Here is a 288,358-nt window from a genome sequence, read left to right as displayed (position 1 = left end):
ATTGCAACAGCTGAGTACGGAAACATGCCTAAGCGTTTTATATATATAGCTACTCAGTGTTGATTATCCAAACACCACTAAAGTTAACAAAAAGGGAAAACAAGAGGTGGATACAGTCCACGAAATCCCAGCGTCAATGCTCAAACACAAAATTTGCATAGCTGCAAACTTGAAGTGTGTCGCCTTCACAGGAAGTGTGTTTGAGCAGATCAAAAATGGACCCCCTTCTTCAGGATCAAATATACCCTGGTAAACATAAAAAAACACCATAAGTACCAAGAAAGGTTAAAAGTCTGATTAAGAACTGATGTCTAGGTATAAAAACTGCAATTCACTTAAGTCTAAAGGATGTAAGCATTAAGATCTAAATCGTATGGATAGATTACTGTAGAGCTCAGTTCACATAAAGAATATAGCTCTCTCGCCACATTATGTTTGAAGCGTCAGCAATAAACCTCTCCAAACCGATACAGGGAAGAGGTAAGTTGCTCTGTGATGCTTCAAAATATCAGTTCCCAGGGCAACAAATGTCCTCTCTTCAATGCCATCTAGAGAAATGATGAACAAGACAATAATTACATCCATAACAGTCAGGGGGCTTCTCGTGGAGTCAGCATCTAAAACACGCAAATATTGTTTCAGAAGCAAAACTGCACAAAGTAAACAATTCTTACCCATGAATCACACAACTTCTTAAAGCAATCCGTGCAGCCAGTACCAGCCGAGTTCTTGCCGGGCCTTAAACCACAGAGATGATGACGATTTCATGTGTACAACGTAGCATAAACACATCATCAACACAGCGGTCTTACAATGTCACAGATGGAATGTTCTGGAATAGCTTTCCAAATCGTGCAGGGCCCTAGACAGATGCCAATTATGGTATGCAAACACAAAAAGGAGACCATCACGTGACACATTCATGTGATGATGTCATCACAAAGTGATGACTTGGCTAATGGCACAAACCAGAGGTAATGCCCTCACTATTAAATGTAATGGTCAGTAGATATTTAGTACATGAGAGAAAGATTTAGGTGGACTGATGGACACATTCAAACTCAAGTGAAACCACCAGATCAGAAATTGTTCGTTTAGCCCACAGAACGAGGTGTATACCCGTACAGTGAATCCAAGGGGATTCTTTTGCTAACAGTTGTTGCTGTTGCTGTCCTTCACCATTTCATGGGTGAGTGTCTGAGGAGTACAAAATGCCCAAATGGACAATTTCTTTTAATAATCTTCTTCACATCAAGAGTCATTCTTGTTGCATGTTTCTTCCTCTCACAGTTGTTCATCAGTGTTTCTCTGGGCATGAACCTGGCCCTCTTTTTTGAGCTGCTTGGCAGTTTATTGGGGTATCCTCTGTCTTGAAACCTTCTATCTAGGATTTCAGCATTGACAATGCTGTATTCAGTCATTTTGGCACAGTTTCTGCTTAGTAACTGAGATCACTTTCTAAGTGCGGATCCGGGATTCGAACCTCTGTTGCTCCACATGATCTTTCCTCCGAGACCAGCGCGTTGCCCCTGTGCTATCCTCACATAACCAAAGGTACTGTCCAAAAAGCAGATTTTCTTTCAGACTGCTAGGGTGGAGCTCTTGTATTGCAGAAGCGTATTTGTCTCACGAGGGAACATTGCAAAACATGATCAACATTCAGGAGACACAAGTCAAGAACATTCTCCCTAGAGTTACCCTATTTCATGGTTGTAGGGAGGGGGAGGGCCCAACCAACACAAGGGGAATCTCTGGGCCTCGAGGCTGGTTCATGACTACAGACAAGTTATATTACTTGCCTGGCATGATGAGAACTGATGCACATGTTAGTAAAGATGTAGGGAGTACAGCAGGTACTAAGAAAACCCTACAATGTGTAGCCTCACACACACACACGCACATGCCAATATGAGGCATTATTTTATCAGTGGTATATATTGAGCGTGGACCGAGCTTCAAGAAGCAACAGAGCGCTTCACAGAGTTATACAACAGTACAGATGCATAACAGAGCGCTTCACAGAGTTATACTACTGTACAGACGCAGAAAGCGCTTCACACAGTTATACAACTGTACAGATGCATAACAGAGCGCTTCACAGAGTTATACAACAGTACAGGTGCATAATGGAGCGCTTCACAGAGTTATACAACTGTACAGATGCATAACGGATCGCTTCACAGAGTTATACAACTGTAGGAATGCATAACAGAGCGCTTCACAGAGTTATACAACTGTACAGACGCATAACAGAGCGCTTCACAGAGTTATACAACTGTACAGATGCATAAGCGCTTCACAGAGTTATACAACTGTACAGATGCATAACAGAGCACTTCACAGAGTTATACAACTGTACAGATGCATAACGGAGCGCTTTTCAGAGGTAACAGAACCGCTATGTAGCAGGCAGGTGGGATACAGAGGGGCACAGAGATGGGGTAGAAGTGTACCAGTTGGCGGGGAGCAGAGAGGCGGGCAGCGCCTAGTGAGTCAGGTGGCGCGAGGGGCAGTGTGATGGCCTAGGTGTTGAGGCATTCACACAATAGTGAACAAGCAGTCCTAGTTACACGATAGTTGTGAGGTACAGGATCTGCTTTCCTAATTTCTGCATGACAGTGACAGCAGAAATCCCAACAGGACAGAACCCATGAAAAGAAGATGTAGGTGCAATCCCACCCTCATGCCAGAGCCCTGGCTTTGTGACTGACATTTCCCCCAGCCTACATGTACTCTTTGAGTTGCCCGGCCAGAAATGGAGGGTCAAACGAGGCTGAAGTCTTGCTTTCCTTTCACTCAGTTCCCCATCTCCGGTAGCATCTCAAAGAAACAGGATGGTGGGAGCCAATTAGATGTGGTTTCTGCATCGCAGAGCAGTTTATTGACACAAAGGTCCCTTTGATCGTCTGTTTCTCCCCTGTCTTCACCCCTAATGGTCCTGTTAAAATTGCAGAATCGCCATCAAGCCTATTTGGTATATCCCATACTGGTAAATGCATTTCACGCACTTACTCTGCCTGTGCCGGCTATTATCGTCTCAGATTTTTAAAGGCTCTGAGCGACTGTTGTTTTTTCCCTGTGTTCCCACCCTCCTTGAGCGCTTTGAAACACTTGCCTGTGTATAGGCGCTATATAAATAAGCAATACAATACAATTTAAGAGGTAGCCGCAAGAGCTCTGGCAGAGGAGTACCTCTCTCTGGCCAGGCATAAAATTCCCCCTCCCTTGATCTCTTTGTGGCAGTGCTAATGGGTGAAGTCTCCAGGAAAGCCCAAGATGGGCTCTATAGAATGAGGCGGAATCTATAACTCGAGCTTCGAGCCTGGCCACATTAAAATGGCTTCTGGCGAAAGGAGTTTCTCTCGCTTTGTGGCCCCAGGCACTTAAAGATTATCCAGCATTACCGGACGGAAACGAGCCCTTTTTTAAATCGATCAAGACTTTTGGACATCTTGCACCTCAGTCCTGAATTGAGATAACATCATCAAGTGATATTGAATGTTTAGAATTACCAGATTATTAAAGCATATCAAACTGGGCCCTGGCTACTCTCGTTTCCCTTCTGGTGGTGGAAAGACTATCCACTTCTTCGCTGGCCCCGCTGCAACCGGGGCTTGATATATTAGTTGTCAAGCCTAAACCCAGCCTGGACAAGTGATTGGCACGTGTTGAACTCCATATATGGGATACAGGGAGAATAAGCCAAATAGCATGGCTATCGACGCAAATGGCTTACAGCATCCAGAGCAACTTAGATCGCAGGCCTGCTGCGAATGCAAGGCACTTGGGTTCCTACCAACGATCTGACCCTCTGTGCTCTCTAATGGAACACCCGGGACAATCGTTCCTTTTTACACCACCCTTTGGGAAAAGAAATGCTGCAGAAAACTCAACTGTTTCTACCACAAGAGACCTGGCTCCTGACCCAGTTTGACTTGGATGGATTCACTCTGGTATACCGCCTCGCCCAACCTTCTATCAGGGGGTGCCCGAAGGTGGGACTCTACTTTGTCTCTCTAAGACTAATGCCTGATGTAATAAGCCATTGGAACATATTGTGTGCAATGCATCTCAACTTCCTAATTGACGAAACTCAAACTTTGATTGCAACTCTTTATGACCCCCGGGTGGCCAAACTACAGAGGAAGTAATGAAGGAGGTGTCTGCTGTGTTATGGTCTTGGTCCAATAGGGGCTCCGGGATGGCATAATTTTGTCGGGGGGTTTCAATGCTGACTGCTCTGAGAGCAATATGCATGTTACGACTGATGTCCCTGATGAAGTAGTACCCAAGTAGTACCCAAATCACACAAAAGAGGTGGCCGATGGCTAGACATATTATCAGAGTTTGACTCATCCCTTTTTGAGTGTATGGACCGGTGCCCTTTGGTGACTTGGACTAATGACCGATCAAAGAGTTGCAATGATTTGATATTTATTAACTCTGTAATTAATTCTTATTTTAAAGAGTTTTCCATTCTGCCAACCGAATTGAATGTTCATGCCATGTTATGAATGTCTCTTAGTTAATCTTGTTACTAAAAAGGGCAAAAGACAGGCCGGTCCGATGGCACAGCGAGTAGGGCGCTGGCTTTGACATCTGTGCAGAGCCTGCTGACACACGTTCGAATCCCGGCAAGGCACCACACACCGTGGGTAATAAGAAGCAGCGCTCAGATACCTGAGGGTTCGTAGCGCTATATAAATGCTAAATTATTATTTTATTATTATTACCTTGCTAATATTCAGGGAAACCGACTAATTTGGTCCATGGGGAACATCAATCGCATTGACGCCTCCTTGTTCAGAAGTGGATGTACTCCCAGGGAACTAATGTCAAGTAGTAATTGGGAACTTGAGGAGATGGTGAATATTGACTGAATTTAGACATCTATTTGCCCATAAATCCATGGGAAAGTTGGGGGTTCCATAAGATTCGACTATCGTCAAGAGGAAGAGAGTCCGATGCGCAGCTATCCGTAAGATCAGGAGGGGAGGGCAGATTCCTGAGAGTGAGAAAAGAAAACAGACTATAGTCCTTCGCACTAAATACAAGAACTGGGTCCGCAGCCATACATTTAATACAGACTCAGCGAACTTGAAGATGATCAAGGACCCTGATAAAAGCACATGACACAAAATTATTCTGGCACATGTTCTATTATTATAGAACAGGAGATGCCGCCTGAGAAATCTGCAGCATCTTGGAAGAGGCCTGGGGCTCATACATCACGTAGATGTATTGGGAGATGGGCCTCCCACATGAGGAAAATAAACTCTTGCAATAATTGGGTACATCAATTCTGCCCTACGTTAAAGAGGAGGACCTGGTCCGGTTGTTAACTAAAGCAAAAGCCTCAAGGGCCCCTGGCTCGGATGGGCTCCCTAATATTGTTATCAAGAAAGGTCCCCTTATGTGGGCGCCTATCTTGCATGAATTCCTTCTACATATCATTAAAGTTGGCAAGGTCCCATGTTCCTGTAAACAATCGATACTTAATCTGGTTCAAAAGAAGGGTTCTCGTCTCGACCCTAACAATTACAGACTGTTAGCAATGTTGGATTAGGGGGGCAAACGATTTTGCCTTCATTCAGCTGGAAATGCTAACAGCCTGGTCGAACGTGAACATCCTATTAAGCTACCAGCAAACAGGTTTTCGAAAGGGATGTAGTACAACTCACACTATCTGGGCTCTGCAATCATTGATCTCAGACACTTACTGGAATCCCGGTACTACTCTGTACCTTTGCTACATAGACCTTTTGATGGCATTTGACAGTTTCTCTCGTGCGAAGCTGTGGTCCAAACTAGAAGCATGGGGGATTGACTCATCTCTCCTGTATTTTATTACATTAGTATACACTGACACACGGGTAAGGCTGAACCAGGAGGGGTGCACAACTAAGAGCTCCCCCACAAACACTGGCCTCAAGTAAGGCTGTGTTCTTGCGCCTTTTCTTTTAATCCTTATGTAGCCAACCTTTAATTGGCGCTAAAGGCAGCCCACTATATACCCCCAATGTTTGGGGAGACGAAGATCGCTTGGCTCTCCATCGCGGATGACACTGTTGTCCTCGACCAGACAGCAGTGGGGCTACAACACTCCCTGTACACCCTACTACTTTATGCTCAATCTAATGGCCTAAGGATGAATTTATCGAAAACCAAAATCATGCCAATAGGGCAAAAAGCTTCTGGTGGCACTTCCTTTGCCTGGGCTATGGGTGGCAAACCCCTGCAACAAGTCACAAGGTATAATTACTTAGACCTTCCAGTGAGGGCTTCCAGGTCCTTCACTCATTATTCCGAGGTCCTCCCACCCAAGGCCTGCTGTAACTGGTTGGCTATCAAGAGGGTGATTGATAGGTGTGGGGGTCATTCTATTGAGGCCAAGCTAGAAGCCTACAGGAAATGCATAATCCCAGGCATATTATATGCAGTAGAGGTGCTACCAGAGAGGGCGGTTGTCTGGCTGGAAAAGCTGGAGGCAAACATTCTTCGCTCATTGCTGGGTCTGCCTGGAGCTATACCAGTTGAAGTAATAAGATTAGAACTGGGGTTACAATCCCTCATGTCGCTCTGGAAAATAGCAAAGCTCCTGTTTAAAGTCATCTTAGAAAATATGGGTAAAGGTTCTTTACTGGGCTTGACAGTGGCCCATGCTAACTTGAAATCGACAAACGTAACGTATAAGGAATTGGTGACTACTGTAGCAACTCATTTAGATATGATTAATGTACCCTCTCCGGCAGTACAAAACCAGGCCCTGTTCCCTCAAAAATTAAAAAAGAAAACGATTGAATGGGACCACGCACTTTCAATCTCGCTACTGGCAGAAAAGAGGCGGTACAAGTTATATACTCACCAGATCATATGAACCGACTTTACTACATTGCACAGCCCGGCTTTAATTCGATTCATAATGTATTTATGCATGAATATCCTCCTAGTTTTAGAATATGTGGGAGCCTGGAAGGGCACTATATTAAAGCACGTATATGGAGGCTCTGTAAATTAAACATCAACATCACCAGTCAAATATTGACGGCCTGCCCTTCACCAACTCAGGAATACGGGAAAGGCTATGCCAAATTCCCCACTTACTGGTCTGATCAGTTTTGGGCGTCCATCTTTGGGGCTGAATCGCCAGTAGTGACTGCGACGGTCCATGAAATTTGGATCTGGACAAAGAAAAATCTTGACTTGCTGCCTACTTGACGCAGATTTCTCTTAACCTCTTTTAAATTACTTTGTCTTTCAATTATAATGTAATCAATCTCTTATGCACTATTTTTGAGCGAATCATTGTCAATTTGACCTCTTTTAAGCATGATGAAATTGATGAATGTTTCCATTGTTGTGTTTTCTCTTTTAACTTTGTAGACATTGATGAACTTTACTAATTTCTGTGTCTTTGCTCTTTCAAGTATTAATGTATCTTGAATTAAGATTTTCTAGAAGTGTATGTGTTTACTCCTTATTGCATTCCGTGTAAAAGGCTTGTTTCACTAGCCATAATGCACTTAATAAAAAAAAAGGCATACGGCACCATATTCGACAGCTCAACTTTCCCTTAACTTTAGGGTTTTACGGTAACAGCCTTCCTGACTGTGACAGAATATCCCCCAAAAACGCCACAATGAACCAGCACCTTTTCCTTACATTGTCTGCAGATAGTTACTTAATAACAGCGGGTGAACACCATAACATAGCAGGTGTACTTGTAGAGCACTCATGCTATTGACATATGCCCTATTGTTAATCAACTCAATGGCACACATTTGATATATGTCGGAAAGATGAAGGGCTCAGTGGACCTGTCAAGATTCAAACCTGTGTCCACGAGGTCAAACTGAGGCCTCTGCAGTGAATGCATTAGCCCACTGAGCCACAGATCCAAGTGGTCATCAAGTTCAATGTGGTACGTTCTGCCTCACACTGTAAGAGGGTGGGCATTATAAAGAGACAAAACCTTCCTCTTTGCTTCTGCTTTCTCCCCCTCTCGCTCCCCTGCTGAAGTCCTGGCTGTTACTGCCCTGGTTATCTGGCTACCCTTCTGATCTCGGGACCAGGCCACGCCAGTTGCACACCTGCACTGACTCCCGGGCAACCCTTGCACCTGGGGACTGTTTGGCTGTATCCCTACCAGCACTTATGTATGCACTTACCTTGCACTTGCCACCTCTGGCCTTTTACCATCTTATTTATTCTACTATCCCATGTACTGCACTTTCCCCTTTCCCCTCTCCCTTCCCTCATGCACTTTTTCCTTTAGCCCTGCCCATGCACTTGCGCGGTCTGAATGACACCTGGCCTAGTAGTATCGTTGTCTGTCTTCCCTTGTTCCCCCTCCCTGCCTCGTCGCGCCTTGAAACACTTGTGTATGGGCGCGTTATAAATGCCATATCATATCATATCAGATATAGAACGGCCTAGCTTGTTTAGCCTTCGGTGTGGGTTGCATACCCTAATATCCACTGGATGTACGTTAAACAAAGGTATCCCAAAAGATCAAATTACAACATTACGGAGCCCCGTTGCCCGCATGTTTTCATTCGATCTTTTGGAATTTTAACCATTTGTCTCCCGCACTGCCTTTAATGTATACGAGGGACACCCCCACAACCCTGCAGCCCATAATACCGATCAGGGAGTGCTGGAGACATCCCCGCTCCCCTGTTCGGTATTGTGGGCTTCAATGTAGTGGTCGAAGGGAGCGGGAGCGGTCGGGAGCAGTGCTCCTATACTTCTTTTAATCAAGTTTTACGCTTCAGATACTTTTATTTTAAAAAGAAACCGTTCCGGAATGGTTTTGTTTAAAAATAAAAATGTAGGAAGAAGTTGAAACTTGCACTGCACTGAGCGTTCCCCTAAACAGCAGGAACCTGGGTTTTGGGGTTTGTACTTCTTTTCGTACACTTCAACCACTGACTATGCTGAACGCACACTAAACGTGCATTCGGCATTTTAGATCCAACCTTTTCCTCCGTTTCCATATCCACTATGTGGTTACAGTATGTAGTTCAACAATTCGGGTTGAATGTTGGTTTCTCCATGTAGTTCTTTATAGAAAGAATAATTCTTGTTTCTTTTAGTTTCCAAGTATTTATAAAGTTTAATAACAAGAATGTAGTGCAGTGCACGCCACACCGAAGGCTAAACAGCCTCGGTCTCTTTATTTCTCTCACTATTGGCGTGCCCAGCACGGAGGCACGAATCAGTGGGTCTGCACCACACTCACAAGAATCACTTACCAAATGAAGTTGCGTCTAAGACATCTAAATATCTACCATTAGTAAATGAGCGGTGCCAGCTCACAGCCCCTACATTATAAAGAGACGGGCATTGTTAACACTGAGAGGCAGTCCTACCTCATTAAGTCAACATCACGCCTCCTTCATTCGCCAGCCACCCCACTAAGTTCACTAGTCTCCCTGCTGCATTCACTGTTCACCCTGTTGCATTCACTGGCTTCCATGCTGCATTCAAAGGTCTCCCTGTTGCATTCAATGCCTCCCGTTGCATTCAATGCCTCCCGTTGCATTCACTGCCCCCTGCTTCATTCACTGCCCCCCCCTGCTGAATTCACCGGCCACCCTGCCTCTTCCCTGCAGCAGTCACTGATCTATCTACCTAACCCACTGGCACCCCCACCTGGCCCATTGGCCAGACTCCTTCACACATTGGTCACCCCTCCTGCTACTTTAAGGAAGGGTGATATGTGAAGGAAGCAAGGTGATTCCGACTTCCCTGCCGGACCGCACCACCCAAAACCATGACTGGCACAAAGAATCCCTTCCTTGTTCACACCAGTATCACTGATATAATATTGCACCCTTCTTTGATCTCTGATCACACAGCCTTCCTCTGCCTTTCCTCTCCTTCCCTTTCTGCGCAACAATCTGCCCCATTCACCTGACCATGCTACCCCGCGTGTGTATCTCACCGCCTCGTCCACTGCTCATCCTGCCTCCCTCAGGCATCCCTCTGCCATGTCCACGCAGGCATTCTACCTCACTTGACTACGCAGGCATTCCAGCTCACTTGACTGTCAGCCTGCCTCATCGACTAATCACCCTGCCCCTCTTACACATCACTCTGCCATGTCCACGCAGGCATTCCAGCTCACTTGACTGTCAGCCTGCCTCATCGACTAATCACCCTTCCCCTCTTACACATCCCTCTGCCATGTCCACGCAGGCATTCCAGCTCACTTGACTGTCAGCCTGCCTCATCGACTAATCACCCTGCCCCTCTTACACATCCCTCTGCCATGTCCACGCAGGCATTCCACCTCACTTGAGTGTCAGCCTTCCTCATCGACTAATCACCCTGCCCCTCTTTCACATCACTCTGCCATGTCCACGCAGGCATTCCACCTCACTTGAGTGTCAGCCTGCCTCATCGACTAATCACCCTGCCCCTCTTACACATCACTCTGCCATGTCCACGCAGGCATTCCAGCTCACTTGACTGTCAGCCTGCCTCATCGACTAATCACCCGGCCCCTCTTACACATCACTCTGCCATGTCCACGCAGGCATTCCAGCTCACTTGAGTGTCAGCCTGCCTCATCGACTAATCACCCTGCCCCTCTTACACATCACTCTGCCATGTCCACGCAGGCATTCCAGCTCACTTGAGTGTCAGCCTGCCTCATCGACTAATCACCCTGCCCCTCTTACACATCACTCTGCCATGTCCACGCAGGCATTCCAGCTCACTTGAGTGTCAGCCTGCCTCATCGACTAATCACCCTGCCCCTCTTACACATCACTCTGCCATGTCCACGCAGGCATTCTACCTCACTTGAGTGTCAGCCTGTCTCATCGACTAATCACCCTGCCCCTCTTACACATCACTCTGCCATGTCCACGCAGCCATTCCAGCTCACTTGACTGTCAGCCTGCCTCATCGACTAATCACCCGGCCCCTCTTATACATCACTCTGCCATGTCCACGCAGGCATTCCAGCTCACTTGAGTGTCAGCCTGCCTCATCGACTAATCACCCTGCCCCTCTTACACATCACTCTGCCATGTCCACGCAGGCATTCTACCTCACTTGAGTGTCAGCCTGCCTCATCGACTAATCACCCTGCCCCTCTTACACATCACTCTGCCATGTCCACGCAGGCATTCCAGCTCACTTGAGTGTCAGCCTGCCTCATCGACTAATCACCCTGCCCCTCTTACACATCCCTCTGCCATGTCCACGCAGGCATTCTACCTCACTTGAGTGTCAGCCTGCCTCATCCACTAATCACCCTGCCCCTCTTACACATCCCTCTGCCATGTCCATGGAGGCATTCTACCTCACTTGAGTGTCAGCCTGCCTCATCGACTAATCACCCTGCCCCTCTTACACATCACTCTGCCATGTCCACGCAGGCATTCCAGCTCACTTGAGTGTCAGCCTGCCTCATCGACTAATCACCCTGCCCCTCTTACACATCACTCTGCCATGTCCACGCAGTCATTCCAGCTCACTTGAGTGTCAGCCTGCCTCATCGACTAATCACCCTGCCCCTCTTACACATCACTCTGCCATGTCCACGCAGGCATTCCAGCTCACTTGAGTGTCAGCCTGCCTCATCGACTAATCACCCTGCCCCTCTTACACATCCCTCTGCCATGTCCACGCAGGCATTCCACCTCACTTGAGTGTCAGCCTGCCTCATCGACTAATCACCCTGCCCCTCTTACACATCCCTCTGCCATGTCCACGCAGGCATTCCAGCTCACTTGACTGTCAGCCTGCCTCATCTCCTAATCACCCTGCCCCTCTTACACATCACTCTGCCATGTCCACGCAGGCATTCCAGCTCACTTGACTGTCAGCCTGACTCATCTCCTAATCACCCTGCCCCTCTTACACATCACTCTGCCATGTCCACGCAGGCATCACTTGATTGTCAGCCTGCCTTGTCCACCTGTCTTTCTTTCTCCCTCACGCACAGCTCTTGCTTGCCCACCTGGTCACTCCACGTCACGTAATATCATCCAGCATTCGTCACGCTGTTACCTTAGAGCTGGGGCGTTGCTAGGTCTGGAAAAGATCCAGGGCTATGCTAATGTTGGGGCTGTCGGCACTGGGGGCTAGCTAGCCTTTTTGGTTGCAACCCCTCAGCTTCTATCAGCGGCTAAAACCAAAAGACCCAGGGCTATAGCCCCCTAAACCCCCCCAGCAACGCCTCTGCCTTAGAGTGTTCACTGATGATACCCTATCGCACCTCCTGATCACTCTGTGCCTTGATAGCTCCCTGTACAACACACACTGGTCATCATGCCTCATATTCTCTGGTCACCCTGCCTCATATTCACTGGTCACCCTGCCTCATATTCTCTGGTCACCCTGCTTCATATTCACTGGTCACCCTGCCTCATATTAACTAGTCACCCTGCCTCATATTCACTAGTCACCCTGCCTCATATTCACTAGTCACCCTGCCTCATATTCACTAGTCACCCTGCCTCATATTAACTAGTCACCCTGACTCATATTCACTAGTCACCCTGCCTCATATTCACTAGTCACCCTGCCTCATATTAACTAGTCACCCTGCCTCATATTCACTAGTCACCCTGCCTCATATTAACTAGTCACCCTGCCTCATATTCACTAGTCACCCTGCCTCATATTAACTAGTCACCCTGCCTCATATTAACTAGTCACCCTGCCTCATATTCACTAGTCACCCTGCCTCATATTCACTGGTCACCCTGCCTCATATTCACTAGTCACCCTGCCTCATATTCACTAGTCACCCTGCCTCATATTAACTAGTCACCCTGCCTCATATTCACTAGTCACCCTGCCTCATATTAACTAGTCACCCTGCCTCATATTCACTAGTCACCCTGCCTCATATTAACTAGTCACCCTGCCTCATATTCACTAGTCACCCTGCCTCATACTCACTAGTCACCCTGCCTCATATTCACTAGTCACCCTGCCTCATATTAACTAGTCACCCTGCCTCATATTCACTAGTCACCCTGCCTCATATTAACTAATCACCCTGCCTCATATTCACTAGTCACCCTGCCTCATATTCTCTGGTCACCCTGCTTCATATTCACTGGTCACCCTGCCTCATATTCACTAGTCACCCTGCCTCATATTCACTAGTCACCCTGCCTCATATTCACTAGTCACCCTGCCTCATATTAACTAGTCACCCTGCCTCATATTCACTAGTCACTTTGTCGTCCCATCCAAGGGAAGAGGGCAGGAGCCCTTTCCCCATCGCTGGAACCCGAAACAGCTGGTAAGCTGCAACGAAGGCCTGCCTGGCCTTGTCCTACTTCCTGCCTGTCCCCCGCATGCCGGGCGCATCGCGGCGCCACAACGAGGCTAAGCCTCGCATATCCAGCTCCCTACATCCGCCGGCAGGCGGATGCGCCGGCGGCCCTATGAAGGCCATACAAAGGCCTGTTGAGAGCCTGTCTGGCCCCCACTTCGTCGTCCCATCCAAGGGAAGAGGGCAGGAGCCCTTTCCCCATCGCTGGAACCCGAAACAGCTGGTAAGCTGCAACGAAGGCCTGCCTGGCCTTGTCCTACTTCCTGCCTGTCCCCCGCATGCCGGGCGCATCGCGGCGCCACAACGAGGCTAAGCCTCGCATATCCAGCTCCCTACATCCGCCGGCAGGCGGATGCGCCGGCGGCCCTACGAAGGCCATACAAAGGCCTGTTGAGAGCCTGTCTGGCCCCCACTTCGTCGTCCCATCCAAGGGAAGAGGGCAGGAGCCCTTTCCCCATCGCTGGAACCTGAAACAGCTGGTAAGCTGCAACGAAGGCCTGCCTGGCCTTGTCCTACTTCCTGCCTGTCCCCCGCATGCCGGGCGCATCGCAGCGCCACAACGAGGCTAAGCCTCGCATATCCAGCTCCCTACATCCGCCGGCAGGCGGATGCGCCGGCGGCCCTACGAAGGCCATACAAAGGCCTGTTGAGAGCCTGTCTGGCCCCCACTTCGTCGTCCCATCCAAGGGAAGAGGGCAGGAGCCCTTTCCCCATCGCTGGAACCCGAAACAGCTGGTAAGCTGCAACGAAGGCCTGCCTGGCCTTGTCCTACTTCCTGCCTGTCCCCCGCATGCCGGGCGCATCGCGGCGCCACAACGAGGCTAAGCCTCGCATATCCAGCTCCCTACATCCGCCGGCAGGCGGATGCGCGGGCGGCCCTACGAAGGCCATACAAAGGCCTGTTGAGAGCCTGTCTGGACCCCACTTCGTCGTCCCATCCAAGGGAAGAGGGCAGGAGCCCTTTCCCCATCGCTGGAACCCGAAACAGCTGGTAAGGTGCAACGAAGGCCTGCCTGGCCTTGTCCTACTTCCTGCCTGTCCCCCGCATGCCGGGCGCATCGCGGCGCCACAGCGAGGCTAAGCCTCGCATATCCAGCTCCCTACATCCGCCGGCAGGCGGATGCGCCGGCGGCCCTACGAAGGCCATACAAAGGCCTGTTGAGAGCCTGTCTGGCCCCCACTTCGTCGTCCCATCCAAGGGAAGAGGGCAGGAGCCCTTTCCCCATCGCTGGAACCCGAAACAGCTGGTAAGCTGCAACGAAGGCCTGCCTGGCCTTGTCCTACTTCCTGCCTGTCCCCCGCATGCCGGGCGCATCGCGGCGCCACAACGAGGCTAAGCCTCGCATATCCAGCTCCCTACATCCGCCGGCAGGCGGATGCGCCGGCGGCCCTACGAAGGCCATACAAAGGCCTGTTGAGAGCCTGTCTGGCCCCCACTTCGTCGTCCCATCCAAGGGAAGAGGGCAGGAGCCCTTTCCCCATCGCTGGAACCCGAAACAGCTGGTAAGCTGCAACAAAGGCCTGCCTGGCCTTGTCCTACTTCCTGCCTGTCCCCCGCATGCCGGGCGCATCGCGGCACCACAACGAGGCTAAGCCTCGCATATCCAGCTCCCTACATCCGCCGGCAGGCGGATGCGCCGGCGGCCCTACGAAGGCCATACAAAGGCCTGTTGAGAGCCTGTTCGGAGCCATAGGGGCCAGGGGCCAGGAACTCTGCCCTCACCGCTCCAGGTAAGCTAATGCTGCCACCTGCCACCTGTTCTTGTGCCTGTTCATGCCCAACTCTACCCCCTGCCATACCCTATGCCATCTTATTCCAGGTAACTTTCGGCCAACAATACTGCACTACTCCCAGCTACCTACTGTCTCCAGCACTATGTGCCTCTGTGACACCCCAGGAAATAGCAACCAAAGTGCATAACCTATGTGCACCACAGGACTCTTAGGTGTTACCCCATTGCATTTTGCCAAACTGTACTATTTGAAGCTAGGTGTTACCCCACTGCATTTTTACCAAACTGTGCTATTTGAAGCTGCATTTTTACCACTGCATTTTTACCAAACTGTGCTATTTGAAGCTAGGTGTTACCCCACTGCATTTTGCCAAACTGTACTATTTGAAGCTAGGTGTTACCCCACTGCATTTTTACCAAACTGTGCTATTTGAAGTTAGGTGTTACCCCACTGCATTTTTACCAAACTGTGCTATTTGAAGTTAGGTGTTACCCCACTGCATTTTTGCCAAATTGTGCTATTTGAAGCTATTTGAAGCTAGGTGTTACCCCATTGCATTTTGCCAAACTGTGCTATTTGAAGCTAGGTGTTACCCCACTGCATTTTTACCAAACTGTGCTATTTGAAATTAGGTGTTACCCCTTTGCATTTTTGCTGCCTACCACTATTCCTGCGCATATTCCGTTTACAAAGCCACCTTCTTTCAGATAACACCCACATTGCTACTCCCACCCTGCTCACACAACGCCAGCGCAGTACTGCAGAAAATGCTAACTATATTACTCATCTTCTGTGCAATGGCCACGCCCGCATCCCTAGACATTCCCATCCAGGATACCGACTCAGGAGCCCCCCCTCCCCAGCCAGGCACTAGTCTCACATACACAACTAGTTACTATCCTGACCCTTCCTACCCAAGATATCATTGCAAGTCGGGTCCTACAACTTTTGCCTCCCACCCTTGCACTACCACCCAAAGAAACAACAAACTTCGCGCAAGACTCTCTAAACTTCATGAGCCGCCCCGAAGATTCCTGTCTGATTCCAAATGCGAAGCCAAAAGTTCTACCAAAGGCACCACTATCCCCACAACCAAGTCCAAGCCTATCACTCATACAAACATCTCGGCAAAAACGGATGTACATTCTTACAAAGGAGCTCTCCTCAACACCAGATCACTGGTTGCACATGCCCTTGATATTGCAGACCTAATTATCAAAGACAAATTAGACTTTATTGCTCTAACTGAAACGTGGCTCCACAATGCAGCAGGCCCATCTCTAATGCTAGCCATCCCAGACGGCTACACTATATCTAGGCAGGACCGGGTAGGTAACCGGGGCGGTGGCATCGCCATCATATCGAAAGTAAGTTTAGCTCTCAGACTAGCCCCGACCCAAACTCTGCAATCGTGTGAATCCCTCACCGCCAAACTCCCCATAAACAATACCCAATCCCTCACTATCCACCTGATCTACAGACCACCAGGTCCACTTGGAACCTTCGAGGAAGATCTACACAACCTAATTTCTAACAATGCGAAAACCACTTCACAACTACTGCTAATAGGGGACCTTAATCTAGGGTTCAACGACCCAGCAGACATTCATGCCTCTACCATAGCCAATACGATCTCATCACTCGGACTCTCACAAAAAGTCAACCTACCCACCCATCTGAAGGGTAGAACCCTAGACTGGGTTGCTGATGCCAATTGCTCAGCGGTCATCTCCGCCACCACACCACTTCCTTGGACCGACCATTCGCTGGTCTCATTTAACCTATTGACCTCTAGATCACCTACCACAACTGTGTCACTGGCACCACCCTGCCTCACAAGAAACAAGAAAAATATCTCAATAGAAAAAATCATCCCAGCTATCCTTCCAACCCTAAACGCATTGCCAGACAATCTAGATCCCAACACACTAGTTCACGAATATAATAAAATCATGTTAACTACCATGGATAAAATTGCCCCACTCAAACTTCGCTCCAGTAAGCCTAAAACCCATTTAAACAAATGGTACACACCCGAACTCAAAGTCCTCCATCTAAAAAAGCGCAAATGTGAAGCTGATTGGAAATTATGCCCCTCCAGTGAAAAGAAAGCCATCCTGGACACGATTTCTCGTCATTACAAAGCTGAAATCTGCTTAGCTAAACGGAATTCCTATAACATCCGCATTGCCAACTCCAACTCAAGTATGAAGGAGCTCTTCTCCATACTAAAGGAACTTGAGTCACCCACAGCCACACCCGACACCTGCACCAAGAACCAGACCTGGTGCACAGACATCCAACAAGCACTAGCAAATAAAATAAACACCCTACAAAATAAAATTCATCTGAAAAAAGATTCCCTAAACCTCACTAACCCTCCCACATATCCGCCCAAAGTCTCACCAAGTACACACACTAACTCATTCACCTTCTCTAAAACTACCACCCTTGAGGTTGAGAAAATCATCCTCTCTCTTAAACCATCAAACTGTAAAGGCGATATCTGCCCTGCACACATAATAAAGGACGCAGCCAGAGACCTGTCACCCTTTATCTCTAAACTTATAAACGCCTCCTTCTCCTCAGGCAGCATCCCCTCCAACTTAAAACAATCTTGGGTACTCCCCCTCCTCAAAAAACAGACGCTCGATCCCCTCATCCCTACCAACTACCGACCCATCACAACTGTACCCTTCCTACTGAAAATCTTGGACAAAGTTGCCTATGTCCAGATTCAAAAATACCTAGAACTACACAAGCTACTAGGCGCCAGACAATCAGGTTTCCGCCCACTACATGGCACGGAAACCGCCCTCATCGATCTGAAAACCCAAATTGATGACCTGAGGGACAAGGGCAAGACAGCACTCCTCCTCTTACTTGACCTCTCCGCGGCTTTCGACCTCGTCAACCACAAGGTCCTCTGCAGACACCTTGACTCAGCTGCTCATTTCTCCCCAGAAGCTATCAAATGGATTGAATCCTTTCTGAGTGAGAGAACTATGAGAGTCTTCTCCCCTTCAGCAGCAGCAGACCCCTCTCCTATCACTTGCGGAGTCCCGCAGGGCTCTTGCGTCTCCCCCACCCTATATAACATCTTCACCAAACCCCTGTTTGACGATCTGGACCATCTGGGTGTCACCTACACTAATTATGCTGATGACACTCAGATTCTCCTCCCACTTTCAGGGGATCACAGTAAGGACAGTGAGTTGGTGAATAGGGTATATCTCATCATTCAGGCATGGATGGCATCTCATGGTCTATGCTTGAATGATGACAAGACAGAGCTCATCATCTTAGGTACCCCTGCTAATATCAACAAACTAGGCCTTGAATATGCCGAATTCAACATAGATGGTAATCTCATCAGAGTATCCAGGGAAGTAAAAACCCTTGGCTTTTATCTGGATGCCACTATGTCATTCACTAAACAGGTTAACTCACTAGCATCTACCACTGCGTACACTTGCAAATTAATAAGGGCAGGCAGACCATTCCTATCCAATGACAGCTGCCTGATCCTGGCAAGAGCACTCATACTATCTAGGCTTGATTATTGCAATGCCCTCTATAGCGGTGCCAACAAAGCCATTATCCACAGGCTCCAAATCCTACAAAACAATGCCTTGAGAGCTGCCCTCGGCATTAATAAGAGAGATCATATCTCAACCACTAGACGCCAACAGAAATGGCTCTCTACAGACAACAAAATCAAACTAAAGTTGGCCTCCCTAACCCATAAAGCCCTCAACAATGCCGCCCCCAGTTATCTGATGGACAAGGTAAAGAGAAAGTCCTCCATCCGACAAACAAGAACTATCAATTCCAACCGTCTGATAATCCCCAGATTCAAACTCTCCACCATTGGTGGGAACAGTTTCCCGGTGAAAGCTGCCACGCTCTGGAACTCTCTGCCTCACAACCTAAGAGCTGACCAACCATACTCGCACTTAAGAAGACACCTCATCAGTCACCTTAACTCCAATAACCCTTGTATTTAGCTGCACTTTCCTACACCTATGTATAGATAGTGATACTCTTGTTCGTGTTTCTGCCTTCGCCTCTAACAGCCCCGCACACTTCTGTACACTTACCTCCTGTATAGATATTGACTTTTAATGTTTGAAGACTTGTATACCTCTTATTCCTTATTACCTCTGTAATCCTGAATATTCTTTTAGGTTTACCCGCCTCTAACAGCCCTGTACATATCCGTATATTTACCCCTGCATAGATATTGACTTTGTATATATGAAGATTTGTATATTTTTTATTCCTGTAATTCTGATTATTTTTATTACTACCTCAAAGTGTATATTTCTGCAACATTGTAAGCTTCGAATTATCTTTTTGCTTGCGCCCTGTTGCCCCTGGGTAAGGTGCGCCATACAAATAAATAAACAAACAAACAAACAAACTAGTCACCCTGCCTCATATTAACTAGTCACCCTGCCTCATATTCACTAGTCACCCTGCCTCATATTCACTAGTCACCCTGCCTCATATTAACTAGTCACCCTGCCTCATATTCACTAGTCACCCTGCCTCATATTAACTAGTCACCCTGCCTCATATTCACTAGTCGCCATGCCTCATATTAACTAGTCGCCCTGCCTCATATTAACTGGTCACCCTGCCTCATATTCACTAGTCGCCCTGCCTCATATTCACTGGTCACCCTGCCTCATATTCACTAGTCACCCTGCCTCATATTCACTAGTCACCCTGCCTCATATTCACTAGTCACCCTGCCTCATATTAACTAGTCACCCTGCCTCATATTCACTAGTCACCCTGCCTCATATTAACTAGTCACCCTGCCTCATATTCACTAGTCACCCTGCCTCATATTAACTAGTCACCCTGCCTCATATTCACTAGTCACCCTGCCTCATATTAACTAGTCACCCTGCCTCATATTCACTAGTCACCCTGCCTCATATTAACTAGTCACCCTGCCTCATATTAACTAGTCACCCTGCCTCATATTCACTGGTCACCCTGCCTCATATTAACTAGTCACCCTGCTTCATATTCACTGGTCACCCTGCCTCATATTCACTAGTCACCCTGCCTCATATTCACTAGTCACCCTGCCTCATATTAACTAGTCACCCTGCCTCATATTCACTAGTCACCCTGCCTCATATTAACTAGTCACCCTGCCTCATATTCACTAGTCGCCATGCCTCATATTAACTAGTCGCCCTGCCTCATATTAACTGGTCACCCTGCCTCATATTCACTAGTCGCCCTGCCTCATATTCACTGGTCACCCTGCCTCATATTCACTAGTCACCCTGCCTCATATTCACTAGTCACCCTGCCTCATATTCACTAGTCACCCTGCCTCATATTAACTAGTCACCCTGCCTCATATTCACTAGTCACCCTGCCTCATATTAACTAGTCACCCTGCCTCATATTCACTAGTCACCCTGCCTCATATTAACTAGTCACCCTGCCTCATATTCACTAGTCACCCTGCCTCATATTAACTAGTCACCCTGCCTCATATTCACTAGTCACCCTGCCTCATATTAACTAGTCACCCTGCCTCATATTAACTAGTCACCCTGCCTCATATTCACTGGTCACCCTGCCTCATATTAACTAGTCACCCTGCTTCATATTCACTGGTCACCCTGCCTCATATTCACTAGTCACCCTGCCTCATATTCACTAGTCACCCTGCCTCATATTAACTAGTCACCCTGCCTCATATTCACTAGTCACCCTGCCTCATATTAACTAGTCACCCTGCCTCATATTCACTGGTCACCCTGCCTCATATTAACTAGTCACCCTGCCTCATATTCACTGGTCACCCTGCCTCATATTAACTAGTCACCCTGCCTCATATTCACTGGTCACCCTGCCTCATATTAACTAGTCACCCTGCCTCATATTCACTGGTCACCCTGCCTCATATTCACTAGTCACCCTGCCTCATATTCACTGGTCACCCTGCCTCATATTCACTAGTCACCCTGCCTCATATTCACTGGTCACCCTGCCTCATATTCACTAGTCACCCTGCCTCATATTCACTAGTCACCTTGCCTCATATTCACTAGTCACCCTGCCTCATATTCACTAGTCACTCTGCCTCATATTAACTAGTCACCCTGCCTCATATTCACTGGTCACCCTGCCTCATATTAACTAGTCACCCTGCTTCATATTCACTGGTCACCCTGCCTCATATTCACTGGTCACCCTGCCTCATATTCACTGGTCACCCTGCCTCATATTCACTAGTCACCCTGCCTCATATTAACTAGTTACCCTGCCTCATATTCACTAGTCACCCTGCCTCATATTAACTGGTCACCCTGCCTCATATTCACTAGTCACCCTGCTTCATATTCACTGGTCACCCTGCCTCATATTCACTAGTCACCCTGCCTCATATTAACTAGTCACCCTGCCTCATATTCACTAGTCACCCTGCCTTATATTAACTAGTCACCCTGCCTCATATTCACTGGTCACCCTGCCTCATATTCAAGAGTCACCCTGCCTCATATTCACTAGTCACCCTGCCTCATATTCACTAGTCACCCTGCCAAGAGTCACCCTGCCTCATATTCACTGGTCACCCTGCCTCATATTCACTAGTCACCCTGCCTCATATTCACTAGTCACCCTGCCTCATATTCGCTAGTCACCCTGCCTCATATTCGCTGGTCACCCTGCCTCATATTAACTAGTCACCCTGCCTCATATTCACTGGTCACCCTGCCTCATATTAACTAGTCACCCTGCCTCATATTCACTGGTCACCCTGCCTCATATTCACTAGTCACCCTGCCTCATATTCACTGGTCACCCTGCCTCATATTCACTAGTCACCCTGCCTCATAGTCACTGGTCACCCTGCCTCATATTCACTAGTCACCCTGCCTCATATTCACTAGTCACCTTGCCTCATATTCACTAGTCACCCTGCCTCATATTCACTGGTCACCCTGCCTCATATTAACTAGTCACCCTGCCTCATATTCACTGGTCACCCTGCCTCATATTAACTAGTCACCCTGCTTCATATTCACTGGTCACCCTGCCTCATATTCACTGGTCACCCTGCCTCATATTCACTGGTCACCCTGCCTCATATTCACTAGTCACCCTGCCTCATATTAACTAGTTACCCTGCCTCATATTCACTAGTCACCCTGCCTCATATTAACTGGTCACCCTGCCTCATATTCACTAGTCACCCTGCTTCATATTCACTGGTCACCCTGCCTCATATTCACTAGTCACCCTGCCTCATATTAACTAGTCACCCTGCCTCATATTCGCTAGTCACCCTGCCTTATATTAACTAGTCACCCTGCCTCATATTCACTGGTCACCCTGCCTCATATTCAAGAGTCACCCTGCCTCATATTCACTAGTCACCCTGCCTCATATTCACTAGTCACCCTGCCAAGAGTCACCCTGCCTCATATTCACTGGTCACCCTGCCTCATATTCACTAGTCACCCTGCCTCATATTCACTAGTCACCCTGCCTCATATTCGCTAGTCACCCTGCCTCATATTCGCTGGTCACCCTGCCTCATATTCGCTAATCACCCTGCCTCATATTCGCTGGTCACCCTGCCTCTTATTCGCTGGTCACTCTGCCTCATATTCGCTGGTCACCCTGCCTCATATTCGCTGGTCACCCTGCCTCTTATTCGCTGGTCTCCCTGCCTCATATTCACTAGTCACCCGGCCTCATATTCACTGGTCACCCTGCCTCATATTCGCTAATCACCCTGCCTCATATTCGCTGGTCACCCTGCTTCTTATTCGCTGGTCACCCTGCCTCATATTCGCTAGTCACCCTGCCTCATATTCGCTGGTCACCCTGCCTCATATTCGCTGGTCACCCTGCCTCTTATTCGCTGGTCTCCCTGCCTCATATTCGCTGGTCACCCTGCCTCATATTCGCTGGTCACCCTGCCTCATATTCACTGGTCATACTGCCTCATATTCACTAGTCACCCTGCCTCATATTCACTGGTCACCTTGCTTCATATTCACTAGTCACCCTGCCCCATATTCACTAGTCACCCTGCCTGATTCACTAGTCACCCTGCCTCATATTCACTAGTCACCCACCCTTATGTTCACTAGTCACCCTCCCTCATTTCACTGGTCATCCTGCCTCATATACACTGGTCATCCTGCCTCATATTTAGCTGTCACTCACCCTGCCCCATATTCACTGGTCACCCTCCCTCATTTCACTGGTCAACGTGCCTCATATACACTGGTCACCCTGCCTCATATTCTCTGGTCGCCATGCCTCATATTCACTGATCTCCTGGCCTCATATTCACTGGTCACCCTCCCTCATTTCACTGGTCAACGTGCCTCATATACACTGGTCACCCTGCCTCATATTCTCTGGTCGCCATGCCTCATATTCACTGATCTCCTGGCCTCATATTCACTGGTCGCTATGCCTCATATTCACTGGTCGCCCTGCCTCATATTAACTAGTCACCCTGCCTCATATTCACTGGTCACCCTGCCTCATATTAACTAGTCACCCTGCTTCATATTCACTGGTCACCCTGCCTCATATTCACTGGTCACCCTGCCTCATATTCACTGGTCACCCTGCCTCATATTCACTAGTCACCCTGCCTCATATTAACTAGTTACCCTGCCTCATATTCACTAGTCACCCTGCCTCATATTAACTGGTCACCCTGCCTCATATTCACTAGTCACCCTGCTTCACATTCACTGGTCACCCTGCCTCATATTCACTAGTCACCCTGCCTCATATTAACTAGTCACCCTGCCTCATATTCACTAGTCACCCTGCCTTATATTAACTAGTCACCCTGCCTCATGTTCACTGGTCACCCTGCCTCATATTCAAGAGTCACCCTGCCTCATATTCACTAGTCACCCTGCCTCATATTCACTAGTCACCCTGCCAAGAGTCACCCTGCCTCATATTCACTGGTCACCCTGCCTCATATTCACTAGTCACCCTGCCTCATATTCACTAGTCACCCTGCCTCATATTCGCTAGTCACCCTGCCTCATATTCGCTGGTCACCCTGCCTCATATTAACTAGTCACCCTGCCTCATATTCACTGGTCACCCTGCCTCATATTAACTAGTCACCCTGCCTCATATTCACTGGTCACCCTGCCTCATATTCACTAGTCACCCTGCCTCATATTCACTGGTCACCCTGCCTCATATTCACTAGTCACCCTGCCTCATATTCACTGGTCACCCTGCCTCATATTCACTAGTCACCCTGCCTCATATTCACTAGTCACCTTGCCTCATATTCACTAGTCACCCTGCCTCATATTCACTAGTCACCCTGCCTCATATTCACTGGTCACCCTGCCTCATATTAACTAGTCACCCTGCTTCATATTCACTGGTCACCCTGCCTCATATTCACTGGTCACCCTGCCTCATATTCACTGGTCACCCTGCCTCATATTCACTAGTCACCCTGCCTCATATTAACTAGTTACCCTGCCTCATATTCACTAGTCACCCTGCCTCATATTAACTGGTCACCCTGCCTCATATTCACTAGTCACCCTGCTTCATATTCACTGGTCACCCTGCCTCATATTCACTAGTCACCCTGCCTCATATTAACTAATCACCCTGCCTCATATTCACTAGTCACCCTGCCTTATATTAACTAGTCACCCTGCCTCATATTCACTGGTCACCCTGCCTCATATTCAAGAGTCACCCTGCCTCATATTCACTAGTCACCCTGCCAAGAGTCACCCTGCCTCATATTCACTGGTCACCCTGCCTCATATTCACTAGTCACCCTGCCTCATATTCACTAGTCACCCTGCCTCATATTCGCTAGTCACCCTGCCTCATATTCGCTGGTCACCCTGCCTCATATTCGCTAATCACCCTGCCTCATATTCGCTGGTCACCCTGCCTCTTATTCACTGGTCACCCTGCCTCATATTCACTAGTCACCCTGCCTCATATTAACTAATCACCCTGCCTCATATTCACTAGTCACCCTGCCTTATATTAACTAGTCACCCTGCCTCATATTCACTGGTCACCCTGCCTCATATTCAAGAGTCACCCTGCCTCATATTCACTAGTCACCCTGCCAAGAGTCACCCTGCCTCATATTCACTGGTCACCCTGCCTCATATTCACTAGTCACCCTGCCTCATATTCACTAGTCACCCTGCCTCATATTCGCTAGTCACCCTGCCTCATATTCGCTGGTCACCCTGCCTCATATTCGCTAATCACCCTGCCTCATATTCGCTGGTCACCCTGCCTCTTATTCGCTGGTCACTCTGCCTCATATTCGCTGGTCACCCTGCCTCATATTCGCTGGTCACCCTGCCTCTTATTCGCTGGTCTCCCTGCCTCATATTCACTAGTCACCCGGCCTCATATTCACTGGTCACCCTGCCTCATATTCGCTAATCACCCTGCCTCATATTCGCTGGTCACCCTGCTTCTTATTCGCTGGTCACCCTGCCTCATATTCGCTAATCACCCTGCCTCATATTCGCTGGTCACCCTGCCTCATATTCGCTGGTCACCCTGCCTCTTATTCGCTGGTCTCCCTGCCTCATATTCGCTGGTCACCCTGCCTCATATTCGCTGGTCACCCTGCCTCATATTCACTGGTCATACTGCCTCATATTCACTAGTCACCCTGCCTCATATTCACTGGTCACCTTGCTTCATATTCACTAGTCACCCTGCCCCATATTCACTAGTCACCCTGCCTGATTCGCTAGTCACCCTGCCTCATATTCACTAGTCACCCACCCTTATGTTCACTAGTCACCCTCCCTCATTTCACTGGTCATCCTGCCTCATATACACTGGTCATCCTGCCTCATATTTAGCTGTCACTCACCCTGCCCCATATTCACTGGTCACCCTCCCTCATTTCACTGGTCAACGTGCCTCATATACACTAGTCACCCTGCCTCATATTCTCTGGTCGCCATGCCTCATATTCACTGATCTCCTGGCCTCATATTCACTGGTCACCCTCCCTCATTTCACTGGTCAACGTGCCTCATATACACTGGTCACCCTGCCTCATATTCTCTGGTCGCCATGCCTCATATTCACTGATCTCCTGGCCTCATATTCACTGGTCGCTATGCCTCATATTCACTGGTCGCCGTGCCTCATATTCATTTGTCACCGTGCCTCATATACATTTGTCACCGTGCCTTATATTCACTGGTCAACGTGCCTCATACTCACTGGTCACTCTGCCTCATATTCACTGGTTACCCTGCCTCATATTCACTGGTCACCCTGCCTCATATTCATTTGTCGCCCTGCCTCAAAGTCACTGGTCACCCTGCCACATATTCACTGGTCACCCTGCCTCATATTCATTCGTCACCCTGCATACTCACCCGTAACTCTGTCTCATATTCACTCTTCACCCTGCCTCATATTTACACTTCACACAGCCTCATATACACTTGTCACCCTGCCTCATATTCACATGTCACCTACCTCATTTTTGCTGCTCACCCTGCCTCATATTCACTCATCCCCGTGCCTCATATTGACTCATCACCCAGCCTCCACTGTGCTTGTCATTGCCACTTAATCTGCTGCTCGCTGTGCCTCATAAGGTATTGCTGGTCATTGCCTCATTTATTATTGCATCTAAACTCAAGGGGAAATATGCAAGTATAATAAAGTAAATAGGAAGATGAGTTTGACTCCACATTTAATCGAAAATGCAACAAATCCAGAGCAATATTAAATGTGAGTGTACATTTGTAAATATCATAGGGCAAGCGGGCTCTATGCCAGCATAGTTCATGCACGTGCCCACTCTTTCAGATCGCCTTAGGGCCCCTGAACCCCTAGCTATGTCTGGGCCTTTGGAGATGTGCCCCTCTCTGTTGAGTTATGCCCTCCTGCCCTCCAGTTAAGGATGGGCGCAGAACCTGTGCTCATACATTATATGGCGTTCACAGTCCTGCTTTGTGAGCACAGAGGCCACCAACCCCTCCTTCTCCTGGGATCTAGAAGGGGCTCTTGATTGGGAATATTTTAGTAGAGTCCGGTGGCACCAGAGACCCAAACCCTCCGGAATGAAGTCTGCACTGGTGCCACCCTTGAGGACTTCGTGACCACTTAGAAGAGCATCAGCCAGTCTATGTGCCCCTCATTGCCACTCAAGGGGAAAGAGGCCCTGCCCTGGGCCCGCTCTTCAAGGTAAAACACAGCCAAAGCACTTCCTGGTGAAAGTGCATGCAAAAGCAGGTCCCTTGGCCTATTGGCCAACCACCCTGCATTCCGAGAGACTGAGCTGTGTGCCCCTGGATGGCCGTTGCCATTGGCTGACTCCCACTCTGCCACACCTCTGCAGGGGCGTGCACAGGAGAGCAGCATTGGAAGCAAAGGAGACGGGGGCATTTCCTCCCACTTCCAAGGCAGGTAGAAGGCATGGGCTGCTGCTGGCAGAGCACAGGGTCCTGCACTCGTGGGGGGTGGCCGACACTGATGAGGAGGGTGACGCGTCCTGCACACCCCTCCCATTACACCTAGCAGTAGGGTCAGGACCTCCCACACGCAGGCATTGAACAATGCAAGTGGTTCTTCTTCATCAGTCCTAAGAGGGAGCAAGCACCTCGGCTTCAGGATTCATATAACTGATCAGGCTTTTCCACGTGAAGCCCCAACACTCCTCCAATTATCTACCAAAAACCGTATTTCACCTGGAGACAATTAAGCCCTTTGCCACTTTTTAAATTGACATGGGTATTTCCACGATATCTGTTGGATCTTAAGGAACTTTACATGTTCTTTCTATTATGTGCTGTCATACTCCTTTTCCTTAGCATAAGTTTATAAAGATGTTTGTATTGGTCAGGTTGGTTGATTATGTATGTTTGTATGCCATCATGTGCTACACACTTCTGCATGCATACCCTTTGCCGTTAGACATTCCACTGACAAATGTGTCATCAGATAAAAATATTGACCCTTTTCATTGTCTGTCATGATGTATATCACAGAAACCAGAGCAGCCACAGTGTCGACTGCCTCAGGGAGAGGGACCTTACAACCTGTGTCTCATCCATGGACATTATTATGCGATATTTCTCCAATGGTATGGTATGGTAATGTTTATTTGTAAAGCGCCTATACACAAGGCAAGTGTTTCAAAGTCTCAAGGAAAGGAGGGAACAGAGGCTAAAAAACAACAGTCATTCAGAGCCCTTGCATTTCTGAACGATACAAGTCTGCACAGGCAGGGTAAGTGCATTTAATACAATTAACAGTGTCGATAACAGCAGATAGGTCTGGCGACGATTCTGCAGTTTTTTTCAAGTGCACTGAGGCGCCACGATGCAAGAAAGGGGAGAACAGGGAAGATAGATAGACGATCTTCAAGGCATGGTACGTTCAGATCGTGCACGTGCACAGACGGTACACGAGGGGGGGGCAAATGCAGGGGGGAGTCCAAGTGCTCCCAGCCAGTCAGAAACTGGGGTAAGTGCTGAGAGATGCCACTCTCATGGGTCATTGACAAAGTGCAGTAGCGATGAGGCAAGTGCAGGCGCCGGAGGCAGTGCGAGAGGACTGGCGAGGGTGCCAGGGACCTGTGAAACTCTGAGGTAAACCCGGCGGCCAGTCAGCTAGCTGTATGGAAAGGAGGCAGAGGGGGATAGAGTGGAGAAAGAGGTTAGCAGAGTAGAGGGGGAGAGAAGGAAGTGGAGAAGAGGAAAGTCTTAAGGAGTTTCTGGGAATTTAAGGGGATCAGGCTCAAGACAGAGGGCGGCAGGGAGGCTATTCCAGAGGGAGGCGCCTGCTGAGGATAAAGATCTCCCTCCAAATCTCTGCTTGGAGAACCAGCTCACTCGCAGAAGGTTGGAGGTAGATAAGCCAAGGGCTTGGGAAGGACAGTATTTAGGCAGGCATCGTTGTAGATAGGTAGGTCCCAGAAAGCCTTGTGGACAATTCAGAGGGTCTTGAACTTGATCCTTTCAGCCATGGGGAGCCAGTGGAGGGATTACAGCGCTGGAGAGATGCAGTCCCTGGGCTTGAGGCCAAGGATAAGTCTCACGGTTCTGTTCTGGATGAGTTGTAGAGGGCGCAAAGCAGAGGCAGGGAGGTTGAGGCTTTTGCAGTAGTCCAGGCTTGAGAGAACCAGGGCTCTGGAGAGAGTGAGCAGTGGGGAAAGGTGAGAAAAGGAAGAGTACCTCTGAGGAGGTGCAGCTGGTAGTTGGACTTTTTAGAAATTTCCGAAATGTGAGTGGAGAAGGAGAGAGCGCAGTCGAAAATGACCCCAAGGTTTTTTGCTTCGCAGGTGGGTGCGGGCACAGGGCCACAGTAGGCCGGCTAGAGTGAGAGTGGAAAAGCGGAAGCAGGGGTCCCAATGCAAACGATCTCAGTCTTACTGGCATTGAGGCAGAGGTCGTTTGCAGCACCCCAAGACTGAGTAGCGGACAGACCGTCAGATATGAGAGAGATAGAGCAGGTGGCTCAGGGTAGCCTGAGGGAGAGCTGCATGTCATCCGTGCAACACTGGAAGTTAGAGATGAAGGTGGCAATCACACATGCCAGGGCAGCCATGTAGACATTGAAGAACCAGGGGGATAGGTTAGAACCATGGGGAATGCCACAAGTTGAAAGAGTGATAGTAGAGAGAAAGCACCCAAGTTCCACATGGGTGGTCGGAAAGGAAGGAGGTTAACCATGGCAGAGCCTGACTTGTGATTCCCAGGGTGGCATCGAGTTGTGCGATCAGGATGTTGTGGTTTACTGTGTCAAAGGCAGAGGAGAGGTCAAGAAGAATGAGGACAGAGGGAGTGTTGGTGTCAAGACTTGAGAGCAGATCTTCACTGGTGTTCAGAAGAGCAGTTTCCATGCCTCTGGATGCTCTAAAGCCAGACTGATGGCTGTGGAAGCAACCAGCAGATTCAGGGTGGAGGGTGGGCTGAGAGATAGCCAGCTTCTCCAGGAGTTTGCACAGGAAAGGGATGATAGAGATGGGGCGGTAGTTTGCCAGAATGGAGTGGTCAGCAGAGGGTTTCTTAAGCAGAGGGTGCACAAGGGAGTGCTTAAGAGAAGTTGGGAAAACTCCAGTGGAAAAAGAGAGATTGCAGAGATCAGCCAAGGCTTGAGCGAGAGAGTCAATGTTGTCCTTAATGGTTTTAGATGGGCAGTGGTCCACCTGTTTGGATGAGGCCTTCACAGACCGGACTTGTCTGGCTACTTTATTAGGTGTGATGGGAGTGAGAGACGAGAGGAGAAGTGGTGGAGGGGCCAAGGGAGGCTCCAGAGGTGTTGGTGTATGATGTGGTGTGGAAGTGAGAGAGAAAAGGATGTCTTGGGTTTTTGCTGTGAAGTATGCAGCCAGGGCCAAGCAACGGTCCTGGGTGGGTGTGACAGAAGAGGAGGCTGCTGCTGGATTGGCCAGTTCCTTACAGACTTTGAAAGTTTGGCCGTGTTGTTTGATGTGCAGAGATTCAGGCTTGAATAAAGACGCTTTTCTTGGTGTGGATGCAGAGTCGATATTGCCTTTGAAGGAGGCAGCAGGCCAGTTTGTCTGATAATGTCAGATATCTCCAATAGTTACTTAGTTTGCTTGAGGATGGGTGTAGCTGGATATACAATATTATATAGTGTTATGGGAGGCTGTGTCTGTTTCAATCCCGCAAGAAAATTGACAAGGCTCCTGGCGAAGCAATCTAGCCAGCCCAGACAAGCAGTACATATCCACAATGAACATGGTTACAGAAAGGCACCTCTTCTACACATGGTACCAACAACATAAATAATGACAGACAAATACGGAGCAGCTCTCCAAGCCATAGCAGCCGTCCGGGACCAAGTCATGGTGCCCACGAATAACGACCAAGTCAATGAAAGATTTTGTCAATTTGATGACTCTACTCTGGACCAGGACATAACTCTAGCAAAGATGGTGGAGCAGTCGAAGGACTGGAGCTCATCCATTGCTAAGAGTAAGAGACAAGCAGCAGATAGCATAAATGTGGTGTGTGCTTCTTGAAGGGGACCTCCAGGCCAGCAACCCAAACATTTACAGGACCAAACATATGTGGACACCAAAGGGGAGGAGGAGGAGATGCCAAGTAGATGTGATTTTGCTGTGGTAGTAAAACAGGCCAATCCGTAGTGAGAAACTATCCTTTAGCTGGGAAGAAATGTGTTGCATGTGGAAGGACCAAACATTTAGCTCAGGCATGCCTACTAGGGGTGACATTCATTCAAGGAACAGAAATCCAAGAAGTAGGTGGGCACCACAAAACCTATTTATTTCAACACTCAAGATCTGGTTGTGTTCCAAGTGTCTGTGAAACTTTTGCCTGGAGCTGCCAGTCAGAAAAAGTTCCTATGGCATCAGGACCCAAACACTAACAAAAAAGAAGAAAATAGGGTGGCTCCACCATATTAAGACTGGTGCTCTCAGTTGGCCCCTGGTAGGGCTGCACAAGTATGTAATTTAATACTTATATTACTTAAAAATAATTTGCTTCCAAAATGCTGTAAACGTTGCTCAAAGGAAATGTTTTATTCACATTCCTGTTTCTGTACTTTTTATTGTACTTCTGTGCAATGAGGCAAAATAAAACTAATAGGTCGATTTTTCAATGTACATATGCCAATGCATTTCGGTCAGAGACCATCTTCAGGGCTGTACGTTACTTAATCAAACAATCACTTTAAACAACAAACAGTTGCAGAATACAAGACAATGTGCAATGTATAAGTAAGAGAAATGTAATTCACATACTCATGGTAAGAATGGCCAAGTGTATCCCAATGATTTTAGAAAGGAGAAAGAAGAAAATCTATGTCAATACGATAAAGTGCACACCTAATCTGAATCAGTACCTTTCATGGTGCAAAAATCCACTTGAATCATGTGGAATACGCGTCGTGACCGCAGCTCCTATCACGTGAAAGTGAAGCATGTCAGTGCTTAAAGCAATCTGTGTCTTGTCTGGAGTGCCCGATTCAAAATACTCTCTTACCTTTCATCAGCGCGTTGGAGCTCCGGAGTCAGGCGCATCCGCGGTTTCACGAGTGCGCGTGACATCGTGAGCATTACTATGTCACCATGGAGACGGGGGTGGGGTGATGCGCGGCAGCGGGAACGCCGCCACACGTGTGCCTTGGGCCCCACCCCTCCGTGTGAACACGGATGGGCGGGGTTGTCTCCATGGAGACCCATGATGCTTCAAGGGAACACGCATCGTTCATGACCACTTGTTCATACTCAACTATATGTGTTTCCTTTCAGTGAGAGTAGACACTTCATGATTCACTGAACCATAGACAACATTCAGTGTGAACACCTGAATTGATATACAATTAGCACAACTGTTGATCTGTAATATTGGATCATTGTTTATTCAGAGATTTAGTTTTTTCTTTCCGTATTCAGCAGATATTCCTCTTTGTATAGTAAAATCGGAACTACGTATGTTGCAGTTAGTATTTATTTTATTTATTTATTTTTACATTTATAAAGCGCTCACGCAGCCCGCAGGCATCGAGGCGCTGTTACAAGAATTGTTTGTTTTTCTTAGTTGTTAATTATGTTTTATTTTTTTGTCTTAGTTACGTATTTATAACGCGCTTAAACACCCAGAGGTTTCTAAGCGCGGACCCGGGGATCGAACCTGTGTTGCTTTGTGTCGCTGCCGCAGAGCTATCCTCCATAGTACAACTATGACCTGCTGTTTGACAAGAAGTATAAGTAGGGGAGGTTGTGAGGGTTTGGTCCCACTTGACTTAGTCCTTAGAGAAATGTATACACATGCGAAGTTACAGTACTACTTATGTCCTTTCAGTAAGTGGACTTAGATCTTATCAGGTACGGTTTGAGCTGTTTGGGAGATCCACATTACGTGTTTTCGCTGCCTTTGTTAATCAACAGAGAGTATGAACAAGTGGTCAGGAACGGTGCTTGTTCCCTTGAAGCATCGTGGGTCTCCATTGAGACAACGCCGCCCCTCTGTGTTCGCATGGAGGGGTGGGGCCCGAGGCATACGTGCAGCGGCGTTCCCGCTGCCGTGCGTCACCCCGCCCCCATCTCCATGGTGACATAGTAATGCTCACAATGTCACGCGCACTCGCGAAACCGCGGATGCGCCCGACTCCGGAGCTCCAACGCGCTGATGAAAGGTAAGAGAGCATTTTGAATCGGGCACTCTAGACAAGACACAGATTGCTTTAAACACTGACATGCTTCACTTTCACGTGATAGGAGCTGCGGTCACGACGCGTATTCCACATGATTCAAGTGGATTTTTCCACCATGAAAGGTACTGATTCAGATTAGGTGTGCACTTTATCGTATTGACATAGATTTTCTTCTTTCTCCTTTCTAAAATCATTTGGATACACTTGGACATTCTTACCATGGGTATGCAAATTATATTTCTCTTACTTATACATTGCACATTGTCTTGTATTCTGCAACTGTTTGTTGTTTAACGTACAGCCCTGAAGATGGTCTCTGACCGAAATGCATTGGCATATGTACTTTGAAAAATGGACCTATTAGTTTTATTTTGCCTCGTTGCACAGAAGTAAAATACAAAGTACAGAAACAGGAATGTGAATAAAACATTTCCTTTGAGCAACGTTTACAGCATTTTGGAAGCATATTATTTTTAAGTAATATAAGTATTAAATTAAATATTTGTGCAGCCCTGCCAGGGGCCAACTGAGAGCACCAGTCTTAATAGGGTGGAAAGACCTTATTTTCTTCTTCTTTATTCATTGAAGGAACAACAACAAGATTTCTCTTCTAGACATTACAGACTCTGAGTTGGAAGGAGAGCTTAGGGATGCCAGTTTTATAGTGTAGAACAGTCAGATTGTCCACCGTGTCTGCCAGCACGAGGATCCATTACCGGCATCAAAGTTCCCATGCTGGCACTCTCTGTCTTACTATAAACCTTGATTCCCGGACAACAGTACAGCCAGAAGTTCAAAGATCAATTATTTGTGTTAGTGTCTGCACATACCAGGTGCTACTGCAGCCATATTTGTTACATCCAAGGATGGTTCCGACAGTCCTCGAATACAAAGGAAGTGAGACTCTAGGCAGGATCTATGTAGAATGCAAGGAGTTTTTATACTAGGATGGAAACACGGGACATACTTCAGGATTGCTCTAAGCCCAGGGCAAGAAGAACAAAGAAGCAGTCATTCAACAACATCAGGAAGTGCACACTAATGAACTAGGAAAGATGATAGGGTTTAAACACAGTGTCGTTGTTTGGGCAGATGCAGTGCCAGTTAATCTTCAGCAAGAAAAAAGTATTCTGATGGACATGCCAAGTTAAAAGAATATCTCAACAAACTGATAGATGATGGAATCATGACATTGATTGAATCATCTGAATGGATTGCACCCATAGTGTTGGTCGGCAAGGCAGGCACAGAAGACATAGTATATGTGTGGAATTAAGGTTAATAGCCAAGAAAATGAATAGCCTCTTGGAGTCAGCCAAAATGTTTTCATTGCTACACCTGAAGTCGGGACACCACCACGTTAAACTTGAAAGCTTCTCCCAACCAAAAGCAGCGTTCCTGACTCTATTAAATACTTTTCAATACATCAGCTTGCAATTCAGTCTGACAAGTGCCACCACAGATTTCAAGCGTTTGATGTCCCAGATTTTTAGAGGATTACCTCTTACTGTACTCAAAATTAACGGAAGAACACACAACAGATCAATGACCATACGTCCTTCACGGTTCCTGCTAAGGGACCTCGGAATTGGGCGGTAAGGGATTACCGGCACCAGTCTCCTTAATGGTGCCTGGTATCCCGTACCGCCCACCCCGTAATGAGGCCCATAGACTTTAAAAGCCTACAATGAAATGTGCAGGGGAAACAGGAGTTTACGAAGATACACCATGATTTAATGAAAGCAGGTAAAGTTTCAAAGTTCCATGTGGGCAAACCAGTTAGAAGTAAGCTGCCCGGTCATGTTGAAATTGGCAATACCCAGTTTTGGCAGCCCAAGGGCATTGATGCAGATTTTAATAAATGCCATCGATACCTCAGATTTGAGAGTGTGTTATAAAGATGGTACCCAAATCTTCGCATAGTGTCCAATCTGCTAAGAATCCCACCGACAGCGGAGTTCAGGGGTTGTCAGTAGTGGGTACAGGGGGATTGGAGAGATGTGTGCCAGTGTTACAATCAATGTGGCTGGGTCAGATACCCCACACCCTGTAATTCCCTCAGAGTGAGACCAAGAGAAGAGATCATGGATGGTAGAATGTCCAGCAGGACATTAGAGCGCAACCAAGCGAAGAAATCGTGGATGGGAGAATTTCCATCAGGAGATCAGAGTGCCACCAAGGGAAGAGATTGCAGATGGTAGAATTTCCAGCAGGAGATCAGAGCGCCACCAAGAGATGAAATTGTGGATTGTAGAGGGTCCAGCTTGAGATCAGAGGGCCACAAAGAGATGAGATTGTGGATGGTAGAATTTTCAGCAGGAGATCAGAGCGCCACCAACAGAAGAGATTGTAGATGGTGGATTTTCCATCAGTAGGTCAGAGTGACAACAAGAGAAGAGATTGTGGATGGTAGAATTATCAGCAGGAGGTCAGAGTGCCACTAAGAGAAGAGATTGTGGATGGTAGAATTTCTAGCAGTAGATCAGAGAGCCACCAAGGGACGAGATCGTGGATTGTAGAATTTCTAGCAGAAGGTCAGAGTGGCACCAAGAGAAAAGATTGCAGATGGTAGAATTTTCAGCAGGAGATCAGAGCACCACCAAGGGAAGAGATTGCGGATGGTAGAATTTCCAACAGGAGATCAGAGGGCCGCCAAGAGATGAATTTATGGATTGTAGAGGGTCCAGCTTGAGAACAGAGCGCCACCAAGAGAAGAGATTGTAGATGGTAGAATTTCTAGCAGTAGATAAGTGTGCCACCAAGGGAAGAGATTGTGGATGGTATGATTTCCTCAGTAGATCAGAGTGACAACAAAAGAAGAGATTGTAGATGGTAGAATTCCCATCAGTGGGTCAGAGTGACAAAAAGAGAAGTGATCGTGGATGGTAGAATTTTTAGCAGGATATCAGAGCTCCACCAAGAGAAGAGATTGTGGATTTTAGAATTTTTAGCAGTAGATGAGAGTGGCACCAAGAGAAGAGATTGCAGATGGTAGAGTTTCAAGCTGGATATCAGAGTGCCACCAACGAAGAGATTGCGGGTGGTAGAAAATTCAGCAGGAGATCAGAGCACCACCAAGAGAAATGATTGTGGATGGTAGAATTTCTAGCAGTAGATCAGAGTGCCAACAAGGGAAGAGATTGTTGGTGGTAGAATTTCCAGCAGGATATCAGAGTGGCACCAAGAGAAGAGATTGTGGATGGTAGAATTTTAAGCATGAGATCAGAGCGCCACCAAGAGAAGAGATTGTAGATGGTAGAATTTACATCAGCAGGTCAAAGTGACAACAAGAGAAGAGATTGTTGATGGTAGAATTTTCAGCAGGAGATCAGAGCGCCACCAACAGAAGAGATTGTAGATGGTTGATTTTCCATCAGTAGGTCAGAGTGACAACAAGAGAAGAGATTGTGGATGGTAGAATTATCAGCAGGAGGTCAGAGTGCCACCAAGAGAAGAGATTGTGGATGGTAGAATTTCTAGCAGTAGATCAGAGAGCCACCAAGGGACGAGATCGTGGATTGTAGAATTTCTAGCAGAAGATCAGATTGGCACCAAGAGAAGAGATTGCAGATGGTAGAGTTTCCAGCTGGAGATCAGAGCGCCACCAAGGGAAGAGATTGTGGATGGTAGAAAATTCAGCAGGAGATCAGAGCGCCAGCAAGAGAAGTGATTGCAGATGGTATAGTTCCCAGCAGGATATCAGAGTGGCACCAAGAGAAGAGATTGTGGGTGGTAGAATTTCTAGCAGTAGGTCAGAGTGCCACCAAGGGAAGAGACCGTTGATGATAGAATTTCCAGCAGGATATCAAAGTGGCACCAAGAGAAGAGATTGTGGACAGTAAAATTCCCAGCAGTAGATCAGAGTGCCACCAAGGGAATAGATTGTGGATGGTATAATTTCTAGCAGCAGATCAGACTGCCACTAAGACAAGAGATTGTGGATGGTTGAATTTCCATCAGTAGATCAGAGTGACAACAAGAGAAGAGATCGTGGATAGTAGAATTTTCAGTAGGAGATCAGAGCGCCACCAAGAAAAGAGATTGTGAATGGTAGAATTTCCATCAGTAGGTCAGAGTGACAAGAAGGGAAAAGATCATGGATGGTAGAATTTCTAGCAGTAGATCAGAGTGCCACAAAGGGATGAGATTGTTGATGGTATAATTTCTAGCAGGAGATCAGACTGCCACCAAGAGAAGAGATTGTGGATGGTTGAATTTCCATCAGTAGATCAGAGTGACAACAAGAGAAGAGATCGTGGATGGTAGAATTTTCAGCAGGAGATCAGAGCACCACCAAGGGAAGAGATTGCGGATGGTAGAATTTCCAACAGGAGATCAGATGGCCGCCAAGAGATGAATTCATGGATTGTAGAGGGTCCAGCTTGAGAACAGAGCGCCACCAAGAGAAGAGATTGTGGATGGTAGAATTTCTAGCAGTAGATCTGAGTGCCACCAAGGAAAGAAATTGTAGATGGTAGAATTTCTAGCAGTAGATAAGTGTGCCACCAAGGAAAGAGATTGTGGATGGTATGATTTCCATCAGTAGATCAGAGTGACAACAAAAGAAGAGATTGTAGATGGTAGAATTCCCATCAGTAGGTCAGAGTGACAAAAAGAGAAGTGATCGTGGATGGTAGAATTTTCAGCAGGATATCAGAGCTCCACCAAGAGAAGAGATTGTGGATGGTAGAATTTTTAGCAGTAGATGAGAGTGGCACCAAGAGAAGAGATTGCAGATGGTAGAGTTTCAAGCTGGAGATCAGAGTGCCACCAACAAAGAGATTGCAGATGGTAGAAAATTCAGCAGGAGATCAGAGCACCACCAAGAGAAATGATTGTGGATGGTAGAATTTCTAGCAGTAGATCAGAGTGCCACCAAGGGAAGAGATCGTTGGTGGTAGAATTTCCAGCAGGATATCAGAGTGGCACCAAGAGAAGAGATTGTGGATGGTAGAATTTTAAGCATGAGATCAGAGCGCCACCAAGAGAAGAGATTGTAGATGGTAGAATTTACATCAGCAGGTCAAAGTGACAACAAGAGAAGAGATCGTGGATGGTAGAATTTTCAGCAGGAGATCAGAGCTCCACCAAGGGAAGAGCTCGATGATGGTAGAATTTCCAGCAGGATATCAGCGTGCCACCAAGGGAAGAGATTGTGGATGGTATAATTTCCAACAGTAGATCAGAGCGCCACCAAGGGAAGAGATTGTGGATGGTATAATTTCTAGCAGAAGATCAGACCACCACCAAGAGAAGAGATTGTGGATGGCTGAATTTCCATCAGTAGATCAGAGTGACAAGAGAAGAGATCGTGGATGGTAGAATTTTAAGCAGGAGATCAGAGCACCACCAAGAGAAGAGATTGTGGATGGTAGAATTTCCATCAGTAGGTCAGAGTGTCACCAAGAGAAGAGATTGTGGATGGTAGAATTTCTAGCAGTAGATCAGAGTGGCACCAAGAGAAGAGATCGCAGATGGTAGAGTTTCCAGCTGGAGATTAGAGCTCCACCAAGAGAAGAGATTGTAGATGGAAAAATGTCCATCAGTAGGTCAGAGCGGCAACAAGAGAAGAGGTTGTGGATGGTAGAATTTTCAGTAGGAGATCAGAACGCCACCAAGGGAAGACATTGTGGATGGTATCATTTATAGCAGTAGATCAGAGTGCCACCAAGGGAAGAGACCGTTGATGGTAGAATTTCCAGCAGTAGGTCAGAGTGGCAACAAGAGAAGAGGTTGTGGATGGTAGAATTCTCAGTAGGAGATCAGAACGCCACCAAGAGATTGTGGATGGTATAATTTATAGCAGTAGATCAGAATGCCACCAAGGGAAGAGATCGTTGATGGTAGAATTTCCAGCAGGATATCAGAGCGCCACCAAGAGAAGAGATTGTGGATGGTAGAATTTCTAGCAGTAGATCAGAGTGCCACCAAGGGAAGAGATTGTGGATGGTGCCATTTCTAGCAGGAGATCAGAGTGCCACCAAGGGAAGAGATTGTTGATGGAAGAATTTCCAGCAGGATATCAGATGCCACCAAGGGAAGAGATTGTGGGTGGTATAATTTCCAACAGTAGATCAGAGCACCACCAAGGGTAGAGATTGTGGATGGTAGAATTTCCAACAGGAGATCAGATGGCCGCCAAGAGATGAATTCATGGATTGTAGAGGGTCCAGCTTGAGAACAGAGCGCCACCAAGAGAAGAGATTGTGGATGGTAGAATTTCTAGCAGTAGATCTGAGTGCCACCAAGGAAAGAAATTGTAGATGGTAGAATTTCTAGCAGTAGATAAGTGTGCCACCAAGGAAAGAGATTGTGGATGGTATGATTTCCATCAGTAGATCAGAGTGACAACAAAAGAAGAGATTGTAGATGGTAGAATTCCCATCAGTAGGTCAGAGTGACAAAAAGAGAAGTGATCGTGGATGGTAGAATTTTCAGCAGGATATCAGAGCTCCACCAAGAGAAGAGATTGTGGATGGTAGAATTTTTAGCAGTAGATGAGAGTGGCACCAAGAGAAGAGATTGCAGATGGTAGAGTTTCAAGCTGGAGATCAGAGTGCCACCAACAAAGAGATTGCAGATGGTAGAAAATTCAGCAGGAGATCAGAGCACCACCAAGAGAAATGATTGTGGATGGTAGAATTTCTAGCAGTAGATCAGAGTGCCACCAAGGGAAGAGATCGTTGGTGGTAGAATTTCCAGCAGGATATCAGAGTGGCACCAAGAGAAGAGATTGTGGATGGTAGAATTTTAAGCATGAGATCAGAGCGCCACCAAGAGAAGAGATTGTAGATGGTAGAATTTACATCAGCAGGTCAAAGTGACAACAAGAGAAGAGATCGTGGATGGTAGAATTTTCAGCAGGAGATCAGAGCTCCACCAAGGGAAGAGCTCGATGATGGTAGAATTTCCAGCAGGATATCAGCGTGCCACCAAGGGAAGAGATTGTGGATGGTATAATTTCCAACAGTAGATCAGAGCGCCACCAAGGGAAGAGATTGTGGATGGTATAATTTCTAGCAGAAGATCAGACCACCACCAAGAGAAGAGATTGTGGATGGCTGAATTTCCATCAGTAGATCAGAGTGACAAGAGAAGAGATCGTGGATGGTAGAATTTTAAGCAGGAGATCAGAGCACCACCAAGAGAAGAGATTGTGGATGGTAGAATTTCCATCAGTAGGTCAGAGTGTCACCAAGAGAAGAGATTGTGGATGGTAGAATTTCTAGCAGTAGATCAGAGTGGCACCAAGAGAAGAGATCGCAGATGGTAGAGTTTCCAGCTGGAGATTAGAGCTCCACCAAGAGAAGAGATTGTAGATGGAAAAATGTCCATCAGTAGGTCAGAGCGGCAACAAGAGAAGAGGTTGTGGATGGTAGAATTTTCAGTAGGAGATCAGAACGCCACCAAGGGAAGACATTGTGGATGGTATCATTTATAGCAGTAGATCAGAGTGCCACCAAGGGAAGAGACTGTTGATGGTAGAATTTCCAGCAGTAGGTCAGAGTGGCAACAAGAGAAGAGGTTGTGGATGGTAGAATTCTCAGTAGGAGATCAGAACGCCACCAAGAGATTGTGGATGGTATAATTTATAGCAGTAGATCAGAATGCCACCAAGGGAAGAGATCGTTGATGGTAGAATTTCCAGCAGGATATCAGAGCGCCACCAAGAGAAGAGATTGTGGATGGTAGAATTTCTAGCAGTATATCAGAGTGCCACCAAGGGAAGAGATTGTGGATGGTGCCATTTCTAGCAGGAGATCAGAGTGCCACCAAGGGAAGAGATTGTTGATGGAAGAATTTCCAGCAGGATATCAGATGCCACCAAGGGAAGAGATTGTGGGTGGTATAATTTCCAACAGTAGATCAGAGCACCACCAAGGGTAGAGATTGTGGATGGTATCATTTCTAGCTGAATATCAGACCGCCACCAAGAGAAGAGATTGTGGATGGTAGAATTTCTAGCTGAATATCAGACCGCCACCAAGAGAAGAGATTGTGGATGGTAGAATTTCTAGCAGTAGATCAGAGTGGCACCAAGAGAAGAGGTTGAGGATGGTAGAATTTTCAGAAGGAGATCAGAACGCCACCAAGGGAAGAGATTGTGGATGGTATAATTTATAGCAGTAGATCAGCATACCACCAAGGGAAGAGATAGTTGATGGTTGAATTTCCAGCAGGATATCAGAGTGGCACAAAGAGAAGAGACTGTGGATGGTAGATTTACCAGCAGGATATCAGAGCGCCACCAAGAGAAGAGATAGTGGATGGTAGAATGTTTAGCAGTAGATCAGAGTGCCACCAAGGGAAAAGATTGTGGATGGTATCATTCCTAGCAGGAGATCAGAGCACCACCAAGAGAAGAGATAGTGGATGGTAGAATTTCTAGCAGTAGATCAGAGTGCCAACAAGGGAAGAGATTGTTGGTGGTAGAATTTCCAGCAGGATATCAGAGTGGCACCAAGAGAAGAGATTGTGGATGGTAGAATTTTAAGCATGAGATCAGAGCGCCACCAACGAAGAGATTGCGGGTGGTAGAAAATTCAGCAGGAGATCAGAGCACCACCAAGAGAAATGATTGTGGATGGTAGAATTTCTAGCAGTAGATCAGAGTGCCAACAAGGGAAGAGATTGTTGGTGGTAGAATTTCCAGCAGGATATCAGAGTGGCACCAAGAGAAGAGATTGTGGATGGTAGAATTTTAAGCATGAGATCAGAGCGCCACCAAGAGAAGAGATTGTAGATGGTAGAATTTACATCAGCAGGTCAAAGTGACAACAAGAGAAGAGATTGTTGATGGTAGAATTTTCAGCAGGAGATCAGAGCGCCACCAACAGAAGAGATTGTAGATGGTTGATTTTCCATCAGTAGGTCAGAGTGACAACAAGAGAAGAGATTGTGGATGGTAGAATTATCAGCAGGAGGTCAGAGTGCCACCAAGAGAAGAGATTGTGGATGGTAGAATTTCTAGCAGTAGATCAGAGAGCCACCAAGGGACGAGATCGTGGATTGTAGAATTTCTAGCAGAAGATCAGATTGGCACCAAGAGAAGAGATTGCAGATGGTAGAGTTTCCAGCTGGAGATCAGAGCGCCACCAAGGGAAGAGATTGTGGATGGTAGAAAATTCAGCAGGAGATCAGAGCGCCAGCAAGAGAAGTGATTGCAGATGGTATAGTTCCCAGCAGGATATCAGAGTGGCACCAAGAGAAGAGATTGTGGGTGGTAGAATTTCTAGCAGTAGGTCAGAGTGCCACCAAGGGAAGAGACCGTTGATGATAGAATTTCCAGCAGGATATCAAAGTGGCACCAAGAGAAGAGATTGTGGACAGTAAAATTCCCAGCAGTAGATCAGAGTGCCACCAAGGGAATAGATTGTGGATGGTATAATTTCTAGCAGCAGATCAGACTGCCACTAAGACAAGAGATTGTGGATGGTTGAATTTCCATCAGTAGATCAGAGTGACAACAAGAGAAGAGATCGTGGATAGTAGAATTTTCAGTAGGAGATCAGAGCGCCACCAAGAAAAGAGATTGTGAATGGTAGAATTTCCATCAGTAGGTCAGAGTGACAAGAAGGGAAAAGATCATGGATGGTAGAATTTCTAGCAGTAGATCAGAGTGCCACAAAGGGATGAGATTGTTGATGGTATAATTTCTAGCAGGAGATCAGACTGCCACCAAGAGAAGAGATTGTGGATGGTTGAATTTCCATCAGTAGATCAGAGTGACAACAAGAGAAGAGATCGTGGATGGTAGAATTTTCAGCAGGAGATCAGAGCACCACCAAGGGAAGAGATTGCGGATGGTAGAATTTCCAACAGGAGATCAGATGGCCGCCAAGAGATGAATTCATGGATTGTAGAGGGTCCAGCTTGAGAACAGAGCGCCACCAAGAGAAGAGATTGTGGATGGTAGAATTTCTAGCAGTAGATCTGAGTGCCACCAAGGAAAGAAATTGTAGATGGTAGAATTTCTAGCAGTAGATAAGTGTGCCACCAAGGAAAGAGATTGTGGATGGTATGATTTCCATCAGTAGATCAGAGTGACAACAAAAGAAGAGATTGTAGATGGTAGAATTCCCATCAGTAGGTCAGAGTGACAAAAAGAGAAGTGATCGTGGATGGTAGAATTTTCAGCAGGATATCAGAGCTCCACCAAGAGAAGAGATTGTGGATGGTAGAATTTTTAGCAGTAGATGAGAGTGGCACCAAGAGAAGAGATTGCAGATGGTAGAGTTTCAAGCTGGAGATCAGAGTGCCACCAACAAAGAGATTGCAGATGGTAGAAAATTCAGCAGGAGATCAGAGCACCACCAAGAGAAATGATTGTGGATGGTAGAATTTCTAGCAGTAGATCAGAGTGCCACCAAGGGAAGAGATCGTTGGTGGTAGAATTTCCAGCAGGATATCAGAGTGGCACCAAGAGAAGAGATTGTGGATGGTAGAATTTTAAGCATGAGATCAGAGCGCCACCAAGAGAAGAGATTGTAGATGGTAGAATTTACATCAGCAGGTCAAAGTGACAACAAGAGAAGAGATCGTGGATGGTAGAATTTTCAGCAGGAGATCAGAGCTCCACCAAGGGAAGAGCTCGATGATGGTAGAATTTCCAGCAGGATATCAGCGTGCCACCAAGGGAAGAGATTGTGGATGGTATAATTTCCAACAGTAGATCAGAGCGCCACCAAGGGAAGAGATTGTGGATGGTATAATTTCTAGCAGAAGATCAGACCACCACCAAGAGAAGAGATTGTGGATGGCTGAATTTCCATCAGTAGATCAGAGTGACAAGAGAAGAGATCGTGGATGGTAGAATTTTAAGCAGGAGATCAGAGCACCACCAAGAGAAGAGATTGTGGATGGTAGAATTTCCATCAGTAGGTCAGAGTGTCACCAAGAGAAGAGATTGTGGATGGTAGAATTTCTAGCAGTAGATCAGAGTGGCACCAAGAGAAGAGATCGCAGATGGTAGAGTTTCCAGCTGGAGATTAGAGCTCCACCAAGAGAAGAGATTGTAGATGGAAAAATGTCCATCAGTAGGTCAGAGCGGCAACAAGAGAAGAGGTTGTGGATGGTAGAATTTTCAGTAGGAGATCAGAACGCCACCAAGGGAAGACATTGTGGATGGTATCATTTATAGCAGTAGATCAGAGTGCCACCAAGGGAAGAGACCGTTGATGGTAGAATTTCCAGCAGTAGGTCAGAGTGGCAACAAGAGAAGAGGTTGTGGATGGTAGAATTCTCAGTAGGAGATCAGAACGCCACCAAGAGATTGTGGATGGTATAATTTATAGCAGTAGATCAGAATGCCACCAAGGGAAGAGATCGTTGATGGTAGAATTTCCAGCAGGATATCAGAGCGCCACCAAGAGAAGAGATTGTGGATGGTAGAATTTCTAGCAGTAGATCAGAGTGCCACCAAGGGAAGAGATTGTGGATGGTGCCATTTCTAGCAGGAGATCAGAGTGCCACCAAGGGAAGAGATTGTTGATGGAAGAATTTCCAGCAGGATATCAGATGCCACCAAGGGAAGAGATTGTGGGTGGTATAATTTCCAACAGTAGATCAGAGCACCACCAAGGGTAGAGATTGTGGATGGTAGAATTTCCAACAGGAGATCAGATGGCCGCCAAGAGATGAATTCATGGATTGTAGAGGGTCCAGCTTGAGAACAGAGCGCCACCAAGAGAAGAGATTGTGGATGGTAGAATTTCTAGCAGTAGATCTGAGTGCCACCAAGGAAAGAAATTGTAGATGGTAGAATTTCTAGCAGTAGATAAGTGTGCCACCAAGGAAAGAGATTGTGGATGGTATGATTTCCATCAGTAGATCAGAGTGACAACAAAAGAAGAGATTGTAGATGGTAGAATTCCCATCAGTAGGTCAGAGTGACAAAAAGAGAAGTGATCGTGGATGGTAGAATTTTCAGCAGGATATCAGAGCTCCACCAAGAGAAGAGATTGTGGATGGTAGAATTTTTAGCAGTAGATGAGAGTGGCACCAAGAGAAGAGATTGCAGATGGTAGAGTTTCAAGCGTCAGATCAGAGTGCCACCAACAAAGAGATTGCAGATGGTAGAAAATTCAGCAGGAGATCAGAGCACCACCAAGAGAAATGATTGTGGATGGTAGAATTTCTAGCAGTAGATCAGAGTGCCACCAAGGGAAGAGATCGTTGGTGGTAGAATTTCCAGCAGGATATCAGAGTGGCACCAAGAGAAGAGATTGTGGATGGTAGAATTTTAAGCATGAGATCAGAGCGCCACCAAGAGAAGAGATTGTAGATGGTAGAATTTACATCAGCAGGTCAAAGTGACAACAAGAGAAGAGATCGTGGATGGTAGAATTTTCAGCAGGAGATCAGAGCTCCACCAAGGGAAGAGCTCGATGATGGTAGAATTTCCAGCAGGATATCAGCGTGCCACCAAGGGAAGAGATTGTGGATGGTATAATTTCCAACAGTAGATCAGAGCGCCACCAAGGGAAGAGATTGTGGATGGTATAATTTCTAGCAGAAGATCAGACCACCACCAAGAGAAGAGATTGTGGATGGCTGAATTTCCATCAGTAGATCAGAGTGACAAGAGAAGAGATCGTGGATGGTAGAATTTTAAGCAGGAGATCAGAGCACCACCAAGAGAAGAGATTGTGGATGGTAGAATTTCCATCAGTAGGTCAGAGTGTCACCAAGAGAAGAGATTGTGGATGGTAGAATTTCTAGCAGTAGATCAGAGTGGCACCAAGAGAAGAGATCGCAGATGGTAGAGTTTCCAGCTGGAGATTAGAGCTCCACCAAGAGAAGAGATTGTAGATGGAAAAATGTCCATCAGTAGGTCAGAGCGGCAACAAGAGAAGAGGTTGTGGATGGTAGAATTTTCAGTAGGAGATCAGAACGCCACCAAGGGAAGACATTGTGGATGGTATCATTTATAGCAGTAGATCAGAGTGCCACCAAGGGAAGAGACCGTTGATGGTAGAATTTCCAGCAGTAGGTCAGAGTGGCAACAAGAGAAGAGGTTGTGGATGGTAGAATTCTCAGTAGGAGATCAGAACGCCACCAAGAGATTGTGGATGGTATAATTTATAGCAGTAGATCAGAATGCCACCAAGGGAAGAGATCGTTGATGGTAGAATTTCCAGCAGGATATCAGAGCGCCACCAAGAGAAGAGATTGTGGATGGTAGAATTTCTAGCAGTAGATCAGAGTGCCACCAAGGGAAGAGATTGTGGATGGTGCCATTTCTAGCAGGAGATCAGAGTGCCACCAAGGGAAGAGATTGTTGATGGAAGAATTTCCAGCAGGATATCAGATGCCACCAAGGGAAGAGATTGTGGGTGGTATAATTTCCAACAGTAGATCAGAGCACCACCAAGGGTAGAGATTGTGGATGGTATCATTTCTAGCTGAATATCAGACCGCCACCAAGAGAAGAGATTGTGGATGGTAGAATTTCTAGCTGAATATCAGACCGCCACCAAGAGAAGAGATTGTGGATGGTAGAATTTCTAGCAGTAGATCAGAGTGGCACCAAGAGAAGAGGTTGAGGATGGTAGAATTTTCAGAAGGAGATCAGAACGCCACCAAGGGAAGAGATTGTGGATGGTATAATTTATAGCAGTAGATCAGCATACCACCAAGGGAAGAGATAGTTGATGGTTGAATTTCCAGCAGGATATCAGAGTGGCACAAAGAGAAGAGACTGTGGATGGTAGATTTACCAGCAGGATATCAGAGCGCCACCAAGAGAAGAGATAGTGGATGGTAGAATGTTTAGCAGTAGATCAGAGTGCCACCAAGGGAAAAGATTGTGGATGGTATCATTCCTAGCAGGAGATCAGAGCACCACCAAGAGAAGAGATAGTGGATGGTAGAATTTCTAGCAGTAGATCAGAGTGCCACCAAGGGAAGAGATTGTGGATGGTGTCATTTCTAGCAGGTGATCAGAGTCCACCAAGGGAAGAGATTGTTGATGGTAGAATTTCCAGCAGGATATCAGATGCCACCAAGGGAAGAGATTGTGGATGGTATAATTCCCAACAGTGGATCAGAGCGCCACCAAGGGAAGAGATTGTGGATGGTGTCATTTCTAGCAGGTGATCAGAGTGCCACCAAGGGAAGAGATCGTTGATGGTAGGATTTCCAGCAGGATATCAGATGCCACGAAGGGAAGAGATTGTGGATGGTATAATTTCCAACAGTAGATCAGAGCGCCACCAAGGGAAGAGATTGTGGATGGTATCATTTCTAGCAGAAGATCAGACAGCCACCAAGAGAAGATATTGTGGATGGTTGAATTTCCATCAGTAGATCAGAGTGACAACAAGAGAAGAGATCATGGATGGTAGAATTTTCAGCAGGAGATCAGAGCACCACCAAGAGAAGAGATTGTGGATGGTACAATTTCCATCAGTAGGTCAGAGTGACAACAAGAGAAGATATCGTGGATGGTAGAATTTAATTTTTAGCGGGAGATCAGAGCGCCACCAAGAGAGGAGATTGTGGATGGTAGAATTTCTAGCAGTAAATCAGAGTGGCACCAAGAGAAGAGATTGCAGATGTACGAGTTTCCAGCTGGAGATCAGAGCTCCACCAAGAGAAGAGATTGTAGATAGTAGAATTCCCATCAGTAGGTCATAGTGGCAACAAGAGAAGAGGTTGAGGATGGTAGAATCTTCAGTAGGAGATCAGAACGCCACCAAGGGAAGAGATTGTGGATGGTATAATTTATAGCAGTAGATCAGCATGCCACCAAGGGAAGAGATCGTTGATGGTAGAATTTCCAGCAGGATATCAGAGTGGCACCAAGAGAAGAGATTGTGGATGGTATAATTGCCAGCAGGATATCAGAGCACCACCAAGAGAAGAGATAGTGGATGGTAGAATTTCCATCAGTAGATCAGAGCACCACCAAGGGAAGAGATTGTGGATGGTATAATTTCTAGCAGAAGATCAGAATGCCACCAAGAGAAGAGATTGTGGATGGTTGAATTTCCATCAGTAGATCAGAGTGACAACAAGAGAAGAGATTGTGGATGGTAGAATTTTCAGCAGGAGATCAGAGCGCCACCAAGAGAAGAGATTGTGGATGGTAGAATTTCTAGCAGTAGATCAGAGTGGCACCAAGAGACGAGATCGCAGATGGTAGAGTTTCCAGCTGGAGATCAGAGCTCCACCAAAAGAAGAGATTGTAGATGGTAGAATTTCCATCAGTAGGTCAGAGTGGCAACAAGAGAAGAGATTGTAGATGGTAGAATTTTCAGTAGGAGATCAGAACGCCACCAAGGAAAGAGATCATGGATGGTAGAATTTATAGCAGTAGATCAGAGTGCCACCAAGGGAAGAGCCAGTGGGTGGTAGAATTTCTAGCAGTAGATCAGAGTGCCACCAAGGGAAGAGATTGTGGATGGTATCATTTCTAGTAGGAGATCAGAGCGCCACCCAGAGAAGAGATAGTGGATGGTAGAATTTCTAGCAGTAGATCAGAGTGCCACCAAGGGAAGAGATAATGGATGGTAGAATGTCTAGCAGTAGATCAGAGTGCCACCAAGAGAAGAGATTGTGGATGGTATCATTTCTAGCAGGAGATCAGACTGCGACCAAGAGAAGAGATTGTGGATGGTAGAATTTCTATCAGTAGATCAGAGTGGCACCAAGAGAAGAGATTGCAGATGGTAGAGTTTCAAGCTGGAGATCAGAGCGCCACCAAGGGAAGAGATTGTGGATGGTACAATTTCTAGCCTAGCAGTAGATAAGAGTGCCACCAAGGGAAGAGATAATTGATGGTAGAATTCCCAGCAGGAGATTAGAGCGCCACCAAGAGAAGAGATTGTGGCTTGTAGGGGGTCCAGCTAGAGATCAGAGCGCCACCAAGAGAAGAGATTGTGGATGGTAGAATTTCTAGTAGTAGAAGGGTGCCATCAAGGGAAGAGATCGTTGATGGTAGAATTTCCAGCAGGATATCAGAGTGGCACCAAGAGAAGAGATTGTGGATGGTAGAATTCCCAGCAGGAGATCAGAGCGCCACCAAGATAAGAGATTGTGGATGGTAGAGGTTCCAGCTGGAGCTTAATAGTGGGAGAAGAAAGGGGCTGAGTGCTTTGGGTGACACAAAGAGTACTCATGCCAGATGCTCCTGCATACCAGTCAGATGCAGAGAGTGGGAACTATTTAGTAATACTCCTTTATGTTCACTATTGAACGAAGTATGTATTGTATCCAATGTAATTATGTGTGCTTTACCCTCATTCATGGTCCTGCCTCCTTTCCCCCATACCCCCTAGATGTCATCCCTGTTCTTGCCCCTGCCTTGCTTTCCCTTTTAATGTTCTTTAAGCTAAGGCTCTAGAATGGAAAGATGTTTATGCCCTGAGTATTCCTGAACTACAAGGTGAGTTGTTTACCACCCTGGTTGCTGGAGGACTAGTCATTTTGCTCTGCCTTCAAAGGGACTTTCATTGACTACTTGCCTGATGCCTCAAAGCACGTCACAATGACATGCTTCCTTTGAGGCAGTTCCAAAGCTTATTTTCCAAGCATGCTCTCAAGACACTGTGAGAAACCAGAAGGGGTCTCAACCACTAGTCCCCAGGGATCTGTAATCCAGGTGGCCAGGACACAGCCATCACTTTTGGATCCAGTTCCTGTGGGTGGACCACTGTGGGAGGATCACCTGGGTGATGGGTCTTCGGGGAGTGGGAGTGGGTCCCTGGATGGTAAGATGCAGTATCCCCTTCCCTGTAACACCTTTACCCCATCCTACCACGTAGGATACTTAGGAACTCAACAGTTTCTCACAGACCGCCCACTCTGAAAGAAAGTGCACTAACAACCGAGCCGTACACCTGGCATGTCCCAATGCAATGGTCAGGCAGAGACAGGCAATTACTGACCATCACACACACCTGACTTCCATTACACTTCCCCACACAGATAAAAGCTGGAGCACGGGAACACACTCTGAGTGAGGCAAAGCACATGAGGAAACAGCAATTCCAAGACGGCAGTTTAAAACTATGAAAGAGACAGCAAAACCAAAGGGGATCACAAGGATGTAAGTTCCCTTAACCTTTTCGACAAGGAACCGTTACTTTCATGAAGCCTCAAGAATAGAAAGCGTAAGACCAGGAAACCAGGTTGAGGAAATCCTGCATTGTGTGTCGGAAGTAACCGGGGCCCTACCACGTCGATAATCAAGGCAGGGAAATCTGCTTGTGGTACTGTACTTGGCTCCAACAACCAAGCAACGTCAGTGAAATCAACACAGATGGTGAGTTTAGGGAGACTGATATAAGACCGGTCTTTGTTGAAACCAAAGTTGCAAGCGGCTACATTGAATGGTGAGTGCTGGAACAAACATTGTTTGAAACGCGTTTGATAACCACCTGAGTAAAGTTTAACTGCAGATGAGTGATTGAACTGTGAAACCAAGATATACAATTCCTTTGACAGAGTAGTCCGGCAATGCGTACATGCTCAATTGAGGGACTCTGTAAGGTGTCCAGCTGAGAGTTGACAAAAGCAAAAGAGTGGCAAACTATTGTGAATTGAAGTGGTCGGACAACGGGTCAAGCAAAATCCTGTGCACAATTGAAAGTCTTCGATGTTGATACCTTAAAGAAAGTTGATGGCAAAATAAATAAAGTTGGGCCGATCCGGAGAGAGGGAGATCAATTGAAAGATTTGTACTAAAGCAAGTTTGTGTTATGATAGATACATTGGTCCAAGCCCAGCAGAGGGTGACTGATTAAAGATTTTGTGTTAGAACGGATCTGAGCCCGTCAGAGAGGGGTCCGGGTTGAACCATGAATCACCTGAGATATTGGATATGGGAAATTACTGAGAACTTTGTGTTGAAGTGGATCTGAGCCTGACTGAGGGTGATCTGAGGTGAATAGTAAATCACCTAAGAGCATTGAGTACATGTAAAATATGAACTTTGTGTTAAAGTGGATCAGAGCCCGACGGAGGGGGATCCGAGGAGAACAGTAAATTACCTAGGGAAGTTGTGCATAGGAGAATCTGAAAAGGAAATTAATTTTATTATTTGTTTGTTGCCTCAGGCCCTCTGAAAGAAGAGACTTTGAATGGCAAAGATACTTTGGCACAGAAGGCCATGATGTTGTGGTTTTGAACTGCACCCTTGTGCTAGAGAAGCCACCAAAGACTGTTCTAAGCTCAAGTGTGCCGCCTTATCCCATGCTGACAATGTGTGGAAGGGAAGCCAAGGGCTTCAATATCCTGACAAATAATTTCTTGAAAACCTTTCTTTTGCATAACATTGTTTCCCACACTATTTGTATTTAGAGGTAAAGATTGGCAATACGTTTATTAGTATAGGCCCTTTTATTTTAACAAGGCACCACTAGAACTGCGTTATTAATGTTTGATGGTCCTAACTTGCTCCCATCTTTCGATTAAGGATTAGACAGCCATTTTTCAAACCCAATTGAAGTTCAACAAACACCCTTGAACTGTGGTCACTTGCGTCTGTCTCAATGTTGATACCATGCCTTCCTTACAACTCCCATGCACACAACATTACTCGATCTCTATCTTATAATACCACTAAACTGTCTTTGGATCCCACCCATCACCTTTTTGTCACTTATTAAAATACTCGATTAATAAGAATTTCACAAGCATAGTCTCCTTTGTGCGCATGTGTTTATTGTAAGAGAAGCATACCAGTGCAAAAGTGATGAATTCATGTTTACCAGTTGTTTCGAAACACAATAAGTCTCTAATGGATTCTGTAATTTCTAAAGACCAAAAAGCCTTTAAATATTTATGACTAACATAGTTAGGGGAGCACAATGTGTTTCCTTCCAATCCTCTGTTATTTTGACAATCAAGTCCAGCACAGAAAGCAACTTCATTAGCTCGCGCATCTATTCAGCAGCATAAGAAAACACGTCTCTGGCTCAGCGGTAGTTCCACAGATGCCACGTTCTGTGGTCTACAGTGGAAACATTGCCCTCAATTACGACTCTGTAGAACACACTAAGGGCCTTATTTACAGTTTGGTGGTAGTAGAAAAACAGATGGTTCTTGGAAATACCACCTATTTTACCACTCGGCCGACCCCAGTGAAATCGATTGCTGACGAGTGCAAATAAAGGAGGTGGTACATGCAGTGCTAATGGTTTACTGGTTGATGGTATTACCACATGCGGTAATGCTGCCTCTCCCCAATGGAGTCCAATTGGCTCCAAGAATGGGAAACAGCCCTAACTCTAAACCAGCCAGTAATTGGTATTTACCATCTGCCATGATGATAATAGTGGCATTTACCTCAGATAATCCTGCAAACACGAAGGGCCTAATTCACAGAAGCGTATTGTAATGGAAAACCCCCATTGGAAAACGCTCTCTGAATAAGGGCCTAAATGAGGTCTTGTGTTGCACTTAGCAATAGAGGGTTCTTGCAGACCTATATCGAAAGCTAAACACCAGAAACCTACAAGGGAAAGTGCCAGTATCATTCACCACTCTTTTACGCCCCCACAATATGATTATCGAAGGGAAAGCTTTACCATAAGTACTTACTCGTAGCATGTCCGAAAACCTGGTAACACACGTGTTAGTTCAAAATGTTTGCTGAGAGAGGGGTTCCACCATCCTGGTGCCTGATACTGCTCTCTAACGCTTCCTGCTCCCCTCCCCTATTTCCTGCAGGCAAGGCACTCTGGATGTAATGTCAGAAGGCAAGGGGCACTTTTTACAACACCTTGGTTTGGACCAATCCACGTGATGTTTTGCCTTTATAAGCAAGGGAGTGCTCCCCTCTTTCTTTGACAAATTTTTGGATTCTCAAGACAAGAGGAACGATTCACTGGATCCCTGCTGGTGATAGAGCCTTTCCCAGTCCTATGCCAGAGAGGGGAAGGCAGAATGCCTCCACGGCAGAGGCAAGCTCGGTCTGCTAACCATCCCCAGGGAACAGTTGGGGTGTATTGCTGTGGGCCAATGCCTGTCTGTAGGCTGCATTGGAACCAGGGCCCTGTTCACTGGAGGTGAAGGAGCCCCTGAGGGTGCCAATCAACTTCCTGCAGTGGAGGTGCGCTACTGAAGGAATCACCTTGTTCTGGAGTCCCTCGAATGTGCCTCTCAGCAATCCAGAAGTCTAGAAGCATATTGGAAGCCTTTTTCTCTCAAGACACATACAAGCCAGATTGACCATGCTCGACACGCTTTGAAATGACGCAGCATCCATTGTGTTGCTTTTGGCATTCTGGAGAATTTCATACTGCTTTCTTCACTGCAACACATCCAGATGATGGCTCAACCCATTGAAGTGGACAAGCTTGTCTTGACACGATCACGGGTTCAACATCATGGGAGCAAATGATTTGAGCACCGAATCAACTGCTGGAAACCATCGGCTTGCTGCCGCAAATGCGAACTCGATCCAGCAAGAGCCTGCAGCTTCGAACCGAAATGATAACAACAGCAAGGGGGATTGTAGAGGTACAGTCAGACATCCTCACTCCGAGCTCCGCCCCTATGTTACCTATTTGTTGGGAACCAGAGATGACAACATGTGCAGTCCCAGTCAGTATACCAATACCGCAGAGAACCTTCGAGACAAAATATCCTTTGAGGAAACCCTACCTAAATGCATAGGCACATAGCATTCTTTTGGATGAAGTACCAGAAGAAATGTGCATTTGAACAAAGAAAGGAGCCTGATGACATCAAATGAAATAAAAGTTGGCGTATCTAGAGGCTGGATGGAGAGAAGGAACATAACAAGTATTCTTTAAGAAGTGAAGAACAGAGGGTACAGATGAGCAACATTTCAGGCTCGAGATGACGATGCTCATGCTACAGAAACCCTGGAAAATATGTAAATCAGTTTACACGTGTACAGTGCTGAAAGCAAGTATGGAAAAGATTTCATGAGGCTTGCTACATATTGAATTAGATTGCGGCTATGCACCAATGTATGTACATAGGAATGTGTATAACCTGGATGTTCCACAAAGCACTTTAGCAGGCCTGAAACTTCATGAACAAGAAAAAGACTTTTAAATGAGTGGCAAAGTTGGAAATTACTAATGGCAAGGCAAGTTTTAGAGAAGATGGGGCTGGCCCAGATCCAAGGACAAAAAAGTCCACAGTCTAACTGGTGCCTGTCAAGAAGGCTACAATGAATGTGAGAAAGGAACACACTTCTGTTTGAAGCAGCATGAAAAAACACTAAAGGTTTCTACAGTTCATCATTTAATAGGATTAAATGCTGCAAAAGGCTTGGAAAGAGTGGTCTTCACATGGGAGAGATCGAAATAGCTTGGGTCAGGCTCTAACGAAACTAAAACACACAGTGACGGTATACTCCCTTTATTTCCCAGACAAAGTCAACAGTTAAAAGGCCAAGTTCAAAAGCCAAATTGTTTGACAACTGAAAGAGTGTTGATGGATAGTGGGTTAATTGGAGGGGAGGCATGATCACGATGAGCTTCCATGCACCTGGGATGGTAACCCATGTGCTGCTAGCGTGTGAAAGATTCTAGAGGGGTACAAGGGTGCCAAACCAATCATAGTGGGCCGTGTAATGAAGAGCCCTATAGTTTGAAGAACCAATTGATCGTTGTGTATTTAGTGATGACAATGATGACCAGTTATTGGGGGTGGGTTCTGATGCCCACCTGACTTCAGTACCCAATCATAACCAGTGGCCATATAGAACGTATACTTAGATGTTCACCGAGAGCCAACCACAGGTACTCATAAGCTTTGTAGTTTGCCACGTAGTATGACATCTGCAGTGACACATTTTTGTTATAAAAGAACTGTTTTTTATGAAATGTTTCGAGATCGAGCTGTGCAGCGTTGGATGATGCCCATTGTACTCCCTGTTTTAGATAATTGATATTAAAACCGCAATCACTTCGCCAACTTCCTGAGTCGTTTTGATTATTGATGTTTGAGTAACTTCTGCAACCCCATCCGCCTCTGAGTTTTGCTACCTCGTCTTAAAGGGCTCTTGGGAGTAAGAGTTCACCTGGCAGCAGAGGATGGTTAAAGGCCCATCGATCTAGTAAGCTTTGGGGTCCCAGTAATATCGGACTTCCTCTGCCATTTAGCTGAAAGAACGTGAAGCTCCTTGTAGGTAGCAGTTAGAGTAAAGTACAAAACCTTGCAAGGATAGGTAGGACAAGGCCTTCACTTTTCTCACGAAAACCCCTCCCGATTTCTTCGGGAAGCTGAACGCACAGAAGGCTGAAGCGGCTGATTGAGGAGGAGATGATCCAGAGATTCGGAAGTTGAAAAACAAATGGTGAGTAGATTGGGAAGCTTGGCAAACCGTATGCATGGGGCAAACTAACAATGGGAAAGGATAATGCAGGATTGGTTGAATATTGTGAATAGTGATAAGAGGTATTGAACAGAGATATATGGACGAAGAGTGTACCATAAGTTAGCTCAGAAGCCTGCATTCAGGAATGTCAGAAAAAGATATCTTAAAATCTAAGTAGATATATAGGAGACGAGCAGACAGGCCTGCTAAAGAAGAAATGAAAAGTTAGGGGTAATAAGAGAAAGCCGCAAGGAGCGTCAGCTAGAGGATACATTTGGGACGGCCAAGTGTGTTTTTATGTTGTGTATGTTATGTGTATGTAAGTTAAAAAAAGAAGTGTTAAAGAGCGACAAGAGAATATTTTTGTTTTTCAAAGGAGAAAGAGAATTGCTTTGTTTTTTTTGTTTAATTAAAGAGGTTGAAGTGAAATGAGAGATAAAGGTTTTGAGCTGCAACGATTGGTGAATGCTCATATCATAGTAATTAGTTGATTAAACTATTGTTTGTGCGAACCACAGTGAGTATCGACAGTGAGTGAGCCTTTTCACAATGGAGGATATTACTCCGCTCTTACAAATGTGCAAGAAGTTACACAAACACGCACCCAAACTCAAACAGAATAGCGCAGAACGGGTTGAGGGTACAGCGAATAAAATGTTCATGCCATGGCCACAAGGGGGATCGCTGTCAAAAGCAGCTTTACAATACATGACCACATATTTGCATGCAGCGTACACAGGGAAAGAACTAGAGAAAAAGCTAGCTAGCTTTGGAAGATGTACCAGTAGAACGGGAAGACCCGCCTCCTGAAGACTGGATATTAAGCCAGTATAAAGAGGGGGTGATGAGCCTTCTGCTCCCCCATTGTGCCTGAAGTAAATGACGATAGTTCAAAAGATGACAGAGTGTATCCACTCAGAGAGCTTAAAGCAGCAGCAGGGTATAGTAACCCAACATATGACCTGCCTGGTTATAGCAGTGATAAAGGTTCGAGGAAAGCTCAGGAGAAAGACGTGGTCTCTACAGTCCCACGGGACAAAGAGAGAAGTGAATGACCAGCTATGATCCTGGATATAGAAAGGGAAATTAAGAGATGGAAAGGAGAGAAAGATAAAACTGACAAGATTGCGCTCCTACAAAATAAGTGGATGGGAGGACAGCTATTGTTCAAACTCAATGGAGCAAGTACTGGGAAGGTACGGCAAAAGGAAGATCAGAACAAGCAAGATTAAAAAGACAGGGACAGAGAGACACAATTAAAAGAGGATGAGCTTAAACCAAAGGACAGACAGAGACGAAAACAGCTGTGCCATGAAGAACAGCTGAGGAAGGAAGAAAGGGCAGAAGAACAAAGGAAGTATGATGCTAGGCTGCGAGCAATTGAAGAATGGGATAGAATAGACAAGAAGAGAGAAGAAGAAGAGGGAGAAAAGTTAAGAGAAAAGAGAATGCAAAAGTGAAAAAAATGATGAAATACACAGCGCAAATGAGAGAAGAGAGATGAAAAGACAAAAGGAAGAAAAAATTAGGGAAGAAGCAAAGAAACAAAGAGCATTTGATGAGGAAATGGAACAAAAAGGAGGCAGAGAGCATGCAACATTGATCACATTGAGAAAGAGTTAAGGAACCCGAATCCGGTTGTAGCATGGGAGGACATAGAGGAGTTCTTTCCGTCGCAACAGCTGATGGCAGGGCCTTCTAGAGTAAACCTAGAGGAGGATTTTGAAGAAGAAACTATTGGAGACAGAATTATGAAAGGGGTATCATGAAATGAAGATGAAAAATGAATTGAAAAGTAAAGAGAAAGATGATCAACTTCAGATTTCCCAACTGCGAGAAAAGGAGGGAAGTCCGTTTAGTTCTAAGCACTGAGCTATCTCTTTGGATGGGCTGCCTCTGAACAGAGATCAGAAAGAGGGCAGTCACATAAGTTGGAGACAGGAGATGTCAGACGAGGAAAGGGAAGCCTTCTGTGAGGAAGAAGGAACCGGTGCATGTGGGTTCGGAGAATGTTTATTGACAGATAAAGAGGTTAGATGGTCAAATCTAGACCTACCTAAAATGAGGACGCCAGACCCAGTGGCACGGCCAGGTTGACCTAAAGGATGATCCCAGAGTGTGCTGGGCGAATCACTGCCATATGTGAATAGATTAAGGTAATTGCCAGGAAGAAGGCGATCAGGAACCATTGTCCCTACTATGGATATGCAAACGATGGAAGCCGATTGCCATTTCAGGGTTTCACAGTTTCCTTTATTAGAGAATGGAGGGGTCAGACCACAGTATATTCCATGGCCTCAGATGGATAAGGACAACTTAAGATGCAAGTTGCCCAGTTTAACGTCGGGTGCCAGAAAATGCATCTATGAACTAGAGAAAATGACAGTAGGTAACACGTTAGCTATAGGACACATTGAAGGTCTCCTTGCAGCCATTCTTGGGGAAAGAGCTGATGACATTTGGTCTAGAGTAGGCCACGCAGGAGTTACCATGCAGAACACGGAACACAATGGCATACCATTTAATAAATGTAGAGTAGCGGTTTGGAAAGTGCTTAGATTGCAGTATCCTGATACATCAGATATGGGAGCTATAATGGCATGAAAGATGCAGGAAAGTGAAGAACTGCTTGCTTATATTCAGAATTCTCAAGACCAGTGTTCTTTGGAAATGCGAGAGCTGTGGGGAAAATCTATACCAGTGTTTTATCATATTCTACGTCAGGGATTGCCAGAGCAAGTACAGAGACAGCTCAAGAAATTGGTGGGTATGGATGCAAAACTATGGCCAGAAATCCAGCTGACCGTTTGGGCATCATTGCCGATGGTTGCAAGAGAAAAACAAGAAGGAGGATACTAGAAAGGTAGAGAGGAAGCTAAACTAGTGCAAAAAAACTGTCTAAATATGCCATTGAAGGGGCAATGTTAACCAGTTTGGATGGGACAGGATCACAACATACTGCAGGTATGCCACAGGTGAATAACCAACGGCAGCCAGATCAAGGAGGAAATGGATTTATGCAAAGAGGAAGAGGAGGTTTCCAGGGACGAGGAAGCTTTAAGAATAATCAAGGTTATTTCCAGAATAGTCAAGGTAGTAATCAAGGTATGCAGGATGGGCAAATTGGAAGATTTCCTCCTGTATGTTGGACATGTGTGATGACACGGCACATAGCATGAACATGTGGGAGCCAAGGGTATGTACAGAATGGGCAGTTCTCAAGAAGGGGGAACAGCTTATCCTCCAGCATATAGCCCACAAAGAAGGGATGGGTCTGCCCAAAATCAGACAGTATATCAGACACATGCACCAAGACACAGCAGGCTTTGCAATCACAGCAAGCCCCACTGAGTCCGCCACAAGGACAATCACAACATGCACCCATGCAGATACAACAGAGTATAAACACGGGACAATTGTTGACTCCTAGAATAGGGTGTGTCACTGTCGAGAGTGAGAATCCTTTTACAGGTACAGGGCTAAGCATGTACCCACAATAGGTCAGCTCACTTGGGGAATTACGATCATGCGGCAAAGTCCCGCATATTTTGATGAGGAAATGGATAGAGCACCAGTTTCCATATAGACAACAGTTCCTTATGAGGTAGGACTACTGAAAGAGGTAGGAGAAATTAAGATTAAGCTGAAACCAGGAGCAATTCTGCCCCATGTAATGCAGTACCCCATGTCCAGAGAAGCATATGATGGAATTTTAAAGACTATGGGCCTCATTACATGGAAGGCGGTAAGGGTTAACGGTCACCGGTAAGGGTACCGGTGACCGTTAACCCTTACCGCCTTACTACGAGGTCCCTTTGCGGGACCTGACCTTAACGCCTGGTGTAGACCAGCTGTTAAAGTTGGGACCCGCAAAGGGACCTTGGTGCTAATTACGGTACCGCAATTTGGGGTACCGTAATTACCACCTTCCTCATTCCCATTATGGGAATTGGGAAGGGCCATGGAGAAAGGGGGAATTACCGCCCTGCCAACCTTGGAATGGGCCAGTAATTCCCCTCTTCTCCATGGTGGTACCGGTATGGTTCCTGCGGCAACCATGGTGCTAATAGCACCATGGTTTACCGCCTTCCGTGTAAGGAGGCCCTATATCAGCTCTGATGGATCAAGGCATTCTAGTGATGTCAGAGTCACCATGCAATACTGCAGTGTATACAATCAAAAAAAGTAAGGCGGGGTCATGGCATTTAATTCAGGACATGCACCCGATTAATCAGTTTGTAGAGGCAGAGTTTCCTCTAGTTCCTAATTCTATTCTATTCTGAGACGATTCTATGTAATATCCCGGTTGAAGCACAATATTTCACAGTGATTGACTTGAAAACTTCATTTTTGTCAATCCCGTTGCATAAGGACTCCCAAGACCTTACATTGTTTATGCTCCATCAGACTAAACTGAAAAGCACAAGGATGCACCAAGGGTATTGTGAGTCTCCATCGATTTTTAACAGAGTCCTGCAGATGGATTTAAACAATGTAGATTTGCCAAGTGTTGTGTTGCAGTATGTAGATGACATTTTAGTTTGCAGCACCACCGAGGAAGAGTGTAGACGAAACTCAATTCAATTAATGATTATTCTTGCAAAGACAGAATATAAAGTGGGCAAAGAGAAATTGCAGTATTGTCAAAAGGAAGTGTCACATAGTCTTGGGGATACAGACTCAGAAGAACCTTACTGCTGTTCCAGTCCTCTTTCTAATTTTTCTTGGGAGAGGAAGTTAAAAGCTCCCATTATCCGCAGAGCGGCCGCGGAGTCAGGTCGCAGAGTCTTAGGGTCTTTGGGCTTTTGGGGCGACCCTGCGATCCTGCCGGCCCAATCCTGTTTCCTGAACGTGCCCTGTGACAGAAGTGCACACACACGCGTGCCTGAGCGCTGACAGCTCACTGGATAGAGGTACTAACTTTGCTCCCTGCCCAACATCATGAGTACGAAGGAAAATGGTGGTGAACTGAAGAAGTCACCCCTGTCACCTACCGTACCCAGACCCAGAACACGATTGAGATGGAAAACAGAAATGAATATGCACCCGGTGTTACCTCTCAGTAAGAATCAACCATCTATCTCCCAAGCCTTTGCCACAGTATCTAAAGGAAAAAACTCGATCCAACAAATACAACGCACTAAGAGCAACGTTGACATTACGGCGCGTGAAAAAAAGGTAAGAAACCTGAATGCTACCATTGCAGTTTTTGATCCACCTCCACACAGTAGGCATTTGGAGTCGGAAAACATAAGCATCTTACAAGTCACAGCCAACAACGGACTGGAACTGCCCTCGCACCCCCCTCCCCGCCCCTCCTCCTCTGCGCAGAGCCGGCGACCCCCCCTCCGAGTGCTCCCCTACCTGGCTGCTGCCGTGGGTCCCCCCGCCTGGCTGCGGTGCTCGGCGGCCTGCCGCGGCCCTGGCTGCCGGGGCGGGGGACGGGTCGTGGGCCCCGTGGGGGTCCGGCGGGGAGAGCACTGGAGGTTGGGGGGCGGTGGCTGTGCCCCTGGCTGCTCGGCCCGCCACGGCCGTTGGGCTTCATGTCGGGGGGGAGGGAGGGGGGAAAGGCCGCGGGGACGCGAAGGCCAGGATGTGCCCGGGTGCCGTGGCTTCGCCCTCCCCGAGCAGTGAAGCTCAGACTCCTGTATCGAACGAGCTCCTGAGCGTGGACGCTCTGCCGGCACTGCCCTCTGGTGGTGTCGATGAGGAGTGGCGTACTCCTGCTGTAGTGTTAAAGCAGGATCAAGATCTGCAGACGCTTCCCCAAGATGAGAAAGCGAAATTTAGAGTAGAGGCCCGCCCGGAATCCCTCAATGGAATGAGAAACCAAGATAAAACTGAGAAACACTTAACACAGCTGTCCTCGAATGAAATTTCAACCCAAAGGAAAGCGAAGGCAACCCGCGCAAGAGCACTATGGGTTCAAGTACAGGAGAAAAATATGGGAAAAACCTCCCATACACATGAAATTGACCAACAAAAATCTTTCAGAGCAGCGCGCCTGTCAATGGACATGATGGAATTAAATTCACTAATGACATTACATGACTTATCAGCTGAACAAGAGCCAAATTACAAAAATTCAACTATGAAAAGAACATGCCATACATCAACCCCGGTGCAAAAACAGACAGAGGAGCACTTGTTCTTTCCTTGGAAAGACAACCCATTAGAATGTCATGATAAGACACACGAGGTAACAAAGGACAGACACCGCCCTTTAAAGGTAGAACAGAAACCTCTTACAGACCCCGGTACATCTGATTATAGAATGGCAGAACAACAGACAGAGACCCTGAATATGGCCCGTCCTCCAACAACAATGATGGAACTACAAAATCTCTTGATTACAACAACATCACAGTCACTGATTCCGTTCCTGAAATTACATGAATCAAATGTTGATGCAATAAAAGATCAAGCCACTTTGATCGCGCTGATGCACACTAAGCAGATTCATATTGAGAACTTCATCTGCCAAATACAACAACGTTTGAACACCGAAGCTGAAACAAGCCATATGTGGCAAAATAGACTTGCCGAAATTGCCAGTGCAGATCGAATGGAAAGAATACAAGGGAACTCTGCAATCATGCTACTTATGAATGAGATGACAAAGATAATGGCAAAATTAACAGAACTGTGTGGCCCACAGAGGAAAATAGAACAAAACGTACAGATACAACAAGAAGTTCAATTAGAGAATACAAATGCCAAGATATCACCTCGGCGAGAGATAAATCATTCCAAACCTGAGATAGTACCTGCTCAAAGATCAGATACCTTACCCTTCGACATGTTCCTTAAGCCAGATGGCAGAAGAAATATAAAAGGAAAGGCCTCTAACGAAGGGAAAAACAAGAAACGACAAACAGGATCCCGTGCGTTCTTAAGAAATCTGACCACACCCACGCCCCAGGAAGGGCTACTGATACCGCAAACCCATATGCAGAAATTAGACAACCAAACCATACAGGTTAACACCCAAAGAAAAAGACAAACAAAAAAGACAGAGACGCCTCCACTGACACGAAGAGAATTACAACAAGAGGAGGCAAAAGATTAAGTTGATTTACTAGATCTATCCACTTACCCGGATGGCAAATCCATAGACATTTCATCTATAAACCAAGAACAGAACATCAAAGACATGATCCTCCTAGATCAATACCCTAATTCCAACTCGACGGCTAACCCCCGTTTAGAACTTACTTGTATTGACATATCGGATGAAGAATTTGAAAGTTTCCATACCATGGAAAAATCAAAAACAAAGGAAAAAAGAAAAAAAATGTCGACTCGCTGACCAGAAACTATTAAGAGAACAAATAAATGAATCAAAACGAGACACCCACTGTCAGTCGACTTATGACGACAAGAGTTTTGCTTACCCATTGTTTAAAACACCCATATTTGTCGATCCCTTCAAACGACAAGAGAAATACGTAATTACAATGACACATATACGACCAGCAAAGCCTGCAATGATATTAAACCGCACGAACACTCTACGTGTTCTCCAGGCTATTCCAGAATTGAAGCACATCAACACGAAAGACATATAACTGGTCAAATTCATTGATGATCAGAAACCTGATACAGTTGAAATACAGTTTATGACTCAAACAACTATGCAAGAAATCCTGCAAGCCGACATTCAATTACAATATATTGGCTTCAAATGTATCAAGACAAAGGAGACGAACAAAAGACCTAGGTCTGATGCCACGAAGTACAAAAAAAATGAGCTGATGCCATTTAGCCGAAAATATGAAAAAGCAGATATGTACCTTGCTTCAACAACAATCAACAATGCATCATCAACATTCATGTCATATAGCGGGGAAGACGAAAATCAAACAAATCAACGACTTTCTACTTCTAGATATATCAGAAGAGAATATACATTTCAATCAAAAGAACATGAAAGTAGCTTATCTGTGTCCTCATAACAACTAGTGGAGAAACAGAGAGTACAGACCCTACTGACCTCATGGAACACCAGAGGTCATGATCATTTATTCCACCAAACCCATCCTAAAATACAACAAGCGCACATAATCTTTCTTCAAGAGACATGGTTGTTGCATCCTCCCACGTGCGAAGGATACAATATTTTTACTAATCCAGCCATCATACAACAAAAGGGAAGACCGTCATCAGGGCAGATTACGATGATAAAAATTAACTCCTATTGGACTCCGGTGGAAGCAACAAATCTGAACCCATGGATCCAATATGTGGTGGTACGACAACAAAACAAACCCGCCTGCAACCAGTCACGCTGGATGGTCATATTTAATATGTACTGGAACCCCATAGCGACTGACGAAACGGCATATCTTGATGCACTCTTAACAGCGCTTGACAAACTTGTTACAAAGTTTCCATCAATCGACATAATAATATGTGGAGACTTAAACATACATATTTTTGATAAAATTGGAAATTATAAAGAAAAGAACGCTCTGTCCTCGAGAGCTAACGCGTGGATGAAAGAAATGAAAACAAGAAATCTGAATCTGATGGGTAGCTATCAGAATGCGGACCTACAACTTATTCCAACGTGGTCACAAGGTACATCGGAAGCAGCTCTGGACTATATATATACCTCTGAGAATATTGCGAATGCAGTGATAAAAACAGAGATCACAAAGAATAACAACAGTGATCATCGCATGATATCAATGACATGGCAAAGGCAAAACCTAGATAAAGAGCTACCTATTCTGCCTGAGATGGAACTGAATGCGAAAACTACAAGACTAAGATTGAAAACCACTGACATTGTGGGAATAAACCAGAACTTTAGGGAAACAGGGAAAAAAGACGCAGAGAAAATAAATTATGAATGGCTATTTGAGCCATATTATCGACCCCAAAAAGAGCGTAAAAAACATTTGCCTCATATCCATACATACAATCCTATGATTGCAATGAAAAAAAGAGAACTACGAAAACTATGTAGAGAACTAAGAAAGCAAAGAACTAGAGAATCATATTCTACAATCAATAATGCCAAAAATATCAGCATTGGTTAAAATCCCACAAAAGTCAAATGTTGCAACAAGATTCAGAGCAAATGCTAGCATGCCTGAACAATCGCAATACGCGTGATTTATGGAATCTGTTAAACCCCACACAAGGTGTCCAACATCGAAGGATACAAAATGTGACTAAAGCACGTTGGATAGAACATCTTTCCGCTGTATATAAGAAGAAGGACGCCCTGAAGCCGAAATCCAACAGAAAATGAATAAATGGGCAATTACCACTACCAGACAACAAATCCTACATATAATCACGAAATTGAATAAATCAAGAGCTCCCGGCCCGGATGGCCTTACAAATGCTCAAATCAAAGCTGATCCAGAGATATGGGTGGACATGTTATTACAAATCATTAAATTGATTAACCAATTACAGCAAATTCCTGCAACTTGGAAACTAGCGGTTCTGATCCCTATCTTTAAGCAAGGAGATAAAGAGAACCCAATAAACTATAGGCCCATTGCATTGTTAGACCCGTTGGGCAAAATTTTCGCTACTATTCTACTAAGGTCACTAACGGCTTGGGCCTCAGAATACAAACGTATTGCTACTCGACTAACGGGCTTTGTTTGCGCAGTTGGTACTAACATCAACCTATTTCTGCAGAATCTTTTAAAACATGAAGCAATGTGTTCCAAGCAACAGGTTTGGATAGCATTAGTAGACTTACATCTTGCGTTTGATTGCGTGAATCGCCAATTGCTATGGAACAAACTGGTTAAGTGGAACTGCCCCCCCCACATAATACAACCTATAAAGCTGCTCTATTCTTCAACAAAAATACGAGTAAGACTAACTGAGGAGGGGCATATGACCGCGTACATTGAAACCTGGAATGGTTTGAAACAGGGGTGTACTAGAAAAAGAGGAAATGGAGTCAGAAAGGCTACCCTGACCCAAGACGGGAAAGGAGGTCACAAGATTTGCAGCGAAGCTAGGTAATGGCTAGCTTATTAAGACAAACACCCTTAAAGACGGCGAGAGTATCAAGAAAAAACAAGTTTATTTAACACTAACACGATAAACATATTTTCAGAAAACAAGACATATTTTCAAAAAGGGTGCTATTGCATTCAGGATGTGCAACCGTGAGCACATAAATATCTGCTATTTCGTGGGTTAGTAGGCAGAGTGAAAACTTAGTACATGTATTGCTTGGAATCACAATACGATCGTTTTGTCGACACAAAGACTGGTGTTTCTGGTTCGGTGTATTCATTGGTGTTGTTGCAGTGGCTGTACCAGGTGGAGCCGCGCTGCTTGGATGTACCGAACGGTCTTCAGGACTTATACGTTGTGGTTGGAGTCATGATGGTGAAGTGTGTCCATCTAAATATTGTGAGAGAGGACTGGGTTAGTCTGGGGGCGGTGTTGTCAAAGATTTGTATCATTTTCAAGAAAAAGAATGCTGCAAATAAAAGGACCTACCGTGGTCGGATAATTATACGTCTGGGTTGAGGTCCAAATTAATTGGCAGGCATCTGCGGTAACGTCAGATGTCAGGAGCTGTAAGTGAACAATTAAATGAAAAAAGGGTGATTACCCTATTGGGCAACGAATGTTTACAAATGCCTATAAAGTGATTCGGTGCCGTAGAGAGAACCGCCTGTGTTGAGTACAAGTGGTCGTGCACAGTTTTAGTATAAAGGATTGGCGGTGCTTCCAGTGCTGGTTGGGTTGAAATACCTCACTGCTGATGTGGGGAGCCTAGTAGCGGCGTGTGGAACATGGATGCAGGTCAAGTTGGTATTGCGTACGTCTGAAAACCTGGGCTTAGAACCTAGGGGGTTGAGTTTCGGAGGGCATGGCGGAATGAACATGCGTGGCTGAAGAGGTGACTCGAAAGTGGCGCGCACAGGTACCTGGTGATAGTCGACTGTGGAGCTGTGTTGCCTCCTGCGCTTGGTCCAGTTGTTCTGTGGGTAATGAGCTGTGCTCCTCCGGAAAACGATAGTGCGCCTGCGCGATGGCGAGTCGTGTTTTAAAGGCTGCAATGCGCATGTCACCGGGGTGTTGGGTGTACAGGCGCATGAGTCGGTGATTAGTGTACAGGCGCATGAGTCGGTGTGGACGTCAGTCCAGGGTGGGTATTGTACGAGGGTTGTCCAGGCACTGAAGTGAGCATGTGGATTACAATTTAATGCTTTATAAAGATACTGCGCTGGTTAGCATCCGACAAGTAAAACATTTGCTATTGTCGTGAAGGAAACATTTGGATGTCAAATGATTGGCAGAAAGTTTCGCAAAAGATTACGGCTAGCAGTTTGGATAGCACACCAGTACATATAGTGCAATTTGACTGTTTATACATATGGTTTTCAAAATGAACAAATTTAACAATTGTAGGAAAACCATCGATTATGGCATTTTGTATAGATGTCAAAAGATGTGACAGGATTGGCAGAAGGTTATTTTGCAAAGGATATCGGCTTGCAGTATGGATGGCACACCAGTACATTTCGTGCAATTTGACTATTTATACATATATTTTTCAAAAATGAACAAAATTGACAATTGTGAGAATAACATCAATTGTGGCATATTTTCGAACTGAACAATCGAATGGACATATTCATACAGACATGAGCATTTTGTTACCAAGTACACTTTGGTGGACGGCTAAAAACCCAAAGAAGCTTCGTGGCTGATTTTGGTGGTAAGGATCGCTTTTATTTGTTGAAAAAGAGATTCCATTCTATAGAAATGTTTAAACCCTGTTTTACAGAGTCTAGACGGTAAATCCATTTCTGTTCTAGTTTGCGTAAGGCCAGGTCCCTGTCACCTCCGCGAAAGGGGTTCCCCACGGTTTGCAAAACTGTCCAGAAGATGTCATTATGGGTGTGATTTTTGGCTTTGAAATGTGCCACTAGGGGTTTGTCGTCTACTTGGTTGCGCACACAAGAACGATGTTCGCATATGCGTTGTCTAATCTCTCTTTTCGATTTGCCAACGTAGATGAGGTTGCAGGGGCATTTGATTATGTAAACAGACCATTTGGTTTTACAATTCGAGAAAGAATTTAGGGTCCATTGTTGGCCCTTCAGGTCAATTGTTTTGAGGTTGTCTGTCAGGGAACATACCGAACAATTTCCACATTTGAAGTGTCCTTTTGCTGGCGGAAGGTGCCAGAGAGTGGTTTGTTGGTTTCTTGGGGTCTCAACTTCCGAATATGTGTGAACCAGGTGATCCTTGAGATTGCTGCTTCGTTTGAATGCGAATCTTGGTTTCTCTGGTTTGAAAGTGTCGGTTTGGAGTATATCCCAATGTTTAAGGATCACCTTTCTGATGGTGTTGCTTAGTGGCGTAAAGGTGGTTACGCAAGTCATCTTAGTCGCCAGTTGGTCTCTTTTGGTTGGTGTAAGACATGATTCTCGGTTTGTGTTTTTTACACGCTTACGGGCTTGTCTGACGATATGTTTTGGATAGCCTCTTTCTTGTAATCGGGTAGCTAGTTCTTTACTCTTTGATATGTACTCGCTCATTGTGGAGCAATTTCTTCTTATGCGCAGGAATTGGCCATATGGAAGATTGATCTTGAGGCCTGAGGGGTGGAAACTGGAGTAGTCCAAAAGTGTGTTCTTTGATGTGGGTTTTCGGTACAAAGTTGTGCTTAAAGTCTTGTCTGGGTTTTTGTAAATTTCTAGATCCAGAAATGGTATTTTGTTCTTGTCGTGATCCATGGTGAATTTTATACAGTGGTTGCATGAGTTAAGCCATTGTAGGAAAAGGAGGAGGTCGTATTCCGTTCCTTGCCATATCATAAATACATCGTCTATGTATCGTAGCCAACATTTGATCGACTGTTTGAAAATGTTCTGTTCGTTGTAGATAGAGTCCTTCTCAAAAGCGTCCATAAAGAGATTGGCTACATCGGGGGCAAAGGTGGCCCCCATGCTGGTTCCATGGCATTGTTGATAAAAAGTCTGTTTGTAGACGAAGTAATTCTCCATAAGGGCTATTCTTGTAACTTCAAGAAGAAATGCTGTGGGTGGTTCTACTTTTGGTCTTTTATCTAGGTATGTCTTGAGGACTTGCAAACACTCCATTTGTGGGATGCTTGTGTACAATGATTCCACGTCTAGAGTAACTAGTAGGTCTTCAGGTTCTACTCGTATGGTGTCCAATTTTCTAATCATCGCCGTGGTGTCTTGGATGTAGGAGGGCATCTTGCAGATAAATGGTCTTAGGAAGTAGTCGATGTAGATGGACAGAGGTTCTAGCACTGAGCCTATACCGGCTACGATGGGTCTGCCAGGAGGTGTTTGTTGGTTTTTGTGGATTTTCGGAAGCAAGTATATAGCTGGGATGACCGGGTGTTGGTTGACTAAGAATAGTTTCTCGTCGTCATCTATCCAGCCTTCATCATGTGCATGGTTCATGAGACTTGTTATTTCTGACAATATCCTGGACGTTGGATTGATGGTAAGCTGTTTGTAGAACGATGTGTTTGAAAGTTGTCTGGTGACTTCTGTATCGTATAGGGTGTTGCTCCACAGTACTATACCTCCGCCTTTGTCGGCTGGTTTGATTACAAAGGTCTTGTTATTTTCTAAAGCCTTGAGTGCTAAAGTGAGCTTCTGAGGGAAGGAGAGGAAAGGCAGGGTACCTCTGAGGAGGTGCAGTATGAAGTTTGACTTTTTAGAGACCTCAGAGATGTGGGCAGAGAAGGAAAGTGTGGAGTCAAAGATTAACTCAAGGTTCTTAGCCTTGCAGGTGGGGGTAGGAGGAGGACCGAGGGAGGCTGGCCAGAGAGTGAGGGGAAAGGATGGTGAAGGTGTGCCTGTGAGGAGGATCTCCATGTTGCTGGCATTTAGACAAAGATCATTGGTTGCACACCAGTCTTGAATGGCAGTTAGGCAATCAGAGATGAGAGAGGGAGAGGAGGTGTCCGACGGCAACCTGAAAATGAGTTGAGTGTCATCAGCGTAGTACTGGAAATTTGTGCAGAAAATGGCAATGCAGTAGCCGAGAGTTGCCATAAATTGGTTGAAAAGCCGGGGCGAGAGGTTAGACCCCTGGGGAACACCACAGGTAGAGAGGAAGATTGATGATAGAAAGGACCCAAGTTGGACCTGGGATGGTCGATCAGAGAGGAAAGAGGTCAGCCAGGCCACAGCCTGATCAATGATACCCAGGTTATCATGGAGACGGTTGAGCAGGATGGTATGGTTGACCGTGTCTAAGGCAGAAGAGAGATTGAGTAGGATGAGGACAATGGGAGTGTTAGAGTAACGGTTGGAGCGCAGATCTTCATGGATGTTCAAGAGAGCAGTTTCCATGCTTCTGGCCACTCTGAAACCAGACTGGTGGTCATGGAGACAGCCAACAGAATCGGAATGAAGGTTAAGCTGAGAGATGGCCAGCTTTTCCAGGAGTTTGCCCAGAAAGGGATTCATGGAAATTGGGCGATAGTTTGCCGGACAGGAAGGATCAGCTGTGGGTTTCTTGAGAATGCATGAGGGGGTGTTTAAGAGTGGAGGGGAAGGATCCTGAGGCAAAGGAGTGGTTGCAAAAATCAGCAAGAGCGGGAGTGAGGGTGTCAATGTGGTCCTTAATGGTTTTAGAGGAACAGGGATGAATCTGATTTGATGAGGCTTTCATAGATCAGACTTGCCTAGCAACCTCATCAGGGGAGAAAAGAGGAAAGGAAAAGAAGGAGGGTGAGGGTGGTTAAAGGGGGGTCAGCAAGCACAGACTGAGAGGGAATAGGAGAGTGTGGACAGGATGTCCTGGGTTTTTTAGATAAAGTGAGAGGCAAGGGCATTGCAGAGAGCCTGGGAGGCAAGGGGTGTGGGGGGGTGGAGACTGCAGCAGGATTGGCAAGCTCCCTGCAGATTTTAAAGAGTTTGGCCGAGTTGTTAGATGCCGCAGAGACACGGGCTTGAATATGGACTCTCTTCTTGGTGCGGACAGGGAGTCGGTATTGTCTTTGGAGCAGGCGACAGGCCAGTTTGTCAGAGGATGAACAATAAGCCCTCCATTTCCTCTCAGCCACCCTACAGTTCGTTTAAGTGTAGCTAGGTCAGAGTCATACCAGGAATTGCACTTGCCTTTGGACTTCAGGCGGATCCTCATGTCAGGGGCAAGAGCATCAATAGTATCAGAGATAAAAGAGTAGAGAAGGTACGGGTGTGAGTCAACCAGAGGAGGGGGGGAGAGAAGGTGGCAGCAAAAGCCTCAACTGACACGTACATCATGGGCCAGCAGTCTGAGAACGTAGGTGGCAGTGTTGGAGTGGTCTTGGCTTGGGGGGGAAGAGAGTGAGATATGAGATAAGAGAAGGAAGTGGTCACTCCAGGAGAGAGGAGTGGTCAGAGGGATAGAGAGGGGGAGGCCAGAGGAGATCAAGACATCAGGTGTGTGTCCTGCAGAGTGAGTCGGGCCAGAGGGGAGGATAGAGAGGGAGAGAGAATCACAGAGGTCACGGAAGAGCAGAGATGAAGGACAGGAAGAATCAAGGTGGATGTTGAGGTCCCCAAGGAGGAGGAGTTGAGTGGTTGAGGCAAGGAGGGAGGAGGAGAGGTCAGCCCACTCAGAGAGGAAAGAGGTTATTTGCCCAGGGGGCGGTAGAGTGGCTAGGAGAGATAAAGAGCCTGCAGACAAGGCATTCAAAAGAGGAGTAAATCTGAGTGGGAATGATAGTGGCAGGGATCCACTCAGGAAAGATTAGGGCTACACCTCCTCTATGTTGAGTGAATCTGGGTGCAGAGAGGATCTTGTAGCCATCACGGAGGAGAGTGTCAAAGCTCGTGACAGAGCTGGCCATGAACCATGTCCCGTAAAACCAAGGACATCAAGGTCCAGTTCTTCAAGGAGGTGGTAGATTTCAGAAGAGTGTTTGACAGCAGAGTGAGAGTTAAGAGTAGCAAGATGTAGAAGGTTTCCGGCCTTAAAGACCTTCCGCAGAGGGGTATGAATCAGAGGTACACCCTAGAGAGTTGTGGAGGTAGCCTGAAGAGGGGCATAGGAGGAGGGATGAGTGGGCAAGGTAGCTAAGGAATGATAGGAGGGGACAACCGGAGATTAGAGGAGGAGATTGGCCTGAGGACCTTGGACCATGACAGTGCCATTTAGGTAACATTAAGGATGCCTCTGGATGAGTCGAAAGAAGCCGTTAGGACTTCCCAGTGAGTGCCACCATTAATGGGAGAAGAGAAGACAGGACAGTGCGCAGAGATCATATGGGGGGGTCAATAGATCCGGCGAAGGAACAACAAAGAGGATGTCGGTGAGGGTCTGTCTGGAAGAGGCGCTGGTAAAGATATCAGCGATAGGGAGACCAGGGTTGGAGGCCAAGATATCCTTTTTAAATGTCTTCTTTCCAGACTTAGTGAGAAGGGAAGGATAGTTGATAGAGAAGCAGTTGGAATAGATGGGAGAAAGAGAAAGCACCATGAGTGGAAAGAGAGCAGGCAGAGGGAGGAGTAAGCAAGTACAGTGGTATAGAACAGTCACTGGGCTAGCAGGTGACAATCAATGGCTGTAGTTAAATGCAAAATACACCTAAGTTTGACTTTCAAGTTAAATGCAAAATACATCCAAGTTTGACTTGGAGAGATTGTTTTTATTGACGGTTCCATGAGAATCGATCAAACTGATGGACAGCGATACACAGGTGCTGCTGTAGTAAAGCATAAGGCTAATGGGGAGTTTGAAGTGATGACGAGTGCAAGACTACCATCTCATGTTTCAGCACAGGCTGCAAAACTGGTGGCGCTTATTGTTGCACTCGAGAAACATGCAGACCATGAAGTGACGGCGTATAGTAACTCTGCCTACATTACGTCGACCGTGCATGCAGGGTTGGCATGCTGGAAAAGGAGGGGCTACCTCTGAGCGGACAGCACTCCAGTGCAACATGCCGCCCTATTGGATAGGCTCATGAAGGCACTACAGCTCCCAGTAGCCATTGCAATAGTTAAATGCGCAGCACACACTAATGGAACAGACTTTATTTTGTGCGGGAACCAAGTCGCAGACGAAGAAGCGAAAAGGGTTGCATACTCATTATGGTTTATCTAAAGTATTTTGAATTACATTTTTTCGAATGCCATAATGTCTAAAATATTTGGCTGGAGAAAAAAAATGTTGAATGTCTTTTTTTTTTAAATGTTCTGTTCGAAATGGGGGAGGGGGGTTCGAAACCAAAAAAACATGTAAATTAAAAAATAACACATTAGAATTTTTTTTTGGGCAAATGTTTTCGACATTATTGTCATTCGAAAAAATGCATTCCACATATTAACTGGATACCATTCATTATATATAATGACCTTTGACACTCCAGATGTGAAGGAGAAGATTGTGGTGATGATGATTGCGAATGTAAGTTTTCATAATTTGTCAAAGATAGAGATTATGGAAATACAGGGTGGTGTTTCCCAAGAGAAAAAGGATTTGTGGATACAGAGGGGGTGTCCTTTATCCCCCTCCAAAGCATTATGGTGACAGGACAGCGCTGGTAAACCGATAATGCCTGTAGCCTTATTAAGGGTGGCATTGGAACAGCTGCACAACCCCATGCATGTCACTAGAGAAAACCTTGCAGCAACCATTGCAGAGGATTTATTTGCGCCAACCCTTTCAGAACACGTTGCATTTTATGTAGTCAATTACATCTTATGTCAAATGTTTACTGCTGGGCACACACTGCGAATAGTCAGAGAGGTCATCCCTCGACCAAATGGTCCTTTTCAGCACTTGCACATAGATTATGTGGATATGTTGCAAGTCTGTAATGGGCATAGGTATCTGATAGTGGTAGTTTGGCCTTTCACAAGATGGATCGAGGCTGGTACGTGCATACATCCTGATGCCATGTAAGCTGCTACATTTTCAGTTTGAGAATCTTTCCTAGATGTGGAGTATGTGAGGTGCTGAGATCAGCTAATGGCCCCTATTTTGTTAACAAAGTATTTGAGCAGATCAGCTTGCTGCTTGGTATAAAACATATCTTTTCTTCAGCTGATCATCCACAAGAAAATTGGATATGTGAGACGCTCAATGGCCTGTTAAAAGAAATAATAGCACAGGTCAAATTGACCCTGAAGAAGGGGTGGCTGTATTGCCTACCCTTTGCATTATATGCACTTAAAAACCAACCTGGCTCAGACCACCACCTCACACCCCAGAAACCAGTCACTGGGAGGCAAATGAGAACACCTTTAATTCCTCCATTCAGGATTAGGAGTGATGCCCAGACAACTGTCGAATTATTAGGAACTGAGCTGCAAGAATATTTAATATGCATGACCACAAGTATCTCTGTCATTTCAAATCAAGCCAAGCGGACGGGGTGTCGCACTCTGAAGACAGTTGAAGACTATTCAGCAACTCTAGTGCAAGCACTTCTTGTACCAAAGGTCTTTCTAGAGACCAGGTACTGATTTGCAATTTGACTAGAAAGTGGCACAAGCCTAGATTTGGCGGCCATTTCTGTAATGCTCACCTTTGCTCTGCAGGGGCACCTGGAATCCTCCACTACTGCCTCTTAAGGTATGGGTTGGATCTGGCCTGTGAAATGTGTATCTGAAAGGGAATGGACAGGAACGTCAGCTACTGCGGTGTGCAGAAAGAAGCCACTACCCAGTACACCCAGTACCCACCCTGTGGGGTCCTCTCTCACCTGTTTTACTATTACAGGCAGCTCTCCATCCTGCTATGTCTCAACAGGGGCGCTTTTAGATGCAGCCAGTTACTTCACTGGCTGTTGAGATTCCGCCCAGTCCTGATGCGGCGTGACTGTTCTTTATTGTCTTTTTTGAGAGTTCAATCAGGCGGGTGGATGCAAATGCTCAAATGTGAGTCCTCTTGCAGTGGTCTTTTAATCCGTGGTGCTGTGCCTTTTGGTGTAATCCTGGCGCCACTATGATGATGCTAAGTCTTGGAGCCTAGTGAACCTTAATGTCCAAATCCGTGCCTCACTTACAGCGCCTTTTGCTTATAATGACTTAAAGCGCTTTGTTGTCTTGGGTTGTTTAGGCAATGATGGTTATATTGTGCTGTGCTGGTAGGGAGCGCTCGCGGTGCACCCCGTTGCTCACTGACGTTTCTCGTTGCTTTTTCCTGGTGCTAGGAGCACTGTTATGCAGCCGGAATTCCACCGTGGAGAAGCCGCTATCAGGAGGGAGAACGCGGCAAGCGGCTACAACAGCTGACGAGTGGAGCAATGTTCGCGGAGCCAGAGGGAGTTCTGAAGATTGCAGCTGATCTCGAGACAGAGGTTCCTGGAGGCGTCACTGCGTGGATCGAATTCAGGTAATAGCTGCTGGGGATCGGAGGGCCGCGCACTTGCAGTCTTTGATTTGTTGCTTTTCTTTTTTCCTTGCAGGAACGATGCCAGGAGCATCACACTGCATCAGCAGAAAGACACGAAGCGAGGATCTTGTCTTGGACGTGGCTATTTATAGTAAGCCAGCCCAGGCACACCCAGAAGACTGGCCTGCAACCCAGGATGCCAGCAAAAGTAATACCTCCATCTTGAATGGGCAGGCAGCCACAGGATGTACCCAATGTTATCTATTAACCCCTGAAAGTCTGTCCCAGACCCCAGTATTAACCCATGAATGACCATAAATGCCTATTCCCTTCAAGAAATTATGGTACGCCGCCAATCCCTCCATGCTTTATCCCACCTTGCCCCTGCTTGTAGCCTGGCCTGGGGCCAACCATAGTGCTTTGGAGCCCAAAGGCGGGGACAGGAGACCAGGCCCACGGGATTAAGGTCTGTGATTATGACAGCACTCCCGCCTAAAGCCCCTCTCAAGAATGAACCCGGAATCACAGGGCCGGGCTTAGTTGGGTGGTTGTGATGGAATCTCCTGACTAACCTTGGTGCGTGTACCTGATCACTGGGCTCCCAGGGCCTATCCTGTGACCTGTACCCGGCTCAATCCACCAGATAATACAATTTGGATCGCATTATTTTAGAGTCCAATATCTCTTTCACTACATATTCAAGGTTTCCTGCCTTAAAGACCTTCCGGGGAGGGGTATGAATCAGAGGTACACCCTGCAGAGTTGTGGAGGCAGCCTGAAGAGGGGCATAGGAGGAGGGATGAGTGGGCAAGGAAGCTAAGGAATGATAGGAGGGGACAACCGGAGATGAAAGGAAGTTGATGAGGTGAGGTAACCGCCTATCTTAGAGGAGGAGATTGGCCTGAGGACCTTGGACCATGACAGTGCCATTTATGTAGACATTAAGGATGCCTCTGGATGAGTCGGAAGAAGCCATTAGGACTTCCCAGTGAGTGCCACCATTAATGGGATAGGAGAAGACAGGACAGTGTGCAGAGATCATATGGGGGTCAATAGATCCGGCGAAGGAACAACAAAGAGGATGTCGGTGAGGGTCTGTCTGGAAGAGCCGCTGGTAAAGATATCAGCGATAGGGAGACCAGGGATGGAGGCCAAGAAATCGTTTTTAAATGTCTTCTTTCCAGACTTAGTGAGAAGGGAAGGATAGTTGATAGAGAAGCAGTTGGAATAGATGGGAGAAGGAGAAAGCGCCATGAGTGGAAAGAGAGCAGGCAGAGGGAGGAGTAAGCAAGTACAGTGGTATAGAACAGTCACTGGGCTAGCAGGTGACAATCAATGGCTGTAGTTAAATGCAAAATACACCTACGTTTGACTTTCAAGTTAAATGCAAAATACACCCAAGTTTGACTTGGAGAGATTGTTTTTATTGACGGTTCCATGAGAATCGATCAAACTGATGGACAGCGATACAGAGGTGCTGCTGTACTAAAGCATAAGGCTAATGGGGAGTTTGAAGTGACGACGAGTGCAAGACTACAATCTCATGTTTCAGCACAGGCTGCAGAACTGGTGGCGCTTATTGTTGCACTCGAGAAACATGCAGACCATGAAGTGACGGTGTATAGTAACTCCGCCTACATTACGTCGACCGTGCATGCAGGATTGGCATGCTGGAAAAGGAGGGGCTACCTCTGAGCGGACAGCACTCCAGTGCAATATGCCACCCTATTGGATAGGCTCATGAAGGCACTACAGCTCCCAGTATCCATTGCAATAGTTAAATGCGCAGCACACACTAAGAGAACAGACTTTATTTTGTGCGGGAACCAAGCCGCAGACGAAGAAGCGAAAAGGGTTGCATATTCATTATGGTTTATCTAAAGTATTTCGAATTACATTTTTTCGAATGCCATAATGTCGAAAACATTTGGCTGGAGAAAAAAAATGTTGAATGTCTTTTTTTAAAAATGTTCTGTTCGAAATGGGGCGAAGGGGGGTCTCGAAACCATAAAAAACATGTAAATTAAAAAAAAACACAGAATTTTTTTTGGGCAAATGTTTTCGACATTATTGTCATTCGAAAAAATGCATTCGACATATTAACTGGATACCATTCATTATATATAATGACCTTTGATACTCCAGATGTGAAGGAGAAGATTGTGGTGATGATGATTGCGAATGTAAGTTTTCATAATTTGTCAAAGATAGAGATTATGGAAATACAGGGTGGTGTTTCCCAAGAGAAAAAGGATTTGTGGATACAGAGGGGCTGTCCTTTATCCCCCTCCAAAGCATTATGGTGACAGGACAGCGCTGATAAACCGATAATGCCTGTAGTCTTATTAAGGGTGGCATTGGAACAGCTGCACGACCCCATGCATGTCACTAGAGAAAACCTTGCAGCAACCATTGCAGAGGATTTATTTGCGCCAAACCTTTCAGAACATGTTGCATTTTATGTAGTCAATTACATCTTATGTCAAATGTTTACTGCTGGGCACACACTGCGAATAGTCAGAGAGGTCATCCCTCGACCAAATGGTCCTTTTCAGCACTTGCACATAGATTATGTGGATATGCTGCAAGTCTGTAATGGGTATAGGTATATGATAGTGGTAGTGTGCCCTTTCTCAAGATGGATCGAGGCTGGTCCGTGCATACATCCTGATGCCATGTAAGCTGCTAAATTTTCAATTTGAGAATCTTTCCTAGATGGGGAGTATGTGAGGTGCTGAGATCAGCTAATGGCCCCTATTTTGTTAACAAAGTATTTGAGCAGATCAGCTTGCTGCTTGGTATAAAACATATCTTTTCTTCAGCTGATCATCCACAAGAAAATTGGATATGTGAGACGCTCAATGGCCTGTTAAAAGAAATAATAGCACAGGTCAAATTGATCCTGAAGAAGGTGTGGCTGTATTGCCTACCCTTTGCATTATACGCACTTAAAAACCAACCTGGCTCAGACCACCACCTCACACCCCACAAACCAGTCACTGGGAGGCAAATGAGAACACCTTTAACTCCTCCATTTAGGATTAGGAGTGATGCCCAGACAAGTGTCGAATTATTAGGAACTGAGCTGCAAGAATATTTAACATGCATGACCACAAGTATCTCTGTCATTTCAAATCAAGCCAAGAGGACGGGGTGTCGCACTCTGATGACAGTTGAAGACCACTCAGCAACTCGAGCACAAGCACTTCTTGTACCAAAGGTCTTTCTAGGAGACCAGGTACTGATTCGCAATTTGACTAGAAAGTGGCACAAGCCTAGATTTGGCGGCCATTTCTGTAACGCTCACCTTTGCTCTGCAGGGGCACCTGGAATCCTCCACTACTGCCTCTTAAGGTATGGGTTGGATCTGGCCTGTGAAACGTGTATCTGAAAGGGAATGGACAGGAAAGTCAGCTACTGCGGTGTGCAGAAAGAAGCCACTACCCAGTACCATCCAGTACCCACCCTATGGGGTCCTCTCTCACCTGTTTTACTATTACAGGAAGCTCTCCTTCCTGCTATGTCTCAACAGGGGCGCTTTTAGATGCAGCCAGTTACTTCACTGGCTGTTGAGATTCCGCCCAGTCCTGCTGCGGCGTGACTGTTCTTTATTGTCTTTTTTGAGAGTTCAATCAGGCGGGTGGATGCAAATTTATCTAATGTGAGTCCTCTTGCAGTGGTCTTTTAATCCGTGGTGCTGCGCCTTTTGGTGTAATCCTGGCGCCACTATGATGATGCTAAGTCTTGGAGCCTAGTGAACCTTAATGTCCAAATCCGTGCCTCACTTACAGCGCCTTTTGCTTATAATGACTTAAAGCGCTTTGTTGTCTTGGGTTGTTTAGGCACTGATGGTCATATTGTGCTGTGCTGGCAGGGAGAGCTCGCGGTGCACCCCATTGCTCACTGACGTTTCATGTTGTTTTTTCCTGGTGCTAGGAGCACTGTTATGCAGCCGGAATTCCGCCGTGGAGAAGCCGCTAACAGGAGGGAGAACGCGGCAAGAGGCTCCAACAGCTGACGAGCAGAGCAATGTTCGCGGAGCCAGAGGGAGTTCTGAAGACTGCAGCTGATCTCGAGACAGAGGTTCCTGGAGACGTTGCTGCGTGGCTCGAATTCAGGTAACAGCTGCTGGGGATCGGAGGGACGCGCACTTGCAGTCTTTGATTTGTTGCTTTTCTTTTTTCCTTGCAGGAACGATGCCAGGAGCGTCACACTGCATCAGCAGAAAGACGCAAAGCGAGGATCTTGGCTTGGGCGTGGCTATTTATAGTAAGCCAGCCCAGCCACGCCCAGAAGACTGGCCTGCAACCCAGGATGCCAGCAAAAGTAATACCTCCATCTTGAATGGGCAGGCAGCCACAGGATGTACCCAATGTCATCTATTAACCCCTGAAAGTCTGTCCCAGGCCCCAGTATTAACCCATGAATGCCCATAAATGCGTATTCACTTCAAGAAATTATGGTACGCCGCCAATCCCTCCATGCTTTATCCCACCTTGCCCCTGCTTGTAGCCTGGCCTGGGGCCAACCATAGGGCTTTGGAGCCCAAAGGCAGGGACAGGAGACCAGGACCACGGGATTAAGGTCTGTGATCGTGACAGCACTCCGCCCTAAAGCCCCTCTCAAGAATGAACCCAGAATCACAGGGCCGGGCTTAGTTGGGTGGTTGTGATAGAATCTCCTGACTAACCTTGGTGCGTGTACCTGATCACTGGGCTCCCAGGACCTATCCTGTGACCTGTACCCGGCCCAATCCACCAGATAATACAATTTGGATCGCATTATTTTAGAGTCCAATATCTCTTTCACTACATATTCAAGGTTTCCAGCCTTAAAGACCTTCCGGGGAGGGGTATGAATCAGAGGTACACCCTGCAGAGTTGTGGAGGCAGCCTGAAGAGGGGCATACGAGGAGGGATGAGTGGGCAAGGTAGCTAAGGAATGATAGGAGGGGACAACCAGAGATGAAAGGAAGTTGATGAGGTGAGGTAACCGCCTATCTTAGAGGAGGAGATTGGCCTGAGGACCTTGGACCATGACAGTGCCATTTAGGTAGACATTAAGGATGCCTCTGGATGAGTCGAAAGAAGCCATTAGGACTTCCCAGTGAGTGCCACCATTAATGGGATAGGAGAAGACAGGACAGAGATCATATGGGGGGTCAATAGATCCGGCGAAGGAACAACAAAGAGGATGTCGGTGAGGGTCTGTCTGGAAGAGCCGCTGGTAAAGATATCAGCAATAGGGAGACCAGGGATGGAGTCCAAGAAATCCTTTTTAAATGTCTTCTTTCCAGACTTAGTGAGAAGGGAAGGATAGTTGATAGAGAAGCAGTTGGAATAGATGGGAGAAGGAGAAAGCGCCATGAGTGGAAAGAGAGCAGGCAGAGGGAGGAGTAAGCAAGTACAGTGGTATAAAACAGTCACTGGGCTAGCAGGTGACCATCAATGGCTGTAGTTAAATGCAAAATACACCTAAGTTTGACTTTCAAGTTAAATGCAAAATACACCCAAGTTTGACTTGGAGAGATTGTTTTTATTGACGGTTCCATGAGAATCGATCAAACTGATGGACAGCGATACACAGGTGCTGCTGTACTAAAGCATAAGGCTAATGGGGAGTTTGAAGTGATGACGAGTGCAAGACTACAATCTCATGTTTCAGCACAGGCTGCAGAACTGGTGGCGCTTATTGTTGCACTCGAGAAACATGCAGACCATGAAGTGACGGTGTATAGTAACTTCGCCTACATTACGTCGACCGTGCATGCAGGATTGGCATGCTGGAAAAGGAGGGGCTACCTCTGAGCGGACAGCACTCCAGTGCAACATGCCACCCTATTGGATAGGCTCATGAAGGCACTACAGCTCCCAGTATCCATTGCAATAGTTAAATGCGCAGCACACACTAAGAGAACAGACTTTATTTTGTGCGGGAACCAAGCCGCAGACGAAGAAGCGAAAAGGGTTGCATATTCATTATGGTTTATCTAAAGTATTTCGAATTCCATTTTTTTGAATGCCATAATGTCGAAAACATTTGGCTGGAGAAAAAAAATGTTGAATTCTTCTTTTAAAAATGTTCTGTTCGAAATGGGGGGAAGGGGGGTCTCGAAACAAAAAAATAAAATGTAAATTAAAAAAAAACACATTAGAATTTTTTTTTGGGCAAATGTTTTCGCCATTATTGTCATTCGAAAAAATGCATTCGACATATTAACTGAATACCATTCATTATGTATAATGACTTTTGATACTCCAGATGTGAAGGAGAAGATTGTGGTGATGATGATTGTGAATGTAAGTTTTCATAATTTGTCAAAGATAGAGATTATGGAAATACAGGGTGGTGTTTCCCAAGAGAAAAAGGATTTGTGGATACAGAGGGGGTGTCCTTTATCCCCGCCAAAGCATTATGGTGACAGGACAGCGCTGGTAAACCGATAATGCCTGTAGTCTTATTAAGGGTGGCATTGGAACAGCTACACTACCCCATGCATGTCACTAGAGAAAACCTTGCAGCAACCATTGCAGAGGATTTATTTGCGCCAAACCTTTCAGAACATGTTGCATTTTATGTAGTCAATTACATCTTATGTCAAATGTTTACTGCTGGGCACACACTGCAAATAGTCAGAGAGGTCATCCCTCGACCAAATGGTCCTTTTCAGCACTTGCACATAGATTATGTGGATATGCTGCAAGTCTGTAATGGGTATAGGTATATGATAGTGGTAGTGTGCCCTTTCTCAAGATGGATCGAGGCTGGTCCGTGCATACATCCTGATGCCATGTAAGCTGCTAAATTTTCAGTTTGAGAATCTTTCCTAGATGGGGAGTATGTGAGGTGCTGAGATCAGCTAATGGCCCCTATTTTGATAACAAAGTATTTGAGCAGATCAGCTTGCTGCTTGGTATAAAACATATCTTTTCTTCAGCTGATCATCCATAAGAAAATTGGATATGTGAGACGCTCAATGGCCTGTTAAAAGAAATAATAGCACAGGTCAAATTGATCCTGAAGAAGGTGTGGCTGTATTGCCTACCCTTTGCATTATACGCACTTAAAAACCAACCTGGCTCAGACCACCACCTCACACCCCACAAACCAGTCACTGGGAGGCAAATGAGAACACCTTTAATTCCTCCATTTAGGATTAGGAGTGATGCCCAGACAACTGTCGAATTATTAGGAACTGAGCTGCAAGAATATTTAACATGCATGACCACAAGTATCTCTGTCATTTCAAATCAAGCCAAGAGGACGGGGTGTCGCACTCTGATAACAGTTGAAGACCATTCAGCAACTCGAGTGCAAGCACTTCTTGTACCAAAGGTCTTTCTAGGAGACCAGGTACTGATTCGCAATTTGACTAGAAAGTGGCACAAGCCTAGATTTGGCAGCCATTTCTGTAACGCTCACCTTTGCTCTGCAGAGGCACCTGGAATCCTCCACTACTGCCTCTTAAGGTATGGGTTGGATCTGGCCTGTGAAACATGTATCTGAAAGGGAATGGACAGGAAAGTCAGCTACTGCGGTGTGCAGAAAGAAGCCACTACCCAGTACCACCCAGTACCCACCCTATGGGGTCCTCTCTCACCTGTTTTACTATTACAGGAAGCTCTACTTCCTGCTATGTCTCAACAGGGGCGCTTTTAGATGCAGCCAGTTACTTCACTGGCTGTTGAGATTCCACCCAGTCCTGCTGCGGCGTGACTGTTCTTTATTGTCTTTTTTGAGAGTTCAATCAGGCGGGTGGATGCAAATGCTCAAATGTGAGTCCTCTTGCAGTGGTCTTTTAATCCGTGGTGCTGAGCCTTTTGGTGTAATCCTGGCGCCACTGTGATGATGCTAAGTCTTGGAGCCTACTGAACCTTAATGTCCAAATCCGTGCCTCACTTACAGCGCCTTTTGCTTATAATGACTTAAAGCGCTTTGTTGTCTTGGGTTGTTTAGGCACTGATGGTCATATTGTGCTGTGCTGGCAGGGAGCGCTCGCGGTGCACCCCATTGCTCACTGACGTTTCATGTTGTTTTTTCCTGGTGCTAGGAGCACTGTTATGCAGCCGGAATTCCGCCGTGGAGAAGCCGCTAACAGGAGGGAGAATGCGGCAAGCGGCTCCAACAGCTGACGAGCGGAGCAATGTTCGCAGAGCCGGAGGGAGTTCTGAAGACTGCAGCTGATCTCGAGACTGAGATTCCTGGAGACGTCGCTGCGTGGCTCGACTTCAGGTAACAGCTGCTGGGGATCGGAGGGCCGCACACTTGCAGTCTTTGATTTGTTGCTTTTCTTTTTTCCTTGCAGGAACGATGCCAGGATTGTCACACTGCATTAGCAGAAAGACGCGAAGCGAGGATCTTGGCTTGGGCGTGGCTATTTATAGTAAGCCAGCCCAACCACGCCCAGAAGACTGGCCTGCAACCCAGGATGCCAGCAAAAGTAATACCTCCATCTTGAATGGGCAGGCAGCCACAGGATGTACCCAATGTTATCTATTAACCCCTGAAAGTCTGTCCCAGGCCCCAGTATTAACCCATGAATGCCCATAAATGCCTATTCACTTCAAGAAATTATGGTACGCCGCTAATCCCTCCATGCCTTAGCCCACCTTGCCCCTGCTTGTAGCCTGGCCTGGGGCCAATCATAGTGCTTTGGAGCCCAAAGGCAGGGACAAGAGACCAGGACCACGGGATTAAGGTCTGTGATCGTGACAGCACTCCCCCTAAAGCCCCTCTCAAGAATGAACCCGGAATCACAGGGCCGGGCTTAGTTGGGTGGTTGTGATGGAATCTCCTGACTAACCTTGGTGCGTGTACCTGATCACTGGGCTCCCAGGACCTATCCTGTGGCCTGTACCCAGCCCAATCCACCAGATAATACAATTTGGATTGCATTATTTTAGAGTCCAATATCTCTTTCACTACATATTCAGGTTCTCTGTCTATGAGTACTGGGGCTGGGGGTGTTGTCAAACGGGTCCCTGACTTCACAGGTTTCAAGAGAGAGACATGAAACACGGGATGGATGCGTATGCTTGTGGGTAAATCCAGTTTCATGGCGACCGGATTGACTATAGCCTTAATGGTATACGGACCCTGGTATTGGGGATGAAATGCTCTCGGTCCTCTCGTGGATATGTGTTTTGAAGCTAGCCATACGGAATCTTCAACCTTGTATGTAGGGGCTTCCTGACGGCGTTGGTCCGCAAATTTCTTCTGTCTTTCTTTTGCAAGTGTAAGGTACTTGCATGCCTCTTTGAATGCTGTATGGATTCTGGTATTCAGGGTCTTAGCAGCGGGCATTCCTAATACCTTTGAAATATCAAAGTCGGAAGTCCGTGGATGCTGGCCAAATAGAATGTAAAACAGAGTTTGCCCCGTTGCTGTGTGATGTGAGTTGTTGTATGCGTATTCCGCAACCCACAAGAGTTCCTTCCATGTGCTTTCTGATTGGTGGAGCAGACACCTTAAGTATTGTTCAAGTGTCTGGTTGGTCCGCTTGGTCTGACCATCTGTTTGAGGGTGGTGGCTAGTGGATAATCTTACATCTCTTTGTAGTGCGAAACAGCATTCCTTCCAAAACTTGGAAATAAATTGGCTCCCACGGTCTGATACCAATACCGACGGCAACCCATGTAGCCTCACGATTTGTTCCAGGAAAACTTTCGCTAAGGTGCTTGCCGTAGGTAATCCCTTCAGAGCGATGAAATGCGCCATCTTTGAGAATATATTGACCACCAGTAGAATGGTATTGTATGCACCACAGGGGGGTAGGTCGGTGATAAAATCCAGACTCAGCGTGTGCCAGGGACCTCGGGGTACCGTTAAAGGGCATAGAAGTCCTGCAGGTTTCTGCTTAGTATTCTTCTTTTGTTCACAGATTCCACAAGTGGTTACTTATTGGATGATGTCTTTTCGCCAAGTCGGCCACCAATAACCCTGTTTAATCTTGGCCAGTGTCTTGGTTAACCCTGGATGCCCTTCCAGAGTAGCATCATGGTAATTAATTAGCAATGATTAGTTCCTGCTGATCTTTTTGTGGTAAATAGAGGCGACCCATATAGAATGGTAACCCATCCTCAACGGTATGACTGGCACTGGTCGAGACCCATTCCTGTAAGTCTTCAGGGCTTAACTGATCTCGTATACGGTTCCTCAACTCGGTTGATGGAGATGTGGTCACCACGCCCAGGATCTTATCAGTGGGTATAATGGAGATTGGTTCTGGTGCAATGTACGCATTGTCTCCTCCTCCTAGACGAGACAGCTTGTCCGCCTTGCCATTCCGGACTCCTGGTCTGAAGGGAATTACATAATCATATTCTGCGAAAAACAAGGCCCACCTTCACTGACGGTATGATTGGGCCTTGGCAGAACGGAGGTACTGTAAATTACGATGGTCGTGATTACTGTAACTGTGTGTCTGGCCCCTAGGAGGTAGTGTCTCCATTCCTTGAAAGCAGCCTTTATTGCCAGAAGCTCCTTGTCCGTGATGGCGTAGTTTCTTCTTGCTGGGGATAGTTTCTTGGACCAGAAGGCTATGGGATGTAAATGACCAGTTTCTGGATTCCTTTGCGAGAGAACAACCCCCATGGCAACATTGGAAGCATCAGTTTCTACTATGTATGGAAGATCAGGCCTGGGATGTCGTAAAACCGGTGCTGATGTAAATAACTGTTTGAGGTCCTGGATGGCCTTTTCGGCTTCACCGGTCCAGATAAAGCGCTGGTTCTTTCGTAATATAGTTGTAATGGGATGCACTATTATGAGAAACCAGGGATGAAACGGCAATAAAAGTTCGCAAAACCTAGGAAACTTTGCACTCCCTTTACAGAGGTTGGTGAAGGCCAGTTGAGTATCGCATCCACCTTGCAATTGTCCATCCGGATGCCATGAGGAGTAAGAACAAATCCCAAAAACTCAACTTCGTTGACATGGAAGGAGCACTTCTCCTGTTTGGCGTACAACTGGTGTTTGCGTAACCTACCTAGTACTGCTTGCACGTGTCCAATGTGTTCTTGTTCGGTAGAAGAATAGACCAGAATGCCGTCAATGTAGACGATCGCACAGATGTCCAACAGATCTCTCAACACATCGTTCATAAAACTTTGAAATGCCGCTGGAGCGTTGCAGAGCCCGAAGGGCATCACCTGATACTCGTAAAGTCCGTACTTCGTTCTGAAAGCCATTTTCCATTCATCGCCACTTTTTACGCATACCAGGTGATAATCCCCCCTGATGTCCAGCTTGGTGTATATTTGGGCGCCTTTCACTTGATCCAATAATTCTGGGATCAGGGGCAAGGGATACCTGTTCTTGACTGTTACTTGGTTCAATGATCTATAATCGATGCAAGCCCTAAGGTCTCCCTCCTTCTTAGGGACGAAGAAGAGGGGTGAGGCAGCCGGGGACTTAGATGGCTGGATGAAGCCATTTGCCAAATACTGATCAAGGTTCTTCTTTAGGTGCTGGTTTTCCTGTTCCGTTAGTGCATAGATACGACTGCAAGGCACTTGAGCGTCTGGTATAAGGTCAATCTGGCAGTCACATACCCTGTGCGGTGGTAATGTTTCTGCCATTTCCTTTTGAAACACATCCTGATAGGCAGAATAAACAGGGGATAATAAACCCGTTAGTCCTAATGTTACTTCACTCCTTGGGACTGTGTGGATGGATTCTACTGGGGAGTGTGCTTGGTCGGCATAGCAGGATTGTGTGCACTCATTGGAAAATGACAGCTCCCTGGCACGCTAGTCTATGCGCGGATTGTGAGCATCCAACCAAGGAATCCCCAGAATCAGCTGAAACTGTGGAGCACTTATTAAATTGAAGGTGATGCCTTCCCTATGGCCATTCTGGCAAAGGAATATTACCACGTCGGTGGTGTGAGTTACTAATCCGGAAGACAGTGGTGAACCATCGACGGTAGTAATGCTTTCCGTTGCGACTTTTGGACATATAGGTAGGCCAATCCGTGTTGCCAGATTCTGGTCTATGTAATTGCCTACAGCTCCGCTGTCTATGAAGGCCTCTAGGGCGTGCATTTTAGACGGCTGTTGTTGGTTGATTAGAACCACCGGCATGGCGAAATGGGAGGTCTGTGATTCCTTCTCCTTGCTCGGCGAGCGGACCCCTATGCTTGTCGGGCGTTGGAGTTTTCAGAGTCAGGGCTGTTTTCTTCTCTTTCCAAGGCATCTACGGCTTTCCGGGGCAGTTTCACTGGACATTCGCGTAAAAAATGGCTTGCCTTCCCACAGTATAAACAGAGTTGCTGTTGTCTTCTTCTTTCTCTCTCAGTTCTGGTAAGAGGCCCTCTAATTCCTCCGAGTTGCATAGGCTCAGGGTGGTTCTCAAGTGGACGGGATTGATTCTCCTTTGGTCATAGGTAGGTTGTTCTCCCCTCAGCCCGTGCCCTGTCGGCTCGTCTATCTTGTAACCTATGGTCTAGTTGTACTGTTAGGTCTATATACTCGGCACACCCATCAGGCGGGTTCACTACTTGAGCTAGTACATCTTTTATCTCCCCCCACAGACCCCGATAGAATAGGGTAGTCCTCTTTTCCTCAGGCCAGTTAGTCTCGGCAACCAATCGGTTAAATGTGTCTATATACATGAGCAAGTCTTGACTGCCTTGCCGGAGTGGCAATAGTTCATTATCCAAGGCGTGTCCCCTAGTGTGGCGAGCAAACAACTTCTCTAATTCCCTCTGGAAACCTGCAAAGTCTTGTAGCACTGTATCATCCCGGTTCACTAAGGGAACGGACCAGTCAGCTGCACTTCCCCCCAAATGAAACAAGACAAAAGCTACCTTGGACTGATCATTCGGGAACACCCCCGGCTTGCATATGAAGTGTAGGCGACATTGGTTGGCAAAGGTAGCAAACTGCTTGGGATCCCCTAGGAACCGTTCTGGTGGGGCTAGAGGAACGGAAATAGGGAGTACGACCTGCATCAGGGGCTGGGGTTGACTCCGTGGCAACGGGGATTGACTGGCCTGACTAGCGAGGAGCTGCCTGGCCAGCTCCTCGGTGTGGTCCTTGTTTACCACTACTTCCCTCCGTAGGGCATTAGATTCCTGCAGGCTGAGTGTACCTCTGCTCGGAGTTCCCCTAGCAACAGCGCTAATTGGTCCATGTCTGAGGTTTCCATGATGCCCAGGCAGAGGTTCAGTAAGTGGCTTTGCGTCCTGTAATGCTCACCTTTGCTCTGCAGGGGCACCTGCAATCCTCCACTACTGCCTCTTAAGGTATGGGTTGGAACTGGCCTGTGAAACGTGTATCTGAAAGGGAATGGACAGGAAAGTCAGCTGCTGCGATGTGCAGAAAGAAGCCACTACCCAGTACCACCCAGTACCCACCCTCTGGGGTCCTCTTTCACCTGTTTTATTGTTACAGGAAGCTCTCCATCCTGCTATGTCTCAACAGGGGCGCTTTTAGATGCAGCCAGTTACTTCACTGGCTGTTGAGATTCTGCCCAGTCCTGATGCGGCGTGACTGTTCTTTATTGTCTTTTTTGAGAGTTCAATCAGGCGGGTGGATGCAAATGCTCAAATGTGAGTCCTCTTGCAGTGGTCTTTTAATCCGTGGTGATGCGCCTTTTGGTGTAGTCCTGACGCCACTATGATGATGCTAAGTCTTGGAACCTTGTTAACCTTAATGTCCAAATCCGTGCCTCACTTACAGCGCCTTTTGCTTATAATGACTTAAAGCGCTTTGTTGTCTTGGGTTGTTTAGGCACTGATGGTTATATTGTGTTGTGCTGGTAGGGAGTGCTCATGGTGCTCCCCGTTGCTCACTGACCTTTCTTATTGTTTTTTCCTGATGCTAGGAGCACTGTTATGCAGCCGGAATTCCACTGTGGAGAAGCCGCTCACAGGAGGGAGAACGCGGAAAGCGGCTGCAACAGCTGACGAGCAGAGCAATGTTCGCGGAGCCAGAGGGAGTTCTGAAGACTGCAGCTGATCTCGAGATGGAGGTTCCTGGAGACGTCGCTGCATGGATCGAATTCAGGTAACAGCTGCTGGGGATTGGAGGGCTGCGCGCTTGCAGTCTTTGATTTGTTGCTTTTCTTTTTTCCTTGCAGGAACGATGCCAGGAGCGTCACGCTGCATCAGCAGAAAGACGCGAAGTGAGGATCTTGGCTTCGGCGTGGCTATTTATAGTAAACCAGCCCAGCCATACCCAGAAGACTGGCCTGCAACTCAGGATGCCAGCAAAAGTAACACCTCCATCTTGAAGGGGCAGGCAGCCACAGAATGTACCCAATGTTATCTATTAACCCCTCAAGGTCTGTCCCAGGCCCCAGTATTAACCCCTGAATGCCAATTCCCTTCAAGAAATTCTGGTACGCCGCCAATCCCTCCATGCTTTAGCCCACCTTGCCCCTGCTTGTAGCCTGGCCTGGGGCCAACCATAGTGCTTTGGAGCCCAAAGGCGGGGACAGGAGACCAGGCCCACGGGATTAAGGTCTGTGATCGTGACAGCTTCATTGTGTAAAATACTACACCGTCAGCTATAAACGTTGAAAGAAGAAGAGCGTGGATTCATCAAGGTGACATGAAAATCTACACTGGAGATACTCCTACACTCCGTCCGCATTCCGAAGCAAGTCAAGAAGAAGCAGTTCAGCATGTGCAGACAAGATCGATGATGAGGAAGAAGGATGCAGGGAATATCCAGGGATAGACAAAGAAAACTTTGGACTGTGGCTTTCCTGGAAAGCATTCTTTGTATTTGCTACAGCAGAGAGTAGAACAATCATTGTTCTTGAGCCACAGAGAAGTATTAACATTTGACTTTGGGCTGCAAAAGAAAGAGCAGAGCAATGCCAGACTTGGATTTCTTATTTGACGACTGGAAAAGAGAGCAGTTCCCCGATTCATTTCAATCAGAGTTTCTTTTTGGTCAATTCTATGGTCCTCGCTGATGTGAACATACATAGGCTACTCCTTGCTGTCTTTATCTTCATATTCAGAGATTACGCTGCTCTTGTTGGCTGCCGTGGTGATATTCGTACTTTCCTCCAAGATCCTAAGAATGGTCCAGCGATTAGACGACTTTTGGCAGAAATTCTAGACCAAATCAGACTGTTACCTGAATGTTTCTTTGAGCATACAGATGGTTCTGCTTGATAAAGATTTTCATAAGCTACTTTGATTGATTCTTTACCTTTTGATTCACAAACATCCTCATCTTGATGGACGACACACAAGCACTTGTGTATTTCTGTGGTATCCCAGAAATCGACCTGCAATAAATTAGTTGATGCCTGAACTTTGCAAGCAGACGCATTCACCTCCTGGTGCATCTTTTTGAGAAAACTGATGATCTTGTCCAATGACGATGCTCATAAACTATGCGGTATGGTCTTCTACTTTGTGATTGAAGAACACTCACATCTTGTTGGTAGGCAATCTGATGTTCGTACATTTCTGAGCGATCCAAGGAATAAGCTTTCTCTTAATCAATTGCTACGACATATAATGGAACAGATTCATCGTTTGTATGACATTTCTTCAAGAACTAATGAATGGCGTTGTCAAAGGAAGATATCCATAATTTATTGCCACTAACTTTCTATTACCTACTCGAAGCACGTACCAACCTCGTTTGGCAAAAGAACAACACATTTGTCTTCACCAAGAACCCTATTAATCGTCCAGCAATCAGTCCGTTGCTTGTGGAACTTGTGGAAAAGATTCAGCAGCTATAGGAGTGGTTATGAGATTGTCTGTATAAAGCATTTTTCTTATCTTAAAGTTAAAATCCAGGAAAATCATGTGGTCCATAAACCACTTTGCTATTCCAGAAAGAGAGAGACGACGACGATCAGCATCTTCACGGTGTCGGGGCATCTTTAATTGGTGCATAATTAATACCTGCTTAATGTTTCTTGTCGTTATTTTAATCCTGGTAATACATACTGCATATGTTATGGATCCGAAAAAAGGGAGAGTTCCTTTTATTCTCCCTACCCCTGAAGGAAAGGGAGAAGTCCAGGTTACAAGAGATCCTAGGCCTTATGTGATTGTTCCTACTCCAGTAATTTATGTGAAAGCGCCTAGTTCTGTGGTAAATGTCCCTAAGCATCCGTACTCAGAAAAGGGTGTCTGGGATATTATTATTGAGCATCAGATACAGACTCTTAGGGAAAGACAAAATAAGTTTTCTGTAACCACCCTTACACCAGTAGTACATGTAAAGACACCCGTTTCACTGACTAATGTTCATATGATCCCACCAGTAAGAAAGAGTTATGTTGATGTACTGTATGACATAATGATTGAGCCTCATGTGGCAAAGAGGAGACCTAAGAGATATGCACCAGAAGATGATTATGAACTGAATAATTATCTATTCAGCACAGCACACTTATGAAACAATGTTTGGTATCAGCACATGAAAGAGGTGGGCAGGAGACATCTGAGTAGGACTGCTATGTATGTGCACTCCTGCCTTATAGTATGGGAACATATAAAGTCTTCATAATTATTGAAATAGATGTCCTAACAGCACACTGCCTATCTCACACAGCATTCTGTCGAACAAGAGTCCAGTTTATGGACCGAGCAGCTTACCTAAAATGGGCAACTGAATGGACAGATCCAGATGAAGATGACTGTATCCAAGACACAAAGACATGAGCAAGAACCCACACTAAGAACCACGTGGTCAGGTATGAGCAGTCTGGAGTGAAAGGAGATGGAATCAGATGGGAAGTAAACAGAAGACTGGAGAGCCCAGGAAAAAGGAAATCCGAAGATAGAAGGAAAGAGGCCAAATGCAGATCTGGGGTTCAGTGCTCTCTCCAGATGGTTGGGGAAAAGGTGTGGTAATCTGCAGAGCTTATGTAGTACGGGGTAAGTACAAGCCAACTGTTGACAATGTGGAAAGTCTGTACAAACCAATATGGTCAAAACGTGCTAAACTACTGACATGGGTAAAAGACAAACGAGGACCTTTGCAGAAAGTGCCTGTGGAAAGTGCAAAATTCTGTTTCAGAAATAATGGCACAAGAAAAATGGGAGAAAACCAAAATTGTGGTTGAATCTTTGATGCACAAGGAATGAGTGTTGGGACAGCAGTGATAATGGATCACTACTGGGCTTGTGGATCCAGAGCTTATATGAAGCTGCCCCAGGATTGGGGAGGACTGTGTTCTATAGTGAATGTTCATATTCCAGCTTTGGTGATTCCAAAAAGTGATCTGAACATTGGTGAATTCCAGAAAGCAGTTGCACATCTAGGGAAGAAGAGGTCTTCAGAACTTTTGAGCCGATTAAAGAGGGAGAACTATTTCTCAGCAAAATCAATAAAAACATCTGATTCTATCCCATATGAACACAGACTGTTCAGCAAGACCGCATCAATATTCATGATAATCTTCATGCCCAGGATACAGACGAATGCAAATACTAAATGCCTGCAGATAACCCGATGGGAACTTCTGCAAACGATTAACACTACCATAAAAGGATTCAATGCAATCAAGGAGGAGCTGAGAGCCAGAAGGCGGATGACTCTTCAGAATACATATGTCTTGAATATGATTACCACTATGGATGGAGGTGTTTGTGCCAAAATTGGAGAATCATGTTGCAAATGTATACCTTCTCATGACAATGAGAATGGCACCTTGACAGAGGCCATATCCATGTTGACAGACCTACAAGTTCAGATGATTGATGAAGTGGAAGTCATTGCTGATGACAGTTGGTTTGGAGCCGTTTTCTCATGGGTTCCACAATGGATGGCGGACATGTTCAAGTTTCTTGAAGCCCTGTTGGTGATGGTCATGCTTGGATTTTGTGTGATCAGAATAATACATTCACAATGCAAGAAGACTGCAAAGAAAGCTGTAGGAATGAAGATCATGATTGATGTTGAATCAGAATGGAAGACTAAGGAACTAACAGATGAAGAAATCAGAGACTACGTGAAAGCCAGAAAACACGCAACTGAAGGTACAAAGTTTCTGTATCCAAGACACCGGAGGAAGTACGTGGGAAGATGGGTCTACTGTAGTCCTACTGGACACTGCCCCCTATGACTTGGAGCATTGATGAGCATGTGTAATCAGCAGGAGGTCTGAAAGGAGTCATGAAGATTTGGGTCCCAAAGAAACTGTTTTTCAGACGAGGATGTCTTGATGTAAAAATTGATAATGAAGTGGTCAATTAAGCGCCCAGAGGGGGGAGTGTAGAGGTACAGTCAGACATCCTCACTCCAAGCTCTGCCCCTATGTTGCCTATATGTTCGGAACCAGAGATGACGACGTGTTCAGTCCCAGCCAGTATACCAATATCGCAGAAAACCTTCGAGACAAGATATCCATTGAGGAAACCCTACCTAAATATACGGAGTCATAGCATTCTTTTGGATGAAGTACTGGAAGAAATGTGCATTTGAACAAAGAAAGGAGACTGATGATGTCATATGAAATAGGAGTTGATGTATCTAGAGGCTGGATGGAGAGAAGAAACGTAACAAGTATTCTTTAAGAAGTGAAGAATAGACGGTACAGATGAGCAACATTTCAGGCTCGAGGTGACGAAGCTCATGCTACAGAAACACTGGAAAATATGTAAATCAGTTTACACGTGTACAGTGCTGAAACGCAAGTAGGGAAAAGTATTCATAAGACTTTCTACGTAGTGAATTAGATTGCGGCTTTGCGCCAATGTATATACATAGGAATGTACATAACCTGAATGTTACACAACACACTTTAGCAGGCCTGAAACTTAATGAACAAGAAAAAGACTTTCAAATGAGTTGCGCATTTGGAAACTACTGATGGCAAGGCAAGTTTCAGAGAAGAAAGTGCTAGCCCAGAACCAAGGAAAAGAAGACCACTGTGTAACTTATGCCCGTCAAGAAGGCTACAATGAATGTGAGAAAGGAACACGATGCTGTTTGAAGCAGCATGAAAAAACACTAAAGGTTTGTACAGTACATCATTAATCGCATTAAATGCTGCAAAAGGCATGAAAAGTGTGGTCTTCAAGTCACATGGGAGAGATAGAAATAGCATGGGTCAGGCTCTACCGAAACTAAAAGACACAGTGAAGCTATACTCCATTTATTTCCCAGACAAAGTCAACAGTTACAATGCCAAGTTCAAAATCCTAATTGTCTGACGACTGAATGAGTGTTGATGGATAGTGGGTTAATTGGAGGGGAGGCATGATTACGCCGAGCTTCCATGCACCTGGGATGGTAGCCTGCGTGCTACTAGTGTGTGAAAGATTCTGGAGGAGTACGAGGGTGCCAAATCAATCATAGTGGGCCCTGTAATGAAGAGCCCTATAGTTTGAAGAACCAATTGATTGTAGTGTATTCAGTGATGACAATGATGACCAGTTATTGAGTGTGGGTTCTGATGCCCACCTGACTTAAGTACCTAATCATAACCAGTGGCTTTATAGAACATATACGTAGATGTTCACTGAGAGCCAACCACAGGTACTCATAGGTTTTGCAGTTTGCCACGTAGTATGACGTCTGCAGTGACCCATTTTTGTTATAAAAGAACTGTTTCTTATTAAATGTTTGGAGATTGAGCTGTGCGGCGTTGGATGATGCCTGTTGTACTCCCTGTTTTAGATAATTGATATTAAAACCGCAATCACTTCGCCAACTTCCTGAGTCATTTTGATTATTGAAGTTTGAGTAACTTCTTCATCCCCATCCGCCTCTGAGTATTGTTACCTCGTTTTAAAGGGCTCTTGGAGTAAGAGTTCAGGATCATATTAAGTCAAATTTCTTGACAGAGGTTTGACAGAAGCTAAGGTACCTTAAAGCCTGGCTCGATGCTGACGAGCACCTAAGACAAGATTTAAAGGTACTGCGAAGACGCCCTGTCCCCCTGGTTTACTTTCTGAGACCAAAGTGACATTTAAGCACCCCCTTATCTAACTTTTCTTCATGAACATATCTTTGAACATTGACAATTGCATACAGCCTTTCCTGACCACCACGGCTTATCAACCAAGAGTGCCCTTTTTGCATCAAGTTCTGCATTTACTGTTTTTGTTTTTTTACTGGGGTGAGTCTTTAGTGTTTTTACCTAGTTTGTTTGCATTGTTTGTTTTACTAAAGTCTCTATGTTTTTATAGCTTGATTGAACATTTTGTTTTGAAGGAACCATTGTTCTAACAATGTTTGGTTTGCTACTGTCATCAGCTCATACCCCTCCTGAATATATAGCAAGCCTTCGGCCCATGTTATCAAAAGAGGTGAAGGAGGTCTACCCTTTCGAGTTGCACCCGTTTCAACTTTATGATTGGAATCACTGCTGATTTAGTAGCAGCGTGAGGCCGAGCAGGCAGTTTAGCCACTACTGATGTATGTACTCTTGCAGAGCAGTAGTGATTTTGTGGAAGAACCTTTGATGTGTATATAAAGCCGGACCAATAATGCAATGGATTTAGTGGAGAGCATCTCAGTATCAAGCAAAGCAGTATACTCTCAGCCTTTGGAAAAGCAGTATACTCTCAGCCTTTGGAAAAGCAGTATACCCTCAGTTTGACGACCATCCTGCATATGCCTACTTTGAAAACCATAATTTACGCCCAGTCTGAAAAGCTCATAAAAATATCCCTCTAATAACCTTCCAGTCCAAACCCTGTTTCCATCCTCATTCTACTTGGTTGTGTCTAATGCACTTCCGTGGAAGAAAGTATTGTCATGCTTAATGGCTTTTCCAGTTAGCAAAAAACAGATTCTCCTGCTCCAAATCATCCAGAATATTTCTGCCAATTAAAAATGAAGGATCAGATTGGGGAACCCCCCAAGCATCCCCATTGGCCATCTTCTCTCTAGCGGACCTTGTGCAGCGTATCTAGCCTGGTATGTCCGACTTTTTATGCTCTAGGCCCTAAATATCTACTATTGAAATGTGCTCCCGTTTGCCATCTATATTCCTCCAATTCGAGACTCAAATCTGTGCTGTGTCACCAGCAGCAAATGCGGGAAGGTCCAGTGGTGGCTCATCCATAATGTGTGAGGGGGAATCGACCCACCAGTCCCCTCGCCCATTATGGAAGATCCGAGGAGCCAGACCAGTGAAAAACTGACCACTCCCTCAGCTGTTTTTTTTCCAGCTGAGGGAGCGCTCCTGGGCTGGCTGAACTGTCAAAGGGAAACAGTGTTTCCCTTTGACAGTTCAGTTCCCCAGCCGTGCATAGCTCATTGAAAATGCCGGCTGGGGAATTGCATGTCTGTATGTGTGAGGGGCGAGGGTGAGAGAGAGGGGGCGAGGGAGAGAGAGAGAGAGAGAGAGAGAGAATGCCTTTGTTGCACAATCCCGTTGCCACCAACCAAAATCATCTCTCCTTTTGAGGCAATGTAGGGCCCAGGGGACAGCAATGGCATTTGTTTACTAGACATCTATCATAGATGTCCAGTAAAAAATACCATGCTTTCTCCCAGGGCCCCTCAGCACCTCGCATACACACATAATCATGTTGGTTGTGTGTGGCTGTGAGGCACTTTGGGACGTAGGGGACAGGGATGGTATTTTTGATTGGGCATCTATGATAGATGTCTAGTAAAAAGAACCATGCCTGCCCCCTCGAACCCTTAGCAACTTGCATACACACATAATCATGTTCAGTGTGTGCATGTGTGAGGAACTGGGGACCGAGGGGTCAGGCATGTCATTTATTTCTTACTGGGCATCTATGATAGATGTCCAGTAAAAAATGCTGTGCCTGACTCCTGTGTCCCCCAGTGCCTCGCATACACACAATCACATTCATGGTGTGCGTGTGAGGCACTGAAACTAAGGGTGCAGGTATGGAATTTTTTACTGGGTATGCCCAGTAAAGAATGCCAGCCCAGTGCCCTGGGATTCCTAGCGCCTCACATGCAATGTCACGCCTGACCCCTAAGGCTCCCAGCATCTTGCATGCACACCACAATTAATTACCTGTGCATGTGAGGTGATGGAGGACACAGGGGGAGGCATGGCATTTATTAATGGGCATCTCTGCTAGATGCCCAATAGAAAATGTCATGCCGGGCCCCCAGCACCTCCCACGTACACAATTGATTGTGTGCCTGCAAGTTGGTTGGGGCCATGTTGGGGGAGGGAGGGGGGGGGACATGGCAGTTTTTACTGGGCATCTGTGCTCAGTAAAACATGTCATGGCTGTACCATGGGACCACAGCACCTGAAACATGTCTGCTCCCTGGACCCCTAGCACCTCACACTCACACAGAATCATATCCATAATGAATGTTAATATGTCTGTGTGCGAGGCGCTGATGCACCATGGTGAAGGCATGGCATGTTGTTCTGGGCATAGATGATAAAACAAGCATGATAAGCGTCATTATGCAGATAGGCTGGCATGCCAATGAAGCCAGTCTAGCCACTTTCTATTGTGGTATGACATTTTGTATTGTGAATGATCAGGGGAGTTGCTAGGTTTGGAAAAGACCCGGGGCTATGCTGATTTCAGAACTGTTGGGACTGGTGGCTAGCTAGTCTTTTGGCTGTAGCTCCTGAGATTCTATCCGGGGCTACAACCAAAAGATCAGGGGCTATAGCCCCCTTAACCCCCCCCCTAGCAACGCCCCTGTGAATGATTCTGTTTGAGTGTGCACAGCTACTTAATTGTGTTCTCAATTATAATTCAGATAATTCCTTCTATTGTGAACGTTTTCTAGTCCTGCAGCCAGAATGGCCCCACTTGCGCTGTCGGGTGAGTAATATGCTAGAGGATGTGGTCTTGGTTGGGATTACTCATGCACCTGGAAGGACCCCGAGTGAATATTGCACATGTGTTTGTTTTGATTAGTAATACATTTTCACTTTTTATAATTCATTCTCGAGCATACAGTTCATACAAAAACATCTTAATAGTTTGTTTTCATGTAAATAAAGCAGAGACATAGGCATTCCTATGATGTCCAATGCATTTCGGTCTTGTAGACCATCTTCAGTGACCAATCTCTGCCTTTGGTTCTATCTCTTCTACATATGCTTCATATCCGTATGTTATCTCTGCCGCTGCTGGGCTATTCTCAGGTCTATGGCCTAGACCTCTCTGAATTTTTTTGTATTGGGCTTCTTTGATAAAGCAAGTATGATAAGTGTGATTATGAAGCAAGACTGGCATTTGTATGCAACCAGCATAGCCATTTCTTACTGTGGCATGACATTTTACATTGGGGATCTTGGATAGAGCAAACATGATCAGTGGCATTATGAAGTCAGACTAGCATTTAAATGTAGCCAGTGTAGCCATTTCTTAAGGTGGTATGACATATTTTATAGGGCATCTTTGGTAAAGCAATCAATACGTGTTATTATGAAGCAAGACTGGCATTTGTATGCAACCAGTCTAGCCATTGCTTACTTTGGCATTACATTTTGTATTGGGCATCTTTAATAAAGCAAGCATGTTCCGTGGAATTATTCTTACAGTGGCATGGCATTTTAATTTTAAAAAGCAGGATGTGTCATTATGCAGCTAAACTGCTAGTTAAAAGCAGCCAGTCTAGCCATGTCTTATTCTGGTATGACATTTTGTATTGGGCATCTTTGATAAAGCAAGCATGACAAGTGCTGTCATGTAGCTAGACTGGCATTTTGGTGCAGCCAGTATGGACATGTTTTCATACTGTTGGATGAATTTTTTATGGTAAAGCTGACTGCAGTATGTTCTTATGTGGGGATACAGCCATATACTGGCAGAACAAGCATGGACATGTTTTCTTATGGTATCATTACTTGTATTATCTGCTAAGCAAACATGAGTATGTTCTTATATGGGAATACTAGGGTTTAATGGTGCAGTCAGCATAGAAGTGTATGGGCGTATGTGAAAATGTTTTTATACTGGCACATATTTTGATCAAATGCAACATGAAAATGTGCTGGAGAAATGCTCCTGTGCACTGTTGGTGACTTGCATCGATTGGATTGTTTCACGAGTTACCCTACAAAAGCAATTGCAAACTGTTTAGATTTTTACCCAGTTTTTCTAACGAAGTGTGTTCTAAAATGCACCATTTGAACCCATTTTATTAAAAAATATCTCAGGGGAGAAGCCCCCGGATCCCCCCCGTTGATTGGTTTGGGCTCTCTCGCTCGGTCGCTATGGCATATCTGGGAGAAATATGTATGCTCCTCGACTTAAAAATTCACCAGCCGCCACTGGGAAGATCAGTCCACACTGGCCTATGAAACTTTGTATCCCGGAATCATTGCAGGTAAGATTACTGTAAAATCACCTGTTCCCTAAATCAGTGAAAACCTGCTTATCCCCATCTATGTTTCCATTTACAATTGCCCCAGTCAATGCTCAGCGTCTCTTTTAGCGCCGATAAGTCCATGGGCCAACTCCACATTTTTAACTAAACCTGCATACCCACAGTTTGCACCACACCCAGCATTTTACTAATTTAAACATTCCTGGGCCCCCAAGTTGGTCAATCTTCCTAGCCCGGATTCACCAACACCGAGCATGGCCAGCAAATTTCGGATGTTTTTGCTTTTCTAATAAACAAAACGCTTGATTCATGGAATTTTTGTTAGGGGAAAATCAGGACTTTTCCCGAGCTTGAGGGAACTCGCCTCTGGGAGCACTCAAGCACCTTGCGCGAGACTCCACCCAGAGTGTGGGTCGGGCCTGCAGAGAGACGTAAATAGGGGGTGGAACATTCATAATACATGCAAAATACCCATAATCCACGCAGAATGAGGAAGTACAAGGCGGAATGCCCAGCACTGCGAGGAAACAAGCGCATTCATGGATTTGACCGTGCCGGGAAATCAGCACACAAAGCTACTAAGTACACTGCCACGTGAAGGCAGGTGGTAGGCCCCATGCGCATAGGATTCACAGCACAAAGGTAAGGTCCAATCGGGATTTTTGGGGTGCGTGCATGCAGTTGGGGTGCCGATTGATGTTAGGGGTGCTCGTACACAGAATTGCAGGGTGCAGCCGTGGTTTACTGGGGTTTGCACGCTGATTGACCAGAGATTTACCCGAGCTACGAAAAAAGGTTGCATGTTGACGGGGTGCCGTAAATAGTTACAGGGGACCCCACGCAGTGGCGCCAGGTAAGTTTGTCGGCCGGGGAGCCTGCAAATGTAAGTGAATGTGGATGGATTTGCTTTGTGTGGGGGACTGACGGGGGCGTTCCGGCCACAACTTGTGCATGGGGTTACTTAGCAGGAAGCATTCCATGAATACAAGGAGCACGCACATATTCGCAGGGACTTTGCAGGATCAATGCGCACTTTTCCATGAATCGGGCCCAAAGAGTGGGCACTCCAGCCTGTTGGCTCAGAGCATGAGTGGGGCCTAACTTGTCAGTCCACTGGAGAAAGACATGCCCCATGGAATGCTTTGAAAGCTGAAAATTGACGTGGGTTGCCACGCACGAAGCACGTGTCCGTTTTTTCCATTTCTTCATTCGATCAATTTAAAAATGAATTTATAATGAAACATTCAATGGAGTCCTACAGTGTATATATATTTTTTTCGAATTATTTGAGCTTCTCCCGCGCAGGCCACACAGCTAGTTTTAATTCAGGTGACTCAACATATATTACATTTATTTAAAAAAAAAAAGATATATGCATTGCTTATATTGGATAAATCTGTGTACCCAGAATCACATTTGCTTTTCAATAAGCTGTGCAATAATGCACAGCGTGGGTGATAACAAGCATCCGTTCTGCGGCCCAAGGAAAAATGGAAAAAAAAGCTGCCTCTGGAAATTATGATTTCAATTACAATTGAGTAGTATTTGATATAAAAAGGAAGAACGGGGCACGAAACAGTTTCAAGTGTAACCGCATGAAGAGGATGGTATTAAACTAGTAGACTGGCTGCGGCTTTCATTTTCGCTTAGCAGCTCTAAGGCCCTGCGTAGCACCGGGGTCCATGCAAATAAAGGGCTATGGGCCTCATTCCGACCCAGGCGGTAAGTTACCGCCTGGGTCGTACCTTTACCACCATGGCGTAAACTACATTTACGCCATGGTGGTTGGCGGACTTACCGCCCCATTCCGAGGTTGGCGGGGCGGTAAATCCCCAATCCCCATTTACCCTTCCCCATTCCCATTTTTGCCCCATAGGGTATAATGGGAGTGGGGAAGGCGTTATTTACGCCACCGTAAATTACGGTGGCGTGATTAACAACAAGGGCCCTCATTACGACCCTGGCGGAGAGGGTTTTACGCCGGCGTAGTGCATGGCGTACCTCTCCGCCTGACTACGACTTCCCGTAGTGCCATGGTGATTTTTACGCCTGCTTTTTGCAGGCGGTAAAATCCATGGCGCTACGGGACTTGTTGTTAATTACGCCACCGTATATTACGGTGGCGTAATTAACGCCTTCCCCACTCCCATTATACCCTATGGGGCAAAAATGGGAATGGGGAAGGGTAAATGGGGATTGGGGACTTACCGCTCCGCCAAGGTCGGCATGGGGCAGTAAGTCCACCAACCACCATGGCGGAGTTGGCAGCTTAGCGCCATGGACCATGGTGCAAATTGCACCATGGTCCTCCGCCAGGGTCGTAATGAGGGCCAAGGTCCCTTAGCGCCATGGATTTTAACACCTGCCAAAAGCAGGTGTTAAATCCTCCATGGCGCTAAGGGACCTCGGAATCAGGCGGTAAGGGTCGGCGCTGTTTACGCTGCCGTAAACCCCTTACCGCCTGGGTCGGAATGAGGCCCTATGAGTACTTCCCATGGTAGCTACCTGGAACAGAACAGATAAGCAGTAGCTCAGATTACTACTGAAGACGTAATAGGCAGGAGTCATGCACACACACACACATGTGCACACAAGCGCACAAAAACACACATGCTCATATTCACGCAACACACACGCGCACACACAAACACATGCATACTCATATTCATACAACACTCACGCGCACACAAAAAACACATACTCATCATCACACAACACACATGCGCACACACAAAAACACACATGCTCATATTCACACAACACGCGCACACACAAAATCACACATGCTCATATTCACACAACACACACACACACACACAAAAACATGCATACTCATATTCACACAACACACACGCGCACACACAAAAACACGCATACTCATAATCACACAACACACACACACAAAAAGCACATACTCATATTCACACAACACACACATGCACACACAAAAACATGCATACTCATATTCACATAACACTCACACGCGCACACAAAAAACACATACTCATATTCACACAACACACACGCGGACACACAAAATCACACATGCTCATATTCACACAACACACACGTGCACAAACAAAAACATGCATACTCATATTCACACAACACTCACACACGTACACAAAAACACACATACTCATAATCACACAACACTCACACGTACACACAAAATTACACATGCTCATATTCACACAACACACACGTGCACACACAAAATCACACTTGCTCATATTCACACAACACACACGCGCGCACACAAAAACATGCATACTCATTCACACAACACTCACACACACATACAAAAAAAATACATACTCATATTCACACAACACACACACACAAAACACACATACTAATATTCACTCAACACTCACATGCACACACAAAAAACACACATACTCATATTCACACAACACTCACAAGAACATCCAAAAAACATACATACTCATATTCACACAACACTCACACGCACATACAAAAAACATACAATTTCATATTCACACAACACTCACACACACATACAAAAAACATACATACTCATATTCAAACAAGACATACACGCACACACAAAAACACACATACCCATATTCACACAACACCCACACATGTACACAAAAACACACATACTCATATTCACACAGCGCACACACAAAAAACACACATACTCATAATTACACAACACTCACATGCACACACAAAAAACACACATACTCGTAATCACACAACACACACACGCACACACAAGAAACACACATGCTCATATTCACACAACACACACGCGCACAAACAAAAACATGCATACTCATATTCACACATTACTCACACGTGCACACAAAAACACACATACTCATAATCACACAACACTCACACGTACACACAAAATTACACATGCTCATATTCACACAACACACATGCGCACACACAAAATCACACATGCTCATATTCACACAAGACACACACGCGCACACAAAAACATGCATACTCATTCACACAACACTCACATGCACATACAAAAAAAAATACATACTCATATTCACACAACACTCACACACACACACAAAACACACATACTAATATTCACACGACACTCACATGCACATACAAAACATACATACTCATTCACTCAACACTCACATGCACACACAAAAAACACACATACTCATATTCACACAACACTCACATGCACATACAAAAAACATGCATACTCATATTCACACAACACTCACACGCACATACAAAAAAACATAGATACTCATATTCACACAACACACACACACATACAAAAACATACATACTCATATTCAAACAAGACATACACGCACACACAAAAACACACATACCCATATTCACACAACACCCACACACGTGCACAAAAACACACATACTCATATTCACACAACACACACGTGCACACACAAAAAACACACATACTCATAATTACACAACACTCACATGCACACACAAAAACACACATACTCGTAATCACACAACACTCACACATACTCATATTTACACAACACACAAACGCACACATAAAAACATGCATACTCATATTCACACAACACACACTCACACACAAAAAACACACATACTCATATTCACACAACACATGTGTACACACAAAACACACATATTCATATTCACACAACACTCACACGCACACACAAAAATCACACATACTCATATTCACACAACACACACAACAAACACACATACTTATCTACACACAACACATACGCGCACACATGAAAACACACATACTCATATTCACAGATCACTCACATGCACAAAAACACACCTACTCATATTCACACAACACACACACACAAAACACACATACTCATATTCACACAACACATGTGCGCAGATACAAAAACACACATACCCATATTCACACAACACATATGCGCAGACACAAAAACACACATACCCATATTCATACAACACTCACATGCGCACAAAAACACACATGCTCCTATTCACACACCACTCACACACGGACACATAAAAAACACAAATACTCCTATTCAAACAATACACACACACAAAAACACACATACCCATATTCACACAACACTCACATGCACACACATGCACACACATACTCATTCATACAACACACACAAAAACACAAACACTCACATTCACACAACACTCCCAGATGCACACTGGCACTTTTTTTTAAATTACCTTTGTTGGCCACCTGGTTACTTGGCTACACTCGCTCTCTTCTGCACTAGCACTGGACACGGGGAGGGGGGGGGTTTGATGTCAACCTTCCCTCCATGAGTACGGCCCCCACGATGCCCTAATGAGGGCGTGAGGAGAGCACTGAAATAGGTGTCCTCGTGGTCTCCCAGGGCATGGTCCCTTGCGCCTCCTCGTGCCTGCAGGGACAGAGGTCTTGGAGACCTCCAACGGGGACAGGCCTGCACGTCCTCTGTCCCTGCAGGCTCCAGGTGAATACTCGGTCACGCTTCATGATTTCCGAGTGTACTGACAACGACAGAGAGGAACATGGATGGTGTGTGTCTAATGGAAGGCAGGAGATGTTTCCCCAAAATGGGTGGAGGGGCCGCTCCCTACCACCCGTTCCACCACCTACTGAGGAGCCAGCCCACAAAACAAAAGGATGCCTATTTCCCTGCAGGAGCCCTGAGATGCTGTACCTGCCAAATGGCCCAGGCAAGGCTGGGCATACAGTTCCGTGGCAGATTGGGAATGATTGCTGGTACCTGTTTGGAGGGGGTGTGCCAATGTGCCAGCTCCTGGCAGCATAGTTGTTTAGAATCATTGGGGCTTTACGTTTTCAGATCCCCAAAGTCTCCATGTCTGGGGTTCTGAAGCTTCAGACTGCAAAGGCTTCCTGCATCCTAGTAGTGTGCATGGGAACCAAAGCTGGGGGCATGCAGTGGAGCAGAGTGATCGGCCTGCTGAGGCCAGCAGGAAACTGGCTGCTAGGCTGGTTAGTAGAAAATACATGTGTGCTGTGGGTCCTGTGTTGAAAGATGTTGTGAGCTGGAAAGCACGAGGGATCCCCTCCAGTCCTTCCAGTGCCTCAGAACCGAGGTCCTGGAAACTGGAGGGGAGAGTGTCTTCTTTCGACTCCAGTTTTTGCCATAGCTCAGAATTGGGCCCTCCGAGCCTTGTAGTGAAGTCAAAGGGTCTCATAATTGTGCCAGTCTGGAAACAACGGTGCCGGTAATCTTAACAGCACCGTTGTTTCCGGACCGGCACACTACAACTCTGCGGGTGGATTAGCAATGGTGACGGTGCCCCCGTGTCACCATTCCCATAGAGTCCTATTGGACTCCATGGGAATGGGGACTAACAAAATGACCGCCGCCTGACTTCCCGGCCGTCGGATTTGGAATAGCCCAGTGGCACCGGGAAGTCAGGCGGCGCTCATTTTTTACAGGTCCGGCGGCAACCCTCCGGTAGCACCTGCAGGGTTACTGCCAGACCCGTAATGAGGCCCAAAGTCTTGGAAACCTTGCACTTGAATACCTAAAGCCAGATTACAGCAACTTTGCACCAGTGCAAGTGCAAAGTTGCACCATATTCGCACTAAGGCAAAGTTTGCTGTAGTGCAAAAAACATTCAGGCCATATTCAAAAACATTTGCAATGCGAAAAGTGCAACTTTTCATGGTATAAGCACAAGGGTGAAAATTGCACTCGTGCAAAAAACATGCACTTTTAATGCATTTTTACACCAGGGGCAGCGTTTTGTGCCCCAGTGCCAAAATATATGGAAACAAACACATTTAATAAATTGCGCGGGGATCTAAGCTGGCTGCCATGCAATAAGGCAAGGATTTCTTACCCTTCTGAAAATGGCACTCATGGGCAAGATGGTCACAGTGTTCATGAGAACCGCGGGGGGGGGGGGAGAGAAAGGTTCGATCCCCGGTCCGTGCTTAGAAACCTCTGGGTATTAAGCGCTTTATAAATAACCCATCATATCATACCCTCCTGATCCACCCACTACCAATCTCAGCTACTCTGCTACCCCAGCACCCTCATTTGCATCCCCTATAGACAGCGTCCTAGTAATGCCCAAATAGGATTGCACTAAAAACATCCCTTAAATATGTACCAACATCTAGTTGAAATCTAATATTTTTGAAGTGGTTTCTGCATAAACAGCAAATTGTTCCACCTGGGGAAACAAAGGCGAACACATCAGTGACAGCGTGCCACACTGCTTTGTAGGGGAAGAATACAACTTTTCAAAAGTTGCATATTTTCCTCTCCTGCTCTGTTTGATTGTTCAGAACCAACCGTACAGAACGTCCTGCACAGCACCGCGCTGACGCGCTGCGCGCTGCGGAGAGGTGGCACCGCCGCTCAGCGCCCCGCCCCCCACCCCTCCCCGGTAGGCGAGCGCCAGCTTCACTGAATTATTCTGTGCCTTAGGGGGAGGTGTAATGACAAAATGCCAGCGAGGGTTAGTCTAAGTGGGCTGTCACAGAGAAAGCTATATATTTTTTTACGCGCCTCGCTTAGCGCCCAAGTGACAGTGAGCTGGCAGAATCGCCCGCGTACTGTCACGCACCTGCCACCGGTGAGCACCGCACAAAGCGGGAGTGACTGGCAGGCTTGGAACGCAGTCAGAATGTTCCCCCCGTCCCTCGCAGGCTTTGCAGGGGCTTTTAATTGAGAAATGCAACCTGCCAGACAAGGTGGAGCGGGCATCTGTGCCGCTTTCTAATGAAGAGCTGCTCGGAGATGTCCTTGTGCCAGACAGACCGCTCCAGCTTCGGGTGTGGTAGCCGGGAAGGTCATTGGAGACAGGGGCCTACCTTCGTAATATATCATTACATCCTAATTCAACCAAAATCCTGAATGTACCAGCGTATTGAGTCCGAGTTTGGGTTCGTCAAGTTATAATTAATTTGTCAAAACACACGTTCTTACATTCACTTACCCAATTATCTGTAATTATGGAAAAATGTGTGTGCGCACTAAGCTGGACAGCAAACATTTCCAAAAATATACTTTTTTCTTTGTGCTTTTCTAAGTGTCACATTTTGAAGGAAAGTACGGGACACAAGCCAACGCGTTTCGTACCTAAAAGTGCTTCCACAAGGCATCCTGCATGTGGGTCATGCAGTGCTTTTGCAATGTAAGGAGCACTGAGATTGTAAATCTGTGGTTTGGGAAATGCCCATTATGAATTCACAAACATGGCAAACACCACCATGACCCCTCTCCCTTCCCTACTTATTACAAATATGAAGTTTCACAAAAAAAAATGTAGACATTGCTTTTAACATTTGGAGTTTTGTTACAATTTTGAAAGTGCACAAGATCACAGATCATGCGTACATGGCAATGTATCATTATGGCACATTTTACACGTATTCCTCATTTCAGGTGGCAAAGGCAACACGTCTACCACTTGGATCCGGACTTCTCTGCTTCAGAGGCTCAGCGTCAGCCATGCCCACTTACAGGAGAGAGAGGCAGCTAATTCATTGGCTCTCTCGCGCCAACACTTTCTTAGCCTCTTAACTCAGGAATAGGCCGATTCATTTTCCTGGAGTGCGGAAAAAGGAGGTGGTGGTTTTATGTCCGGTCCTAGATTCTAAGACCCACATAAGCATAGCACGCACATGGGTCAGACCTTAAATCAGCCCAAAACATTCCACATATTATTCAGAGCAAGCATTGTGTTCAACCACTGTCGGTAAAGGTCAAAGACCTAGTGGCAATCGGTTTTGAAGCATTGAAGTTTTTGATAAAGGCTTGTTGACTTCTACACAATTGCTTTATCCCACTTCTGCCACCATATATACTGATGAGAGAACATTTTGTAGGTTTCAGATTTCATTTTCAGATGGGGGTTCTAATAATGAAGAAGCAGTTTCCAACATTTGAAGTGTAACCCCGGTCAGTTGCTGTCTGATTCCTGATCACAAACTGTCCCATGTATGTATTTTAATGAGCAAAATCTTGCCTCTTTAGAGCAAACACGGACAGGAGACTGTGACATCAAATAATACTTACTATCACACACACTTACAACCCTCTCTAAAATCTCGAACAGTGACATTTTCTGCAAACCATGTCACCCACTCATAAGTCCACCTCTATGAACTCTTGCAGTGATATGAAGTTGAAGCTCATTGCTTGCATCTAGAATCCTTGCCCTGATCGCTACCAATAAAATGAAGGATCAATTGCTGTACTTCACCCGCAGACCTATTTCTCTGATCTCTACCAATGAGCTGAATGACCTAATGCTGTACTTCACCCATAGACATATTTCCCTAATCTCTACCAATGAGCTGAAGGACCAAATGTTGTACTTTACCTGTAGACTTATTTCCCTGATCTCTACCAATGAACTGAAGGACCAATTTCTGTACTTCACCCGTAGACCTATTTCCATGATCTCTCCCAATGAGCTGAAGGACCAAATGCTGTACTTCATACATACACCTATTTCCTTGATCACTACCTATGAGCCGAAGGACCAAATACTGTACTTCAACCGTAGAACTATTTCCCCAATCTCTAACAATGAGCTGAGGGACCAAATGCAATACTTCCCCTGTGGACTCATTTCCCCAATCTCTACCAATGAGCTGAAGGACCACATTCTGTACTTCAACTGTAAACTTATTTTGCTGATCTCTACCAATGAGCTGAAGGACCAAATGCTGAACTTCCCACATAGACTTATTTCCCTGATCTCTACCAATGAGCTGAAGGACCAAATGGTGTACTTCACCTGTAGACCTATTTCACTGATCTCTATCAACGAGCTGAAGGACCAAATGCGGTACTTCACCCGTAGACCCATTTCCCCGATCCCTACAAATGAACTGAATGACCAAATGCTGTACTTCACCGGTACACCTATTTCACTGATCTCTACCAATGAGCCAAAGGACAAAATGGTGTACTTCACCCATAGACCTATTTCCCCGATCTCTACCAATAAGCTGAAGGAACAAATCCTGTACTTCACCTGTAAACTTATTTACCTGATCTCTACCAATGAGATGAAGGACCAAATGCTGAACTTCATGCATAGGCCTATTTCCTTGATCTCTACCAATGAGCTGAAGGACCAAATGCTGTACTTCACCTGCAGACATATTTCGCTGATCTCTATCAATGAGCTGAAGGACCAAATGCTATACTTCACCCGTAAAACCATTTCCTGGATCTCTACCAATGAGCTGAAGGACCAAATGCTGTACTTCACGCATAGACAGATTTCCTCGATCTCTACCATTGAGCCAAAGGACCAAATGCTGTACTTCACTCGTAGACCTATTTCCCCTGATCTCTACCAATGAGCTGAAGGACCAAATGTGGTACTTCACCCATAGACCCATTTCCCCGATCTCTACCAATGAGCTGAAGGACCAAATGCTGTACTCCATCCATAGACCTATTTCCCTGATCTCTATCAAAGAGCCAAAGGACCAAATGCTGTACTTCACCCTAAGATCTATTTCCTCAATCTCTACCAATGAGCTGAAGAACAAAATGCCGTACTTCACCCGTAGACCTATTTCCCTTTTCTCTACCAATGAGCTGATGGACCAAATGCTGTACTTAAACCATAGACCTATTTTCCTGCTGATCTCTAACAATGAGATGAATGACCAAATGCTGTACTTCACCCATAGACCTATTTCCCTGATGTCTACCGATGAGCTGAAGGACCAAATGCTGTAGTTCACCTGTAGACCTCTTGCAATTATTCTGAAGGAGTAACACAGTTGCTTGCCCATATACTTCTTGCCATGAGCTGGACAAATGCGCTTAAGGATCCAATTCCTGCAGCTCTCCGTTTGGATAATTTTCAAAAAGTATACTGATGAAGTAAAACAATTATCCTTAAATGACTTGCCGTTAACTCCACCAGTACACTGAGAAAGAGCATCCGGCTGTTGTATTAGCCTCCTTCCAATAGAATTTACAAGTGAGAAAATGAGCAAAAGGCGCATATCTCTCTGTCACTCTTCTCTCCCTGTCCCTCACATTCTTTCTCACTCTGTCGTACTGTCTAACGCTGTCACTCTCTCTGTGTGAGGAATTCGACCATCTCCATGGGGAGTGTGCACTCGCCTGGGATTTTTTGAAATATAATAAAATTGAATGATGGGAGATCAACCATTGGAAAATACACACACATTTTCCTATGCTCACCACACAACAAACACATAGTCACGTGTACTCTTGATGGACACAGCCTACAGGCACAGTCCTCCTGTCATGTTCAGCTGGAATGTGACAGCCACGGTACATCAAAGCATCTCAAGAAGGGGGAAGGTAAAACCTTCCTCCTGCCATGGCCAGTCTCATTAACTGACAAAGGGTCTTCGGATCCGCCCTATCCTTTGTCCACCCTGCTTTTGGCAGCGCATACTGATGAGAAGTTAATGGAAGCAGGCCTGCGAGAGGCCTGGTCGTAGGACTGACAAAGAACAAGATACCCATCACCCTTTTGACATGCATCAGTGTCAACGTCTTAGTATCAAGGGCAGCGAAATGTCATGTCTGGGACAACTGTTTACAGTGGTCATCCTCACAGGGGAACGCCATTCAGGAAGGAATGCATGCGTGGTTTGGTGCCGACCATAAGTCTGGTCTGACCGCCGCTTCAATCAGGGACCCACTTTTAATCAGGGACCAAACAGAGCTCAATTAACCATAGAGACAATTTGATGCGCAACAGACAGGAAGATGGGTGAGACTTAGTAGTAGATGTTGTCACCCCTTTACCTTTCCTGTTGCAAAGCACTCTGGTGAATTACCTCACACATAACAGAAGATTGTTGATGGGGACCCAGGATTTATTAATTAAGGTAGGCTTAGCTTGCATCAATCACTGGGGCCCTTTTGGCTTTAAAAGAGGTTAGAGGCCCTCTTTTGGGAGATCATCCAATGACTTTGAAAGGAGTAAGAAGAAGGACTTGTTTGGACCCTGGCTGAAGCTACAGTCTGCCTTACAGCTTCTGCCAGTGAAGGAAGGCCAGGATTTCCAAGAGGGAAGCAAGATCCTTCCCCTAAACATCTCCCAGGGAACAGAGGGTGATACTGAACTCAGAGGACCCATGCAGCAGATCCAGACCCAGTACCCAGGCAGCACACACCATGCCCTATTAAGTTCTTCCAGCAAGGTTACTAGGTGGGAAGTGCCAGAGAGTCTCTGAACAAAGGACAAGGTTGTTGCCTGCAAACACTCTCCTCAGCTTTGGGCCGTCCGCCTTAAAGTATGACATGAGCCTAGCAGAGTAGCTAGGAGTAGTGCCACGACAAGCATCAACCAGTGTCCATCTTTTAAGGACATTATTGAAGGCAGTTCAGCCCTCAAACCGTGACTGGCTGCACCACAGACTGTGGTCACACTACAGTCACTAAAACCGTCAGAGACGCATCGACCAACGTTCCAGTTCCACCAACTAGCATAGAGACGATTCCTGACCCTGAGCCGCTGTATACACCAGCCTGCAGCTGTCGCTTGCCAAACTGCATGCCGCCTGATACCCACAGCTGTCTCCCATCCTGTACTCTGTCGCGGTGAGCTTCAGAGCATCCTGAAAATGCCTCAACCCTGTTGAGCATCAAGATCATCCCAAGCACCAGGTACATTGTGTTTCTGTCCCCCTGGTGCTTCTCCGAAGGCCCCTAAAGACATTTACGACCCATTGCTTCCCTGTGCTCAAACCAAATATCCTTGAACTACTGCGATTAATTACTTTGCCGACTATTGTTTGAAACCAGAGGGTGTCTCACTCGCTATTCCAAAGGGATCTCTCTTTCAGGTGGCCTGGGCACAGCCATCGCCTTTGGATCCAGACCCTGGGGGTGGACCTGTGCGGGAGGATCCCTTGGGTGAGGGGTTTTCAGGGAATGGGGGTGAGGCAGCTGATGGTGAGATGCAGTTTTCCCCCTATTTTGTTTATCTAACCAATGATATTTCTTATAATTCACGAGGTCCCAACTCCCCCCCTTTTTACACAAAACTGGGCAGAGGAAGAGGGTGACTGAGAGTAACAACATTAACTTACACACATTGTACTAGACATGTCCCGCTAATCGGGTTACGCAAAGTCAGGCAGTTGACTACGTGCATACACCTTATACTAATTGGCTCTCTTGACACGAATAAAAGGCAGAACCCCAAGACACACTCTGAGCAAGGCAGAACACGAGCAGGAGCAGAACTTCCGGGACAAAGGCACACTTACTGGAGAAGAGCAACAGACTAAGGGACAAGAGCAACGGGTCGAAAACCTCAAGAGTTCCCTACCAGAGGTCGTTGCCTCCGACAGGCCGTGGAAAACACATGGAGCAGGCCAAATCCCACAAGTGAAGACTGCATTGTGTTTCAAGGATGCCAGCGACCCTCCCGGGTGGACGGCAGAGTTGGGAGGCAAGGCCAAGCCTGTGGTGGTAACCTTGACTCATGAATTGAATTTGAAAAACCAAGAAAGAGAAACACACAGTGAGCGAGCTTTGATAGGTTATTTATAATGCACTTAATACCCAGAGGCTTCTAAGCGTGGACCCAGGGATCGACCTGTATTGCTTCGTGTTGTCTTGCTTCCAAGGCAAGCACATTGCCGCTGAGCTATCCTCCGGGACAAGTTGGCAAGCGACCTGAGATACCGGTGCATGTTAAGTTTGAAATAGAAACATTATATCGCAAGTGAAGGTTGCAAACATGTGGATGAGACATGGCGAAAGGCAGATGTGTGAGTGAACTTTGATGTAAAGGACAGCTGTGACATCAGAGATAATAATTAACGGAGTGGTCCGGTGAAAGGAAGTAGCCCACTCAAAAATCTCTGTGAAAGGTACTTTGTTTAAAGTGAGAAAGCGAATGAACAGCAAAGGTGAAGGTGAAATAAATAAGATTCATTCCTAGAGAAGGAGAGAGTGAAAGTTAAACCGTGAACTTTGAGTCAAAGTGGTCCTGCGGTGGTCTGTAAAGAAAGCCACACACATTCAAAAGTCTTCGACATCCAAAAGTGGTCTAAGCCCGACTGAGGGAGACCCTAATTATAATAAGCTTGGGGAAGAGAGCTCTCCCTGGCAAGTTTTTGTTGAACTTTATAATGAGAGGTCTGAGCCCAACAGAGGGGACCTATGAGAACTGTGTGGTGAAAAGTCTGAGCCCGACAGAGGGGAACCTTTGTGAACTTTTTGGTTGAAACATTATTTTGGAAGTTAGGAAAAGCAATTTTAACATGGAAGGCCAGGCGGCCCTCGATCCATGTTTTAGAATGGTTTATTGTGTTGAAAACCGAGCCAGAGTGTCTCATCCTGTCTAGACGGTCCCCCTTACTCCGTCAGGTCTAATATGGGGAGAAGAGCTGGTGCAACCACATTTCTTCATTTGAACAATGATTTTTCCGTTTGCCTACATTTCTCTTTTTTATACTTTGTGTACAAGAGATAGGGCAGGCATTAGGTTTTGTTAGCATAGGCCATTTTGATTTGATGGACTCCACTAGGACTGCGTTATTTATTATTTATTATTTATTATTTGATGGTCGACACTACTCCCATCTTACTTATAGGGTAAAGTAGGAGTTTCTCCAACCCCTACCAATTTCAATTAAGGTTTTACAAGTTGTACCCATTGTGTCAGTGTCATACCAGTGATACCATGTCTCCCCTACGCTACCCTCCTGTCAGTCTCCAGAGTGAAACTGTGCGTCCTCTGCATTCCTTTACAGGGTGAGTTGTATTTTGTAGTGTGCTAGAACTGTCTGTTGTGATAATAATAAAGTACATATTTTTATACAACCTTGACAGTACAGTCAGCCTGCTGTTCTGTCCACGTTACCAAAATTGGACATGGAGGTTTATAATTTGCTTGTGTTTCTGATTTGTTTGGATCCCTTCTGGTGTACTAGAGGTGTGGGGTTGATTGATGGTTCAGAAACCGATATTCATCCCTGGACCACTGGTGCCCGGATGTTGATTCGTCACACTCTGTCTCTCACACTCCCTATCACTCTGTTTCTCTCTCTCTCTCTCTCTCTCTCTCTCTCTCTCCCTCTCTCTCTCTCTCTCTCTCTCTCCCCTCTCTCTCTCTCTCTCTGACATGACATGAACTCAGAGGATAATATAAGTCAACTCTGATGTTGGTGTTTTTTATTAAAAAAATAAAATGTGTTTATTGTATTTTGGTTTTACATTAAAACCTTTCACAAATTCATAACATGTTACTTTAAGAATACAACTTCATGTAAATAATCAGAACATTTCTAATACACATTCAAAATTAAAACATTACTAAAAGGAACACATGTGTCAGTTCGTAGAAATCCTTACAGTAATGTTTTCACAGAAGAGCCTGTACATAGATTAATCTCTCAAACTTAATAACAATACTGTTTGTGCAGACGTGTCACCTAATAAATCAAACATTTCTTTTAAAAATGCAATGGGGGCAATAACTAGGGATAAATAGTTTGTACACAAAAAGCGCCTCCACAAATTCTCACAGAATACAATTGAAGGCAAATGATCCATTGTGTTCCCCATATTAGTCTCTTTTCGCACAACAGCCACCGAAGAGGGGGATTTATGGACGTGGAAAGGCCTTGTCATGGTTGAGGCACACGGGCAGCGATGGGGCAAAGTCAGGCGTTCCACGTCCAATAATCCCCCGTTCAGAACTCATCTGCAGAGTCTGCCCGTCCGCACTAATCAAGGCTCCTTTCGTTTCCAAGCACGGATGAGGGCTTATGCATCCCTTGCGGACCAGGGCCCGCTGCGTGCCGAAATTGAGAATTCAGAGAGAGACGCCACGGTGTGACTCACCCCAGAGATGAATCAGACCGCTGTAAAACAAATAATTTACATTTAAATAACTCATCTTCTCCTCAATCCCTGCGCGCGGACTTAATCTTGACTCTTCCCTCCCTCCCCATCGCTAATACCCTCAACCTCTCCTCAACCTAATGGGGTTGGTTTTGTAAATTATTATTTTTTTTCCAATTATTGAGCAATCATATTTCGACAAGGAAAAATTGAAATTTCACGATACGGCGCCGGTAATCGATTCCGCTCATCCTCCTTGTATCCATGCATCGCCTCACTTCCCCTGGTGGTGTTTTCAATCCCATTATAGGTTGCAATTTTTTGTGCACTCTACACGATGACCCGCCAGCGGCTTGTGTTGTTGCCGCATTACCCATTCCGCACTGGCTGCCGGATAAGAAGGGGGCCATGAATCAGGATGACAGCTTGCAAACAGAAAATGGGCTGGTAGGATTGGATTTAAATCCCAGGTGTAAAGGGATAATTACCACATCACTCATGCAGTAACTGGGAAAAAAAGAATGGATCTCAACGAGAAGAATTATGTTTCTTTGATAGCAGAAGGCGAAATCATTATTTGAGACTTCACGCTGGTGCCGTGTATAATTTGCTCATTAAAGCTTGCGTGGGGTGCGGGCGTCAGAAGTTATTGTTTTCAGCAGGCTGGGCAGGCCGCGGGTAGCAGGTGACGCAATACGCTAGCGGGACAGCGGTCACTGCGTCAGGTGGTGCGTGTTGTCCCTTAGCTCTGGCATCAGCTGCTCAGTCGTGTCTGCTGAGGCTCATAGGATGCGGCACAAAAGGAGGCGGTGGATCGGTTCAGTTGTGCCGTGCTTTTCTACACCTGTGATGCAAAGGTTGGCAGATACGCCTGCACTGGATAACCCACTGAATAGTAACATCTGGTCTTGTTTTCAGAATGACTGACACATATGCAAATGATGTCCAATGAAATGAAGTATATGCAAATTATTATCATCAATTTTTATCCACGGATATCCTGAAACTCTGGATTGATATTGATAGAACTGCGAGCGCAGCAGTAGTGGCGCGCCACAGAAGTGTGGTTAGCTCATTGTGCCACCATCTTCTCGCAGCAGCACTATAGATATCATTGGATTGAGAATATAATATGAAGAGACAGGTATAGGTGAGAGATTGTCATTTTAAAGCAAAGGCAAAGCTGGAGATAACGTAGAGTCTCCAGTAATAGAAGTGATGAGAGACAGCTGGGTTTGGCTTGAAGCTGCTTAGAAGTTATGTTCATATGCTTTTCTAATTCACCAAATCACCACCATAGTAGTTAGGGAGCTGTGACGAATCAACTTCCGGGGCACTAGTGGCCCGGGGATCAATATCAGTTTTTAAACCATCAATAAGCCTAACACCTCTAGTACACCACAAGGGATCCGAACACATCTACACAGCGGCTCAGGGTGAGGAATCGTTGTCTTAGTGCTGGTTGGCGGGTCTGACGGTGTGAGCGACTGTGGCATGACAATGGTCAGTGGTGCAGTCGGTTGCAGCTCGAGAGGCTCGACTGCCTCAAAAATGTCCTTAAAAGTGGACGCTGGTTTATGCTAGTCCATGCACTCCTCCTAGCTTCTTCGCTGGGCTTAACAATAAACACATTTTTTTAAATAAAAAACACCAACATCAGAGTTACCTTATTATTATCCTCTGAGTTACATTTCATGTCAGAGAGAGAGGGAGATAGACAGATAGAGAGGAGAGAGAGAGAGAGAAAGCCCAAAGCTGAGGAGATAGTTTCAGGTAACGGCCTTGTCCTTGGTTTAGTTCAGAGACTCTCGGGCACTTCCCACCTAGGAAGCTTGCTTGCAGAGCGTAGCAGGGCACGCTGTGTGCTGGCTGAGTACCGGATCTGTAGCTGCTTGGAGCGTCCTCTGGATTCAGTATCTCCCGCTGTTCCCTGGGAGATGTTTAAGGAAGGGATCCTGCTTCCCTCTTTGGAAATCCTGGCCTTCCTTCACTGGAGGAAGCTGTAAGGCAGGCTGTACCTTCAGCCAGGTTCCAAATGAATCCTTCTAGTTAGTCCTTGCAAAGTCTTCAGATGATCTGCTAAGAGAGGAGCTAAGCCCTCATTTACAGCCAAATGGGCCCCAGTGATTGGTGCAGGCTAAGCGTACCTTAATGAACCAATCCTGGGCCCCCACCAACAATCTTCTCTTATGCATGCGGTCATAACCAGAGTGCGTTGCAAGAGGAAAGGTAACGGGGTGAGCACAAGTCCCAACCATCTTCTTGTATGTTGTGGATCAAAGTGTCTCACTGGTTAATGGAGCTCTCTGTGACTCTTGATCAAAGTGCAGGTCTCCCTCGAAGTTTGTGGCAAAACAGCCTTTCTGTCTCCTTCAAATCACATACTTCTCCCTTTGAAAGGAGGTTGCCTGCAGGGGTTGCCTACTGTAAACAGTTGTCTCAGACATGACTTTCACTGCCTTCGTACAGAGAGGTGGGAGCTAGCTTCAAGTTGACACATTGTAGATGAATAAGGTGTTGGGTTTTGCTGCCCCTTGTTAGTGCTGTGATCAGGCTGTCGTAGGCCTGCTTCAATTAACTCTCATCAGTATGCGCTGCCACCACACAGAACTTAACAATAGGCAAGGTAGATCCATGGAGCCTTTGATATTTTCATTAGTTTTGCCATGGCCAGAGGAAGGTGTTGCCTTCCCCCTTATTGAGATGCTTTGATATACCTGTCGCTGTCACATTCCAGCTACATGTGACAGGGAGGACTGCGCCTGTAGGCTGCATCCCCCCCGGAGTACACCTGACTATGTGTTTGATGTGCGGCGAGCATTGGAAAATGTGTGCGGATTAGCCCCACACATTTTCTGAGGTTAATCTCCCATCATTCCATTTCTTACAAAATTTCAAAAAAAGCCCAGGTGAGCACACACGCCCCGTGCTGATGGTCGAATTCCTCACAGGGGGTGTTTCATTGCTTTGCTTGAATTCAAGTAGCATTCGTGAGGGAAGCACAGACCACACCCTGCAGGATGTCCCAGCTTCAGTATGTCAGCCCCAGGACCTGCAGATGCACAGGGTCTCCCGGTGAAGGGGGCCGTGGAGGGGGCGGGGCAGGGCCACGTGCACAGGCTCATCCACCACCACTATGCAGCCTCATCTGCCACCAGGAGGAAACCAAAAGACTGTTCCTTAAACAAAAAAAGCACACATGGCGCATGTCAACTTGACACCACAGGTGCATTAATTCCAAGGGTTAACCATTATAGCGAAATAACACAGATATGGCATTTACCGCAATGGCCTATGGGCCTGATTAACAGAGAGTTTTCCAATGGGTTTGCACCATTATAAAACGTGTCTGAGAACCAGGCCGTACATTTGTGCCACCCAGCACAGTTGTTTTAACCCAGCCCTCTAGATGCCTCCTTGTTCCCTTTCCCAGTGTTCCATCCTGGAGTTATGGAATTGTGTTATTTTCCTCCAGCGGGATCCCATGCCTCATTCCTCAACCCGCCACCCACTGGTGGGGCTTGCTCTGTGCCCCTACTCAACTTTATAAGGGTCCTGGTTTGACAACATTACCCCGGGCTGCTTTATTGCTCACAGTACTCCACTCGCAATGCCTGTGTATTCAGTGACGTGGCACTCCCCTTCAGTGCCCCATACGAACATTCATCTATGGGTAGGGTTCAGGAGAGATTGCTAGGGGGCTGCCTGGGGGTTCTTTTTGCTTATAGACTAACTAAGGGGCTTGTGCCACTCTAAGAACTTGTTTACTGCAAGGAAGTGAGTGAATCACACACACAATAATCGATAACACATTGCAATTGCAGATCAGGCTTGTTTAGTTTCAGATTACAGCAAGCACGGTGCCTGTGTGCTGCTCAGCCTATGATTGTTATACATTATACTGGATTTAGCCTGCAGATGGGATGTGCTTGGAATACCAGTGGGAGAAGGTCTAATTAATTGCGCATTAAATAGAGCCTCCCTTTTATTCTGGCACGAGGGAGCCCAGATCTTAATTAACTGGTTTCATTGTGGTTTTGGAGCAATGTGTTCTCGATTTTTTTAGGTAGAGGGGACCTCCAGCCTTCTGGTGGACATGTCCTCTCTACTTTGCCTCCAACCCCCGGAATACGATTCTGCAGCACACCACCATACCCCAAACGTGGTCTACATTGTCGGACAGTAGATTGCAGGGCTCTCTAGTTTCCTGTTGCTATGCCTGATAAGCAAAGCACAAGAGGTGATGGCTGGAAGGTTTAGAATGAATCTTAACCTCTGGCATTGCTTTGGGCAACCCGCCAGACCATCGCTCTTCACCTGCCAAGCCATTAAAAAAGGGGAAACCCCATATGCAAATCAGGATTGGCCCCATCCCCCAAAGGGGCCGCCCAGCCCGAACTGCTAGGCCACATCCCTTCTGCATGAGACCACAAGCATCGCCAGGCATGTTTTGGCCTCATTGGGCATCACTAGTGAACTGGAGGCTTCCAGCCCTTTAGGATGAGTAGCAATACCTTGGAGATGGGTGGGGATGCAGATTCTACTCATACATCAATAATCAAGAGGACACAAATAGTTTGGCAAGTCTTAAAACAGGGAGTACAACGAACATCAGCAATCGCTCGATACTCTGATTCTCAACTACTTCATAAAAAAGATGGGTTCTTATACCCATAATTGTTCATAGCTGACGTGTTGACCTGTGTCATTACCAACATCATCCTACGTGGCAAACTACTAAAACTTATCGGGAAGTGGGATTGGTTCTAAGTGAATAACTAAGCATAGGTGTTATATCTGTATAGAGTAACAGAGAAAGGTAATGGGATAGCTAACATCAGGTGGGGCAACTAAGCCCTCTCTCCAAAATGGCCTCTATGAACGTCACTAAATGTATGACGTCCAATTGGCTACACAAACTATAGGACCCCTAACTGCATGGCCCCCTACAATTGGTTGGCTTCTAACCCCCGTCAGTACTTTCCACCTATTTGTGCAGCACGCAGACTGAACGACTAGGTGCGGATAAGCTCGTCTTGATACCGGCTTCCCACCAATTAAATATCATCCAGCATTACCTCAATGGTCCAGTGTCAATTAATTCTTTGAAGTTGGTCTTGAGTTTGTACTGTTCTCTGAGAATTTCTAAGGAGTATGGGCACTATCCAGCTTCTGTGCGTAGGTAGGACCATCTCATCCGTCCAACTATCTTCCATCACGTCACTGGACACCATGAATTGAGCCTTTTCATGCATTTGATTTTATTCTTCAATAGTCCTTCTGACGTCTTTTGTTTTTGCTTGACCTTCTTGAACAGGAGCTTCTGTTCTTTCACGTTAATTGTATCCAATGTCAGCCAACTCCTAGTTTGATAAGACCTTGGCTTTTCTTGGCTCAGTGAACTCCTTAGCTGAAATGGATTCTGTTTAATTCAATTGATTTTTGTAACTGAAACACTGAAATAAGGCCTTTCTCGCATTGTTCAGTACTGCTTTATACGTAATGGAAACACTCATTCTTCACTTAATCCATATGTATCTATGAGGTATATAGGTATATGTTGGTGCTTGCCGCTGTCTAGTCTATTTAAGCATGTGGCTAGCCTCACGATTGCTTTGCTGCTTGCGTTTCGCTGCATCTGTACACGTTTAAACTAACTAAACATCTTCACCTTGTTTGTGGCATAACTTTCTTCATCCTGATCCCAAGATATGACTTATCCTTGATACGTCTTTGTTCTTTATAATCGTCTGCCTCTCTGGTCTGGATATCTTTCTATCTGGGTGTCAATTCACTTTGTATGAGGTCACCGTTCATCCTGCTCAGTCAGTTTCTTTGTTTCATCAGGAATTTTGTTCAAATGGCCATCATATTGTCTTGGATGCAAGTATGGTTTCTTCAATGGGTACTTTACTTACCAGATTCTCGTTGGTTTAAATGTTCAGAATACGTCACATATTTTGGTTCAGTGTTTCAGGTAATGTAGGCGGGGCCGGTGGAGTGGGGCTACTTAGCTCCTCCTCTACACAAGTGAGGTGTAGCTCGGGTCTCTAGGGCCCGCAAGCTCTGGACCTACGACTGGGCATACCTCTCCCTATTGGGGTGACTAAAGAAAGCAAAAGAGATGATGGCTGGAAGGTTGAGAATTAATCTTAACCTCTGACATAGCTCTGGGCAAGATTCCAAACCATTGTTCTTCAGCCTGCCAAGCCATTACAGAATTGGAAACACCATATGTAAATCAGGCCATTCAGGATTGGCCCTGCCCCAAAAGGGGTGGGACCAAGAAGAAGGTCACACAGTCCTGTTTTTCCACCTTTGGATTCTTGTAGTTTTTCTTTTCCATTTGCAAAAAGAGGCCTTGATGACCTTCCCACACATAACCGTGAGAAACTTGAGTGCTCTAATATTTTGATCTCTGTGATTCTTGTAGATTTCAATTGCAGATCTTCTGAGTGTAGCATAAGAAACGCTTCTGCCGCCCCCTGAAACTCTGTGCATGCCTGCTTGCATTGAATTTTTCCAGGGACGAAGATGTTGGGATTCCAATGGATTCAACATGTTTATTCCAAGCAAAAACCAGGCAGAATCCATAGGGACTCGAGTAAACGCCACCCGCTATAACTACACATTTGTTTAAAACAGCATAGAAACACACGACCACCTGAATGTCCATGCATATATTTCAGAGATACACAAAACAATCAAAATAGCACAGAAATAATTGATTAGATGCCAGCACCTCTCATGTCCTGTAAATGCTATTCACTGATTGTTTAAAATGGCCCCCATAAAGTTGGGACGTGTGGGCAATAAACATACAGTGTCACTGAAACTGCATAGCCACTAACATGTCCACTAGTTAATTATGCTGCCGTAAACTGTGTATTAGAGTTCAGCCTTTGATATTGATATTGATATTTGATTTCTATTGCGCTCATACACAAGTGTTTCAGAGCGCGACAAGGCAAGGGAAGGGGAACAGGGGAGAACAAAAACAATGATCTTGCTAGGCCCAGTGACATTGAGAACGTGCATGTGCAGGGTAGAGGGGAAAGGGGGAGAAGTGCCTGGAAGGGGGAACAAAAGGAGAGTGCGGAGCCCTCGCCCCTCCCCCCCACCCTCCTGCTCACCTCCCTGCAGAGCAGTGGAACGTGTTTTAAAGCCCTGCATTAGATGGCGGCCAGCCTCTTCCCAGCAGTGCCCTTATGTTGGAACTTTTTCAAGTGAAATCACTGAAAAGAATCAGGGATTAGCAATCCTTCAGTTGACCCCAAAATTCAGGCGATTCAGAGTTTGTGCAAAATCATTCAATCAGGCCTAGAGTTGAGATTACCTGAGTTGGCATGTCTTTCCACCTCAGTGATATGGACTGGACATTCTCCGTCCTTCCTGTGACAGCCCCTTGTTGTAATGTAAGTCTTGTTTTGTCATTGGCCAAGAGTGCTTGCTGTTAGAATGTTGATGCATGAATGATGAGCAGCTCAGGAGAATGTTGTGTGGGTCTGTGAGTGATTGTTCCATGAGTGTCAGTTGGGGGCCTGAGCTGCTATGATAGGATGTCCGGTGGGTCTACTCCTTTGTATGTAATGTAACTAAATATCCCTGTTCCTGTCCAGTTTTATATGTCACTGTAAATACCTCAAGAGTAACTGGTCTATGTACATCCTGTACATATGTATAATAAAGCTCCACCTGGACAATACAATGGCTCCACAGCAGGGCTGAGTCTGAGTATTGAGCCAGCTTGAATGACAACAGTGAGAGTTCACAACATTGGCTACGAGGAAAACTGGAAATGAAGAAAATTGTAAGGAGAAGGACAAAACAGAGCGAAGCTGCAGCAACTGTAAAGCACAGTACGAGAGCTGTGGGGGGCAGCTACTAGAGTGACCCACCGTTCTCCCATGACTTTAATTAAATCCATCCTGCCCAGCAAAATGTGAAATTAATTACAAGGGATTCCCTTGGAGGGAGGCCCTCACCAACAAGCATGCCCGGGAATCCTATGTACCAGAAAAGACTTTGTGCTCCAGCTTAGAAATTAGACTTTGGCAATAATAGGACCAAATTGAAAAAGGGAGCGCATACGTCTGTTGAGCACAATGTATTGGGAATATGCAGTCAATATATGGTAAATGACTTACTAGCGCCTACAGATGGTCCACCAAGTGGCGCTATATAATCTTGGTGCTTCATGTGTCCAGCAATGAAAAGAAAGAAACATGCAGTGCGCCGTGGCGAAAACGTAGTGTTTTATGATGCCAGGGTTTTCACAATGAGTTAAAACTAAATGCCAGTGAGTAGTGGCAACATTAGACAATTCCAGCCGCCATAATGCAGAAAAAGAAAAAAATATGTTCAATGTGCCGTAGCAGATGAACTGGAAGCAACGTGGAGAGGCTTCCTGACATATGGAGTGCTGTGTTGGTTCAGGGTGGCGGTTGACATAGGAGGCCAAGCGAGGTCCGGCTTCTCCCACGCCACGGAGTGGATGATGACGTGGTAGAATGTTTTGTTAATATTGGCGAAGCACAGAATGCTGTGAATGGAAGCTCATGAAGCGCGATGGTTTCTTTCCGTAATGTGAAGACTTTAACTATTAGAGAAAAGCACCTCTAGAGACGCGCAACTAATGAGGAAATTGATCTGAGTGAATCGTCGGATCCGGAAGAAGTTTGTTACTCCTGCTAGATGGAAATAGGAGTTCCTCGGAGCAAGACTGCCTCAAATGTATTCTTTTTGCGTACACATGGAGAACATTTGTAATCATGAGGAATGGATATGTATGCGAGATGGCGGATGAAGGAAGGATTATCCGCAATGTGAGTGAACAACGTTCAACAATATAAGGGTGCACCGTACAAGGAGGATAACAGTGAATAAATTGCTTATAAGCAGTGCGAAAGAATTTGATTTTTACAGATGTTCGCGTGGCAACAACAGTGTTTAATGGCATTAATTATACTCATGGTCAAGGTTGACTTATGGAAATGAAACAGTTGTCACTGGCCAGGAGTGCTTGCTATTAGAATGTTGATGCATGAATGATGAGCAGCTCAGGAGAATGTTGTGTGGGTCTATGAGTGAATGTTCCATGAGTGTCAGTTGGGGGCCTGAGCTGCTATGATAGGATGGCTGGTGGGTCTACTCCTTTGTATGTAACGTAATTACCTATCCTTGTTCCTGTCCATTCTTATATGTCACTGTAAATACCTCAAGAGTAACTGGTCTATGTACATACTGTACATATGTATAATAAAGCTCCACCTGGACAAAACAATGGCTCCACAGCAGGTCTGCGTCTGAGTGTTGAGCCAGCTTGAATGACAACAGTGAGAGTTCACAACACCCCTTCAGCACTGTTGTGAAGGGGTGTATGGATTATTGGTGCCAATAATTCTCCCCACGAACCCCAAATTCCCTGTCCTTCTAAGCAGGGCCTAAAAGCCAGGCCTGAGGATCTTATGCAAAGTGCCAAAGAACAGAGAGAAACAGAGTTTCTGCACATGTACGCTCTGCCTTAGCAACCAACAATTGTTACACACATTTCATGAAGCAATAGACAATACCCGCGGAATTTACCACATTTATCAGACACTTGGCTTCTCGCTCACCAAAAGATATGACAGCAACCAATCGAAGATTCGACAGAAAAGGAACCAGGGAACCCTCCAATCTATGAGGCAGCCTCAGCCCCTCAGAGGAGCAACCAAACATAGACTGTCTGAGCTGAGTGGTAGCGGGCTCTACAATGGAACCATGGAGCCCACGGTGGGTTTTGCCCCACGATAGACCCCTTGAGGTCTGAAGGGGTAAGCTCCAGGCAGGTCCCGCTGCATTGGTGGTAGTACACCTCATGCTAGAACAATAGAGATGAGAAATGGTGTGATGCATGAGAGATCCCTGGGCAAGCTCCATCATAGACTCTCCGGGGTCGGGGGCAGTGGTGGTAATCTCCATGATATCGGCCTGGAAATCCCCTGGAGATCAGGATGGTGGTAAGCTCCACATGCGTATGTGGGTGATCAGTGGCGTTATGCTCCACAAGAGGACAGTGGAGATAAGGGCGGTACACTCCGCGATAAATCCCTGAAGACCAGAGATCACAGGCTCTGTGACAGAGTCTTTGAGTTATGTGGTGGTAAGTTCCAGATTATGGCTTCGGCGATTAATGGTATCAAGCTCCTCAGCAGAACACTAGAGGGGAGTGGTGGTAGGCTCCAAAACAGAATGCTGAAGTTCACTGCTGGTGCATTCCATAATCTAGCACCAGGGGTCAGTGGCGGTAAGTTCCACATGGCAAGCTCCACACAAAACACTGTAGAGCAGCGGGAGTGAGATCCACACCAGAACTCTGTGATCCAGATCGCCACAATAAACGTTTTGATCAGTGGAGGGAAGCCTACGATAGACCCCAGCATTGAGCCGGAGAAACTGCTGAAAATTAGAAGTGGTGAGTTCTACAGAAAAACAGTTTATATCAGTGGTGGAAAGCACTACAGTAGCCCCCTTTATATGAATGGAATTGGGCACCACAATAGGGAAGCGGATATAAGTTGTCACATGCTTGGGTATTGACGTCGGGAGATTAATGATGGTGGGAGCCGCGATACACCCTTTGGGATCAGCGATTGTAAGGCCCATGTTCAACTCTGGGGATCAGCGATGCTAAACTCAGATTAATGGTGATAAGGTCCATGATAGTCCTTTGAAGATCAGTGGTGATAAACGTTAGGATGGACTCCTGAAGCTCAAAGGTGATACGCTCCAGGATAGACAGTTGATATACCCCATGGGATCAGTGATGCTAAACTCCATGACAGACCCCAGCAGATCATTGGTGCCATTTCCACAACAGACCGATTGAGATCAATAGTCGGAGGCACCAAAATAGACCATGAGCAGCATTGATAGCAAGAATCAAGATTGCTGGAGAAGAGTAATGGTGATCTTCTTTACGGAACATTTAATCTCAGTGGTGGGGGAATAAGTTCCAAGATGGACCCGTGTAGGTCACTGGTGATCATGTCTCTAATTGGCCTCTTGGATATTAGTAGCAGGGTGTCTCACAATGGAATCTTGGAGGTCAGGATCTCCATCGTGGTCTCGTGGAGATCAGTAGTCTGTTGCTAAATGTACAATGGATTTAATAATGGAGAATATTAGTTGTGGGCACCGAGGTAGACCCTTGGAAATATGCAGCGGAAATGTCCATGTTAGATCTCTACATCGCAATGGTGGTAAGCTCCATGACAGAAAACTGGAGGTCAGTGGTTGCAAGCTTTATGATAGCCCCGTGGAGGTAGGCGATGGTAAGCGTCACAATAGACTCCCGGACATCGGTAGTGGGGCACGGAAACACATCACAATGGAGATCTTTGATGGTAAGCTCAGCGGTAGATGTGCGGGTGCCAGTGTTGGTCAGCTCTATGAAAAGATCCCTGCCCGTCATCCTCCTTGTGCTGTCTCCCTGCAGGCTTCAACCCCTCCTCCTTTTTACTGTTTCCCCGCAGTCTCCAGTCCTTGCTCATATCCTATCATATCATATCATAGGCAGTACGTTCAACAATAATACCCTGAAGGTCATTGGAGATACATTCATTGTCCATGGCACACGCGCACAATGCATTGCACAATGTGGCACATCATTTGGCATGCAGCCCAGGCCTAGCTTTGAATTTCACCTAATGAAAATTCTGAAAGGTAAAAAGGCAGAGCTTAAGCTCAGAGCCCAGAGGACTTATTGAAACTTTGCGAACCGACTATAACATGATATAGAAAAATGGTGACATTGAAAGTCATAATACTGATGGGCTCCCTGTGGGACCCTATGTTTCTCAGGGCATTGGCACACCACCAAATATCCTCCAATCCCAGTGCATGTCTCAATGAACAGGTGCCTCAGAGAGCCCCTCTGGTTGGTGGCAGCCTTTGAGCATTGGGTACAGGCCAATCGTTATCCAGGTGTGGGCATATGGTTGACCTCTTTGTAAAATCCAATGGAACTTCCTGTAGACAGCCATTATTCCCTTGTGCAGAGGCAACAGGGAAGTGGGGTGTCCAAAAATGGGGACAGTTCTGCAGGCCAAACCGTGGTATGCCAACAAGAGCCTTCCGAATGGGTATTTGGGTTCACAGCTGAACTCACACATCTCAGTCCACCTTGGAGGCAGCACTTGAAGTAGGATTGTGGCAGCCCTGACAGAGCGAGTAGCTGCTTAAAAAGCCATTGTATCTGCACTATGGGTGATTGCTCGTGCATCCTAAAACATTAGTATGACTGCCCGGTGACCTGCACCTCGACGACCAGATCTGCATTGAGTCCAACACTGCTGAGAAGTCCTGCACTGAATCCTTTTGCAGAGGTGAGGGTCCACTGGCAAGGAATGCCTTGCACCCAGCAACAACTCTCTCGTGTTACTCTGCCACCACCTTCACATCACAAACTCCTGTGACCAATGGCACCAGAGCCTACGCGCCCAAAGCCCTACCAAGATCAAGTATGCACCCTTGTGTGTACATGTTTGCATCATGAGAAAGTAAATTCGGAGCCGAACCCCCGGAGGAGACACTTACCCATGAGGTTAGTGTGCAATGAAACCTTCATCTGGAGACGCTGGGGTTGCGCTGCATATACGCCGTCTTGCACTTTGCATATTTTTCATGCCATCCATCCACAAAGAGCTTGAAAGTATTTAAACCATTTCTCTTTGTGACCTCCTGTTTTATTCAAACTGATAAGAGTGCTACTCTCTATTTTAGGTGTGCAGTAATAAAATTGCGGCAAAAATATCGCCTTTACAAAAAATCGCGGCAAAAATGCTGTCGTTTGACCCGGTAAAGGTGTACCCTGTTATACCATTTAAGGGGAGTGGGAGTGTCTCCTGCATCTTTTACATGGATTGCGGTGGCCTTTTTGCCGCAATTTTATGTGTAAACAGCCATTTTTGTCACGATTTTAACATATGGAACCATAATTATTTATTTATGTGATTATTTATTTATTTAAATTGTTATAGTGCACCACATGCCCATTGACCTCCCAAGCACTATTCATTGCTGGCCAGGCAATATCTAGGGTATGGGAGTCAAAGTAGCGAAGTCAGGATGGTCTAACCTAGACTGGGAGGCAAAGTTAGCTCCTGACCACCTACCCAGGGAACCGGAGAAAGAACCCCAATCATAACTTAAGGGGCCAATCCATTTCCTTCATCTGTCATGACCTCTCTGCTGCCTTCTATATCAGCCACCGCTATGTTGTCTGAAACACCTTCGAACCTCTGATCCAGATGAGCTTAGCACCCAAGGATCAGTGCAAGGGCTCTTCTCTGGTCCATTCCTGTAAACCCAGTTCCCGCCGGATCAAGGTCCTCATTTTTCCCGCCAAATCCTCCATCCCCTATGCTGCATAGCAAGGACCAGCCTTGTAGCAATCCTCCTTGATTTTCAGATCATTCTCATCGATTGTCCCACCAGATCCCAGGATTCCGCTATCACATGCATTCAGATGACACTCCACATCCCCTAACAATGCAGCAAGAGCCCGGGACCCAGCACCACATGAATGCATAGGAATTACCGGTGTCTCAGCACTTCTATAATGGAGCTCCTTCTCGGGGCCCTGGTTAAACCCGCCACACATCTATTCATCATTCCTCTTGCAATAGGGCCACAGTCAGTGTAGTAACTAAAAGTGTGAACCTCAACTTAAGGTTACATGGGTAGGGTGCCACTCTGTACCATAGCCTTGCACTGCCCATTGCTGTTGCTGCATCTCGCCTGGACAACTGCAACGCTTTCTAGTGGGAACTCCCAGTTAAAATCATTGGTAATCTCCAGAGCACCCCCAAATATGAAGCCTGTTTCGTCTTTGGACTCCAGCATGCATCGCCCTAGCCTGGTAGGCCAATCAAATTCAGTACAAAGTAAGAAACAGGTCAGCTTCAAAACCTTGGGTCTAGTCTCCATGTAAGGCCCTCGGGATACCTTTCCTCGGTCTTTGCCCAAGGATGCTAATATCAGGACCCAGGTGTCTACTCTAATATGCAAATTAACTAGCTAAGGACAAGTGATCCAGGTTGAGATGTCAACATTCACAAGGCCCCCTTCATCTGATATGATATGATATGATATGGCATTTATAACGCACCTATACAAAAGTGTTTCATCTCCCTGCTGCTTCACCTCAGTCTCCAAGGTTACGGGAAATCACACAGAGTGTTGACAACATACTTTTTCAAAGCTGCTCACAGAGTGCAGTGCCATAACCCACTAAATGTCTGGGGACCCCCTGCAATCACCTGCAGCACCTGGACCTGCTCTTAACTGGAAATGCCTAGAAGCAACTACACAGCTGAAAAATCACTAAACAAAACTCCCACAAGATATCCATAATGACATGTATTCATATTTTTGAGCCACTCACCCCAAATTTGAGTGAGATGTGGCCCACTGTTCCCACTCACCCACACCACCCCTCCCACCTTCTGAATCTCCAGAATATAACATCCAATAAACAAACCATCAAAGCAAAGACACACACTTTAACATATCACATACAAGAGCATATTACATCTGAAGCAAAACATAAAACACACATAGTTTAAAATATAACATACATATGCTCTCCAGTTTTCAGTAAAATCCGATTTACTCTAATTTAATGACCCCAGATAGCAATTTTTCTCTCTCGGGTTTTACCAAATAAAATCCAAACGATGGCCATTAGAATGCAGAACCAACCTGCATTTTTGCTTAATGCCGAACACGAGCCGGTCCACCCTCTTAGGTAGCAGTCCTTTTGGCACTGGCCATTTTGGCAGGACACCATAGGTTCAGGTCACTTTTAGGCACGCCCTGTTGGCCACAGCCAACAGGGCAAACGCACCTATCCGCGCTGCAATGTTCATGTTTGCTGAAATATGGTGTCACTCTAAGCACTAATAAGCACAGCCATTTGGATAACAATATATTTAAGGGAAGCACCACGTGCTGGGTAAATTTTTTAATACTTTTGTTTGCATTTTTAAAGTGCTCACACAGCCCAGGGGCATTGGGCGCTGTTACAGGAATATGTTTCTAAGTTGCGTATTTATAACACGCTTAATACCCAGAGGTTTCTAAGCGCGGATCCGGGGATCGAACCTGTGTTGCTTTGTGTCGTCTTGTTTCCAAGGCAAACACATTGCTGCTGAGCTATAATCCCGGAACTCCCATGGAGCTCTACTTCAACTGTATGATTCATGCACAGGTAGGTCGTTGTGTCCTGCATACATGACATGTGGGACACAGTAACCAATTTATTCATGAAACGCTCATGTACAGAAATGCTCCATGTACCCAGAGCAGGGTGTTTGCCTTAAATATATTTTCATCCAAAGCACTGTATTACTTAGTGTTTGGGATGACAATATATTTAAGCACGCAGTTATATCCCAGTGCATATAGCTCCCTGTGCCCTGCTGGCCACGCAGGGTTTGCCTAAAAGAGGTGTGCAGGATGGACCCCAGTCGGCCCATAGGACTGTGGGTTTCCAAACAGCACTTTAAGATGAGCAGCAGCACCCTTGAGATGGATGGGGATGCAGCTTCGTACTCTTGCACCAAATCAATAATGACAACTCAATAGTTTGGCAAAGGGAGTCTGTTTAATGACAAGTACAAAAAACAGGGAGCTCAATGAATATCAGCAATCGCTCGATCTTCCTTCTCGCTTCAACTCCAATTAATCTCAGAAAAAACATAACATTTATACCAAAAACCCGTCATCACTGACGTGTAACTCTTAAAACTTAGCATGCAACTTGATTGGTTCCAGGAAGTTAACTTTAATATAGGTACTATATCTGTATATGGTAATGGAGGAAGGGGATTGGATAAACAATGTCGGGTCGGGCAACTAAGCTCTTCCTTCAAAATGACTACTGTAAACGTCACTAAAAGTATGACGTCTCATTGGTTCTACTAACTATAGGACCCTCAATTACACGGTCCACTATGATTGGGTTGGCATCAACCCCACTCATACTTTTCCACTTGCTCTTAGCAGAGTGCAGAATAGCCAGCCAGGTGCAGGGAGTTTGTCTGCACCCCAGCTTCCCTCCAATTATTGGTACAATCAATCATCACCTCAGTGGTCATGCGTCAATTATTTGTTTGTGGTTGGCCTCGAGTCTGCTTCTTGGTCTGGGAAAGTTACGGCGTCTGGGTATGGCAAAGGTCCATGCGTAGGTGTGAAAGTTTCATCCCTTCTGCTTGCCTGGTCACGCGATTCTGACACCGTGAAATTGGCCTTTCCTTTATGCAATTCTGTGTATTTGTTTTAATTCTGCCAGTCGTCTGCCATCTGTGGCTTATCTTGACCTTCCCTGAACAGAATACTCTGTTCTTCTTCTCCTTAATTGTATCCACTGTTGGCCTCTTCCAGCAGGATACGACCTTGGCTTCTTGGCATGGTTACCTTGGTCTGATTTTCTCTCCCTCTTAAATTCTCAATTTGTTTGCTACGAAACTCTCCTCTTGAGACCTTCAGTAACCTTTGGTTTATTCTGCTCTTGTGCGTAGTGGAAGTATACTTATATAAAGTGCTTTTTGAGGTAGATATATGTACGGGAGGTGCTTTCCGCAATCTATCTTACTACTAAGCATAAGCAAGCCTCATGATTTCTTGGCTTCTTGCGGTTTCTTGCATATGTACATGTTTAACCTAAGTGGATATCTTCATCGTGCATATGGCATAAGTTTCTGACATCTTGACATCAATTGTTTCATTTTTGGCTCAGGATGTCGCTTATCCATGGTATTTCGTCGCTCTTGTCATCATTCTCAGGTCGTTATAGCTTCTATATGTGAGTCAGTCTGGGTTCTTATGATGTCATCATTCGTCTTCCTTCAATATCTTCTTAGCTTCTTCAGGTATTACATTCTGACAATCGTCATTCTGTCTCACTTGTCGATATGGTTTTCTCAATGGGTACCTTACTGCCCAGGTTTGCTTAGGTGCCAGTACTTCAATAGGTGCTGTTATTCTGATAGGTACTGGACAGAGTCCAACTGCGGCTCTCTGCTGGTTTATTTGCCCATCATACGTCACATATTTCGGCGTGAACGTTCCTGGTACTTCAAAAGGGGTGGCTGGAGTGCGAATCGTGCTTGGCACTTCCTCTTCAGAGGCCTGCGCCTAAAACATGACACCAAAATGTCTGGCATCAGTCAGTCAATATGTTTAATCAGATACAATGTCCATCAAACACATTCAATGTACAAAACACAGAACCAAAAAATCCCTTCCCTTATAATATTCCACATAAAATACAGTTAAATCACATTAAATGTCTGGCATCAAAAAGTCAGCGCGGGAATGAGCAACAGCCTTCACGTGACAGCTTTTACTATTTACCACCCCCTGGCAAGTGGCAAAATGCACAGAGCCAGGGAATTAAGGGCGGGGGATTTAATGTCCATTTGGGGGAGCTTTCAGGTGCACAGGATGATGTAGTTAATTAGTGTCTGAGACACTGCTGCGCTGTCAGTACCATAGTCAGCGCCAGACATTTACTGATTTGAACTGCCTCTCCCTTATCAGCCCAGCCTTGTATGCGTGAAGACTTAGGTGATAAGAACTCTGATGGGACACTTCCTTCCGAAAGACGGGGCAAAGCTCCAGTTACCTACCAAGTTCGCCTTCATCGAAGACAATTACACTGAGTTACAAAGCAAAACACACCCTTTATATTCTTGATGTCTGCTATTTTGACACGCAAAATAAAGGCTTTGTTTTGTGAATATTCACGGAATTATACGAACGGACCGCATCCAAAAGTTCACATGGACAAAAAGTCCTAAAAATGCTACCACCAAAGGTTCGAACCACCACTGGTAAAATGGAGGTAAAAACAGGGGCTGCGGGATTGTCCCCCACAACACCCCACAAACTATACTGTGTGGTATAGTAAGCGGGTGTTACGGGGGACACCCCGTAGCATACCTGGAAAAAAAAAACAGGGGCTGCAGGGGTGTCCCCCGCAACACCCCCCTCACTATACTTTACAGTATAGTGAGCGGGGGTTGCAGAGGAAAACCCTGCAGCCCCAGTAAAGAAAAAGAAAAAAAATGAAAAGAAAAGGACCCTGCGGCGCCAGTTCCCGATCACGAAAGTGAAAGGGAACTGGCGCCGCAGGGACTCAGCGTGAAGAAAAAGGTAAGTAGGGTATGTTTATGTTGGGAGTGTGGGTGGGGGGTGTTGAGGGTGTGGGTGGGGGGTGTGTCGTGGGTGTGTTGTGGCTGGGGGGTATGGGTATGTAGGTGCTGTGTACGTGTGTTCGCATGGGAAATGTGCAAACCTTTGGTGGTTCGCACATTTCTCATGCAAACTTTCTGGCCACGGGAAAATCAGCCGCGGTCAGATCACGCAGATCCAACATTCACATTGGCCCTCATTACGATACTGCCGCTAAACCATGGCGCTATTAGCACCATGGTTGGTGCCGGTATCGTAACGAGTACCCCAATGTTCAATGGGGAATTACCCCCCCATTCCAAGGTTGGCGGGGCGGTAATTCCCCATTGAACATTGGCCCTTCCCCATTCCCATTTTTGCCCCATAGGGCTCAATGGGACTGGGGAAGGCGCTAAGTACGGTACAGCAAATTGTGGTACCGTACTTAGTACCAAGGTCCCTTTGCGGGTCCCTACTTTAACGGCTGGTCCAGACCAGCCGTTCATGTCGGGTCCCGCAAAGGGACCTTGTAGTAAGGCGCTAAGTGTTTAACGGCGCCGCAGCCTTTTACAGCGCTGTTAAACACTTAGCGCCAGGGTCCTAATGAGGGCCATTGTCTTAAGATCATTCTTAACAACAAGCTGTAAGGATGTGCCAAATAATGACTGCATGCGGTAAGCTTACAACAGAATCTATGTTATTGTGAAAGCATAGGGGGTTCCAACTGAGAATTCTATGCCTGGAACTACTTTGCATTTTGGAATGTCCATCCTTCCTTCCAATCAGGATGTTGAAATAAAGATGCTCTTTTGGCTTAACATGATTTATAAGGATGTATATATGTCAGCTGGCTTTACTGTGTAATTGGAGTACTTTGCACATAACCTCTGTAGGGCAGGAGTTTGTCAGAATGGCCAGATTTTTGGGACTTTTGAATCATGAATATAGCAACAAACGCACCATTTTTGTATAGACTGCAAACACACACTTGCCTGCAAATGTGTTTAAGGCAAAAACAAAGGGAAAAACTACTAAGCAAAGATTTCTACATTTTTTTTAAAACACTCCTGGAATTCGAAAACCAAACATTAAAAATAGGAAACCCTAAACACACAACATAACAAAAAAGGAATGGTATTTAATATGAAACATCTAACTCAAACCATGCATTTCAACATGTAATATAACATGTATCATTCAGCATGTGTTATAACACATGTAACTTCAAACATATATGAGCAATTAACCAACATATACAGCACAACACAACTTAAACACACAATCTCAAACACAGTACACACATATAACATGGCACACACAACATTGCAGCCTAAATAGTATGGCACATTTAGTATTTAACACAATAGTCATAGCATGTGAACTAAGCAAAACATATAACAATATAGCAAATGGCCAGATGTATGTTTGTCTAATGCAGTTGTTTGCCTGTTGTCACCTAGAGGGAGCTGTTGCCTTAGGATATATTGAGACAATGCCAAGTTGCATAAATGTGCCTGTTGTCACAGGGAGCTGTTGCCTTAGGATATGTATATAGAGACAATGGCAATTTGCATAGCTTTGCCTGTTGTCACAGCTAGAGGAAGCTGTTGCCTTAAGATATATAGAGACATTGTTCATTTGCATAGCTTCGCCTGTTGTCACTGCTAGTGGGAGCTGTTGCCTAAGGATATATATAGAGACAATGGTAATTTTCATAGCTTCGCCTGTTGTCACAGCTAGAGGAAGCTGTTGCCTCAGGATCTATATATAGAGAGACATTGGTAATTTGCATAGCTTCGCCTGTTGTCACTGCTAGTGGGAGCTGTTGCCTTAGGATATATAGAGACATTGGTAATTTGCATAGCTTTGCCTGTTGTCACTGATAGTGGGAGCTGTTGCCTTAGGATATATAGAGGCATTGTTCATTTGCATAGCTTCGCCTGTTGTCACTGCTAGTGGGAGCTGTTGCCTTAGGATATATAGAGGCAATGGTAATTTGCATAGCTTCGCCTGTTGTCACAGTTAGAGGAAGCTGTTGCCTCAGGATCTATATATAGAGACATTGGTAATTTGCATAGCTGTGCCTGTTGTCACTGCTAGTGGGAGCTGTTGCCTTAGGACATATAGTGGTCCTACTGTATCAATGAAACCCTGCACTTTGGCCATGTACACTGTCTTCCACACTTGTATTACACATATAAAACATGCAAAACAGGTCATATTATGTCCCATAACACATGAAATATGCTGTAGCAAAACACCTACAAACAACATGTAACATATAATATATAACATGGTATCACATGAGGCCTACCGCAGCCATGTGACATGTGCAGAGCATAACAAGACATAACTGAGGGGCCGCCAGTGCTGATCCAGGAGTACAGAGACGACATGCATAAAACAGTGGCAGCCCACAGGGGGCAGAAGGAATAAGACAGGCGAGGAATGAAAGAAGAGCTGCAGCTCCCAGAGGGGAGTCAAGCGGGATGAAGCATGCATGGGAAGGAGGCAGGCGGATTACATGAAAGGGTAGCGCAAATCTCCCCCTGGGCGCCCTGAGGGGCTGCCAGTGTTTGCAGAGACGCACAACCAACAGGCGTGCGGGGAAACCATGTGCCGTGTTTTCAATCCATATCACTTTCCTGCTCCGCTTTACCTCTTTCTGTGTCCTCTTTTCAACTCTTTCATGGCACTCTGACCCCTTCCTTGCAGACTTCCCATTCTGTGCTTTTGCCTCTATGTCTGTGGCTTTCTCTGTCGCCATCTATTTCTTTCCCCTTTCCTCACTTGATTTCTTTCCCAGTCTCACTTTCTAGCCCCCTTTTTTGTAACTGAGCCCAATTCCCCAGCTCACATCCTTTGCTGTTCGCTACCTTCTCTGAACCTTTCTACATCCACCGTTCTAGTTTTCTCTTTCCCTGCCTTATTTCTCTATTTCTCCTTCTCTAGTTCTAAATTCTTCTTTTCTCCCAATTCTCTTTTTGCTTTCTGTCTTTGTCCCACCCTTTCCCTCACTGTATTCTTTTTTCTCTCTGTCCCAATTCTCTCAACATGTACCAACGACCCCTCGAGCATTTGTCTTTGTGTTTATATAGACTAAACCTAGATAAGAAGCAACAGAGTGCTGTACAGCTAAGGGTTACAGCGATCAGTGCAAGGGGAGTTTACACGTTATGATGGCTTGGCTATCCCATACTACAGGTAGATACAGAGGATTACTGTTAGAAATTCATTCCGTCCGAGACCTGCCCTGCTCCTCACATATGGCAACCCTGATGGACAAGGCGCTATGTAGCTGCGATCGCTAAGTTTTACAATTCCACATTGTTTGTGGAAGAACAGCCACCTCCAAGATGGCCACCAAGTGAGACCATGCTGCCCAACCCAAGATGGCCACCGGCCTCCAGTCCCAGCTGACAGTCGTTATCAGCAAGCAGTCAGTGTAAAAGCAGTACACACGCAAGAAGCAGTGTCTTTCAATGCAGATCCTGAGATGCCAGTTGAAGATTATAGGTGTTTAGCCTCCCTTTAGCTTTCTTATCTGTACAGACCGGTTTCTTAAGTGATCGCTACTAAGCCCTTTATGTGTTTGTCTGAAATCCTGGACCCTAGACTCTAGACCCTTTTTCTTAAACTGGAACTCACTTTGCAAACCTTTTCAAGATACCCTGGTGGTTTGTGCCTCAAGACTGGAGATTACAGTGATTATTGTTATACCGGGCAAGGGGGAAAGAACTCCCTAACTGACCACCAATACTGACACGAGTTGGTTGTTATTGTTTCCACTACAACTCCTGTTTTAAGGTGCCAGGATATCTACCTGAAGCATCTATGTCATGGCATTTCTGTTTTGGTAGTCATAGTCGCCTCCTCTGTCTCATTGCTGAACGGGGAGTAGTCTCTGACGTCCAAATTAGGAGTAGACTCTTCTTTGTGACTCCCAGGAGGTTGTCGCTGTTTGCAGAATCACAGTTCTGACAATTAGGAGGACCCGAATGACCCGAAGGTGTTCCCTAAAGATCAGGTCCTTGAGTTCCTTCCTGTACTGTATGAGCATTGAAGCCCTTCTGGTTGCCACCGACTGCTGTTCCAGAGTCTGGGCATCGTTGGGAAAGCTGCATATGTCCAGAGGATTAAGAAATGTATTATTATCCTGTTAGCGCAAAAACAGTGATACGTTTCATTAAGGCACCGGACTGACACATAAGGGAGCAGAAAGGGAGACTATGCAGATCCTCTCAGCCAATCAGAATGTTCAGAGCACAGTCAATAACTACCAGTAGAGACTGATGCATTCTGTACAATCAGTCCTCAAAATCAAATACGCAAACAACAATGCAATTTTCCAGGCAACACTTTTTTTTCAACAAGGCACTTCTTCTCTTGGGGGTGCTTTTTTCTGCAACATCCTATTTAACGAAAGAAGAACTAAGCGAAAACCTTGGAAAATGTGTTCGCTATCTTACGGAGAAACTGTTGACGTTTACAGGATTCCTAATGCATGTTCATGTTAAACCCGCTGCTTTATAACTAAGTTTGCAATAGAAACATTTTTAATTTACTTAGTTTGTGTATTAACTTTACTATTAAAGAAATGTTTATACTTCATCACAAAAACTCCAAAACATGGATTTCTATTACCACTGTGGGATAATGACCCTTCCCCAAACGTATGCCCGCGACTTCACCTCGGGCATAACTTGGTGGCAGGTCATTATCCTGCCTTTAAGACCCATGCTCGGTCTATAAGGCTACAGTAAAACTTGTAGGGTGTCCCTTCAGAATACTGTGGGCAGGACTGTATGGTCGTGTTGTTGCTCGTAGGTGTTGGGTGAGGGTAGCAGCGGCTGATTCCTGTCGGTAAGGCGGTATCTATAAAAAAGAAACAGAGGGTCAGGTGTGTGCCACAACACACGCTTCTGCACCTCAAAAAGATAATGGGAAAAGTAGATAGAGACAACATCAGCACAAATGTATTCTCTCAGGGGCTGGCGTGTCAGTGAGTAAGGCCCCGACAGTGGGGAGCACCCGAAACAATGGGTGGAAGGGGACTAGGGTGAGACCAGTGATCGAAGTGGTTGGGAGCGGTGATCCTCTACTTTTTCTTTAGAAGTTTTACTGTTCCTATACGTTAATAGGAAAAAGAAACCGCTCCGGAATGGTTTCGTTTTTGAAATAAAAGTGTAGGAAGAAGTTGAAACTTGCACTTCAGTGCAGTGCAGTGAACGTTCCCTTAAAGAGCCGGTGTGTTTGTTTGGGGCTTTGATTTGCGTGTGGGAGGGTGTGGGGTGAAAGGGGTTTTGTGGCGCGGGGCAGGCTAGCAGGGAACATAGATCCACTACTTCTTTTCTTACACTTCGACCCCTGGGTGTGACACAGAAGTGACGACGAAGTCAGTGGAGGGGTCATGGACCAAGAGGAGGACGGAAGAAGTAGTAGTCTGATGGAGTACATATGACAATGGCGCAACGCCATTGAGCTAATCGGGCTCCAGCTCCCCCACCCCCTGCCCCCCCCCCAGAAAGTTGAGTCCCACGCTTTCTTGTTATTATGCAGAGAGGGGAGGGAAGCCTTTCCTAAAACGTTCGGCCTTCAAGGCATCCCCCACCTCAGCACGCAAGCATTTCAGCACCCCTATCCTCGGATGTGTAGGAACACATCACCTTGTTATATGTTGGCTGGCATCTGTGGGGAGGGGGCTGCTGATGTGCGCTCTTGCCTTTCGTTAAGCAGCGAGGGAAGGGAAGCATTGTTGGATGTTAGCTCAATATATATGTATGCATGTGTGCAAGGAGTGGGTATATGTGTTATGTAATGTGTGTATGAAAGAGAGTATGAAAAATGGGGCACTGGGTGCGCCTGTGAATGAGTGGGTGTACGGTGAAAAGGGGCGCGAGTGAATGGTATGTTTAAATGAGTGAGTGAATGTTGTGTAAATGTGTGTGTGCGCGCTTATGTGTAATGCTGGGCAGAGGAGCTGATTTTGGGGGGTAGAGGGTAGGAGTGGGGGGGTTAGTGACTGGGGGGGTGGTGGCTCACTGTATTACTGTCTGGTTCCCTGGTGGTCGCTTTTGCTTAAAGGGTGATGCCTGATTGGATACCTGGGCTTTAGACATAAAAATGATCAAAGCAATTAAATGTGTATGTTATCTTTAAATCCAATCACCTGGTTAGTCTCGCTGGCATATTGCGTTTATTTGGGCTGTGTGCTGGACAAACCTGGGATTAAATAGAGTGAGCCTCCAAATTTGCCCCACCCAGTTTCTGAAGTGGCTCCTCCCATCACCAGTTAAACCCCCAAAATGTAGGCCTTGTTGCGCCTCTGACAGATGAGCCACAGTAAGTAGATCCGTGATAATATGAACCCCGATCCACAGAGATACCTTTGATTGTCACTTTCTCTAAGAAATTCCAACAAAAAAAGAAGGCACCCATGAAGAATGGTGGGGCTTCCCCTTACACTGATGATGGTTTCCAGATAATCTTTGGTTCTTGGCAGGGGTGTTGCTAGGTCTGGAAAAGACCCGGGGCTACGCTGATGTCGGAACGGTCGGGACTGGGGGCTAGCTAGCCTTTTGGTTGTAGCTCCTGAGATTCTATCCGGGGCTACAGCCAAAAGACCAGGGGCTATAGCCCCCTTAGCCCCCCCTAGCAACGCCTCTGGTTCTTGGGAAGCTAATTTCAGGAAGAGGTGTGAGACTGGAGCTGGTCTGCAAGACCGCTGGGGAGATGGGTGCTGGACGGTCGTCTGGCAATAGGAAACTCTTAAGGATTTTCAGAAACACCTTGCTTCCTCTTTTGATAGCGGAGCTGAATGTCGAGGCTGTCATGCAATGCTGAGGCGCTTAGGCAAGCTCAGATAACATAACAATAACAGCACCCGGATACAATCTTAAAAAAATCAACTGGTGCTTAGGAGTCTGTTGCAAAAATGTGATCTTTTATTAACAGAATAATACCACATACCTTTGCAACACTACTGCTAAAGACAACAACACTGGAATTGAAAATCTAAAATATTTCTTAAAGGAATGACGAAAACTGCGTTCACATTGTCCTGGGAGGATAGCTCAGCAGCAACGTGCTCGCCTTGGAAACAAGACGACACGAACAACACAGGTTTGATCCCCGGCTCCGCGCTTAGAAACCTCCGGGTATTAACCACGTTATAAACACGCAACTAAGACATATTCCTGTAACAGCGCCTCGATGCCCCAGGGCTGTGTGAGTGCTTTAAAAATGCAAAACATTAAATTCAAACCACAGGAGCAACTCACGCCTGCATGCTGCTTGACCAATCACAGTTAGCTATTTCTACCCTGTGTGGCATTGGCAAGGCCAAGTGACAGAAGAGCCACATCCATGCAGGTGATTAAGAATGATGTGGGGATACACGCCCAGTGGGGATTATACCCATAGTGGGTTGGCTTGGTAATTGACCAAAGCTGGGTGAGTTTGGGGTGGATCCCCCTCGCAATATGGAGGACGTCTCCCAGCCAACGGTTAAGGGTAATTTAATGGAAAAAGGTCCACATCACAGCAGCTTTGCACAGGCACAGGTGCAATTTTACATTATAGGATCACTATGGCAAAAATGATCCTAGTTCGATAAAAGGTGTTCCTTCAATGCAATTGCACCCTAGCGCCATAGTGTTAGCACCATGCACTGTTTGTATTAGGGCAGACATTGGACCTCATTATAAGTACAGCAGTGCAGGGACAAAGGTGGCAATGCAGTGGTAACTCGGTTACCACTGCATTACTGCACTGCCATGCTACAACTTTGGCAGTGAAGTGGGGGATCTTCTTCCAGCTAAAAGCGGGAGGAAAATCTGCCACCTTACCACCAACAAATCAGCAAAATCAGCAGAATTACCGCAGGCAGTAAATCGAACAAAATCCCCATGGAGTCCAATGGACTCCATTAAATGGGGACTAACACCACCTACTCCCATGTGTAATCCGGCAGTAATTACGCCAGACTAAGTGGAACAATAAATCCATTTGGTGGTATTTCAGATATACCGTCTAAATACCACCAAACTTGTAATGAGGCCCAATGTTGTCTTGAGGGAAACGGGTGCGAGATGGTTCTGTAATGCTGCCCCATTGTTCCCTTGTTCAGTTTCATGATGTCTGCAGGATTCTGTGGCCATGCCTGTGACTCTCAAGCACATTGCAAATGCCCCCAAAACATGATCTAACCTTACATAATACGTCACTGCAGCCAACTGGTGTGACCTTATTCCTCAATTACTATGACACCGACATGATCTCTGATTTCTGAATAATGTTAACCAGCAGCTCAGTGATGGAAGTTTGAAATGAGTGATGGCACTCTAACTGCACATGGCTAAACGCACCAGTGTCACATCCTGCCGAGCATCAGAGTAAAGTGCCGGCACTCTCTGGCCACTCCAGGGGTAATACACAGGCTTAGCACTGCAGACACATATTGCAGTGGAGCAGAGTGTATCCTTACTCCAGCCACACGGCAGGGGGCAGTCACGGGTGGAGTAGTAACAGTGTATGCATTCATTGCTGGGGTTCCTGAATCCATCTGAAGCATACGTGGCAAGTGTGTTCCTCTTCTGGGAGTGGAGGCCCTGCTCCAGAGAACCCTCTGGCAGAAGGGAAAGCGCCTAGAAGCGGCTCTTGCAGACACAGAGAACTAAAGGGGTACAGAAAAGGAACTTTGTGGGAATCTGAAATGAGGTGGAGGAGTCTGACTGTGAAACGTCTCCATCAGGCGAGTGTCTCTGAAAGGCTGGTAGGGCTGGGGGAGAGTCAGTCAACGCCATGTCAGGCAGAGCACTTGGTCATGCAAGCAGGCAAGTCATATCCCAACTGCCTCCATGCAGTAACCGTATCCCTGTGTTGTTCCCCTGCAGTCTTCAGCCCACCGTCCTTGTGCTGTGTACATGCAGTCTCCAGCCCTTGCTCCTTGTGCTGTCTCATTGGAGTATCCAACCCCTCCTCCGTGTGCTGTCTCCCTGCAGTCTCCAATCCATGATCCTTTTGGTTTGTTTCAGCAGCCTCTTTTCCCTGCTTCATGTGCTGTGTTACTGCAGCATCTAGCCCCTCCTCCTTGTGCTGTCTCCCTGCAGTCTCCAGCTCTTTCTCCTTGAGGTTCTTTCTGCAGCCTCTTGCCCTTGTTCCAGCTCCTGTTTTCCTGCAATCTCCAACCCTTGCTTGTTGGGGTTTCTTTCTGCAGTCTCCTGCCCATGCTCTGTGTGCTGTCTCCCTGCAGTCTCCAGCTCTTTCTCCTTGAGGTTCTTTCTGTAGACTCTTGCCCCTGTTCTAGCTCATGTGTTCCTGCAATCGCCAATCTTTGCTTTTTGGGGGTTGGTTCTGCAGTCTCCTGCCCATGCCTCTTGTGCTCTCTCCCTGCAGTCTCCAGCTCTTCCATCTTAAGGTTATTTGCCCCTGTTCCAGCTCCTGTGTTCCTGCAATCTCCAATACTTGTTTTTTGGGGTTTGTTTCTGCAGTCTCCTGCCCATGCTTCTTGTGCTCTCTCCCTGCGGTCTCCACATTTTCCTTCTTAAGGTTCTGTCTGCAGCCTCTTGCCCCTCTTCCCAGCTCCTGTGTTCCTGCAATCTACAACCCCTGTGCCTTTTGTCCTTTCTGACTTTCTCAAATGTCTATAGTCTCAGGCTTCACTCTCTAGATTTCAGCTTCTGTTTCTGTTTTCTTCCTGTTGCTCCTGCTTCCACGCGTTCTAGTTCTATGGTGATCCTAGACTCCAGCTTGCTAGCTGTTCGTGTGTTTCCATGTTTCCAGCCCTTGCCATATGGTTCATAATGTCTCGCTGCAGCGCCTGTTCTGCATTTGTGTTAGCCTCTCTGTGTTGCCTGTCACATAGTTCTCCTGGCATCAGGGTGGCTGTTCTGGATCCTGTTAGATCTGTATTTGTGCCTGTGTTGAATTGCTTCCAGCAGAGATTGCTTTCTAGAATCTCTGAGGCAGTCTCTACACCTTCCTGTGTCTTGACTGACTTGTAGACTGTGTTGTCTATAATCTAACAGTGGGGTTGACTGCTGTTTCCACTGAAGGCGTCCATGTTTAGTTTTCAGGTGTGTCTTGTGTTAGCATGCTTCCTGCTTGAGCCTTCGGGCCCAGGCAAAGAAGCCACTCTTGCTGCCTCGCTGTCTGGTGTCTCTATAGGATGAGTAGCGGTTACAGTAACTTGTACAGAGGCGCTGTGCCTCCCACCGATGCAGTGTAGTCTCAGGTCTAATCTGCACACACCCCTAGTGGTGTTCCAGTGTGTGTAGTGCATGACTCCACTCCATACCACTATCCTGCTCTCCATTTTCTATCATCTTCTTCCGTTTGCTTTGCCTGTGGGCAGCAGCAATGCCATGTTAATCAAAGCAGCGCCCGGATGCCTCTGAGTTAGGTGCGCTATACAAATGTCAAAACAAATAAATAAATAATTCTGGAGGAATGTGAACGTTTAGCTGAGTACCAGAATGGTATATTCTAATGTAGGCCAGCACCAATATGTCCATCAGCCAAACAGACAAACTGCATTATCACCCTGGAAGCGCAACTCTGCCCATCACAAGGCTCAACATGCAGGCTGTATGTGCTAGGGTCAGCAGACCAGTGGTGCCCACCACTATGGGCAGGGCACAGGCACCACCTCATTGCATATGTGGTGGGCTGCCCTCCCCTGAGTGGCAGGCGGAATGGTCCACTGTGGGCTTGATTTGCACGGGGGACTGTGCTGCCTGTCTCTGAGCAGGATCCCATCCCCTACAGTGCTTTTTGTTGTTGCTGTGCTCTTTAAAAGTAGTGACTACAAATAGGGGGTGGTGGGCAGTTAGATGACTGGCGCTGTCGCATGTCATTACTGCGCGAGCAGCATAGAAGCACTGACTGACAAGAGAGGAGTCCTGTCCTGTCAGTCGGTCTGCTGATGTTGCAGAGAGGAAAGGAGGGCAATCTGGTCCTCTTTGTGGCGGCACGGGTGCCTGTGGAGGGTGTATGCAGGTAAGTTATGTGTTTTTAGCTTGGGCTATTAAGTGGTGCTTTAGCGCCACCTATAAGCTGAAAATATTGCATTACAGTACAGAGAGGGAGACATGACATAAGGGACACAATTATTGTAGGTGTTGTTTGGTTATTTAGCCACCCATTGACTGGTCATGGCCATGCTGATCCCTGTGGCCATTCCCATCCAGTTCCTGCCCCTCCCCGCCCAAAAACCCACCTCGTGGGAACTCTTTTAGCTCCTCGAAGTGCGTGCCAGTGTTTTTTCAAAGCAGTCTTCTCAGAGTCAGTGGCCAAATTGGATCTGTAAATATACTACTGATGTAATACATATGTCTTAAACAGGTCTGCCTTCAGCCACTCTTTAAGTCCATGCATGCCCTTAAGTGAAGTCATGGTTAAAAACCAGCATTGGCAACGCCAACAGTTTTAGATTGTGTAGAAGCATTAGGCATTTTGCACCTGCTACCATCAATGGCCTGTTAATACCATTTCTGCAGTGACGGGCACGTGCATATCCCATGCCTACACAAAAGCCCACACTGTTTGTATTGCTAATGTTTGTTTATTAATATAATGTGCATGCGTGTGTGCATGTATGTATGTTGGTGTTTGTTTTTATGAATGCATACATGCAAGGAATTGTACGAATGATGTGTGAATGCTTGGATGAAAGTGCCTGTGTGTCTATCAGCCCCTACCCTTAAATTTAGGGACCCATTCAGCTGGACTCCTACATTTAGGGGTCAGGAGCTGGTGAGGGCATGCAAATCGTTGTTTCTTTACTCTTGATGCACTTAACCCTGCATCAAGGGTGGGGAAAAATGATGAGTGAAGGTTTATTACGTGGCTAGATTGGCCTACATTGAATGGAGGCTAGTCTAGCCACATAATAACATTTAGGTTTACTTTGCCGCTGATGCTCAGTTACTGTGTATCAAGGGTAATCTAAACATGTTAAGTGTTATTACCTGCCTAGACTGCCCTACATTGAATTTAGGCCAGTCTCACCAGGTAATAACAGTTATCTTTGCTTAACCCTCGATGCACTAGTGTCATGTTTTATTTACCCCGATCCACAGTACCTGACTAGACTGGCCTACATTAAATGTAGGCCAGTTACAAAACATATCATGTTTTCTTTACCTTTGAAGCACACTAACTGTGCATCGAGGGTAAAGCAAAAATAATAAGTGTTGTTACTGGCCTACATTGAATTTAGGCTCGCTTAGCCAGGTAATAACACTTACGTTATATTATGTTACAAGAATTTGTAAAGCACAAACCATCACCAGCTAGGGCATCATGGCGCTGAAAGGCAACAATTGAAAGAGGCAGCGTAAAAGAAAAAATCAGAGGGTTTAAGTGGAAAACCAGAAAGTTTTCAGAGTGCACCGGAAAGGTAGATGATCACATATACTGCAGAGCGAAAGAGGTAAGGCATTCCACAGCAGGGCTGCAGCAACTGAGAGCGGCCCCCCAAGTGAGAGCGCTTGAAGTGGAGGCAGAGATGCAACAAGCAGCGGCAGAGCAGAGAGGATGAGAAGGGATGTATCGCTTGAATTCCGACTGCAGATACTCTGGACCTATCTTGTTGAAGGCCCGATGACCGTGCAGAGAGCCTTAAACTTAACACATTTGGGCACCAGGGGCCAGTGAAGGGAGCTGAGGATGATGGAAGCAGAGGAGAGATGAGTAGCCCCAACAGCTAATCTGGCCACAGAATTTTGCAAGAATTGAAGATGTTAGAGAAGATTAGACAGGTTGGCCGAGATAAAGGGAGTTACAGTAGTCCAGAGAACCTGAGATGAGAGAAAAGACAACTGAGGGATGAAGGTGATATGGGAGATAGGACACCAACAGCTTAACGCCTAGATCTTTCACCACTGCAAGGGTAGTGGCAAGGGGCCAGGTTCAACAGGCCAGAATGCTGTGGGCCATGGCAAGGAGTCGGGAGGGGCACCAACCACCAACACCTCTGTCTTATCACCATTAAGACAGAGCCAGTTGCTACCCATCCACGCATGAATGGCAACAAAAAAAAAACAGGAGCAGTAGCGCTGGGTGGTGGAAGGAAGAGCCAAATTAAGGCAAATCGAGATGTGGGTGTCATCAGCATAGGAGTAGCACCAAAAACCAAAAGAGTGAATAATTTTGACAAGGGGCTGGATGTATATATCGAAAAGGAGAGGAGAGAGTGCAGAACCGTGAGGTACACCACCACAAGGGAGGGGCATAGGGCGTGAAGAGAAGGGAAAAGAGAGAGGGATTGGGAATGATCTGAGAGAAAGGAAAGAAACCAGTCAAGGACCCGGCTGGAGACATCAACTACTGACAGTCTGTCGATCAGGATGGCATGATCAATGGTGTCGAATGCAGCCTAGTGGTCTCAAAGGATCAGGGCACCGATACCTCGCTAGTCTAGGATTTGGACCAGATCATCGACTGCAAACACCAGAACAGATTTTGTGCCCGGGACGGGCCTAAACCCTGACTGAAAGGGATCCAGGGCTTTGGGGTCCTCTTCAGACGATCAAAGGAGGGGAGTGACCAGAGCTTCCAGGAGCTTCATATGGAAGGAGAGCAAGAGATGGGACGCAAGTTAGAAGAGAGTGCAGGATCCTGATTGGTTTTTAAGAAGAGGGATGACCATTGCATGCTTCAGTGTAGGGGGATGTAACCATTCAGAAAAGATGGAGTAACAGCTGAGGCCACTGAGGTCACAATTTGAGGCGTGATATCTTTAAGTGTATAAGGGGAATAGTACCCTCAGGGGAGATAGAGTTCAGGCTCAGAGTGGCTAAGATGATATCAGCGTCAGTAAAGACGGGGAATTCTGACCAGGAGCGGGAGGGGACCTGGGGGACGGGAGTGTCGACACCAGCGGTCGGCATCATCCACGAACTGGAGACCATTTGTCTTATGGTGATCATTTTATCAGAGAATAAGGTGAAGAGAGAGGTGCACAGCCTTTGGGAGGGGATCGCAGTGTTGGCCGACGGCACAGAAGAAAGAGATTCAACCAGTTTAAAGAGTTCCTTGGGGGAATTCATCGCTGCTTCGATGCCAGAAGAGAAATGGTCGCATTTAGCCTTTGTGATGGCACTCTGAAAAGCCGCCTTGGCGTTGCGAAAAGCGGGCAGTAGGCCATATGCCACTTCAGCTCAGCCTGCCTGCGTGCTAGGTGATGAAAAGTATGGCTCGGAGGGCCGAACCCGAGGTTTGGAAGCTTTCAGAGGGGCCACAAGGTTGGTTGTGGTCAAGAATGCTGATGACATGCCCATATCAGTCTGCATGCCAACCGGAAGAGAGTTTGTGATACCCATCACCATACTGGTGCTAGGTATGTCAGGCCATAATCGGGAGTCGGCCGAGGGAGGACAGGGGGGGTGGGCCCAGGGCACAGGTTAATCATGAAGGGGGTGATCAGGGGGTCAGGCCAGGTGGTAGGCATGCAGGGGCACACAGTGACCAGGGAAGGCGGGGCCAGTAGAAGATTGAGAGTATGGCTGAGTTAATGGTTAGGAACCATCACCAGCTGGGGCAGATTAAGATCTGACAAACATTAGATCAGCGGGTCAACGTGTATGGCTTTAATGTTATTAGGGTGAAAATTGAAATTCCCCAGGACGATAAGAGTATCTTATTGCAATCTAAGATCAGTAATGTTACACAGCTGAAGCGCCTGCATGTTAGAGGTGTGTTCAAAAGGTCAAACTGAACACACAAAACTTAGTATGTTTGCTTTACCCTTGATTGACAGTTGGTGTGCCTTAAGGGTAAAGCAAACAAGATAGGTTTTGTCACTGGTCTACATTCAATGTAGGCCAGTCTAGTCAGGTACTGGGAATCAAGGGAAAAGCAGACATGAAAAGTGCTAATACGTGCTTAGAATATCCCACATTAGTGGTGCCTGTCTGCATATACTTTCTTATTGTGGCAGGGCATTTTTACTTGGCATCAATGGTAATGCAGACATGATAAGTGTTAATGCCTTACTAGACTTGCCTACATTGAATGTAGGTCAGTGTTGTCATGTAATAACACTTTTCATGTTTGCTTTGACCTTGATGCCAAGTAAAAAATGCCATACCACTTTAAGAAAGCATATGCAGTATGCAGACTGGCACTACTACTTGTACTACCACATTAACTATTAACCCTGCTGTTAATAGTTATACAACATGAATAGTAAATGCGGCATAGCATTTTCACTTGGCATCTTAGGAAAAGCAACCATAAGTGTTACTACATGGCTAGAATGACCTATATTAGTAGTGCCAGCCTGCATTTACTTTCCTGTTGTGACATGACATTTTTTACTTGCCATCAAAGTTAAAGCAAACATGATAAGTGTTATTATGTGGCTAGCTTGGCCTATGGTCTTAGTGTGTATTTACTTTCTAACATGTTTTACTTTTTACATGACATCAAGGGTAAATCAAACATGAAGCGCCTTATTAAATGGCTGTACTGGCTTACATTGGTGGCTCCAGTCTAGCCATATAGTATTTGTGTGTCATGACATTTTTTTACTTTGCATCAAGGGTACAAGCAAACATGAATATGATGACTTGGTACACTGCTTGTTTTTCCTGCATGAGCGAGTGATACTTATATTAAATGATCCTGTGCTTTTATTTATATAAAGCTTTTCTTGAATGTTCCCTTTTTCTGACTGCACTGTTGTTGGCTGGAAGCTTCGGCTGCTGATCCTCATCTCAGCAAAGTACAGCTGCCCTCCCTGATGCTAGCATTATATTATTTAATTATTTGTTTTATTGGTTGCATTTCTTAAGCACTCTAAACCCAGAGGCATCAAGGCGCTGGTTACATACAGTAGAAAGAGGTTACTTATAGAGGGGAAGGAGGCGTACTCTCCACGTACTATCTGTTTCACCGTTACGATCAAACACCACCAAACCAGTTGTGGGATACGTTCAGGCAAAGCGCATAGAAGCCCTTCCTCTCCCCTGCGCGTCTTCTGGCCAGTGCCATCATACCCTGTTTACTGTCTACTTGACTACTTGAGACAAGTAGTCCTCACCCACCCAGCTGGACGCAGAAACCTGAAGGCCTTTGCTGTCCTTCGCAGCACACAGGGTATGGACACACACTCGATTTACCGGTTGCAACCAAATAAATACATTAAAATAATGGGCCATTTGCTTCTGTAAACACTAACTGCAATACTTGGGGTTTGGTGTTGCATTCTGTGAAAAGAAACGGAAGCAGCCGCGGCCATACATGGTGTATGTACACTAGTCATGTAGGTTTTTAGTCCATTGGATTATGTGCTTAAATCATATTATGATGCCGGTCCGCCCGGGGAATGGGCAGCACTTGGGCCGGACATCACATTGCTGTTTACTTCCAGAAACCCCTGGGGGTCATAGGTCCTGATGCTTTCCCTTGAGCGTTGCCTCAATGGGCAGAGCTTTTCGAATCGTCTCACCTTGAAAACACACCATCCAGTAGGCGAGCGCCTCGCCATACCAGTCAGAAACCTGTTCTGGGAGTGTTACCCAAGGAGCAAGTTTATTCCTATGTGACAACATTTCAGTCATTCCCTTTACTTGGCAACCTATTGATAGCAAACAAACGTTCCCAAGAAAATATACATGCCTGGTCCCGGCTTTGTGCACCTTATTGAGGTAAGTACCTCCAGTGACACGTACATCTACCCAGGGTCGGACTGGGCCATAGAATTGTCTCGGGCACCAAAGGAAAAGTGTCTCAAAGTTGCAAATGGCTTTTCATTCCTTTTGTGATACTGTTTGAATAGTAACCAAGGGGGAGTGTTTTGATGAAGTGTTATGCAAATTGTACATATTTATTCAGCAGCACTGGTCAAAACTACTAGCCACAGAGTGAATTAACTCATTAAAATGGCTCCCATTAGCAACAAAAGTGGCCCACTTTGACCAACCAAAAAAACGATCCCACGCCAGAATTTTGTGTTTTTGGTTCAGCTATGGGCCTATTGCCCTATAGGCCAGTCCAAGCCTGCATCTACCAAGAGGCAACTACCAACCTCTAGGAGCTGGCTGCCTAAACAACAGCCCAGAATGTTACATTCTGGTAAATAGTTCAGAGGGCAGCAGCCAACCCGTCCCCCCCACTCCCACTGGAGGGTAGGACCCCAGACCTGGACCTTTGAAAGAGTCCAGGCTCAAAGGTGCCTTGGTTCCCCACCCTCACGCGCTCTGCACTCTCCGCTCTCTTCCCAACAGGCCCATTTCATTTGAAAAAGTTGAAAGGCCCCGATGCCGACCCTGCTCACATGATCTAGCCTGTGCACACTTCAGACTTACATAAGATGTCACTCATGTCCTAATCTTGCATACATACATTCATCGTTATACCCATCCCTGCCCCTTAGCATTTACTCAGCACGTCTAAAGGGGCTGAGCTGAAATCAGACTCAGCCCCTCCTGTCACCTTCTGAGCAAACACAGAACTGAGCCCTTCGGTGGCCGCTAGCTATTAACTCCTGAGTGACCATTCTTCCACTGGCCAATGTAACACAATGTAACACAATCCAGCATACCCTTCCTCTCTCCCACCCAGCCCTCACCCAATACACACATAGCCTCTCCCTCATCATATCTTTACACACCCTACCACACAGGTGCCCCTTGTCACATCTCCTACAAGGTACAGTCTCCTGCCCATACAATCTTTGGCCTCTCAGTTTTACATGAACCCTTCCAACCATGGAACCCTTAACTTTAAGCACTCATTAAAACTGATTATAATCAACGGTCCCATTAATTGCTAAATTAATAGGACATAATACAAATAATATTAATATTCATAATAATATTACCATCCCATTTTTGAGCAGGAAAGAATAATATTAGTACATTGTAATCATGATAATGTTTATTTATTTTTATTGTGTCTAATGGTTTATATCAGCCATAACAAACTAAAACTTTCTCAAAACATCCAATACAAAATATTAACCAATTACATAAAACAATACCTAAAATCCTTTAAAATTGGTATACACAAATTAAAACACTTCCTGGGTTGCTTGGTGTCTGGACGTCATGTTGCAAGCTCCCTGAACTTTTGCAGGAAGTCTTTCTTTGCTTGCCATTTTCAAGCCTGCCCGGAGGCGGACTCTTTTACACCAACACACGGGGAGCGCGCGGTGTGTGCGGTGTGTTTCGGTGTTTGGTGAGCTGGTGAGCGGCGTATCTTGGTTTTCTACTGAGCCAGCCGCCTGGGGCCGGTAGGTGACTGGTGAAGCCGCCCTGCAGTTTGCTGCCTTCAGGTCGGGTAAGAGATCTGTTCTGAACGGCTGTGCGGTATACTGTGTGGCCTAGGAAGCTTGTTCGCTACATAAAGGGTCTGTCCTGTTGCCTGGAGGTGGCAGTGTGCAATGCAGGGAAACACTTACCTTCAGAGGTTACCAATAAACTTTGAGGAGTTACGAAAGTTGGATGTTTGTACCTGCAGCCATTGGGGAAAAGAATTCAGCAGCATAATCCCCCGGCGCGTACTGATACTATCTGCACAGCGCTGGTCATGGAGGAAGCGAACCGAGGGTTGGTGAACCTCCGCACTAATAACTATGCCTGGGAAAGCACCGTACAAACAAAGAGTTTATAATCTGTGCAAGACTAAAAGCAAGCAGCCTGGTCAAACAAACGGCTACAAAAGAGCTGCGACGATTGGATCACCTGCCGCACAAGAAGGAGCATGAGGAGGGGGCGAGGTGCGAGAAGTTACCACTCTGAGGGGGGAAAAGTCACCTTCACCTACTAACGGCCAAATCCCCACATTTTTTAGATCTAAAAGTGCCAAGCAAACACGAGGCCAAGTGGAGCCACAAGTTGAGGATGCAGGCTTACATAGATAAACTGGGGCTTGTTCGCGGGCTGCTACGGCCAACTCAACATTTCGGGACATTGCTAACAGTAAGATGATGTGCTTGGGTGGTATCATTGGAGATACGGGGGAGGTGTTGACCACAAAAATCTTTAATTCAACAGGTGTGGGTGCCCAGACCACCATGGCACCTGTGCAATTAACTGCTGACTTTCCATCTACTGTGTTTGGTTCTCCTTCTCTAAGTGGAACTTTTCAGAACGCGCCCCGTGGGGCGGAACCACAAGTACTTGATGATCGGCTTTCCACTTCCCCGAAGATGTTTCTAACGCCAACCTTGTGTCCTTCAGAAAATGAGGAGGAGAAGGGAGAGCATCAGGATGGAATCGCAGACAATGCAGCGGAAAAAAATGGCTTGGGGTTGGGTGAGCATTTGACGCAGTAGGTGCGTCATGGGATGTGTTAAACTTTGCAGTAAAAATTCTGCTAAACTGTACGGTCGAACCCCCAATTAAGTTATGAAACATGAAGAGCAAATGGTACTACTACAGGAAGGAATGGAGTCCTGGTTGGAAGCGATTCATAAGGATGGAGTAGGAGTAGTGGTCGGGCAGCAATCAGAGATAGAAGTGGGACCAGCAGAAGATTGCCTGATAGTCATTCCATCTCAAAGTCCGTCCTCAGCTAGTCACAAGCTGCACTTAACAGCTCAATCACTGTTAAGCTATCTGACCCATAAACAGCGACGGTTGCAGAATAAGCAAAAGAAAGAGAGGAGAAAAGAGGCACAGAAAAGCCGGCATGACTCTGTTGTACCCCAGAATTCCGAGTGCCCTCAACTAAACTCTTCTACAGCATTTGGAGTGAGCCCAGGAAAGCTGGCAAGGCGCAGGAGAAAAAGAGTGACCCGGAGTAAGAAGCAAGACCAACTGAATGGGGGCACCTTGACTAGCTGGCTCCTAAAAGACCAAGTTGAAGTAGTGCAGCTTTCGGCAACACCCGACCGAACCACGTTGGTGGATGGAGATCCTGTTATTACTGCTCCTGGTACTGACACCCCCATACCATCAAAGAAAGTAGAGATAGGGGCCGGTGGTGGTGAGCATCGGGGTGGAGCAGTGTAATCTCAGGGTTCCACTGCGGTACCATCAGAGTCAGGGGTGCCGTTGGATCTCCGGAAATTCACCAATCTGAAGCTTGTTGCTCAATAAAGTGCCACCATATTAAAAGAAGCGACCTGCTCATAGTATGTGGTAAAATTCCATCGGTCTGGATCCTAAGCTCTGCTGACTTTGAGTTTGTGGAGCCAATGAAGGGAAAGGCTGGGGGTGGATACAGGGTGCACTGTAGTTGGTCTGTCATGACCTCCATAATTTGTGTCCAGATGCAGTCTTTGGAGTTTCTGGGGTACGAGTGGGATAAGCCGGTAGCACCAGGGGAAGCTCTGATTTGTTGCAATTGTTGTGATAATTCTGAGATCCCTTTAAGGCAGGGACGCCAAAGCAGAGGTGCTCCACCTGTTGCTGATGGGTTGGCTATGGCTGAAATCCATGTTTGCAGGGGCTGATGGACAGCCACTATGAAAGTTATCCTTAGCCTCATGGAATGCTAGAGGCCATGCCCATGTTCTGCAAAAGGGCCCATCCCTCGAGTTTCTGTGAAATCATGCAGTAGTTATGCTTCAGGAAACCTGGCCGGTTGATCAGTTCTTGGTGGATGAGTTCCATATTCACAAGACCAATGCGAAAAAGAGCCAGCTGGGGCACCCTTTTAGGGGAATTTTGATTGGAGTGACTACCGATCTGGAATCCAGAACAATCACTCCAGACGATCTGGGGGAGGGGCGATGTCCTTGTGGTCGAGGTGCTCCCGGGGGGGTCTTCCTTGCCTAATCGAGTGCTCCTGGTTGACGTGTACGACCCCCAAGTGGTGCCGCGACGGGTAACATTTTTTGTGCTTATATCGTATGGTGATTACAGAATGGGCAATGGCTGCTGGTAATGTTGGTATTATTTTGGGAGTGGATCTGAATGCAAGGTGTGGTGAACACACGATTGAGGAGAATTCTGGGGGTATGAGCTCAAATAAAATAATGGAGCTAAAGATAGTAAATGGGAAGGGGAAAAAGTGGCTGGAGTTCGTTGGTGAGTGGGAACTGGTCGTTTTGAATGGTAGAACCAACAGTGACATGCCTGGGAAGCCAACCTGGCAGGGTGGGTCCAGCCATGCAACACTGGACTATGTGGCTTGTACTAACATCTTGGTAGAGAAAGCTGAATTGGTGTCAGTGGAAAAACAAAATTGCAAGTGACCAAGCTGCCCTAAATGTGGAATGGTCGTTGGAGCCCTGGTGGTCGAAGCAACCGGGACCGGCTGACCTGGATATCTCACAGGCAGAAAATAGATTGCAATGGTCAGAAGGTGATGTCACCAGGGCTTGTGAAATGCTACACGTAGAGCTGTATAATCCGAAGGTAAATTTGTATTTGTGGTCGGTCAATGAAATGGAGAAGTGGCTTGGGGATCTTGCCCGCTCCACAGGTAGTAACAAGGGCAAGACCATTGTAAAAAACTGGGAAAGCTCGTGCCCATATGTATGACCCGGAAATCAACATGGCTAAAGGAGCCTCGAGGAGACAGCTGCGTGCCTTAGCGTCTTCCGATGCCCCTCCTTACAAGGTAAAGCTTGACTCCACTCGATTGAAGAACCAGTACCATAATTGGGTAGGTAGAAGGAAAGGGGATGGGATGATTAACGAGTGGCAGAATAGGATCAAGGCACTGCTGAGTTGTAAAGCAGGTGCCACGTGGAGGATTCTGGCGGGGGCCAGGAAGTCAACTGATCAGATGCTCTTGAAACTGATTGAGGAGGGGGTGTGAGTCAAGTTTATAGAGAATAAAATGTTTAACGCAGCTAATATAATTGATACCAATGGGCAATGTACTAACAAATGGCCCATTCATTTTACCCCGAGAAACATCTGCAGCCATTTACATAGTCTTAAAAATCCGAGAGCACCGGGCCCAAACAGCCTCTCATCGGCAGTTATGAAGGGGGATCCTGAACTTTGGACAGAGGTGTTACATCCCTTGTTTAACAATGTGTGTCATCGGAGGACTATTCCAGATTCATGGAGGAAGTCCATACTGGTCCCAGTACATAAATCGGGGGACCGTCTGGCCCCGGAAAACTACAGATTTTTATCTTTACTTGATGTTACCGGTAAGGTATTCGCAGCGTACGTCCTGGAGCATTTACAAGCATGGGTTAGTACGGTGAATATCCTGCACCCCTGATAGACAGGTTTCCGTCCTGGATCGAGTACCATTCCTAATCTGAGAGTTCTAGATACTATTATAGCCCAGGCCAAAGTTCCTGCCAATCCTTCAATATACATTGCCTTTGCTGATTTTAGGTCAGCATTTGACAAGGTGGACCGCAGCATTTTGTGGGGATAAATGCAGAAATGGGGGTGGCTAAATTGGCTTAGAAGTCATTGTGACTTTGCACATAGGCTACACGGCTCAAATTCGGCTGGGAGGTCAGGGCAACTTGTTGGACATGATGCACATTAATTAGCATGGGATTAAGGCAGGGTTGTATGATAGCCCACCTGCTCTTTAACATCTATGTTGCCGACCTCCTGGCAAGACTGCTGGCCGAGACTCACTGAACGCCTGAGATAGGCCAAGTGGGGATTGGAGGAATGCTAGATGCCGATGACCTGGCTATCTTTGAACATCTTCAACCAGGAATCAAAGCAATGTTAGAAGAGCTAGCAATTTATGCTAATGAAACTAATTTGTCAATAAACCTAGGTAAAACCAAGGTTATGCTGGTGTCGTCTTAGAAAATTAGTTGAGTCAAAATGATGACTTTGTTGGGAACCATCGATTACACAGACATCTACAAATATTTGGTACTAGAGATCTCTGGAACATCTGGCTATGTGGATATAATAGACTCAAAGGTAATCAGGCCTAGGCAAATTACAGGTATGTATAGGAAATTTGTAGTAGAGCATGCCGGCTTTTCACTGTTAGGGGTACTGACCTTGTATAAACTGAGATTAAGCCCTATGGTCCTGTATCGTCTTGAAGCCTTAGCAATGGAAGATTTAAAATGGCTGGACGGACTGGAGGGACGGTTCTGGAGAATGATGTTAAATCTGTCAAGATCAATTTCAATAGAATATGTGCGTCTTGAGTTGGGACTTATGTCCTTACGAGCTCAACTTCTAGCACGTAGGGGATGCTTGATGGTAAAATTACTTTACGATCTATGTGCAGAGATGGGTTGGTCTGCAGATTTTGAACGATGTGCCACTTTTGAAACACTGAAGGGGGCATTTATGCGCCGGCTGGCTAAATATGACTGGCTTCGCTATTATGATCACCTCTCCTCCCTTAAGAGCTACCAAAGTGTTGCGCGTGTGGTACACCGTAATATGAAACCAGAACGTTATCTTGAGCTCTGCCCCGATCCGGAAGTACAAGCTTTTTGTCTGAGACTGCGTATGAATCAATTGCCAGTGCTGACTGTGTGTGGCCCCAAAATGAACTTGCTACCTGGGGCTAGATATTGCAGGATGTGTAACATTGAGGCCTACTATGAATCTGCTAAGCATGTCCTTACGGAATGCCCGAGAAGCGGAGCCCTTTATCTGGCAACATTGGGACTTCTTGTGCATAATTTGGATGCTATTAAGAGCACAGAGTTCTGGGGGTTCTGTTTGAATATGGCCTCTACTGTTGTTCTCCTGGCACAATATAGAGTCCGGAGGAGGATTCTCTCGTGCCTCTGTTAGTGTGGTCCGGGCGGGAAATTCTGTATTAGCTGATGGTCCAGGTGTCCAAGTGCGGTTTCTCTTTGGTTGAGCGAGTGCCTGGTAATAGGTGGGTGAATCGTGCTGGGTGAATCCCTGCAGCAGCCTCTATAAGAGGGGAAGTGACCTTCCTGGTGATAAGCATGACATTGCTTCTGCTTAGTGCTGGATTCTGCTTTGCATTTGCTGTTGCTTTGATGAAATGAGAATCTCAAATGTAATGTGTAATCAAATCTAATGTAGATAGGCAGGGCCGCCCTTAAGGCCAGCAGCGCCCCCCTGGTTAACAGGGGGCAGGGCGGAAGGGGGCGGGGCCAGGATGGGCAACTTTTTTTATTATTTTTTTTTTACCTCCTCGCTCTGGCGAGGAGGTTAAATAGGTGCCGTTAGCACCCCATTGTCATTGAATGAGCCCACCATCGCGGGTTCATTCAATGACAATGAGGCGCCACACCTTCTGCCAACTCGGGGAGCGCTTGAAAGACTCCCCGGAGCTGGTGTGGTGGGGGGGGGCTAATGGCGCCTTTTCTTGTGAAAAGTGTTCAGGACGGAGGGGCGCATTTAAATGCACCCACTGCCGCAGGCAGCTTTTTACAGTAAAAGGCCGCCTGCTGCGCCTTCTCCCACAACGCCAGCTCGGGGGAGCCCTTGAAAGACTCCCCCCAGCTGGTGTGGCAGGGGCAAAAGGCGCCCTGAGGGGCGTGGCGCCCCGGGCGGTCGCCCGGCTCGCCCCCCCCTAAGGCCGGCTCTGTAGATAGGTAAAGGTTTTTAGCTTCCTTTTTTAGTCTCTTTCTAGCTTTAGAAATGTAATAATTAACATTTAATTTGAATGTAATTGAATGAATTTTAACAATTGTACCAATAATTGTATTGATTGTAAAAGTTCAGATTTGAACTATATACAATAAATAATAATCATGTTCCATTTTTTAAAACGAATCAATTTTGCTCTACAAAGAAATTGACATAGAGCAATCAATAGGGCAATTGGGCTGAAATCAGGAAATAGCCTTTCCCATAAGAAATCCCATGGGGCAATGCTTTTATCTAATACAAAAGGGTTCAAACACTTGATTCGGAGGTTGTACATAGCATCACCGTAAAGGAGTAAGCATTTCAGGACTTTAAGAACAATGACGACACTCAGGACTCCCAACCCCAATGTCCTTCCACATGAAACGGTTTGAAGCCGTGTTGAGTGTGTACGACTCTTCTCCTTAGGAGGCAGGGGTGTTGGTAGGTCTGGAAAAGATCCGGGGCTATGCTAATGTCGGGACTCGGGGCTAGCTAGCCTTTTGGTTGTAGCCCCTGAGCTTCTATCCAGGGCTGTAGCCCCCCACCCCCCAGGATCACCGTAGCGACACAGCTGCGAATAGGACATCCATAACAGTGCCTTTTTGGGCCATCCCCCTTTGATCATCACCATCTGATAGGCAGTTCCAACAAGGGCCAGGTGTGGACTCCCAAGGGAATGCCCAAGGCTGTTCTTGTTTTCATCCATGCAGTGGACGAGATGTCTTCTGCTCAACACCTCCAGCTCGCTCTGTCCGACTGCTCACCCCCTCCAACTGTCCGACCCCAGTTATTTCCTACGAGCAGTGTCATATTGGCTGACCCGAGGTTTTCAACATATACAGCTGCTCCCCCTTCATCCCTAAAGAGGACCCCTCCCCTGATGCCCTTGTACCTCTTCCCCAATACCCTCCCTGTTCCCTTCTTCCCAGGGGGGGTCCCATCTTGAACTCCCCTTCACTTCCCCCTATTGCTGCACCCAGACTCCTCTACCTGCTACCCTTATGTTGCACAACCCCTGCCACAGCTCACCCTGTTAGTCACCCTCCCTAAAAGTCACCCCCACTCTGCCCTACCATCTCCCCCATCCTCTCAGATCTCCTCTAGAGAAGGTATTACCCTGGTCACCCTGTGACCGATATCACCCCCCTGGAGTCCCATGTATCCCGACACATTCTCCCACCCCTGCCCCTCCCTATCTAACATGCATACCCCCACCATGCCTTTTCAGCAACTGTATCTTTGCAGTGCAAAGTAGAAAATGACTATGCACTGACTTTGCACAGACTTTGCACTACACACAGCAGCAGGAGTGCACCGACAATCATCAACCAGCGTCTACTTTTAAGGAAATGATCGAGGCAGTCGAGCCCATCGAGCTGCAACCGACTGCACCGCTGACGGTTGTCAAGCCACAGCTCCTCACGCCATCCGAGCCACCTCGACCAGTGCTTCAGACCCACCCACCAGCACGGAGACAATTCCTGACCCTGAGCCGCCGCGTAGGCCAGCCTGCAGCCATCCGTCCAGTCTCACTCGCCAAACTGCCTGCCGTCTGCTACTGCAAAGCGCCCTGATGCTGTTGAGCACCAAGAACTTCTACAAGCACAAGGTACATAGTGATTCTGTCCCCCTGGTCCTTCCCCGAAGGCCCCTAGTGACATTTTATGACCCATTGCTCCCTTTGTGCTGTATCCAGGTATCCTGGAACTATTGAGATTGTTTTTCCAACTACCCTCCTGCAAGTATCCAGAGTGCATCCCTTTTCTTTCTTGAAACTCTCTGTCCTCTGCATTCCTTTACAGGATGGGTTGTATTTTGTAGTGTTGCTAAAAGTGTCTTTTGAATAATAATAAAGTAGATAATTGTATACAAACTTGATTGGACAGTCCCTTTTATCATTGGGTATTAATTGTATTTTTGCTGTGTTGCTGTGTGGCAACGGATCCACGACCATGCGAAGATAAGTCTGCTTTTCCGTCCACGTTACCAAAATTGGACAAGGAGGTTTATAATGTGCTTGTGTTTCCAATCTGTTTCATCCCTTCTGGTGTACTAGAGGTGTGGGGCTGATTGATGGTTTGGAAACCGATATTCATCCCTGGACCACTAGTGCCCCGAAAACTGATTGGTCACATCCAGCCCCCTCTTTTGTTTAAAAGGAGGGGCTGGGCGCATCAAAGGTAATAATACCAGTGCACCCCACCTCTACTTCTTTTAGCAGCCCCCCTCCCTTATGTGAGGTGGGGGCTCTCCATAGGGTGTGTGGCCTAAGTACACCCGTATTTAGGCAACACCCCCTAACGAGAACCCCCCCTCGATGTCTAATCCCACTTAAAGCACTGGCCACTGCCGTCCACCGGGCTGGATGGCGGGCACAGAGCCACAGCCTACGCGCCACCATTCCGTGATGGCCTCAGCGCCACCGCGCCCGTCTTCCCCGCTGCGCCCAGAGAGGGAACGCAGCATCAGATAAAATTAAACGATTTTATGGTCCGGATATGCGATTTATGCTTATCAAACCGGCACACAGGAGGGGGGGGGGGGTTGGTGGGGAGAGCAAACAAGCCGGCTGCCGGCGCCGGATGCGGGGGACCCTGCGGTCACTCCTACCAGGTGCCCAGAAGCTGTCGATCTAGCGTCACGAGCCGGGAGCCGGCCTCTTGCAGGTCTTGTTAATTAAGTCAGTGCCTGGATGAAACTGGCAGGAGCTAATAACTCGCATCCGCTTCTTCTATATTTGCATACAGCCCGGGGTGGCGCTTACTCGCCCCTCCCCGACGCGCCAGCAAAGCTCCTTTCCGCAACCCGGGGGAAGCGATGGTCTTTGCAAAGTGCAGCGCGAATTAAAGACCCGTTTCCCCAAGAGGAGACACAACCGCTCGCAAAAAGGTAAGGAGGGATTTCACAGCAAAATCAAAGTAGAAGCAAAGCCCCACCGTCCCCCGGGTGATAAGATGGACACGTGGCTCTCCTCCCTCTGCCCGCTCTTACACCATTCTCAGACCTCTAGGCGCTATGGCGAAGAGCCTCCTTCTGCCTTTTAGCGCTGCGCTTAAACAGAAGAGGTCACAACTAATGCTCCCATCGGCTGGCCAGATGGTGGGAGTACTTGATGGTATCATGGAATACGGCCCCCCACCTGCTCAGGACATGACCATCCCTGCCCTATTGCCCATCCCCTGGCTGTCCACGTCCTCGCATCGAAGGTTCGCAGCAGCAAAGCAGCCAATGGGGCGCCATCGGCGTGTGCCCCTCACTCACCATCACAGCCTTACTCGCCGGTGGTGTGAGCACATGGCCTAGCAGGGCTCAATTCGAGGATACACGCAGGTGGGCGGCGCGTCCCCCCACTTGTTTCAGGGGGCGGGTGCCCTCGAGGCTGTAAAACAAGACACTTTGTATTTTTCGAAATTACAATTTTAAGCGAGGCCCAGGGACTTGAACCGTGGTCGCCAGGGTCACAGGTCGTGCCCTATACCATCTAACCTGGTGAAAAATAATGACCGACTAAAAGTGAAATGTCACATTTCGGTACTGCACTCTACAGAGAAAACATTGGCATTCATTGTTGGGGTTTAAAAGGTGCACACCTTTTAACATGTTCAAACACTATTAGAAGAGACTATCCTCTCTTGGTTGTGTTTGTGTGTTGATGTTATGAAAGGCAAATGGCGATTTGTCCTGTGCAATTTGTATGGTTACGCAAGGCCAATTGAATGAAATGTACATAGTTCACCTTGATATGCTAATTTCTGGTGATGTCACATCCCATCGCTTAGATTAATGAGCCCCCCACCTCAATTTTTTTGTTGTAGATCTTGACCCCGGTTTAGGAAGGAAGAACAGTGAAACTACAAGACTTTGCCGCATCGCCTACAAAATTGTGTACACAGCCATCCTTCCTCCATGACTAATGGAGATCGTACTGGCCCAACGTAGTAGTGACGGGCAATCTGAGAGACTGGGCAGAGGACCCCGATAACAGACCAGCCAGGACTCAGTGGGCCATATGCCGGGCACTTTATCCAGTTAGTACAGAGGCCAGCCCACCACAAAAGCCACTCCCAACATACCTTGCTCTTCTTTACCAACCTCAAGAACCTAGCTGTGACCACAAACTTCCGGTCTGACCTCTGCCTGTTTTTTGATCCAAGCATTCAAACCGAAAGGCAAACAAAGACAAGGGCAAGTCCTGCTTGGGCCTGTTAGGACCTGGAAAGAGACAGGGACCCACTTGGGAACCATGGAACCCAGGTGGGCCAGAAGCATGTGCATCACCCCACAATCACCATGCCCCACCCTCGTACGCACCACATGCACAAACACCCAACCCGCACCCCATGCAGCACAACCAATAGAACCTCATCCAAATCCTGTTCACCACTGCCCACAATGCACCTCCAAGTAACACACAGAACTTCATGCTCATCAATGCTTGCTCCACAGCGCAGGAAGCCGTCATCACAGAAGTCATCACCACTTACAACGTAAACATACTCTTCATCACAGAGGCATGGCTCACCCCACGCCCACACATATCATGTATGTCCTCATCCCACGGACAACAGCAACCAAAACAAGGACACACAGGGAAGACAGGAGAGCACCTCTCAAGCATGCGCAAAGCAAAACCTAGTGGATATCCACCCTCGATAAGGGCAACACACCTGCTACTTTCCACCCAGCCAAATACAGAGACCACCATCCAACTAATCCACCAATCTAGCAAGGCCTTTCTCAATGAAATTGCAGATACCCAATGACATCCATGAACAATAGAACAAGCATATTCCGCAGAGACTTCAACCTGCCTGGAAGGCAAGTCTCCAAGAAAACCAGAGAGACCCTACTCGAACCCCTTCACACTATGAATATCAAACAACTCATCACAGAACCAAACCAAAAAAGAGGCCTCTCTCTACCTCGTATTCACTATCTCTCCAGCCACCAAAGGCTCCCCGTGTTACCTTTAGACTGGACATCCCACGCAGCAATAGCCACCTTGCACTACCACATGCCTGTTCCCAACCAGGGCCGACACAAACCACCCAGGTCATCCATAATCTCCTTCAAGAACTTTGCCATGGAGACACATCCTCTTCACCCTTGCATCTGATCACACCATGGAGCACGCACAGGAACTCACTGACAGCAAGCACACAATGTTAACTAGAAATTATATCGTGCCTCCTATTGCTATGAATATATGTATATTGGCCTAGGCCAAGCTGCTAACAAGTTGCTTATAAACTACATGTGAATAAACTCGCATTGCAAGGTCCTGACTTTAGAAACCATGTAAACTGTCATTTTGGGTCAAGCCGCCATTTTAGGTTTTCTTGCTCTATAAGTCACCATGTGAGCTAAAATGGTAGCCTATGTTATTCAGAACAGAACTCGATTGTCATGACCTCTGTACAGCTAATGTATAACTTGCCTGCAGGCCACTTGTTAGGGTCATGAGCTGAGACCTTGTCCTTCTGCTGACCTGTGTGCAATGGATTACCTGTATCACCGAAACTGATCTATAATTGAATGAGAACACCTGCTTAACTACATTGTATAAACTAAGTCCCGCATTGTAATGTTAGGCCTAGAGCATACATTATTACCATTTCTTCTTGTTAATGTATAAACCTAAGATGAACTAGATTTGACCTGGCAAGGGACCCTAGAGCAGTAACTTATTTATGGAATGGTTAACCTGAAGAAAGGCTGGACAACAGGCTGGAGAAATGTATAAAAGCCTGACTGTTTCAATGAATATTTGCACTCACTGAGCACATCGAACCACGCCGGAGTTCGCTGTGTTGTACTGAGGGCCGATATCTATCTGAATTTTGTTCTGTTCTTTTGTAACTGGATTCAGTATAAAATAAAGTACTTTGTATGTTCCTTTGTAACCTGTGTTTGGTGTGTTTCCTTTTTGGTTACCCTGCCTCATATTATTTCCTTGTTTTCACAGTTGGCGCCCGGAATAGGGACCCTCAAGATTGATGCCGGATTATTGAAGGTTGACGTACGCTATCGGACCGGGATCGGACGGTGTGACATAACGGGCCCGACTGAACGAGACGCGACACCTCAACAGCGCTGCACGATCCGTTCCCTGGACGATAGCTGTGTGGTCTGAGACGGCATCTTGACGAGGGTCAATTTTTTGAGGCGGGCAGATTTGCCGAAATCATTATACACAAGGTAAAATTCGTTAGGTAAGTCCTTTGTAAACCGATCGGTCCTCCTTAGGTTTGGTCAGGTGAGTCGTTACCCGACTCTTAATTCAACCCTGACAATTTGAATTTGGCGCATTGTATCTGCAGACACAATTATTAACCAGGTAACACAGAGTATTTGAGAAATGCCTGGGAAATTGTCTAGCTGCTTTAGGGCATTATTCCGCAGCGATAGACAATCTTTGGAATTTAGCCGTCCGGCACCACAGGAGGGGTCACCGGCATGTACTATGTACTGTAAGCATGGCATTGGAAGTGTAGTATTTAATAAAATTTGGCACAGACAAACCAGACATGCCTCCGAACTTCAGTGGCCAGTCAATGGTAGTTTTGAGATCCCTCGTATTGAATATTTAGAGTAAGTCTTGTTAAAAAAGAAGGCCAGACCTGCAGCATTTGATGTTTTGCAAAATTGGGAAAGAGAAGGGTTGCAGCAGCTTAAAAGTAGGGAAAAACATGCGCGCCGTCATAAAACAAATGCTGAAAAGGCGTTGTTATATGATCAGGACAAACAGTCTGAGTCGGTTAGGAATATGGACAGGGCTTTCTCACTCGGTATTCAGAAAATTTATCCTTCTAAAGATCTTCATGTTTCTGATGAGTTTATCGACAAATTGTTAAATGAACGAAGGCCTGGTGCCTCTGCACCACCTCCGTATGTTCCTCTTCCTCCTGTTGTACCTCTTCCTGCTGTTATTCCTGCTCTTCCTGCTCAACCTGTTGTTCCTATTCCTCTGGTTGTTGTTCCTCCACCTGCTCCTCTGCCTCTTCCCATTGCACCAGTAATAGTACCTCCATTGAATTTGCCTGCACCCTCACTCCCAAGTAGTTCTGTACCGCTTGTAGTTGATCAGGGTGCGGGGTCGAGGATTGTTACTCGTAATACTGTTCCTACAGAAAAGAAACAGGATTTGTTTGCATGGGCTAAGCATTGTATGGAGAGAGATGATCGAGCTAATGTTCTTGCCACACTTTCTAATATGGATAATTTTCCTGAGAAAAATGTTTTCATTGAAGGTTTAGGGATTCATTTATGTGTAATGTGGGGTAACTTAAATAATGCAGACCTCCCACAAGGGTTGAGGGACCTGAATACTTTAGCGTTTTCAAGAGACACTGTGGAGAAGGTACATGAGCATGTTGAGAGGATATTTGAGTATAGAAAGGAGTTGGAAAGGTTACGGAATGAGGATGACGAAGAAGAAAGTATGTATGTACAGAAACGATTTCTTCCGTGTCGTAAATCGACATCTGAGGAGGTGCGGATTTTTACAAAAGATGCGATTAGATGGATTTCAGACATATCGATAACTCCAGTTGAGGTATATGACACATACAGTCAATATACGCGAGAAATGCAGAGGAAAGTGATACAGGTAATGGTAGAGTACCTGCAGGATGAATGTTTAAAGAGAAAGGTTAGTTGTCCCACAGAGTTATTGAGCATTTATAAGAGAGCTTTTACACTTGACACTTCTTCAACTGCTTTAGCGCTCGACTTAGCTCTGTTGCTTAGTAAGCGTTCGGAGTTGCCTACATCTCAGTTGTCTATGAGAGAGGTTCCTCCGACATTTGTCCCAAAGGTTGAGATTCCTGCTAATGCTGCAGCAGGTACACCTGCTGTGGACATTCCTGCACATTATGTATCGCAGTTTGTTCACGTCCCGTTTTCACGACAGGAAGTGAATACTATTAGACAAACTATTCCTGACATTAGGAAAAATCCGACAGGGTTCTATAAAGAGATAGAGTCCGTTTTGCAGTCCTCAGTGTTTACCCTAGGCGACATTGATTTGCTATTCCCTGTACTCCTGCCTGTAGATTTGTGGAAACAAGTTAGAACTGTAGACGATGTACCAGGGTTGGGAGATACATGGGCTAACATAGTTAGGCTTGATGGGGAAAGGCCAGCTGGTGAGAGACCACCTCAGGTGATACTAACTTTGCCTGACAGAATCATTGCAAAACTGAAAACTATAATCCCCGAAAAGAGAATTATTTGGGACAAGCTTACGGCCTGTGTCCAAGGAAAATCTGAGGGTGCTACCGAGTTCTTTAATCGGTTCGAACAGGTGTTATCGGATTTCAGTGGACAAGACTTAGGCACAGAGTCTGGGAAAAGATTATTTGTGGACAAATTTGTACGTGGATTGCTGCCTGACATCCAGTCACAAATTATGTCTTTTGAGAGCGCTTGGCAGGCGAAATCCCAATCAGAAGTACTGCACATGGCTCAGTACTACGAGAACCGTGTCAATAATGAAAAAGATAGAGTCGAGAAGAGAAAAGGTGATTTGAAGACTAAAGTATTGTTACAGCAAATTGTTAGAGGCCCCAGAGTGGGTAGTTCGCAGATTAGAGGTCAGTATGTTCCACAAGGGAATGTGCCCTTGGGTCCTGTGAATATTAACCAGTGTGCCTATTGTCGCCAGGAGGGTCATTGGCGTGCACAATGCCCCGTCCTCCGACAGAGGTCGAATAACACATTTGGAAATATGGGTAGACGATCCAGAGGTCGCCCAGGTGTAGGGGGCCTTGGTAGAGGCCAGTTTTCGCAGGATCCCCAACAACCTTTTTCACAGGATAATCAGACTTCGAGTGTGGATACTAGAAACATATTTGATCATCCTTCTGCTGCATATCTATCTGAAGAGCTTCCTTTTGATGATATTTTGTTTCGTTAGGATTGCCCGAAGCAGGGTTTGGAACCTACACCTATTTCGGTTAATCAGAAAGGTCCCTACGTTGAAATGGTAGTGGGAAATAGGAAACATCCATTTTTGATAGACACTCATTCTCGGGTTCCAAACATTCCACTGTCAGGGCAAACCAATGTTTCTGTAGGGTTTTCTGGCACACCAGTTGTTTGTCCGGTTTCTTCACCGGTACCTATTTCTTTGGGTCCCTTTACGGACCACTGTCCATTTCTCTTGACTTCGAATTGTGGAGAGAATTTGCTGGGGTTGAATCTGTTGAAGGAATTAAATGCGGTAATTCATTGTTCTTCTGATGGAGTGCATTTGACGATTTCACCACAGCAATGTTCTGTTTCGCAATTCTTGACTAGACCTTTGCCGCCAGAATTCAGTAATGTACCAGAGTGTTTGTGGGCAGTTGATGACAAGATGTCGGTGTTTTGCAGATTGAGCCTGTTAAAATAGTTTTGAAACATGGAATTAAGCTGCCCCGTATTCCACAGTATAAGATCTCAGTTGAAGGCGAGCGAGCTTTGAAGAGCATTGTTTCCGATTTTGTGCATCGTGGGGTGATTGAGGAGATTGCAGGAAGTTTGTGCAATAGTCCGATTTTACCTGTGTACAAAAAAGGTGATAATGCAATTCCATTTAGTTTTATAATTGATTTACGTGCCATTAATAAAGTCGTCGCTCCGCAATTTCCAATTGTGCCTGATGTGACGACAATATTAACCATGATTCCAGCTACGGCTACTCACTTCAGTGTTCTGGACCTAAAGAATGCTTTCTTCAGTATTCCTATACATGAGGATAGTAGATACTTGTTTGCGTTCACCTTAGGGGGACGCTCATTCACATTTACTCGTGCACCTCAAGGTTATACTGAGAGTCCTAGTATTTATAGTAGGGCTTTGAAAGAGCAGCTTGATACCCTTGGATTGCCCCCTACTTGTACGTTGCTTCAATATGTTGATGATTTGCTTTTAGCCGCTGACTATGAGAGTTCTTGTAAAGAGGGCACTGTGTTGTTGCTCATCCATCTAGCTAAGCATGGTCACAAAGCTTTGCTCAAAAAGTTTCAATATTGTTGCCAGGAGGTCGCCTATTTAGGCTATCTCCTGTCAAAGGAGGGAAGAAGATTGACACCTGAAAGAATAAAACACATTTCTGGCATGTCTGTCCCAAATACACAAAAGGAAGTTAGAGCCTTGATAGGTATGGCTTCTTACTGTAGGTTATGATCCCAAACTTCTCACTAGTGATAAAACCGATGTTGGCCTTGACGAAGAAGGGTATTTCTTCGCCATTGCCATGGAATACGGAGCATCAACATTCATTCGAGTTGCTCAAGACTGCATTATGTTCGGCGCCAGTTTTGGGCACACCGAACTACGAGAAGGCCTTTGTGTTGTTTGTGCATGAATGTGATGGATGTGCTTTGGCTGAATTAACGCAGGAACATGGAGGGAAGAATAGGCCATGCGGTTACTACTCTTACGCCCTTGATCCTGTTGCATGCGCTTTGCCAAGATGTTTGCGCCCTGTCGCTGCTGCTGCTGCATCTGTAAAACAGAGTGAGGGAATGGTTCTAGGCCATGATTTAAGCCTGATGGTGCCTCACTCTGTAGATATTCTATTGAACAAAACCCAAACGCAACACCTCACTTCCGCACGACTGACAAGATATGAATTAATCTTGTTTGCTCCCCACATTCAAATTAGGAGGTGCTGCGTTCTTAATACGGCTGAACTCCTACCTTTCCCGCAAAATACTGTTTGCGGTGACGAAGAGTCACATGACTGCCTGTATACTACTGAACAAGATACAAAAGGCAGAGTTGATTTGAGGGACACTCCTTTGGATAACCCACAAGGGGAGCTGTTTTGTGATGGCTCCTGCTTCAAACTACTGGATGGTACATCCACAGCTGCTTATGCAGTCACTACATTAAGTACGGTTGTGGAGACCAAGAGAATTACGCATAACTCTGCGCAGGCCGCAGAGATTATAGCATTGACTCGAGCTTGTGAGCTTTCCGAAGGGCTAACAGTAAACATATATACTGATAGCCAGTATGCCTTTGGGGTGGCTCACAACTTTGGGAGACTTTGGTTAGAGAGAGGGTTTTTAACTTCGCATGGCACCAAGATCCAACATGGCTCCCTGATAGTACAATTGCTTTCAGCGCTTGCGCTCCCTAGTCAGTTAGCAATCATTAAGTGCGCAGCACATCGCAAGATTATAGATGATGTAGGGAAAGGGAATGCTTTCGCTGATCAAATAGCTAGACAAACTGTCTCTGATCTCTTCACGGAGATGTATGTTTCAAGGGAGACTGTAGATGCCTATGCAATGGATGAGGGTGTTGGGTCTGTACGGGATATCCAAGCCGATGCCACATTAGAAGAATCCAAGAGGTGGGCTGAGGGCTTGGGGAAACTCGATGATGTTGGGTGTTGGGTGGACATGGTTGAAGGGAAATGGTTGCTTCCTAATGCCTATATAGTAATGATGGTTACCATGGCACATGGTCCCACACATGTGTGCGCTCAACAGATTACGAGAATGTTAGAGAAAGTCTGGGTAAATGATAAGATTTCAAAAATTGCCCAGCATTATGTCCAAAATTGCATGATTTGCCTACAACACAATGTGGGAAAGGGGACAGCAACTCCAAGAGGTAGCTTCTGTCCCGTTTGAAGTGATTCACTTTGACTTTATTGAAATGGAGCGATGTAACAATCTAAAATATGTCCTTGTGGTCATTTGCGCATTTAGTAAGTGGGTCGAGGCTTTCCCTGTTAAAGACGCTACAGCCATGACCACTGCAAAGACCATGTAAAAGGAATTCTTCCCACGGTTCCGTTTGCCGAGAGTTATTTGGTCGGATAATGGTCCGCATTTTATCGCTGCTGTAATTCTACAGATATGTACAGCATTGCAAATTGACAAACGATTCCATTCGGCCAGACATGCTCAGAGCGCCGGATTAGTGGAAAGACACAATGGTATCATAAAAAACAAGCTCGCTAAGACGTGTGCCGGCACCAAACTAAAATGGCCGGTCCCCTTACCGATCGTGTTACTTTCAATGCGGACAACCCCTCAAACTAAGACTGGGCTCTCTCCCTTTGAGGTGGTAATGGGGAGACCTGCTAATATTTGGGGTTTGTCTAAAAGCTGCGCATTGCGCAATGTAGAAAATGTACTTCTCTCCGACTACTGTAACCAGTTAACTAAAAACCTGTATTTCATTTATCACCAGGTGTTTTCAGCTTTACCTGTACGGTTCACGGGCCCAGGACACGATATACAGCCTGGAAGTTGGGTCCTAGTGAAGGCCTACGAAAGGTCTTCCTGTCTCGCTCCTCGTTGGAAGGGACCCTACCAGGTGCTGTTGGTCACTCGGACAGCAGTGCGGGTGGCTGGAAAGAAACACTGGATCCACGCGACGCATGTCAAGAAACTTCCTCACCCGACGCCACACGTTACAGAAGAAGCAGAACCCCTTGCTGATGCTACAGTCCCTGATCTTGGAGTACCAAACAGTGCTGTGAGTGCGTCGGAGAATTTCTCTGAGCCCGTGGAGCTTGGGGAACAGTCCATTTCGTCTCCGCACTCTTTTGAAAAATCACTTCCGGAAAATACTGTTTCAAGCTCTGCGACTTCCGTCACCTCCGATACGTCGCTTCCCTCAGGAAGTGACGACATCTTATTTTCAGACCAAACAATCTTGGGTACCACCAGGTACAACCTTCGACGAAGAAAATAGAACTACGGCACGGGTTTTTCCGTGCATTTGAGAAAGAGAAGTGATCGAAAGTTTTCTTTTGTATAAGAATGTTTCTGTTGAACAAAAGGGAAAAAAAGGGATTCTGCTGGCTAGGGTTGGGAAGGACTAAGAAATCGAGCGACCGTAGCGTTGCCAGCAACTAACATTGGGGTCGTCGATTGAGGAACTACAATGCCTGCCACCTCCACTGCTGCTCCCCGCACTGGACTTGTGAATAAGGGGGTGACCAACTTGGACAATGAACAATGTGCCTGGGCCCCGAAAATGTACTGCTGTGTTTTGATAACGATAATTGTTATTTTTGCAATTACTGCTGTAGGACTTTGGTACTTTGAAGAAATCTATCCTCTAAAGCCTTTACTACCGACCGAGATTGTACCGACTGCTTTGACTCCCTCTGTACACCTTCACACTCTGTCCCCTAGAGACTCCCAACATAGACAAAAGTATCATAATAACACTCTAATGATAGTAATGAATGCAATGCATGCCATTTTTAATAAGAGTAATTGTTGGATTTGTACTCATTTACCGCAACATGGGAACAAGGGACTGGGATGGTATATTCACCCTTTACCTTTAACGACTGCTTGCTATGCCTCTCTTAGAGCACTATTCTTTGACCGTTGGAATGATAGCACCTCAGGGAACTTTGATGGAACTAATTTGAATGATTTTGAGAAACGTGAATTAACTCCCCTGGGATGCTCGCTTTTTTCAAATAGAAGTAAACCTAATGTCGCTTCTATTAGGCCATCTGATAAACTGTCTCTTCCTTTTCAAACTTTAATTTCCTTTAAAATGGCTCCGATAGGCAATAAGGACGCCGTGCCTCCTTATTACTCTATAAATCATAGCCCTGACTCGGTCCCCTTTTGTGTACAAAGAAATGGCACTCGGGCAATGGGAGATTTTGAAGGTTGTATGAACATTGTAGATTTGACTGGAGAAAACAGGCCTCTGTATGTAGGGGGGCCTGTTTATTTTGTTTGTGGTAGTTTAGCATTTCCCTGGTTGCCCAAGGATTGGCAAGGAACCTGTTATTTAGGAATCCTGTTACCCGGGGTATTTGTAGCTAGTACATTGGAGGTTTCTAAGGCTCGCCCACGGCAGGACAAGAATGGAGATACCCCTGGGCAAGTATTGGGAGATATAGCAAAATCAGTTGTGCCCTTTTGGGGACAAATAACAAACTCTGAGAAGATTAGGGGATTAGCAAGGGTACTGGAGAGAACGATCAACCGGACCACGGACATACTCTACAATATGACACTAGAACAAAAAGCAATAAGATTGGAAGCACTCCAAAATCGGATGGCATTAGATGTCATTCTGGCAAACAAGGTGGAGTATGCAAATTAGTGGGGTCCGCTTGCTGTGTTTTCGTTCCAGATTCCTCGCCGACAATTTTTAAGGCAATACAGAATCTGCACATTCTTAGTTCAGAAGTGCATGTTCCCGAGGGAAATTGGGATCTTAGCGCTTGGTTCTGGGACTTCTTGCGGTCTTGGGGTTGGAAAGTGCTTTCAGTCTTGCTGATTATTTTGGGAATTCTGCTATTTCTTTGTTGTTGTATCCAATGTCTACCAAGTATATGTTCAATGCTAGGGGGATGTTGCGCTCAGGCGATAGGTACAATAGGACATAAAGTGTATGCCCCGGATAAAACCTCTAAGGAGTATGTACTGAAAGAGATCTTAGGAGAAGATCTAATGGCGATAGATATTTCTGACAGCTATTCAGGGTGTATGGACGATGACACATGGAGTTATTTGCAGGGAGATCAGAAGTAGTTTAGCACTTGGCATAGGCCAAAAGGAGGGTTTGTCAAACTAGAAATTATATCGTGCCTCCTATTGCTATGAATATATGTATATTGGCCTACGCCAAGCTGCTAACAAGCTGCTTATAAACTACATGTGAATAAACTCGCATTGCAAGGTCCTGACCTTAGAAACCATGTAAACTGTCATTTTGGGTCAAGCTGCCATTTTAGGTTTTCTTGCTCTATAAAGTCACCATGTGAGCTAAAATGGTAGCCTATGTTATTCAGAACAGAACTCGATTGTCATGACCTCTGTACAGCTAATGTATAACTTGCCTGCAGGCCACTTGTTATGGTCATGAGCTGAGACCTTGTCCTTCTGCTGACCTGTGTGCAATGGATTACCTGTATCACCGAAACTGATCTATAATTGAATGAGAACACCTGCTTAACTATATTGTATAAATTAAGTCCTGCATTGTAATGTTAGGCCTAGAGCATACATTATTACCATTTCTTCTTGTTAATGTATAAACCTAAGATGAACTAGATTTGACCTGGCAAGGGACCCTAGAGCAGTAACTTATTTATGGAATGGTTAACCTGCAGAAAGGCTGGACAACAGGCTGGAGAAATGTATAAAAGCCTGACTGTTTCAATGAATATTTGCACTCACTGAGCACACCGAACCACGCCGGAGTTCGCTGTGTTGTACTGAGGATCGATAGCTATCTGAATTTTGTTCTGTTCTTTTGTAACTGGATTCAGTATAAAATAAAGTACTTTGAATGTTCCTTTGTAACCTGTGTTTGGTGTGTTTCCTTTTTGGTTACCCTGCCTCATATTATTTTCTTGTTTTCACAACAATCCACAGAGAAAAGAGTTCTGTAGAAAATCATCCCACCGAGAAGAAGGCCCCTTCACTCCAGAAACCTCCCAACAGCACAGAGGACCCTCATCACAACCGCCATCATGGAAGCATCAAACAAAACAGAGCGATTGTCCAAGTCATGAAGCACTGTATCAGTGCCCTGCCACAAACACCACAATTCACAAACAAATGCAGCACCATTAACAATTTCTTCACAGTCAAGTTGGGTAACATGAGGCAACACATGTATAACTCCAAATACATCAAAGACATCCCTCCGATACCAGCCCACGACATACCAAAATGAACCAACTTCAGGCCAATTACTCTGAATGTCCTGACAAATGCTCTCGCAGCCCTCTAACCCACTAGAAACAATGACAAAATTCTGTCCTCCATTGTGAAAACAAAGGCAGCAGAAGTATTCAAGCCACTCCTCAATAACATCCCTCATGCAAAGCACATTCTCAGAGGAACTGAAAATGGGACAGATCCTCCCATGCTGAAGATACCAACGTTCAACCTGGACAACTTCCCCGATTATGCATCTACACGGCAAGTGATCAAGAAGACCATCTCTATCCAGCTGCACAAACCGATCGATCACGCAGCACAATCTCCCACAGAACAACCAATCTGGAGTCCAACCATGTTGCAGCACAGAGACCACCACCATCCAGGTTATTGGTGATGCCTTCCACATGCTGATCACAGGGGATGCCTGTCCACATGATCATGAAGACTCCTCAACAACCCAACCACCAGCCACCTCTCCAAAAGACACAAACTGAACTAGATAGGCACAACCAGATACCAGGGCCACACAGTAATCCATGGAGTCACTCAATGCTCCTTCCTTCGCCTCAGTCATCTTCTCCCACTACATGGAACCTCTGGGGGAACTTCTCACCAACACTGACATTAAGATACATCAATATTCAAATCACACAAAGTTTTACCTAAAAGACAATTGCATCAACAACATGCATGTACTGAATCTCGGTCTTCCTCCTCCGGCACTGCATGGAAAGAACCTACCCGAAGCTCAACCCACCAAATACTGTATTAGTTCTCCTGGGAAACCCCACCAAGCATGCCCAAGTCCAGAATTGGCTGACTGATAAAAGGTTTTATGGATTCACACCTCAGTTCTCAATCATTTCAAAATCACCCAGATTTTCCATGAACCGCGAATTCTATTTCAAAACAAAATCACCAAGAAGACCCAAGCAGCTGTGCTCCTTTGCAGTTTACTCTTCTGCAAAGGCAAGCCATTCATTCTAACCTCAAGTTACAGAACAGTTGTCAAAGCCCTGGTCATCTTCTACCTGGATCGTGGCAACTCCCTACTCGCAAGAGTCCTAGATGCCACCCAGGCCCTGCTGAAAGCTTCCCAGCATGCTGCAGCACACGCCACCACAGGATTAAGAGAGATAGACTACATCACCCCAATCCTCAAGAAACTTGAGTGGCTACTCCTGCAAGCACGCACCAAGTTCAAGACGGCCGGCATCACCTACAAAGCAGTCACCACCAAAACACCTCTCTACCTGGCCGAGATTCACACCATCTCCCGAGACTAGTCCTCCACCATAAGCCAAAACATCACCCAGATGGAAACAAAGATTACATGAAAGAGTGTGGGCAATTCTTCCAGTTAAATCAGTGGATTTATACGGTTTGGCCGTGACACAATTGTTTGCGGCCGAATTGACCGTGGTCAATTCGGCTGTGAAGCCTATTTTGCCATGGCCAAATCCGCCCAAACTAAACCAAAACACCCACCCCCATGCACTCCGCCACCCACTTCTTACTTACCTTTTTGCCGTCCATACATCTTCTAACCCTGCGATTTCGGATCCATCCCTCCTGCGCGGGTCGGAACCCGATGCTGCAGGGTCTGCTTTTTTTTCGTCCCCCGCCTCCAAACCTCCTGAAGCGGGGTCACCCCCTCAACCCTCTCTCCCCATGTTTGGTAGTGATTACCCAAACTGATCATTTACAAACGATCGAATGTTACTGGCCGAATTCAGCCAGATTTAACATATGATCGTTTTGTAAACGATCAATTTGGGTAATACCGAAAAAGTGAATGTGAAATTATGGTGAGTAAAGAAGGGTAAGGGGTGGCTCTCAGCATCTATACTTTAACGTTTCATCAAAAAAAGAATATGGTTCAATTAATGCAGTCTTACGTTAAAAAGTGGGGCCAGTGCCTATACATCACGTCTAATGCCTTTGTTCATTGATCATGGAAATGTCATGTTTAGGCGCGTGCAATAAGTAAACCGGGTTCCAATTTTCATAGAAGGGGGTAATGCAAGATCTATAAGAGGGGAAAACAATAGGAAACATGCCTTATCCTGCTATTCTCACAGTCTCTGGAACATGCTACCAAGGAGGATTAGGGTGGGCACCGCCACCCTACACTACAGAAAGGACCTACACACCCTACTCTTCAGAGTTCCTCTTGCCAATCTCTGATCACTCTTCTCAACCCTACTTTACTACTTCCCATTTGGAGCTCCCCACATTCCCTGCTCTCGCTATCCATGCCAGCAACTTCTGCTGCACCCCCACTCTTCATTTAACCCCATGGGTGTGTCCCCTATCTAGAGCACTGCATTGCTTGCCAGCTGGTTCCATGCTTTATAAATCCCCTACATCCATCCATACTTCCACCAAGCCCTGCGGCCGGTACAGCAAGTCCATCAAATTAAGGTCCTTCAATGACTAATCCGTCGAGAGCATTGTGGCCACCTTCTCCCTACAGTGGCAAACCCCAATGGCCAAGCTGATCTGGCGGGACTGCTATTGACCAAGAACTAGGCAAGTCCCGGGATGTACTACCCCGGAGATCATCAAAAAGCCAAGATGCGAGATCCCAACAATCAACACAAGTGTGGGCCAGAACTTGGCATGTCTGACAATGGAAATAAAAAAAAACTGGCACTGGTATTCCAGAAGGTTAAACTCGATAGAGATAACCCGGCTTGCAAAATGTGTTCAAGGGCGTGTAGAAACATTGCCTGGAGAAGAAGAAGAGACGCTATGCCTACCGGATCCCGGAAGCCACCGGCAGGAAATCCGGGCTTTCCTAAGTATGTATCCAACTCATCAAATCTCAAAGAATCCAACCTCGTTTCCCGCCCACAAACATAGATTCATGACATGCTGCCTGTTTCAGTGACACAAAATAAAACATCAGTGCACAAGACGGCAAAACGCGCCCCACTTGACCGGTGCCCGAACAAAGCTCAAAGATCAGTAACGCCCTCTGAAATCACAGAGTAAATGCTATACAAGAGCGGTAAAATCAACCAGCCTCCCCACAGCACAGACAGAGACCTGTCCATTAAGCCTAATGAAAACCCACATTTTACCACCGACCAAGGCCTACATCCACCTCCCTCTGCATCCCCCGCTCAATAGGAGCCCAATGGGTGCACACCGGGGACCATTCATAATCCCACTCTTTGCTCCACATCTATGACAATATGCCTTTCCATCAACAATAAGTAGCTCTGTGAAGCCCAGTAACCAAGGAAAGAGGCGCTTCAGGAGAGATATAATTAAAGACTGTGGCCAATTGTTCCAGTAAAAAAAGATCATGTGAAATGAGGGTGAGCGAAGGAGGGGGCGTGGGGATTGTGAGGGGTCTAAGCATCTATACTTTTATGCTTCATCAAATAAATCATTTGGGTCAATCAATGCAGTCTGACTTTAAAAAGTGGGACAAGTGCCCAAATGTAACGTGTGAGGCCCTCGTTCATTGATCATGGGAATGTCATGTTTAGACCCGTTCCCATGTTCATAAAGCGGGCAGTGCAAGCGCTCGGCACCAGAAATTTGCTTCTCGATGAGACCTTCTGTTATATCTTATTAAGATAATACGTCACAGGTGCGTTACGTTCTCATTCAAAGGAAAATAAAAGTGCTGATAGTGATAAAGTGGCAGAAGTGAAAGTGGCATTGCCGCTGCTGGCACCGTGCCAAACATTTTCCCAAATAAAAATGATTCTTTCTGTCTTTACAGTATCTGTGTTGGAACCTGCTTAGCACACCATGAACATTGTACATTATTCCTGGTTAGCTTAGTTCCAAACAAGCACACTTAGCACATCATTGCCCATTTACATCATGGCCGGTTCTCAAATGTATGCATGGCCTCTGAGCAGATCGCTGACTGAGCCCACTATGTCCAGTTTCCACATCATGGCCAGTTCTCAAATGTGCGCATGGCCACTGAGCAGGTCGCTGACAGCGCCCACTATGTCCAGTTTCCACATCATGGCCGGTTCTCAAATGTGCGCATGGCCACTGAGCAGGTCGCTGACAGCGCCCACTATGTCCAGTTTCCACATCATGGCCGGTTCTCAAATGTGCGCATGGCCACTGAGCAGGACGCTGACAGCGCCCAGTATGTCCAGTTGCCACATCATGGCCGGTTCTCAAATGTGTGCATGGCCACAGACTAGATCGCTGTCAGCGCCCAGGAGGTCCAGTTGACACATCATGGCCGATTCTCAAATGTGTGCATGGCCACTGACTAGATCGCTGTCAGCATCCGGTATGTCCAGTTGTCACATCATGGCCGGTTCTCAAATGTGTGCATGGCCACTGAGCAGATCGCTGACAGCGTCCAGTATGTCCAGTTTCCACATCATGGCCGGTTCTCAAATGTGCGCATGGCCACACACTAGATCGCTGTCAGCGCCCAGTATGTCCAGTTGCCACATCATGGCCGGTTCTCAAATGTGTGCATGGCGACTGAGCAGATCGCTGACAGCGTCCTGTATGCCCAGTTGCCACATCATGACCGGTTTCCAAGCTTGCTATGATCGCCAAAAACAGACATCTCTCTAAGTGTACATTGCGCCCACTCTGCCAGCCTTTCTGCCTACTTCCCATTATGTTTTCTTAAGCCATCATTGCACAGCATTTACTGCCCTCACCCAGCACGTTTAATAGCAAGGGGACAAAATGGCGTCATGATGATCCAGGGCCTCACAGGGCAGCAACAATGTAATCAGTGTTGGACACATTGGTGAAGACCAGCCGCCCTCCTCCCAAGGCATTGTCTGCTATTGGATGCATGCTGGCTGTGGCGGGTTGAATTGCAAGCCCGGCCTTCCCCAACATCCTGCAAGCAGACAGGCCTGGCCGCGGTCTCTGACAGCACGTTCCACTGGGGCACACTATACGGCCACGCACGTTACTTGTTTCGTTACTGCGCAGTGAGTCCCTTTGCACTGTTCTTAGTTTTGAAACAGTGATCAGATCTGCACTGGTTGTTGTGCAAGAGAAATTACTAAGCATGATTGGGTTAATGCACTAGTGCAATGTCAGGACATGCTGCATCGAATTCACCAGAGCGATGAATACACAGTCTTTGCTCCGGGTGGACTGTGAACCAAAAGAGGCCCTGGAAATAATGACTGGGAACCAAAAAAAGGCCCTGGAAATTATGACTGGGAACCAAAAGAGGCACTGGAAATAATGACAGGGAACCAAAAGATGCCCTGGAAATAATGACTGGGAACCAAAAGAGACCCTGGAAATAATGACTGGGAAACAAAAGAGGACCTGGAAATAATTACTGGGAAACAAAAGAGGACCTGGAAATAATGACTGGGAACCAAAAAAGGCCCTGGAAATAATGACTGGGAACCAAAAGACGCCCTGGAAATAATGACTGGGAACCAAAAGAGACCCTGGAAATAATGACTGGGGACCAAAAGATGCCCTGGAAATAATGACTGGGGACCAAAAGACGCCCTGGAAATAATGACTAGGAACCAAAAGACGCCCTGGAAATAATGACTGGGAACCAAAAGAGGCCCTGGAAATCAAGACTGGGAACCAAAAAAGGCTCCGGAAATAATTACTGGGAAACAAAAGAGGACATGGAAATAATGACTGGGAACCAAAAAAGGCTCTGGGAATAATGACTGGGAAACAAAAGAGGACCTGGAAATAATGACTGGGAACCAAAAAAGGCCCTGAAAATGATTACTGGGAACCAAAAGAGGCCCTGGAAATAATGACTGAGAACCAAAAGAGGCACTGGAAATAATGACTGGGAACCAAAAAAGGCCCTGGAAATTATGACTGGGAACCAAAAGAGGCCCTGGAAATAATGACTGGGAACCAAAAGAGGCACTGGAAATAATGACTGGGAACCAAAAGAGGCCCTGGAAATAATGACTGGGAACCAAAAGAGGCCCTGGAAATAATGACTAGGAACCAAAAGACGCCCTGGAAATAATGACTGGGAACCAACAGAGGCCCAGGAAATAATGACTGGGAACCAAAAGAGACCCTGGAAATAATGACTGGGAACCAAAAAAGGCTCTGGAAATAATTACTGGGAAACAAAGAGGACCTGGAAATAATGACTGGGAACCAAAAGACGCCCTGGATATAATGACTGGGAACCAAAATACGCCCTGGAAATAATGACTGGGGACCAAAAGACGCCCTGGAAATAATGAATGGGGACCAAAAGAGGCCCTGGAAATCAAGACTGGGAACCAAAAAAGGCTCCGGAAATAATTACTGGGAAACAAAAGAGGACCTGGAAATAATGACTGGGAACCAAAAAAGGATCTGGAAATAATGACTGGGAAACAAAAGTGGACCTGGAAATAATGACTGGGAACCAAAAAAGGCCCTGAAAATGATGACTGGGAACCAAAAGAGGCCCTGGAAATAATGACTGAGAACCAAAAGAGGCACTGGAAATAATGACTGGGAACCAAAAGACGCCCTGGAAATAATGACTGGGAAACAAAAGACGCCCTGGAAATAATGACTGGGAACCAAAAGAGACCCTGGAAATAATGACTGGGAACCAACAGAGGCCCAGGAAATAATGACTGGGAACCAAAAGAGACCCTCGAAATAATGACTGGGAACCAAAAAAGGCTCTGGAAATAATTACTGGGAAAGAAAAGAGGACCTGGAAATAATGACTGGGAACCAAAAGAGGCCCTGGAAATAATGACTGGGAACCAAAAGACGCCCTGGAAATAATGACTGGAAACCAAAAGAGACCCTGGAAATAATGACGGGGAACCAAAAGACACCCTGGAAATAATGACTGGGAACCAAAAGACGCCCTGGAAATAATGACTGGGAACCAAAAGAGGCCCTGGGAATCAAGACTGGGAACCAAAAGAAGCCCTGGAAATAATGACTGGGAACCAAAAGAGGCTCTGGAAGTAATGTTCAATGTGGCCCCATATTACACATTTTCAGCAAACCCACCCCTTTTCCTATGAGAAATTGTGGATATAAAATAGGTTACCACACAAAAGGGGCCGAGGGTGCAGAAGACTAGGGAAATCTCCAGAGTTCCCTATAGGCCAGTTCTGTCTCTGGTGTGTTAGCACTAGTCCAACACAGCACACATATGGGTACGGTGCTGGCCACAATATCCACAGAGTTCGTGTCTCCTCACCAGTGTGAAGACAGCACAAATTGGAACGTTCCAAATATGGACGGCCTTAGGCCTAATTCAGTAAGATGTGCACTAGTGTTGTCGCTAGAACTAACACCTAGTGGTGCTTTTTTTTTGTGAGAGCCCCAACACTTGTGAACCTTGTTTCATTGTGCCAGTCCTGGAGCTACTGTACATTTGGTCATAGTGCTGGCTCTACAAACAACATTTCATGCCTGCCACAAAAGTAGTCCTAGATTCAAACGTTTAACAATCCTGGGACGCCTGCTGCCTCAGCACCAGTACCAAGCATGCCGGGGCCAACAACATGGCAGATGTCACACTTTACAAGACCCTGAGCCCCCATGCCTCTTGCCATTCCAGAAGCCATGGTCTCCTTCCCTTCATAGTCCATGAGTCCCCATGGTACTCATAGTACCTAAATCACAGAACCTCGGCTACTCGTACTTCATGAGTCACCATTCTCCTTCTACTCAAAGACCATGAGTCGCACGCCTCTTCCACTCATCCCTTGTGCTGTCTCCGCTTACAGATCATGAGTTTCTGTGTTCTCTCCTCATACTCCTGTTGTCCGCATGCTACGCCCGTTTGTGTTCCATGATTCAGAATACCTCCTCTGCCCATATTTCATGAGTCACCATTCCCCTTCTACTCATAGACCATGAGTCCCATGCCTCCTCCACTCATCATCCATGTCACTCCCCTCATGGTGCATGAGACTCTATCCCTTTTCCCCCTCCGAGACCAATAGTCCCCATGCTCAGACCCCTCATAGTTCATGAGTCCTCACGACATTTCCCTTCCTAGTCCCCCAAACGCATCCCTTAATAGTTAATGAGTCTCCATGCACCCTCCAATCAGGTTATGTTATTTCAGTGTGAAATAACCCCCCCCCCCAGTCCCAGGTGCACTCCCCCCCACCCCCCACCGAATTACCTAAGCATGGAAAGCAGAGAAGAGGCAATTAAGTGCTTGAGTAAAAACTAAACACTGCAATGGAAGAAACAGATTGTAGAGAGGGTGGCCAGGAGTTCCAGAGTGAGGGGGCGAGAATGGAAAATGACTAGTGAAATGAAATGTAGGCACAGAGAAAATCACCTGGCCTTACGAGCGAAGGTGATGAGGGAGAACTAACCAATTCAGTCTGGAGGAAAGCACCTCTGGGCCTAATTTGTGGATGTATTTATGATGAGCCCGTCGCTGTCAAGGTGGGCAGAGGATGTTCAGTAACGTTGGGACCAGCCACCTCATAGGGTGCTGACCCAAGAGCTGACACAACACTGCAATGGACTCCTATGCCAGCCCCTAATGTCCCAGTTACCACGTGACCCGTGGGGCCAGTGTCATTGTCCCATTGGCTCCTGCTACTCGTGACGCAAGAGGCAGAGTCTTCTGGAATATGGGGAAGTGTGGTGAGATTTAGTGGAGGTGGATGGCTGATTGGTGCTTATTTTGGCAAACATCATCTTAATAGATGGAAATCGCCGGCTTCGGGTTACTGGAGTCATCCCAACAAAAAGTAGAAGAAGAAGTCTTCTGGAATGTTTTCCCAACTCTCCAGCGCCGGCTGGAAGATCTCTCAGCCGAGTCGCTGCTTCCTCATTCACCACCATCTCTCGAGTGCCGTGGGAGGGAGGAGCTGTGAGCTCTGAACGCCTTGCACAGCCCGGAAGTGAATGCTTTACTCGCACGCACGACCGCGTGTGGGGTCATCAGCCAGAGGCCTTTGTATCCATGCAGCTCCCTGTCACCACTTGCCCTCTCGGTAATGCTGGGCACTGCACTGCGCAGGACATGCTCTGCCGAACCTGCACATGTCCTTATGCTAGGCAACTGCGTCACTGTATCTAGGCCCCTCACTGTGGAACTCCCTTCCCTGGCCTTGAGACGCACGGACGATCATTTTAGGTTTCGTAAAGCCGTAAAGACGCTCCTTTATCCTCACTAGTCCAGCTGCCCTGGTTTTGATTTTGCTGTTTCTCCTTTTTGCCCGATCTAGTAGGGCTAACCCGCTTACAGCGCCAAGATACCCCCGGGTGATATTTGCGCTATACTAAGTAATGCTAACATAACATCTACTTCACTGATCAAAGCAAACTGTGCAATGGCATGCTCTGGCATTGACATTTAGAGGTGAGTTCAGCGCAGCAATTCCTATGCGCACGCAGGTCTGAAGCTGTTGGCTATCTAAATATTTTGGACTACAAATCCCATGATCCCCTAACTATTGACTGTGTTGCTTAAGGGTAATGAAAACATCTGCAGAGCAGAGGTTGCAGACCCCTGGACTACACTCACCCTCGCCCACTGCCTCTCGACACACCAGCCCTACATAACTGTGTAAGGTTTTAATGGTGTGCAGTCCCATGACAGGCAACCCCACTGAGGTGGCATGCACTGCCACTTGCCCTGTTAATAGGAGTCAATGTGTGCCACTAAAGAGGCTTCTTCATGGGTGGGTCCAGTGAGAATGTCGTCCCATTCTGTGTATTTGTTGGACGTCTGCATGGTTGGCTATGATATTCTTTTTATATATCGCGCATGTACGCAAGTGTCTCAGGGCGCAACGAGGCAAGGGAGGAGCACAAGGGAGAACAAAACAACCATCTTACTAGGCCCAGTGACATTGGGAACGTGCAAGGGCAGGGGAGTGGGAAGGGTAAAGTGCAAGGGGCAGGGGAGGAGTGGAAAGTGCTGAACACGGGATCAAACAACAGGTAGTGCGGCCAGCAGGTGGCAAGTGCAAGAATTAAGCACAGACAACGGCTGTCTGATAAGTGCAGGCAAGGGGACTGTAGGGTTGCAGATACAGATCCAAATGCAAGGGTTGCCAGGAGGCAGTATGGGTATGCAGCTGGGTGGGAAGGGATCTGGGTTCGATTCAGAGGAGCATGTCAGCAGCACCTGCGGACATGTGTGTGTGTGTGTGTGTGTGCTCCTATTCACCAACTTACACTTTATGGGAAGGCACACCCAGTGGTAGTCCATTGTTGTGGTGTGTCACCCCTCCTGGGAACATGGTATCTCCCAGGGCCTGTGCTAAGGTCACATGTTCATTTTCAGTTATGCAACACTCACCGCGATCTGGGTCTAGAAGTGGCCTTCTCACCAGCTACCCTTCCATTGGACGTGGTGATACAGCAATGTGGGTCTGGAAGTGCCCACAGTGGCCTTCTCCCCAGCTACCCTTCCGTTGGACGTGGTGCTACAGCGATGTGGGTCTGGAGATGCCCACAGTGGCCTTCTCCCCAGCTACCCTTACTTTGGACGTTGTGATACAGCGATGTGGGTCTGGAAGTTCCCACAGTGGCCTTCTCCCCAGCTACCCTTCCATTGGATGTGGTGATACAGCAATGTGGGTCTGGAAGTGCCCACAGTGGCCATCTCCCCAGCTACCCTTCCGTTGGACGTGGTGATACAACAATCTGTGTCTAGAAGTGCCCACAGTGGCCTTCTCCCCAGCTACCCTTCCGTTGGACGTTGTGCCACAGCGATGTGGGTCTGGAGGTGCCCACAGTGGCCTTCTCCCCAGCTACCCTTCCGTTGGACGTGGTGCTACAGCGATGTGGGTCTGGAGATGCCCACAGTGGCCTTCTCCCCAGCTACCCTTCCTTTGGACGTGGTGATACAGCGATGTGGATCTGGAAGTGCCCACTGTGGCCTTCTCCCCAGCTACTCTTCCGTTGGACGTGGTGATACAACCATCTGCGTCTAGAAGTGCCCACAGTGGCCTTCTCCCCAGCTACCCTTCCGTTGGACGTGGTGATGCAGCGATCTTGGTCTAGAAGTGCCCACAGTGGCCTTCTCCCCAGCTACCCTTCCGTTGGACGTGGTGATACAGCGATCTGGGTCTGGAAGTGCCCACAGTGGCCTTCTCCCCAGCTACCCTTCCGTTGGACGTGGTGATGCAGCGATCTGGGTCTGGAAGTGCCCACAGTGGCCTTCTCCCCAGCTACCCTTACTTTGGACGTGGTGATACAGCGATGTGGGTCTGGAAGTTCCCACAGTGGCCTTCTCCCCAGCTACCCTTCCGTTGGACGTGGTGCTACAGCGATGTGGGTCTGGAGATGCCCACAGTGGCCTTCTCCCCGGCTACCCTTACTTGGGACGTGGTGATACAGCGATGTGGGTCTGGAAGTTCCCACAGTGGCCTTCTCCCCAGCTACCCTTCCGTTGGACGTGGTGATACAGTGATGTGGGTCTAGAAGTGCCCACAGTGGCCTTCTCCCCAGCTACCCTTCCGTTGGACGTGGTGATACAACGATCTGTGTCTAGAAGTGCTCACGGTGGCCTTCTCCCCAGCTACCCTTCCGTTGGACATGGTGATACACCGGGTTGGGTCCAGAAGTGCCCACTGTGGCCTTCTTCCCAGCTACCCTTCCTTTGGACGTGGTGATACAGCGATGTTTTGTGCGGCTGTACCCCATGGGCCAATATCACTATTCCTGGTTTGCTGAAGTCTGGCATGTCTTGCTGCCCTCGGCTGGTAATAACGCATCTCGAGACTTCGTTGTGTTTGCTGGCCGTTGGTACTGCCAGGGCTTTAAGTGGGGGGGGCAACCAGGGCCGGATCCCGGCAGTCTCCAGAAATGGCTCCCGAGCCGGGTCCCAGCCGGGGCCCATCTCTGACTAGCCCCAGCCAGCCGGCACCTGAGGCAGCCTGTGTAGAGGCTGCACGGGTATACGAGCTATCTGCAGGTGTAAACCGAAGTGCTAACACATGCAAGCAGCAGGCATAACTGTGCAGTGCGGGCTGCCTGATGTCTATGTACTCGAAACAGGAGGAGAGCTTGACTGTCCAGCTCTCCTTTTGTTTCGAGTAACTAACTAGTCAACACCCAGCATGATGCTGGGTGATGACTAGTTACTCGAAATCCAAAGGAGAGACTGGGCCCTCGAGCCCTCCTCCTGTTTCAAGTACAGACCTTTCATTCAAGGAGCCCGTGGTTAAAGCTTGAGTGAAAGGGCTGCCTGCTGCGAGTGAGCTGGGGCACACTGGTGTCACACCTTTTGGTGCGCCCAGCCCCTTCTTTTGTTTAAAAGGAGGGACTGGGCGCTTCAAAGGTAATAATGCCAGTGTGCCCAAGCTCCAACTTTTACCAGCCGCCGCCCCACGCCCTTAATCGAGGGGGGGGGCTCTTGTTAGGGGGGCGTGTCCTTAGGCCACACCCCGTAACTAGGGCCCATCCTCGATTTCCAATCCCACTTAAAGCACTGGGTACTGCCATCTGCCTCATCCGTGGATATGGTATTTTGTGTGTCGCTGCATTGTGTCTGGAAATGGTTCATAGTCTGATTGGCTGGCTGTCTTCAGTGTGGCTTTTAGGGATGGTTGTCTCTGCATGCAGGCAACCGTCGCTCACACAGCCAGCCGGGTCTGGTAAAGATGCGAGGCTCGGGCTAGCTGGCCTTTTGTTTGTGGCCCCTGAGCTTCTATCGGTGCGACAACCACAAAACCCGGGGCTGTAGCCCCCAGCCCTCCCCTAGTGACGCCTCTGTGTCCCACCAACCCACGTGCTTTGAGCTCAGAAGGTGAAGCGCCAGGAGGAGACGCAAATGACAAAACCAGTGCAAGACCCAGTAGCATACATGCCAACATTATCTATTCAGTTTCGAAGACAGTAGCCTGGATCTGGTTTTAACTTTGGATTCTGGGACTTGTAGTCCTGGGTTTGTGATGGGGCACCCAGGGCTACAAGTCCCAGAATGCAAAGTTAAAACCACGACTGGACTATGATCCTGAATTAAATGGATAACATTGGCGTGCATGCAGTGAACTATACCAAAGCATAACATATGCTATGTTATGTGATATTTTTAAAGCACAACTTGTGCCACCCGTGGCTTCCTGGTGCTTGCCGGCGAGTCAAATGCACAACTCATAAGGAGGTCCTGGAAGCAGCAACTCAGAAAAAGGAAGGACCTGAATGCTACCCCAAAAGCCACGTGGTGGACACTGCGCAGGCCCCTTAATATATACTTTAGCATCAGAAAATGTGGTGATGGCGGGCAACACGTACCCGCTCCATTGCCGCACCCATCTCTTGTGGTGATCCACATAACCATGAACATGTGACTATTTCACGCCATGCCCTTGCATTGCGGAAGGAGAACTGTTCACTTGTCGTGCTTCAGGCCAGCCCCTGGGATGCAGCTAGCGCTGTGTATTACCTCCATGTCCCTCTTCCTCATCCCAGTACTTGCTTCTGAGGCGGGCCTCAGAGGTACGTACTGCCACGAAGAAGAGTGGGACTAGGAGTAATGAAGATTACCGGTAAATAATCAGCGCAAGAACACAACTGATATAGCATGACAGGAAGGCAGCATCCAGGAGTTGGCAGGATACGCCAGCCGCCTGACAGACACTCCTTTGTGTTACAGGCTAGAGATGCGACAAGTCTGCTTAATGCGGCAGCAAGGAGAGGCCGGGCCTCTTCCTAAGCGTGGTAAACACGCACATTAATCACCGGGGCAGGTATTCCTTCACAGCCAAGATTTACGAGCGCATTAGCGCTGCGACTGCTGCAGTGTTAAGAGCAGGTGGTGAGAGCAGTGGCCGCCGGTGGAATTTAAGCATTTCCAGGTCTGTGTATGCGCTTTATTTGCAAGTAATTAAAGCGGTGCCTCCAGCGGCCGCGGCTGTTGTGTCTAATAACTCGTCTGCCTTCATTTAGTGAGCACAGTACATAAAGGCTTGCGACGACCCGGAAGAAGGAGGGGCGGGGTATGGTGTCGACTGCCAGGGACGGGGATTTTGAGTTGCTGGCTGTATTTAAAGTCTGAGCAGTGCTTTAAGTAGGATAGGAAATCGAGAAGGGATTCTAATGCAGTTGTAATGCTATATTTGGGGGTGGGGCCTAAAAAGGCTGTCGTGCAACCGGATGTCTGTCTTCTTCTTGCTGATAGATGTTATCCATCAGCTGGGATTATTGGATACCGAGGCTTGAGCCTTACTTCTCCATCTTCTTGGGTTGAGTGTATAGTCATGGGTTAGGATTCTTTGTGGCCTGTGTGGTCTTGTCACAGTAGGGCTGGTTTCACAGGGTCTTCGCAGTGATGGGCCGCGGGTAGTGGTCGAAGGGATTTGCAGTGGTGGCAGTCAGTCTTCTGATCAGAGGGTTCGGGTTCTGATCCAGTCCTTAGCAGAAGTTCTTACTCAGCTTCGCTAGATGTTCGTCCAACATCTCGATGTCCAGGTCTCTGTGAAGGTCTGCTATCCTTGTGAAGATTGGATCTCCAGACGATATCAGCAGGGCCTTGGTCTGGACTATCTGAAGATTCTTCCGGTTGGCAGGTCATCCATGCTTGGGAAGCATACGTCAGAGTAGGTCTGATGATCGTCATTGTAGATGTTGATCTTTGTCCGGAGGGGCATGGACTTGGTCTTCAGGAGTGGGTACAGAGCTGCCATCTTTCCTGTTGCCTTCTGCCGAGTATTCTCAATATGGCTTCCCCAGTGGAGTTTGCTGTCCAGGGTCGCATCGAGGTAGCGGCTGCTGCTCTCCCACTTGATGTTCTCTCGGTTGCGGCTGATGTGCGGGTGCTCCTTGATCTTCTTTCTGCTGAACAGCGTTGCAGCTGTCTTGCTGGTGTTGAGTTCTATCCGCCAGTTGCTGTACCACGTCGACATGGTATCCAATGATGCTTGCAGATTCTTCGCCACTTCCTTTTCGCTGAATGACTGGGAGATTACTGCAAAATGGTCCTCAAGCGGCGCCATGTCAGTCTTGCGGAGATCTGTCGAGATGTCATCGGTGAACATGTTGAACAGGAAGGGTCTGAGGTTAGATTCCTGTGGCACGCCTGCTCGGATGGGATGTGATGAGGTTGTGTAGCCTCAAATCCTAAGTAGCTAAAATAGCTTTAAAAGAGGCATGCCCTGTGCAATTAAATGTGTGACTTAACAGAGCCAATCACATATGCATATGTGCAATGAAAGGGAACAAATTCTGGTTTAAAAGTTTTATTCAAATATGGCTAATGCTGTAAAAATGATCATCAACATACACATGTTCAAATATGAAACAGAACATCAAATCAAGAGGGGTCCTTACACCAGGCAATCCCACAGTTCTTCTGAAAGAAATCCATTATCGGCACATACTAATTGATAGCACATGGGCCTCATTACACGGAAGGCGGTGAGCCATGGTGCTATTAGCGCCATGGCTCATGCCGGTAAAATACCGGCACCGCCTTGGCGGAAAGGGGATTTACCGCCCCATTCCAAGGTTGGAGGGGCGGTAAATCCCCTTTCCGCCATTGCCCTTCCCCATTCCCATTTCTGCCCCATAGGGCTCTATGGAAATGGGGAAGGCGATAATTACGGCACCGCAATTTTGCGGTGCCGTAATTAGCTCCGAGGTCCCTTAGCGGGTTGGATTTTAACGCCTGCAAGAAGCAGGCGTTAAATCCTCCAACCCGCAAAGGGACCTCGTAGTACGGCGGTAAGGGTTAACGGTCACCGTTGCCATTAACGGTGACCGTTAACCCTTACCGCCGTCTAATCACAGTACTTTAATATAATGTGTGGTAAATATCGAACAATGCATTCTCATATAATTTCCCTTTCCTGTTTGAAAACAACCTCATTTCAAATGTCTTTGGCCCTCATTACGACCCAGGCGGTAAGGGGTTTACGCCGGCGTAAACATCGCCGACCCTTACCGCCTGAGTACGAGTTCCCTTAGCGCCATGGCGGATTTAACACCTGCTTTTAGCAGGTGTTAAAATCCATGGCGCTAAGGGACCTTGTTGTTAATTACGCCACCGTAATTTACGGTGGCGTAATTAACGCCTTCCCCACTCCCATTATGCCCTATGGGGCAAAAATGGGAATGGGGAAGGGTAAATGGGGATTGGGGACTTACCGCCCCGCCAAGGTCGGAATGGGGCGGTAAGTCCGCCAACCACCATGGCGGAGTTGGCAACTTAGCGCCATGGACCATGGTGCTAATAGCACCATGGTTCTCCACCAAGGTCGTAATGAGGGCCTTTGTCTGAAGTGATTCTAAACATTATTGAAGGTGACATCTACTGGCAAAGAGCAGTATAGCCACACATTTTTAAAAAAATGTGGTGATGGTAGACAGTTCAGAGAGTCCTGGCAGAGCCGTAGCTCAAGGACAATATTTGAAGACTGGCAGGGCTAAGCCCTGTCTAGCCCCTGCCCACTTAAATCCCCCAGTCTGTGAACCCCGTTAGTGAAAACTCCATGCAGTCTCTGCCATGGAACAATGTCAAGCATGTTTACATAAAGTCTGCATTCCCCACAGACATACTCACCAATCCCAATGCAGAGACCACGGAGAACCACAGGTCCCAAAATACACCATACAGAGCTCTCAAGTTTCCTGTGGTCATGCGTGAGAAGAGCACTAATTTCTGTTTTTTTCCCCATTTGGATTCTGGGATTTGTAGTTAATAGGTAAACTAAACGTCCCTGAATTCCAAGCACAATCTTGGCTGGAGTCCTTCTCATGCATGGCCAGAGTAAACTTGAGAGCTCTAAAAATATGTTTCAGAAGGAAATAATAATGTGTTTCCAAATCGTAGGTTTGTGATATTGTGTATAGTTTGGGGTAGAGCCTGGGGGTAGAGGGCTCCACAGTACTTCTGCCTGGAAGGAGATTATTTAGTGGCCTCCATTAGTCATTCATACTCATAGAGTTTTAATCAAGTGTTGGTCTATTGAACATGGGGAATGGTTTGGGACGTTGTCGATTTTGATTTCAATATTTGTTGGACCCATTTTGAAGTCCACCTTGAAGGTTCCGAGCTCTCACGTTTCCCGTAACCACCGTGAGAAAACTATCCGGTCCTGTTTTCCTTTGGAATTCTGGGATTTGTAGTTTTCCCAAATTTCAAATGGAAAAGAAAAAACTACAAGTTCCAGAATCTAAAGGGGGAAATAACAAGGCCTGGTGGCCTTATCCACTCATGGCAACGGGACATTTGAGAGCTCTGATGGTTATGAGAAGAACATTAAATATTATGTGTCAGGCAATGGGTAGAATGGCAAGTTGCTTAAGTGTCGCAAGTTAATGGCTTATTGTGGAAGCTTTACAAGCAGTTTGGCTTCTGTGCTTTGAATTCTTTCAAGCTTTTCTTTCGAGGTGTTAGAAAGTCACAGGAATGCTGAGCTTTTCATGATGAGATGCAGGCCTTCAGTGGAAAAGAGAAATAAGGCGGAAATTTTATCCCAAACTCTCAATATATTGTACGTTTGAGGAAGTAGGCGCTACAAGCAAAAAGGTTTCTAACCACACATCCCGAGCCAGCCAATACGCCCTGAGCCGAAGAACAGGATTAGACGAGATGTGTCTTAGGTTTTGTTCTGAAAGCCTTAAGGTTGTGAGAGCATCGTCGATCTTCTGGGTGGGCCTTCCAGAGCTTGGCAGCAACGACCCCTCCAGACTTGCTCTGGGAGGGCCTTCCAGAGCTTGGCAGCAATCACCCCTCCAGACTTGCTCTGGGCAGGCCTTCCAGAGCTTGGCAGCAATCACCACTCCAGACTTGCTCTGGGCAGGTCTTCCAGAGCTCAGCAGCAAGGACCCCTCCAGACTTGCTCTGGACGGGCCTTCCAGAGCTCGCCAGCAATTACCCTTCCAGACTTGGTCTGGGGGGGCCCTCCAGAGCTCGGCAGCAATGACCCCCTCCAGACTTGCTCTGGGCAGGCCTTCCAGAGCTCGGCAGCAATGACCCCCTCCAGACTTGCTCTGGGCAGGCCTTCCAGAGCTCGGCAGCAAGGACCCCTCCAGACTTGCTCTGGGGGGCCTTCCAGAGCTCGCCAGCAATGACCCCTCCAGACTTGCTCTGGGCAGATCTTCCAGAGCTCGCCAGCAATGACCCCTGCAAACTTGCTCTGGGAGGGCCCTCCAGAGCTCGGCAGCAATCCCCCCTCCAGACTTGCTGTGGGAGGGCCCTCCAGAGCTCGGCAGCAATCACCCCTCCAGACTTGCTCTGGGAGGGCCCTCCAGAGCTCGGCAGCAATCACCCCTCCAGACTTGCTCTGGGTGGGCCTTCCAGAGCTCGCCAGCAATGACCCTTCCAGACTTGCTCTGGGCAGGCCTTCCAGAGCTCGCCAGCAATGACCCCTCCAGACTTGCTCTGGGAGGGCCTTCCAGAGCTTGGCAGCAATCACCCCTACAGACTTGCTCTGGGCAGGCCTTCCAGAGCTTGGCAGCAATCACCGCTCCAGATTTGCTCTGGGCAGGCCTTCCAGAGCTCAGCAGCAAGGACCCCTCCAGACTTGCTCTGGGCGGGCCCTCCAGAGCTCGCCAGCAATTACCCTTCCAGACTTGGTCTGGGAGGGCCCTCCAGAGCTTGGCAGCAATCACCCCTCCAGACTTGCTCTGGGTGGGCCTTCCAGAGCTCGGCAGCAATGACCCCCTCCAGACTTGCTCTGGGCAGGCCTTTCAGAGCTCGGCAGCAAGGACCCCTCCAGACTTGTTCTGGGGGGCATTCCGGAGCTCGCAAGCAATGACCCCTCCAGATTTGCTCTGGGCAGATCTTCCAGAGCTCGCCAGCAATGACCCCTCCAAACTTGCTCTGGGAGGGCCCTCCAGAGCTCGGCAGCAATCCCAGCTCCAGACTTGCTGTGGGAGGGCCCTCCAGAGCTTGGCAGCAATCACCCCTCCAGACTTGCTCTGGGAGGGCCCTCCAGAGCTCGGCAGCAATCACCCCTCCAGACTTGCTCTGGGTGGGCCTTCCAGAGCTCGCCAGCAATGACCCTTCCAGACTTTCTCTGGGCGGGCCTTCCAGAGCTCGCCAGCAATGACCCCACCAGACTTGCTCTTGGCGGGCCCTCCAGAGCTCGGCAGCCATCACCCTTCCAGACTTGCTCTGGGTGGGCACTCCAGAGCTCGCCAGCAATGACCCCTCCAGACTTGCTCTTGGTGGGCCCTCCAGAGCTCGGCAGCCATCACCCTTCCAGACTTGCTCTGGGTGGGCACTCCAGAGCTCGCCAGCAATGACCCTTCCAGACTTGCTCTGGGTGGGCACTCCAGAGCTCGGCAGCAATCACCCCTCCAGGCTTTCTCTGGGTGGGCCTTCAAGAGCTTGGCAGCAATGACCCCTCAAGACTTGCTCTGGGCAGGCCCTCCAGAGCTCGCCAGCAATGACCCCTCCAGACTTGATCTGGGCGGGCACTCCAGAGATCGGCATCAATGAACCCTCCAGACTTACTCTGGGTGGGCCCTCCAGAGCTTTCCAGCAATGACCACTCCAGACTTGCTCTGGGTGGGCCTTCCAGAGCTTGGCAGCAATGACCCCTCCAGAATTGCTCTGGGCAGGCTCTCCAGAGCTCGCCAACAATGACCCCTCCAGACTTGCTCTTGGCTGGCTCTCCTGAGCTCGCCAGCAATGACCCCTTCAGACTTGCTCTGTGCGGGCCCTCCAGAGCTCGCCAGCAATAATGCCTCCAGACTTGCTCTGGGTGGGCCCTCCAGAGCTTGGCAGCAATGACCCCTCCAGACGTGCTCTTGGCGTGCCCTCAAGAGCTTGGCAGCAATCACCCCTCCAGGCTTGCTCTGGGTGGGCCCTCCAGAGCTTGGCAGCAATCACCCCTCCAGACCTGCTCTGGGTGGGCCCTCCAGAGCTCGGCAGCAAGGACCCCTCCAGACTTGCTCTGGGCGGGCACTCCAGAGCTCGGCAGCAATGACCCCTCCAGACTTGCTTTGGGCAGTCCCTCCAGAGCTCGGCAGCAATTACCCCTCCAGACTTGCTCTGGGTGGGCCCTCCAGAGCTCAGCAGCAAGGACCCCTCCCGACTTGCTCTGGGTGGGCCCTCCAGAGCTCGGCAGTAATCACCCCTCCAGACTTGCTCTGTGCTGGCACTCCAGAGCTCGGCAGCAATCACCCCTCCAGACTTACTCTGGGCAGGCACTCCAGAGCCCAGCAGTAATGACCCCTCCATACTTGCTCTGGGTGACCCCTCCAGAGCTCGGCAGCAATCACCCCTACAGACTTGCTCTGGCCAGTCACTCCAGAGCTCGGCAACAATGAGCCCTCCAGACTTGCTCTGGGTGACCCCTCCAGAGCTCGGCAGCAAGGACCCCTCCACACTTCCTCTGGGCGGGAACGCCATAGCTCGGCAGCAATGACCTCTCCAGACTTGCACTGTGTGGGCCCTCCAGAGCTCGGCAGCAATGACCCCTCCAGACTTGCTCTGGGTGGGCCCTGCTGACTCGGCAGCAATGACCCCTCCAGACTTGTTCTGTGTGGGCATTCCAGAGCTCGGCAGCAATGACCCCTCCAGACTTGCTCTGGGCGGGCCCTCCAGAGCTCGTCAGCAATGACCCCTCCAGACTTGTTCTGGGTGGGCCCTCCAGATCTCTGCAACAATGACCCCTCCAGACTTGCTCTGGGTGGGCCCTCCAGAGCTCGGCAGCAATGACCCCTCCAGACTTGCTCTGGGTGACCCCTCCAGAGCTCGGCAGCAAGGACCCCTCCAGACTTGCTCTGGGTGACCCCTCCAGAGCTTGGCAGCAATGACCCCTCCAGACTTGCTCTGGGTGGGCCCTCCAGAGCTCGGCAGCAATGAGCCCTCCAGAATTGCTCTGGGTGGGCCCTCCAGATCTCGGAAGCAATGACTCCTCCAGACTTGCTCTTGGCGGGCTCTCCTGAGCTCGCCAGCAATGACCCCTTCAGACTTGCTCTGTGCGGGCCCTCCAGAGCTCGCCAGTAATAATGCCTCCAGACTTGCTCTGGGTGGGCCCTCCAGAGCTTGGCAGCAATGACCCCTCCAGACGTGCTCTTGGTGTGCCCTCCAGAGCTTGGCAGCAATCACCCCTCCAGGCTTGCTCTGGGTGGGCCCTCCAGAGCTTGGCAGCAATCACCCCTCCAGACTTGCTCTGGGTGGGCCCTCCAGAGCTCGGCAGCAAGGACCCTCCAGACTTGCTCTGGGCGGGCACTCCAGAGCTCGGCAGCAATGACCCCTCCAGACTTGCTTTGGGCAGTCCCTCCAGAGCTCGGCAGCAATTACCCCTCCAGACTTGCTCTGGGTGGGCCCTCCAAAGCTCAGCAGCAAGGACCCCTCCCGACTTGCTCTGGGTGGGCCCTCCAGAGCTCGGCAGTAATCACCCCTCCAGACTTGCTCTGAGCTGGCACTCCAGAGCTCGGCAGCAATCACCCCTCCAGACTTACTCAGGGCGGGCACTCCAGAGCCCAGCAGTAATGACCCCTCCATACTTGCTCTGGGTGACCCCTCCAGAGCTCGGCAGCAATCACCCCTCCAGACTTGCTCTGGCCAGTCACTCCAGAGCTCGGCAACAATGAGCCCTCCAGACTTGCTCTGGGTGACCCCTCCAGAGCTCGGCAGCAAGGACCCCTCCACACTTCCTCTGGGCGGGAACGCCAGAGCTCGGCAGCAATGACCTCTCCAGACTTGCACTGTGTGGGCCCTCCAGAGCACGGCAGCAATGACCCCTCCAGACTTGCTCTGGGTGAGCCCTGCTGACTCGGCAGCAATGACCCCTCCAGACTTGTTCTGTGTGGGCATTCCAGAGCTCGGCAGCAATGACCCCTCCAGACTTGCTCTGGGCGGGCCCTCCAGAGCTCGTCAGCAATGACCCCTCCAGACTTGTTCTGGGTGGGCCCTCCAGATCTCTGCAGCAATGACCCCTCCAGACTTGCTCTGGGTGGGCCCTCCAGAGCTCGGCAGCAATGACCCCTCCAGACTTGCTCTGGGTGACCCCTCCAGAGCTCGGCAGCAAGGACCCCTCCAGACTTGCTCTGGGTGACCCCTCCAGAGCTTGGCAGCAATGACCCCTCCAGACTTGCTCTGGGTGGGCCCTCCAGAGCTCGGCAGCAATGAGCCCTCCAGAATTGCTCTGGGTGGGCCCTCCAGATCTCGGCAGCAAGTACCCCTCCAGACTTGCTCTGGGTGACCCTCCAGAGCTCTGCAGCAAGGACCCTTCCAGACTTGGTCTTGGTGGCCCTCCAGAGCTCTGCAGCAAGGACCCCTCCAAACTTGCTCTGTGTAGGCCCTCCTAAGCTCAACAGCAAGGACCCCTCCAGACTTGCTCTGGGTGGCCCTCTAGAGCTCAGCAGCAATGACCCCTCCAGACTTGCTCTGGGTGGTCCTTCCAGAGCTCGCCAGCAATGACCCTTCCAAACTTGCTCTGGGCAGGCCTTCCAGAGCTCGCCAGCAATGACCCCTCCAGACTTGCTCTCTGCAGGCCCTCCAGAGCTCGGTAGCCATCACCCTTCCAGACTTGCTCTGGATGGGCATTCCAGAGCTCGCCAGCAATGACCCCTCCAGACGTGCTCTTGGCGTGCCTTCCAGAGCTTGGCAGCAATCACCCCTCCAGACTTGCTCTGTGCTGCCACTCCAGAGCTCGGCAGCAATCACCCCTCCAGACTTACTCTGGGCAGGCACTCCAGAGCCCAGCAGTAATGACCCCTCCATACTTGCTCTGGGTGACCCCTCCAGAGCTCGGCAGCAATCACCCCTCCAGACTTGCTCTGGCCAGTCGCTCCAGAGCTCGGCAACAATGAGCCCTCCAGACTTGCTCTGGGTGACCCCTCCAGAGCTCGGCAGCAAGGACCCCTCCACACTTCCTCTGGGCGGGCACGCCAGAGCTCGGCAGCAATGACCTCTCCAGACTTGCACTGTGTGGGCCCTCCAGAGCTCGGCAGCAATGACCCCTCCAGACTTGCTCTGGGTGGGCCCTGCTGAGCTCGGCAGCAATGACCCCTCCAGACTTGTTCTGTGTGGGCATTCCAGAGCTCAGCAGCAATGACCCCTCCAGACTTGCTCTTGGCAGGCCCTCCAGAGCTCGGCAGCCATCACCCTTCCAGACTTGCTCTGGGTGGGCATTCCAGAGCTCGCCAGCAATGACCCCTCCAGACTTGCTCTGGGCAGGCCTTCTAGAGCTTGCCAGCAATGACCCTTCCAGACTTGCTCTGGGTGGGCACTCCAGAGCTCGGCAGCAATCACCCCTCCAGGCTTGCTCTGGGTGGGCCTTCAAGAGCTTGGCAGCAATGACCCCTCAAGACTTGCTCTGCGCAGGCCCTCCAGAGCTCGCCAGCAATGACCCAACCAGACTTGATCTGGGCGGGCACTCCAGGGATTTGCATCAATGACCCCTCCAGACTTACTCTGGGTGGGCACTCCAGAGCTCGGCAGCAATGACCCCTCCAGACTTGCTTTGGGCAGTCCCTCCAGAGCTCGGCAGCAATTACCCCTCCAGACTTGCTCTGGGTGGGCCCTCCAGAGCTCAGCAGCAAGGACCCCTCCCGACTTGCTCTGGGTGGGCCCTCCAGAGCTCGGCAGTAATCACCCCTCCAGACTTGCTCTGTGCTGGCACTCCAGAGCTCGGCAGCAATCACCCCTCCAGACTTACTCTGGGCAGGCACTCCAGAGCCCAGCAGTAATGACCCCTCCATACTTGCTCTGGGTGACCCCTCCAGAGCTCGGCAGCAATCACCCCTACAGACTTGCTCTGGCCAGTCACTCCAGAGCTCGGCAACAATGAGCCCTCCAGACTTGCTCTGGGTGACCCCTCCAGAGCTCGGCAGCAAGGACCCCTCCACACTTCCTCTGGGCGGGAACGCCATAGCTCGGCAGCAATGACCTCTCCAGACTTGCACTGTGTGGGCCCTCCAGAGCTCGGCAGCAATGACCCCTCCAGACTTGCTCTGGGTGGGCCCTGCTGACTCGGCAGCAATGACCCCTCCAGACTTGTTCTGTGTGGGCATTCCAGAGCTCGGCAGCAATGACCCCTCCAGACTTGCTCTGGGCGGGCCCTCCAGAGCTCGTCAGCAATGACCCCTCCAGACTTGTTCTGGGTGGGCCCTCCAGATCTCTGCAGCAATGACCCCTCCAGACTTGCTCTGGGTGGGCCCTCCAGAGCTCGGCAGCAATGACCCCTCCAGACTTGCTCTGGGTGACCCCTCCAGAGCTCGGCAGCAAGGACCCCTCCAGACTTGCTCTGGGTGACCCCTCCAGAGCTTGGCAGCAATGACCCCTCCAGACTTGCTCTGGGTGGGCCCTCCAGAGCTCGGCAGCAATGAGCCCTCCAGAATTGCTCTGGGTGGGCCCTCCAGATCTCGGAAGCAATGACTCCTCCAGACTTGCTCTTGGCGGGCTCTCCTGAGCTCGCCAGCAATGACCCCTTCAGACTTGCTCTGTGCGGGCCCTCCAGAGCTCGCCAGTAATAATGCCTCCAGACTTGCTCTGGGTGGGCCCTCCAGAGCTTGGCAGCAATGACCCCTCCAGACGTGCTCTTGGTGTGCCCTCCAGAGCTTGGCAGCAATCACCTCTCCAGGCTTGCTCTGGGTGGGCCCTCCAGAGCTTGGCAGCAATCACCCCTCCAGACTTGCTCTGGGTGGGCCCTCCAGAGCTCGGCAGCAAGGACCCTCCAGACTTGCTCTGGGCGGGCACTCCAGAGCTCGGCAGCAATGACCCCTCCAGACTTGCTTTGGGCAGTCCCTCCAGAGCTCGGCAGCAATTACCCCTCCAGACTTGCTCTGGGTGGGCCCTCCAAAGCTCAGCAGCAAGGACCCCTCCCGACTTGCTCTGGGTGGGCCCTCCAGAGCTCGGCAGTAATCACCCCTCCAGACTTGCTCTGAGCTGGCACTCCAGAGCTCGGCAGCAATCACCCCTCCAGACTTACTCAGGGCGGGCACTCCAGAGCCCAGCAGTAATGACCCCTCCATACTTGCTCTGGGTGACCCCTCCAGAGCTCGGCAGCAATCACCCCTCCAGACTTGCTCTGGCCAGTCACTCCAGAGCTCGGCAACAATGAGCCCTCCAGACTTGCTCTGGGTGACCCCTCCAGAGCTCGGCAGCAAGGACCCCTCCACACTTCCTCTGGGCGGGAACGCCAGAGCTCGGCAGCAATGACCTCTCCAGACTTGCACTGTGTGGGCCCTCCAGAGCTCGGCAGCAATGACCCCTCCAGACTTGCTCTGGGTGAGCCCTGCTGACTCGGCAGCAATGACCCCTCCAGACTTGTTCTGTGTGGGCATTCCAGAGCTCGGCAGCAATGACCCCTCCAGACTTGCTCTGGGCGGGCCCTCCAGAGCTCGTCAGCAATGACCCCTCCAGACTTGTTCTGGGTGGGCCCTCCAGATCTCTGCAGCAATGACCCCTCCAGACTTGCTCTGGGTGGGCCCTCCAGAGCTCGGCAGCAATGACCCCTCCAGACTTGCTCTGGGTGACCCCTCCAGAGCTCGGCAGCAAGGACCCCTCCAGACTTGCTCTGGGTGACCCCTCCAGAGCTTGGCAGCAATGACCCCTCCAGACTTGCTCTGGGTGGGCCCTCCAGAGCTCGGCAGCAATGAGCCCTCCAGAATTGCTCTGGGTGGGCCCTCCAGATCTCGGCAGCAAGTACCCCTCCAGACTTGCTCTGGGTGACCCTCAAGAGCTCTGCAGCAAGGACCCTTCCAGACTTGGTCTTGGTGGCCCTCCAGAGCTCTGCAGCAAGGACCCCTCCAAACTTGCTCTGTGTAGGCCCTCCTAAGCTCAACAGCAAGGACCCCTCCAGACTTGCTCTGGGTGGCCCTCTAGAGCTCAGCAGCAATGACCCCTCCAGACTTGCTCTGGGTGGTCCTTCCAGAGCTCGCCAGCAATGACCCTTCCAAACTTGCTCTGGGCAGGCCTTCCAGAGCTCGCCAGCAATGACCCCTCCAGACTTGCTCTCTGCAGGCCCTCCAGAGCTCGGTAGCCATCACCCTTCCAGACTTGCTCTGGGTGGGCATTCCAGAGCTCGCCAGCAATGACCCCTCCAGACGTGCTCTTGGCGTGCCTTCCAGAGCTTGGCAGCAATCACCCCTCCAGACTTCCTCTGTGCTGCCACTCCAGAGCTCGGCAGCAATCACCCCTCCAGACTTACTCTGGGCAGGCACTCCAGAGCCCAGCAGTAATGACCCCTCCATACTTGCTCTGGGTGACCCCTCCAGAGCTCGGCAGCAATCACCCCTCCAGACTTGCTCTGGCCAGTCGCTCCAGAGCTCGGCAACAATGAGCCCTCCAGACTTGCTCTGGGTGACCCCTCCAGAGCTCGGCAGCAAGGACCCCTCCACACTTCCTCTGGGCGGGCACGCCAGAGCTCGGCAGCAATGACCTCTCCAGACTTGCACTGTGTGGGCCCTCCAGAGCTCGGCAGCAATGACCCCTCCAGACTTGCTCTGGGTGGGCCCTGCTGAGCTCGGCAGCAATGACCCCTCCAGACTTGTTCTGTGTGGGCATTCCAGAGCTCAGCAGCAATGACCCCTCCAGACTTGCTCTTGGCAGGCCCTCCAGAGCTCGGCAGCCATCACCCTTCCAGACTTGCTCTGGGTGGGCATTCCAGAGCTCGCCAGCAATGACCCCTCCAGACTTGCTCTGGGCAGGCCTTCTAGAGCTTGCCAGCAATGACCCTTCCAGACTTGCTCTGGGTGGGCACTCCAGAGCTCGGCAGCAATCACCCCTCCAGGCTTGCTCTGGGTGGGCCTTCAAGAGCTTGGCAGCAATGACCCCTCAAGACTTGCTCTGCGCAGGCCCTCCAGAGCTCGCCAGCAATGACCCAACCAGACTTGATCTGGGCGGGCACTCCAGGGATTTGCATCAATGACCCCTCCAGACTTACTCTGGGTGGGCCCACCAGAGCTTTCCAGCAATGACCCCTCCAGACTTGCTCTGGGTGGGCCTTCCAGAGCTTGGCAGCAATGACCCCTCCAGAATTGCTCTGGGCAGGCTCTCCAGAGCTCGCCAGCAATGACTCCTCCAGACTTGCTCTTGGCGGGCTCTCCTGAGCTCGCCAGCAATGACCCCTTCAGACTTGCTCTGTGCGGGCCCTCCAGAGCTTGCCAGTAATAATGCCTCCAGACTTGCTCTGGGTGGGCCCTCCAGAGCTTGGCAGCAATGACCCCTCCAGACGTGCTCTTGGCGTGCCCTCCAGAGCTTGGCAGCAATCACCCCTCCAGGCTTGCTCTGGGTGGGCCCTCCAGAGCTTGGCAGCAATCACCCCTCCAGACTTGCTCTGGGTGGGCCCTCCAGAGCTCGGCAGCAATCACCCCTCCAGGCTTGCTCTGGGTGGGCCCTCCAGAGCTTGGCAGCAATCACCCCTCCAGACTTGCTTTGGGCAGTTCCTCCAGAGCTCGGCAGCAATTACCCCTCCAGACTTGCTCTGGGTGGGCCCTCCAGAGCTCAGCAGCAAGGACCCCTCCCGACTTGCTCTGGGTGGGCCCTCCAGAGCTCGTCAGTAATCACCCCTCCAGGCTTGCTCTGAGCTGGCACTCCAGAGCTCGGCAGCAATCACCCCTCCAGATTACTCAGGGCGGGCACTCCAGAGCCCAGCAGTAATGACCCCTCCATACTTGCTCTGGGAGACCCCTCCAGAGCTCGGCAGCAATCACCCCTCCAGACTTGCTCTGGCCAGTCACTCCAGAGCTCGGCAACAATGAGCCCTCCAGACTTGCTCTGGGTGACCCCTCCAGAGCTCGGCAGCAAGGACCCCTCCACACTTCCTCTGGGCGGGCACGCCAGAGCTCGGCAGCAATGACCTCTCCAGACTTGCACTGTGTGGGCCCTCCAGAGCTCGGCAGCAATGACCCCTCCAGACTTGCTCTGGGTGGGCCCTGCTGAGCTCGGCAGCAATGACCCCTCCAGATTTGTTCTGGGTGGGCCCTCCAGATCTCTGCAGCAATGACCCCTCCAGACTTGCTCTGGGTGGGCCCTAAAGAGCTCGGCAGCAATGACCCCTCCAGACTTGCTCTGAGTGACCGCTCGAGAGCTTGGCAGCAATGACCCTACCAGACTTGCTCTGGGTGGGCCCTCCAGAGCTTGGCAGCAAGGACCCCCTCCCGACTTGCTCTGGGTGACCCCTCCAGAGCTTGGCAGCAATGACCCCTCCAGACTTGCTCTGTGCTGGCACTCCAGAGCTCAGCAGCAATCACCCCTCCAGACTTACTCTGGGCAGGCACTCCAGAGCCCAGCAGTAATGATCCCTCCATACTTGCTCTGGGTGACCCCTCCAGAGCTCGGCAGCAATCACCCCTCCAGACTTGCTCTGGCCAGTCACTCCAGAGCTCGGCAACAATGAGCCCTCCAGACTTGCTCTGGGTGACCCCTCCAGAGCTCGGCAGCAAGGACGCTTCCACACTTCCTCTGGGCGGGAACGCCAGAGCTTGGCAGCAATGACCTCTCCAGACTTGCACTGTGTGGGCCCTCCTAAGCTCAACAGCAAGGACCCCTCCAGACTTGCTCTGGGTGGCCCTCTAGAGCTCAGCAGCAATGACCCCTCCAGAATTGCTCTGGGTGGGCCTTCCAGAGCTCGCCAGCAATGACCCTTCCAGACTTGCTCTGGGCGGGCCTTCCAGAGCTCGTCAGCAATGACCCCTCCAGACTTGCTCTTGGCGGGCCCTCCAGAGCTCGGCAGCCATCACCCTTCCAGACTTGCTCTGGGTGGGCATTCCAGAGCTCGCCAGCAATGACCCCTCCAGACTTGCTCTGGGCAGGCCTTCTAGAGCTTGCCAGCAATGACCCTTCCAGACTTGCTCTGGGTGGGCACTCCAGAGCTCGGCAGCAATCACCCCTCCAGCCTTGCTCTGGGTGGGCCTTCAAGAGCTTGGCAGCAATGACCCCTCCAGACTTGATCTGGGCGGGCACTCCAGAGATCGGCATCAATGACCCCTCCAGACTTACTCTGGGTGGGCCCTCCAGAGCTTTCCAGCAATGACCCCTCCAGACTTGCTCTGGGTGGGCCTACCAGAGCTTGGCAGCAATGACCCCTCCAGAATTGCTCTGGGCAGGCTCTCCAGAGCTCGCCAGCAATGACCCCTCCAGACTTGCTCTTGGCGGGCTCTCCTGAGCTCGCCAGCAATGACCCCTTCAGACTTGCTCTGTGCGGTCCCTCCAGAGCTCGCCAGCAATAATGCCTCCAGACTTGCTCTGGGTGGGCCCTCCAGAGCTTTGCAGCAATGAACCCTCCAGACGTGCTCTTGGCGTGCCCTCCAGAGCTTGGCAGCAATCACCCCTCCAGGCTTGCTCTGGGTGGGCCCTCCAGAGCTTGGCAGCAATCACCCCTCCAGACTTGCTCTGGGTAGGCCCTCCAGAGCTCGGCAGCAAGGACCCCTCCAGACTTGCCCTGGGCGGGCACTCCAGAGCTCGGCAGCAATGACCCCTCCAGACTTGCTTTGGGCAGTCCCTCCAGAGCTCGGCAGCAATTACCCCTCCAGACTTGCTCTGGGTGGGCCCTCCAGAGCTCAGCAGCAAGGACCCCTCCCGACTTGCTCTGGGTGGGCCCTCCAGAGCTCGGCAGTAATCACCCCTCCAGACTTGCTCTGTGCTGGCACTCCAGAGCTCGGCAGCAATCACCCCTCCAGACTTGCTCTGGGTGACCCCTCCAGAGCTCGGCAGCAATCACCCCTCCAGACTTGCTCTGGCCAGTCACTCCAGAGCTCGGCAACAATGAGCCCTCCAGACTTGCTCTGGGTGACCCCTCCAGAGCTCGGCAGCAAGGACCCCTCCACACTTCCTCTGGGCGGGCACGCCAGAGCTCGGCAGCAATGACCTCTCCAGACTTGCACTGTGTGGGCCCTCCAGAGCTCGGCAGCAATGACCCCTCCAGACTTGCTCTGGGCGGGCCCTCCAGAGCTCGTCAGCAATGACCCCTGCAGACTTGATCTGGGTGGGCCCTCCAGATCTCTGCAGCAATGACCCCTCCAGACTTGCTCTGGGTGGGCCCTCCAGAGCTCGGCAGCAATGACCCCTCCAGACTTGCTCTGAGTGCCCCCTCGAGAGCTTGGCAGCAATGACCCCACCAGACTTTCTCTGGGTGGGCCCTCCAGAGCTTGGCAGCAAGGACCCCTCCAGACTTGCTCTGGGTGACCCCTCCAGAGCTTGGCAGCAATGACCCCTCCAGACTTGCTCTGGGTGGGCCCCCCAGAGCTCGGCAGCAATGAGCCCTCCAGAATTGCTCTGGGTGGGCCCTCCAGATCTCGGCAGCAAGTACCCCTCCAGACTTGCTCTGGGTGACCCTCCAGAGCTCTGCAGCAAGGACCCTTCCAGACTTGGTCTTGGTGGCCCTCCAGAGCTCTGCGGCAAGGACCCCTCCAAACTTGCTCTGTGTAGGCCCTCCTAAGCTCAACCCCTCCAGACTTGCTCTGGGTGGCCCTCTAGAGCTCAGCAGCAATGACCCCTCCAGACTTGCTCTGGTTGGACCTCCAGAGCTCGGCAGCAATGACCCCTCCAGACTTGCTCTGGGTGGCCCTCCAAAGCTCTACAGCAAGGACTCCTCCAGACTTGCTCTGGGCAGGCACTCCAGAGCTCGGCAGCAATGACCCCTCCAGACTTACTCTGGGTGGCCCTCCAAAGCTCTACAGCAAGGACCCCTCCAGACTTGCTCTGGGCAGGCACTCCAGAGCTCAACAGTAATGACCCCTCCAGACTTGCTCTGGGCGGGCCCTTCAGAGCTCGTCAGCAATGACCCCTCCAGACTTGTTCTGGGTGGGCCCTCCAGATCTTGGCAGCAATGACCCTCCAGACTTGCTCTGGGTGACCCCTCCAGAGCTCGGCAGCAATGACCCCTCCAGACTTGCTCTGGGTGACCCCTCCAGAGCTTGGCAGCAATGACCCCTCAAGACTTGCTCTGGGCAGGCCCTCCAGAGCTCGCCAGCAATGACCCCTCCAGACTTGATCTGGGCGGGCACTGCAGAGATCGGCATCAGTGACCCCTCCAGACTTACTCTGGGTGGGCCTTCCAGAGCTTTCCAGCAATGACCCCTCCAGACTTGCTCTGGGTGGGCCTTCCAGAGCTTGGCAGCAATGACCCCTCCAGAATTGCTCTGGGCAGGCTCTCCAGAGCTCGCCAGCAACGACCCCTCCAGACTTGCTCTTGGCGGGCCCTCATGAGCTCGCCAGCAATGACCCCTTCAGACTTGCTCTGTGCGGGCCCTCCAGAGCTCGCCAGCAATAATGCCTCCAGACTTGCTCTGGGTGGGCCCTCCAGAGCTTGGCAGCAATGACCCCTCCAGACGTGCTCTTGGCGTGCCCTCCAGAGCTTGGCAGCAATCACCTCTCCAAGCTTGCTCTGGGTGGGCCCTCCAGAGCTTGGCAGCAATCACCCCTCCAGACTTGCTCTGGGTGGGCCCTCCAGAGCTCGGCAGCAAGGCACTCCAGAGCTCGGCAGCAATGACCCCTCCAGTCTTGCTTTGGGCAGTCCCTCCAGAGCTCGGCAGCAATTACCCCTCCAGACTTGCTCTGTGTGGGCCCTCCAGAGCTCAGCAGCAAGGACCCCTCCCGACTTGCTCTGGGTGGGCCCTCCAGAGCTCAGCAGTAATCACCCCTCCAGACTTGCTCTGTGCTGGCACTCCAGAGCTCGGCAGCAATCACCCCTCCAGACTTGCTCTGGGCAGGCACTCCAGAACCCAGCAGTAATAACCCCTCCATACTTGCTCTGGGTGACCCCTCCAGAGCTCGGCAGCAATCACCCCTCCAGACTTGCTCTGGCCAGTCACTCCAGAGCTCGGCAACAATGAGCCCTCCAGACTTGCTCTGGGTGACCCCTCCAGAGCTCGGCAGCAAGGACCCCTCCACACTTCCTCTGGGCGGGCACGCCAGAGCTCGGCAGCAATGACCTCTCCAGACTTGCACTGTGTGGGCCCTCCAGAGCTCGGCAGCAATGACCCCGCCAGACTTGCTCTGGGTTGGCCCTGCTGAGCTCGGCAGCAATGACCCCTCCAGACTTGTTCAGTGTGGGCACTCCAGAGCTCGGCAGCAATGACCCCTCCAGTCTTGCTTTGGGCAGTCCCTCCAGAGCTCGGCAGCAATTACCCCTCCAGACTTGCTCTGTGTGGGCCCTCCAGAGCTCAGCAGCAAGGACCCCTCCCGACTTGCTCTGGGTGGGCCCTCCAGAGCTCAGCAGTAATCACCCCTCCAGACTTGCTCTGTGCTGGCACTCCAGAGCTCGGCAGCAATCACCCCTCCAGACTTGCTCTGGGCAGGCACTCCAGAACCCAGCAGTAATAACCCCTCCATACTTGCTCTGGGTGACCCCTCCAGAGCTCGGCAGCAATCACCCCTCCAGACTTGCTCTGGCCAGTCACTCCAGAGCTCGGCAACAATGAGCCCTCCAGACTTGCTCTGGGTGACCCCTCCAGAGCTCGGCAGCAAGGACCCCTCCACACTTCCTCTGGGCGGGCACGCCAGAGCTCGGCAGCAATGACCTCTCCAGACTTGCACTGTGTGGGCCCTCCAGAGCTCGGCAGCAATGACCCCGCCAGACTTGCTCTGGGTTGGCCCTGCTGAGCTCGGCAGCAATGACCCCTCCAGACTTGTTCAGTGTGGGCATTCCAGAGCTCGGCAGCAATGACCCCTCCAGACTTGCTCTGGGCGGGCCCTCCAGAGCACGTCAGCAATGACCCCTCCAGACTTGTTCTGGATGGGCCCTCCAGATCTCTGCAGCAATGACCCCTCCAGACTTACTCTGGGTGGGCCTTCCAGAGCTCGGCAGCAATGACCCCTCCAGACTTGCTCTGGGTGACCCCTCCAGAGCTTGGCAGCAATGACCCCACCAGACTTGCTCTGGGTGGGCCCTCCAGAGCTCGGCAGCAAGGACCCCTCCAGACTTGCTCTGGGTGACCCCTCCAGAGCTTGGCAGCAATGACCCCACCAGACTTGCTCTGGGTGGGCCCTCCAGAGCTCGGCAGCAAGGACCCCTCCAGACTTGCTCTGGGTGACCCCTCCAGAGCTTGGCAGCAATGACCCCTCCAGACTTGCTCTGGGTGGGCCCTCCAGAGCTCGGCAGCAATGAGCCCTCCAGAATTGCTCTGGGCAGGCCTTCTAGAGCTCGCCAGCAATGACCTTTCCAGACTTGCTCTGGGTGGGCACTCCAGAGCTCGGCAGCAATCACCCCTCCAGACTTGCTCTGGGTGGGCCTTAAAGAGCTTGGCAGCAATGACCCCTCCAGACTTGATCTGGGTGGGCACTGCAGAGATCGGCATCAATGACCCCTCCAGACTTACTCTGGGTGGGCCCTCCAGAGCTTTCCAGCAATGACCCCTCCAGACTTGCTCTGGGTGGGCCTTTCAGAGCTTGGCAGCAATGACCCCTCCAGAATTGCTCTGGGCAGGCTCTCCAGAGCTCGCCAGCAATGACCCCTCCAGACTTGCTCTTGGCGGGCCCTCATGAGCTCGCCAGCAATGACCCCTTCAGACTTGCTCTGTGCGGGCCCTCCAGAGCTCGCCAGCAATAATGCCTCCAGACTTGCACTGGGTGGCCCTCCAGAGCTTGGCAGCAATGACCCCTCCAGACGTGCTCTTGGCGTGCCCTCCAGAGCTTGGCAGCAATCACCCCTCCAGGCTTGCTCTGGGTGGGCCCTCCAGAGCTTGGCAGCAATCACCCCTCCAGACTTGCTCTGGGTGGGCCATCCAGAGCTCGGCAGCAAGGAGCCCTCCAGACTTGCTCTGGGCGGGCACTCCAGAGCTCGGCAGCAATGACCCCTCCAGTCTTGCTTTGGGCAGTCCCTCCAGAGCTCGGCAGCAATTACCCCTCCAGACTTGCTCTGTGTGGGCCCTCCAGTGCTCAGCAGCAAGGACCCCTCCCGACTTGCTCTGGGTGGGCCCTCCAGAGCTCAGCAGTAATCACCCCTCCAGGCTTGCACTGTGCTGGCACTCCAGAGCTCGACAGCAATCACCCCTCCAGACTTACTCTGGGCAGGCACTCCAGAGCCCAGCAGTAATGACCCCTGCATACTTGCTCTGGGTGACCCCTCCAGAGCTCGGCAGCAATCACCCCTCCAGACTTGCTCTGGCCAGTCACTCCAGAGCTCGGCAACAATGAGCCCTCCAGACTTGCTCTGGGTGACCCCTCCAGAGCTCGGCAGCAAGGACCCCTCCACACTTCCTCTGGGAGGGCACGCCAGAGCTCGGCAGCAATGACCTCTCCAGACTTGCACTGTGTGGGCCCTCCAGAGCTCGGCAGCAATGACCCCGCCAGACTTGCTCTGGGTGGGCCCTGCTGAGCTCGGCAGCAATGACCCCTCCAGACTTGTTCAGTGTGGGCATTCCAGAGCTCGGCAGCAATGACCCCTCCAGACTTGCTCTGGGCGGGCCCTCCAGAGCTCGTCAGCAATGACCCCTCCAGACTTGTTCTGGATGGGCCCTCCAGATCTCTGCAGCAATGACCTCTCCAGACTTGCTCTGGGTGGGCCCTCCAGAGCTCGGCAGCAATGACCCCTCCAGACTTGCTCTGGGTGACCCCTCCAGAGCTTGGCAGCAATGACCCCACCAGACTTGCTCTGGGTGGGCCCTCCAGAGCTCGGCAGCAAGGACCCCTCCAGACTTGCTCTGGGTGACCCCTCCAGAGCTTGGCAGCAATGACCCCTCCAGACTTGCTCTGGGTGGGCCCTCCAGATCTCGGCCGCAAGTACCCCTCCAGACTTGCTCTGGGTGACCCTCCAGAGCTCTGCAGCAAGGACCCTTCCAGACTTGGTCTTGGTGGCCCTCCAGAGCTCTGCAGCAAGGACCCCTCCAAACTTGCTCTGTGTAGGCCCTCCTAAGCTCAACAGCAAGGACCCCTCCAGACTTGCTCTGGGTGGCCCTCTAGAGCTCAGCAGCAATGACCCCTCCAGACTTGCTCTGGTTGGACCTCCAGAGCTCGGCAGCAATGACCCCTCCAGACTTGCTCTGGCTGGCCCTCCAAAGCTCTACAGCAAGGACCCCTCCAGACTTGCTCTGGGCAGGCACTCCAGAGCTCGACAGTAATGACCCCTCCAGACTTGCTCTGGGCGGGCCCTTCAGAGCTCGTCAGCAATGACCCCTCCAGACTTGTTCTGGGTGGGCCCTCCAGATCTCGGCAGCAATGACCCCTCCAGACTTGCTCTGGGTGGGCCCTCCAGAGCTCGGCAGCAATGACCCCTCCAGACTTGCTCTGGGTGACCCCTCCAGAGCTTGGCAGCCATCACCCTTCCAGACTTGCTCTGGGTGGGCCCTCCAGAGCTCCGCAGCCATCACCCTTCCAGACTTGCTCTGGGTGGGCACTCCAGAGCTCGCCAGCAACGACCCCTCCAGACTTGCGCTGGGCAGGCCTTCTAGAGCTCGCCAGCAATGACCTTTCCAGACTTGCTCTGGGTGAGCACTCCAGAGCTTGGCAGCAATCACCCCTCCAGACTTGCTCTGGGTGGGCCTTAAAGAGCTTGGCAGCAATGACCCCTCAAGACTTGCTCTGGGCAGGCCCTCCAGAGCTCGCCAGCAATGACCCTTCCAGACTTGATCTGGGCGGGCACTCCAGAAATCGGCATCAATGACCCCTCCAGACTTACTCTGGGTGGGCCCTCCAGAGCTTTCCAGCAATGATCCCTCCAGACTTGCTCTGGGTGGGCCTTCCAGAGCTTGGCAGCAATGACCCCTCCAGAATTGCTCTGGGCAGGCTCTCCAGAGCTCGCCAGCAATGACCCCTTCAGACTTGCTCTGTGCGGGCCCTCCAGAGCTCGCCAGCAATAATGCCTCCAGACTTGCTCTGGGTGGGCCCTCCAGAGCTTGGCAGCAATGACCCCTCCAGACGTGCTCTTGGCGTGCCCTCCAGAGCTTGGCAGCAATCACCCCTCCAGGCTTGCTCTGGGTGGGCCCTCCAGAGCTTGGCAGCAATCACCCCTCCAGACTTGCTCTGGGTGGGCCCTCCAGAGCTCGGCAGCAAGGAGCCCTCCAGACTTGCTCTGAACGGGCACTCCAGAGCTCGGCAGCAATGACCCCTCCAGACTTGCTTTGGGCAGTCCCTCCAGAGCTCGGCAGCAATTACCCCTCCAGACTTGCTCTGGGTGGGCCCTCCAGAGCTCGGCAGTAATCACCCCTCCAGACTTGCTCTGTGCTGGCACTCCAGAGCTCGGCAGCAATCACCCCTCCAGACTAACTCTTGGCAGGCACTCCAGAGCCCAGCAGTAATGACCCCTCCAGACTTGCTCTGGGTGAGCCCTCCAGAGCTCGGCAGCAATCACCCCTCCAGACTTGCTCTGGCCAGTCCCTCCAGAGCTCGGCAACAATGAGCACTCCAGACTTGCTCTGGGTGACCCCTCCAGAGCTGGGCAGCAAGGACCCCTCCACACTTCCTCTGTGCCGGCACGCCAGAGCTCGGCAGCAATGACCTCTTCAGACTTGCACTGTGTGGGCCCTGCAGAGCTCGGCAACAATGACCCCTCCAGACTTGCTCTGGGCGGGCCCTCCAGAGCTCGTCAGCAATGACCCCTCCAGACTTGTTCTGGGTGGGCCCTCCAGATCTCTGCAGCAATGACCCCTCCAGACTTGCTCTGGGTGGGCCCTCATGAGCTCGCCAGCAATGACCCCTTCAGACTTGCTCTGTGCGGGCCCTCCAGAGCTCGCCAGCAATAATGCCTCCAGACTTGCTCTGGGTGGGCCCTCCAGAGCTTGGCAGCAATGACCCCTCCAGACGTGCTCTTGGCGTGCCCTCCAGAGCTTGTCAGTAATCACCCCTCCAGGCTTGCTCTGGGTGGGCCTTCCAGGGCTTGGCAGCAATCACCCCTCCAGACTTGCTCTGGGTGGGCCCTCCAGAGCTCGGCAGCAATGACCCCTCCAGACTTGCTTTGGGCAGTCCCTCCAGAGCTCGGCAGTAATCACCCCTCCAGACTTGCTCTGTGCTGGCACTCCAGAGCTCGGCAGCAATCACCACTCCAGACTTACTCTGGGCAGGCACTCCAGAGCCCAGCAGTAATGACCCCTCCAGACTTGCTCTGGGTGACCCCTCCAGAGCTCGGCAGCAATCACCCCTCCAGACTTGCTCTGGCCAGTCGCTCCAGAGCTCGGCAACAATGAGCCCTCCAGACTTGCTCTGGGTGACCCCTCCAGAGCTCGGCAGCAAGGACCCCTCCACACTTCCTCTGGGCGGGCACGCCAGAGGTCGGCAGCAATGACCTCTTCAGACTTGCACTGTGTGGGCCCTCCAGAGCTCGGCAGCAATGACCCCTCCAGACTTGCTCTGGGTGGGCCCTGCAGAGCTCGGCAGCAATGACCCCTCCAGACTTGTTCTGTGCGGGCATTCGAGAGCTCGGCAGCAATGACCCCTCCAGACTTGCTCTGGGCGGGCCCTCCAGAGCTTGTCAGCAATGACCCCTCCAGACTTGTTCTGGGTGGGCCCTCCAGATCTCTGCAGCAATGACCCCTCCAGACTTGCTCTGGGTGGGCCCTCCAGAGCTCGGCAGCAATGACCCCTCCAGACTTGCTCTGGGTGACCCCTCCAGAGCTTGGCAGCAATGACCCCACCAGACTTGCTCTGGGTGGGCCCTCCAGAGCTCGGCAGCAAGGACCCCTCCAGACTTGCTCTGGGTGACCCCTCCAGATCTTGGCAGCAATGACCCCTCCAGACTTGCTCTGGGTGGGCCCTCCAGAGCTCGGCAGCAATGAGCCCTCCAGAATTGCTCTGGGTGTGCCCTCCAGATCTCGGCAGCAAGTACCCCTCCAGACTTGCTCTGGGTGACCCTCCAGAGCTCTGCAGCAAGGACCCTTCCAGACTTGCTCTTGGTGGCCCTCCAGAGCTCTGCAGCAAGGACCCCTCCAAACTTGCTCTGGGTAGGCCCGCCTAAGCTCTACAGCAAGGACCCCTCCAGACTTGCTCTGGGTGGCCCTCTAGAGCTCAGCAGCAATGACCCCTCCAGACTTGCTCTGGTTGGACCTCCAGAGCTCGGCAGCAATGACCCCTCCAGACTTTCTCTGGGTGGCCCTCCAAAGCTCTACAGCAAGGACCCCTCCAGACTTGCTCTGGGCAGGCACTCCAGAGCTCGACAGTAATGACCCCTCCAGACTTGCTCTGTGCGGGCCCTCCAGAGCTCGCCAGCAATAATGCCTCCAGACTTGCTCTGGGTGGGCCCTCCAGAGCTTGGCAGCAATGACCCCTCCAGACGTGCTCTTGGCGTGCCTTCCAGAGCTTGGCAGCAATCACCCCTCCAGACTTGCTCTGTGCTGCCACTCCAGAGCTCGGCAGCAATCACCCCTCCAGACTTACTCTGGGCAGGCACTCCAGAGCCCAGCAGTAATGACCCCTCCATACTTGCTCTGGGTGACCCCTCCAGAGCTCGGCAGCAATCACCCCTCCAGACTTGCTCTGGCCAGTCGCTCCAGAGCTCGGCAACAATGAGCCCTCCAGACTTGCTCTGGGTGACCCCTCCAGAGCTCGGCAGCAAGGACCCCTCCACACTTCCTCTGGGCGGGCACGCCAGAGCTCGGCAGCAATGACCTCTTCAGACTTGCACTGTGTGGGCCCTCCAGAGCTCGGCAGCAATGACCCCTCCAGACTTGCTCTGGGTGGGCCCTGCAGAGCTCGGCAGCAATGACCCCTCCAGACTTGTTCTGTGTGGGCATTCCAGAGCTCGGCAGCAATGACCCCTCCAGACTTGCTCTGGGCGGGCCCTCCAGAGCTTGTCAGCAATGACCCCTCCAGACTTGTTCTGGGTGGGCCCTCCAGATCTCTGCAGCAATGACCCCTCCAGACTTGCTCTGGGTGGGCCCTCCAGAGCTCGGCAGCAATGACCCCTCCAGACTTGCTCTGGGTGACCCCTCCAGAGCTTGGCAGCAATGACCCCACCAGACTTGCTCTGGGTGGGCCCTCCAGAGCTCGGCAGCAAGGACCCCTCCAGACTTGCTCTGGGTGACCCCTCCAGAGCTCGGCAGCCATCACCCTTCCAGACTTGCTCTGGGTGGGCATTCCAGAGCTCGCCAGCAATGACCCCTCCAGACTTGCTCTGGGCAGGCCTTCTAGAGCTTGCCAGCAATGACCCTTCCAGACTTGCTCTGGGTGGGCACTCCAGAGCTCGGCAGCAATCACCCCTCCAGGCTTGCTCTGGGTGGGCCTTCAAGAGATTGGCAGCAATGACCCCTCAAGACTTGCTCTGCGCAGGCCCTCCAGAGCTCGCCAGCAATGACCCAACCAGACTTGATCTGGGCGGGCACTCCAGGGATTTGCATCAATGACCCCTCCAGACTTACTCTGGGTGGGCCCACCAGAGCTTTCCAGCAATGACCCCTCCAGACTTGCTCTGGGTGGGCCTTCCAGAGCTTGGCAGCAATGACCCCTCCAGAATTGCTCTGGGCAGGCTCTCCAGAGCTCGCCAGCAATGACTCCTCCAGACTTGCTCTTGGCGGGCTCTCCTGAGCTCGCCAGCAATGACCCCTTCAGACTTGCTCTGTGCGGGCCCTCCAGAGCTTGCCAGTAATAATGCCTCCAGACTTGCTCTGGGTGGGCCCTCCAGAGCTTGGCAGCAATGACCCCTCCAGACGTGCTCTTGGCGTTCCCTCCAGAGCTTGGCAGCAATCACCCCTCCAGGCTTGCTCTGGGTGGGCCCTCCAGAGCTTGGCAGCAATCACCCCTCCAGACTTGCTCTGGGTGGGCCCTCCAGAGCTCGGCAGCAATCACCCCTCCAGGCTTGCTCTGGGTGGGCCCTCCAGAGCTTGGCAGCAATCACTCCTCCAGACTTGCTTTGGGCAGTTCCTCCAGAGCTCGGCAGCAATTACCCCTCCAGACTTGCTCTGGGTGGGCCCTCCAGAGCTCAGCAGCAAGGACCCCTCCCGACTTGCTCTGGGTGGGCCCTCCAGAGCTCAGCAGTAATCACCCCTCCATACTTGCTCTGGGAGACCCCTCCAGAGCTCGGCAGCAATCACCCCTCCAGACTTGCTCTGGCCAGTCACTCCAGAGCTCGGCAACAATGAGCCCTCCAGACTTGCTCTGGGTGACCCCTCCAGAGCTCGGCAGCAAGGACCCCTCCACACTTCCTCTGGGCGGGCACGCCAGAGCTCGGCAGCAATGACCTCTCCAGACTTGCACTGTGTGGGCCCTCCAGAGCTCGGCAGCAATGACCCCTCCAGACTTGCTCTGGGTGGGCCCTGCTGAGCTCGGCAGCAATGACCCCTCCAGATTTGTTCTGGGTGGGCCCTCCAGATCTCTGCAGCAATGACCCCTCCAGACTTGCTCTGGGTGGGCCCTAAAGAGCTCGGCAGCAATGACCCCTCCAGACTTGCTCTGAGTGACCGCTCGAGAGCTTGGCAGCAATGACCCTACCAGACTTGCTCTGGGTGGGCCCTCCAGAGCTTGGCAGCAAGGACCCCCTCCCGACTTGCTCTGGGTGACCCCTCCAGAGCTTGGCAGCAATGACCCCTCCAGACTTGCTCTGTGCTGGCACTCCAGAGCTCAGCAGCAATCACCCCTCCAGACTTACTCTGGGCAGGCACTCCAGAGCCCAGCAGTAATGATCCCTCCATACTTGCTCTGGGTGACCCCTCCAGAGCTCGGCAGCAATCACCCCTCCAGACTTGCTCTGGCCAGTCACTCCAGAGCTCGGCAACAATGAGCCCTCCAGACTTGCTCTGGGTGACCCCTCCAGAGCTCGGCAGCAAGGACCCTTCCACACTTCCTCTGGGCGGGAACGCCAGAGCTTGGCAGCAATGACCTCTCCAGACTTGCACTGTGTGGGCCCTCCTAAGCTCAACAGCAAGGACCCCTCCAGACTTGCTCTGGGTGGCCCTCTAGAGCTCAGCAGCAATGACCCCTCCAGAATTGCTCTGGGTGGGCCTTCCAGAGCTCGCCAGCAATGACACTTCCAGACTTGCTCTGGGCGGGCCTTCCAGAGCTCGTCAGCAATGACCCCTCCAGACTTGCTCTTGGCGGGCCCTCCAGAGCTCGGCAGCCATCACCCTTCCAGACTTGCTCTGGGTGGGCATTCCAGAGCTCACCAGCAATGACCCCTCCAGACTTGCTCTGGGCAGGCCTTCTAGAGCTTGCCAGCAATGACCCTTCCAGACTTGCTCTGGGTGGGCACTCCAGAGCTTGGCAGCAATCACCCCTCCAGCCTTGCTCTGGGTGGGCCTTCAAGAGCTTGGCAGCAATGACCCCTCAAGACTTGCTCTGGGCAGGCCCTCCAGAGCTCGCCAGCAATGACCCCTCCAGACTTGATCTGGGCGGGCACTCCAGAGATCGGCATCAATGACCCCTCCAGACTTACTCTGGGTGGGCCCTCCAGAGCTTTCCAGCAATGACCCCTCCAGACTTGCTCTGGGTGGGCCTACCAGAGCTTGGCAGCAATGACCCCTCCAGAATTGCTCTGGGCAGGCTCTCCAGAGCTCGCCAGCAATGACCCCTCCAGACTTGCTCTTGGCGGGCTCTCCTGAGCTCGCCAGCAATGACCCCTTCAGACTTGCTCTGTGCGGTCCCTCCAGAGCTCGCCAGCAATAATGCCTCCAGACTTGCTCTGGGTGGGCCCTCCAGAGCTTTGCAGCAATGAACCCTCCAGACGTGCTCTTGGCGTGCCCTCCAGAGCTTGGCAGCAATCACCCCTCCAGGCTTGCTCTGGGTGGGCCCTCCAGAGCTTGGCAGCAATCACCCCTCCAGACTTGCTCTGGGTAGGCCCTCCAGAGCTCGGCAGCAAGGACCCCTCCAGACTTGCCCTGGGCGGGCACTCCAGAGCTCGGCAGCAATGACCCCTCCAGACTTGCTTTGGGCAGTCCCTCCAGAGCTCGGCAGCAATTACCCCTCCAGACTTGCTCTGGGTGGGCCCTCCAGAGCTCAGCAGCAAGGACCCCTCCCGACTTGCTCTGGGTGGGCCCTCCAGAGCTCGGCAGTAATCACCCCTCCAGACTTGCTCTGTGCTGGCACTCCAGAGCTCGGCAGCAATCACCCCTCCAGACTTACTCTGGGCGGGCACTCCAGAGCCCAGCAGTAATGACCCCTCCATACTTGCTCTGGGTGACCCCTCCAGAGCTCGGCAGCAATCACCCCTCCAGACTTGCTCTGGCCAGTCACTCCAGAGCTCGGCAACAATGAGCCCTCCAGACTTGCTCTGGGTGACCCCTCCAGAGCTCGGCAGCAAGGACCCCTCCACACTTCCTCTGGGCGGGCACGCCAGAGCTCGGCAGCAATGACCTCTCCAGACTTGCACTGTGTGGGCCCTCCAGAGCTCGGCAGCAATGACCCCTCCAGACTTGCTCTGGGCGGGCCCTCCAGAGCTCGTCAGCAATGACCCCTGCAGACTTGATCTGGGTGGGCCCTCCAGATCTCTGCAGCAATGACCCCTCCAGACTTGCTCTGGGTGGGCCCTCCAGAGCTCGGCAGCAATGACCCCTCCAGACTTGCTCTGAGTGCCCCCTCGAGAGCTTGGCAGCAATGACCCCACCAGACTTTCTCTGGGTGGGCCCTCCAGAGCTTGGCAGCAAGGACCCCTCCAGACTTGCTCTGGGTGACCCCTCCAGAGCTTGGCAGCAATGACCCCTCCAGACTTGCTCTGGGTGGGCCCCCCAGAGCTCGGCAGCAATGAGCCCTCCAGAATTGCTCTGGGTGGGCCCTCCAGATCTCGGCAGCAAGTACCCCTCCAGACTTGCTCTGGGTGACCCTCCAGAGCTCTGCAGCAAGGACCCTTCCAGACTTGGTCTTGGTGGCCCTCCAGAGCTCTGCGGCAAGGACCCCTCCAAACTTGCTCTGTGTAGGCCCTCCTAAACTCAACCCCTCCAGACTTGCTCTGGGTGGCCCTCTAGAGCTCAGCAGCAATGACCCCTCCAGACTTGCTCTGGTTGGACCTCCAGAGCTCGGCAGCAATGACCCCTCCAGACTTGCTCTGGGTGGCCCTCCAAAGCTCTACAGCAAGGACTCCTCCAGACTTGCTCTGGGCAGGCACTCCAGAGCTCGGCAGCAATGACCCCTCCAGACTTGCTCTGGGTGGCCCTCCAAAGCTCTACAGCAAGGACCCCTCCAGACTTGCTCTGGGCAGGCACTCCAGAGCTCAACAGTAATGACCCCTCCAGACTTGCTCTGGGCGGGCCCTTCAGAGCTCGTCAGCAATGACCCCTCCAGACTTGTTCTGGGTGGGCCCTCCAGATCTTGGCAGCAATGACCCTCCAGACTTGCTCTGGGTGACCCCTCCAGAGCTCGGCAGCAATGACCCCTCCAGACTTGCTCTGGGTGACCCCTCCAGAGCTTGGCAGCAATGACCCCTCAAGACTTGCTCTGGGCAGGCCCTCCAGAGCTCGCCAGCAATGACCCCTCCAGACTTGATCTGGGCGGGCACTGCAGAGATCGGCATCAGTGACCCCTCCAGACTTACTCTGGGTGGGCCTTCCAGAGCTTTCCAGCAATGACCCCTCCAGACTTGCTCTGGGTGGGCCTTCCAGAGCTTGGCAGCAATGACCCCTCCAGAATTGCTCTGGGCAGGCTCTCCAGAGCTCGCCAGCAACGACCCCTCCAGACTTGCTCTTGGCGGGCCCTCATGAGCTCGCCAGCAATGACCCCTTCAGACTTGCTCTGTGCGGGCCCTCCAGAGCTCGCCAGCAATAATGCCTCCAGACTTGCTCTGGGTGGGCCCTCCAGAGCTTGGCAGCAATGACCCCTCCAGACGTGCTCTTGGCGTGCCCTCCAGAGCTTGGCAGCAATCACCTCTCCAAGCTTGCTCTGGGTGGGCCCTCCAGAGCTTGGCAGCAATCACCCCTCCAGACTTGCTCTGGGTGGGCCCTCCAGAGCTCGGCAGCAAGGCACTCCAGAGCTCGGCAGCAATGACCCCTCCAGTCTTGCTTTGGGCAGTCCCTCCAGAGCTCGGCAGCAATTACCCCTCCAGACTTGCTCTGTGTGGGCCCTCCAGAGCTCAGCAGCAAGGACCCCTCCCGACTTGCTCTGGGTGGGCCCTCCAGAGCTCAGCAGTAATCACCCCTCCAGACTTGCTCTGTGCTGGCACTCCAGAGCTCGGCAGCAATCACCCCTCCAGACTTGCTCTGGGCAGGCACTCCAGAACCCAGCAGTAATAACCCCTCCATACTTGCTCTGGGTGACCCCTCCAGAGCTCGGCAGCAATCACCCCTCCAGACTTGCTCTGGCCAGTCACTCCAGAGCTCGGCAACAATGAGCCCTCCAGACTTGCTCTGGGTGACCCCTCCAGAGCTCGGCAGCAATTACCCCTCCAGACTTGCTCTGTGTGGGCCCTCCAGAGCTCAGCAGCAAGGACCCCTCCCGACTTGCTCTGGGTGGGCCCTCCAGAGCTCAGCAGTAATCACCCCTCCAGACTTGCTCTGTGCTGGCACTCCAGAGCTCGGCAGCAATCACCCCTCCAGACTTGCTCTGGGCAGGCACTCCAGAACCCAGCAGTAATAACCCCTCCATACTTGCTCTGGGTGACCCCTCCAGAGCTCGGCAGCAATCACCCCTCCAGACTTGCTCTGGCCAGTCACTCCAGAGCTCGGCAACAATGAGCCCTCCAGACTTGCTCTGGGTGACCCCTCCAGAGCTCGGCAGCAAGGACCCCTCCACACTTCCTCTGGGCGGGCACGCCAGAGCTCGGCAGCAATGACCTCTCCAGACTTGCACTGTGTGGGCCCTCCAGAGCTCGGCAGCAATGACCCCGCCAGACTTGCTCTGGGTTGGCCCTGCTGAGCTCGGCAGCAATGACCCCTCCAGACTTGTTCAGTGTGGGCATTCCAGAGCTCGGCAGCAATGACCCCTCCAGACTTGCTCTGGGCGGGCCCTCCAGAGCACGTCAGCAATGACCCCTCCAGACTTGTTCTGGATGGGCCCTCCAGATCTCTGCAGCAATGACCCCTCCAGACTTACTCTGGGTGGGCCTTCCAGAGCTCGGCAGCAATGACCCCTCCAGACTTGCTCTGGGTGACCCCTCCAGAGCTTGGCAGCAATGACCCCACCAGACTTGCTCTGGGTGGGCCCTCCAGAGCTCGGCAGCAAGGACCCCTCCAGACTTGCTCTGGGTGACCCCTCCAGAGCTTGGCAGCAATGACCCCACCAGACTTGCTCTGGGTGGGCCCTCCAGAGCTCGGCAGCAAGGACCCCTCCAGACTTGCTCTGGGTGACCCCTCCAGAGCTTGGCAGCAATGACCCCTCCAGACTTGCTCTGGGTGGGCCCTCCAGAGCTCGGCAGCAATGAGCCCTCCAGAATTGCTCTGGGCAGGCCTTCTAGAGCTCGCCAGCAATGACCTTTCCAGACTTGCTCTGGGTGGGCACTCCAGAGCTCGGCAGCAATCACCCCTCCAGACTTGCTCTGGGTGGGCCTTAAAGAGCTTGGCAGCAATGACCCCTCCAGACTTGATCTGGGTGGGCACTGCAGAGATCGGCATCAATGACCCCTCCAGACTTACTCTGGGTGGGCCCTCCAGAGCTTTCCAGCAATGACCCCTCCAGACTTGCTCTGGGTGGGCCTTTCAGAGCTTGGCAGCAATGACCCCTCCAGAATTGCTCTGGGCAGGCTCTCCAGAGCTCGCCAGCAATGACCCCTCCAGACTTGCTCTTGGCGGGCCCTCATGAGCTCGCCAGCAATGACCCCTTCAGACTTGCTCTGTGCGGGCCCTCCAGAGCTCGCCAGCAATAATGCCTCCAGACTTGCACTGGGTGGCCCTCCAGAGCTTGGCAGCAATGACCCCTCCAGACGTGCTCTTGGCGTGCCCTCCAGAGCTTGGCAGCAATCACCCCTCCAGGCTTGCTCTGGGTGGGCCCTCCAGAGCTTGGCAGCAATCACCCCTCCAGACTTGCTCTGGGTGGGCCATCCAGAGCTCGGCAGCAAGGAGCCCTCCAGACTTGCTCTGGGCGGGCACTCCAGAGCTCGGCAGCAATGACCCCTCCAGTCTTGCTTTGGGCAGTCCCTCCAGAGCTCGGCAGCAATTACCCCTCCAGACTTGCTCTGTGTGGGCCCTCCAGTGCTCAGCAGCAAGGACCCCTCCCGACTTGCTCTGGGTGGGCCCTCCAGAGCTCAGCAGTAATCACCCCTCCAGGCTTGCACTGTGCTGGCACTCCAGAGCTCGACAGCAATCACCCCTCCAGACTTACTCTGGGCAGGCACTCCAGAGCCCAGCAGTAATGACCCCTGCATACTTGCTCTGGGTGACCCCTCCAGAGCTCGGCAGCAATCACCCCTCCAGACTTGCTCTGGCCAGTCACTCCAGAGCTCGGCAACAATGAGCCCTCCAGACTTGCTCTGGGTGACCCCTCCAGAGCTCGGCAGCAATCACCCCTCCAGACTTGCTCTGGCCAGTCACTCCAGAGCTCGGCAACAATGAGCCCTCCAGACTTGCTCTGGGTGACCCCTCCAGAGCTCGGCAGCAATGACCTCTCCAGACTTGCACTGTGTGGGCCCTCCAGAGCTCGGCAGCAATGACCCCGCCAGACTTGCTCTGGGTGGGCCCTGCTGAGCTCGGCAGCAATGACCCCTCCAGACTTGTTCAGTGTGGGCATTCCAGAGCTCGGCAGCAATGACCCCTCCAGACTTGCTCTGGGCGGGCCCTCCAGAGCTCGTCAGCAATGACCCCTCCAGACTTGTTCTGGATGGGCCCTCCAGATCTCTGCAGCAATGACCTCTCCAGACTTGCTCTGGGTGGGCCCTCCAGAGCTCGGCAGCAATGACCCCTCCAGACTTGCTCTGGGTGACCCCTCCAGAGCTTGGCAGCAATGACCCCACCAGACTTGCTCTGGGTGGGCCCTCCAGAGCTCGGCAGCAAGGACCCCTCCAGACTTGCTCTGGGTGACCCCTCCAGAGCTTGGCAGCAATGACCCCTCCAGACTTGCTCTGGGTGGGCCCTCCAGATCTCGGCCGCAAGTACCCCTCCAGACTTGCTCTGGGTGACCCTCCAGAGCTCTGCAGCAAGGACCCTTCCAGACTTGGTCTTGGTGGCCCTCCAGAGCTCTGCAGCAAGGACCCCTCCAAACTTGCTCTGTGTAGGCCCTCCTAAGCTCAACAGCAAGGACCCCTCCAGACTTGCTCTGGGTGGCCCTCTAGAGCTCAGCAGCAATGACCCCTCCAGACTTGCTCTGGTTGGACCTCCAGAGCTCGGCAGCAATGACCCCTCCAGACTTGCTCTGGGTGGCCCTCCAAAGCTCTACAGCAAGGACCCCTCCAGACTTACTCTGGGCAGGCACTCCAGAGCTCGGCAGCAATGACCCCTCCAGACTTGCTCTGGCTGGCCCTCCAAAGCTCTACAGCAAGGACCCCTCCAGACTTGCTCTGGGCAGGCACTCCAGAGCTCGACAGTAATGACCCCTCCAGACTTGCTCTGGGCGGGCCCTTCAGAGCTCGTCAGCAATGACCCCTCCAGACTTGTTCTGGGTGGGCCCTCCAGATCTCGGCAGCAATGACCCCTCCAGACTTGCTCTGGGTGGGCCCTCCAGAGCTCGGCAGCAATGACCCCTCCAGACTTGCTCTGGGTGACCCCTCCAGAGCTTGGCAGCCATCACCCTTCCAGACTTGCTCTGGGTGGGCCCTCCAGAGCTCCGCAGCCATCACCCTTCCAGACTTGCTCTGGGTGGGCACTCCAGAGCTCGCCAGCAACGACCCCTCCAGACTTGCTCTGGGCAGGCCTTCTAGAGCTCGCCAGCAATGACCTTTCCAGACTTGCTCTGGGTGAGCACTCCAGAGCTTGGCAGCAATCACCCCTCCAGACTTGCTCTGGGTGGGCCTTAAAGAGCTTGGCAGCAATGACCCCTCAAGACTTGCTCTGGGCAGGCCCTCCAGAGCTCGCCAGCAATGACCCTTCCAGACTTGATCTGGGCGGGCACTCCAGAAATCGGCATCAATGACCCCTCCAGACTTACTCTGGGTGGGCCCTCCAGAGCTTTCCAGCAATGATCCCTCCAGACTTGCTCTGGGTGGGCCTTCCAGAGCTTGGCAGCAATGACCCCTCCAGAATTGCTCTGGGCAGGCTCTCCAGAGCTCGCCAGCAATGACCCCTTCAGACTTGCTCTGTGCGGGCCCTCCAGAGCTCGCCAGCAATAATGCCTCCAGACTTGCTCTGGGTGGGCCCTCCAGAGCTTGGCAGCAATGACCCCTCCAGACGTGCTCTTGGCGTGCCCTCCAGAGCTTGGCAGCAATCACCCCTCCAGGCTTGCTCTGGGTGGGCCCTCCAGAGCTTGGCAGCAATCACCCCTCCAGACTTGCTCTGGGTGGGCCCTCCAGAGCTCGGCAGCAAGGAGCCCTCCAGACTTGCTCTGAACGGGCACTCCAGAGCTCGGCAGCAATGACCCCTCCAGACTTGCTTTGGGCAGTCCCTCCAGAGCTCGGCAGCAATTACCCCTCCAGACTTGCTCTGGGTGGGCCCTCCAGAGCTCGGCAGTAATCACCCCTCCAGACTTGCTCTGTGCTGGCACTCCAGAGCTCGGCAGCAATCACCCCTCCAGACTAACTCTTGGCAGGCACTCCAGAGCCCAGCAGTAATGACCCCTCCAGACTTGCTCTGGGTGAGCCCTCCAGAGCTCGGCAGCAATCACCCCTCCAGACTTGCTCTGGCCAGTCCCTCCAGAGCTCGGCAACAATGAGCACTCCAGACTTGCTCTGGGTGACCCCTCCAGAGCTGGGCAGCAAGGACCCCTCCACACTTCCTCTGTGCCGGCACGCCAGAGCTCGGCAGCAATGACCTCTTCAGACTTGCACTGTGTGGGCCCTGCAGAGCTCGGCAACAATGACCCCTCCAGACTTGCTCTGGGCGGGCCCTCCAGAGCTCGTCAGCAATGACCCCTCCAGACTTGTTCTGGGTGGGCCCTCCAGATCTCTGCAGCAATGACCCCTCCAGACTTGCTCTGGGTGGGCCCTCATGAGCTCGCCAGCAATGACCCCTTCAGACTTGCTCTGTGCGGGCCCTCCAGAGCTCGCCAGCAATAATGCCTCCAAACTTGCTCTGGGTGGGCCCTCCAGAGCTTGGCAGCAATGACCCCTCCAGACGTGCTCTTGGCGTGCCCTCCAGAGCTTGTCAGTAATCACCCCTCCAGGCTTGCTCTGGGTGGGCCTTCCAGGGCTTGGCAGCAATCACCCCTCCAGACTTGCTCTGGGTGGGCCCTCCAGAGCTCGGCAGCAATGACCCCTCCAGACTTGCTTTGGGCAGTCCCTCCAGAGCTCGGCAGTAATCACCCCTCCAGACTTGCTCTGTGCTGGCACTCCAGAGCTCGGCAGCAATCACCACTCCAGACTTACTCTGGGCAGGCACTCCAGAGCCCAGCAGTAATGACCCCTCCAGACTTGCTCTGGGTGACCCCTCCAGAGCTCGGCAGCAATCACCCCTCCAGACTTGCTCTGGCCAGTCGCTCCAGAGCTCGGCAACAATGAGCCCTCCAGACTTGCTCTGGGTGACCCCTCCAGAGCTCGGCAGCAAGGACCCCTCCACACTTCCTCTGGGCGGGCACGCCAGAGGTCGGCAGCAATGACCTCTTCAGACTTGCACTGTGTGGGCCCTCCAGAGCTCGGCAGCAATGACCCCTCCAGACTTGCTCTGGGTGGGCCCTGCAGAGCTCGGCAGCAATGACCCCTCCAGACTTGTTCTGTGCGGGCATTCGAGAGCTCGGCAGCAATGACCCCTCCAGACTTGCTCTGGGCGGGCCCTCCAGAGCTTGTCAGCAATGACCCCTCCAGACTTGTTCTGGGTGGGCCCTCCAGATCTCTGCAGCAATGACCCCTCCAGACTTGCTCTGGGTGGGCCCTCCAGAGCTCGGCAGCAATGACCCCTCCAGACTTGCTCTGGGTGACCCCTCCAGAGCTTGGCAGCAATGACCCCACCAGACTTGCTCTGGGTGGGCCCTCCAGAGCTCGGCAGCAAGGACCCCTCCAGACTTGCTCTGGGTGACCCCTCCAGATCTTGGCAGCAATGACCCCTCCAGACTTGCTCTGGGTGGGCCCTCCAGAGCTCGGCAGCAATGAGCCCTCCAGAATTGCTCTGGGTGTGCCCTCCAGATCTCGGCAGCAAGTACCCCTCCAGACTTGCTCTGGGTGACCCTCCAGAGCTCTGCAGCAAGGACCCTTCCAGACTTGCTCTTGGTGGCCCTCCAGAGCTCTGCAGCAAGGACCCCTCCAAACTTGCTCTGGGTAGGCCCGCCTAAGCTCTACAGCAAGGACCCCTCCAGACTTGCTCTGGGTGGCCCTCTAGAGCTCAGCAGCAATGACCCCTCCAGACTTGCTCTGGTTGGACCTCCAGAGCTCGGCAGCAATGACCCCTCCAGACTTGCTCTGGGTGGCCCTCCAAAGCTCTACAGCAAGGACCCCTCCAGACTTGCTCTGGGCAGGCACTCCAGAGCTCGACAGTAATGACCCCTCCAGACTTGCTCTGTGCGGGCCCTCCAGAGCTCGCCAGCAATAATGCCTCCAGACTTGCTCTGGGTGGGCCCTCCAGAGCTTGGCAGCAATGACCCCTCCAGACGTGCTCTTGGCGTGCCTTCCAGAGCTTGGCAGCAATCACCCCTCCAGACTTGCTCTGTGCTGCCACTCCAGAGCTCGGCAGCAATCACCCCTCCAGACTTACTCTGGGCAGGCACTCCAGAGCCCAGCAGTAATGACCCCTCCATACTTGCTCTGGGTGACCCCTCCAGAGCTCGGCAGCAATCACCCCTCCAGACTTGCTCTGGCCAGTCGCTCCAGAGCTCGGCAACAATGAGCCCTCCAGACTTGCTCTGGGTGACCCCTCCAGAGCTCGGCAGCAAGGACCCCTCCACACTTCCTCTGGGCGGGCACGCCAGAGCTCGGCAGCAATGACCTCTTCAGACTTGCACTGTGTGGGCCCTCCAGAGCTCGGCAGCAATGACCCCTCCAGACTTGCTCTGGGTGGGCCCTGCAGAGCTCGGCAGCAATGACCCCTCCAGACTTGTTCTGTGTGGGCATTCCAGAGCTCGGCAGCAATGACCCCTCCAGACTTGCTCTGGGCGGGCCCTCCAGAGCTTGTCAGCAATGACCCCTCCAGACTTGTTCTGGGTGGGCCCTCCAGATCTCTGCAGCAATGACCCCTCCAGACTTGCTCTGGGTGGGCCCTCCAGAGCTCGGCAGCAATGACCCCTCCAGACTTGCTCTGGGTGACCCCTCCAGAGCTTGGCAGCAATGACCCCACCAGACTTGCTCTGGGTGGGCCCTCCAGAGCTCGGCAGCAAGGACCCCTCCAGACTTGCTCTGGGTGACCCCTCCAGATCTTGGCAGCAATGACCCATCCAGACTTGCTCTGGGTGGGCCCTCCAGAGCTCGGCAGCAATGAGCCCTCCAGAATTGCTCTGGGTGTGCCCTCCAGATCTCGGCAGCAAGTACCCCTCCAGACTTGCTCTGGGTGACCCTCCAGAGCTCTGCAGCAAGGACCCTTCCAGACTTGCTCTTGGTGGCCCTCCAGAGCTCTGCAGCAAGGACCCCTCCAAACTTGCTCTGGGTAGGCCCGCCTAAGCTCGACAGCAAGGACCCCTCCAGACTTGCTCTGGGTGGCCCTCTAGAGCTCAGCAGCAATGACCCCTCCAGACTTGCTCTGGTTGGACCTCCAGAGCTCGGCAGCAATGACCCCTCCAGACTTGCTCTGGGTGGCACTCCAAAGCTCTACAGCAAGGACCCCTCCAGACTTGCTCTGGGCAGGCACTCCAGAGCTCGGCAGCAATGACCCCTCCAGACTTGCTCTGGGTGGCCCTCCAAAGCTCTACAGCAAGGACCCCTCCAGACTTGCTCTGGGCAGGCACTCCAGAGCTCGACAGTAATGACCCCTCCAGACTTGCTCTGTGCGGGCCCTCCAGAGCTCGCCAGCAATAATGCCTCCAGATTTGCTCTGGGTGGGCCCTCCAGAGCTTGGCAGCAATGACCCCTCCAGACGTGCTCTTGGCGTGCCTTCCAGAGCTTGGCAGCAATCACCCCTCCAGACTTGCTCTGGGTGGGCCCTCCAGAGCTCGGCAGTAATCACCCTCCAGACTTGCTCTGTGCTGCCACTCCAGAGCTCGGCAGCAATCACCCCTCCAGACTTGCTCTGGCCAGTCACTCCAGAGCTCGGCAACAATGAGCCCTCCAGACTTGCTCTGGGTGACCCCTCCAGAGCTCGGCAGCAAGGACCCCTCCACACTTCCTCTGGGCGGGCACGCCAGAGCTCGGCAGCAATGACCTCTCCAGACTTGCAGTGTGTGGGCCCTCCAGAGCTCGGCAGGAATGACTCCTCCAGACTTGCTCTGGGTGGGCCCTGCAGAGCTCGGCAGCAATGACCCCTCCAGACTTGTTCTGTGTGGGCATTCCAGAGCTCGGCAGCAATGACCCCTCCAGACTTGCTCTGGGCGGGCCCTCCAGAGCTCGTCAGCAATGACCCCTCCAGACTTGTTCTGGGTGGGCCCTCCAGATCTCTGCAGCAATGACCCCTCCAGACTTGCTCTGGGTGGGCCCTCCAGAGCTCGGCAGCAATGACCCCTCCAGACTTGCTCTGGGTGACCCCTCCAGAGCTTGGCAGCAATGACCCCACTAGACTTGCTCTGGGTGGGCCCTCCAGAGCTCGGCAGCAAGGACCCCTCCAGACTTGCTCTGGGTGACCCCTCCAGAGCTTGGCAGCAAGGACCCCTCCAGACTTGCTCTGGGTGGGCCCTCCAGAGCTCGGCAGCAATGAGCCCTCCAGAATTGCTCTGGGTGGGCCCTCCAGATCTCGGCAGCAAGTACCCCTCCAGAGCTCTGCAGCAAGGACCCTTCCAGACTTGCTCTTGGTGGCCCTCCAGAGCTCTGCAGCAAGGACCCCTCCAAACTTGCTCTGGGTAGGCCCTCCTAAGCTCGACAGCAAGGACCCCTCCAGACTTGCTCTGGGTGGCCCTCTAGAGCTCAGCAGCAATGACCCCTCCAGACTTGCTCTGGTTGGACCTCCAGAGCTCGGCAGCAATGACCCCTCCAGACTTGCTCTGGGTGGCCCTCCAAAGCTCTACAGCAAGGACCCCTCCAGACTTGCTCTGGGCAGGCACTCCAGAGCTCGGCAGCAATGACCCCTCCAGACTTGCTCTGGGTGGCCCTCCAAAGCTCTACAGCAAGGACCCCTCCAGACTTGCTCTGGGCAGGCACTCCAGAGCTCGACAGTAATGACCCCTCCAGACTTGCTCTGGGCGGGCCCTTCAGAGCTCGTCAGCAATGACCCCTCCAGACTTGTTCTGGGTGGGCCCTCCAGATCTCGGCAGCAATGACCCCTCCAGACTTGCTCTGGGTGGGCCCTCCAGAGCTCGGCAGCAATGACCCCTCCAGACTTGCTCTGGGTGATCCCTCCAGAGCTTGGCAGCAATGAGCCCTCCAGAATTGCTCTGGGTGGGCCCTCCAGATCTCGGCAGCAAGTACCCCTCCAGACTTGCTCTGGGTGACCCTCCAGAGCTCTGCAGCACGGACCCTTCCAGACTTGCTCTTGGTGGCCCTCCAGAGCTCTGCAGCAAGGACCCCTCCAAACTTGCTCTGGGTAGGCCCTCCAAAGCTCGACAGCAAGGACCCCTCCAGACTTGCTCTGGGTGGCCCTCTAGAGCTCAGCAGCAATGACCCCTCCAGACTTGCTCTGGTTGGACCTCCAGAGCTCGGCAGCAATGATCCCTCCAGACTTGCTCTGGGTGGCCCTCCAAAGCACTACAGCAAGGACCCCTCCAGACTTGCTCTGGGCAGGCACTCCAGAGCTCTGCAGCAAGGACCCCTCCAGACTTGCTCTGGGTAGGCCCTCCTAAACTCGGAAGCAAGGACCCCTCCAGACTTGCTCTGGGCAGGCACTCCAGAGCTCGGCAGCAATGACCCCTCCAGACTTGCTCTGGGCGGGCCCTCCAGAGCTCGGCAGCCATCACCCTTCCAGACTTGCTCTGGGCAGGCTCCCCAGAGCTCGACAGTAATGACCCCTCCAGACTTGCTCAGACCCCCAGAGAGGCTAAACCGATGGAAGGTCATGGGATGACGAGATGCTGCTCTCAACCACCAAGAACCAAAGCACTCCCATGATCTTGGGTATCGTCTGTGAGAAACCTGTTTTCAGATCTCATGGTCAGTTTGCAGTCTGTCCAGAGGAATATAGTCCGAACATGTAGGGGTGGCCCCAAGGAAACGGGCCAGAAACAGGGGTCATGAGATTATGAATGCAATATCTCCATTTTGGAGGCGTTGAAATGTTACAAATGATAGTACATGAATACAGAGCCCTCCTGCAATCCTTTTAGCTTCCCCAAGAGCCTGGGTGAACTTCCCTCTGAAACCTCACCTTTCCTTCACCCTCTTGCAAGAAATTGCAGGATCCAACGGGTGCTGGATGCAAAAGGTGCTGTGTCCCCCTATCCCCTAGTTCGCCCCAGCACCAAAAAACAAACACTTCTGGACACCGACCCCTAAGCAGGACCTCAGCCCCTGAGCTAGACTAGCAATCTCCAAGGCCCTGGTCTGAGCAGGTCCTCAGCCCCTGATCTGGACTAGCAACCTCCACAGCCTTCCTCTTTGCCAAGTCTTGGCAGGACCTGAACCCCTGAACTGGACTAGCAATCCCCACGGCCTTCCTGTTTGCCAGGTCTGAGTAGGACCTAAGCCCCTGAGCTGGACTAGCAACCTCCACAGCCTTCCTCTTTGCCAAGTCTTGGCAGGACCTCAACCCCTGAGCTGGACTAGCAATCTCCACGGCCCTGGTCTGAGCAGGTCCTCAGCCCCTGAGCTGGACTAGCAATCTCCACGGCCCTGGTCTGAGCAGGTCCTCAGCCCCTGAGCTGGACTAGCAACCTCCACAGCCTTACTCTTTGCCAAGTCTTGGCAGGACCTCAACCCCTGAGCTGGACTAGCAATCTCCACGGCCCTGGTCTGAGCAGGTCCTCAGCCCCTGAGCTGGACTAGCAACCTCCACAGCCTTCCTCTTTGCCAAGTCTTGGCAGGACCTCAACCCCTGAGCTGGACTAGCAATCCCCACAGCCTTCCTGTTTGCCAGGTCTGAGTAGGACCTCAGCCCCTGATCTGTACTAGCAACCTCCACAGCCTTCCTCTTTGCCAAGTCTTGGCAGGACCTCAACCCCTGAGCTGGACTAGCAATCCCCACGGCCTTCCTGTTTACCAGGCATGAGCACTAGTGTTCACTGACGAAAGGTTTGGTATCTTTGCAATTGGAACTTGTCGTAGGAAGGAGCCAGCTAAAAATGTTGACGGATGTCCACGCGGCCCACCAAAGGGTTTCTTTTTAATAGTTCAGAGCAGTCAAATGTCTCTGTGCTCTGTGATTTTTCTGTAGCCGGTCAGCTCCTTAGGGTAACCTTGAGTCCTGTCCATCCCTATGGACGATGTGGAACAGCTGCTAGCAAATGTACGTCACTTCCCCAGTCTGTCCTGTAGGCCAACATTGAACCGCATTGAGTACAAAAGGGCGGCCCCCAACTCTTAGCGGGCCCGGGGAAACAAATGTATTATGAAAAAGAAATTGTTCCACCAGGAATAATTTATAAATTAATACAAATCAATACAAATTTCAAGCACGTATCACGGTGTGAGGTTGCATCTCACAAGAGTTATTGAGGGTGAAGAAGGTGTTATCAATGTTAATTGTGTTGTTATGTTTTGTTAAAGGTTCTTATACCACACTCTCTTGCCATCTGTGTCGTCTATTGCTGCTCTGGTGGATCTGTAATGCAAAGAGGGTGGGGGGGTGGTTTAGTGGGATTGAGCGGGAAAAAGAGCAAGGGAGCTGTGATGTGCTGTTGGCAGCTTTAGTTCGGAAACACTGTTCACTGAATGCAGCTGTGTAATTTGGTTGGTGGCCGCCATGTGGTGTTGGGCAAGATTATGTGTGGTTTATTTGTTGTTGCAGTGTTGTGAAGTACGTGCAGTTTGTGGTGCTGTAGAGGTATGGTTGCATTTGGTTCAGACTTTGAGAGCTGTATGCAGCTGTGTGAGTTTTAAGTACAGTTTGTTAGTGGCAGAACATTTCCTAACCCGCTGTTCTGACTAAATGCGATTCATATCCCTTCCCCTTTCGATCATTCTAGAGTGCAGTCATTTCCACCACTACAAGTTCCTCCCGGGGTAGTATGCTTCTTGTGCACCATGTGCTGCCTAGTTTCTGCGTCTAGCCCTATTCCTTTATGTGTGATGTGATCCACACATTCAGTGGTCCGATTGCGTGGGACATATCTACCTCCCCTGTTTCCACCTTTGTCCCTCTATCAGTGGTCTGACTAAATGGGAACAGATCTCTGTCCCCTGTTTCCACCTTTGGCCCTGTAGAGAAGCAGACGTACACGTCATTCGTAGAACCCGCCCCCACACTTCCGACATACTGGATGAAGAACAAGAAGACACTGTGCATGACAACAGGTATAATTCCAATACTGCCTTGAGTGTATGAGAGACGTTATGCACTCAGTCAACCGTATCAAATGTACCCTCGAACTAAAGTGGTAGCAGGAGATTTGCAGACACCGCTGAATATCAAGGCCGTAAAGGAACTCTGACAGGTGCAAAGTAATGTCATAAGGAGAAGATACAATGACGCACAGAAACAATATAACAATACTTAAAGAATGAAGATGTAACTGAAGAAACAAAGTAGACATATACATGAGTGAGAAGAAACCATATATACAAAGATGATAACTAACTAGATGAGTAGTGAATGTATATACGTAGAAACACCAGGTAGATGATCCACATAGATGCTTCATGCAATAGAAAATATAGCACGGATAAAGCAGCCATGATAAAAAGATGGACGTCGGCTCTGAATAATGGTAAGCGAAAATCTCAAAGGAGAGAGACCAGGGCTGCAGAGCTGACAGGTGCCGGAACACAAATTCACAAGAAGCAACTGCAGGGTACAAAGGGAGTCAACGAGGATAAGCAATGTATGCAGGACATATTTCTCTTAGATTAAGTAAATGTGCAAACATTTGTGAATGTCAAGTATTGATGATTAAAGATGCAGAAAGCACATGTTGGAGCAATCAAGTCTGCAGAGGCCGAAGAGGTTAATGATACCCAACCTAATTGAATCAAATAGCAGTAAATAGAAGGCCAAGATGGACAAAATCATGGTCTCCTAACGTGTGGTGCAAGACCAGAAAACAAAACCTACTCATGATCTCCAGATGACAATAACAATGTACCTTAACTCCCCTTAAAGTTCCAGGGAACAGAACATCCAGCAAGGTCAAGTACAAAGGCGAAGCCTTGGCTGATGAGAGATGGTAGACTAATTGGGCAAGTGGGCAGTAGTCTGATGTTGTTCTCTGCACCTGGGTTTCGTTTTGCTTATGTGCTGCTAACAAGCCGAATGTCCAGGGTTGGGAGAGAATGAAAACCAATCATAAGGGCCTATGCAATGGTGAGCATACAATGTTGCAGAGGCCAATCAGCTGCTGTTATGCTGCTATAATCTGTGTTATACGTAGTCAGACGGAAGTTCAAGGCATGCCTAACAGATGTGGGGAAGCCAATCATGTTACTAACACTTATAGAGATTACAAGTAGATATGTTCCCCTAACCAACCCCTCCGTCCAATAGGTTTTATTATTTGCCACGTAGGATGATGTCATAGCTGACGTACATTGAGGTATAAAGCCTTTTGCAGAACTGAAATGTAATGAGGGTGTGTGGACTATGGTTTGTCATTCGACAGATTTCCCTACGTTATTGAGCTAATAATAAAGTGTTAATTTGCGGTTCCATGTGATAATATCCCCGAAAAAATAGCGCATACAAAAATATCACCATATTTTTGCTGCGATATTAAGGCATGGAACCTGCGGGGGACACCCCCACAACCCCTGCATTATTTGTAAAGGAGCGGGGGACACCCCCACAAACCCCGCTCCCAAAAAAAACCCAAATTATTCCCACCACAAATATCGCCTATGGCCGTTCCAGACGACCATATATACAGTGATATTTTTGGTAGGGATGATATGTAGTGATACCTAATTTGCCATGTTGTTTAAGTCTCCCCAGTTATTTGGGTCCATGATCATTTATTATGGTAATCCCATTCTGCGCATAAGAACGCCCAAAGGTGCTGGTGCACAACACTCCATCGGGATGAGTACACTTCGGTCTCAAAACCACCCTTGCGATTCAAATGCATCTCTTCTCCTCTGCCCTCCACTCCTTTTCAGTCCTGTGTTGGTTTCATGGTGTGTGGATGTTGTTCAGTCGTTTTCATCTCGTTCGCGGCTAGAGAGCCAGGTTGCCTCTGGTTGACTCATGAGATGGAACATCACACAATGACAAATGCTTGAAATTTGTATTGATTTGTGTTAGACTTATACATTTTTCCTGGTGGGGCAATTGATTTTTCACAATACAACATTGAACCGCAGTCCATGTCGACCAAATGTGAGCTTCTGCTTTCTCTGTGATTTTTGTATTTCATTTTATTGTATAGGCGCCTTATGCATATTCAACAAATGGCACCTATTTATAACGCGCTTATACAACAAATGGATTGTAATTCATGCAATCATTGAAAGAAACGCCTTCCACAGGTACAGTAGTATTACAGTACATCGAGTTCACATTTTGCAAAACTTTGAAAACTTTTTAATGAGTCATATTTTGAACAGGTGCTTGAGAATAATTTTTCCAATCCTTAACAATGGGCCAGTTTTAGTTTCGCTGCATTCAATATTTAGCCTAAAATTTTATTGAGTGAAATATTATGGTTTATTTGGCCTATTGTTGAGCCAGTATGCCTGACCTTTCGTGCCCGCGAAGCCTGTTAAGAGTCAGCCTTAGGCTGCTCAGTCCCGCTACCCTGAAGATGACGTTCTTGAAATAGAAAAGGTATGATATGATAGGTTATTTATAACCCGCTTAATACTCAGCGGTTTCAAAGCACGGACCCGGGGATCGAACCTGTGTTGCTCCATGTTGTCTTGCTTCCAAGGCGAGCATGTTGCCCCTGAGCTATCCTCCCGATCCTAGCACATATGTAAACAATAAGCACATGACACTACCAGAGCTCGCAGACTGACAGGTATACACGACAATCAGTCCCGGTAATGCCATCCACATATTAGCACCTTACATTAGGGTGAGATACAACAGCTTGTGGTCTCGTGCAGAAGGGATGTGACCTAGCAGTTCAGGCTAGACTGTCTCTTTTGGGGTGGGACGCAGCTTGATTTCCATACGGTCTTTCCCCTTCTGTAAAGGCCTTGGCAGACGAAGAACATGGTCTGGAGGGTTGCCCAGAGCAATGCCAGAGGTTAAGATTCCTTAATACCTTCCAGCCATCAACCTTCAGTTTCGCAAATTAATATTTGCCAAAACTATACCTCAATTAATTAGCCTGACCTGCCACTCAAACACCCCCCAAATCAGTATTACCAGAAAATGCATAGTCTACAAGGTGGCGTCAAAAAATTAATTCTGGTAAATTGCTGTCCAGCTCTGGAACATTTACCCTCTGAAATACCACACTCGTCCCCTCAACAAATCCCCAGCAGGGTGTCTTGGCCGTAGCACTCACCGAAACGCCCCGGGGAAAGACTCAGTTCCATCGCTCCCGTGGGTTCCATTTGGGCAAGATAGCACAAACACCATTTAAGTGGAGAAGGTTGCAGTAATGCAACAGGCCCACGCTCACAAACAACACCCACAACGGGGGTCTCTTTTAACAAGCTGAGAGATACCCATCAGCAGTCTAATAATGCATAAAACACCCATAATAGCGCTCACATCTTCCTTCCCTAATGTTCCCTCTCCTACTAAATACTCACACTATACCTTTCCCCCACCTGAGGTCCCCCGACGGCCTCTGCGGACTACTAGGAAGGTTACTTAGGGGGCCAGGGCCACCCTGAGCCATTGGTCCCGATAGTGGTACTAGGAGAATCCCCTGGTCACCTCACCCTGACCCCCGAAATAGGAGACAGTTACACTGCGGCATCTCATGACAGGCTCAGAGCTCCCATCATATCGCACCTCACCGGCCCTAGGCATGCCGCGGGGTAATGATAGAGTCTTCCCTGCGCACCTGATAGAGACTAAAGCTTGCCCAGGCAGACCCAAATCTCCGGTACTGGAAATACAGACTTTCCCTTTAAGGAAAACCCTTCCCATATCATCGACGAAGGACGCACCTACAGTGACAGTATTTGCCTAGCAATTCAAAGGAGTAATCTTCCCAAGTTTCCAGAACTGACGATGAGTGCGTGGATACACTGTTTCCAGTCCAACACTTCCAGAAAGAGGAGAAACTAACGTGGGAAGCAGAGCTTCAATACCTGTGTTCCCCAGCAACCAAATTGTTTGCTGGAGAAACAAAATGTTATGCACACCGCTTGCACACACTGCCAATGAATATGAAAGGTTATGACACTTACTCGCGGGTTCCCAATCGGTGGGGACTTCACAGACATCAGACCAGTACACACAGCCACAGAGGGCGTCAGGAGTAAAAATCTGGAAAACAAAATGGCCGACAAGCCTGGTATAGACTTGATCTAATCCCCTGACCCTGAAGTAGCCCCAAGTGCACAAAGAGGCGCCACCAATCCCAGAACTCACTCAATTACCCCTCACAGGTGCTGACTCTCAAGGGAAGACCAACCCAGGGGGTGGATGTAGATAGCTATAATACAGCTAGCCTCAGTTGCTGATTGTGGGTTGTTGGAGGAGAGGGTGGCTGTTGGTATGTGGTTTTGGAGCGTGTTACAAGGAATGTGGAGGATTGGAGGCTGTTGGAGGTCAGAGGGGGAGAAGCAGCCTGGGGTAGGAGGCAGGAGATTGTAGTAGGTGATAACATTACGAGTATGTGGTAAGAGACTGGAGGAGATGGCAACAGCAGGAGTAGGTAAGAGATTAGAGGATTTGAGGAGGTGGTTAAACCAGGTGGAGACATAGAACTGGGGGGGGTTATTAGGAGGAAGTAGTGAGAGTTCAGAGGAAGTGGTAATATCAGGAGGAGGAGGCAGCAGCATTGGGGAGGGTAGTGAGCCCAAAAAAGACATTGCAGAATTAGGAGGAGGTGGTGTTGAAGTCAGCAGAAATTTTAAGTTTCTGGTGGGCCAGGTCGGCCATAGGCAGGACCACATGGTGGGAGGACGAATGATACCGTGAGAGGAAGGTTATTATCAGATCAGAGAAGCAACAGGATTAGAGACCCACGGGTACAGCCATGAAAGTGGCCAGCAGGACTGGTGTGACGAATCAAATTCCAGGATACCAGTGGTCCAGGGGTGAATATCGGTTTCTAAACCATCAATCACCCCCATATCTCTAATAGACCAGAATCAATCCAAACAGATTGGATTAAACAAGCATACGATTAAAATTATAAACCCCCTTGTCCATTTTGGTAATGTGGATGGAACGGCAGGCTTATCTCCTCTAAAGGTCGTGGATGGTTGGTTATTTGCAAAGCAGCGAAAATACAATTATTATCCAATGAAATAAGGAGTGTCCAGTCAAGGTTGTATAAAAATAACAACTTTATTATTATCAACACAGACAATCTAATAACACTACTAAATACAAACCACACTGTAAAGGAATGCAGAGGACAGACAGTTTCTATGAAGGAAAAGGGATGCACTATGGATACTGACAGGAGGGTAGTTGGTACAGTTAATAACTACAATCATTTTTGAAAAGGCATCTTGGCTTCAGCAAAAAGGGAGAAAGGGTCTTCAAATGTATTTAGGGGCATTCTCGGAATGACCAGGGGGACGGAACCGCAATCTACCTCTTGCTTTAGTTCTTGGTGCTAGACAGCATTGAGTCGGCTTCAGGGCGCTTATCAGGCTTTTGCGACAGAGTTCAAGACGGGAGTCAGGGGCGGGTATCAGGTGGCAAGACCGTTTGACGAGCAAAGCTTGGCGAATGGCTGCAGGCTGGCCTTCACGGCGACTCTGGGTCAGGAATCTTTGTCTCAGTGCTGATCAGAGGTTCTGAAGCGCCGGTCGAGGCATCTCAGGTTCATTCAACGACTGCTGCTTGACGGCGGCAGCTCGAGGCTTGATGGCAATCAGCATTGCAGGCGGTTGTGGAGCCAGAAACTCGACTGGCTCGAGAATGTCCTTCAAGGTTGATGGCGACATGTGCTTGTCATTGCACTTCTCCCGACCTCTTGAATGGGCTTGAGTTGTCCTTTTAGGTGGATGGCCCAGAGCTAGAGAGTCTGTTGCAGGCAGCATCCTTGTCCTTGGTTTTGGGTTCAGATACTTTCTGCCACTCCCTGTGCAGGGAGCTTGCTGGAGAGCCTAGCAGGGCATGCTATGCACTGACTGGGTACCGGTTATGAAGCAGCTGGAGGGTCTTCTGAGTTCTTTTCTCCCACTGTTCCCTTGCAGAAGTTAATGGGAGGGATTTTGCTTCCCACTGGTGGAAGCTGTAAGGCAGACTGTAACCTCAGCCCGGGTCCAAGGACGAGTTCTTCTTTCTGCTTCAAGTGAAGTCTTCAGATGATCTGCCTGAAAGAGTGGTTCTAGCTCCCTCTTAAAGCCAAGCGGGCCACCGTGATTGGTGTAGGCTGAGCCTACCTTAGTGAGCCAATCTGGGGTCCCTACCAGCAATTGCCTGGCTGTGTTAGGTCATAACCGGAGTGCTTTGCAACAGGAGAAGGTAAGGGGGTCCTATGGGAACAAGGGGTGCCCCAACCAATATGGCTGAGCCTTTCTCTCAACAGAAGAGTTCTGGGCTCACGCCCATGTGATAGTTGGTCCCGCCCACCTTCTTGTCTGCTGTGATCAAAGAGTCTCTCTGGTTAATGGTTCTCCTTGTGTTGTTCCTTTTTAAAACGTCAGATCTCCTTGAAGATGCTGAGAGACCAGACTCTCTGGTTTTTGCAAACCACATTCTTGTATCGTATGAATGTGGTGCCCCTACCAGGGGTGGTCTACTGCAACAATAGACTCAGACATGCCAGTTCATTGTGATTGATACTGAGGGGCGGGCGCTGGCTTCAGGTTGACACAGTTACATATTAAAGGTTTGTTGGGTTTCCTGTCTCCTTTGTTATCCTCTGCAGCCAGGCCCCATGGGGGCCTTTTTGAAGTACCCTCTATTGGTATGTTAATTGCTGCCACCAGCTGCAGGGTTAACAGAGGGAGCAGGGTGGTTTGATGGAGCCCATGTCAGTTAATCAGGCTGTCGATGGCAGGGGGAAGCCCCCTCCCTGGGATGACATTGTGCTCTCCTCTCATATTCCAACTAAATGTGTTATGTTAGGAGAATTTGTGAAGCACAGCTATGACCTGAGGGTATTTTAGCGCTGCAAGATCCAGAATCAGACAATCATAATACAAGAGAGGCAGGCCCACTCCTAGTTACTTAAACAAAAAGAAACGTCTTACATTTTTTTCTAAATGCCAGATGCCCCGAGAAAGCCTGCAAAGAAATTAGAAGTGAATTCCACAGAATTGAAGCTGCCACTGAAAAATCCCGACCACCGACTGTATTTCTAGACACCTGTGGTACACAAAGAAGCAAACATGTCAGCTGAATAGAGGTTACATGAGGGACCATATTTAACTAACTTCTCCCAAAGATACAAAGCTCCTGAGCCATAATAGGCCCAATGGACCAGACAGAGTGTCTTGAATTTAACTTTAGCCTCCACTGGAAACCAGTGAAGGTCCTGTAACACCTGTGATGTGTGGGCGAATTTAGGCAAGCCCAAGGATAAACGGGCTGCAGAATTCTGTAGAACTTGCAGGCGTTTAATCAAGAACTTGGGTTGTGAGAGTAACAAAGCGTTACAGTAATCTAGGGTTCCTGAAATGGTAGTAGATACTACGTAGTATCTCAAATTCTCTGGAATATAAGGGATCATTTTCCTCAAGATTTGAGATGACCAGAGCTGCATCTCGCCCTAATCTCTGATAACCTAGAGAGCCATCAGGTGATCTTTACTCCCAAGTTCTTAACTAGGGAAACAGGAGTAGGCCACGGGCCCCATGACACAGGCCAAAATGCCCTCATCCACCAAGAGTGTGCAGCTGGAGATCCCCCAAGGGCCATCATCTCTGTCTTCTCAGAGTTTGGATTTAGCCAGTTGGCGTTCATCCAACTCCCTATGTCAGCCAAACAATTACACACGCAAGAAGCCGGCAAGTCATGCTCACAATCGATTCTAAGGCTCAACTGCGTGTCATCTGCGTAAGCATAAAAACGACATCTGTGAGAATGTATAAGCTTAGCCAGTGGGAGAACGTAGATATTAAAACGTAAAGATGAAATAGCTGGGCTTTGTGGTACTCCACAAGTGAGTGAAGAGGGAGCAGAGAGAAAGGGAGGGAGTGAAAGCATCTACGTCTGGTCAGCAAGAAATGACCTAAACCAACAAAGTGCAGTCCCACCAATGCCAATCTCCTCGAAGCATTCACATAGTATAGCGTGATCAATCGTGTCGAACGCAGCAGAGAGGTCTAACAATATCAGCAGTCCTACGCCGCTCTTGTCAAGGATCAGAGACAGGTCATCGATAACAGAGTCTAACACTGACTCCCATTGCAGGACGGAAACAGAACTGGAAGACATTGAGAATAGCAGACTGGTCTAAAAAGTCTCTGAATTGAGGGGTAGCTGTTGCTTCCAGTGCCTTCATGAGGAATCCTAACTGGGAGATGGGCCAGAAATTAGCTGGTACAGCAGGGTCCATGGTAGCTTTATTCAAGAGGGCAGAAACTACAGCACACTGCAGTGCAGGGGGAAGAAAGCTGAGATTCGGGGAGTAGTTAAGTGCTCTGTTGAGAATCGGGACATTGGCCCTCATTACGACCCTGGCGGAGGACCATGGTGCAATTTGCACCATGGTCCATGGCGCAAAGCTGCCAACTCCGCCATGGGGGTTGGCGGACTTACCGCCCCATTCCGACCTTGGCGGGGCGGTAAGTCCCCAATCCCCATTTACCCTTCCCCATTCCCATTTTTGCCCCATAGGGTATAATGGGAGTGGGGAAGGTGTTAATTACGCCACCGTAAATTACGGTGGCGTAATTAACAACAAGTCCCGTAGCGCCATGGATTTTTCCGCCTGCAAAAAGCAGGCGTGAAAATCACCATGGCGCTACGGGAACTCGTAGTCTGGCGGAAAGGTACGCCATGCTTTACGCCGGCGTAAACCCCTTTCCGCCAGGGTCCTAATGAGGGCCATTGTCACACTTTTTCATCATCTTAAGAGGGATAGAATTCCTTGGGGAGGATGATTTAAGTTCCATTACCATTTTAAGGACCTGGTCCTCCGAGGTAGAGGAGAAAGCCAAACATGAAGAATCAGTCCCACCGAAGACAGGCACTTGAGCATGAGTAAGGACAGAGGGATTGCAGACAAAGCAGAAATATTCTCTTGGCTCTTACCTATCTTGTCATTAAAAAAGACTGACAAGGAGTTGCACGAGGCTTGAGATGCAGAAATAGTCGAGGCTACAGCCACAGGGGAAGACAATTCCCGTACTACTGTGAACAGCTCTTTCAACTGATTCCTTGCAGTAAGAAAGGATTAGAAAAATATGAGATATTAGCTTCTTCACTTAAGGCGAGCTATTTTTAGAAAGGACTTGGGGCGGACTGTACCTGTAGGGTATGTCCCTACTGGAGAACACGGGTCTATGCGTTTGTTGTGGTGTGAACATAGGAAAATGTGTGTGGATTAGCCCCACACATTTTTCTGAGGAAGGTCAACCATCATCCATTTACTTAAAAATGTCAAAATAGCCCAGGCGAGCCCACGCCCACCATGCGGATGGTCGAATTCCTCACAGCCAGATATTAGAAAGTGGCAGGAGAAACTCCTGGCTCAGACTCCATCTCAAGGTATAGCTACAGTTGCTGGAGGCAGCGCAACAGGAAGTGAAGGAAGACTGCAAAGCAGCGGATTCCGGACGCAATCCCTTGATAGGACCTGGTGCTAGATAGCCACGGGCAGGCGACCCAGGAACGACCTCATCTGGCTAGTTTACAAGGACTGACCTGCTGGGGTCGTGGGGCACAAGGAGCATCCGGGCCACTCCTGTGATATATACATGCAGAAGAGGCGGTAGTTACCCCCCGCCCCCTTCTGTGCATACATGCAGTGAGAACGTGGGCATCCGAGAAGCCGAGAAGATCTCTCACGCTGGCCCCCATGCAGACGTGTGTCCTTTGAGATGAAGAAATCTGCCAGCGTAAAGGACACAAGCTTTCGACCTTGATGGGGGCTCTGCAAGCATGTTTCATGTTTTCATCGTGAAGAGGAAAAGTGAAAGTGAACATTTGCGGTATTTATTTCATGCTCGATTCTGACTTCCTAATCGTGTGACGTCAATGTTGTATCCGGCCGCGGGGCCCACGCACACACGCAAACACAGGCCACACAGGAATACGCGGGACGCGATGCTGCTTGCTCCGCGTCCCGGCGGGAACTGCCGCACGGGCGCACTTTATTCAACCACGCATGCGCGGGACCATAACGAGGCCCGCGCATGCGCACTAAATACAACTGGGACGTCACATCCCTTTTTAACTTCAACCAAAACAACGTAAACAGTTCAACGCGCATCACCTTGCACTCCAGGTATTCCGGACGGCCGTATGACCACCTGAGTCTCACCTTGCCTCATTCAGTTCAGTCACGTGAGTCCAGGACATAGTCCTTTAGATGCCCGGGCAATCGCCTTTCACGGCGGGTAGGGTACCTAGGTGAGGCAGGAGGCGGAGGAGGATCGTCATGTTCCCGCCTCGATGTTTCCTCGCCTTGCCCCCTCTTCGGACCACCTGGCGGGCCCGCCTGCCCGCTCTCCAGATCTTCTGGCAGACCAGCCTGCCCTGCGCCTTCCTCTGCTGGTCCATTCTCCGCCGGTCTTTCAATGCGTTTGAAGAACGACCGGTTGCGTGTGACTGTCCCTCGGTCGCAGGCTGCCGTCACCATGGTGCCTTTGACGTGCGTTACCTTCCACGGGCGCGGCTCGAAGGGCAAGGACAATTTCCCCTCGGGGTGCCTGTTCCGGACCAAGACTGCGTCACCCACTCGCACCTCCTTTTCTTGCAGGCCCCTTCTTTCACTTTCTTTATCATTGCGCCTGGCCCGTACGTCCCGGACACCATCATCGTCTATTACTCCGGGCAGCCGGCCATCCTCCTCCGGCAACATTCCCCTTGGGCATCGCCCAAATAGTGCCTCAGCTGGGGCCACTCTCGTGGACTGGTGGGGCGTCGTGCGGTATTCCCTCAGAAACTCCACGAGCTTCCTCTCCAGGTCTTCACCGCCGCAGGCGGAGATCCTCAGGACCTTGTTGAGAGTCCTCATCATTCTTTCGGCCTCCCCGTTGGCCCGCGGCCAGAGCGGGGACACCCTGCGATGCCGGATCCCCCTTTCACGGAGGTAGGTCGCGAATTGGCTGCCAGTGAAAGGTGGTCCATTGTCCGAGCACAGGAGGTCTGGGAATCCATGGGTGGCAAACATTTTGTCCAGTGCTTTCGTTGTAAACTCTGTCGCCGTCGAGTGTACCACCTCCACCTCGGGATACCTGGACCATTGGTCCACTGCCACCAGAAAGTACATTCCCCGACCAGTTGAGCCAAAATCCACATGGACGGTTTCCCACGGACGGCAACTGCGCTCCATCGACCTTATCGGCGGAGCACTGTCACCCGGGGCCGCCGCTTGACATTCGATGCACCTTCTCACGAAACTCTCCACTCGCCCCTCCAGGTCCGGAAACCAGACTTTGTTTCTCAGCCGAGCCTTCATTCTGACAATCCCCTGATGTCCAATGTGGGCAAGTTCGAGGATCCTTGACCGCAGTGCCCGCGGGATTACAATTTGCCGCCCTCGAAGAATGAGTCCATCGTCCGCGACTGAGAGCTCATCCTTGACCCTCCAGAGCGCTCGAAGGTCACTCTGCGCCTCCGCTTGCCGGCGGGAGTTGTCCTGCAGCACTTCCCTCCACTCGCCGCTTCTCACGGCATTCTTGACGATGGTGAACACTTCGTCCTTGGAGCATTCCGTTGCCATCTCTAGCCTTGATATTGCCATCGGAAGGGACCCTTCCACCACCTGACACAACAGCCCGTGGCACTCATTCGCACCGATGTCGGTGACAGCGCTCTCCTTGTTGGGATGGCGCGACAGGTAGTCGGCCGGGTTGTTCGTGCCTGGTCGGTATATGAGCTTCACCCCGTACTCCATCAGGGCTAGCATCCACCTCTCGATCCTGGGGGGGCGTTTGGAGGCTCCCCCTGCCAGAATGGGCAGGAGTGGCTTGTGGTCCGTCACCACCACTACGGGTTTGCCCAGTATGTACAAACGGAAATGGCGACAGCCCCACAGGATGGCTAGCGCTTCCCGTTCAATCTGTGAGTATCTTGTTTCCGTGTCCGAAAAGGCCTTACTCGCATACGCGATGGGGCGCATGTCTCCACGTGCGTCAGGTTGCATTAGCACCGCCCCCACTCCCACCGGACTAGCGTCAACCACCACCTCGGATTCTACTTTGGGGTTGAAGTAGGCCATGGTGTCTCCATCCGACAGGGCATTCTTCAGAGTCTGGAACGCCTCCTGCTCATTGGCCCCCCATTTCCACTCAGCGTCGTTCCTTGTTAGCACTCTGAGTGGCTCCGCCAGCGACGCCAGCCCCTTGATGAAGCGCCCGCAATAAGTTACCATCCCCAGGAAGCTCCTCACTTCCGTAGGTGACTGGGGGGCGGGGGCTTCCTTAATGTCCTTCACTTTGGCTGGGTCGGGCGACACACCAGCTGCGTGGAATATGAACCCGAAAAACCCAATGCGGTCTTTGAAGAACTCACATTTTTGCCGATGGAGGGTGAGCCCCAAGTTCTTCAACCTCAGGAGCGTGTCCTCCAACCTCTTCATGTGTTCCCGTTCCGAGTCCGCGAAGACTAAAATGTCGTCGCTCATGTTCAGCACCCCTTTGAGACCAGCCAACGCTCCTCTGATGGTGTTCTGGAAAACTTCGGCGGCTGATGAGATGCCGAAGCTCAAACGTTTGAACTGGAAGAGGCCGTCATGCGTTGTAAACCTAGTTATGAACCGAGAGTCCGGGTGTAGTTCGAGCTGGTGGTAGCCCGCTCTTAGGTCTAACTTCGAGAACACTCTCGCCCCCTGAAGCTCTCCGATGATGTCATCCAGAGTGGGAGTAAGGTGCCTCTCCCTCTTAATGGCGGCGTTTGGGAGGCGCATGTCCACGCAGATTCTCACAGCCCCTGGTTGCTTTGGCTTGGGGGCCACCACAATCGGGGACACCCAGGGCGTTGGCCCCTCCACTCTCTCAATGATGTCCATCTCCACTAGTGATCGGAGCTCCTCCTCCACTTTCTCCCGCAGGTGAAACGGGATCCTGCGGTGCTTGAGGGCCGTCGGTCTGATCGACTCGTCGATGTGGAGGCGCACGGGGGGTGCTTTGAGTTTCCCAATGCCTTCGAAAATGCTCGAGAACCTGTCCAGCATTGTCTCAATGTCGATCTGGTATACACCATATGCAAAGTGAACCAGGTTAAGGGCTTCTGACGCCGCGCAGCTGAGAAGTGAGTGGGGACTCACGTCAGTAACAAAGAATTTGGCCTTGATGCTCCTGCCCCCTTTTGACACCGGTGACACGAACACACCCTTGAGTGGTAGCGGGGTGTTCCCTCCAAAAGTAAATATCTTCGCCGTGGACATGTCCAGTGGCGGCGGGCCTGGAAGTTTCTGATAGTCCTCCTCTGCCAGCACACACACCGACGCGCCTGTATCTATCAGTATCTGGGTCGGCACACCCAATATGTCCACCACGCACTTGGGCTGCCTCCTCCTTTTGTTCCCTGAGGCAATGTTAGAGATGAAGAAAACCTCTTCTTCGTCCCCGTCCTCTTCTTCCTCTTCCTCCGCGAGCTGCAGTTTCCGTATCTCCTGTTCGAGGGCAGCAATGTTGCGCTGCCTTCTGAATCCGCCGCCTCTCGCTCTCGCGGGACCTCTCTGTGTGGGGACAGGGGCCGGTGCGCGGCACATTCAAGCATAGTGCCCCAGACCATTGCATCGCCCGCACGACCTCATCTTGGCGGGGCACTCCTCCACGTGAGGTACGTCATATCCGCAGTCCGGACAAATCGTCCCAGGCACGGACGGATGCTTGGTCTCCGATGCCTTCGAGGCCCACTTCTCTTTCTGCTTTGTTCTCTTGGACACGGCAAAGGCCTCCTCCCTCACATTTGGCCTGACCGCTGCGTCCATGCTCGCACCTCTGGACTCTGCTAGCTCGTACGTCCTCCCACTGTCAAGTATCTGTTGCAGTGACCATCCTGGCTCCCTCAGTACTTGACGTCGCAATTTGCCCGAACTGCAGCCCTGGAGCACCTGGTTCCTTATCATCAGCTCGTCGTTGTCCCAGCGGCACGTGCTGGCAATCACTCTCAGTCTGGCGCAGAACTGGTCGAGAGATTCTTCCTCCCTCTGCCTTTCCCTGCAGAAGAGGAACCTTTCGTAGTCGACGTTTGACTGTGGGATGAAATGGTTCTCCAGCGCGGTCTTGACCGTGTCATACGTGACCACCGGTAGGGCAAATGATTCATAGATTCGCATAACGTCCAGGCCAGCTGAATACAGAAGGGTCGCCCTTTTTGCGTCGTCATTCGACGTCCCCGTCGCAGTAAAGTACATTTCCAACTTCTTGACCCATAGGAGCCACCTGGGACCCAACTTGGACGGGGGCCCCGACATGTCAAACTCCTGCATGGGCAGCAGCGAACCCCGTTGTGTCCTCACCACTCTTGTCGCCACTTCCGCCTCATCCTCACTGCCTGACATTTTCACAGGTCGCACAGGCACCTCTCGGTGTAATAGAGGCCGCTAACCTGGTTGACGCGCTGTTCCGCACACCTTCCGCTGTGTTCCGTCACTGGCCGCGTGTCCGGTTCTTTTTTTTTTTCGGGTTGTCCCCAGGTAGCTGGGAACAACAAAAGTTCCAAAAATTGTTTTTTTTTTTTTTTTCCGTGGCAGCGCACGAGCACCTGTGCAGGCCGCTACTGCCTCGAAGCAAACTAATGTTTTCGTCCTGCGTTCTCGTGCCGGTGACGTGTGTCACACGCCCTCGTTCGTGGGGCGAGCGCTGTGGCGCCGATCCCGCCTCGTCGCCAGATGTTGTATCCGGCCGCGGGGCCCACGCACACACGCAAACACAGGCCACACAGGAATACGCGGGACGCGATGCTGCTTGCTCCGCGTCCCGGCGGGAACTGCCGCACGGGCGCACTTTATTCAACCACGCATGCGCGGGACCATAACGAGGCCCGCGCATGCGCACTAAATACAACTGGGACGTCACAGTCAATACCTCATGACGCCAAATCAGGTGGATGAGCAGTTTTTGTTTCACTGCCTGATTTTAACCTCACTTCCTGAGTCATAGAACTCCCCCCCACTTTAGTTTCCAGCCGTTCACTGCCTGGCCTCCAGCACTTATTCTTAGCAAGTTATCGCAACAAGTTAAGTTGTCTCACTCCAGGGATCTTGAAATTGGGTAATAACAACACCTTTTGTTACAGTGCTTAGAAGTGGGAGGAATCGGGCACATGAAGAACTACACACAAAAGTGGTATGATTCTGACTACTGTACTGCCATGGTGAATGAGAGCGTTTTGACTGCCCACCACTTTTACAAACCCACCGATGTGCAAAGTGCTCAGAGTGCAAAGCCCGCCTTGATGACTTAGTAAGGTGGACGGTGCAAATCTCACTATGCTGTAAAGGAGGGTCTTTCCCTATGAGCCCCTCGCGCGCCTGCTCTACATGGACAAGATCCTCCTCTCTCGGAAAATGCTGTGAAAGTGGCAGTCGATGAAACAACATAGACGCCGTTTAATTGACTATCTCTTTCTTCTCACCCTGTTCTTTGATCCCACTTTTATTTTTCGCCTTTGTTTTATGGGGGTCCCCTGAAGCCTCCTTGCACTACCGATTACCCCAGCCCTATGTATACCTTTTCTTCTCTTTTCTTCTCATTCCTATAAATTCCTCCATATTTAAAATTAGGGTGTATGTTGTTTCTATATGAGCCCTCCTGTCCAGTGTCTCACTGGGCCCTTTTCCCACCCCAGCTAAGGGGCCCCTGGCAGGACGTACACCCTGCGATAAAGTTAGCCAGTTTGAGATTAGCGGTTTAAAACCACAATCCACGGAACCTGATTGGCTGCTCCCCCCACACCAGGTGCTAATAATATAAAAAACTCATTCAAAAGTGCAAGAAGGGGTAGAAAGAATCTTTCTGGAGGGAACAAAACAGGCTACTGGTGGAAGGTCCTTCAGCGTTCAGAGAATAAGCGCTCAGCCCGAAGTGAGCGGTAGCCCAGGTCTGCAGCGCACGTTGTGCATTCAGAGAATAAGCGCTCAGCTGGAAGTGAGCGCCAGCCCAGGTCTGCAGCGCACTTTGTGCATTCAGAGAATAAGCGCTCAGCTGGAAGTGAGCGCCAGCCCAGGTCTGCAGCGCACTTTGTGCATTCAGAGAATAAGCGCTCAGCCCGAAGTGAGCACCAGCCTAGGTCTACAGCGCACTTTGTGCATTCAGAGAATAAGCGCTCAGCTGGAAGTGAGCGCCAGCCCAGGTCTGCAGCGCACTTTGTGCATTCAGAGAATAAGCGCTCAGCTGGAAGTGAGTGCCAGCCCAGGTCTTCAGCGCACTTTGTGCATTCAGAGAATAAGCGCTCAGCCCGAAGTGAGCGCCAGCCCAGGTCTACAGCGTACTTTGTGCATTCAGAGAATAAGCACTCAGCCGGAAGTGAGCGCCAGCCCAGGTCTGCAGCGCACTTTGTCCATTCAGAGAATAAGCGCTCAGCCTGAAGTGAGCGCCAGCCCAGGTCTGCAGCATACTTTGTGCCCTTGGAGAACTCGCGGCTTCCATAATTAATCACCTGCATCGCACCCTCCTTTAATCTCGCTGCCTAATAAACAGGTCTCCGCCACAGACAGTCCGCTATTGCATTATTTAGCCCGCCTAATGAGAGCCCGGCATTATTAATGGGGCATTGATCGCTACCCATCAAACTCCACTCTGTGGGACGCAACCGGTTCTCGCGATTAACCTCGAAGAGACAGAATGATGCTTCAATGTCACCAGGAGGGGTTCCAGGTGCCCCTGCTACTCCTTGGAGAGAAGTAGGACTCACGATGACTAAGTAACTCTTGGACCCAATTACTCCTCTTCTGCCCTCATTCAGGATTTATTTTTTTAATTCTTTTTTATTTTATTACAAGATAAAACCAATTACATAATCACTTATTTTCTGTTTACGGCAGTACATATTATGCAAACGTAAAACTAATTAAAACACACTTGCCAAACAACCACAGCATGTATTTCTTACAGAGGCCTATTCAGGAGCCATCCACAGCAATCCTTCTCCCATCACTCCTTCACTTGTTCCACACCCTACAGGAACCTGATATCCATCCCTCACACCTCACACTTCCTCGCTTGCCCACCCTTACGCACCCTCCCGTTGAGGCTTCAGAGGGGTTTATCATCTGGGGAGCTGAATAATGAGTGCACCAGGGTAATCCATGCTGTCACATGTTCAGAGCTCTCTCTCTACCCTGTCTGAATGTCCCTGTACCGCACAGAGGCCTCCGCCAAGGACCATCGTCTGAGGACTATCCTCCTTTTGGCGAGCACCCAGGCCAAGAGCTCTCTCTCTACCCTGTCTGAATGTCCCTGTACCGCACAGAGGCCTCAGCCAAGGACCATCGTCTGAGGACTATCCTCCTTTTGGCGAGCACCCAGGCCAAGAGCTCTCTCTCTACCCTGTCTGAATGTCCCTATACCGCACGGAGGCCTCAGCCATGGACCATCGTCTGAGGACTATCCTCCTTTTGGCGAGCACCCAGACCAAGAGCTCTCTCTCTACCCTGTCTGAATGTCCCTTTACCGCACAGAGGCCTCAGCCAAGGACTATCGTCTGAGGACTATCCTCCTTTTGGCGAGCACCTGGCCAAATCCAGCATCCTATTTGCAGGTTTAAATTTCTTAGGTCTCAGGAACGCACCAGGCAAACAGATCTCTAGCGACCAGTTCCCCTCGCAATACCCCCTCTTTTAAGCCTGGTCTCTATCTCCTGCCAGAACCTCCCAATCACTTGGCACCCCCAAAACATATGCAACACAGCCGCCTTCTCAGCCCCACATCTGGGACACCCGCTATCGACCGAGTTGGGACATTTTGATATAAGATATGGCGTCACGTAGGCACTGTGAAGAGTGAAAAACTGGGTCAAACTAAATCTGGCATTCCTCGAAATATTCTTGGGTACAACAGTGCCCCACTCCCCTCCTACTCTGTGCATTCCCTGCCCAGGTCAATCTCCCACTTACCTTTTACTCCTGAGACCTCCGCTTTCTTCCTCTGCGTGACCCGGAAACCCTCACCAGACTGTCCTAGCCTTGTGTAAAGACTTGAGTGTGTCATGAATTGATCAATATGCACCCCAAACTCTCCCACGACATCCTGAAAGTCAAGGAGCCCTACAGCAGAAAACAAATCTCCTGGTGTCGCCACCCCTGTCTCTATCTATTGAATTCCAATCAGGCCGAGGTCCCCTCCATCAGCCCATAAAGTGCCACAAAGGGAATGTTGCGGGAATATGGTTCGCCCAAGATCAGCAATGTCTTGGCCCAAGACCAAATCTTCCAACCCATCATGAAGATATATGTGGGGTTCCGGATTCTACTATCCTCTAAACCAGTGGTCTTCAACATTTTTTGGCCTGGGCACCCCCTTGAGCAAAATGTGGGCAGGCTGTGCCCCCCCAAAAAATGCCAAATGGACAATAAGTCCTAATGGCTCTGAACTATCACGCGCCGTCACCACACCCTACCTCCAGTATAGTGCCTGGGCTCCCCATCTGCTCCCATCGCAGTCTCTGGGCTCCCTCACCCCACTCCTAGCCCAGTCCCTGGGCTCTACCCACCCCACCACAGACCCTGGGCTCTCCCCACCCTGCTACCACCACTATGTCATGGCTCCCCCCATCCTGCTGCCACCACAGTCCCTGTGCTTGCCCCACCCCACTCCCAGCATAGTCGCAGGGCCAGTGGCGGCTGGAGAATTCTTTAAGTGGAGAAGCATAAATATTTCTTCCAGATAAGCCATAGCAACCAAGCGTAGCGAGGGAGCCCGAGCCAATCAAGGGGTGTTCGAGCGGGTTTCGAGGGGGGTTCTCCCCCTGGGAATCCTTTTTTAAATAATGGGCTAAAATGTTGCATTTTACAGCATACTTTAACAAAACATTGGGTAAAAATCCAAACAGTTTGTAATTGGGGCCCAGGAGGCATGCATGGTATTTTGTACTGGACATCTATGTAAGATTATGTGTGTATGCGAGGCATTGGTGGGGCCAGGGGGCAGGCATGGTATTTTATAATTGACATCTTTGATAGATTTCCAGTAAAAAAAATACCATCCCTGTCCCCTGGGTTCCACAGCGCCATCAGGAGGAGAGCTGATTTTGGCAGGTGGGTAGGGGGATTGTGCAATAAAGGCATTTTAAAATGCCTTTGTTGAACAACCCTCACCCCCACTTGCGAAAATCAGCTCCATGGACCCACACAAACACTCACATTCACACCACAAGCACTCTATCATTCACACGAGCAGCCATCATCATACACTTACTCATAATACAAGCATACACGCATCCATACACATAAATAAATAAAAAATAAATGTAACATTTTTTTTAAAGTTCTTTTTTTATTTTTTTAAGGGAGGAAGAAAGAGACAAGGTGTCAGTCACTTAAACTCCATTTGTTTAGCCATGTGAAAATGATCGGAAAGATAGAAAGTACCTTATGATTCTCAAAATTCTCCAACTCACGTTGAGAGCGAATAGCTAGAGTACGTGCTCCTATTCAGGCCACAAAGAGAACATGTCAGTGGCTATTTAAAGTAACACCATTGTCAAGGAAAAAAAGCGGGGAGAGTTCTTACCTTGCGATGCAAAGAACGCCGTGTCTAAACGATGGCGTATTCACACGGGAGCGAGTGCGAATGTAATCGAAAAGGTTTTATATGTTGTCATGGTGACCACAAGGCGTCGTGCCGTGGCACGTACGCCTTGGGTCCCACCTCCAAGGAAACAAGGAAGGCGGGACTGTCACCATGGCAACACTTAAGCAATCTAAAAGTGAAAGTAAAGCTGTAGTACTCGCACGGCAGCAGCCGAGGTAAAATCATGTTACGCCTGCTAAGGCTTCGGGCTAAGGTTCTGAAAAGGCATCACCTTAATAATGTGATAATAATTCTCCAGGATAAGCACGTATGATCTGCTTAGGGTGGAATAAGACAAATTTAAAGTACAAAACCTAAATTGCGTGCAACAGGTGTCAACAAATACAGATAATGTCACTAAAAAGCGACGTTCTAAACACTAAAGAATGTAAATCTGCATGAATACATACTGAATGTTGGAAAATGAGAGATATCAGGAAGACATGGAGGAAAAAAGGTTGAGCTAAACAAACAAAAGTACAAGAGCATCGATCTGTAAGAAGGCAAATACCAATCTCATTGGTGACTAAGGTGAACATACTGAACAGTGTGAACCTTAATGTGCGTCCGCCCAAAAGGGGCATGTTAAGGGTAAATATCACTAGTAAGTGTATCATAGTGCAAGGCTATAGGGTTCTAAATCCTATAGCAAAATCAATCATTGAAACAGATCAAAAATATTCCAAAGCTTATGTAAATGAATACATTAGAAGCTATTGGTATGTTCGAAGACATCATGATGACGCATATTTCTTATCGAAGAAAAGGCCTAAAATAAAAGAATTCAAAACAAACAAACTGGAGATCCTACTATTTCCACACAATCCATAAGTAAATGCAAATGTATGTCTGTTATCACAAATAACACATATAGTTTATTTCTTCATTTACAGCCTTGGGGGTAAGTGAGTTCAAACGATCAATCCAATAGGTTTCCCGTTGGTCGAGTCTCTTTTGTAAATCTTCATGTTTATTCAGTTTATGGACCACTTCGAGAATCACAAATTTCATTTGTTCCAGATTATGATGCTTCTCTTGCCAATGTCTGGCTACCGCCGAGGTAACTGTGTGATTTCATATGCACGAACGGTGTTCGTTCCACCGAAGCTTGGCAGTGCGTTGTGTCTGTCCAACATAAAAAAGCCCACATGGGCATGTAATCCCATAGATTATGTTTTGTGTGTCACATGTGGCATAATCCCTAAATTTGATTTTACTTCCAGAGTAAGGATGATAGATTGTCGATCCTTTCATAATGTAATTGCAGTTACTGCAGTTCAAGCACGGGAATGTGCCAGTGCGATCTGTTGCCTTGCGATCTGTTGCCTTCTTCTTTCGAAGTAGTTTAGTGTTCACTAGTTTGTCTTTCAAATTTTGACTGCGTTGACATGCAAAAGTAGGAAGCTCCTTAAACAAATGTTCTATTCTTTGAACACAAGTAATGGTGTTCCAATTCTTTTTAATTATGGTTTTGATCCTATTGCTTTGTCTGGAATACTTGGATACAAAGACCAACGGAGGTGTCAATGCTGTTTTGATTTTAGATTTGAGCAATTCTTCTCTGTCTTGTGTAGCTGTGCGAGCCGTGGCTGCCTCTATTTCTTCCTTGGAGTATCCTCTATTCAAAAATGTATCTCCCATTTCTTTTACTGCCTCTTCAAAGTCTGCTGGATCGCTAACTATCCTTTTAACCCTAAGCATGTGGCTGTAGGGAAGATTTCTGATTAAGCTGGGTTGATGGAAATTCAATCTTTGTAGGAGGTTATTGCGGTCTGTGCTTTTCCGGAAAATAGTCGTGCGATACTCGTGGTCTGTGATCTTTATTTCAACATCCAGGAAGTGTATGGCTTTAATTGAATGTTCATGTGTGAACTGAATTCTGAGATCAATGCTATTCAGATAGTTGAAAAAGGCAAAAAGTTCAAGCTCCGTACTTGTCCAGATACCAAAGATGTCGTCTATGTATCTGATCCATATTGCAAGGTTGTTGTGCCAGTAGGGGTTCTTAAGCACATGATCCGTTTCAAATTTGTGCATAAATGAGTTAGCGTAGGACGGCGCCATGGTGGCCCCCATAGCTGTACCTGCAACTTGAAGGAAATATGAATTCTTGTATTGAAAATAAGAGTTATTACCAATAAACTCTCCATTCATCAAACAGTAAGAAAGACACAAGTGATCACAGTTCAAGTGTGTTGATTGAACTTCACTTGGGTTTCAAAAACGCCTATCTAATCCTAAATCTAAAGATGGGAGCAAGCTACGACGATTAAATAATAAGAACGCAGTCCTAGTCGAGTCTGTCAAAATAAAAGGGCCTATACTAATAAACCTATTGCCAATACTTACTTCTAAATACAAATAGTGTGGGAAACAATGTAATGCAAAAGAAAAGTGTTCAAGAAATGATATGTCAGGATATTCAAGCCATTGGCTTCCCTTCCCCACGTTTTCAGCATGGGACAAGGCGGCACACTCGAGTTTAGCGCACTCTCTGGATTCCCTAGCACAAGGATGCAGTTCACAACCTCAACTTCAGGACCTTCTGTGCCAAAGTATCTTTGCCATTCAAAGTCTCTTCTTTCAGAGGGCCTGATCCAACACGACAAACATTAAAGTTCCTTTCTTCTTAGGATTTCACATATACAACTTCTCAGGTGATTATTGGTTCACCCCGGGTCCCCTTCTGCTGAGGCCTGACCAACTTTAACACAAAACCTTCTTGGCTGATTTACTATTCACCCGGGTGCCCTTACGCCGGGTTCGGACCCACTTTTACACAAAGCTTTCCATTTGTACAGGCATGTTATAAATGGCATATCATATCAATTGTTCTCCCTCCGCCGGGCTCGGACCAACTTTATCTACTATTCCAAGCTTTCTTTACTTCAAAAATTGAAGACTTTTGACTGTGCACAGGATTTTTCTCAACCCGTCGCAGAAACACTTCGATTCACAATTACTCATTCTCTTCTTAATATAACATTTTTCTCACTTTCACTTTTGCCACTTCTCAGCTGGATACCTTACAGAGACCTTCGATTGAGCACCCATGTGGTGCCGGACCACTCTGTCAAAGGTATTATATCTTGCTTTGAATGTTCAATCATTCATCAGTAGTTCAACTTTACTTGCGTCTTTCATCACACGCATTTTAACAATGTTCGTTCCAGCTCTCGCCATACAATGTTGCTGCTTGCAACCTTGGCTTCAACACAGACTGGTCTTGTATCAGTCTCCCCAATACCCTGGCTGTGTTTATTTCACTGACGCTTTTTTGTTCTTGGAGCCAAGGATGGTACCACAGTGGCTGGTGATTCTCCCTGCCTTGATTATTGATGCGGGTGTGCCCTGGGTATCTCCGACACACAATTCAGGATTCTTCATCCTGGCTTCCTGGTCTTACACTTTCTATTCTCAAGGTTTGGGGAAAGTAATGCTTCCTTGTCAAAAAGGTCAAGGGACTTCCCTCCTTGCGATCCCCTTCTGTTTTGCCATCTTTCCCCTCTCGTTCAGCTCCCACCTCGAAACTGCTGTTTCCTCGTATGCTTTGCCTCATTCAGAGTGTGCTCTCATGCTCTGCCTTTTATCTGTGTGGGTAAACTGAATGGAAGTCTGGAGTGTGTGTGATGGTCAGTAATTGCCTGACCACGCCTGACCATTGTATTGGGACACGTCAGGTATACTGCTCGGGTGTTAGTCTCTTTTCTCTCATAGCAGGCTGTCCGTGAGAAAGTGTTCATGTTGTAAATGGGCTAAAGGGGGGTAGAGATCCTTAATATCCTGCCTGGTAGGAAGGGGTAAATGTGTTACAGGGAAGGGGATACCACGTCTCGCCATCCGGTGTCCCACTCCCTGAAGACCCCTCACCCAGGTAATCCTCTCGCACAGGTCCAACCCCAAGAACTGGATTCAAAAGCGAAGGCGGTGTCCTGGCCACCTGGATGACAGATCCCCAGAGACTGGTGGGATAGACACCTTCTGGTTTCTCACAGTATGTCTTTTTCTTAAAATAAACAAAAGTAACTGACCTGAGGGGATCACCTGCACTGTTTCAAGCCTTAGGACCATGTGTGGGTGCCACTCAGACTGAGTCCTTGCCTGAAAAATGGGCAGTGTGTAAGAGAGGTTATCTAATACCTTGGCACTTGTGCAAATGATGGTTGAACATGACCAGTCGCATTAGCGCAAGAGCAAATTCACTAATGCCGTTGTTGCACAGCCACTAGATAACTGTGCATAAACCAACTGAATTTGCATATATGCAGACAAAGGCCATAATACCATGTGAACAGTTTTTAAATGACTATAGAGGTTGGTAATGACCACACATTTTATTGATTATTACTGAATACTATTGAAAAGGGAGTGCATTTCTGATTACTTAGCTGCATGCTAACCAAGCTCTATATAAGCCCTGAAGGACACTTGGGGGCTCCAGGTTCTGAGGCAGAGCTGCGAAGGTCTGGAAGGGCAGGACCAGAGAGGAACTCCTGCTTAAGAAAATGACTTTCATTCATCGTCCTTCAACACAAAAGAACGACTCCTGGTTATATTGCGGTTGGACTTCAGAAACGGTTTGGCAATGGCAGCGCCAGGGCATCTATGAAAGGTCATCGCATGCAGTAAATATGTTCCCCCCTGGACAATAGACTTGGGAGAAACTTACCTTCCAAATTTGAGCGACTCGTGAATATTCTTGGATGACAGGGGCTCCTGAATTATTCTGGTTCCCTCAAATGAACTACAGATTTATTTATTTTTTAAATACCTGGAGAGGTGGAAGAACCTGTCATGTTGGACTTTTCCAGTTGTTCATATTGTTATGTGGAATATTGGGCTAGGGTGGGGGGCGCAGCCATGGGGAGGGGAAGTGACGTGGGGGAACAGGGAAGAGGCAGTTTGGATTAAAGAAGAGTTGAGACCGGATGTGTCGTTCTGTGTGAGCCCCTTTATTGCAGCGCAGCGCTACACACTCAGACAGCATAGCAGCTGTCCAGCCAAAGAGTGCACTGCACCACATAACGCTCGTGACGAGGTAGCGGATCCGGCGCACGCCGCTGAGGCATATTTCTTTTCGCACTGCATGCGTGTCAGTGGGAAGCGCAGCCCGCTTCCACTGATTACACACACCTGGGCCCTAAGGCAGTGATCTTCCCCTAGATTGTTACTGGGAAGACATCAGTACTCATGTCCTACTCCCACCCGGGCCGCAGCAGTGATGTTTTCAGTATAAAATCGCCGCCCCCTGGTGGCAACAAATAAGACAAAGAAACTTACGGAAAGGGTTTCTGGAGCCAGACATTGCACACAGGGGCACTCTCCAAGGGAAAGTGGAGTGTGGCCCACTCACCCACGCCACCAGTGTGAAGATCGCATGGTGGACAGGCACAACACACGTACCACCAGCTAATCAGGGAGAATGTCTGAGGAAGACATCCCTAGCACAGTACATGCAAGACTTTCGGAAGCATTTCCACATGGCGAGGGAGGGACTACCCCATGGTAACTACCCCAGGCATTTGATCTCAGGGACACGGGTAATCTAGGGCCCCGGTGGGTCCGATGGATGAAAGATTTTAAAGTATACGTGGGGGCACTGGGCCCTATGGACAATGAAAGGAAAAAGAATGTCCTTACGTTGGCAGTGGGAGCAACTGCGAGAGACATCCTCTACGAGCTGGTTGATGAAGAAAAGGCCACCTACCAGAAAAACTGAGAGGAACTTGACACCTACTTCGCTCCACACACCAACATAGATTACGAAAGCATATCTTTCACACAATCATGCAGGACAAAGGAGAAACCATAGCAATTATTTTATGAGACAGCGCATCGCATGAAGCACTGGGCTTTTCACTGATACTCCATCAACGAGGCCCTGCGCTCCCAGGTCATCGTGGGGTGTGAATCTGCGGACTTCAAACGGAAGTTCCTCCAGAAACAGAGGACCCTGGATGGAATACTAGAAATGGCTAGCACCAACTCGGCTGTCACACAACAGGTGGTCAGTCTAGGACAGGTGAAGATATCATTGGATGCCAAAGATCAGGAGAATGTCAGGAAATTGACACCAGCTCAGCACAACATATCTACGCACTCGACAAAGACATGTTACCAGTGCAGCTACGAGTACCCCCATGAAGGCACGTACCCAGCCATAGGCCAGAAGTGCGCAGCATGTGGGTGTGATGACCACTTTAGGGCAGTCTGCAGAAATGCGCCAACACCGCCAGCCCCAACAGCCTCCCCTAGGAGCAGCAGACATCATCCCACTCACCGACCAGAGGACAGGAGAGCGAGCCACAAACGCAGAAGGTATCGCCCTACGGATACTGAGGGTAGCCGCCAAACCTCCAGAAGGTAATTTCCGTCCCCTACGGAAGAACATCTCACAGATTCCGGAGGAGCGTTCACTATGTAGAGATACAATCACAGTCAGGGAGTGATTCCTCATCTTCTCATGACAGCCAAAAGAGGAAAGGATACGTATGGGCACTGGGCAACAAAACAGCAAAGGAACATAGCCTTATCCTAACACTCCAAGTACAAAATGCACCAACTGAATTCCTCATTGACACGGGTACAACTGTCAATTTACTGTGCCAGGAGGCCTACAATCGCCTGCCACACCACCCGAAACTGCGGCCCTCTCAAGTTGACATTTTTCCCTACAGATCCAACAAACTGATGCCGTGCAAGGGCACTTTTACAACGGTGTGTGCACACAATTGCACACGGCCCGAATACAACTGCACATCCTCTCCACGGAAGCCAACAGTGGATGCATCCTGAGTTTCAGGACGGCTGTCGACATGGGACTTGGCCACATTCTATATAACTTGATGGCCCATAAATGCATGGCCCCTGAAGGTGACATCATGAAAATATACCCAAACCTCTTCAAAGGCTTGGACAAATTGCGCGATTGCAAAGTGAGACTCCACATTGATCTCGAGGTCAAGCCGGTTGCCCAACACTACAGGGGTATCCCGATAAACATACAAAGGCAGGTCGAGGAAGTACTGTGACGCGTGTTGGACCTCCACATCATGGAGCCGGCGGTGGGACCTCCACATGGGTCACCCCAATTGTACCAGTGCCAAAGAAATCGGCTGATGCTCCATTCGTTTGTGCGTAGACATACACCACCCTAACATGGCGATACAGCAAGAGCGACATCAGGCTCCAAGAATAATGGACACGATTCACCTACTCAACCGTAAAAACATATTCTCAAAGCTCAACCTCAACAAGGACTACCACCTAGTGGAACTGGCATGAGAGTCCCGGTACATCACCACTTTTGTAACCCACATAGGGCTCTTCCACTACAAATTTCGGCATATCTTCGGTGGCAGAGGTTTTAAAGAAGGAGATCCGGGTGATCAACCTTATTCCAGGGTGTCTGAACTACAGCGATGACATCCTGGTATTCGGGAAATCAACCCAGTAGCACAATAATAATTTACACAAAGTTTGCAGGGCCTTAGAAGCAGCCAACAACGCGCTTAATAAGGACAAGTGCAAATTTGGAAAACAAACTCTCACATTTTTTGGCCACATATTCTCTGACCAAGGCATGAGGCTGGAACCCCAAGAAAGTCAAGGCATTACAAGACACCCCGTGGCCAAATGACATGTCGGACCTTAGGTCATTCCTAGGGCTGGCCAGCTACTGTTCACTCTACCTAGGAAACTTTGCGACAGTGACTGCCCCACTGAGAGAGCTGACCAAGACAGGCCAGGAATTCATCTGGACTACCCAATGTGAGGCTGCCTTCACAGACATCAGGGCCCGTACTGCCTCTGCCTCAGACATGCTCTATTTTAGCTCAGCAAAGACAGTCAGGTGATGGTGGGCACCCGCCCTGTGCGGTTGGGCGCGATACTGATGCAAAACGACCCCTGGACGCTCCTATCAGGACAGTGGTATCATATGCCACCCGCAGCCTCACCCCAACTGAACAGAAATACTCCCAGGCAGAGAAAGAAAGCCTGGCGGTCGTCTGGGCCTGTGAACATTTCCATCTGTTCCTATTCAGGAAAGCATTTACAGTGGTCCCTGACCACCAAGCCCTATTCACCATTTTCGGCAATCCCCAGGCACGGATGTCCCTCCGAAGATCTAACGGTGGGGACTCCGCCTCCAGGATTACAAATTTTCCACCCGTTGCAGGCCGGGCAAAGACGAAAATCCTCACGACTATCTCTCCCGTCACCCGACAGGTCCGTCTATCCCAAAACATTCAATTGCTGATGCATACCTGCACTATGTCATACACCTACTAAAGCCTTTCCTAATAGCATGGAAGACGCTGCAACAAGAATCAGAAAACAATCCAGTGCTGGCCATCCTTGTGCAGTGCATCAGCCACGGAAACTGAAACACGCAAGAGAACGAACAAAACATCTAGAGGAATCGTTGCAGGGGGACTTCAATGCAATGCTGCTAGTACAAGAGGAACTCCCCACCACTGAAGATCACATAACCATGAAGGGCTGTCAAATCGTCCTGCCTAAGTCATTGTGCCAACAAGTGTTCGACCTATACACGAAGGACACAGAGGTGTACTCTCGACAAAAAAAACTGCTGAGACAGAAGATCCGGTTTCCAGTGTTGGACAAAAAGGTGGAAGACACCCTAAAGAATTGCGCAATCTACCGCACCATAACACTGGCACCCCACCCAAACCCTCTACAGATGTCACTATTACCTGGGGGTGTATGGGAGGAACTAGCTGTCTACTTCTTTTAAGCCCCTCAGGGACGGCGATATGCAGAAGTGGTAATCAACGAATACAGGAGATACCCAGAAGTACAGACCATATCGTCCACGGCGTCAACAGCAGTCATCCCTGCCCTGGACTGCATCCTCATGGCCTACGGCATCCCTCAAATAATAAAATCGGACAACGGCCCATGGTTCACCAGCCTGCACTTTGCAAATTTCACACAGCATATGGATTTCAAACACAGGAAAATCACACCTCTCTGGCCCCAAGCAAATGGCATGGCTGAACGTTTCATGCATAACCTCAAGAGAACAATGCAGGTGGTAAATCTGTCCCACAAACCTTTTGAACAAATGCATTACCAGCTCCTATGTGATTACCGCCAACCACCCACACCACCACTGGCAATTGTCCAGCCGACCTCCTGTTCGGCCGCAGATTGTGGACACGTCTGCGACAGAGACCACTGGAGGGCAACACCACACTGGAGGATGACGAAGTGAGGATGAGAGACACTGAAGAAAAACAAAAAATGAAGAACGCAGCAGATGAGAAGAGAGGAGCCAGAGAACGTACTTTCAAGGACGGTGACAGGTTGCTGGTATGTCAGACCCAGTGATGGAAAGAGGACGCCTGTTTTGCACCCAGGCCCCCCACAGTGACCAAAGTAAAAGGCACCATGGTCACGGCAGTGGACGCAGAGGGGCAGGAAATCACTAGAAATGTGTTAAACTTCAAAGAATGCAGGGTGGGGGGTGTGATGATGAAGAACAAGAGGGCTGTGATGACCCAGGGAAGTGGACGGATACAGAGGACCCTTACTGGGGAGATTAGGAGGTGTCTGGCGGAGAGGTCACAGATGCAGATGGTGAGTGGCTCACAGACAGACCTCCCGATTCTGCCCAGAACTGTCGAGGGCGAGTCACCCCATCCGGGCAAAGACTAAACCCCTAAGACCCATTGAAGAGATGGGTTAGTACCTGACTCCATGTTTAAAAAGGGAGAAGGTTGTCATGTTTGACTTTTCCAGCTGTCCACATTGTTATACGGAAGTTTGGGCTAGGGCGGGGGCAGGAGCCAAGGGGGGGGGAAGTGACGTAGGGGAACAGGGAAAAGGTCAAAGGTGTCATTCCGTGTGGGCCTCTTTATTTCAGCGCAGCGCTGCACACTCCAACAGCATTGCAGCTGTCCAGCTAAGAGCGCTCTGCACCACATAACAGGACCCCTCCCCCACACCACCACAGGGCAATTAATCATTTTGATTTCATTTAACAACTACACCCGCTCTGGCTTCAGCAACATCAAGCAGGGCCCAGGCACCAGCACAATCATGGGGTAAACACTGAAGAAGGACTACCTGCCATGTCTATTCCAGAGGCCTAGCATGAGGCAGTCTCTCAAGTATGTCTACACCAGGTTGCTTTGTCTATAGCAGGGACATGGCAGGAAGTAGTATGATGAATTCACCCATCGCATGACTATAGGGAATGAATTTGGAGGCACTTTGGGAAGCCACCGTAGCCCACCCACTCTGTGAAGTGCACCCTTTCCATTCCCAGGAGGTACAGAGTTTCCAGACCCAACCTTTTTTCAGTTGATCGCAACATCTAGGCAGGGAAGGGGATTTGAAAGCCACATCTGCCACAATGTATCACATTATCAGTCACAAAAAGTGGTGTGGGTTCATAAACATCCAGATATGATATGATAGGTAATATATAACATGCTCAATACCCAGAGGGTTCTAAGCGCAAACCCGGGGATCGAACCTGTGGTGCTCCGTGTCGTATTGCTTCCAAGGCGAGCACATTGCCCCTGAGCTGTCCTCCGAGACATCATGGAGGAGCTGGTACAGCATATGACTCAAATGGGGAAAGCTTGCCAGGAATCCCGAGATACCTGAAGAGTGTTCTTTACCCACTTGGAACCAGGAGAGTCACTTTCCAACCCATACATGTCAGTTCACACTACAACTTCCAGCATGCAGCCTTCAAGAAATCTCAAAATCTGGAACAGATATTCCATCGATTAGATATTTTCCCGGATGCACACCCTAGCCCCCACTCACAACCAACACACTGGACACACTCACTCCCAAAAGACATCATTCAACGAGGTCAAAACCTGGACTGGTTTTCCAGAACAGGTATTGAAAAGAAGGAGCCGAGTGGAGAAAACCGTCAGGGACCACTGGGAACTGATAGGAATCACAACAAACACCGTCCTAGGGTCCTCCCAGGGGCTTTACAAAACCCCAATTGACATCCTTGCATAGGAGAGGGCAGGAGGCTGGCAACCAACGCAAAACCCTTCACAAAGCCTGTGTTCAGCCAACCACACATCTTACAGACCATGCAGAAAGGAAGCCTCCACTCCATACTCCTCCCACCCAGAGAGACCTGAGAAGAGACACCCCCCATCCTTCTCCATGAAAAAATGAGTTTCACACCAACTCACAGAATAAAACGAAGTATTCAGGAGCCAGATATGTTCACGCTATTAGAGGCTCTAACATTAAAACATCACATGCACGAGACAGACCAGAAACCCCAGCAAACTCCCAGACCCATCATTAAAATAGCACGGTGTGACGAATCAACTCCCGGGGCACCAGTGCTCCAGGGATGAATATCAGTTTCTACACCATCAATCAACCCCACACCTTTAGTACACCAGAAGCGATCCCAACAGATTGGAAACACAAACAAATTATAAACCTCCTTGTCCCATTTTGGTAACCTGGACGGAACGGCAGGCTTATCTCTGCAAGGTCGTGGATCGTTGGTTAGTTGCAACACAGTGAAAATACAATTATTACCCAACGATAAAAAGGACTGTCCAGTCATGGTTGTATACAAATATCTACTGTATTATTATCACAACAGACAAGTCCAGCACACTACAAAACAAAACCCACCCTGTAAAGGAATGCAGAGGACAGACAGTTTCAAGAAGGAAAGGGGATGCACCCCTGGGTACTGACAAGAGGGTAGTCAGTAAAGTAATTAATCACAATAGTTCAAGGATACTTGGTTTCATCACTAAGGGAGCAATGGTTTGTAAAGGTATCTGGTTCCATTGAAAAGGTTTCCAACAAAACCTTTTCCAATGAAACTTATCCATTGAAAATATATGCATTGAATGCATATATGGGTAGGGTAAAGGTTGTGGTGTGTTTTTAAGAGTAAGAAACACGGGGTTGGGGGACCCTCCTCCCCCAAAAAAAATATACAAATAAAATGCATTAGATGCAAACATTTTCGATGGAAAAACATTTTTTCTTGATTTCTTTGATTGTTTATTGGTATAGCGCCTATACACAATGTGTTTCAAATCGCTTCAAGGGGGGAGGGAACATGGGAGAAAAACAAAACATTCTAAACATGTCATTGAAAGAGATCAGAATGAAAAAACTATCAATCATATTAGATAGTACAAGTGCATGGAAACAATAAGGGAGAGGCAGGGGAGGAAAAAAGGAGAACAGTACTAGCAGTAGCACTACTGTGCCTGACGACAATTGCTGTAGTGCAAGAGTGACGAGGGGAAGATGGGAGAGGGGTATAGGAGAGGAGGGGGTAAGGTTAGGGACAAACAAATGACTATCTAGAAAAGGTTGACGAGTGTTCAAGATAGGACGGGGGGAAGAGGGATAAAATCAAGAAGGGAAAAAGGGGAGACAGACAAGCTATTATCAGGAGCAGACCATCGCAAGGGGAAGAGGGCAGGAGCCCCCTCCTCCTCCCAGGAATAGCGCCCGCAGCCTGCAGCAACAGAGCACGAGATGGAGCAGCCGAGCTCCCTGGCCCCACAGACGCAGCTGCATCCTCTTTGCCCACATTATCTACGGTGAGGAATGAGCTACGCTCCCTCTCCTATCTCCCAAAGTGCCTTACTGATCTGCGGAACGACAGATCACCTATCTCCTCGAGCCCTGCGTTCGGATCGCCGTGTTTGCTGTGCCTGACCATGTCCCCCTGTCGTGCCTGACTCAGGCAGGGCGGGCGCACCACGGCACGACAACGAGGCTCTACCTCGTTTCCCAGCAACAGTGTTCCCTTTTTGAATTCTGAACTTCCGCCGGCAGGCGGACCCGCCGGCTGCAACAAAGGCCAAACTAAGGCCCTGTTTGCCCCTGTTCGCCGATGGTTGGCGCATGGCGATCACTGCCGATCATTACATGCCCATGTAGAAGCCCCCTAACACTGTCCCGCTGTGATCCAGCCACCCGAGTGCTGAATGCGAACGCATACGCATCCGCTTGTCCACTGTCTGGAAATGGAAGCAGACCGAAGGTGAAGGGCCGTGGAAATGCCTGCCCGCGTCGGGCCGCAGTGAACTGCACCCTTCGTAAGTACCTTGTGACTCCCTAATTCGAAAAGCACTCTGTTTTCCATGACTACCTGTAATTTACCATTCTAGGTCGTTAGAGAACACTGTGACACTGTGTTGTGCCCTAAGGTCGCTTACAGACCATATCAATTGTGTTGTGCCTTATGGTCGCCTACAGACCACTGTGTTATGCCTTATGGTCGCCCAACGACCACTGTGACACTGTGTTGTGCCCTAAGGTCGCTTACAGACCATATCAATTGTCTTGTGCCTTATGGTCGCCTACAGACCACTGTGTTATGCCTTATGGTCGCCCAACGACCACTGTGACACTGTGTTGTGCCCTAAGGTCGCCTACAGACCATATCAATTGTGTTGTGCCGTAAAGTTGAAACTAGCTGTGCCTTGATTCGCATTCCGCATCTCCCTATCTTCAGCTTAACTGCTAATGCCAACTCTAACTGTGCTGCTATCTGCGCACTAGATTTAGTCAGCTAGCATGTACTCTACAAAACCATACAAACTAAGCATCATTGCACTAGATAGGACAACTAAGCTACCTCTCTATGCCGCCTCCCTCATCACATTAGTGGTATTATCACTCTCCTACCGTACCATGCCTACTTCTACACAAACCATGGGACTTACAGCAAACCAGTATCAAGATGATACTACTACATATAGGCCCTGTAGTACCTCAGACAGAAACCTCAAACTTCGCGCTCGCCTACCAAAACTGTACGAACTTCCAGCAAAGCAAGTTGAACAAATCAACTTCCTAAAAAAGAACATACAGCCGAAAACCACTGCAGAACACACTAGGAAAGCTCATATCCCTAAAAGACCCACACAAAAATGTTCCAAACCTACCATTATAGCAAGCACCATGCTCACTAAACATCACCTTAAAGGTGCACTCATAAATGCTAGGTCCCTAGTCGCCCATGCTACAGAAATCTCAGACATTATTCTCGGACACCACCTAGACTTCCTAGCCAAATCAGAATCATGGCTTCACGATGCAGCGGGTCCCGCCCTCTCTTTAGCAGTTCCCAACAATTATACTATAATACGAGCTGACAGACATACCTCCCGAGGAGGGGGTCTAGCCATTATAGCTGAGATCAGTCTCGACATAAGAGTCTCCACATCCCCCATCACAAAATCTTGTGAATGCCTCTCGGTCAAAATAGCCACCGCCAACTCCCAAACAGTAAACATTGCCTTGCTCTACAGACCTCCTGGTCCTATTGGAACCTTTGTCGAGGACCTCTCCACCACCCTGTCCAACAATTTGAAAAACACCTCCCAAACTATAGTGCTAGGTGACTTCAACCTAGGCTACAATGATATTAAAGACACCCAGTCCACAGCTACTGCTCTGATCCTAAAAGAGCTGGGCTTTGCCCAAAGAGTCACCTGTCCCACTCACAATAAAGGTCGCATCCTTGACTGGATAGCTGAACACAAGTGTGGAGTAACCATTACAGACACTGTTCCCCAGATCTGGACGGACCACTTTCTACTACTATTTACAGTAGCTACCAACTTAGCCACAGCTAAGTCCACACTTGCCCCTCCTATACCCACGAGGAACAAAAAACTAATAACCACGGAAAAACTGTTGCCAATCATACTACCCCAACTAAACTCGCTCCCAGCCAACACGGAGCCTGAAATGCTAGTTGATCAATTCAATGAAACGATGAACTTAGCCCTTGATCACATAGCACCGCTCAAATTACGGACTAGCAAACCAAAAAAACATCTCAACTCATGATTCACTCCCCATCTAAAAAATCTCAGGTTAACTAAAAGAAAATTAGAATCCAAATGGAGACTGACTCCTTCAGTAGAAAACAAACTAAACCTTGCAAAGATATCAGCCCAATACAAAAAAGATATCCTACTAGCCAAACAGGATACATACAATACCAGAATATCCCAATCTAAATCAAGTGTCAGAGAACTGTTCAGCATCTTGAAAGAGCTGGAAACACCCATCATTCCCCAAGAAAACTGCACCAAGGACAAAAAATGGTGCTCAGATATTCAGTTTGCCCTCACTAATAAAGTAGCCAACCTACAACAAAAATCGCCCTCAAAAAAGCATCTCTCTCACCTCAGGACGCTCCAACCCCAGCACCTATACTTAAATCTAAACAAACAACACGCTTCTGCTTCTCCAAGGTATCTACCATTGAAGTCGAAAAAGTGATTCTGGGACTTAAACCGTCCAACTGTAAAGGCGACCAATGCCCTGCCCAATTAATTAAGGATGCTGCGAGAGAACTATCGCCATTCATAACAAAACTCATTAACTCATCCTTCACCACCGGCATTGTACCAAAAAATCTTAAAGAGTCGGGGGTCCTGCCACTACTAAAGAAGCAAACCCTCGACCCCGCCATTCCCACCAATTTTAGGCCTATCACGACCGTGCCCTTTCTTCTAAAAATCTTAGACAAAGTGGCATACATGCAAATACAAAACTTCCTTGAATCTAACCACCTGCTCGGAACCCGCCAATCTGGATTCCGGCCCCAGCATGGAACAGAGACTGCCGTTATCGATCTAAAGGCCCGAATAGATCAATGTAGGGACAATGGCCAAGCAGCCTTACTCCTTTTGCTAGACCTCTCAGCAGCGTTCGATTTGGTAGACCATACAGTCTTATGCAGTCACCTAGACTCCGCTGCTCACTTCTCAAAAGAGGCCATACTATGGACCAAATCCTTCTTGAATAACCGCACTATGAGAGTCTTCTCTCCATCAGCCTCAGCTGACCCGATCCCTATAACGTGCGGTGTACCCCAGGGATCTTGTGTATCACCAACCCTCTATAACATATTCACAAAGCCGCTCTTTGACGAAATGGATCATCTGGGTATCGCCTACACCAACTATGCAGACGATACCCAGATCCTCCTTCCGCTTTCAGGAGATTACGTCGAGGACCTAGCTTTAGTGAATAAAATCTACAGCATCGTTCAGGCATGGATGGCCACACATGGCTTATGCCTGAACGACGACAAAACTGAGCTCATAATCCTAGGCTCTCCGACATACATAACTAAACTTAACCCCGACTATGCCAGCTTCATTATTGATGGGAACAATATCAAAGTAGCAAAGGAAGTCAAGACCCTAGGCTTTTACCTTGACGCCACCTTAAACTTTGGCAAACAGGTCAACTCCCTAGCCTCTTCCACAGCATATACTTGCAAACTCATTAGAGCCAGCAAGCAATTCCTCTCTACAGACAGCTGCATCACGCTTGCCAGAGCCCTTATACTGTCCAAACTGGACTACTGTAATGGTCTCTACATTGGTGCTAACAAACAGACTATCCAAAAAATCCAAGTCCTACAGAATAATGCACTGAGAGCCGCGCTCAAGATCAATAGGAAAGAGCATATCTCCTCTATAAGAAGAGAACACAAATGGCTATCCACTCAGGACAACATCCATCTCAAAATTGCCTCCCTTACTCACAAGTGCCTTAACAACATGGCACCATCCTACCTCATGGACAGGCTACACTTAAGAACCTCACCTAGACCAACAAGAACGGTCAATGCGCATTGCCTCTATGTCCCTCGCTTTAAACGCGCCACTATTGGAGGACACAGCTTCGAAGTCAAAGCAGCACAGCTTTGGAATTCCCTACCACATGGCATAAGAGAACCCCAGCCTTTCGTGAAATTCAGGCAGAACTTGTCCAATTGGCTGAGAGCCAATGACATCTAACTAATCTGACCTGCCTGACCTGACTGTCCCGACCGGCGATCCACTTGCATGCCTAGCCCTGTTACCTCGGTCTCCATTTACACCTTTGTATATTACTGCACCTATTCCACTATATTTTATTCCCACATTGTTAATTATTCCTACACCTTTTCACCTTCTGTTGGGACCTAGCTCCCTTAGCCCTGTTCATTCTTGATTATTGTATACTGTATTTGACCATGCACATATACCTGCTCATATTTTATTTATTGTATAATGTACTATGATTATGTAAATGTACCTTTAACGAAGTTGAGCATATTCTTGTCTTGTGCGCCCTGATGCTCCAGGGCATGGCGCGCCTTATAAATAATAAACTAAACTAAACTAAACTAAACTAATGGTCAAACGGACGGGTGATAAAAGTAAGTGCTGAGGGAAAAAGGAAGGGGGGGGCAGAAAGGCAGCAAAGACAGGCGGCTACGGCTTACTATGCCTATCGGCAATTGGGGTAGTGCCTGAATTTGATAGAGGAGGGAGGGGAGGAAGGGGTGAAGGAGAAAGCGGAGAAAAGGAGGGGCAAGGAGTAAGGCAGTGAGTGATTGAGGGGGGAGGATGAAACTGAGGGACAAGGAGTGAGGGGTGAGACAGGAAAAAGTAGGGGGAAGGGGGAGGTAGGTGGACACACAGGGGTGTCAGGGGATACCTGTAGACATGGACAGAATGGTAGTGGGGTAGGGCGGACATGAAGACAATGGAGGGGGTGGTTGCGGGGTGACATGACACTGGCAGAGGTAAGGGGGATAATGATGAATGGCGGTGGTGTAAGGGGGCACAAGACACAACTGGCGGAGTTAGGGGTACAAGAGGACAATGCAGGGGCTAAGGGGGCACAAGACAACAACTAGCGGGGTTAGGGGCACAAGAGAACAATGCAGGAGGTAAAGGGGCACAAAGCACAACTGGCGGGGTTAGGTATACATGAGAACAATGCAGGGGGGTAAGGGGGCACAAGACACAACTGGCAGGGTTCGGGATACATGAGGACAGAGGTGGGAGGTAAGGGGGACAACAATTCAGTCGAACAGGGAGCAAGAGGTGGGAGGGGGTACTCTCGGTCATGCAGGGGCAGGGAGGGTGCGTAGGTCACATTCAGACCCAAGGGGACAGGGAGGGGGGAATAATGGTCCCACAGTGGGGAGGGAGGTGGATAAATTCAGTCGCAATGGGGGCAGGGAAGGGGGCCACTTAGACACACGGGGGGACTTTCAGACACACAGGGGTCAGGGAGGTGGGCAATTTAGTTATTGGAGGGGGGAAAAAGGAGGACAGACAGGGGGCAACAAAGAGGGGAAGGTGGGGGGACGCAAGGACACCACACGGGGCATCAGAGGGGAGTGGGGGACAAAGGACCCCAGACGGGGCAGGGGGAGCAAGGAAAACCGCAAGGGTAATCTTGGGGGAGGGGGACACAAGGAAACTGCATGGGGCATCAGAGGGGGGAGGGGGGCAGGAGGGCGAGGGACACCACACAGGGAAAGGGGGGTGCAAGGAAAACTACACGGGGCATTTTAGGGGGACACAAGGACACCAGACTGGGAATCCGAGGAGGGGAGAGGGACACAGGGATGCTAAACGGGGCATCAGTGGGGGGTGGGGGACACAGCAGACAACACGGGGCATTGGAGGGGGCATGGGAGGCGCAAGGACATTTAACGGGGCATCGTAGGGGGTGGGGGGGAACCAGGACACTGAACAGGGCATCGGAGGGGGTGGGGGGCACAAGAACACTGAAGGGGGCATCAGAGGAGGGTGGGGGACACAGCAGACAACACGGGGCATCAGAGGGGGGTAGGGGATGTTAGGGAGAATTCTCATTCTATCGCTAATTTCCCTTACCTATAGAGTCCCCCAGCAGCTTTGCTGGATTTGAAGGGTTTGTTTCTTTTTACCTGCTAAGAGTGAGACTCTTTTTCCCACTCTTAGGCATTTTTGGTATGTGTGTTCTAGGCTATTTTTGTGTTTAATGCCTACGGGATCTTTCTCAACCCCATAGGAACCACCTTTATTCACATGTGTTACACAGCACCCTCAGTGCAGTGACACAGGGGTGTCGTAGCGACCCCCAAACATAGACTCCATACCCTGGGACTGACTACTGTCTCCCAGGGCATGCAAAGTCCCCATTGAATTTACTAGTCAAATCCTATGAACTAAACCAGTCCAACGCATCTTACTATGGAGGTACTGGAAGGGGTTAATAGTTTTTCCCCTATGTTCATTTTCGAGAGGGTACTGTACAGTCCCTCTCTCCAAAGTTTCTGGCTGGTGGCAGTGGTTACTACCATAAATATTTGACCGCAAATATTTTCCTATGGGATTTTCCCATTGTTCGAGGCTACCACTTTTTCTGACAGCCTCTAACATACTGCCAGTGATTGTAATATTAACTTTACTCCGGTAGGTTTTTATTGCCAGAACTTTAATATAACTTCTTTCTTGTGTCTTCCTCTAACTCCTGACCCAGGTCGGGGATCCTCTGTTCGTCCTTTTGGCGGGCATCTGCCGAGAAGCCCTCCTTTCGGCGCCACTGAGTCTGGGGTGGGTCCATTGTGTGGGCGGGGGAGTAGGACCCCTGGACAGGGTTGCCTCAGCAACTCAAGTTGCACTCTATCCTGATAGGCTGGAGGGTCTGCCGCCAAGATGACCACTCCACGGCATGAGTGACAGCTAGGATGTATAAAAGGTGATCGTTTTGCATAAAAGCAGGGTCCTGAGGACTGGAAGAGCAAGACGTCGCCACTGGAACTAAGAAGCCAAAAAGGAGAGAAGCCAAACACATCTGCAACGACTGAACCACCGGCGAAGCCCTGCTGCAGCGTCTCACCACTTTTCTCCACACGACGAGAGAGGATCTTCACCTGCAAGAGCCTTCTTCCCTTGAGCTGGTGGGGCCAACCAGTTTGCCAATCGCCTTCCCGGACCTGCCTTGGTTGAATCTCCCGTACCCTGTACTCGGAGGCCGGATAGCCAGGCACCAGTCCACCCGGACCGCGATTTAAAGGAGCGTACCTTTTATTCGTCGGGCAGCACCGCGGCTGGTTTCATCCCTGGGTAATGCAGTAACTCGAACCTTCCTCCACGACGCGAGCCTCTCTTCCTCTGTTGGATCACCGAACTGCAGGAACTACCAGGAACTACCGCCACCGCAGGAGCCACTTCTTCATTTAAAGGTACATTGTTCCGCCAGGCCGCCCTTTCTTCGCGGTAGCCCTTAAGGTGTTTAAAATCCTTTACCTACCTGTTGGGTTGACCGCCCCTCCCCCTTAACATTGTCTTTTCAACTTCTGCATCCACCTTTTCCACTTCGTTAACCAAAGACTTGACTGCAGCTACAAGAACATTTTTGCTCCTGGGCCCTTGCCCTGTACCACTGACTTTGGCACAGGCCTACTGACTCTGGTCACATTTGTTAGATCTGCCTTCTTTAGATTGATTTTCACTGAGAACTGTGTTGGTGCACCTATTTCTTTTAACTATCCTTTCCTTCCCATTTTTAAACCTTGTGAAATGCCATTTTGCTCAGTTTTCATTTAAGTATTGCTTATATTGATGCACTGCCTTGCTTAAGCTGGTTCACAAACTGATAGCAAGTGTTACTAGGGTGTGTAAGGAACTGTTTCTCTATAATTTGTGCTTTCCCTCCCTTGTGAGGAATTGTTAGAGGATCCCTTGTGTGTAGTTGTAGTTGACTGTGATACATGTGTTTTATTAGAAGTGTATAAAATAAATATATATCTACTTTTTAAATACAAAGCTTTGGTCAGTGTTTCCTTTTTCCATAGTCTAGTGGGCCTATTGTGTAAAACCTGAATACTGCTCATCTCCCTCTTGAGATAGGTCTGACTGCTCAGCCACAGCTACCAACTAAATCTTCGTGGTACAGACTGATACCAAAGGAGAGTTAATGCTCTCACCTTTAGTCCTAATCTTGTGTAGTGCTCCCTAAGGAAACTGCACAGGATTCTGCCTAACAGGGGACACAGCATACAGCACGGGGCATCGGAGGGGGGTGGGGGACACAGCAGACAACACAGGGCATCAGAGAGGGCCAGGGGGGCACAAGGACACTGAACGGGCCATCGGAGGGGGGCTGCAAGGACACTGAACGGGGCATCGGAGGGGCTGTGGGGGACACAAGGACCCTGAACGGCGCATCAAAGGGGGGAGGGGGACACAGCAGACAACACAGGGCATCAAAGGGGGGTGGGGGGCACAAGGACACTGACTGGGGCATCGGAGGGAGGTGTGGGGGCACAAGGACATTTAACGGGGCATCAGAGGGAGGTGGGGGGCAGGGGGGCACAAGGACACTGAATGGGGCATTGGAGGGGATGTGGGGGGCACAAGGACACTGAATGGGGCATCGGAGGGTGGTGGGGATACAGCAGACAACACGGGCATCGGGGGGGATGGGGGACACAGCAGAACAACACAGGGCATTGGAGGGGGGTGGGGGACACAGCAGAACAACACAGGGCATCGGAGGAGGGTGGGGGACACAGCAGACAACACAGGGCATCGGAGGGGGGTAGGGGACACGGCAGACACCATGGGGCATCAGAGGGGGGTGGGGGGCGCAAGGACACTGACCGGGGCATTAGAGGGGATGTGGGAGGGCGCCAGGACACTGAACGGGGCATCGGAGGGGGGTGGGGGGCTAGGGAAGACCAAATAATCGGAATACTACAGAGGGGTCTCACCTCAAAAACCGAAAACAAACAGGACACAAACAGAGCCTTAGACTCGAGCCTTGAAGGCGGGCCGGCATTCGCCTGCCAGCTTACCCGATTGACCCAGGTGATGAGGGGGACAGCCAATCAGGGCGGGCAAGGCTGGTGTGGAGAGGCCAGCTGAACAAACAAAGAAAGGAACGGCCATCTTGGAAGGCTCGATCACAGCAGCCCAAAGCATGTTGAATTTAAGCAAAATTGCCTATGCAGGCAGACGTGGTGCAATAAAACATGTTGCATTGTCAAAGTTAGTGAAAGACAAATTTAGATGTTCGAAATTCGCTTTTTCCACAGCTTGCTCTCTGTACACGATGTGCAGTCGAACAGGAGCCCAAAAAGGCTTACCTTCCATTGTCAGTGCTGGTACCCAGGGCCTCCAGGCCACAAGGTGCAGGGCGGGGAGAGAGACCCTCCAGGGTCTGAAAAGGAAGGTGAACGTGGCAGAATTTGACTGTTTTCATTGGAAAGACCACAAACCGGTTGTAAAATGTCACTAGGGGCCATTGGAGAAGGACCAGGGGGACCAAACCACAATGTACCCTGTGCTTGTAGTAGTCGTGGGTGCTCGACAGGGTCGAGTCGGTTTCAGGGCACTTTGCAGCTTATGTGACAGAGTTCAAGATGGGCGACAGCTCTGGGTATCAGGCGGCAGGCTGTTCGCCGAGCAAGGCTGGACGGCCGGCTACAGGCTGGCCTACATGGCGGCTCAGGATCAGGAATAGTTGTCTCAGTACTGGTTGGCCAGTCTGAAGCACTGGTCGAGGTGTCTCGAATAACCTTAGCGACTGCGGTGTGACTAGAGTCAGTGGTGCAGTCCGTTGCAGCTCGAGGGGCTCAACTGGCTCGAAAATGTCTTTTAATGCGGACGCTGGTTGATGCAATCCTCCTAAATTCTTCACTGGGCTTGTGTCGTCCTTTAAGGAAAATGGCCCAAAGCTGAGGAGAGTTTTGCAGGCAACAGCCTTGTCCTTGCTTTAGTTCAGAGACTATCTGGCACTTCCCACCTAGGAATATTACTTACAGAGCCTAGAAGGGCACGCTGTGTGCTGGCTGGGTACCGTTTCTGGAGCTGCTGGAGGGTCATCTGGATTCAGTATCTCCCTCTGTACCCTCTGGGATGTTTAGGGGAGGGATCTTGCTTCCCTCTCTGGAAATTCTGGCCTTCCTTCACTGGGGGAAGCTGTAAGGCAGACTGTACCTTCACAACAAGGACCAACGCGGTTATCATGCCAGTTTTTCATCCATTCTACACTAAAGATTACCATCACTTTGGACATAATAATAACCCAAAGGTGATATAAGAGACCTCTACAGGCATGATTGGGGCAACGCATTAAGCCTTACCAGGCAGGCAGCTTCCAGCATTTAAAGAATTCCTAAAGAATCATTAGGAGGCATAGAAATTGACAACATTGTTTTCAACATAAAAGGCAACAAGAATACCAATGGCTCACAGCCAAAATGCTCTTGTTTGATATACCCTCATGAAGAACCAATTACAAAATTGGAGAAACACATGTCGAGGGATCATTAAGAGGCACCATTCAAAATAAGGAATCAAAACTATAATGAGAATTGTTATTGACGTGAAGCAACATTACAACAACATAACAAGGTACAAAGAGGGATCACTAAGAATTTGGACCAAAAAAGAATCAAGAGTCCTTATAACCATCGGCATATCAGAAATGAATCAAGAATTCTAACAATTATTTTGGCAACACTAAAAGGAACCAGAATTTGAGCAATGATATTGATATGAAGCAATACTATAGTGATGTGAAGTAGCATTACAGAGAAGAATTACTATACAGACTATAAGAAACAAAGAGAAAATAAATTCAGTTACGTTAAAATTAGAAACGCAAGCAATTATACAACCAAAAAAGTGTTTGATAAATAAAAATTGATTGAAACACAACACCTGTATGAATGATTTCATTTGGCGCAATATCAGGTGATTAAAACTGTTACAATTATTCATTTCATTGGGCAGCCTCAATGTGCTAATCACCATACTGTTGCAGCCACGCGAATAATTCAAATTTAAGTTAGCTTACAAAAAGAGCTTGCTTTTAGATTGCCCAAAGGCTGCAACTTACCTTTTCCGACTGTACCTTCAGCCATGGTCCAAATGAGTTCTACTTGTTACTCCTTGCAAAGTCTTCAGATGATCTGCCAAAAGACAGGCTCCGCCCTCTTTTAAAGCCAAATAGGCCGCAGTGATTGGTGTAGACCAAGCCTACCTTAAGGAACCAATCATGGGTCCCCACCAACAATCTCCTGTACGCCTGAGGTCAAAACCAGAGTGCTTTGCAACAGAAAAGGTAAAGGGGTGAAAACATATACTACTAAGTCTCACCCATCTGCCTGTCTGTTGTGGATCAAAGGGTCTCCCTGGTTAATTGAGCTCTCTGTGGTTCCTGATTAAAGGCAGGTCTCCCTTGAAGTTGTGGCAAGAACATATTTTCTGTCCCCATCAAATCACATACTCCTACCCTCCAAATGGGGTCCCCCTGCGGGGGTTGCCTACTGTAAACACATGTACCAGACCTGACCCTTCATTGCCCTTGATACTGAGGGGCAGGAGCTGGCTTCGGGTTGATACAGTGCATAACAAATGTTGTTGGGGGTTCTCCTGTCTTTTGATAGCCTTTGCAGCTATGCCCCATGTGGTCCTGTTTGAAGTATACTCTATTGGTATGCTAATTCTGTTTAATTGTGAACACCATCCCGCACAGCCTACAAAGGATAGGGCAGATCCATGGAGCCATTGTTTTTTAATTAGGCTGGCCATTGCAGGGGAAGGTTTTGTCCTCCCCCTTTTGAGATGCCTTGATGTACTCCTGGGTGTCACATTCCAACTAAATGTGACAGGGAGGACTGCGCATGTAGGTTGTGTCCACCCAGAGTACACAGGTCTGTGTGTATGTTGTGCAGTGAGCATAGGAAAATGTATGCAGATTAGCCCCACACATTTTCCAGAGGTTGATATACCCTCATTCAATTTCATATCACATTTTAGAAAAAACCCATTTGAGCGCACACCCACCGTTTGGATGGTTGAATTCCTCACACAGGGTGTAGCAGAAAAGCTGTAAGAATCATCCGGGGGAGTGAAGGGGACATTAACATTGGGGGTAATGACAACCATCCTGTCTCAAACTATCCATCCCAAGCACTAACTGGTAATCCAAGATGGCCACCCCATTATTTTAAAAACCTTTGATCTACCTCCCTTACCTGTATAACTAACCAATCATGATGAGGGCCAGTTCCTCATTGGCTGGCAGCTAGCCTCAACCCACCCATAAAGTGGGGGCAGGAGCACTCTATGCTTGTCACAGACCTGGAAGAAGCAGAAATGCTTCCCACTGTTCCCTTGCCATAAGGGGAGAATACTACTTGGAGCAAGGTAGTGTTGCTCTGTCCAACATATAGCAGAACCTGTGGCAGATACAGGCTGGAGACTACCACACCAAGAGAGGAACCACTGGCAGGAGGGTCATAGTATTGGCTGTCTCACAAGTGCCCTTAAGAAGAGGGGAGAATTATTAATTCTCACTGAAGAAAGCCAGAGGTCTAGGACAGACCTGAATAGTACACATTGAGAGTCAGAGGTCCACGGGAGACCAGAACACTGCATATTGAGAAGCCTACTAGAAGACTACGAGAGAGCAGAACAGTGCAGATTGAGAAGCCTAGGAGAGACGCGAACACATCATATTGAGAAGCCTACTATAAGACTGAGAGACCAGAACAGTGAGGATTCAGAAGGCTAGGAGAGACCTAAATACTGCATATTGACGAGCCTACTAGAAGACTATGAGCGACCACAACAGTGGAGATTGAGAAGCCTAAGAGAGACCTGAACACTGCATATTGAGAAGCCTAGGAGAGACCTCAAAACTGCATATTGAGAAGCCTACTAGAAGACTGAGAGACCAGAACACTGCGGATTGACAAGCCTAGGAGAGACCTGAACACTGCATATTGAGAAGACTAGGTGAGACCTGAACACTGCATATTGAGATGCCTACTAGAAGACTATGAGAGAGCAGAACAGTGCAGATTGAGAAGCCTAGGAGAGACCTGAACACTGCATATTGAGAAGTCTAGGTGAGACCTAAACGGTCCATATTGGGAAGCCTACTAGAAGACTATGAGAGAACAGAACAGAACTTATTGAGAAGCCTAGGAGAGACGTGAACACAGCATATTGAGAAGCCTACTATAAGACTGAGAGACCAGAACAGTGAGGATTCAGAAGGCTCGGAGAAATCTGAATTCTGCATTTTGACAAGCCTACTAGAAGACTATGAGCGACCTGAACACTGCATATTGAGAAGCCTAGGTGAGACCTGAACAATGAATATTGAGAAGCCTACTAGAAGACTACGAGAGAGCAGAATAGTGCAGATTGAGAAGCCTAGGAGAGACCTGAACACTGCATATTGAGAAGTCTAGGTGAGACCTAAACGATCCATACTGAGAAGCCTACTAGAAGACTACGAGAGAACAGAACAGTACGTATTGAGAAGCCTAGGAGAGACATGAACACAGCATATTGAGAAACCTAGGTGAGACCTGAACACTGAATATTGAGAAGCCTACTAGAAGACAATGAGAGACCAGAACAGTGTGGATTGAGAAGCCCAGGAGAGACCTGAACACTGCATATTGAGAAGCCTGGGTGAGAGCTGAACACTTCATATTGAGAAGCCTGCTATAGGACTATGAGGGAACCGAACAGTGCAGATTGAGAAGCCTAGGAGAGACCTGAATATTGCATATTGAGGAGCCTAGGTAAGATCTGAACACTGCATATTGAGAAGCCTACTAGAGGACTATGAGAGACCAGAACAGTGTGGATTGAGAAGCATAGGAGAGACCTGAACACTGCATACTGAGAAGCCTACCAGAGGTCTTTCAAAGACTTAAACCACCAATCCTAAATATCAGAGGTTGTGGTGGAACATCAGAAAAAAACCTTGAAAACCTAAGGTTATTGTGAGACACTATATCTGAGTGTCGGATAGACAATCCTGAGACTGACATATCAGGGTTAGAAAACTGTAGAGAAACCAGAGGCTGTAAAGAAACCTTAGGGAATCACAGACGTGAACACGGCCAGTGGAAGGAGCCTTACGGCTGTGGACCTACTGGAGTCTTGATAGATGTCAGCTTTGTGAGCACCCCAGGAGGGAACCGTACAAGAAACCTTCTGTTTGCTTATGTTGTTGGCGTGGGGTTTAACTTGGGAAGACTAAGTTAATGAACATTTGTGTTGGCTAAACTTGGAGATGAGTCTCTTTTTAGTTTTAGTTTAGGGTTAGCCAGGGGGCTAGTTGACGTGAGGAGGATAGTTTTAAACATTTCTGTTGGCTAACCCTATAGATTTTGGTTACTAGAATAGTGCACCCCTGGAGGGACAGAGACTTAAACAACTAGATGTATGACTTTCTGTGTTCAAGACCTCACCATCCTACGTGTAGGGGTCACCGGGAAAAAAAACACTTTACATCGGTGCATTCTGATTGCTTCTGCTTCCTAGTTGGTTTCCCAAGTTCCCATAGTTGTTCAACTGCTACCCCTGTCACAATCTGATACTGCATTTTCTGTGTCTGACTCTCTCATTACCACGTGACAGGCTGTCACAGTTGTCCTTCTTCTATGTTAGGCTAGCTGGAGGCAGTGGGGTGTTTTCTTTAGGTGGAAAACAAGGTCACGCCGCCCTTTCCCGACCTCACCCCATCGGGGCTTTTTGTTAAAAAAAATATTTTTTTAACTTAGTAAAAGTTCGGTGATTTCCCCATCCCCAAAACACCCCACAATCTAGTGATTCGGAATCCCCCCGAAAACATTTATCCAGTTATCTCAGGTTGTGCCCAGTTACCTCAGGGTTCGGCGCGCGGTATAAATAAAAAAACTAAACTAAACCAAACTGGATCACATAGAATTGACTGCACAGCCACTCCTCTACCAAAATGCCCCATTCCCCTGTCCATGCTCCCCCTGCATAGCCACTGGGTCAGGACATAAGCCACCACCCACCTCTCATGGACCAGCCTTCCAGAAATGTTGCCTTAGGTGCCCGCCCCTAGCTCGTTGTGCCCTCGGGCCATCTTGGAGGGGCTGCCTCATTCTACCCTTTCTTCACATTTGACCACCCAGGAGTTGTTTTGTGTCCCCAGAGCACCTTAACCCTGTGGAGCTGTCATGCTCATCCAGTGCTGCCTCCTTGACCAATGAGAGAGACCCTGCTTGTCTTTCAAGTGGATCGCCTCTCTTCTGCCCTTGTCATGCAACAATACTGTATCTCTCATAGCACTCCCCCATGAGTTCTGCAGTAGAGTGCTGGTCATAACTGCCATCTCACCCATTCCAGGGAGACACCAAGGCAGTCTCCTATCCCTCTCAATTGGTTACATGTCTTTTCACTGTTTTTTTTACATCTAAAGTATGTTTCATCGTAATTCTTTCACCTAAAACGTAGCCACCAAACGTATATTCACATAACTAAAAGTGTTTATCCACCAAAACTATTACACCTAAAGCCTGTATACTGAATTCATTGTTTTAATGAGCCCCACCCATCCCAAAACCCTGTTGACCTGTATACCAAATAATATATATTTTTTTTTAATTGGGGGGTCCCCCAAACCCTGTTTTCCACCCTTAAAAACAGCCCAAAAAAGCCCAAACAAATGTAACCCTTTACCCCAGCCCAAAATACATTAACCATTTTTAATGTTACATTATTATATTACATGTTGAAAACAGTACATTATATATAAAAATTCAACACCCCAAACATTCCCAAACAAATTTAACCCTTTACCCCACCCGAAAAGTACATTATACCTTGAACATTTTTAATATTACATTATTATATTTCATGTTCAAACAGTACATTTCCGATATATAATAATTCAATATATAAGTTTATTCGATGAAAACGTTATTCAATAAAACATTTTCGGTGAAAAAGCTCTCAATTAGCCGCAAGTGTCTTGATATACCCAAACGTGCACACTAACCTTTCCCCATATACACAATCAGCACCCCGGGACCCCAAGTAGCAAGACAAGCAGGATCTTTCCCCTGCACCCAAACACTCCTCTGCTCTCATGGAGCACAGGCTGATCTGTCTGACCAACCCCCATCACTCCCCACCCCCCCCCCCCGGCCCAATACTTGCAGCTCATAAACTAGGTTCCCCCATGGTGCGGTACTACACCCCAATCACACTTTAACTGCACTTGTCTGATTACCGTCCGCTGCTTCCACCCATGTCTACCACACCTCAAGCACCCAGGTGCAGACACATGACCCCAACATTGACATACTGTACACACTTTTAACCCTCCCTCCCTCCATCAACAAGGCTACCTAAGTATATGCTACCAAAAACCTCGACAAATAATCCATTTGATATGAGCCTGTATTTTGACAGCAGCGATCCGTTAGTGTAGACTTACTGATCATTTGCACGGCGGAGTGCAAACGTGCTGGGCAAAATCCAGCGTAGAAGCGTGTACGCCACCTTTTGCACGCAGTTTTGCAATCCATCGTGCAAATTGAGGAATCGCTGAGTGCCATGTACGCATGGCAGGCAGTGTTTACAATGGATCACTACGGGGTCCGCCTAATTTTTGCTGGCACAGAAAGCCGGCGGATCTCACAGGGATCCACAGCACTTGCGCCGGCATGAAAATGCATGCCGCGTAAATGCCGGGTATATTTGTATGGTGGAGAGGAGGGGAGTGGCAGCTCCACCATACAAATGCAGGAAAATGGGGCATGATGTAAGAAACGTGCGTAAAAAGCCTTACGCAAGGCTTTTACATGTTTCAAGCGTTACGCCCTGCACCAAAATGAGCTCCACATTAGCCAGGGGCGTGCCCTTAACCAAGAAAACCTGGGTGCAACATGACCAGCACCACGAGCGGAGGCAGCTTGGTGCCTAGGGGGAAATAAGAGGGTGCCAGTGGGAGGCTGGGGGGCGCACTGGGCAGCAGTGGGGAGCAAGAAGAGATGGCCACCCCCCTGCCTCCGCCACTAACTGGCACAAGAATCTTTGAAGTACCACCCCAGGTTTCCCAACCAGTCCACCTGTGGTGCGCCTAGCCACAGAGGCGTTGCTAGGTGGGGGCTGAGGAGACTATAGCCCCAGGTCTTTTGGTTATAGTCTTGGATAGAAGCTAAGGGGCTACACCCAAAAGTGTAGCTAGCCCCTAGTCCCGACAGTCCTGACATTAGCATAGCCCTGTATCTTCTAGCAACACCCCTGTTGGGCCATACCATTTACCCAAGTGCTAGGGGAGGGGGTGCATCTTCCTCTGTGCCACCCGCCCCCCTTTTGTCAGTACTGCACATTGCAGACGTGCTTCTGATCAGTACTGTTTTTCTTGTTGAAAATACTTCTGAGAACTTCAGAAGCAAAATCCAGCGACACTGAGGCACGTGATAAAGCACAGCTGTGACTGCTCAGCGTCCTCCGCGTTGTTTATCTGCGGCTGGTCATTAACAGCGAGCAACCCACAGCTACACAGCGGCCTGGTTTCACATTGGTGCTGGCGGTGGTGGCAGGAGCGGAAAGCACGAAGCCAGCACGGGGGAGAGAGTTCACAAACAAGCAGGGCCTCCAAGCCATGCGACGAACTGTCCCCAACTGGGCCACACAGAGCACGGAACGTGGAAAGAAGCAAGTGTCCCACTGCCTGAACTTGCACGCCGACGCACCAATCAACACGACCACACACTGGGCCAGACGATTCAGGATGTCGACGCAGCAGGTGGCCCCGAGCTCAGAACAAGCAACGGCGTCACCTCTGTTTGTGTCTGCAGTTGGTCTGGTGAAACGTGGATTAGAGTTGTCTGGCTACGAGGTTTTCAGCTGGTTTCTTTTTTCTCTCTCGAGAGAGTCGTTGAAACTGTCTAAAAACAAGAAAAGAGCGCCTGTGACCGTGCACACCTCACATCAGTCGCTGTGTCTGGAAGGCTTTAACATTTGACCATGCACCCAGCTCCTTGTGTAGCCATGCCAAACAGTAACAATGTAAGACGTGCTCACAGCTATACAAATAGTATGTGACGGCTCACAACAGAGGGGGGGAGGTAAATCATACGAATTGCCCTAGTGCAAAAAACATATTCTTTGAATGCATCTGTGCACTATGTCAAAGAACTGGATCTAGGCAAATGTTAACATGGGACAAAAATTGGACGAGTATGATTTTTGCACCGTTGCAAATTTTTCGGTAGTAAGGGTGTTAATTACTCACCAATCACAAAGCACCAATGGAGGAGCAGCGGCTTTCGAATGAGGCGTGACACAGGCCAACATCCATTTGCAATATGCGGGACATGTATGAGTTTGTTGGTTTGCGTATACATACATAAGCACATAAGCAAACACGCCATAAAATCTGCACTAAAGATTCAGCTCCTAGATCCAGTAGGAGCTGCCTCAAGCCGCACCGGTCCACCCTTTCTGACCACCATGATACAAACTCCACCGTGCATACTACCCTGTAAATAGTCCCCTCGCACGACTCTCTGTAATTGTCTAATTGGCTACGTAGCACATTTGAGGATGTAGAAAGTTCCAGACAAACACATACCCTTAATAAGCTTGCCTTAAACCAGGGTCCTGTAAACTTTGAGTCTGCAGAGAATCTGGACTACAACTCCCATTATCCCTAATCAGTATAGTCCGTTCTGAGGCATCATGGGAGCCATAGTCAGAAACATCTGCGGATCTGATGGTTGCACACACCTGCCCTTGGTGTCTGCAGGAAGGCTCAGGGAGATTGTCTCGGGTGGTCTTGTTTCTTGGAGTGTCACATTCAGAGGCAGCGCAGCTGGCCACGCGCCACTGGTTGGTTGCTTCCACTGTACTTGCTCAAGAAGAATTAAGCCTCAGGAGTGTGGGTTAGGTATCAAGTGATCAGAACGGCTGGATGGAGCCACACTCTCAAAGGACCTTCACTGTAAGCAGGTCCCTCACTGTGAACTTTTCCACTGGGGCACGTGCAGGGAAAGCTCATTATGAAGCCAACTCATGATTCCAAATTGGGTGATATTGGATGGCAGTTCCTTTTGGGGGGTGATGTCTGACTTAAACTTTGGTGAGATTTTCTCTACATTTTTTACAGTGTTTTGACAGTAAAATGTGGCACAATATGTTTACCTTATAAGCTCCTAGGATGGGGGTCATGGGGCTTCCGAGCCAATCAGAAGGTTGGAACGGGGGCTACCCCTCATGGTTTTTCCCCACGGTCCAAGCCTGCTGAGACGTGGGAGGCTGCCATCTTTCCTCCTGGGCAGGTAAGCCCTTGCAGCCCGCACCTCCTTCACCCTACCTCCTCACCATTTCCTCCTCCGTCACCCACTCCCCTCCACATCCAGCCCCCGCCCTACTTACCGCACTGTTTCTCAACTTTAAAAAAAAAACATAATAGTCTCGAATCCAAGATGGCCGCCGGGGAGAGGAGTCGCACCTAAACAGCGCTCCGCCCGGGCCACCAAAATTAGGCACAATACATAGCAGTAACGGCCCGTTTCTTGCCCCCCCCGACAGCTGAAGGACCCCCCCTTTTCCCCCCACCTGGAGGAACGCGGCGCCGCTGCAAAGCGAGCGCGGGAAGAGGAACGAAGAGAAGGGAGGACCGGCCCCTCCCCCACCGGGCCCGAGAAGGACTCTTCAGCGTGGAAGAACCAAACGCAGGGCGGAAAGCCGTAGCAGCGAGGCGGCGGCCACGAGAAAGCAGGATCGGAGGCTACGCGAGTCCCGGTGGAGAGGGACCACCCTCCCCTGCAAAGCCTTGTTGGCAGAGCTCTGTGAGAAGAGCGGAGGCGCCGAAACCACAGCTGCGGCAAGGAGAGGAACGGCACGGGGGTGATCAGGGCGGACCGCTGGAGAGGGGAAGCGAGGGCCGCCCTGGAACAGCGTGCCTGGAGGAATTGAGGTGAGCCAACCCAGGGGGGGGGGGGCAAATAAACCTCCCATCAACCCATACAAGGACAGAGCTTTACCCCTGGGGGGGAGTCCAAAAAAAAAAAAAGAAGGGTACATCCATAACAAAGTCCCAGCAAGGCCTATACTCAGGCAGTAGGCCGGCAGAGGGGCTCACCCTATAAGTGAACTTTACGCCTGACCACCCACACAGCCCGACCCAGGATCGAGGAAGGTGCAACACAGGACCCCCCCTTCCCCAGCAAGCCAGAGGGGGAAAACACGGAAGGGGTAATCAGAAAAGGAGATACAAGCAGCCACAAGCATATTGTACGGCGGGATGACGGGGGAAGGAGCGGAATTGGCAGACACCACACAAAGCTAAGGCAAACCCCCACTCACAACAGCACAACAGGGGAACTGAATCAGAGGAGTGCACAGAGGCGCAATAGCCCCATAGACACTCAAACGAAGCACAATACCATGTCAAGAGCAAAAGGGAAGGGTAACCCCACCCAACAGACACCCCAATCGACGAAACAAGCGCAGATATATTACAACTGTGGTCAACAGAAGGGTCATCGCAATCAAGAGGGAGAACACAGGGAGAACCGATGGGAGATGCAGAGACTATCTCCCAGAATCAACAACCATTGACTAGGGGAGACATGCAAACATGGTTCATGGACCTGCAAGAAAAATTCATGTCTACAGTCCAAGAGCAATTTACGACCATGAAGAATGAAATGAAACAAGCGGTGCAAGACATGAGAATCGACATAAATAACCTTGAAGAGAGAACGGACATGGTGGAGAAAACAGTGCAAAGTCTTGAAGAAGATATGAGACAGATAAGCGAGACACAGGAACAATTGGTGACACTCACTCATAACATGGAAATACAATGTGAGGATTTGGAGAACCGCTCCAGACGCTCTAACATTCGAATCAAGAACATGGCGGAATCAGTACTAGACAAAGATCTGAAAGAGGCGGTAAAGGAAGTGTTTAGAGACATATTGGGGGTGCAAGAAACCGAAGATATCGGAGTCGACAGAGTCCACAGGGTAGGACCAAAAAGATCTGGGGCCCCAGGGGAAAGACCACGCGATGTCTTAGTGGCCCTCTCTTCTTACCCGCAGAAAGAACAGATTCTCAGAAGGGCCAGGGAAATGGAGCATATCAAAATGAATGGGCAAGACATCCAACTGTATGAGGACTTGGCTCTGGTAACCCTCCAAAAAAGAAGAGCAATGGCCCCATTGGTGAAAGTGCTAATAGAAAAACAAATCCGCTACAAATGGACATTCCCATTTGGACTCTTATTCACCTGGGAAGGAAAACAGAGGAGAGTGACCACACTAGAAGAAGGCCTCAGCACCATGGGTCTACAAGATGAAGAGATGGAGCGGGGGGAAGCCACAAACAGGAGAGCGAACGAGAAGAGCTATGGGTTGGGAAACAAGCAAGCAGAAGAAGGCAAACGCGGGGAGGGAGACCAGGAGAAAAATCCCATGAGGAACTCAAGAAAAGTATAAACTAGGGGGGCTGACACGGGAATGTTGATACTGGAACCCGGTGGGGGGGGGGTGCGGGAGCGGCGCCGAACGGACAATACACAGAAGGCGGTCTGGTCGAGACCCGACGGTTTGGAACTCGGTAAAGACTAATGGATCAATGGGGTTTAGGAATCCCCATAACATACCTCCCGAGGGTTGGGAGGGCAGGGAGCGAAGGGTGCAACGCCCTAGCGTCAATAGGAACCCTCGCCCTACTCGGGGGACAGTTTAAACAGTTTGGTTTAAAGTTAAATGTTGGGGGGGTGGGAAGTTCAAGGGAGGGGAAAAGGTCGGAGAATTCAAAGAAATGAATCAAACACAGCAGGTGAACCGGCGCAACGGCACACGAGCATAACAGTATGGGGATGCTACGCTTTTTGACCTACAATATTAGGGGAATGAATCACCCAACAAAAAGAGCGAAACTGGAGAAACAGTTCAAAAGGGGGAAGGCAGACATTCTGCTTCTCCAAGAAACCCATATCAGAACAAGGGATAAGCAGAAAACAAGGATAAAAGGATACAAAATATGGGCACAGGCGACGGCAATGGAAAAAAAAGCTGGGGTGCTGATTGCGGTGAAAGAAGGGAAGGACTCTAAACTGCTAGACATAACCGTAGATAAAGAAGGCAGATACGCCTTCGTCAATGCGGAAATCGAGGGATGTCACATTACACTTGCCTCAATATACGCAGCCAATCAGGGACAGGATGGTTTTCTCAGAGACACCCTGTCAAAATTGGAAGTCTTTGCAAAAGGGGAAGTGATCCTGGTGGGGGATCTTAATATGGCGTGGAACCCACACTTAGATAGGAGTACAGGTAACACACAGGGCCAGGGGGCGGCAACAACGCGTCTGAGACAACAAATGGACCACATGGCCCTGAATGATGTTTGGAGGGAGCGGAAGGGCGAACCGAGGGGTTACACATATTTCTCACATGTCCATAATACCATGTCTAGGATAGACTATTTCTGGGTGTCGGTGGGACTACTGGGAAAAATACAAGGGTTAGATAAGGGAGCAATAGCCCTCTCGGACCATGCCCCACTATGGTTAGACGTGACTTTCCCAGGGAGGAAGAATGGGCTGTGGAGGTGGAAGCTACCACAGGAGCTGATCCAGGACCCTGTAAGTGGGGTGTCAATAAGGGAAATGATAGAGGAATACTTTATACAAAATGACACAGGGGAGGTCGCAATGAGCGCAGTCTGGGACGCGTTCAAAGCAGTATTGCAGGGAAAGATGATAGCGCTAAAAATCACGAGAGACAAACAAAAGTTCCAGTGGGAAAAGGAATTGGAAAAAGCGATTGAGGACATCCAAGAGAAAATGCTAACACACCCCACGAGGATATTAAAAAAATCACTGAAACACACACAGGGCCAATTAGAGATGCTACGTACGAAAGGTGCAGAAAAGAACCTACTCTATCTGAAACAGAGATATTACATTAAAGCAAACAAAGCAGATAGACTCCTGGCGAGACAGCTCAGGGCAAAACAGAAAGAAACAACGATTAAGGCCATTTGCGATGCGAAGGGGGATATCCAAACACGCACACATGACATGGGGGAAGCACTGAGGCAATACTATCAAACTCTCTACTCCACAGAACGCCCTGATACAAGCGCCCAAGACTCATACTTAGAGGCCCTACAGATACCGAAAATTTCAGAAGAGGATAAACAGTCATTAGAGTCCCCTATTAGGGTAGAGGAAGTCAGTAAAGCAATAAAGGGACTCCCAGGTAACAAAGCCCCAGGCCCAGATGGGTTCACGGCTTCATTCTATAAAAAATATTCAGACATACTGACCCCGATCCTAACCAGGCTCTTGAACTCGTTTAAAGAGAGCGGCAATGTGACCCCCACAATGAATGAAGCAAAAGTATTGGTATTCCACAAGCCAGGTAAAGATCCAATAAACCCTGCATCATATAGACCAATCTCCCTGATTAATTTAGATGCAAAAATGTATACGAAGATTCTGGCAACAAGGTTGTCCCCGCTACTCCCTAATCTAATCGACGAAGATCAATCAGGTTTCATTCCCGGCAGGCAAACCCATGACAACACAAGGAGGCTCGCCCACCTAGTGGAAAAAATAGGTATATCCCACACCCCAGCGATACTACTGTCGGTAGACGCCGAGAAGGCCTTTGACCGAGTGGAATGGTCTCTACTATTCAAAATCTTGAAGTGCATGGGGTTCGGGGAACAGTACATTGCGAGCATCAGAGCAAACTATAACTCCCCATCCAGTAGAATAGTCATTAACGGCGAGGTTACGGATAAGGTAATAATATCAAGAGGAACGAAACAGGGATGTCCCCTTTCACCTTTACTGTACGCTCTGTTCTTAGAACCCCTCCTAATATAAATACGGGAGTCAATACACATTAAAGGGATAGATATGGCTGGACAGCAACATAAAGTGATTGCGTACGTGGATGACATGCTAATAACCCTAGAGAACCCCGAATCCACTTTATCAGCAGCGGTGAGGGAATTAGAAAACTATGGGGCCATCTCAGGTCTAAATATTAATAGAAAAAAATCAGAGATCCTAATCCTGGCAGGGGACAGAGCAAACATAGAAAGGGAAGCAAAGATACAGGACCTTAAGATCATAGAAAAAGGTATAAAATATCTGGGAATAATAGTACCACAAAAAATTGAGCAATTCTACGGGGAAAACTACCCGCCGCTAATCACAAACATTCGAAGGGAACTAGGCAGATGGAACCCACTACAGATTTCGTGGTGGGGCAGAATACAATCAATCAAGATGACTGTCCTCCCAAGGGTCCTCTACTATTTTCAGGCTATCCCGGTGGGGGTCCCCGACACATTTTTCAAAACCCTAACAAAATTGGTATCATCCTTTGTATGGAAAGGGAAAACGCCCAGGATAGCAAAGATGGTCCTCACGGCCCCAACCAGAGAAGGGGGATGGCGCTCCCACATTTTAAAATTTTTTATCAGGCGGCACAGCTTAAAGTCTTGAGGGAATGGGTAGCGGAGAACCCGCAGCAGATTTGGGCCAAACAAGATAGAGCAGTAGCAAGGACCCCTCTGGTAGAACTTCTTTGGAAACAGAGGCAGCACAGACATGAAAACTTAAGAATTAGCAAAATAATGAGGACCACGCTGAAAGCATGACTGTCAAACACGGATAGGTATTATGACCACGGAGCTGGGACCCTTTACACCCATCTGTAGAAATCCACAATTTCCCCCGGGGATGGAACAAGAGGCATATGACCGCTGGGAAGAGGAGGGCATAACTAAAATTGGCGAGATGTTCGCAGGCAAGGAAATTATTTCACTAGAATCCTGCTTTACAGGCTCAAATCTCCCCAAAGGTGATATTTATAGATATGAGCAGCTGAAACACTGGCTAAACTCCCCGAAAATCACTGAGGCAGCAACCAGAGATCTCACTGCTTTCGAGACATACATCATCTCCAACACGGGGGAGAAAAAGTGGGTGTCAACTCTGTATAAATACATAAACACACAAGGGGAGGACATTAAATGGTCATATAGAATAAAGTGGGGCAGAACGCTGGCGAGGGAACCAACGGATAGACAGTGGGAGGACCTATGGAAGCTGATCCCCAAGATGACCCGCTCGGCACAAACCAGGGAGATGTGGGTCAAAATTATGACACAGTGGCACTATACTCCAGAGAGGCTCCATCCATGTACCCAAACAGGTCAAATCAATGCTGGAGAGGATGTGACGAAGTGGGATTATGGAGACATATTTGGTGGGACTGTGAGGGTATTAAACCCTTTTGGGAAGAAATTAGAAACAATATGGGCAAAGTTTTCCCGGATGTGGGGTTGCTTGGGGAGGAAGTCTGGCTCTGTGGAATCAGAGATGATACAGCAAGGCTATACAGTAAATCACAATGGAGAGCCTTCATGGGACTTCTCATTGCGGCATGGACCACTATAGCACAGAAGTGGAAGAATAAGGATACCCCGCTGAACTACACATGGCTGCAAAAAGTATGGGCCCACATAACAATGGAGAAAATCACCCACAAAATCCAAGGAACCGGAGACAAATTCGGAAAGGAATGGGAAGGGACCTTGCAATACCTCCAGTCAGACTTTATGGAACAGTGGTGCCCCCATAATATCAAAGTTTCGGACATCTTCAACGCATAATTGAAACCAGGGACAATTTGAGATCATCCGACGAAAGGGGAGGGAGGGGGGAGGACGAAGGGAATGTTAATAATGTTCAATGCTATTTCTCTGATTGTATTTATGTAAAACTAATAAATACAAGTTTAAAAAAAAAAAAAAAGCTTGTGGAAGGGAACCCCTTTGCATTGTGAACTATCGTGAACCTTGGGGAAGGGAACACCTTTGCAAACCAAGAGCTGGAAGAAGCTGTGGACTGTTATTGGAACACTTATCATTTTGATGCTGATATCCCTACACTTTGTTTACAAGTAGATGTGAGTTCAAGCATAGGTTTTGGACACAGATGGACATTTACTTTGGACTTCCAAACCTAGGCTATCCTAAGTTTTATTTAGGTTGGGAAATCAAGCAAGCAAGCAAGCTAGGCCTGTACCCAACCCTTCTTTCTGTTTAATAAATGTTTGTAGCCCGAAACAAAAACAAAACAAAAAAACATAATAGCACCCCAGAATGCATACTGGGGTGCCAATAGAAATTAACCCCTCTATGGGTGGACTCTGGCCAGTAGCTCAGGCCCCGGGTTATCACCTGGCCGGTATTGCCCGACCACGTTGGGATGCATTGCTGAATCAGAGCATCAAACTTAGAGTTCAGTCGTGGATTGGACTAGAGCAACAACATTGTACCTGGGTAGATTATATATCTGACATCCCAGTCATATTAACTGAGGGATTCCCATGCCTCAGGACTTGGCGCACAATACAAATGTTAAATAAATAAATAAAATACAATAAATGCAATGCACGACAGAGCTAGAAATCTCAGACATTTCTCCAGATCCTTACATCAGGAGGGTGCAAGCAGCCGTCCTTAAGGTAGTGCTGATAGAGCGCCCTCTAGGGGAGGGGCCAGTATTGTGTATGGGAGATTAGAGGGGGCTCTTCTGCTTCCCATAGTATCTGCGGCTGAGCTGTCAAGGCCAAGGTATCTAAAATGGGGCTTTCATGACAAAATATAATGAATGCACATTTATTATTTTTGTATTTATTAAGTGCATATGGCTATATTCAAGCCTTTTGCAGTACACATACATTTCCACATAACACAGTTGTATTAAGACAATTGCACAAATA

The sequence above is a fragment of the Ambystoma mexicanum genome, chromosome 14 (assembly GCF_040938575.1).
Source record: "Ambystoma mexicanum isolate Mex_15411 chromosome 14, UKY_AmexF1_1, whole genome shotgun sequence".
Taxonomy (NCBI): Eukaryota; Metazoa; Chordata; class Amphibia; order Caudata; family Ambystomatidae; genus Ambystoma; species Ambystoma mexicanum.
Note: the sequence above shows the minus strand (reverse complement) of the source record.